The sequence below is a fragment of the Numida meleagris genome, chromosome 3 (genome assembly GCF_002078875.1).
Source record: "Numida meleagris isolate 19003 breed g44 Domestic line chromosome 3, NumMel1.0, whole genome shotgun sequence".
Classification (NCBI taxonomy): Eukaryota; Metazoa; Chordata; class Aves; order Galliformes; family Numididae; genus Numida; species Numida meleagris.
In genome coordinates, this window is record NC_034411.1 from 63,679,765 (window position 1) to 63,968,122 (window position 288,358).

At 39.0% G+C, this 288,358-nt stretch overlaps 3 protein-coding genes across 6 annotated transcripts; 2 read left to right on the plus strand and 1 right to left on the minus strand.

Annotated features, from left to right (window-relative positions):
• On the minus strand, positions 11,334 to 150,040 carry NT5DC1 (5'-nucleotidase domain containing 1). Of its 3 annotated transcripts, none has more exons than XR_002437385.1 (13): positions 149,860 to 150,040; positions 148,190 to 148,281; positions 146,462 to 146,533; positions 144,931 to 145,037; positions 142,670 to 142,749; positions 138,963 to 139,044; positions 59,637 to 59,811; positions 53,812 to 53,909; positions 32,928 to 33,046; positions 31,548 to 31,706; positions 25,673 to 25,841; positions 21,762 to 21,885; positions 11,334 to 13,584 (listed from the first exon to the last, which is right to left on the minus strand). XR_002437385.1 is itself a non-coding variant. In XM_021392840.1 (12 exons), exons 1-12 carry the CDS (start codon positions 149,950 to 149,952, stop codon positions 13,466 to 13,468), a joined length of 1,365 nt encoding a protein of 454 aa, XP_021248515.1. In that variant the 5' UTR covers positions 149,953 to 150,040; the 3' UTR covers positions 13,343 to 13,465. The 3 variants fall into 3 exon arrangements, 1 of the variants encoding a protein (XP_021248515.1); XR_002437386.1 differs by lacking the exon at positions 11,334 to 13,584 and adding an exon at positions 18,634 to 20,978; XM_021392840.1 differs by lacking the exon at positions 21,762 to 21,885 and having other exon boundaries at positions 13,343 to 13,584.
• COL10A1 (collagen type X alpha 1 chain) lies at positions 91,157 to 133,157 on the plus strand. 2 transcript variants are annotated; one of them, XM_021392839.1, is made up of 3 exons: positions 91,157 to 91,391; positions 125,605 to 125,763; positions 131,015 to 133,157. In XM_021392839.1, exons 2-3 carry the CDS (start codon positions 125,622 to 125,624, stop codon positions 132,895 to 132,897), a joined length of 2,025 nt encoding a protein of 674 aa, XP_021248514.1. In that variant the 5' UTR covers positions 91,157 to 91,391; positions 125,605 to 125,621; the 3' UTR covers positions 132,898 to 133,157. The 2 variants fall into 2 exon arrangements, with proteins under 2 accessions (XP_021248514.1, XP_021248513.1); XM_021392838.1 differs by lacking the exon at positions 91,157 to 91,391 and adding an exon at positions 124,576 to 124,915.
• FRK (fyn related Src family tyrosine kinase) lies at positions 167,134 to 213,668 on the plus strand. Its single transcript, XM_021392842.1, has 8 exons — positions 167,134 to 168,121; positions 186,979 to 187,100; positions 195,644 to 195,807; positions 196,384 to 196,552; positions 203,559 to 203,717; positions 208,679 to 208,860; positions 210,850 to 211,015; positions 212,819 to 213,668. Exons 1-8 carry the CDS (start codon positions 167,691 to 167,693, stop codon positions 213,025 to 213,027), a joined length of 1,602 nt encoding a protein of 533 aa, XP_021248517.1. The 5' UTR covers positions 167,134 to 167,690; the 3' UTR covers positions 213,028 to 213,668.

Here is a 288,358-nt window from a genome sequence, read left to right on the forward strand (position 1 = left end):
GGTATTTAAATGTATTGAATCTAAGTAACACAGCATTGTCAACTTGTGCTTCTGAACAGCACAACTTGAAACCTCAGTCCTTGGCTGTACCTATCTGTATTTCAGATAAACTGCACTATGCTGCTTGGTCACAGTTGAATACCTGAGCAAGACTGCATTCCCAAAGAGCCTGTGCACTCAGGCTCCTTTTTCAGAGGATGACTTGGGATGTGCTTGGGTCTTGCTCTGATGTGGAGTTGGGCAGTGGTGGAGACCCACGAAGCCCCTCTGATGTCTTCTTGTATAAAATGAGGCTCGTTTTTCTGCATAGTAACCCATAAGATGCTTGTCAGGTAAATAAAAATAATGAAATATATATTCAGTCATTCAGAGATGCACAAGAGGCAAGGTATTTCCATTCTAGTTTAATTTCAGCTTTATGACTAATTATTTTCTTTTTGCATCCTGAATGTGCTGCTTACTTCACAATCCTCTCAAAATCAGGAAAGGGTATTTCCAGCATTTCTGAGGAATTCTTGAGTTTTCCATTTATTTATGTACAAACAGAAGAATTACATATAAGGCTCAGGCAAAAATCTTAGAATCATAGAATCATAGAATTAGCTAGGTTGGAAAAGACCTACAAGATCATCCAGTCCAACCATCCACCTACCACCAATAACCCCACTAAACCACGTCTCTCAACACAACATCTAAACATTCCTTGAACACCACCAGGGGTGGTGACTCCACCACCTCCCTGGGCAGCCCATTCCAGCACCTGACCACTCTTTCAGAAAAGTAATATCTCCCAATGTCCAGCCTAAATCTCCCCTGGTGCAACTTGAGGCCAATCCCCCTCATCCAGTCACTAGTTACAGGAGAGAAGAGGCCGACCCCCAGCTCACTACAACCTCCCTTCAGGTTGTTATAGAGAGCGATAATCCTTCTACCCTAAGCAAATAAGGCCTCGGACTGCTGTGCCCTGCTTCAGCCACCACATCATTTAAGAAGAAGATAAAGGAGAGAAATGAGAAAGACCCTGGGTCTAGAAGGCATTATGTAGATGGGGAGATGGAAAAAATTATCCCAAGGAGGAGAAGACCGGTGGAAGATATGACAACAGCCTTCAGCTACATAAAAGGTACTGAAAAGAAGAGAATAATCTCCTATCCACATCCTCTGGGAGCAGCCTGCAAGTTGCAGTAAGATAATTTTAAGCTCAGTAGGAAAAAGGAATAAATAGGGATCAATAAACTAGCAGGAGTAAATGGCATCTCTGTCCCTGAAGGCTTTTGAGAAGAGTTAAGCATGTATTTATCAGAAACAGTTCAGGTCTAGAAAGTCTGATGGTGCTTGCCCTTGGAGCCAGGGGTACCCTACCCATAGCTGCACGACCTGTCCAGGTCCTTTCCAGTCCTCTTTATGTGGTTATGTTCCAAGTGCGGCTAACCAAACCTCTTGCAAACTTTTTCTGAGCCAGTCACTTCAGAGTCCCTTTATAAATGCAGAGAAGAATAAGTACTTTCAGAACAGAATTCATCCAACCCATTTCAGACATCTTCTTTAGGAGGCGATGAATCATGCCCTGGAGCTGTCTGTTCTTGCCACCAACTCCAAGGCTGGTTTAAATGACTAACATGTCATTGTACGATTTCCACTGCCATAGTGCCTCTGTCCCTGACATCTTTCATTCCCTCTCTCTTCCCAAGAATCAGAAGCCCTTTTTATTTGTTCTTTTTATTTTATTGGAAACTCCCACTGGGATTAGTAAATTCTGTAGCTATCATTTCCTTAAGTTACATCATTCAACACTGAAACATATAGTACATAAATTGTTCGGATAGCATTGCTCCAGAACAGACTGAGGAGCGGAATTATATTTACCAATTGGAGCTGAAGACCATTGGCTTGGCCGTTGTGAAAAGCATGTTCCATGGAAATTGTCTGAAAACTACTCAGGTTAGAAACCATTCAACTCATATGTCACACACTCTTTACTTATTTTTGCTTTGTCTTTCTGGTAATGGCAGCATTACCAGTAACACAAAAATCCTGGTGCCTTTGTGACTAAGAAAAATGCACAACAGCAGGTTTTAGTGTGCACAGAAGAGTCACTGCCTTAGACACAATGGACAGTGAAGGCAGTGAGGTAGGGCTCATCATTTCTGGAGGAGACAAAAAATGCCTGCTGATGCTTCATACACTTTAAAGCTCTTGGTTCTTACTTAGCTGTGAAAATGTGGGAAATATTCATTTCTTTAGGACTGGAGATGCTAGCTTACAGAGGGAAGCTGTATGTCATTCCTTTTGTTTCACACACATGGTCATTTTTTGTCTTTCTTCCTCCCAAGTCAGCGCAACAGTAATCTTTCTCCTTTTATTTTTCCTCTGTGATTTTTTTTTTTCAAGTCTTACCCACTCACTGAAGACCTATTCTGTGTGATGTGTTCAGTCTCTAATTTCCATGTAGGGGCACTTATACTTTTCCCATTAAGTGACAAAACTCTTCAAACGAAAAGAGAGAAAAGTACCAAATTCTCCAGAATCTTTCACTAATTCTCCAAAACAATTGATTTCGTTACTACTGTAATCCTTGTTTTCCCTTCATCTCTTGTGCCCAGCTGCGATGATTTCTGATCTCAGCACTGTGAACTGAAATCCTCAGGACAAGAGCATTGGGGCACCCTCCTCTTGTCACTGAGCGGCAGAGTCGCAGGTCCACATCCTTGCACAACGCTCACCCTGCCCTCCTCGCTCCGGGCTTCTCTGTCTGGTGGTTCCCTCATTAGTGTATTAGAGTCACATGAAGGGAGCTCTAATTTTCACAATTTATCCTAATTCCATGCAGGGGAATGTTGGATATGGCCTCTTTTCCAGGCAGGGTGTGGATCAGACAGCGTCCTAAGTTGGTTGTTACTGGTGTGTCCCTCAAGTTTATGAGAGAATTGCATGATTCATACCATTTACTACTTGGAGATTTTGGACTCTGGCTCACAGTGCAGGCAATGGGCAGAAACAGTCACTTCTCCAAAGCCAAGTAATTGAAGGAGTGGCTGAAAACAGCCCTGAGAATCAGAAGGAACTGGAGATCTGGAACTCTTTCTGAACTAGCTGAGATGCCTTCCAGGATATGGCACACACAGTGTGGTGAAGAGCAATTTCTCTCTCAGGAACAACTAGCTCAATGTTCCTATGGATCTGTCAGGTGCCAGGCACATTTAAGATTTGGCACAGTGCCTTAGAGTAACAAAGGCTTCCCTTTCCTTTGTCTTCTGCTACATCTACACAGTGGGCATGATGCTGTTTGTCCCACAGATGGCTTTTACTCCTTCATAGCCAAAGTACTGGTAGGCAGCTGGAAGGGGAAGGAACCAGCTGTGTTTCCTAAACAGTACTTCTTTATATGTAAATGGAACATCTTTCTCTGCTTTACATTTCCTTTCTTTCTTCTCTCTAGCTCTCACCATGTGTTCAGCCTGGTTTAGCCTGAGGCCAGCAGACGAAGTCAGACCAGAAGAATTCCTGCAGATTTCACAGTGAGTGAGGAACTGTGACAGGAACCTCAGCAAGGATTGGCAAGGCACTGTGAGGGAGGACACTCATGCTCCTCAGACACCTTGGGAGGGCAGCAGCCATAAAGCAGGTACAAAGTTGCTTATCCTGATACACACAAAAAAAGGTCTGGCACTAATAAAAAGTGCCATGTATCCTCTGGTCTATGCCTTCCAGCAGCAGGGCCCATTACAAACTAGCAGGATGGTATTGTTATTGCTTTTGCATCTCTGTAGACACGGGCTGTGTTTAGGTGCCCAGCAGCTGCCGCAGTGCCCCACTACCAGCTCCTTCAGCACTCAGCCCTTGCTTTCTCCAAGGGAGACTGGAGCAGGTTGGGGTCCCAGCACCATGTGGCTTTCCCTCCAGCAGAACTTGCTGTTACTTCATGTTCTCAGATGTGTGATCTTTCTCAACATGTCAACATCCCTCCTTCCAAATTTCTGCAGTGTTGCAAACTGAGCACTGTCCCCAGGAGAACAAAGCATCAGCGCTCATTCCCGGAGAAACCTTCAGATGGGCCCCATCAGCGCTGCCTAGCAGCCGCCTGCCACGTTCTCCCTCTCTGGATGCCAGATATGTCGCAATAATGTTTTCCATTTGTAACACACTGTTTTCAATGAACAGAATCCACCTATTTTATGGAGTCGCTTGATACATGGAAAGCCAAGCAGACAATTAAACAACTGCTGGAATTTGTGAAAATGTTTAAACGTCACCTACTTACACCTCTTCTCCCCCAGTACTTGTATTTCATACTCCCACTTCTCTCCCCTGCTTAAGCTAGAGATGTGTCAGTGCAAAAGGTGTGGCTCAGAGATTGCCTTTGGGCATGTTGCTGCCTCTCCATTTCTCTTCAGAACTGTCTCACCCTGATTTGCTTTGCTCCGGTTACAGCTGAGACTCAAAGGTGGGACTTTCGATCAAACACAGGCTCAGGCATTGGAGACTCATTTCTATGTAACAATAACACTTGCATAAGCAGCATCAAGGGATACCATAGTGATCAGTTCTGTACACTTGATTCTGAAGCAACAGTCCATCAACAATACATGTAGAAATATATATACATGCATACATACAATTGCTTTAAACAGCAATTTTAATAATATCTACTAACTACCGTCATCTTAATGGTTGTTATCAAATCTATTTTCTTAAATTCATACAGCTGTCTTCTGGTTACATTTTTTTTCCTTGCTGCTACTTATCTAGAAGTTCTTCTGCTTCCTGCCTGACAGGAAAAAAAAATAAAAACCCCCACAAAACCAAGTTCTTATGAAACGCAGATCATTCCCTCATTCCCTCTCTCTCTGCATTCTCAGGTCATGTGATCCTTGCCCTTAATTGCTGCCAGTTTATGTGTATGTATGAGTGGACATTACCACCTTGTCTTCAGGCAGCTTTGAGGGAGGAAACAGAGACCAAAGTTCACTGCTGCTATTACTCTCCAGTACTGCAGCATCTGCTTCAGCAGCAGCTCTCCAGTAGTTGTTTCAGAAGTGTTCTGTTGGCATAAGAGAAAGAATTTCTGTCTCTCAATTTCACAACGTAACATTTCTTTTCAGAAAGTTTGAAGTGCCATCTCCTTTCTTGCGATTATCACAATTTGCAGATTGCTCAGCAGCTAGGGGCATCCACTGAAATTCTCAGAGTGGGCCTGAGGTCCCAGGGGATGACATAGCAGGAAAACTGCAGTTCTCATGTTTTATTTTGAGATAAGGCAAGTGAAGAGTTATTTACCTAGATACTTTTATTCCTCAGGGTTGGTAGAGCCTTTAAAAGTTGATCATATAATAGAATTCTATTAGGCACATGGAGTCACAGTTTTCAGAGTTTAATTTGTGTTGTGACGGAACAAGCCCTACCAAATGTTAATGCACTTGTGTGCCTAAAAGATATCCTCAAAATAACACTCATATATTTTGGACAAGAAAATATAATTTTTGTTTGCCCCATATACAGAGTTGAAGATATTTTATCATTGTTTTCTTCACTCTTAAAAAGAACTCAAGTTCTTCAGACTTCTAAGAGGAAAAGATCTGGCTCTTATCCATGGCTGGTGACATGTGGTTCCACTATGCCCTTGTGCACTGCGTCCAGGCCTGGGGCCCTCCACACAAGAAGGATGTGGAGCTGTTAGAGCGGGTCCAGAGGAGTGCCATGAAGATGATCAGAGGGCTGGAGCACCTCTCCTATGAAGAAATGCTGTCAGCTGGACTTGTTCAGCTTGGAGAAAACAAGGCTTGAGGAAGACGTTACTGTGGCCTTTCAGTACTTAAAGCGAGCTTATAAACAAGAGGGGGACCAACTTTTTACACACTCTGACAGTGATGGGACAAGGGGGAATGGTTTCAAACTAAAAGAGAGGAGATTTAGAGTAGATGTCAGGGGGAAATTTTTCACTGAGAGGATGGTGAGGCTCTGGCATAGGCTGCCCAGAGAGCTGTGGATGCCCCATCCCTGGAGGCACTCAAGGCCAGGTTGGACGGGGCCCTGGACAGTCTGAGCTGGGGGGTGGCAGCGGCAGGGGGTTGGGACTTGATGGTCTTTGAGGTCCCTTCCAACCCAGAACATTCTCCGATCCTATGATTCAATGATTCTTTGATTCTATGATTCACTTGTGCCACTGTCATTTTGTGCCTCGCACCCTCTAATTTGCAGAAGGATGGAAGCCATAATGTGGTTTTGAAGTTGCTAGGATGGTTTCTCCCCCCAGTGCAAGTATTTAAAAACTGTTAGAACCATGTGTGGGAGACTGATGCATGAGCCCTGGCAGTGCAAGTGGGAAGTACACAAGGTTTTTAGCAGTTCCGATTAAATCAGGTTAGCTCTGGTGGGGGCAGAAGTTAGATGTGGTGCTTCAGATGTTTGCTCTTCCATGAACTGTGACATCTGGTCAGCTGCAAACCTTCTGTGGTCTTGCCATGCTGTCAGAGAGCTGCTGCGGACATTCAGCTCATCCTGAAAGATTTCCCTTAGGTCTTTGTCCTACGTTCAGGAAAATGACCACTCAACCTGACCACAGAACTATTCCATTGGCCTGCACACAGGAATCCCCATTTTGCCCTGTAGAGTTGTTGGCAAACATTCCCAAGTCTGTTTAACTTCCTGTATTCCATTTTTATTTTGGCCCTAATCCATGCTCAGTTTTCATGTAGGCATTTCTATTTATAGTGCTTACAGAAAAGCAAGATTTATTCCTTGCAATGAAATCTTTCCACAAACAACCTCCTTTTTTTTTTTTCCTGTACAATTTTTTTCTCACTTGTGACCCTCTGAGAAGGCTTGATGTTCCACTCACTCAGAACTGAACAAACACAGAGGAGATGGGGCTGATTACGGGACTGAGCCTTTTTCAGGAGGCTCTGTGCCAGCTGGTTGGGGGTGGTTCCCAGGAGGTTAACACACATCTTGTGGCTGCACCATTATCACCATTGTACCATTATAGCTGGTACTCTGCAGAGGTAAGGTTTCTATAGCTTAGCCAAGTGCTTTCTCTTCTAAATCTGATGAACATCTCTTCAGATGAACTACTGTCTGCCACAAAGCAAGTGTACAAAAGAAGAATCATAGAATCATAGAATCATAGAATTAGCTAGGTTGGAAAAGACCCACAGGATCATCCAGTCCAACCATCCACTTACCACCAATAACCCCACTAAACCATGTCTCTCAGTGCTATATCTAAATGTTTCTTGAACACCTCCAGGGATGGTGACTCAACCACCTCCCTGGGCAGCCTCTTCCAGCGCCTGACCACTCTTTCAGAAAAGTAGTATTTCCTAATGTCCAGCCTAAATCTCCCCTGGTGCAACTTGAGGCCATTCCCCCTCGTCCTGTCACTACAAGAGAGAAGAGGCTGACCCCCAGCTCACTACAACCTCCCTTCAGGTAGTTATAGAGAGCGATAAGGTCTCCCCTGAGCCTCCTCTTCTTCAGGCTGAACAATCCCAGCTCCCTCAGCCACTCCTCATAAGGCCTGTGCTCCAGACCCCTTACCAGCTTCGTCGCCCTCCTCTGAACACGCTCCAGGGCCTCAATGTCTTTCTTGCAGTGAGGGGCCCAAAACTGGACACAGTACTCGAGGTGGGGCCTCACTAGGGCTGAGTACAGAGGGAGAATGACTTCCCTACTCCTACTGGCAACGCTATTTCTGATACAAGCCAGGATGCCATTGGCCTTCTTGGCCACCCGGGCACACTGCTGGCTCATGCTTAGCCGAGCATCGACCAATACCCCCAGGTCCGTTTCCTCCACACAACCTTCCAGCCACTCTGCCCCAAGCCTGTAGCGTTGCCTGGGGTTGTTGTGGCCAAAGTGCAGGACCCAGCACTTGGTCTTGTTGAACCTCATCCCATTGGCTTCAGCCCAGAGATCCAGCCTGTCCAGATCTCTCTGTAGGGCCTCTCTACCCCCAGGCAGATCGACACTTCCTGCCAGCTTGGTGTCATCTGCAAACTTACTGAGGGTGCTCTCAATGCCCTCATCCAGGTCATCAATAAAGATATTGAAGAGGACAGGCCCCAGCACCAACCCCTGGGGAACACCACTCGTGACCGGTCACCAGCTGCATTTAACTCCATTCACCACCACTCTCTGGGCCTGGCCCTCCAGCCAGCTCCTTACCCAGCAAAGAGTGCACCTGTCCAAGCCACAGGCTGCCAGTTTCTCCAGGAGAATACTGTGGGAGACAGAGTCAAAGGCTTTGCTGAAGTCTAGGTAGACCACATCAACAGCCTTTCCCTCATCCACCAGAAGGGTCACTCGATCATAGAAGGAGATCAGGTTGGTCAAGCAGGACCTGCCCTTCACAAACCCATGCTGGCTGGGCCTGATCCCCTGGTTGTCCTGCAAATGCCGTGTGATCTCCCTCAGGACAATCTGCTCCATAACCTTCCCTGGCACTGAGGTCAGGCTGACAGGCCTGTAGTTCCCCAGATCCTCCTTACGACCCTTCTTGTAGATGGGAGTCACACTGGCAAGTCTCCAGTCTTCTGGGACCTCTCCAATTGACCAGGATACGATTTGATGTACACCTGGACTCAGGAGGAAAGGTTGAAGGTACAATATTTACTCAGTATGTGATTGGACAAGTCAGGGCCAAACACTTTTCAAACAAGGCCACTGTGAGGAATGTAAACTCATATCTCTACTGATGGTAAGAAAGGATGATTACCAATTGTATTTTGTCCCACACAGCTAGAAAAAATGACTGTGCAACCACAGGAAAGAGAGCCAATCCAAGGCCAGGTTGGAAACCATTTTTTTTTTTTTACAAGTAAGTGTTAGCCTTACCTGACTCCTTCCTCAAGTTAGATAGACTCTTGGAAAAAAGAGAATTTAAGCTTCTACAGGAGACCGACTGTTTTGCAGGAAAACACAGGTGAACAGTTTTGAATTAGAGCAATCGCAGTTGTGATCTCCAGTAATTCAGCCTTTACTGGGGGTTACATGGACCTGGCTATAGCCATACCTAAGGAAGGGTGCCCTGTAGTCTTTCCATATTGACAGAGACCTACCCACTGCGTTCCTGTATCAGAACCCACCTTGTCGTGTTACCATGCCCCTCTTTAATAGGTGGTATTTCCCCTGGTCGGTTACGTTTCCAGCTGTCGTGCCAGCCAGGACAACAGCAAGCTGCTATCTTCAGGTTTAAACCAGTTTTAGGATTGCTGGTTTCTGGTGGCTATCACCAGCATGGTTATCTCAAAGTATCACTGACTGGAACAAGCAGATTTTCCTGGGAATTCCCTCAGGAACTAAGCCAGCACTGGTGTTCCATCACACACCTTGGCTTCTGGGCAGCTGAGGGTCCCTGCAAGGTAAGGAGCCTCCTTCCTGCAGCCTAAGATAGTGCTGTCCTCAGAAAGGCCCTGCCTGGCAGTCTACCGCAGATAAGTTATCCGCATCTGTTTATTTGATATTTACTCACTGGGGACTGGGAAGCCTTTATTTTTCAGGAACAACTCCTGTTCAGGAAACACACTGGACTCTGCTCTTTGCCAATGCTGATTTCCTATACGTATTAAAGGTATTAATTTATTAAAGGTTTTAGTTCATAATGTGTTTTGGTTGATTTACATGTTTGTTATTTGGAGTAGGTCAAGTTTTGCTTTATTGGAGGATACACTGACCTCTCCTTGCACTGATTTGGGATGACATAGTCCCCCTTTTTGTTTTTGCTGCTCAGCTTTAAAGTGAATACAAGTTTTTTTTTTTTTTTTTTTTTTTCAGAAATAAATTATTTTTATTTTAAAATTAAGACAAATATACTTGGTATCAAAGCGGATGTCAGAAGAGACTTGTTGGTCATGTCAGGTTTTAAGCCAAACAGTGGCTTTCAGGGCTATGTAAACAGACGTGATTTTAGTGATTTTAGTGACTCTTTTCAGCTTTATGTCTGTCATGGTTTTGTGATTTTTTTTGTCAGTATTCCACATCATAACATCATGTAAAGTACTGGCAGTTAAAGAGTTAATGTCCTGATTTCTGGGGACTGCCTTTTTTGGGTTTTTGGTTCTCCGAGGGGGAGGGGAGGAGCTGCACTCCCCAGGGGTGTTTGCGTGTGGAAGGGGTGGTGAAGCCGCCTGGCAGACCAGGATTCTCTTCCTTCCTACCCACCGGAGAAGCACATGGTCCCCCTGCAGCTTACGGTGTGAGAATCTCACCTTGTAATTCTCTCTGTTTGATTTACTGGCCTCAGTTTCGATATAATATTTAGTAAATTAACGTTCCTCCTCAGATTGGTGCCGCTGTTTTGTTTTAGATCCGTCTACGAGTTCCCTACCTTTCCCCTTTTCCCTTTGTCTTCCCTAGGGTGGGTCCCCTGCCGCATTAGCCGCCGGACCAGTCTGGGCCGGATCCTAACCCGCCAGTTTTTTTTTCTCCTTTCTCTCTTATCTGGGGCTGTGGGCCTGCTGTCCCCCTATCATGGACACAGATCCTTAGATAACGCTGTGACAATGTCTCCCTGCCAATACCTAAGATAGTTTTCACAGAATCACAGAATCACAGAATTGTAAGGTTTGAAAAGGACCTCTAGAGATCATCAAGTCCAACCCCCCCGCCAAAGCTGGCTCCCTAGACCAGGTTACACAGGTAGGTGTCCAAGTGCGTCTTGAATATCTCCAGGGAAGGAGACTCCAGAACCTCCCCGGGCAGCCTATTCCCGTGCTCCGTCACCCTCACTGTGAAGAATTTCTTTCACATATTGGTGCAGAACTTCCTGTGCTCAAGTTTATGGCCATTTCCTCTTGTCCTGTCCCCACAGACCACTGAAAAGAGGTTGGCCATGTCCCTTTGTCTCCCACACTTAAGATATTCATAAACATTAATTTTGCAGGCACTTCAGTGATCTTTCTGTCAGTGATCTCTCACAGCAGAATTCAAGAACTGTCCAAGACTTCCAAAGGTTCAAATAATCAAGGAGCAAAAAAAAAGCAAAGATCTTGTCATTACAGTGCCTTGTTCAGTAGGGGCTAGCTCTATCAGTTTTCTTCCATCCGCATTTCTTCTCCCCGGTCCCCATGCCACCTCCATTTCCAAGGGCTATCCTGTTGGCCTCCCAAAGGTCCTCCATTGCCGGCCTTCACTTCACCAGTCTCTCGGGTGGCCAGGCTTCACCTCAGCTACACCGAGTGCATGGTGATTCCTCAAGCTGGTGGCTGAATCAAAATATACTGGGACAACAGATCTTTGGGAAGATCAGAAAGAACAATTGTCTGGGTTTATGTAACCATTCAACCTTAACAAAATGTTCTATTTCATTCTGCAGGGCTTTGTAATAAGACTTGTAATACCTTCAGAAGTTCTTTAATAAGAATAGTCATTATAAGAGTCTTTACATACTAATTTTACAGGAACTCTATTTTTAATTATTTTGCAAATGCATCAACTATTTTTCCAAATCTTCCTGCAGCTGCAGACATGGGGAGTCACATACAGTAGCATTTGTGTTCAGACTGTCCTTAGAATTTGTCACCTTTCCATTCCAAAAAAACATGCCAATACCAGGAACCAGGGTCTTAGAAGACTTCATTTTTGTTAGGCATTATATTTTAATTTTCTTTAAAAACAAAACAGAACAAAAACAAGAAAACCCTCTCAAACTTGAAAAAATCTAATTCAGAAAAATAAAGGCATGTGAGTACATAGTATTGGTTTGGACTGGAACCTAGTTAGAAATGATTTTCAGAGAATTACCTGATTCAGGTCAGAATTTCAAATTATGCAGTAATCAGGGATCTGAGACTTGTGCCTTTCTCTGCTTAGCACAAATGATACCCTTATCTTGAGCCAGATCTGCAGCCCATGATGTTGAAGCCAATTTATATATTTCAAACTAAACACAAGTATTTTACTTTTTGTTGCCTTAAGTCAAATATTTTCAGCGTATGCTTTATGAAGAAGAAAATGATGCTCTCATTTTCCTTCCTCATCCACCTTGTTTTAAGGAAAGTTTTGCTCATTTCTTCTTTTAATTTATTTGTCTCTTCCAAAAAACTAGAAAAGTTGCAAATGACTTGTAAGTATGCAAGAATTTTAAAATGCCTTCCCAATGTCAATAAAATAAAGGTAGGAAAAAGTATGAATCAAAGAGGTATCTCTGAAATGAGGTGGAATGGCATTTGCCTCTGCTTCTGATACAAAATACTGTAATCAGTGAAACTGCAAAAATGATGAGCTACGGTGACACATGTCAGGAATTACCACAAGTCAAACCGATTCTGAGAACTGTCTGAGATGACTCTGAATTGACTGAGAAAGTAACTTCTCACTGTGGACTTTTCTTGAAACCAAAAAAGAGTTTCTGTGTAATGTTCTTTAAACTTGAAGGGAAATTTATTCAAAATATTGCCAGCCTAGTTTGCCTGGACATAATTGCTAGTCCAGCAAATGTCTCGGACATGTTCTTGCAGCAGTCATCCTCTGTTAGGTGCTGAAGGTAGCTCTGCTTAAGGCGCTGCAGAACCAGGACTTTGGAGTGAACTCACAGAGAACAGGAAGCTCGTTTGCTTAGATAAACTGAATGCAAATATTCAGTTTATGCCTTGAGTCTTGCTTCTCTTCTGGGCTTAGGCTGCACTTAGTGAATGTGGATTGATGCAGCTTGGTGGTATATCCTTCCTGCTCTTGGAAGGATTTTCCAGCAAGGTGGAAAATCTGGGTTTGAGTCCACTTGAGCTGAACAGGGTACTGTTACATGAGTTTCCTATACTCTGCAGAAGAGTTCTGACACCGGTGTTGGGGACTAAAGGAGAAGGAGTCACGATGAAAGAGTCATTGGTTAGACACTTGCAGAAATACAAAGCATGTAGCCAAGGCTCCTAGGACGATAATTCTGTATTTTGCTGCCTAATTTTCACTCAAGTCTCTTTTTGGCTACGAAGCATCTTTTTGGGCCTCAGTATTTCCGTTTCTCCAAGAACAGTTGCAGTACTTCTCTCCTTTGTTTAGACAGCGAGAGAATAACTTCCTCATGGCTTGCAAAACACTGATCTACTGTGATAACCTAGGCTGCCAAGGTAACTCTTAATGGAATAGGCTAAGGATCTAGTTTCATGTCTTTCCTGGGGCTTACAGCAGCAGTGGCACCACCTTAAATAGAGATAGTGCTGAAAATGTCCTTGAAAATTTAGTATGTAAGTTGAGATGAATTATTAACAGTACATTTCTCTTAAAGTATTTGGGCAGTGCATGGAAAAAGCCAGTAACTGTGTGAAGGTAGTGGTGGTAAAGGGATTTACAAAGTATGCATTGCTCACCTGTCCTAGCTGGACTAGAGAAACAAGGGGAAACACAAACCTACACAGGAGTCTGCTTTAATTCATCATTCTATTTTATGAAGCATCAAACAGCATTTTCACCAATTAGCATTTAACAGCAGTTAATAAAGGACCACAGGGTTATTGAAGGAAAAGCCAAAAACCTATTTCATAGTCACTGATTCCTCACTTGGCAGCAGTGCTCTTGGAGGGCTTGGGTAGTACCCAGCAGTTGCTGAGCTATTTGAGGAAAATCGTGTAAATCTATAATCCAGCGGTAAATCTGAAAGACAGAAATATACCACATCTGATTAGCAGCACAGTCCATATCACATAAAAAATAAGCCTGTGGTGAATAGCAGTACTTTTTAAGCCTTTGAGCTGTTTGCTTACTGGCATTAGAACTCAATCGGATTGCACGATTACATATTTATTTGACATCTTCAGCTGTCCAAGGGATTGACTTTCAGAGTTTACTCAACTGCAGTAAAGGATATTCAGCTCTTTGATTGCTGAAATAATGCTAGTCATAGAAAATGATTAGATGAATGCTTAAAAATCAAACAAAAATCTTCTTTGAGCCTAGATGGAATTCTCCCACTAGAAGAGTTTCAGGTTCTTCAAGCTGACACTCTTTTATCTCAGCAATCAACTGATGAGGGCCTCATTTTAAACCAAGAAGTCTTTTTCTTATTTTTTTATTTTTTGTGATTACTGTAGTAAGATTCCCAAAAGGCACCCACTCTTGGACTTTCTTGAAGTTCAGTATTAACACCATCATTTTGTATGAAGCATTCTTAGAAATCTGCATTCATAACTTGGCATACCCATTGCATCCACTCTGTAAAGAATGCCAAATACATTTAAATAGTTCTGAACAGTCAAAGCTTTCTTTCCTTTCATTCTTTTAAAAAGTCTTTACTGCCAGCAGTGCCTCCTCCTACAGTCAGGAAACTGATACTTCTCATACTTACCTCTTATTCAAAGTTCAAGAAGTCAAATGAAAAAAAAAAACACACAAACAAACTTTATTCAACAATTACCTTTCTAGTAAGTGGGGGGAAAAAAAAGCTCAGATTCTACCTAGTTTTCTGTTCTGAACCAAAGCAAAATATAAACACTATAGTGAACTCATCTAAACTTTTTTTTTTTTTTTGGGGGGGGGGTGGGAGGAAGGGTTTGAAGTACATTTGGGCTGATATCTAGATACTACAGGCTATAAAATGTTTTGCACTCAGCTCCTTTAATGAAACAGAAAAACACAGTCTTAGCAGTTTCAGATCAAACAACAGGAAGTTCAGCTCTATCTCAGCAGCAACTCTTATGCAGAAAGTATGCCTGCAGCTTTAAGACCATATAAAACACAGTGGAAGCAAACAAATCAGTATCTAGATCCAGCTGAGAAATCAGATACAGGCTGGAATAAAGAAGTAATGGGAGGATACTCGATTGCAAGTGAATTACGCTCTATTAAGTGGATTACTTCAACTTGTCAAAGAAGCACATTTTCTCATTTTGTCTTAGCCAAGGGATTCTCTAGGGCTCTTTCTGAGCACAGCAGGCAGATGTTTTCTAGTCTACTGAGCGAAGAAGCAAGGATTCTGAATATCTTTATAAACTATAAAATTTTAATGCCTCACAATTACTTTTATCTAAAAGCTTTCACTAGCTTTTTATTCTAGCAGTCTGGAGTCTCCCAAGAGCAGTTTAACCAAAAAGTAGCAGCATAAATGATGCAGACTTGCTGTGGGTTTCCTTATCTTGAAGAAATGAGCAGTTAGATCAAAATGGCAATTTCGTTGATATTTCACGGTAAACTAGCTTTAAACAATCACCTTAAACACTGAACCCGTTCTGAATACAATGCACAGGATTCCAACATAGAATAATCAATTTTTACATACTCAAAAACCAATCTGTCCATTTAAATATTGCTTTTGTCTGAGCAAATTGACTGGAAGATGCAACAGAAGGTATCCATATATAACAACGTTGTGTAAGGCATCACTGAAAGTTACATGAAGTAGATACTATTCTTCACCCACTGTGCTGATTTTATGTCACAAATATAGGAAAAATCTTCCTGTATTTTCAGGTTTGTTTTCATCAGTGATTTCATTTGCTGAATCTGCTCTGCCTGGAGTCAGGAACACTTCACAATATTGCTTTATTTCAGTGTGATATATTTATGTGAAAGCCCTGGACTGATCCAGAAATATGTACTTGGAATCCTAGGAGATATAAATAAATCAGAGTGCAGATGAAGGGTAATTAGTCAAAGAAAGAAAAATGAAGATTTTTATTGAGGGTGAATATGAAATGATGAAAAAATGGAAATCCAGAAAATGTCAGAGATGAAGTGTGCTGTAAATTCTTTTAAACTTAGCACTTCTGAAAACTCTGAAACTTCACACAAATTGCAGTTGCCTTGGATCTCAAAGAATTCATGTGAACTGTACACCAAAGTTCAGTCCAGCTTCTCCAGATGCAAATGGCAATGGTATCAGCAGTGCTGGCTCATCAGCAAAGAGCTATGGTAAAAGTCTTGAGTTCTGGACACAGCAGCAATTGATTTTGTACCTGGTCTTATTTCCTACTATCACTGGTGGCATAGAGGAGAAATAAGCACTGCTTGTTTTAGAAAAAGGAAATAATAATAATAATGAAAGATACAGTATTTGATAATAAAGGAGGCCTCAGGAAAGAAATGGGTGCTTATTTCCAAAAATATTGTTTCCTAGTATTTTTTGCCAATACATGTCTTTAGGCTCTGCTACTGTGCTCTGCACAGCTGCTGCTGTCTTGGCAGAGCTTTATATCTGGGCAATCCATTCTCATCCAGCCCTGATGGAGAGCTGTAAATTAGAAGGGGGCACATACACAGTTCTCTCTTACATAGAGTGGGGCTCTGATCAGTGCTAGCCTACAATGACAATGGATTCAGCACAAACCTCATCTCATAATGCCACTCATCTAGGAAATAAAAAAAAAACCACTCCACTCCACTCCACAAAACAAAACAAAAAAAACCCCAAAAAACAAAAAACAAACACAACCCATACAAACTAAACAGATTGAGGTTGGAAGAAAGATCTAGCTGGCTTTACCCAAAGAGACTGTGTAGGAACCTAAACCCTGGAATTTTTCTACAGTATGCATGTAATTCCACCAAGACTCATCTTGATCCCAGTATTCACTTTTGGAGCCCAGACTCCTGAAAGTCAAACATGGAGGGTCTCATGGTCTAAATCCCTTTCTAGATCTACAGGACTTCTAGTTTCCAGATGTAGCCTCTGGAATTTCCTTGCTCCCATAGCAGAGCCTGAGTGCCAGTGGGTGATGAGTGACAGTTCCTTTTGCAGTGGCTGTGCAGGCAGAGTTTCTGGCACTTCCCAGTGGCTCAACCAGTGCTCAGGGCTGCATGCTGCTGATCACAGAAGGTCTCCCAGGGAGACTGCCCAGCCCAACCTCACTGCAGGACTACAGCAGTCCTGGTTTAGATAAAATGGTGATGGTGATGTCTGAACAGTAACCACTGCCAGGCTTATTCCAGTCACTAAGATGCTGTGTTCCAGCTACTAAGATCCAGCTGTTAAGTGCCATAAATTATAATGTTGTGCTCTGATGCTTTGGCATATCCATATTCATACACGTAGTTATGTGATAAAGATGGATTTATGTTGTTTATTAACTTGACTACACCTCAGTTGCTACTCGGTTAGTATAAGCCAATAAATGAAAGCCAAAAGCTTTTATTGAAAAAAACAAAAACAAAAACATGAGAGTTGTAGCCACAGGGTAGGAAGGGGAAACCACAAGAAGAAGGGAAAACATAGTATTTTATATGAGTAATCAGGAAAATATTTGAGTAACTGAATGGAAGTCAGTTATAATCTAATCCTGACATAGCCTTGCTTGATAAACTTAATACTCATATTTAATCTTTCTCTGAGATTTCCTTGAACAAATCAATACATGAAACAATTATAATCTTAACTAAGTTCTTGAGGTGGAAGATATTTCTCCAATTGAAAGCACAGTCCAAGCCTAAAGCAGATTTCTCTCAAAACACACAGAAAAAAAAATCACAAAGAATCTTGCAATAATGACCACCAAAAGAAGAACAACATTCTTTTGCAGTGACAGCACAGCAGCACGCTGGTGATGCATGAGAAGCCCACAGAAGGAGTTCCCACTCCTGGAGGCAACAAGGTTGCAGAAACCTTGTAGTGAACAGAAGGTCAGGACTGACTGAACCCATACATGTGTTTCTGATTGCTCTCAAGGGACAAATAGGGGTGGGGGGGGGGGGGGGGGGGGGGGGGGGGGGGGGAGAGAGGTGGAGGAGCAAAAAGCTCTTCAGCAATATCTGAGTTTTAACTTTGAAAATCTTCAAACTACTTAATTGTAGCAAATATCAAAATGCTACAGACAATGTATCAGGTGGCTCAGCACCCAGGTAGTATAGCTATAGGGGCAATCATTGGCCAGTATTAATTCTATTGTTTTTTTACAGGAATTCCAGTAATTTACTCTAGCTTAGGAGCTTTGCCACAGAACTTTGCTTGTATTACAAAGTTGTTGTTGAAGAAAAAGGAAAATATTAATTTCTTAATGGTAACAATTTCTAAAATAATTTCTTAATAGAAGAGTAAGCACACTTTCGGCTGCACCACCAAGAGAACTACTCTGTGGTCTGCCAACATTCAGGTAAACAGTATTGAGTGTTTTTGGAAATATAAAATATTTTTATCTTATGACCTAATTCTATTTTATAATAATCACAACAGCTCTTGCAGCACGAGCTGGGAATGTGAAGGAGTGCACCAGTAGCAAAAACAAAAAACCCCAAGGTCACAATTAGATTTATCTGATAGCAGTTATTTTTAACAAGACATCTCAGGCAGATTTTCCTAAACAGAAGATCAGATGTTTTCTGTATTAACCCAAAGCTCCTGAAATACTGAAGTCAACATTCCTTCTACCAATTACATGAAAGTCATTGCTGCTGTTTGCAGTCTCTGCAGCTGATCAGTGAGAGAGGAAGAGGATATGCATCTGTGTAGGTGTTTGTGGGAGATGGGAGGCTCATCAGCAGTGGGGTGCTCAAGAGAATAAAGGTGATAAACCTTCTGAGCTTGGATGTAGCTGGCACTTGCAAGGTGCTGTGCAAACCAGTGCAGTTTATGCACCCACAAAGAAAGACTAACATTGCTTTCAGTGAAACTGCAGAATTTCTGCTTTAATAGCAACCCTTTAACAGTTTTTCCCCATGGCAGGTGTACTGTTTGGTGAACATGCCTGGTGCTCTGCCACACAAAATCATACAATCTTTTGAGTTGGAAGGGATCTTTAAGGGTTTTATTATTATTCCGTTTTCATATTAAAAATTCAGATAAAGACAATCTAAAAAAAATTCTAAGACAAGATCCTAATAGCATGTGTTTAGGGATCACTTAATGTGTTTGAATGACTCACGATGAGTGTGAGGCAGGTGGGCTTCTGAGAGCTAAGCTAAAGGAGCCTGAAAGCAAGCAACTGAGATTACAGGTATTTCTCAGGAAGGAAAAGAACCACGTTGTATTTTCAGACAGTGAAGGCATGAGAGCCATACTAAGATAAAATGCAGTGATTATAAGTCAATTTACTTTGTGAGGCAAACTCACTGCAATCAACATTACTCTCCAAATTTGGATTAACATTCCCCTCTCCTGTAATTTTCCTTTCCTATTCTTTTTTTTCATGATGGGTGACAAACATTGCTTACCTAAAGGTAGAAAGCCACACACATTAAGCTTTCTAAGCAGTGAAGACAAAGCCTACATTCTTTTTTTCCTGTGTTACCATCCATAATGGTAATCCGTAATCCAGAGGGAATATGTTAGACACCAGGCTACATGAAGATACCAGAAACTTTTTTTTTTTTCCAGTATATATAAGATTGCAGGTTATGTAAAATTTTACCTAGTTAAAGAAGTATTTCCAGTACTTGGTGGCTTACCTACTTGCACTGCTTTTCACAATCAGAAACTAACAATATGTTATATTACCATCCGTGTTTTCAAAGAGGAAACCTAAACCCACCCCATAAGCATGCAATCTAGTCAAAACCCAATTATAGCTTTAATTGCAGCCTGCAAATGAAATTATGCTGCTTGAGTTGAAGGATAACTTTAAAGTAGAAATGACTGAGTGGTTCCACCTTTCTTAATGAGTTGCTCATGAGCTCTCCCTTTAATCTTTAAGAGGTGGCTGTGCTTTGACATTTCACGGAGTAGAACAGGGATTGCAGGAACATTTCTGTCAGTTATTGGCTAAGAAGTAATTTTTTGAGTTCTGCATGACTTGACGTGGCCTTCACAGGCACAAGTCAATACACCTTTCTGGAGGAGCAGGGAAAGGCTGACCAAACCATAACACTGTGAATCATCAATTCTATGTCCAAAATTACTACAAAAAAATTTGATTAAACCCTTTGGAAAAGTTGGTCTCATGCCCTTTGGTGAATATGGGATCCCGAAGACTGTTTACAAGTATTAGTGGTGAATAATAATTTTTTTAAGGTTGAGATGCAATTTATTGTCAGTTTCAGTTGTATTCTGCAGCTGAAAAAATAAATACATTATATTTGTCTGTTGTGCTGAGTGTATTATTTTGTCTCTCAAACTCAGAGCATTGAAACTAGTTTCCTGGAACAGTTAAATCAGATTTAAATTATCTAACATTTTTCACTTTACAAATAGAGTCAGAGCAAGATGCTGCTAACACAACCTGAACATCTCCAGTAAACTACTTTTGCCATCAGTTTTTTTTTGTACCAAAATAGCAGAACCAGAAAGATTCAGAAACCATGTTTTTACATATATATATATATATATGTAAAACATTGAAAGAATGTATTTCTTTCAAAAAAGGTTTGTTATAAAACTGATCTCTTGGGTCTCTTAACAGCAAATGCTCTTCTTAGCAGCTAAGCCCAGAAGGAAGCCAGAATCCTCAAAACATATTGTTAAACTGAAGTCTCCAGGATACTGTGTAGATAAATTCTTACACTGAAAGTGTTAAGTAAAAGAATGGTTGTAAAGCATTAGATATTAAAGTTTACTGCTAATTAATAAGTAATTTATAACATATATACTTCTATATGTTTAGTTAAATGTTACATCATTATTACATTATTTGAATAAGTAAGAGTTTGTAATTATCTCTCTGGTTACAGGAAAGTCTAATTTAATTTTAATAGGAGCTAGATCTGACTATATACGACATAATTTCAATGAAAAAGCATAGAACAAATGTATTACAATATAGTGGTGGGGTTATTTTTCTGTTGTTTCACTCTAGTAATAATTACAGGTGATAATGCTCAGGATAGAGAAGTTATACAAGGCAGCACACTTAGTTAAATTAATGACTTCCATAGTAATAATAAATTCCTCATGGACATTCACCTTTAAAACACATGCTGAATGCAATTTGCAGCCAACGTGTGGCAGGCAGACTCATGTATCTGCGACACACACTTTACCAGCTCCAGTGTCCCAGCCACAGCTGCCTTCTGCTTTCCATTGTGCAGACAATTTGCAACTCTAAGCAGAAACATGAACTCCTTTGCTATGGTTCACTGGCAATTGCAGCATTATATTTATACAGCAAGCAGACTGACGACTCAAACTCCTGCAGAAAGAGGCAGGATATGGGACTTTGGCTTCTTTAAAGAGACAGCTTTGGCAAATTATAACAGATTTTTCTCTTCTATTAGCCAACTGAAATAGCAATAAGGCATGAAGAAAACCTTATGTACTCTTCTGGGCAAAGCATGGTAAGATTTCATATGGCTCACAGCTTTAAAGAAACACATGACTCTCATGTGCAACGTAAGTTTGGTTATCACGTCTTCAAAATGTGAAATCAACTGTGTCCACAAAATACTTTTGCACTAATTCTTTGAAATGCAAGTGATTTGAGCTGCCACATTGCTCAATCTTGCTTGGAGCATTTTTTAAATGGCAAACCTCACCATTCAGAGGTTATGAGACAAGTTCAGGAACTTGGGTTAACAATCACGACATTTTATAAAGTTTTTCTTGGGTTATCTGTACTGGGATTTAGGGCCCTTTTTCTCAAGCTTTTTTTTTTTTTTTTAATGCAACAAAGAACAAAAGAAACTTACCAGAATTCTCCCATAAGCTCTAAAACTCAAGAGTTACTTATGGAATTTTTTGAAGTGTTACTTTTATTAAAAAAATACTAACCATGATAAGATTCAAAGCAAAAGCCCGAAATACGTGTAGAATTTTTTTTTGGATCATAGAATTGGCAATCACTGGTTGGTGATTTTACTCATTTTTTCTGCAAAATACGCTAAAATAGGATTTGTATTTGATATCTCTGTAAGTCAGAGAGAACCGCCAGTTACTGTTGGAATATCTGCATGATGCAGGGCCTATCATTACTTACATGGACATCTGGTAATTTGATGGGAAGGCCACAGAGTAGCAGCTGACTACTTGATGGTACCGTTCAGGTTATGCAGGTATGATAGATAAGCACATTTGCCTCTGCGTGGCTCAAATCAAACTTTCTGAAATTGAGAACCATACAGTAGACATTGTGGTTTATGCAAAATGTCATTTTTTTCAGACAGATCCCTACACCTTTTAATTTCCATGTGTGAGCTAGAATGTAACATTCCCACGGTAATGGATCCTGGATTGCAAAATTTGGCTTACAGTATCATTGTGCTTGAAAATGGTCAAGAACTGTGAGGGAGCTGTAAATTAGGAGAGATTTAAAAGCAGAAAAGTGAAGAAACAGATGGACTTGTGAATGAGGCAATGAGAACAAGAGTAGGAGTGTTGGCTTCTAATAGTTTATTAACCATGTACTGTCAGTATAATTGTGAGATCCTCAGCTTTCAAATTCTTGAGAAAAGCCTTCCTGCTTACTGAAAGGGGGAAGGAAAACTACCTTGTAAGTGACCTATGAACTGTTGAGAAAACTTCCAGCTTAACTCATTTCCTCTTAATGTTACAAAGATACAGACTTACTGCTGCTTTTCCTTTAAACTTTTAAAATATCATCTTAATGTCAAAGTGATAATATCTTAAAATGAAGAGTTTTACTTTACTCCTGTGTGATTTCCTCTCCAGAGGAAAGTATATAGAATTTGTTATAGAAGACCCTTTCTGTCCTTTGGGCGATTTTAATGATAAAGAAAATGTTCTTTTTAATGCCCAAGGAAAATGTCAATTCCTCTTAAGAGACTGTCAAGGGAATTGAGATCACAAGCTGTGGGGTAGTAATCTACAATCTCACTAATACTTTGTTTGCTAGAGATGTGATTAGAATTCAAAATTTCTGATGCATCTTTGAATGCAAAACCTTTTGGGGTCAGATACTGAATTTTCAACTAAAGATGGGGACAAAAGTGTAGAGCAACTACATTCATTCAGCACAGAAAGCTAGCGAAAAATGAATTGGACTATTTTTTCACCAAGCTGTGATTTTGCTAATTACACATACAGTTTGTGAATATGCTCTGTTATTTTATACTTTGAATGGAGAAAAACTGCAACAGCAGCATTCCCTGGGAAGCCCTTTCCTACAATGCTCTTTGGTGAGTATCAAGTTGTTCTCTTTAGGTACATGTTTAAATTCTTTAGGTGAAACCATTAGAAGGCTTCTGCATCAAACCCACAAGAGGTTGATGAAAAAAGAGAACTGTCAAAGTTGTTTCTCTTCCAACTTCTCAATCCAGAGCTAAGGCCTTCATTTTTTTTTTAAAACACATTTCATGCATTTAAAAAAACAGAAATGAGCTCAAAGACTTTTATTAACCCTAGAAAATTTCAGATAACTCTTTCATAACAATTCTCATATGAATTTTGCCTAAAAATCAGTGCTTTTTATAAAACACCACTATTATTTACTTCTTTTGAATCATTGAATAATTTTTTTGAATAATATTTTTCAATGACAAATGAGTCTGGAGAAGTAAATCAGGCTGGTCTTTATGCACATTTTGCAGCCAAACAAGAAGAGTCAAGTGTGTTCAAAATTAGCCTAGCAGCAGTTGTTTGTCTCTCACCAAAGATTTTTGCTGATCACAATCAATCTGTTAGGGCATTTATTTGTATGTGGTGCTGCCTATTGTTCATGTGGACACCCTAAGCTGAAGCTGGTCATGGCTAACAGTGGTGCTGAGCCCAAAGCTTGAACAAGGTTGCCCAACACCTCCAGGAACGTGGGAGCTGCTCACAGGGAGCTCACCCTGTCAGCGCAGTGCAGCTGCAATTTGGGCTCAGAGGATCTTAAGGAAGAGTCTGTGTTTGTGCAGCTTGGCAGAGGGAAGTCCTCTGCTGGTTATTAAGATGCATCAATAGGAAAGGAAAAGCTGGAGCACAGCAAACTCACATAACCCATTTGAATCTCTTCTACTGAGTTATACCAAAATGGCTGCAGCTATTAAGCTATTTAAGTATGGCTTCAAACTGCAGCCAAAAACTTCAGGGCTTGGCAAAGTAGGGGCTCACACTGCTTGATGTGACACGAGTTAAACAAGGTATTCTAGAGGAGTCAGGAATGCCTCAACATCCATAATAACGAACATCTGTGTTCAGCGCAAACAAACATTAAATACCTCTCTATAAGAAACCATAGATGTCGTACGTTCAGCTTTGAGGCTATCTTTTCGGGCACACAGTGCAAGTTAAAAATGTTAGTTCTCCACTTGCTGTCCTTTAGCTGTGTGGGGATGCACACACAGCATCCTTCCTGATGGAGGCACAGGCTTTGCAAAGGCTCCACAGCTGATAAACTGAGAAGGAACAGACAGCTATATTGCTCTTGCACTTCAAGCAATAATTTATGCATATATAACTTGAATGTTCTCACCCCTTCATCTGTAGCTGGAAAATTCTTGATAAGTTTGTGGTCTACAGCATTTGCTAGCTCTGCAGATCAAGCTGTGGTTTGGGAAGCTTGTGGAAAGGAAGATGTTCACAGAACATGGCTGACCCTGTCAGCCTCTAAGCCAGCACTTTCAAAGCAAACCACAGAATGACTCTGGAAAAAATATTAGAAGGGAGTTTTACAGAAGTTACCTCTGTCCTGACAATTTGCCTTGTTATATTTGGGCCCTGTGCTTCTAGGCTGAACTACAGACTGCAACACAGTAAATACAGGAAGCATAAATAAATTCTGGCGCTGTATCAGTTTTTTACTCTGAGATATCCTTATCGTATACATCAGTTTGTAGAATATGGTTGCAAAGAGCAGGTCTATAATGTGTTCTGTCAAAGAAATAACCATTTGGCGTATCTGAAATATCTCTCAGAAGAACTTTATTCATTGGTCTTCTGCATGAAGCAGGCTACAGATGCTGAGCAGAGGGGTTAGTCGCTAATTGCTGTGGTCTTCACAGAGCTAAGTACATCTTTCATTTAATACTTTGTTTATTCCTTTAGATATGGTGTATCAAAGTTCAGTAAGAAAAAATGACAAATTGAGATTAGATAGATAGAGGATCTTCACCACCACTGCATAGTCAACTGATATGTTTTGCAGCTGCAAAGCTTTTGCAGTATTGCTGCTACAGCTATTGCTACAAACCATACAGACTAAAGCACGGTCCCTCCACGGATAAACACTAGTTAAATGAAAAGAAGATCAGTCATGATTGTACCTCTGGCACAGCCCTCATGGAAATAAGGTAGAAAGTCTGAATAATTTCTCAATTGGATAAATTTCTGGAGAACAAGACATTGCTTGTGATGTTGTTTTTTTTTCCCTCCCAGATAAGGAGTAAGTTTTAGGCTCTATTTGTGTCCATGATGATGCAGTTTCAAAAGAAATGAGAGAGAAAGAGAGAGAAGCACAGTCCTAGGCATTCTTGGCTTCATTACATTCTTGTGTTCGTTCATCTTCATTTTGACTGTAATGGCATAAGTGAACTGATAAGGTAATGAACTAGATCAAAAGGAAACACATTTTGAAGTCTTAAAAAAGCCCAAGTAATCTTGCATGCATTTGTTTCCTAACGTAACTCACCACTAAAAGCAGAAAGAGCAAGATACTGAGGGGAAGTCCTGAATTCCTGAAATCTAAATTCAAGAACTAATATACGATTTGTATAATGTTGCATCCTGTTTCTAACATGGGGCAAATGAAGCACCTAATCTTTGCAGGCACACACAAGAAACTAGTGCAGCAGACACTACTAAAAGCATAAACATCTGCTGCTGTGTGATAGGAACAAAGTATTTTTTTTAAATTTAGTTTGGATACATAGAATCTCAAAAATAAATCTGTGGTATGACAAAATTACTATGAGTACTACATGTTCGTGAGGGAAAAAAAATCTTCCTTACCTGCAATTGTTTCAAGTGTAGGGATTGCAATAGTGCTGTAAGTGCTAATGCATTTACAGGACCATGTGCGAACTAAGGTTTCCTCTGCATTTTCCAGACCTGGTAGTCTGTCCACGAAGAAAGAGCCCCACTGCTTAGATACAGAGTAGGGAATTTTGGGCTGATATCCCTGAAATAAAAAGAAGTAAACATGTAAGCTTACAAAAAATATCTTCATGCTCTATGCAACCACAAGCATTAATTTAAAAAGTCTGTAGTGTTTCTCTCATTTTCTGGAAATCTGTGTTTCAACTTGGGAACAACATGGCTTAAAAATACTGTGAAAAAGAAAAACAATCATACTCTGATAAGGCCCCTAGCTTTGGTTTAAACAATTTCCCTAGGGCGTAAAAGTTGCCTTTAAATCTTCTTCCCACAGAAATCTTTCTGTTCTTCTATTTCAGACAGCAGGACCAGCTTGCTGACTTTCTCTGCCACAGCTTCTGAGCAGCGCAACGCAGCCGTGAGCACTTCCTACCAGAAAGGAGCAACTCCATCGGCTGCTGAACTGTGAAGGATGTAATGTTTCACCTGTGCTACCTTAGCTGCTTCTCAGCTGATGAATGAGAACAGATTCACAGAAACCACAGAGAGACACTCAGCTGCCTAACGAATTATGAAAAATTGATTTATTCTGTGTACATTTTTCAGTCAACAACCTACACACTCATTAATGCAATATTGGGAAAAATGATTTTTTTTTTCTGCATTTCATCTTGAAACCTGCTATATATTGCCATGAGCAGCCAGAAAAAGCTCCATGAAGCCTCTACAGAAAGATTAAAAAATGTAAACCAAAACTGCAATCTACACTGCACAAAATCTGTTAAAGTCATTTGTGTGCAAAGTACATTTTCAGACTAACAAAGCACAGAACAGACATCCTAGTGGGTACCTCCAGATTTGTAAACTTTTGTACTTTATTTTCCATTTAACTCCATTCTTAATAGTTTTGCGATGAAATAATTTATGTTTATGACAGAGATCCATGGCTTTTGACCACAACAAAGCTGCCGATCCAGCCAAACAAACCCCATCAGTAAACACAGAACAATTGTTCCAGAGGTTCTGAGTAACAGTTCTTTCTCTGAGCGCAGCTGGGGGAAGAGGCAGGAGCTGATTTGGGCAAATACAGACATTGGTTTCTGTCTCCTGATGTAAACAGGTTGGAAAAAACCCTACCTTTAGTATTACAAACAGCAGTTCGACTGCCATTCAGGAGCTGCATTTTTTTTTCTTCTCACATAGGAGCAAGGTCTTAGTATTTTTCGTCTTTCCATGCAAATCCTGGGACTTTACATCATTTCAAATTAAATGTAGATACTGTGCTGAATTAAACTCCATTTGCCAGCTGAATGTAGAAAACTCTTAAGGCCATTCCAGCTATTCAGATGATTAATCAAAAAGCTTCATCAAAAGTACTGGCCCACATAAACGTTCGAACAAAGACAAGGCCTTGTTTATTGACAAGTGAAACAAATCTGAAGCTTGTGCTTTTTAAGATGTGTCCTTGCAGTCAGAGGAATTGCTTTGCGTTTTTTTCAGAGATCTGATTTGTTGGAAACTTCTGACTTGTTAAGGAGGAGGAAGATAAACTCAAGATTTATAGCCCAAGACCTTGATAAAATGAAACTCAGACATAAATATTGTCATCAAATCATCTGGAGGTGAACTCCTGATGTTTTGCTGCTGGCTTACCTCCACATCACAAGCGCAGTTTGTATCAGGCTACATCCTCATCCCAAATATGAAAAAAAAAGCTGTAAAATGTTGCCCATATAGTTATGAGGCATCTGTTATCACTTCATGTGTCATTCCCAACTGCTCTCTAGAAGATGTCTGTATCTCACCTGAAGCGTACATAGCCCACAGTGAAGGTAAGGCACTATGCCACAAAGCCTACACATATGCAGATTGGGTGTAAGTTCCTTGGTAGCACCTCTGCTTCCCACACACCTGGAGACACATGTTTAGCAGATGAGCTCTGCAAGGTCCCCCAGCCTCCCCTGTAGTAACCTCTCCTTGCATGGCTACAAATCCTGGCAAGTGCTGCGCACCTCGTTTTTTGGTAGTCAAATCCCCCAGAAGTGCAGTTTCGCTCTCAGGCATACCAGTCAGACAGCAGGAGGAGGTTAGATGTTGACTATGACAGGTCAGGGCACAGAGCCTCAAAGACTGCATCTAGACATCAGAGAGTAATGATGGTACAACTGCTCTCCAACACTCAAGGCTTTCCACTAAATTAAAGCACCCTGGGAAACAGTGATTTGCCAGCTTACAAATTGACTGTAGAAAACTGAAATGAGCAGGGAGCTCATCTCTGAAGTTCTACCCTGTTTGGTAAACAGGAGAAAGAAAATAGAACAGAAGAGAGATTGAACTGAAAAGTAAAACTGAAAAGCACTGTACATTTTTAAAGACATTATTTAAATGGGGATTTGCCATCTAAGCCATTGTCTTTGCACTGAACAGGGGTTACTACAATTACTTTACTGCATACTGTATCCTGTGACACTGATGGCTGTATGCCTTGTGCCAAAGTAATAAAACCATGACTGACTCTTAGCGCTAGTAAAAACAGTGCTCAGAATACAGTTCTGCATGTGTAACAGCAGGTTTTTGCGGTGTTTCCACCAGCAGAACGGTGCTGTTAAGGGCCATAGTGAATTAATGTACCTGAATAAAACAGCCATGCCACGTTAAGGATATTGCTTTAAGGATATCTCTCTAACTGGCTGGGCTTCACAGCAGCCCAACAGGTTGTTCCTGGAAGTACTGTTAGATTTGTGTTGAAGATAAACAGGAATATAGAGATAAACAGAGCCAAGAGGCCTGGAGCAATCAGCCCTTGGCTGAGGTCACTCACTTCAGAGTCCTGGAAACACGGGATTCAAGGGCTTGACCTCCTGAACAGCCACTAGGCAGTACTGTGAAAATCAGGTTTTCCTTCTAACTGCAGAAATATTGTCTATATCTGCCAATGGCTTATTCCCTTTTTACTCCATTCACTCCTACAACCTTGTTTTTTACAAGCATACTAGCTCCTCTGTAATGTTTTCCCTTAAAATCCTGGGATGAAATCCAGCTTTTCTTAGAGATTTCATTGATGAAATTGATCACACATTTAAAGAACAGAAGAAAAAAACAAACCCTCCAGCCAAGCAAACAACCCCCCCAAATCTGAGAAGAATCTAGTTTCAACACAATGCTTGCTTTTTGTTGTTGTTGTTGTTTCTTTTTTTTCTTTTCTTTCCTTGTATGCTGCCATTCACTTAAGAGCCAAGTAATTACATAAATAGTTTTTAGTTTGCCATTCTCTTACTCATTTGGTTATGACTCATATACTCAAAAGAACTGCAGTTGTTTCCATAATTTCACAGTTCTGTGTATCTGGCTTAGATCAGGCATTTAACTGAAGTGGAAAAGACAAAAACTGTTAATGAAAATGGAAATTACTCTCAGTTTGTGTGTGAGGAGGTTTTCTTTCCCTCTCTCTGTTAGTGATGAAGTACCAGTCATGAGACTGAAAACAGTTTTTGTTATTTCTGAAAGATGCAATTGCAAATTAGAGTCAATATTTCATTTATTTAATAATATTTAGTGAAGATTGATAGAAGGGAGGATTGCGTCTTGAATTAAATTTTCAGTCCCTCTTTGCACACACAGCATGGTGTGCAAAATCTGCAATTGTGTATTTCTGGGAGATGAACAAGATTTAGTATTATTCACTAGCCTTCCCATTCATCTTGTTCACTAGTGCCTAATTTTCCCAGAACACCTGACTTTGTGCAGTCCTCTGAGTTGGCTTTCCTCCACTCCTAACCAGAGGGTTAATGGGAAAAGTTGATTAGGGGAATAAAAATAAAACTTCCATGGGCTTGTAAAGGGAATCTCTTTGAACTAGTCCTGTTAAGTCAGTGGTGTCCAGTCAACTGCAGAGATATGGATGTGACCTGTTGTGCAGACTCCAGTGAGCAGCATGGTAATGAAATAACACCACTGACCTACATGGCCCCCTTGGTTCTGATTCCTTTAATCAAGACAATTCATTTCTCCCTTGCTTACTCGCTGTCACTGGTAGCGGATGTAAACTGAACAGGGGTTTTCTGTGGCAGAGGTGTTATCTCCCTGAGATGCTGCTGTCTATCATGACTGCTACAGCTTTAGTGAAATGTCAGACACCTGTCTAAAAGTCTCACTTTCCTACTTGATAACTTCAGTGATAAAGAAGATGGATCTTGATCGGAGATATTGCAACAAGATAAAAAAATAAATCATCAACAAGGGCTTAGAAACACATCACTCAGTAACTCTTCCTTTGCACTTCCAGGAAAAGAAACATGTTCTGGCTGCTTGTTTAAATATGCTGCTTCAGGAGCATATATTGAGCATGCTTCAGAACCAATGGTTGAGTTGAAAAAAACAAGCTTAGGGAGATGTGTGTTCAAAGCAGCAATGAGTCTCCAGTCAGACAAACAAAAGATTTATGGAGGATAGGAAGTTATTTTTACAGCACTAGTTAGTTACATCACATTTTATTAACTCATGTAGCACTACTCCTCACCTTTCCTTTTTTCTTTCTTCTTCTTCTTCTTTTTTTTTTTTTTTTTTACTGAGGAGCACATTTATCTTGATAGGAGACTGCACTTTGTTTGTCCTTTTTTTTTTTTTCCCTACTCTTCAGGAAAAAGCCTAAACATTAACGACTACATTTATGGAATGGGCTGCCCAGGGAGGTGGTTGAGTCACCGTCCCTGGAGGTGTTCAAGAAACGTTTAGATATAGCGTTGAGAGACATGGTTTAGTGGGGTTATTGGTAGTAGGTGGATGGCTGGACTAGGTGATCTTGTAGGTCTTTTCCAACCTAGCTAATTCTATGATTCTATGATTCTATGATTTCACTAAGTGAAATGTCCTTGTATGACCTTAGTTTAGAAATCAGGATAGTGGGGGAAAACATCAGATAGACAAATTAAAAAATAAATTTAAAAAGTAGAGAATTACTAAGAGGATGAATTTCCTTCTTCTTGTTATCTAGTGGCAAGTTTGCAGAGGTCCCTTGCTGAAAATGGACTGTAGTTCCTCAGCATGGCACACTGGAGGTACAATGCTACCACGTAAGTGTTGTTCCTTACCTACTTTGTTCTTTAGCAGTGGAGACAAAGATAAACTGTAGTAAAATTTCACCCTGAGTAGCAATTAGAGTGGTACTAGTGTTAAGGACCTGCTTCCCAACTGCAATCAACATGAAAATTTTATTATTTATCTGAGGAAACAACCAGTAGTTCACATCTGTCCACTCTTAGGAACAGTTCCTCGTATGTGAGTGCAACTGTCATCAAAATAAACAGCCTCTGCAGGAAACAAAAATTGAAAAGTTCTCTGTATATAAGGAAAACACAAGCAAAGTGTATTTCAGAGAGAGAAAAAGAACTTTAAAACAACCTCATAAAAACTACAGCCATGACATGCAGGGAAATGTTATGAACTGAGTGGAACTCAAGTGCTGGAACTGATAAGCTTCTGTGAAACTTCTTGTATGACACAGAGCAGGTTCTCGTTACTAGAAAGGAGAAGTCTCTGTTTTATGAACAAGGGACCATATGCACTGCTCTTTTTCTGAGTTAAGTCAGGGTAATGAAGGCTCTGTGATGCCCATGCAATGCCAAACTGGGACAGGATGGTGTGGTCCTGATGTAGCTAGGAGAGTATGTCTGTGAGAGATGGGGCCAGCAGCCTGGTGAGATAAGCAGGCTCACTCTCAGCACAGGTGGAAGGAGGCTTTTCTGCAGATTATTTCTGTCTGTTCTAGGAAATATCTGCAAGGAACCCTTACCTCGTATTTTCCTTTCTTCTCCAAGGGCTCAGATTCAGTCTCTGTAGGCACCATAACTTTGTCCCCTAGAAGCTCTTCCAAGATGAAGACAGTTTCCCAGTTGCTATAGTGATGAGCTGGGAAAATATCTGAGTGCATGCTGTCACCAAAATAAACAACCTATGAGGGAAGGAGCGAATTAAAAGTTCTTTGTATTGGAGGAAAACACAAGCAAACTGTATTTTGCAGAGAGAGAAAAAGAGCTTTAAAACAACCTAATAAAAATTCCTCTGTGTTTACAGTTGGCCACGACACACACAGATCTTATTAATGTTTGGGCTTTTATCTTCAAACAGTTCAGTAAGGAAAAGGCTGACTCCACATCCCCTCCTAGCTCTGATCCTCTGGGGGCACTGCCTTGGAATGCCCATGTAGGACTGGCACACATGATGGCACTGAGTTCTTTGACTGACAGAAATAGTTTGCCAGGAAGCAGTGGAAAAGACTTAAAAGAAAATGTGCAGACCAACTGGGATGCATTTTGGACAACTTTGGAAATGGGAAAACACAGAGCATCTTGAGGATTCAGAACTCTTCTGTACCCAGGTGGTAGTCAACCCACTACAGAAAAATACTCCCACCTACAAGTAGCCTTTTCATCCATGCAGAGTTGTCATTAAAATAAAGTGATCCTAATTTTCACTGATGTCACCCTTTCATTTTTTGATCTGTTTTCTCAGGGAGATTGATTTTCTGATGACAGTCTGATTCTACATGAAGCTGCAGAAATGCATAACCAAGCACTCAGCATAAAACACCTTACCTAGAAAGTTTACATATTCTAACAACAAAAAGAGTATACACTCCTTCCAGTTCTGGACTGCAGTTTTTTAAACTTGTATCCATCAGGAATAGTGTAACATTTTAGACTCTAGAATGGGCCCATCATTGCTAAATAAATGATAAATAGTTGGTTACTAGAAGACAGTGAAGAAGCGGGCAACTTGAGCTGTAGTTTGTCACTCCTGATGCATCTTTTGTCACATATCCAAGGAAGTAGCAGCTGCATGCCCTGCCTTCCTTTTAGTGCAGAGCATGTGCACAGACCTCTTCACCAACAGCAAGACAGGAAATATTATGCATTGGAGAAGGTGTGGAGTAAGCTAACAAAGGTGAGTCTATCATTTTGTGCATTGATAGATCATTTCAGTAAACATCAGCAACGAAGCTGGATACAATAGTCAGCTTTGACAAGTAATGGAATTGCTCTACCCCAAAGCGGTGTATGAAGAGCAAAAATGCGTGATTTATCACATCATCAGCTGTAATGCAAGATCATCTGGTGATATTCATACAGAAACAGGATATTTTTACAAAGATTTAATCCCACTTTTAACATACCTTGGGGTCCAACTTGCCAGTCATCTTCTTCAGTAGTTCATAAAGATGGATAGCATTACCTTGGGAATACCAGCCTGGCTTGTCCAGTGATAACAGAGCCTCTTGCTCTTCGTCATTTTCTGGAACCACCAAGCAAAATTGCCTGCTGTTAGTAAGAGCAGCACAGGCTCCTGTATTTGTGAGACTTGTGAGAAGCTGCCTGCGCGCTGCTTAGAGAATGTGGTCTAGTATGACATGAAAACAACTCCAGTGTCTGGCAAGAGGTTCAAGACTTGGTACTGACTGTGGGTTCAGTCAGGATGTTTGGTAGCTGGGGACTGCTTGGAGATAAAGTGGCAGTTAAGATGTGACCTTGCACACTATCTTGTTCAGCAAGCAGGAAATAAAAAGGAATTGGAGTAGGCAGACATCCGTGAGGAAAGAAGTAGCTGAGCCTGATCTGCGAGGGCTTCAGAAGAGCTAAGGAATCAAAGCCATATATTTTGACTCGTAAGGAAAGTAAGGAAGGTAGAAAATCACATTGCAGAGTGATGGAGGAGATACTACAGATCTCAGGTGAAACTCTGAGAAAGGGCAGATTATAAGTAACAGCATCTGCCTTTCCCAAACTTAGCCACCACTTTCAAACGCTGACAAAAGTGCAACGAAACAGGCTGAGGTAGTTCTTAGGGGCATTCACCAGCCTTAGATCAGCACATGCAATGAACAGTTTCAGCTATGAGCCAGTTTTGGGCAAATTACAAGGTGGCTTAATGTTTAAGAGCGCTAAAGATGTACATGGCAAACTTCAGTGATCCCTTTGAAAGACGAAAAAAAAAGAAGGAAAAAAGGGAAGAGATACATAGGGAAAGACAGCAAATAATCTTTTAATATTATGCACCTAAGAATTTGAATAAACACAAGACTTATTCTCAGACAAAACAATTCTATATTAATGATGTCTTATAAAAGTAGGAAGAAACAAGGAAATTCAAAGTTGACACTAACAATTCATGTAGAACATGTGTGGAAATGTCTTTTCCTTTGTTCTCTTTCAGAAAATTATGATAATATCTAAAACAAAAGCCATTAAAAATTCTCCTTCGTTTTACATTTCCTGGTTTTTAAATTACATTTGACCAAACAACTTTTCATCAAATGGAAGCTGTCAGACTCCAGCAAATTTGCTTTATTTTCTGTGTATTTTCAGACATTTTTGTTAGGCTGGCTGAATGAGTAGACACAATTTTCAAACAACATGGACATAGAAAAAGAGCATTTCTCAAAGCAACCCTTTTGAGACGCTACCAAAAGTTTCTATAGCTATCACTATCTGTAACAATGATCTCTCCATTCAGTCAGCCAGGAAAATAGAAGAGAAAAACAGAGATGTTAATGTGGACTTTTTAGAATAACTGTTTGCAACACTGCAGTTGCAGATATAAGCTCTACAAATTACAGCAGCACCAGGCGGCTCTGGAACAAGGCTCTGCTTTACTGATTCTATGGAAGGACGTGGGCAGCCTTGGCTGAAAAAATTCACTCTAATTACAAGGTAGATCGCTCACTCTGTGAGACCCATTACTGTCACCTTTAGGGATGGGATTCATCTCACTTAACTTGATGCACCCTGAAGCCAGACTTTAATTTATAGTTACAGTTTAAACTAGTTGGCCAGGCTTCTTTGGTAGGCAAAAGAGTGCAATAAGCACTTTCTAGAGGTGCCAGCTATGTAGAAGTAAAATGCTTAATTAAGCTAGAACTTCACTTTTAGGCAGTGAAATTAGGGGAAATTTCAAGGCTTGGTTTCCTCAATATGTGCAAATAGCATAAATGTCTAATTCATTACATGAACATCTTGATTTTGGAAGGAGCTTCAGAAAGCTGAGGAATTACTATAATGGATCTGAACAGGCAAACTTTGTGTCTTGAACAATATCTGCTTGTGCTCAGCTAGCTCAAATACACGGTAACTGTGTCAATTGTATTTCTATAATCTAAAGGGAGAAGAAATGCACACTTCAATGGTGTTTCAGAGGCAGCAAGTCTCTGAGAAAGGTTTCTAATCCAGTTCCACTTTCCCTGTGGCAAAATATAGTCAGGAAAATAATTCTTCAGCACTGGCTGTTAAGGCCTCTTGTGGTAGTTCTGCCATGTGAAAATCAATATACAACAGCTTAAAAACCATTAATGACACAATTAACTCTTGCACTGTATTATTTCCTTTCAACAGCAGCTACATGACAGTGCTCAAGAAATCCGTATATTCCCTGCAAAAATGCTGCATAAACGTGATTATGATAGCTCCAAATTTATACATCTTAGATATTCCAAGCAATAACTTTGGTTGCACTCAGACAAGAGGAAATCTGCTGCTGACCTGTCTTCCATCTTGCTGTTATTGATTCTTAAAAGTTCATTCAAAGGTCAGAACTGCTATGAATATTACTGTAACAGGAAGCCACACATACATAGGTGGGGATGCTAATGCTTCAGGTCTTAGAAGCTGGGCGGAAGGGGAGGTGTCTTGACAATTTCAAACAGACTGGGTAACCAAAAAGAATTTCTCAGATGAATTAGATAGAGCAACTTGCTTCCTTCTGAAGACTAATATATCACTGCAGCCTGGATTCCTGGCTGCAGACTAAAAGCATGCCACGACAAGAAATGCAAAAGCATCAAGCAGGTAAAATTAAAATTATTAAAACCAGAAAATGATTCTAGTAACACACTCACCCAAACTTCAACAGTGATTCAGAGCAATTTTCCTGAAGGGCAGATAATGTTCCTTTCTAACAGCAGCAACAAAAGCTTGACTCATGCTGGGGCTATATTAAAATTGCAGGAATGGCAATTTGAATATTGCTGGATCTAACCTTGGGAAATATATTTTGATTCAGAAATGTAACTCAGTCACCATAAGCAGACACAGTTCTTCAGATACCCCAACTCACTAACACGACTCAGTAAACTACTTGTCTAATTTTCTTAAACATACGTTGCAAGTTTATAACACGGGCTGAGGAACATCTGGTTCCATTCTAAAAATATGCAAAACGTACTCACCGAAGCTTGTTCCCACTTAAATGACAACTGTTGGTAACTTACTTTGGCACAGAATGGCTTCCTCGGAACAACTGCACATGCTCGCTCCCTGCTCTCTGTTTATTGGCCCTACCCGTCCAGATGGGTGCCTGAACACATGACATTTTGAGGTTGTGTCCACACTGAATGTCAACTCAGGGTGTGGGCCTGTGCTGAGGTGGATTCCCACCAGTTCACCCGTACGGCCATCCTCACACTGCTGTTTGAGCTGGAGGCCGCACAGTGTGTATCAGTCACAGCTAGCTGAGAACCTTCCAGTGAGTTGCCAGGGAGCCTGAGGACACTAGCACTCCAGCTCATGATGCCAGCCTCAGGTGTGCTGCAGTGTAACTGCAGTCTGTGTGCAGCTCCCTGGCAGTCTGTTCCCATGCCTTCCTGTCTTTCTCTTGATATTCGTAACTGGAAGTTTCTGCACAAACCTTGTTAGGCTCATTAGGGCTACTGATATTTTCTGTTCCTTTGAACTGTGCAATGGAATAAAAACACTCACGTATATGGCTGCCCTGCCTCCACCTAACGAGGGGCAGCTCTCACAGACTCTAACCATGCTCAGGCACTTAGCACGGATGTGTTTACTGAGGCTCTGGTTACAACCTCAAGGGACTATTGCAAAACAAATACAAATCAAGACCCATCACTGTCACATGCCTCTCTGCAAGTTAAAATAATGTCATTTCAAGCCCAAAGGATATTAATATAAGAGCCTAGTTATGTTCCAGCCTGGCTTCCTGGCACAGTCTGATCCTAGATGGCATTTTGAGTTCACTTAAGTACAAGGCCTCCTTTTCAGCAGGTAACTCAGGGCAGAAAACCATATCACTTCACAGACAAGACATGGCTAAGTAAAATCCCTCTGGTGGCTTCTTCCAGTTTTAAAGGCAATGAGATGGGATGAAATAAGCTGTAGACTTGCCCTACAGACCACAACCTCCATGAAAAAAGCTGGTACTCAGGGGCTGGAAGGGGGTGAAACTTCATCCCCTAGGGACACCACGAGTGATGGATAATGTGCAACAGCACCAGAGTAGTCATTACCAAACCTGCTAAGGATTCAATTATGTAGCCCGATAAGATGAAAGTAAAATATAAAGTGTACTTTCAAATTGTCCTGGGCATTTAAGAACCACAGGCTTCATAGAGAAATGAAATATATTTAAATATGTTTTACATTTCCAGTTTCAAGAAAATATTTTTATTTTTTGATTGAAATCTGCATTGCTGCTAAATATTAATAGTGCTAAACATTAGGATATGAAGGGACAAGATTGAAGTTATCCTTATTTGTAAGAAAACCAGTATTTCCTTTATAGCAAGTAAGTTTCCTTTGGAAAAAAATGATCACTAAGCTACAGGAACTGAAAATGTATCACTACAGATTTAGCAATTTGTTTTCAAGTCTGTCAAAGCGTTAATTTTATAGCCACAATTAGTCTGGCTAATGAACAAAGCGTTTCTATTTAAAACATTGATATGATGAAGCAAGGCCTTTTTTCCTTATTTTTGGAAAGTGATTCATCTGCAAGTTCATTTCTAATTATAGCTCATCCAGAGATTTGCAGACAGCCTTTTCAGAATTTTATTAATTGTATTTGTAACTCAGAGAACTTCTATTTTGGAAAGGTAAGAGGGATACAAATCCAGAATTTCTTTTCTTCTTCTATGTATTCAGTAGGATTCTTCTTTTTTTTATTTAAAATAAATTAAATAGGGATTTCTGGAGAGGTGCCAAATGGCAAGGTAAGAAATACATTTCCACCCTAGAACTGTTATATTCTAAAATTCTAGACCTCATTAGTTTTGTAAGAAGATTCCAGAGCTTCATACATGAGGAACCTGGAACTCTCAATATCCACTCAAATGTCCCCAAATGTCCCTATCAATATTAATATTGTAGCTCTCCAGGAGATCCCTACATAATTATGGAGAGAGACAGGCTTTTCCAGGAAGTATTTCAAATTCAAATAAGCCAGGAGAGATATGGTAATTGAGAAGACAAAACAAAACAAAACAAAGCACACAATCATTTAAAGAACATATAGTTCAAGCAACTGACTATAATCTTTCTTGCTAGCGTGTACTATACAAAAAAAAATTGTCCTTTACTGAAATATTGGGTGTCCATGTTACAATCAATATGAACTAAATTAATTCTCAGGAAATAGGATTTCAACAATGAAACTCATCTTCTACCATGCTTATGTTCAGAAAGAATCTGCTCCAGCCATGGAGAATTTGCAGGCTGCATTGCTCTCTGAGGAAGGGCTGCTCCAGGGATGCTGCAGACACAAAGAAAAGGAAAGACAAAGGATCCCTTGGCCCTGTTCAGATACTAAGAGATGCACCTGGGGATATTTTCAAAAGAAGTTCTTTACTTTTGAAACCATCAAACCAATCTAAATTTAAAACTTAATAATAAAAATAATAATATATGTAAAAAAATAATAAAATTTAATAAAACCAATCTTTTGAAACAAATCTAAACCAGAGTGGATTAACCAGAGCATTGCCAGGAGACTGATTTGGGCTGTTTTGGATTGTGTCCACAAGTGTGGAGCTGTGTGGCTGTGAAGAATCACCATTCCTCTCAGGCTGATGTTGTGGCTGACAGTATTAGATTTTGGCTAAACAATATGGGTTTTAGGGTAAGATGGCCAAAAAAGCATTCCTTGAAGTTTTCAGGAAAAGGGATGAACTGGAGGGAAGCACCAGTGATGAGATGAGGCCCACCAGCCAGATGTTCTGATCTAATCTGCAAACACACACTATGGATCTCTCTTGCACTGTGTGAACTGCAATCATGGAGTCTAACATAACCCTGTAAGTCTCTCTAGCAGCATCTACTGAAATATGGCATGCTGGGATTTGATCTTGGAGCATACTTTTCTACACTAAAAATTGACACTGCAGCGTGGTGGGGAAAAGCTTCTTGCCATTCATTTATCTGGTCCACAGACATTAAAAGAAGAAGGAAAAATAAAAAGACCAGCAGTTCTTCAATCCTCAATTTCAGCAAAAATGATATATTTTTTTCCTTTATCTTAATATTTCAGGTATAAATTGTATGATGCAAAGTGAACAGACAGTTTGATTCTGAAGAAGCATATCCATATAACCGCATGAGTTTCAATAGGGCCAAGTGTCTGGTCCTGCACTTTGGTCACAACAACCCCAGGCAACCCTACAGGCTTGGGGAGGAGTGGCTGGAAAGCTGCCTGACAGAAAGGGACCTTGGTGTGCTGATGGACAGTTGGCTGAATATGAGCCAGCAGTGTGCCCAGGTGGCCAAGAAGGCCAATGGCATCCTGGCTTGGATCAGGAATGGTGTGGTGAGCACGACTAGGGAAGTCATCCTGCCCCTGTACTCGGCATTAGTGAGGCCTCACCTTGAGTACCGTGTTCAGTTTTGGGCGCCTCAGTACAGAAGGGACATTGAGGTGCTGGAGCAGGTCCAAAGAAGGGTAACAAGGCTGGTGAAGGGCTTGGAGAATATGCCCTATGGGGAGAGACTAAAGGAACTGGGGCTGTTTATTCTGGGGAAGAGGAGGCTGAGGGGAGATCTTATTGCTCTCTTCAAATACCTGAAAGGTGATTGCAGTGAGAGTGGGGTTGGTCTCTTCTCAGTGGTGACAGGTGACAGGACAAGGGGAAATGGTCTCAAGTTGCACCAGAGGAGGTTTAGGTTGGATATGAGGAAAAACTTCTTTCCAGAAAGGGTTGTTAAGCACTGGAACAGGCTCCCCAGGGAGGTGGTTGAGTCACCATCCCTGAATATGTTTAAAAACTGTTTGGATGTGGTGCTTGGGGACACGATTTAGTGGTGGGTTGTTAGAGTAGTATGGTTAGGTTGCAGTTGGACTTGATGATCTTGAAGGTCCTTTCCAACCTGAGCAATTCTATGATTCTGTGATTCTATCTCCTACAGCATAGACCAATATACAGACTGCTGCAAGGGCCTTTGATTATTGTTTCTTCAATATCTCTAAAATATCTGCTTTTAAAGAGAATAATAATTTCTGAAGTTGAGCGGCTATACATAAATTAAATACTATTATTTACACATAAGTATGTGCAAAAAGGAAGAGCAGGTGGGATACATGCTATCACCTTCTTTAGCTTGTACTCCAAGTAGCTAGTGAAAAGTTGGAAGGAAGACCTGCAGACACATCCCATGACTGTACAGCTTATTTTGGTGTGAACAAATACCTAGATCTGTGCAAAATGAGAAACATGGAAGGAGATGTATAACTGACATACAGAAAATGAAGGCAAATTCCTTGTCGCGTACACAGTTATTATCTATTGCCCCTACTTATATTAACTCATTTTTTTTTCTGCTCAACTGCTTACCTAGAAGTCAAAAACTGTATGCAAAAAGCAAAATAGTTGGTAGATCTTGAAATAAATAAATCTGCCTGCTAATGGCTGCCCAAGCATACAATAGCTACAGACAGTGGTTATTAGAACCTGACCCAGGCTGTCCCTCTGCCTCAGCAATTACAAGAGAGCAACCCCACCCAAGCCCATGGCAGTTTCCTGCATGGCTGTCAAGGACAGCAGCCAACAGCAATGACCTTCCTGCACCCTTGTGGGCAGGACATGACAGAGTGCAAGGTCAGTTCTGAGGTCTGGGGACAATGTTATGGCCTTGTGGACATATGTGACTGGATGAATTCACAAGAGAGGCAAAGAAGGTGGCAAGGTTAGAACAACTGACAGAGATTTCAAATGCTTGTTAGGGTCCGCTCCAGGGCCAGATGTGTATCTTTGGCATCAGGGAACATCAGAATGATAAACAATGAGAAACTCTGTTCCTAAAAACTGTATTAAACCTACTGAGATACAGTGTGACTTTATATTTAATAAACTAAATGAAAAAAAAACATAGGAAACCCATGTTCTAAGAAAGAGGTGAACTTTTATGTGTCGAACAGTCACTGTAAATCTCAGAACAACATAACAGGGCTGGAGATGACAAGGAAGAAAGGAAACTAATACTTTCTGGCAAAGTAAGTTTAGGTACTCTAAGGGGAAGACTGACATGAAAAAATTGTAGTAATGATTTTTTTTGAAGATGTAAAAGAGAAATGATCCCCATAGCAGTTCCTATAATTCTGCAGTTGCTTAGCTATGCACTTTGTGTGGTTTGCAAAACCACTCTGTGTCTATATGAGCATGCGATTTACCTGGTTTCTCAGAATCAAGAGCACTGTGCCAGATCTCCGTATGCAGGAATTTCACAGATAAAATCTCTTGCTACTATTATTCCAGAAAAAATAATCATCTTGGAATGCTCAGCATTAGTCTGGCAGTATCACAGAGACACCTGGGATCTGTGGACAGTAATAATATATAAATTCCTTTTGCAGCAGATAAGAATCAGTTCAGAATGAATGCATTTACTGATGAAGAGAAAAAGTCCTGGGATCACTAACCCTACCTAGAAAGACATGCAGTATACGTATGTAAGTTTAACATATCTGGACTCCTACATGAATAATAGAGAAAGTCTGAAGAGCAGAGAGAGTGAAGAAGAATATGGTACACCACTTTTACCTTTTCCTGAGCTTTCAGGTCAGGAAAAGGTATTCTCCGATATTCTATTTCTCTTGTATGAGGTGGGGGAAACAGAGCTGCTACAGAGCTAGTCAGCTCTCTACCAACCTAAAATTTCCCCATATGATATATGAAGATGTTCGGAGAGCTGGAGCACCTCTCCTACAAAGACAGGCTGAAGGAGCTGGGCTTGTTCAGTCTGGAGAAGGGTGCAGAGAGACTTCATTAGGGCCTTCTAATATTTAAAGGGAGATTATAAACAAGAGGGAAATCAACTTTTTATATGGGTAGTGATAGGACAAGGGAGAATGGTTTTAAACTAAAGGAGGAGAGATTTAGATTAAAAGTCAGGGGGAAGTTTTTCACTGAGGGGTTAGTGAGGTGCTGGAACAGGCTGTACAGACAGGCTGTGGATGCCCCATTCCTGGAGGTGTTCAAGGCCAGGCTGGATGGGGCCCTGGGCAATCTGATTTAGTACTTGATCTAGAGGCTGACAACTCTGCCTGTGGCAGGGAGGTTGGAACTTGATGATCCTTGAGGTCCCTTCCAACCCAACTATTCTATGACTCTATGATATCAAAGCAGACCAGATCTAAGTCTAGGCTTTCCTCATGATTCAACATAGTGTCCTCAGCAAGTTTCCAGGTCTTTTAACTAACTTCTTTCACTGCTTGCTTCCAATAGCAAGTCTGATGTCTGCAGTACAAAAAGCAACATGTGCTTTCTGTGAAAAACAATTCTACAAACTAACCTTAACAAAAGCTTGAAATTTTGGAAGAACACACAAGAGAACTCTAAAGCTTCTTAATGAAAACCAGCACAAACAGATTCATGGAAACTATGCTGAAAGGAGGCTTTCTGCAGTGGTTGCCAGTCCCCGTCTGCCAGGAATGTACCATACACAACCCTCTATTTTTGCTCTACTTCAAACTGCCTCAATCCCAATTTCCAAACCGACGAAAAATCAAACCATGAGGTAACTTTGAAGTTCTCTAAGAAGAAAACAATTAAAGAGAAAAAAAAAAAAAAAAACATAAAACCCCTTTCATCACTTATGTCTTACACATACGTAATCTATGCCAAAGAATTATGTTCCCCTGTGAAGTCATATTGGTCAACCTACCCATGATGCAGGGAATCTTCAAAAAATTCATTGTGGAATTTCAGTGGTTTAAGGACTATTATATAAAGTCTAAGCTAAATGTCCGTCAATCAAACTCACACAGGTTTCCTCTGAGTCTTAGAGCAATGGTAAATTTTACAATCTTGTATTAATCCATCCTGCATACAGACAGACTTTGGCTTCTGTAGGCATGAGAGTAGGCTTGCACAGATCACAGCTTTCTATTCAGCTTTGAACTCTCTGGTTCAATTCAGCTGCTAAAATACTGGTGTCTGGTGGGATTTGAGATGCTCTATGGTGCATTATTCCTGTTGCAAGCTGAGAAGGCATGGTTCTTCCATATACCCTGTGCCACTTCTGCAAGACTTGTGTTTGGGTTCCTTGGGCCTCTCAATCAGCCCTGGAGGCCTATTCTCAGGACACAAGTGCACCAAAGCTGGGATTCAGCTGCAGATGCAGAAACACATCATATAGGGTCTATGAAAGGAAGCACAGCCACTGCAGATTGCACCATTAAGTCACTGGGGCTAATGTACGCTACAGAGTACAGTGTTAGAATTTCTATTTGGGCAATTGTACAGCTCTCCACTGACTGTGTTGGTTAGCTCTTCATTGTCAAGTTGAGTAATATAAAAAAATGATAGATAGCCAGGTTAGTTTCCATATATATTGGTTTCTATATCAACTCCTGGTATTTATTTATTGATTTGTTTGCTCTTTCCTCCCCAGAATAGACCTCTGTGATTTTTAGCCTAGGGAATCACCATTACAATGTAGTTATCTGACAATTTTTGCATAAGGGAGAGGCTTGCAACTGAATGGCAAAAAATTCTGAAAACTCTCCATCTCACTGATACAGGTTTGGCAAGAAGAGAAGCCAACTAAGACATCAAAGGCATAACATTCAATTTGTAAACAGAAGTAGAATCCGTGTGAGTTAATAAGCTTTCCACTTGGACCTTTTCTATTCTATGGACAAAATAAAATACATTTGTTTAAGCACCTTATTGGAAATGCACGAGACAAATCAGAAGGACATATATATTTTCTTATTCCTAAAATAGCAGCTGATTTGCACGTCTTGTTTTACTAGTGTTCCTTTCAGTCCTTTGAAACTTCTAATTTATTTCTGACTTTGCTGCCCAGTCCTGGATGGATGCTTTTATGAGTGCTGGGAAGTAGAATGATGCTGAAAATAAATATTTCGTATAACCAGAAAGAATATTTTAAAAAATAATAATTGTTCTATCCTAGAATTCCTATTCTAAGAATTGAATGGTGTCTGTATATTGTATCTGTATACATAATCCATACAGTTTCTTCAAATATTTTGTTATTCAAGCACGAGCCCCTGTGTATCTGATGTAAAGGGACCACAAGCCACTTGATCATTAAGGCTACATCTTAATGTTTTCTTCAGTAAATTAAATTGAGTGTGCTTATATATCAAACTTTCAGTATTACTATGGTACTGTAAAAATAAGGACAATATTGTTTCAGAAAATGTCCTACTAATGCTTCACAAAGAGTTAGTTCTGCAAACCCCACTAGTCTACAGAATGCATTTTGTCTTCACAATCAGTAAGGAGTCTTCCATAAATCCCATGTCTTTTTCATCATCACATACTGTTATACTATTACCATACTACAAATGTGATCTAAGTTGAGTAGAATCATGGAATCCTTAGAGTTGGAAGGGACCTCTGAGGGCCATCTAGACCAACTCCCCTGCAATGAACAGGGACACCACAGCTAGAGCAGGTTGCCCAGGGCCTTATCCAGCCTCGCCTTGAAAGTCTCCAGGGACAGGGCATCAACCACATCACAAGGCAGTAGAGTACTGACTAGTACTAGAGTACCGACTACTTTGCTTCTAAATCTTGCAGGTGAGTATGTTTTCACGGAGACCACGGAGTAAAAAATTGTCTCCTCTTAATAATCTATTCAGGTGTTGGAGAACAATTTCTTTAAGTCACAGAAGTCTGTTTGCTGAACATAGTTGTGTTTGGAATATTAACTGGTTATTGAGGTATTTTGGTTTTGAAAATACAGACCAAGTTATGTCAATTCAAGTTCTGTAGGGATTCAATACCTAGAGAGAACAGAGCTGACAGCCCTTAGTAGCTTATCTTGCTGTAAAAAATATCTTGAATTTTTTTGGATTAATTAGGTTTCCTATGCACGAGAACTTTTGTATATTATCTCCCCATCACTGCTGGTACAGTCCAGATGGGATGGTATCACAGCTCCATTCTCTGCTATAATTCTGAAATAAAATAGAAAGTGAGTTTGAAATTATGATTGAGAATTTTCTACTGACTCTGATTTCTAATAACCTTCCTATCACATGGTTCATGTGTTGAAATATTGTTATATACATATACACTATATTTAATTCTATTTGTAGATATTTGTTTTTTCTATTTCTATTTCTATTTTTCTATTTCTAATTTCTATTTGTAGATATTTGTTTATGTCATCACTGTATGTTATTGTTAAAACAATTGCTCCTTTTAAATGCTGATGTCACCTCTTTATCAACCACATTTAAAGCATCATCATAAGTTGAAGATTTTGCAAGATAATTCCCAGAAGCTTGGTAAACTTTTCTAAATATACAGGCTTAGGAGACTTAATTCCGAAAATCAGGAGGAGAGTTGACACGCTTCTCTATGAAGAAAGTTACTTCCACTAAAATTAAACATGACATGATAACTAATACTCAGTTTTAAGAAATCAGTGGTTTGGAACTGTCTTCCAGAACAAAAAGGTACTCTAGCCAACTGCTTTCAATAACTTGAAGTAATTACTGAATAATTATTGCATTGTTTGAAAAAGTTAGTGTAGAACACACCAAGTTCCAATCCCTTAAAGTTATAAAGGATATATCATTGAACCATAAAAAGTAAATCCAGCAGAATCAATTGTAATTCTATTATATTTATTTCACCATTCTGAATCTTGGAAAGAGCTAAAAGGATTTTCACAGTCAGGACTCTCATGGAGTTCTTATGCAAACAACTTACAGTTCTTCACTGCTTCTGGATTCGGACATTAGATACGCAGATCTGCCAGAGATATGATTATTGGTAAGTCATTCAATCTTCTTGTGTTTCAGTTCCTTGGCTCTAACAGCCTGTACTTTTGTTTTTCAGCCATTTGTTTATCTGGGCTGCCTGTGGACTCCTTGAAGACAGAGACTGACTCTTATCAAGTGTTTGCACAATACCTTAAAGAACAGGGTTTTGAGTTTCATTCAGGCCTTGAATATAATGTAATATAACCAATAACTAGGATTTTGCAGTAGTGTTAGTCACTGCAGCTCCTTTTGAAAAATGAAAACAAACTTTTCATAGACAAAGAATTCTGCTTTTTGAGTACTTGGCAATTATGCTTAACATGTTTTTCAGTTTTAACAAAAGGAACATTGTTTATATCCAGCTTTTGAAAACAGAAGCTTTAGCTTTCTTTGAAATAGCTTTCAGTAATATTCTTATCAGTTTAGTGCCAAACATAGTATTTATTATCAAAGGTAACCAGCTGAAGCAACCCCTGCTGTCACAGAGGCACTCTGCAGTTTTTTCAGTGTTTTGATTTTTGGATGAATAACTTTTTATTCCTTTTATCTTCTGAGCTACTTTGAAGACTCTACAAACATATAAAGAATTTGGCTTGACACATTTACTCTATTTTTTCTTTCAAAGAAGGATAGGCATTGGAGAATGTATCTACAGTTCAGCATTCATCCTCATACTCAGAAACAAACAGATACCTTATTTCAGAGACTGTTTATTTTAAAAAAATAAACAAGGAGTTGTTTGTGAACAATGGTAGAAATAATGGGGCCTAGTTTCCTCTGAAATTATGTCTTGCAGTTGGATTCACTGAATGTCAATAGGGTGCAATGTCTCATGGACACTTTTCCAGTAGACGGATCATTTGTAGCCAGGCCCTCCTGGGTGACCTCTCTGCTGTCTAATGAGGAATAAGTTTACACTGCAACCTTTCCCCGAGCTGGGACTGAATGACCAATTTTTTTCCTTTCTGGTCTGAAGTGTCTGAGAATACTATTTTTCCAGCCTCTATCTCTGAGTATACTAAGCCATACTCAGTTGTGGTAGAAATTGGATTGTTGACAGAGCTCTGCAGAAAAGTTTGGGCAGAAATTCCTACTGACACATGCCATGGGATTGCATAAGTCTCAGTTTTAGGAAAACAGACTGAATGTTGAAGAATTAGCCTGGTAGCTGTTCTGGCTGATATGGTAGGGGTATCAGCCAAAGATGCTTGAGAGACAGCATCCAGTTCCCTCTCCAGCAGGTGAGTCAGCTGATAGCCATGTATATTCCATGCCAGTTAGGAGGGGACATCTGCTGACTTTCCAGCATGACCTATGCTCCAAATTTACAGCAAACTGCCTTAGTTAGGGCAGCACAGTGCTGTCCTTGTAGAAACAGAAACTGAACTTGTCCACAAAAGCTCCAGCTTCTGATTGGCAAGTACATATAAATGGCTCAGTGAGAATCTGGCCTTCCACCACTTCTGAAGAAAATACCAGTAAAGCTCATTCCCAGAAAAAAAATAAAACCAAATTCCTCCATTCCTTCCCTCAGCAGAAAGGAATGGCTCAGATTACCATAAAAGGCGGTACTGTCATGGAAAATTTGGCTCGCTTGTTCTTTGGGTACTGTGCACTACTACACAATGGCATTTTACAGGTATTACACACATTTAATTATGTCAGCGTAAAAGTGGTTACATATACAACCAGTGCAAACTGCAGCATTGCCCCTTGCATTATTTTATAACACTACTACAATGACAGGAGTCCTTAGGATTTGGGTGCAGTGATCCTTGTCACTCCAACTGATCCATTCCAACTTGAGATATTCTATGATTCTATTATATACTTCCAGGTAGTAATAAAAATTATTTCCTCAATTTCCCACTAACCTGTTATCTCTGCAATGGAATCAAAATGTTCTAAACACTTGTTTTCATAAGGCAATGACCATCAAAACTTTGAAACTGCTGGAACAAATGAAGGCTTATGACAAGGAAGAAAGCTGCTTTTGTTACTAGTGGTCCTGACCAACACTATGTTGCTTTCAAGAAAATGCAATCAGGCATTGATCAAGCTGCCAAAGAGGGTGTCAACTGAAGGAATCGTCTTTATGAGGCACTGCCACAGTCCTTTCTGGTTTTCAGAATAAAGACCAAAAATGGTCAGCATCTGTAACTGATTATGAAGATTTCATTATTTAAAGCTTTTCATCACCTATACCAATTAGTTGCCAAAAAACAAATTCCTCTTTCTACAGAAATGATGGATAAATCTCTAGTCAAGAAAAGAGTAGGAAATCACTTCTCACTGGTGTCTCAGGTATAGAACCAGATACTTCATCTCTCAAAATAGTGGACCCCCTACTGCCAGCAAGATACAGGACATGTTTCTGTATTAGAGAATTAGGAGATCCTCAATCTTAATGTCACATTGTCAAAAGGTATAAAAAGATATAAATTTGAAAACTAGAATATAAACATAGGTTATGTATTGGTTATAAGTGTCCTTTTTCTTTACAAAATAGCCAGGAAATATGTGATAAACAGTGGCAATTCACTACATAGAATTGCTAAATGAGATCTCCATGAAAAGAATTGCATTACTTTCACAGACTATATGGCACTGTGGAATGTTATAATATAAATGCATTCATTTTAGAAGACATATGGGAAAAATTCATGAATAATACAGCCCTCAGCTAGTACAACCTTTATATGCCATTCTGTCACAAGAAAAAATAATATTCAGCAAATATATATAAAATAAAATATTTGGCAAATATGCATTATTGTAGAATCATAGAATCACCAAGGTTGGAAATGACCTCTAAGATCATCTGGTCCAACTGTCCACCTATCACCAATATTTCCCACTAAACTAGGTACCTCAGTACAACATCTAAAAATTTCTGAACATCTCCAGGGATAGTGATTCCGCCACCTCCCTGGGCACCCCATTCCAGTGCCTGACCGCTCTCTCAGAGAAGAAGTATTTCCTAATGTCCAACCTGAATGTTCTCTGGTGCAACTTAAGGCCATTCCCTCTAGTCCTATCACTAGGGCTAGTGGGAGAAGAGGCTGACACCCACTTCACCACAACTTCCTTTCAGGTAGTTGTAGAGAGCAATTAGGTCACCTCCGAGCTTCCCCTTCTCCAGACTAAACAATCCCAGCTCCCTCAGCTGCTCCTCATAAGGCCTGTGCTCCAGACCCCTCACCAGCTTTGTTGACCTTCTCTGAATACGCTCCAGGGCCTCAGTGTCTTTCTTGTAGTGAGGGGCCCAAAAGTGAACACAGTACTCTAGGTTCACCACGGCTGAGTACAGAGGGATGATCACTTCCCTGCTCTTGCTGGCAGCACAATTTCTGATACAAGCCAGGTTTTCTCCAATATTCTGCTGGAGAAATTGATTGCTCATGGGTTGGACAGATGTGCTGTTCACTGAGTGAAAAACTGGCTGGGTGGCTGTATCCAAAGTGTCATTGTGAACAGTATTAAATCTGGACAGTGGACAGTTACAAGTGGTGTTCCCCAGGGCTCAGTACTGGGGCCACTTATATTTTTATCTGTTTTGTCTGGTCACAGTGACAGGACATGAGGAAATGGACTCAGGCTGCACCAGAGGAGATTAAAACTGTATATCAAAGAAGATTTCTTCACAGAAAGGGTCATTAGGCATTGGAATGGGCTGCCCAGGGAAGTGGTAGAGTCCCCATTCCTGGAGATGATTGGAATAACTAGTAAAATCAGAAGGCTTTCTTGAGTTTAACCTCCCAGGCTGATTTAAGCAGAAAGAAAAAATATATATATTTTTTGTTATAAAGGAAGCTTTCCTTGTAGAGGTAGCAATTGACATACCTATTAAATGGGAACTGCATGAACTAAGCCATATTGTATACACAAATCAATTTCATCATTTTCTAGAGATGGCATATAAGTCCTTCAAATAAGTGAGTGATGTAAGAATATTTGAAACCTATATTCCATTATAAAGGTGCAATACCATCTGTTTCAAAATTTCCACATTTTTAACAGATATTCTACAGTTTTACTAAAAGTATTGGAAGATATTTACTGGGTAGTATTTTGCTATTCTTCTGCCTTAAGGAAAGAAGTCTCAAATAAAAAGAATGACCTAAAAAATTATATGGCTTACACATTTAACATCCAGGGAAATGAAGCCACTTCCCTCCAGATCCCACTACATGGGCCTGAAGTGCCTTGGAATATAAATACATAAAAATAGCTATATAGGCTCAACCCTGGCTCTCCACCTACTTCTGTATCCCATATTTGGCAGTAATCAAGCCCAGATGTTGCAGAAGAAAACTTAAAATGCAAACATGGAACCATCTATTTCTTATGAAGTCTTGCAGGCCATAATAATTAGACTGTCTTCACCCTAAAAGTATGCCATTTTATATCCTGTCCCCTTATTTCTTTTTCTAATTGATCTTTTCAGTTCTTAGCATTTTCCTATATTTTTAGAAGGATTGAGATGAATTACTGAGGGAGGGAAAAGCTTAAGCAGTTGCGTTGTTAAAATGGCAGTTACAAGAGAATCGGAAAAAAATGGAGGACTAAAAGACTTTGCTAAATTGGGGGCTACATTATGTAGGAAGGGAGCACATAAGCACGGCAAGAATTCAAGTGCAGAAATAAGGCAGCCAGGTTGGAACTGTAACGGAAAGTGGGCTATGATAACCTAAGACTCCCTGCAGGAAGGAGGACAGTGGATTTGCTTCTCTGGGCACTGGACAAAGGCACACAACCTCAAAAAAAAATATTGCATCCACTGTTACTCCATATGTAGGATCTTTTTTGGCCTGTGCATATCTGTGCACATATATATGAAGATATATCATCAAATACATTCTAAAATATGCATCGTACATTCAAATACTGAACATATAAACATCAGCAACACAATCTTAGCTTATCAAAAAACCTGACCAAAATAGACAGTAACTGCTCCTGAGCTGGAAATAAAGAGTATAAACGTTCTATTCAGGACCAAGTGAGAGCACCCTGTACTTACAGACTTAAAGAAGGTTTTCAGGGAAGTTAGGGCTATCTTTAGCATTTCCATTTTAACTCCGCATTCCAAAAAAATATAACTGGCAATATCAGAACTGGCCATTAGGACAGTAATTTAACATTCATCAGCAAGTGATGTGATAATCGGAAAGCTCTGCTGTCAAATGTTACAGAAATCTTGGTGTTTTGCAGTTTATCAGATGAACCACAGCTATATTTGCTACTTGTATTCCTTCAAGCCCACCATGGAATTTTATATTATTTTTAATCCAGATGTAGCCATTGAAAGGAAAGGTAGAAAGTTCTGCACTTTCAATGTGGGATTTACACAAACATTATCAGCCAGATGCCTAGATCTAATAGCTCAAGATGTTACTAGTACTTCCATGATTCAATTAAAGAATTTCTCTCTGTAGAAGAAAAAGTAACTTTCTGAATAACAAGTATCTGATATAAATTATGGGATGTTTGTATTATGGGAGTAAATCTTTTCTTGCATAACACTGTTCTCACAAACTATGTGCTTTGCTACATAAGATACACTTAAGTACAAAACCCGTTTTGCCAGATTAAATTAAATGTGGCTGTTATGAAAGCTAGAAAGATATGTATAAACTGTTTCTTCATTTAACAGGATGGTGCTTTGAAAGATGACTGTGCAAAATAAATAAGGAAATACTGTGCTTTTCAGTGCCTCAGTTTAATAAAAAGCAGTTACATGATTCTCTTAAGACTTCAAATTTTGTTTCAGTTTCTTTAAATGATGCATAGCTTGAAACTCACATGAAATAGTGATGCATTTTTAACTGCAGTTAAAATCATTCTTCATTGTTCTAAATGGATTAGTTTTAAAATTATTTGCCAACTGAACCAAAATCATTTCTGTGCAACAGTTATCTGATCTCACATTTCAAGACAATGACTTCTTTGTCACATTGTCCTGCTTCTTGTTCTCCTTCAAATGTTTACTGAACACAGTCACCTTTTTGAAATTATTCACTGAAAAGAATTTATTCTCCTCCATAAGCTTCAAAGACTTCCTCTTAGTAAATCTGCAGCAAAAATCTTTTTATGGATGAATGGCATTCATCTCCAGTTCACAGTGCAACACTTGAGGTGTTTGAAATTAAAAACACATTCCATATTTTGTGCCTTAAGAACATTTGTAACATTTGACCTTGTAATAGCTGGGCAAATCAAAGGGGTGAAATTATCAGTGCCTGCCCTGAAGCCGTATGTTTATTGTGAGGAACACAAAAGGAGGGCAGCAAAAGATACATTATAAAAGTGTATTATTATTTTGGACATTTTCTCACATAATTATTCCTATTGACTAAACTTCACATACTCTTAAACAAGCACTCCGCTATTTCAAACTGTATCTCTAACAGCTTGTTCTAAAGCATAATTCCTTGCTTTTAATGATCAGATTGGTTTTTCAGAAGAAACCATTAACTGTCCATAAAATACAAATTTATTAAAAAGAAGTCCACTCACAGGTTAGTAGTTTGAGCTTATTATATATCTGATTCCTTATATATATCTTTGTGCCACTCATCTATTTGTATAGTAAGGTCTCCAGATACAACATTTTAATGAGTGACCAATCCTCACTGGAGCATCTTTGCAACGCCAGAATATAGTGAATGAAAACCAGTGAGTCAGTAAGAGAGCTCCAGGGAATGCTGTTTTAGTCTGAATGCTGAAGAAAGAAATAACCTCATAAAAATTGGTACTTACAATCACATAATGTGGTTAAACTAATTCTACACAATATTTCTCAAAGGAGACAGTAATTTAAAGTCTTTTTCCTCTCTTCTGACCTTTTTGCACAGAAAAATTTTTGCCTGTCTGTTGAATTTACTGAAACTGACCAACAGGTTCAAACGTTGCTAGCTGGATTACCAACAGAGACACAGCAGGATTTCCTTAGGAAATGAGGCCAATAAGATTGTTTAAAATATCCGAAGTGGATTATGTTTTATTTTCAGTTTGCATGATATGAAACAAAATAAAATGTTTGCAGAGTGAGCCTTTTTTACCCTTTATAATTTATTTTCCCAATTTCATAGTAATAGTTCTCTATTTTTTCTAGAATCGTCAACTTGCAATTTCCTAGTTGTATTAATCCTTTAAAGACTACATTTAACATTTTTATTACTTTCTTTCCTATATAGATAGAAGAAACATTAAAATGCAGTTTCAGCATATATTTCCACTGCTAGTTTTAGTTTTACCATAAAAGTTACACAGTCAACTTTTCTTTTGGTCTAGAACAGCTGATTTTACTGTCATAAAGTGCTAAAATAGAGTTCAATGTATACTAATGTGTCCTATTTTAGATGCAAAGATTAATTTTTAAGCGGCTCTTAATCACTATGATATTTACAAGAATATGGAAAAATTAACTGGCTTCAGCTATGTTTCTATTCTTATTTGTAGTTTGACGAAGACTGTTCTTGTAAACAATTTTTACAACCTTAATTACCTAATGGATAACGTTAGGTTGTCAAAAATGTCAAACATTTCAGAATGTTTTGACTGAATTGAGTACAGTGGCACTTCCATTTGCCTACTCTATTGTGATTTAACCAAAGTAAAGACATTTAATGCTGTCAGATTTCCATCATAAATAATTTCCTCTAACCCTGCAATTTTATTTGTACCATTCTTTAAATTCTTTAAATGTTTCTGGTATGTTTTTTTTTTTTTTACCGTGTCAGCATTGCAAAGAATAAGATTCTTAGTTTTTCATTAATGATGCAATATCTGAGCATCAATACCACTTTTAATTACTGTCATAGCTTTGCCTTTTCATTCTAAATCTTAATTTCGCAGTGCTCCTCAGTCTTAAGAGAATTTTTTACTAATATCTTTACAAGAGTCTTGTGGAGAATCAATTTTAATTCACACAGCTAAATTTTCAAAATATGTTGTTCAGGCTATTAGTTCAGTTCTGTACTCTCAATTTTTGTTTTTAACAGATGTAAGAAGATGAGAAGGAAGTCATGACTGCAACTTACCAAGAGTTCGGAAAGGTCTTTGATTTGGAGTATGGGAGAAAAAACCAGGTTTCAAAGCATTTGTGATCACAACATCAAAATACTCTTCAAAATCATTTCTGGAAAGCAAAGGAAATTAAATTCACTAAAGTGCCTGTACTTGAGGATTTAAGAAACTAGCACAAGTGTTTTCACTAAAGCATCCTCTTCTGTCACTTTTTTTTTCCTGTATAGAAAAGCGTAAATGAGGTGTTTTCTTTATACAGTAGGAATACGTGAAGTCAGGTGATTTACTTACAAATTGTATTTCTTTTTCTAAATCTGGATTTAGGGGTTCCATATACTCAGAAACACACTAATGACACCATTTATGTTTTCTCTTTCTATTTCCAAAAGTGTCCTACAGTTTTCTAACCACTGGCTTCTGACTCTGGGAGGGAAACACAATTTTAAAATTGTAAGTAGTCATTTGTAGTGGAAATAGCATTTAGACTGAGACTTTCTCAGTTCTCTTCTGTGGACCTCTGAACTAATGAGACTGTAGCAACCAGAGCTAATTATTGCAGGAATAGCCTGGAGAAGTGTGCTGGGCCATAGGTGATATAGTCCTGGCCCCTCTCATCTAGCATTTTTTTGCATGGACTATTATCTCCAACATGGCTTCCAACTTCCATTCGTGGAGCAAACCATGCTTTCTTGTTGGTTTGCCTTATTAATATATTCCCCCAAGGGAAACTGTGAAGACTTGAAGTTTCTGGAGGCTAATCCTCATGCTAATTTTGCACAGAAAGCTGATAAAAGCTCTATATCTCAATTCTGAGGTTCGGTGAAGCCACCAGGGGTCAAAGATCATCACTCATGTCCTGTTGAGAAGAAAGGGAAAAACTATCTTTTTCTGCCTTCTTTCTTCTCATTCCCTTGGTCTGGGGAGCTAATGGGAAGAAGCTAAAGCTTGCAGCCCTCAGAGAAAAATTGAAGGCTGATATAAAAGGTTTATTTTGGACACGTGTTTAAGGCCAGGTTGGATGGGGCACTGGGGAATCTGATCTAGTACTTGATCTAGTGGTTGGCAACCCTGCCTGTGGCAGAGGGGTTGGAACTTGATGAACCTTGAGGTCCCTTCCGATCCAAGCCATTCTATGATTCTATGATGCTATGATACCACATACAGGAGAATATTCAATCTGATATATCTCATACTTGTTTTGTAAATTTCATAACTTAGAGGCCAATGAGATCCTTGTGACATATTTAGTTGAAGCAGTGAGCAGATCCAAAAGTTGTGAAAGTTTTGACAAAACAAACAAGCAGAGCCTGATCACATGAGCTTCATTTGTTTAGGAAAACAGACTGGAGAATAAAACAAATCTAGCAGTTAGATCATATAAAGCACAGACAAAATAGTAATTTTCCCCTAGTTATCCTATTTAGAGTTTACAAACTGAACACATATGTATTTGTTTTCTACTCTTGAGACTATACATGCTTTACAAAGTCTTATTGGCTTCTGGAATAGGAAGTAACTGAAGACTAAAGATACTTAAATGAAAACTGGGAGAATATTGGGAGACATGGTTTAGTGGGGTTGTTGGTGGAGTTGTTGGTGGTAGGTGGATGGTTGGACTAGGTGATCTTGTAGATCTTTTCCAACCTAGCTAATTCTATGATTCTATGAAAATGTCCATATTGCTGGTATCTATTCCATATGTATGCGCTGGCTTAGCAGGTATCTAGGATGACACTGTAGTTAAAAGGCCTAATTAATACAGCTAGTGAAGGGTGATTTCATATACCCTGAGTCTGAAGTGCCATTTTGTCAGCTGAACTTTTTCTTCAGAATCCACTGACTGCTCTGACAAAATCCTCACTTCACATATGGCTCATAAAGACCAACAAATATGATTCTCAATCTCCCAGCTGAATCCCATCATTAAATTCAGATTTTTCAAAGTTCATAAGGTCTGTCAAAATACAGATTGATATCTGAACTATGAGAAACCCATCAATTCAAATGGGTTTGAACATTTCTATACAGTACGTATGGAACTCATTCATGTGAAGGTGTTAAAAAAAACAGAGACCTATACACAAGCCAGGAATATTACAAAGCCAATATGAAAAAAATAGGGAACCCTGGGGAACATTCATGCCGCCTATCCTACCATGAGATGAACTTCTGGAGGTGCCAGTTTTTCCTACTGTAGGAAGGTCTTCTTTATTTTAAGGATTCTCTTTGACCTCACTTATTACATCATCCAGCTGGGAGCTTCAGCAAGAAATAATAACAGTAATGGCTACCTACATATTCTGAAGTTATTAAAACAAATTAGACAAATGTTGCTTAGAGAGTGATTATTATTTATCATTGGAAAATATAAACATTCTTCATCTAAGACAGGTATTTTATTTTTGTAGGAATGGTTCTTTGCTTGGGTGACTGTATTACCTACAAAATCTGAAGAATGACAGATACTCTTGCAAGAATGTAGAAGTCACAAATGGCAAGTCCAAGATAAATAGAGGCACTAAAATACTATTAATGGTAGAAGAAGCTTATTGGAAGAAAACTAGCTAACCGTGCCATTTTCAAATAACCTACAGTTTTCCAGGAGACTGAGGTAACTTAACTAAAAATATGAATGCTCTCCCTATGAGGTTACGTTCAGATTTTTATTTTGTGCTCTAAGTTACATTCTGGCCTTAATATTGAAAGCCTTTAATTTTCCTTCCTCCAGTTAAGTGATAGTATTGTTTGTCTTATTCAACTTGTGACTATATGTAAACCTTTTTAAGACAAATTGTACAAAATTGTTTGGAGGATTCCAGAAGTTGAACAAACAGATGTGCATCTTTTTAGGTGATAAGTATCAACAAAGGTAAGCTTCTTGTATTGACGTACAGTGCAAACAATGTTTCCATGGGAAGTTAAGCTTGAACTTTAAAAATAAAGTGAACACTTCAGGAACATGACAAAGACTTGTAGGAACAATAACTTGTTCGTTATGTAAAAAATTCAAAACACAGTGAAGAGTCTTTCACAAGATTCGGGTAACTTTATCTTGATTTGTTGTAGAAGATGTGGGAAAAGGTCCTTATCTATGACCTTTTTAGAATCACTGAAAATTTCATTTGCAAAGCTACTTATTTTATGAGCACCTAAACATGCTTTTATATTACTACATAACATTCATGATAAAATTTGTTCCAGTTACTGCTTGTGCTTGGTGTGGTGATCTGTGGTTACAGTGAATGGCTAGGACAAAGAGTAGGACCTATCTCACCTAACTGCAGCCATCTAAAAGTTACATGCTGAATTCACAGACCATGGTCTATACCACAGGCAGAGCTAATGGAAAAATTTCCACATGCTTACACAATTCATCCCACTTACTTCAGACATTATTTTATGGTACAGAATGAATTGCCAAGGATGATGTCCAGCATTTTCTCTCCAGTAACCACAAAGGGAATCAAAATGACCAGCTTCAAAAATTTCAAGCTTTTAAGTGGCTAACATTGATGAAAAGGTGAATTGACACTCACCTTTGGTGACTACATGATGACAGACTTGCATTTAGGTGTGCTCCTAACAACACTTCAACATTCAGCTAAGTTGACCAACATTTTACTAGTAGGTAAAGCCTGAAAAGTCAGACAATGACATTGCTTCTTGTAAATGAACATCCACTTGTTTCAGTAGGCTTACATGCCTTATACAGTGATCCCAGTGGTATGCGTGTGATCTGCCTAGGAAATAGTTTTCAGTTTATTTCAAAACTAGATTTTCTCTTACACTCCCTCTCTCCTTACCAAAATGGCTTTCAGCGTAAGGACAAGCTGATGACCAAGCAGAGGAAAGCAATTGGGATATTTTGCTCTTTAAGTAATTAATCATACACTTAAGCACATATTTCTCAGTGCTGATTTTAGGTGGACAGCAATTTCTTTGCAAAAGGGGAACTTTTTCAAGAAACTGCAAATAAGGTAACAGTTCCAAGATAAGGATATTATTTTTAAGAGGTTAAAACTTCACACATATCTCTGCTTTTCATCTTTATCCTTATTTTTTTTGGATGTAATATTTTCATAATGATTAATTGAAAAGAAACAGTTTTTTAAGAAAAGGAAATTCACAAGGGTTGATGTAAAGAAATAAAATGCAGTTAACCTGGCAAAATTAAGGTTAAGAGAAGAGATAAGATATATATGAACCTAGACTGTATTCCAGTAGTACAAAAAGCAGCTAGGGAAAGTGGAGATTCATTGTTTGATACAATAAGCAGGGAGTACATAAGAGTAACAAAGTGTTCAGAATTACTTTAAGGACAAAAAAATTACTTCAATAATGTCTAATGGACAGTGGAGTACTTGTTACTCCAGAAGATGTCTTTGAAGCCAGTTTGGATGAGTCATTGGAAAACATGATTTTAGAACATTGTACACTTATGAGAAAAGAGACAAAGTGATATGATATTCTTCTAGCAGAGCATCTCTTCTGTCTTTTGAGAGGCAACCAATCTTCTCTGCCACCTTTCAAGCAGGATCTCTACTGCTGCCTTCAGAGCACTGGAAGAAGCTGCCCAGAGAGCCTGTAGAGTCTCCTTCTCTGGAGATAACCAAAATGTGTGTGGATGCTTTCCTGTGTAACCTACTGTAGGGAATCTGCTTTAGCTGCAGGGTCAGGGGCTGGACTTCTAAAGGTTCCTTCCAAACCCTATGATTCCATGATTCCGTGAAAACTGCTGAAACATAATTCACCAAGGAAAAGAAATCCAAAATCATTATATATAGCTAAAGATTTTAGTTTTATACCAAATTTTCCTTCAGAAAACCACTAGACAGATCTATATTAAAAAGTTAATTTACAGATACCTTACTCAATAGGAGAATTGTTTTTTGCAAGGAAGTAGGTTTACCCCTCAAATGACAATGTATAATATTCATGCAAGGCGGTGAGAACTGGCACAGCTGATGCTCCATTTAGCATTTAGCCCAGAGAGCACAAAAGACAGGTGATACTGGTGGGACTGGTTTTGGGAGGTTGCTCTGGTTTCCAGCTTACCTGTGGTTTTCTTACTGTGCTGATGTATTCACTTTGCTCCTCCCTTACGTATCCAGATAGTCAAGGTTGGCTCACATTGCACTATTTTTGTTTCTTTGATTCACTTTCTGAATAGTTTCACCATGTCACCCCCCTAGCCATTAGCATCACTAATCAATTCCTTTCTGGAGGAGTAAGTTTTGCTGCATTTCACTGAACATGACTTGACCAATCATGTTCGTAAAAATACAGCTAAAAATAGCTGTTGTCAGCAGCTGCAAATATCAAGCAACTGCCAAGTGCAATCAGCTACCTGTTTTATCTTCTCTGCTGCGATCTGCAAATGCACATTCCTCATGCACAACCATCTTGTGGAAGCCATCATGAGGAAGAAGTATTTGTAAGATTTTCTGTGCAGATTTAATGCAAAAAGAAGAGAAATATTACTACTACTTGCACTTATGATTGGAGAGGCACAGATAACGTTGTAAAAACATATAATAAAATTGGGATTCAGATGGTGTCTTCAATTAGGTGTTGGCCTGAAGATATTTCCAGTCACATTTAAACCCATCATGATGCCCAGAAAAGATGTAGGATATGTGTGCTGTGGGTCAGATGAAGCTCACAAGCTAACATGAACTACTTTGTCTTGAGTACCCTACTACTAGAGACAGACCCACCAGAAACTTAAGATCCAAATAATTTATAACACATAAAGAAAGGAAAATTAACTTTCCTATAGCTCAGGCTTATATCCAGCTGATGTCTAGCAAATATAATTTGACATGGACAGTGCGCTCACCCAAGAATATATTCACACAGGAGCCTGCAATAGTCACTGTGAGAACTGGTAATTAGTAGCAGAATCTTCCCAGCACTCTTCAGTTGCTTCAGCCACTTTTTTACAGAACTGGGGCATCTTTGTAAGTATTTTTCTGGATGATTTTTCACTTCTGGGAAATATGTCCCACAGTCCTCTAAAAAATTAAAACAAAATAATATATTAGCCAACCCTCGTCACAAACCACTTACTCTGCACAACAAATATCCTTTCATGTGCAAACAACAGAATTTTAAAAAGGCAAAGCAAAGTTTAAAGATTTCCCTGGGTTGTAACTCAATATAAACAAAAAACAATGAAACCAAAAGGATATGTTGTAGCAGAAATAAGTTTGTAACAAATTCTATAATATATAATTTTCAGTTATTATATTTGATGTTCTTTTACTCATAAGAGTAAGTAATGCATATGTTACAGGTTATAGTGTTACACAACAAATAATGACTTCCATTGCCTTTGCTCAAATTTTGGATACTGTTTGTGATTTAAAAATGAGTTTAATGTTCAGAAAATTATAAGAATATGAAATTCTCAAGCACATTGTTTGGTTACTTCTTATGGGTTATGTTAGTATTGTCTGATGAATAACACTCATTAATTTTTCTGCTATTTCACAAATAGCATTTTATCTGTGAAGAGCTGATAAAATAAGGTGGCAAAGCTCACAGGTATGTGGAATACTAGGAACAGATACAAAGATAAGAAAACCAACCAAATTTCCAACATCAATAATGCTGTTTTTGCTGAAAATTGCAGCAACAGAATTTTGCAAATACACTTGAAATGCAAGATTTTAAAAAGTATAGAATAAGACAAAGTTGGCAGTTAAATTTATGTATTCATTAATATCATATCAAGTAAATAAAGATATACCATGGTATAACCCAGAGCAACTGTACCAAGTTGTCAAATTAATACGAAAGTTACCTTTTTTGCATCATCCCTATGACTTAAGCTTACATATTTCTTCTCTGATCAAACCTTCTATAACCAAAAATGTCAAGCTAGTTAAAGGTCTAAAAGGAAATACAGCAATGCATAAGCAGAAACAATACCAAGTGTTTGGTTCTCTGTCTGTGTGTGTATTACGAACATCGCCAACATGAGATTATTTTTCTTCCAGCATTTGTTCTATATGCAACTGTCTGTGGTCAACTTTGCTGAATGATTTAATAAATCCCAGACATGACTTAGCTTTCTGGTATGTGAATAATGCTATTTTCAAGTAAGAAAAAATAAGATTTAAACCACTTGAGCTTTAGCTATTTAATGAAAGAGAGAACATGTACAGTTGAAACAGAAGTACCAAAGAAAGACTGAAAGATACATACTGGGTGCTAAACATAATACCATTTCATGGGTTACATATTCAAGCATCCACAGATGGCAGGAAAAAAAGTCTCCCATAAGGAGTTCCAAATTGGATGTCATCGCTGCAGCTAGACAGGAGACAAAAATGTCTTACTCTGTACTGTGACTTGACAGATGCCCTTCCAAAAGCTACAGAGTGAGTGGACTGCTACATGTCAGGAAAATCACTTAAACAAAATCTGTCAACTTCTAACCAGGTCACTATTTTACTCCATAGTATTTAGGTCAAGACATGTAACAGCCTTCACCAGAGGAATATAAGCATGTTCATGCAGCTAGCTCCATGGGATACCACAATGTTTGTCTTGAGAGCTAGCCAAGAGCATTGGCTTTTTTGATTAAACAAAGCAGATCTACCAAGGAAAGTTTCCTGTGGAAAATGTTTTTACCCCCTCTTTCCTGGAACATGAATACTGTTTGGGATCAGTAATAAAGTTTTTAGTAGCAGAAGATGCCTCTCCTCTTCAGAATTATCATTAATAGCTGTATTTCACGAACTATGCTATGACAAGTTTTCTTCTTTCTTCCTTTTTTTATAGAAAATACACATTACACAAGAATGAATGGGGACACAAATGAAGCAGTTTTGGCACTACCTCTCACAGGTTCAAACAATCAAATAAAGATGGTAAAGTTCATTTAAATACACAGTGATCTTTTAACCCTAAGAGAAAAAGGTAAAAACATATGAACTTTAATGCTGGACATACTTTGTTGTCTTTTTTCCCTACCAAATGTCTCCCACTCTCAGTGGACCATTCTTTGATGTGTAACCAATGTAAGGCCTTTGAGTAAATTTAAACAGCACTGCCTTCTTTCTCTGTACACCGTGAAGTATCTGCTGCATAATAAATCTGTGATACTTCATCTTTAAGTTCCATCCTAAGTAGAAAAGATCAGCAAAGCTGGATTTAACATATAAGCCAAAAGAGAATCTTATTTTACTTTTCTGTCCAGAACCTTAAGCCCAATTGTTAATTGCAGACAAGAAATAAATCAGTTCTCAACACTGGGATCTGAAGTTTGCCTCTGGGCTGCTTGCTGTTATCAGGCAGAGATACCTAGGAAGAACCCTCATTAACACACACTGTACTGTAATTAGGCAAACACGGCTCAGGAAAAGTGGAGTTTAACTCAATTCCTAACATACTATTGAGTCTGGTGAAGACACTTTACTTGAATATATACTCATAATAGAGAAGCCTAATCACCAAAGCTTGCAAGATTTTATTGAAATCCAGATAAAACAAAAGCTGAATATCTTCTTTGTTATCCCAGGCCAAGAACAAGTGCTGAGGAAGACAGCAGAGCCAGCGTCATCTTGCTGGCAGAGTTGAGAAAAGTTAAATATGTGATGGAGAAATTAGCATCATGTTAAGCCTTCACAATCAAATGGAATGATTTGATGGTGAGAAATGAAGCATTTTTTCCCAAGTACTTGTTATCACTATATCACACGCTGTACTTCATTTTTCTTTAGAAAAACTTAAAAGCGTAAAAATAATAACAAAACTCTATTGAACAAAGAGTCAGTAAGCAATCAGAAAATAATTAATTTTATCAGTGCTAATACAGGAGAGGAGAAAATAAGGTAACTGTAATAAATGGTTTTGTGCTATTGTCATACAACTCTCTTCCTGAAAAGCAGAAAAGTAATTCTTAGACAAGCACCATTCTTGAGAAATAAATAATGTGTCTAGCCTGCAGTAACTCTTGTGGAGCATCCAACTTTCAGAATTTTCTTAAAAATGGAACTCTGAGCACCCTTTAGAGAAGCTTTGGTGGCCCTCAAATTCACTGTATCATAATGGAGGACTAATGGTGACCACCAGATCTACAACTGACCACTTGCTACCTGCACACTGCCTAAAATAAAGTCTCCACAATTTTATCTGCTTTATAGATATCATTGAACATGTGGCTGTATGGATACTGACATGTATTAATACATACTCACAAATTAGTGAAAGGAAACCAACTTTTACCTCAAATGTCTCTATATAGTTTGCAGATATTGATATGCATACTGCATACTGATATGCATGCCAAAGCCCACGCTAATAACCTCTGGCTCTTTGGTAGTGTGAAACCTTCCCAAAATGTAAAAAAATATATAGAAGTGGAAACAAGAAGACTGTAATTATCAACAATCAACATATTTACCCTCCTATGATTTTATAAAAGAACTTATTCCAATCATATGGAGAAGGAAGCAAACCTCTATGCATTTTATGCACAACTTAGTAATTTATTGCTGTTGCTCTGCATTGCCAGGGAACACATGCAGTTTTTCAATTTCCATTCTTGTTTCTAAACAGCTTTGTGAATTCTCTGAAATGCAGCCTAGGATAACACATTAGCAATTAACCTTTGCAGGGATACATAATCATCTTTCAAATACCCTTTCAAAAATAGTAGTTGTCTTTGCAGTTCATTAAAAATCTTTTCAGAAATTAAGTTTCATTTTTAAGCAGAAGATAGAAATATAACCAATTAAAGGTTGTCTAGAACTGCCACATAATAAAATGCTGCCAGAAACTGCTTCAGACCTTCTTATCAGATCTACTTCATGTTGTGTTTTCTAAGAAATAAAATTTCCTCTATTTGCATTATCAAAAGTTCCTTTAGTGTCTAGTTTTGGGTTTGTTTTTCCTTATTTAATCTGATCTTGAAGATTGATCAATATGTCCTTTGCACTTCTTGCCATGTAAATTAACTTATTGTAATACAGCTGTGATAATAAGTGCAATGGGAATTGTATGTAGCTGGAATGTGAAACCCTCAGACCAAACTCAGAAAGAGCTTGCACAATGCTTGCAGGGACTGGCAGAAGTGCTTCAGCACAGACAACAGTTCAGGTTTAATCCAATCACCCTCCTCTAATACAGTCACAAAGTTATGATATTCAAATATACTATTTGATATTCCAATGCAATGCCTTAGTGCAGGGAAACATAGTTCTTATTTTCTCTTGTGCTCTTTACTACAGAACTTTTCCCTGGCAGGGTCAGTTTACACCCCACTGGTTCTAGAATCCTTCGGGCTCTAAGTCTGTAATTTACATTGCTGGGATAATGCAGTTTTCATCTCCTAACTGTTATTTGGGTTATAAAAAAGACAAATGTTGAAGAGGTACATTTCTGGCAAGGTTTCATTCCAGAACTAAAACACAGAAATACAGTACATTTTTCAGGATTGTTACTAATTCTAAGGGGCAGCTACTTGATTGAATATAAAAGAATTTAACCACTATTTATACAGTTTAGCTAAGTAGAGAGGTATGAGGCTGAAAAAATCCTTAGAATTCAGCCAAGAAAAATAAACTTTCAGCTGCCAATTTGTAGCTTGTATTTAGTGGCTTTATAACTAACCATTCTTACAAAGAAAGTAGTATTTGGTATGTGATTTTACTCTGTTTTAAATTCAAAAGCAATTTGATAGCTTAGCTATCAATATCCACAGCTAGATTCTCTGCAACTCTGAAGTGAGTAAGAATGTATACCTCTTTCCTAATTTTAGTCTGAATGCAGGCTTGTACAGGCAGCAGTTGTACACAGCAGGCAGTCATTTATTTGATAAACAGAGAGGAGCTGAAGTCTTACTGTATATAAATGATGATGCAGACAACTATGTTCACTATACACTGCTTTCCACTATATTGTGTATTGCTTTTCCACTGTATTATGGCACTTCAAGTTTTTAGAGTGAACACAAAGACACTTCTTTCACTACTGATGCTGGCTTCTTTTCCATCTAAACATTTCCATCAACTAAAATGAGAGAGTATCTTTCAAATGACTCTTGAGTGTGGAACAGAAAGGGAAAGAGAAGGGAAAAAACGACACATGTCAGACAGAAGAGAGGATCTAGGAAATAGGAAGAAAAATGAAAAGTAGACCAATACAAAGAATAAGAAGTTGTAGTTTATTAATAATGCATTTCCAAAAACCTCTATCAGCATGTCATGTGAAATTAAGTAGAAATCTATTCCTCTGATGTTCTCAGAAAAGTAAGGATTTTTAAGACCAAAAAGTGAACTCTTTGCATATAACACTTCAGTTTTGAAGAAATCACATTTTACCAGTGAAAATACAGGATGGTCTGATCATCTGATCCTCCATGTGCCTCTTTTACCTGTGTAGCTGCAAAAGCAAATGTTTACAGCTTGTGTAATATTAATCCAGCTCTTGTCACCCAGCTCTTGTCAGGCACAAATAGAATTGCTAAAAGATTTTATTTGCTAAAATAATAAACTATTTTCCAGTGGTGACAACTCCATATATTCACCTTGATTAATTTTGAGGGGGTGACTACAAGGTAGGAATCTGTGGTAGGCTAGAGAAAACATGACTATTTGGATTAATAGTGACTGCAGGGCTATATAAATATTTAATATACTGAGCAAACACTTCAATAAAACCCCCACAAAACACCATCTCTTCAAACATTTCATGGTCACTTCCTCTTCTACTTGTTCTCTACTCCTGTGGCCTATGAGAAACTTACTGGAAAAATTTAAATGCTCTGAGAACTGAAGATAGGTTTCAAACTAAAAGGAGGCTGAATATCTAGAAATTCTCTGAAAGAAGCCAAGAGCAGCTGTTGTTACTGTTGTGATGATAGAAAGAGGCTGGTACATATTTGATGCCTATTAGACTATATCTCAGGCCTACTCACACATTGTTAAAATACATTCCCAAGTTAAAAAAAAAAAAAAAATTGGACAGAAGGAGGAAATTGTTTTGTTCAACTGAATAGTGCAAGAGAATACAGAGAAGAAGGTGGGAAATGGATACTGCTGGGGTCAGAAAGAAATGCTGGCACCTAATTTGACAGGAAGTCAAATATAGAGTACATTTTTATTTATACAGCTGACGAGGCTTATTTGAGTGCATTGGCTTGGCTCAAACATGCCGTTACATTTGATGTTGAAGTGAAATGCATAACAAAGAAATAAAGTACATACCATATATATATTTATAATAAAAGCACAAATCTAAATAAACTAGAAGTTATATTCAGCTGTCCTGCTCCACCAAGACGTTACAGGTTACTCTTTTCCGTAGATCTCAAATGAAAAGGGCTCCAGAGAGGAACTAACAGGTACTCTGAGGCACTTATTACAGTAAGAATGGAGTTAAATTTCTCATAAATGTTTTTCCTGGAAGCAGTAGCAGTTTACTGGAAGCAGTAGTAGTAGTAGTAGTTTAGTGGACATAGTAGTAGTAGTAGTAGTTTATAGTCTCTAAGAAGCTTGCACAGCAGCATGAAGAAAAACCCACTTCTGTACATAATTGTTTACCATACAAACAGTTAATCCATATGCTACTGGAAAGAGAGACCAGCTTCCCTAATTGAAAACTGGCCCCTTCAGGCGTTATTTCTTAGGTGCAGTGTGCAGCTGGTGCCATCTAGCGACAGGGGGCACCACCCACCAGGACCTCGCCTGGCCCAGGGGTACAGGAGGGCTGCTGGCTGAGTTGCGCTTCCCCTAGACATAAGGCAGCCCCCCTGCTGCCAGAATGATAGAGACAGGGATGTCGGGAGGCCGATCCCGCCCAGAGGCAACGATCCATAACCAGCAACTGCCAGAAGCCACGGCACGTGTGCAGGAGGCTCAGCTCTTGGCCATCTGGAACAGAGTGGATGATTTGACAGCTTAAAGATAAAGCTGAACAATAAATAATGCCAGTCTTCAAGCACGTAAAAAGCTGCTTGGAGAAGTAAAAAAAGAAAAAGGGAATAATCTGTCCCCTGAGACCAAAGTCTATGAGTCAAGAATCAGTGAGCTTATGCCTGCAAAAGCAAAATGAGAAATTTTCTAATTTTAAGAGAATTGATGCACTGGAAAAGTTGCCTCAGAGGTTTTATGAGAATCACAAGTGCAGGTCTTTAAAAAGAGGCTGGACAACTATCTGCTAGTAAGAGAATACCTAACCCATCCCTTTAGCAGTGGTGAGGCAAAAGCAAGATAACTTCTATAGTTACAGTTATAAGTAAACTTATAATTTTAATACTTAAAATAAGTAAAAGATTACATATTACAGATGAATTTGCAACCCGTTCTACTTGTTCTTTAATGAGTAGCACTAGAGTTCATATTTATCCACCTCATCTATGGATAATGATGCCTAGGACTATGTTAGAAGCAAAATTTGCTTGTAGGTTGGTGAAGAGAATGAATGCAGCAAGAAGCAGCAATACAGCTTTTGACTTCCTGCTATTAGTAACAGAGTTTTCACCAAATTGAACAATACACAAACTAAGGGGCCATGCTGGTGAATTTATCAAGACAAAAGAGGGATACACAGAGAGTTTTCACATTATTTCCAGTGCTGACCATCTCTCTCCCACTGGTGTCAGCCAACCTGCCATAGCAGGAGGTAGGAGGAACACTGCATTTTAAATGCCCTCTTTGGACCATAAAGACATGTTTATTCTCATTATAGTGCTATCAGCTTCAGATTAAAAAAAAAAAAAGAAAAAGCTTACATTCTTAAAATTTAAAAAGTGGTAAACTCTTCATAAAAACGTTTAAAAAATTACAAAAAAAAAAAACTTCTGTGCAAAGTTCATCCCATAACTGTGTGTTGATTTCATCCCCTCTATCGAAAATGGAAAAGAAGAATTATTTAAGTTATACCTAAATCAGTGTTGGAAAGGCCCATGCCTGTGTACAAGCATTTTGGAGGTTAGAGCCTAGGGAAATATAAATTTAAAAGTTATTAAGAAAAATCTTCCATGTGTTCCACCTGTAATCTCGCATTCTTTTTTTTCCTAACTTGAATTTTCTCTTTTAACATTATCTAAACAAGGGCCAAAAGATGAAAAGTAAACTTGTAAACATCACTTAATGTAAAATAGGTCCCCAGTGAGCAGTGGCTAGCTCAAATTAATTCCAAGGGTGAGCAGCAGGAGGAAAAGGGTTTCTGTAAGCAGAATCGTGAAAGAATCTTATTTTTAGCTTCTAAGTTTCTCTAGGATTCCAGATTTTTCCTCATTCTACGACAGGATGACACACAAGCCCTTAAAAAAAAAAAAAAAAAAAGAAAGAGGAATAAAGGAGAAACACTCATGTGCGCACAAACTGGCAGTCGCTTACTATGCACAAGCCTATTTTGCAAGCCAGGCAGAAGCACTGTCTCTGCCTTGCTGGAACATGGTTCCAGTCTGCTGAATCCTGGTGCTGACATGATTTTGTCTTTGTGCTTTAATCTCACTTATCTGACCCTCGCCACTTCATATAGCAACAGGGACTCAAACTTTACAATACCTCTGTATACGGACATCCTAATCATCAAACCTGGAATTATTCTTTGGTTCTGTATTTCAAGCTCATCCACTGGAAATCCCAGTTAGACCAAAATTACAACCTAAATCAGGCAAAAAGTAATCACGTGAACACATGCCACATAAATGCCTGACTAAGGATACTTGCTATGTTTAATCTCTCCTTTTCTATTATTTTGATTGGAAATGAATTGTTAATGGAAAATCATGCACTCTCATGGCAAATTCCACTGTCATATACTTGTAAGAAATATCTCAATTTTTATTCAGATTTTGTTTCTATGAAAACGTTGAAGAGATTCTAGCATGGGCAATTCAAGTTAATAGCAATCTAGCATGCAAATGTCAAGAAACACACATTAAAGCAGCTACATTTGCAATTAAGATACCGAAATTCAAACTTTTGGAAGATACATTTGGACGTGTGTCCAAGGGCGTTCTGGCTTTAAAAGAGACTTCTTGCAGGAAGTGGATGGTAACATACTTGAGATAGATCATGCGTGTCTGGACAGACCTCTTTATTATATCAGGCCACCTACAGGCTCTAGCAAGTGCAAATTCTTGGCTTTCTGGGGCCATATCTGTGTGGATTTTTGCAGCTAGTAGCAGGAAGATCTGGAAATTCAAGGCAATCTATTCTTGATAAAAATATGTAAGTTACTAACGAATTTCTCTTACAGTACATTTGAAATGCTGTTGTTGCTTCTGATAAAGCAAACTTTACACAGCTCAATCTCACAGGTCTCTTGAAGTCATATAGTAACTTCTTATCAAGTGAAAATCCATGTCTTTATTCACTTCAGAAATGAATCTGCTTTTGGTTCATCCACTGCAACAGCATACAAAACAAATTTTATTGTTGGAAATTATTCCCTCTTGCAAGCTAACAATCCCAAACTGCATACATCCGCAAAACTCAATTACAAAGGATGTGAACTAACATACGTTTTTTGAAAACATGCATATTACTTGGAGAGCTTTAAAAGCATCAAGAAATGTATGGTGTCCCCTGACCAGCAAACAACAGCTGGTTGATCTCACCTCCAGCACATGGTGACAATGCCTTAAAGCTCAGCCCCTGCACAGCCATCCCATGAGCAGCTCACACCGCTCACTACAGCAGTGCCTGCCTGGGCATCCTTCTGCTGTGCTTCTGGCAAGTGAATTGCAGAGGGAGTTGCCATGGGCCTTCACCAACAGCCCTGCCACAGTTTTCTCCCCGTCCAGCTACACCCTCAGCAAAACACTTTCTTGATGAGAGAAAACAGAAGGCAAGAGCCTCCAGACCACACTGGGCTGCAAGGAAGAAAGTACTGCTGCTCATATCCTATGGGTGCAGGGCTTCACCTATGTGACCTGGGATTTATGGAAGGGAAAGACAGTGGTAGAAATTTACATTTACAAATAAGACATGCTCAAAGCATTGGTAGACACAGTTTCCACAGAGCAACAAAACTCTTCCCTGAATATTAGGAAGAAACCAGATGCCACACAAACAGCTCTTGTTTTCCAGAGAGCAGGACCAAATACTAAGTCCTAAGCAAACAGACACGTCAGGAGTGCTGTTTTAGCTTCCAGATTTAAATCTCTGTTCACACTGAAGGCAAAGACATGTGGACAGCAAAGTTTGCTTGCAGCTCTATACCTTCTCCAGTAATTAGAGTCAGGATTTTTTACCCTTCTTCCCTTATTTTTTGAACTGTCAGTTGAACATTACTGTCACGTTCCTGTGTTTATACCATGTATTATAAGGTCTTTCTTTTATTACCTCCTTTCTACTAGAAGATATGAACTAAGCATGGAAAAAATCACTACAGTGATAATGAGGTGACAAAGTATGACAAAGTATAGCCCTCCTTTTTCATCATTATAACAAATCAATCAGGATAAATCTCAGATTATATCAGCAGTAGTAGCTCTGTTGCAATTGCTTTTTAAAAGAAATTTTCTTAGTGCATAAGGTCTTGAGAAAAGCAAAAAGAATAGTAGAAATAGGGTTTTCTTTTGCCTTTGTAAGTGTGGAAATTTTCAAGCATCAGAAAACATTTGAGCATCAAATATAACTCTATCTAATAATACTGCATCAGCTATCCTTACTTGCAGATCTTTTATGAAATTAGCCCTATGTGCATTCACTGGTAAAGGCTGTTATATAGCAAAATCTGTCTTTGCGCACGTTACACATGTGAGTGTAAGATCTATTTGCACAGAGAGATAAATATACTTCTAAGGAAAAATGTCATTATATCATTATAACTACAAGTTTATGGGCTAGTGATAGACTAAATCAGTAACTCAAAGAAATTGGAAATTGTTAGGTTTGTGTACACATAACAATTTTAACAATCTTTAGAGAAATGACTATAAATTCTTATGTTCTAATGTAATTTCTAGACACGTACAGCCTTTTCATATGTAAAATTTCCAAGAAAAGGTACTGTTACTGCTAACGGAAGAAGGAATACAGAAAACAGAATCTTGGAGACAAAAATAAGTTTAGCATATTTAGTTGTAATAAAAATAATTGTCATATAGAAATCTTGCTGCAGGAAATTTCAAGACCATATAGGCAGCAAAGAGTTACAATAATGAAAGGCATTTAAGGACACCCAAATAAAAACATATGAGAGACATTTAAGAACACTCTGCCATGAGATGGACTGTTTTGTGCAGACAGAGTCAGACCAAGAGATAAGAAGTGCATTTTGGAATGCCACAAGTATGTAAGCCTGTTGGAACAGGCTGCCCAGAGATGCTGTGGATGCCCCATCCCTGGAGGTGTCCAAGGCCAGGTTGGACAGGGCCCTGGGTAGCCTGATCTATTGCTTGATCTAGCTTTTAGCAACCCTGACTGTGGCAGGGGGGCTGGAAATAGATGGTCTTCGAGGTCCCTTCGAACCCAAGCCATTCTATGATTCTGTGTTAGAAAAATTAGTTAGTGTCTCTCCTTAGAGACCTTCAAAAGTCATCTGGATGTGGTCCTGGGCAACCTGCTCTGGGTGTCCCTGCTTGAGCAGGAGATGGACTAGAAACCCTCCAGAGGTCCCTTCTAGTCTCAGCCACTCTTTGAAAATCATAAAGAGTAAGTTGTGTGGATCTTCAGTAGTAGTATTCAATTGCCAAAGTTGGGTGTGTAAATTGTGATCACATAGTTGCTTGAGACTACGTAATCTGTAATAACATTTCTTATAGAAATGTATTTTTATGACACATAGGCATACATCTGCATTTTCCTACACTGAAAAGGTATAAATAAGATGTATAAAATTGTCTTTGGATTTCTGTTTTTGCCTTCATGCTCTTCCCATGGTTACACAGCCATATTATCTGTGATAGCAAAAGGTGATGCTGTTTTTTTCTAAAAAAGCATAATTTTTGATCGACTATTTATGTCAGTACCCTGGGCTAAGCCAGACAATACAATTTAACGCTTCTAGTGCTCATTTCCAACACTTGCTGCATGCAAGAAATAAGATTTCTAGTAAATAAGAGACATAACTGTTTTTGCCAGTAGTTTTTTTAAAACTTGTCTTTTACAGAAGTTCAAACTGTGGTAATGCAATGGTACTGTTGGCTAGAATAACTGAGCAGACAATAAAGACTTTACTAGACTGTTAGCAATTACAAGATAGCCAAATGAAAAAATACATGACAGTCTAGAGAAATAAAATATAACCTCACAAGTGAGAACAAATGAAATCCATTCAAGAACAGTCAGCTTTGGACAATTTTGGTGCAGGCAAGACTGGAATAACAGTCAATATTTAGGTTTATTGCAATACGACTCAAAAATGCGTTGCTTTTGAGCTGCCTGGATGCAAGTTGTTATTCACGTGCTAAAGATGAATCCCCAGTGTAATTACAGTGCTGCTCATGAAATCAGTAACGTGACTGTAATTGCAGAATGGCATTTATAATAATTTATTTATAGAAATGTATTATTAGAAAATATGAGTACAGCGTAGAATCATAGAATCATAGAACGGCCTGGGTTGAAAAGGACCTCAAAGATCATCGAGTTTCAACCCCCCTGCAAAGTGCAGGGTCGCCAACCACTAGACCAGGCTGCCCTGAGCCACATCCAGCCTGGGCTTGAATGCTTCCAGGGATGGGGCACCCACAACCTCCTTGGGCAACCTGTTCCAGTGCGTCACCACCCTGAGTGAAAAACTTCCTCCTAATATCTAACCTACATCTCCCCTGTCTCTGTTTAAAACCATTCCCCCTTGTCCTATCGCTATCCACCCTCGAGAACAGTTGTTCCCCCTCCTGTTTATACACACTGTTATGAATGGAAGCATATAGAATGGATGTAATATAATTTTTCTTGGGATTTTTATTTAACTTTGTCCTCTTTCATAATTAGCTCACCACAATCACTGAATTAATAAAAGTCTTTCTTTGTTTATCCTGGATGGATAGTTGCATTCTTGCACAAATATTATTGCCCAAAGACCAGAACTGAAATGTAGAAACAAAAACCATCATCTAGTAGGCTGAGTAACTTCTGATACTTTCTAGCTATATATACTTTGACAGCTGTGTATCCATTGATACTTGAACACAGTTGACAGTACACTACTAGAAGATATCTCCATAGATTGATAGAAGCATGCCTTTTAAGCATTTGTTTATATTGCCATGGCAAAATTTGCACTGACTTGAATGGGATAAGAGTCCTGAAGTATTTTATCCTACCAGAGATGATAAGAGAGCCTGAGCATCAGTTACTGAAGTTTCATACATTCAAAAGACACAAGCTGATTTTGTTCCTACTCCTGCCTTCATTTTACTTTCTAAGGGAGTTTTACAGATTGTTGCAAGTAATCAAACAAGCCAATCTCAGCAGTTGCTATCTTGCAGCTGCAAACTTATACCTGCACATTTGCTTTCTTTCCTTCCTTGCTTAGGCTAATGTGTTATTTCACAGTGGGGACATGCACATACACAGTCAGTCACTTCATCTCATCTGACAGGCAGTAACTTTTAATGCCATTTGCCAGGCCAGGAATGTGCCTCATGTAAAATGCCAATCTAAAAACACCTTTCACAGTGCCCATCTGGGAAGTTTCAACTCTTTCTTTCCAGCTTCATTAAACGCCCTTTACAAAACAAAACAAAACGGATACAGAGATGATTGTGGGACGCCAAGACTGGGAAAAAGCACACTGGGTTACCAAGAGCAGAGAACTAAACCAAAGAGGTTACAGTATTTCCCCACAGCATTATAAGAAGCTTGTTTGAGTGAGTTACAATGTTCGGCATGCAAGAAACATTTTAATTGGTACATACAAAGTTTGTCTATACAGTGTGTCTCCTATGTTTCCAAGTCAATTTCATTTGCCTCGTAAGCTCCTCTTTCAATTCTAACATTGCAGAACTCCTTCACTACAGCTCACAACCAGAAAATAAAATTAGCTTATTCAAAGCCTTCTGCCATATTCAGCATAGAGAATGTTTTGTCCCTGCGAAATGTCATAATCTAAAATATCAGGTTCTTGTTTACTAAGTAAGAACTGGACCATAACATGTCTTGCATTGATAAACTGAAGCAAGATTTTATTTTTCCATAAACTGTATATGTTCTGATAATCATACTATATATTATGCCAAAAATGGAAAGTTAGAGAGAAATTTCATCTTGGCTTTACAACAATAGTGTTGTCAGTAAGGAGATATTTCTGACCTCAGTCAGAAACATTTTAAGGTATGCAATAATCTACATAAACTGCTATATGAGAAATAAGCAGGTTACTCCAAAAGTAATGCCTCCTATTTTGTTCCATAGGAACTACATCAGCTACAAACAATAGCACAATAACACTCAGCTACAAAATACTGTTTTCAACATAGTCAACACCATTAGCTGTGCCTTTTTGCCAGTGATAATCAAGAGCCTGCATGCCATGCTTGTAAAACTCTGCACTAGAGAAGATGACCCAGTGTTGCTGTCACCACTGCTGAAATGCACCATCCATTGCCTCACTGTGCTCACATTCGCAGTTCAGTCTCCATAAATGTTCAGTAAGTGTCAGTGAATGTCAGTGGATGCCATTTTTTTTTTCCACATGGAGGAATTCAGTGGCACACCTTTGCTTCATATGCACTTCCATGTCAGACACCATTTTGTCAGACTGCCTCTCTGCTGCCATCTGCCAAAAGGCAACAAAATGTAATGGAATACTGGAGGGAAGGTTCAACCTCTACTGCCATATCACCAGCATAGGCCTCTGACATTGCTGGTCAATATAATGAAATAGGCATTACTTTCAGAGTAGTCCTCGTATACATATGTTTTCAATTCTGTAAGCAGATGTCTTGGAAATACAAGTTAATAATATAACGAATAGAAGGATTACTTAAAAGGAAGATGAGACTGACTTCTAGAAGAGCTCAGTGCCATACAGGAAGGTTGCTCTTTGTATTCACTGCAATGATGTCTGAGTGTTTCTGTGAAAATACTGACTGAACAAAATTTTATTTTATCATAAGATTTTACTATAATTTTACAAATTTCATAAAAAAGACAGAAAGAAAAAAAGCCTCATTACCTTCATGTGAATATAAACCTGCATTCATAATTTTCCCTGTGAGCTCTACTTTTCTCCAAGTACTGTCCCAGCTAAACCACCAGAGGGAGTAAGTTTCACAGAGAAGAGAACGCTTTGCTGGAGTCTCCAGGCCACTAACAGTATTTCATCATTTAGTAGAGTGTCAGATTAGAGTCAGACTACCTAGAATAGCCAAGGATACTCCAGTGAAGCAAAATCCTTCAACTTGTGAGGAAATATGTAACAAGGAGACATGAAACAGCATAAAAAGTTAGGATGTACTTCAGCTGCACAGATGCAGGCTTTTGTACAGTTTAAAAATCCTGTGTTACTTGGTATGGGATGAAAAACTAGTAGCCTTGTTGTCTTCATCTAAAAAAGGTTACTTTGGTATAAACAGGCTTTAAAAATTGACTCAAGTCTTTCCTTCACAGCACAAGTTTTACATTCAGTTGTGAGTCACACCTCTCTTAAGAAATGATGACAAAAAGCTGGAGAAATGAGCAATGTCAAACTCAAATGCAATGGATTGCATTACTTCAGAGAAAAAAACATTCTCTAGTCATCCATTAGGGACTAAACCTAGACAAGAACCAAAAGAAGCAGCCCCACAAATCAATTGTGTCTCTGATGCTTCACGTTTACAGAACTTGGACCAGAAATAGAGATGACCTTGCTTATAAGGAACCTGAAGACAAAACTGAAATCTTCATATTTCACTATATCGGGCCCCAATTTGCCCAATATATGTTGTGACCCTTGTCAACGGTTTACGGGCGTTAGGCCCGATTCCGTGACAAAGGGGACGGGGGACCCAAGGGCCCACGTCCCGGGAAAAGGGGAAAGGGGAAAAAGGGTAGGAAGATGGCCCTGAGAGCAAAGAACAGCGGCAACAATCTGAGGAGAAACAAACTAATTTACTAAATAAAATATCGGAATGCAAAACAACACACTATAATACAATATAATTACAATTTAAGCTGATAAATCCAACACAGAGAGAGAGAATGTCCCAAAATCAAGGTAGGCCTTACTCTACTACTGACGATAAGACGGCTGGAGAGCGAGGTGTTGCCAAGATGAGAGACGGCGGAAAAAAGGGACGAGGTCTCGTGATCTGCAAGTTTTTATACTGCGAGCTTCTATCTTTTCCCTCCGGCTGGAAAATGGTAACAAAGGAGCAAAGTACCGTGGGGACTGTAGTAGTCCTTCTCTTCTGAGAAGTAGGTATGTCCACTACATGATGTTATGATGTGGAATACCAATAACCGAAAATCACAAAACCATGACAGACCCTTTGCATCCTGAGGTCCCATCTGAAGGGACTGACATCATCCCTGCTCTCTGGTTGCTGTTGGTGCCCTGCTCCTACATGAACCAAAGACCTCTGAAGTCAGGCACAGTCCTTCCATTACCATCGTCGCAATTTCTCCTCATGGAGAATTTAAATTTCTTAAATGTCCAGATTACTCCTGGTCATGTTTTTTTTTTTTTTTTTTAACAATGCATTATTTTTATTTTAATTCATTCCCCACCTGAAATTTATTACAGATTCTAAACCATAGCCCTCTCTTAAACAACAATAATTAAATTCCGTTCCATACTTACAAAAAAAATAATATGTTCAGTTTTCATCAGAATTGATTTATAGGCACAGAGAAACAGGTTTATACATAATACAGAAGATAACGTCTGTTTGCTGGGATTAGATGTCCAGGAGCTGACTGTTAGAGTATCTAGTATCCACAGAGGACAGATGTGATTGTTGCTGTATGGAAAGGATTATTCATCTGCTTAATTGGCTGTGTCATACAGATGTCTAAAAATTAAAGCTCGATAATATTTTATACAGCCTCTCACACCTCCTGCTGGCATTTCCCTTAGAGCTCTGACATATGATGAAAATCTTTCAGAAGTGTTCAAATAGTTTACATAGGGAAGCAGATCACTGGGAAACACAGCACACCCATCACAGTACTGATACTGTGGCTGCAGAGAAAGATGAATGATGCTCATCAGAAACTGCTTTGCTTTTTCGGAAACAACCTCCATCTTTGAGAGTAATGTACTAATTGTATGATACCAGAATGCGGCGTCCATTAGGCACTGTACTCACAAGAGTACTGAGTACAATGTACTGATTACAATTATATTATCATTATCAACGACCATTTATTTTCTTTACAGCTAATATTTAATCAGGTGTTTGAGAGTACTATCATTCTACCTAAATCACCTAACTAAACCCAAAAATTTGACTTCTTTTTTAATATCAAATCACATCAAGATTAATTAAGGTCCAGAGGCCTCAGAGAGAGAGGACTCTGAGAGGCAGAAGACTACATTCTGAATTTTTTGATCTGTACTGAAGTAGTATTGTATACTAATTTCCCATCAATTTATCTGCAGTCAATTTATTAAAGATATCATATGTTATTTTTTCTACTTTAAGAATTCCACTTTACAAGAGTGAATAAAAATAACCCCATAATACTTCCCCAAACCTATTTTGCAGATGTTATAATCTAAGAAAATTCAGTGGAGATTCCTAAAGACATAGCGTTCACCAGCTAATCAACTTTAACTATCTATCTAAACTAACATAGTTACAGGAGAAGGGCAAAACTGTCTTTTTAGAAGAATTAATGGAAGTATTTTTATAGATGCTCCACCATCAGCATGTACCAAGTCAAATACACAGTTAATTTTCAGCTAAGGATAGGCTTGAAGCAATATATACTTTCAAGCAAACAAATGACATCCAATAAGGTGAGGTACTGAAATTATATGATTCAAGAAACAAAACAATTCACAAAGTGCAGCAGTCTGAGGCACAAAAAAAAAGTCTCATACTTGTATTATGAATCTTTATGTCTAGCTGTTGGCCCGATCCAATAAAATGACAGAAGAATTAGAAAGAAAATAGTAAACAACTCTAGCTTTTAATACCCAACAGATAAAACATCGTAAGAGCAATATATTTAGTGTCTTAAGTGTCAAAACCATTCCTAAGTAGCTTAGACTTAAAATGAAAACAAGGTAGTTTTTTTAAACTAATCATTCTGCTATCGACCACTATTATATCCAAATTCTTAAAGATTATCTGTCTCATCTTCTTTTCACATCAAAGTAAAACTTTTATATAATTTTACATTTTTAAGCAAACCAAAGGTATTCGAGGAAAATTTACTCTGGTGCCTTTACACTGGCAGGACCAAAGGATTGATGCACACACATATCACCTTATTCCTCTGTGCTCTACCAGATGAATAATACCCGGTCCAACATGTTACCATGTCATTTGATACAGTACGCAGAGGAAGGGCTGGGCGGTAAACAGAAGTAAACAGTTCCTGATGTCTACTTTCAACCTAAAAAAAACTGGTTCAGAAAAGAGTAAGAGAACAGGAAGCTACAGGGGCAAGCTTGGGAAGGAGAGGAAGAAGGGACAAAGAACTATTTCCTGAGTGAGTAATTCTGATGAGGGTGCAGCAAACACAGCAGAAAACAGAAGTCATGGCATCTTTTTTGGAGCTGATCTAATTGGTATTATAGTAGCAAAGTGACACAAATTACCATGTCTCCAAATACTTTATGACCACATGGGAGAAAGCCACTAATCATCCTAGAGACTTGATCATTGTACTTATGGCAAGAAGCAAAGAACTGGGTACAAGGACCAAGCATGAAGGATAACTAAAAGACAGTACTCCACAAGATGCCCTACAGCTGTGTTTAAGCTACTTGAAAATCTGTCTAATAATAATAAATAATACAGACATTCCTTATTGTCCCTAACCACCTCTAGGTAGCATTAGGAAGATTTCTAATGTCTGAAATCAAAGTATTTTCCTGTTTTCAAAGTACAGGCTGAAAAAGGGAAACTGTTCCATTATCTGGCAACGTGAGTTGCTGGATGCAAGCAGAGCCTCACCACTGCAGCAGTACAGGAGATGAACACATACATGGAAAATGTCACATCTTGCCAAGTAACTTGTCCTCTGTGACAGTGATCTTCAGGAGCTTGTCTCCACCTGTGTATGGATCTGTTCTCCAAAATCCTGCATACATATCTCAAGACTGCATCATGTCTCTCTGCTCATCATGTCTAGTTGCTGTGCTGTTTCCACAACTGTTTAAAAATCAGAGAAGTCCTGAAATGTGATTTTAAGTAGTTCAGAGTGAATATAAGTTATGATTTCCTTGACTCTGTCCATGAAGTACATTCTTCTGCCTCTGTCACAATATTTTGTGACTTGAAGGGCTGTTGTTGAGGTCATATTGTGCTATGAAATGCCGTGTTGATCTTTTTCCTTATAGACTTGCCCTTATGACTAGTTTGAAATACTGAGTTTTGATTTGTAGCATGTAAAACCTACAGTATAAGGCTGTTGCTGTCCAGTGTCTGTCCAATGTTTCAGCTCCCACAACTGGTATGGTATTCTTTTATCCTGGCCACACCTTTTCACCTGAAGTACCAAGCTCTAGTGTTTCCAGGAATTCAGGGAGGTTCTGAGAGTTTAGCAGTTTATATGGGAAGCGACTTATGTTCTCTTTTTCTTTCTATTATTGATTACTTTGTACAACTAGAGCTCTTATGTTTGCTCACAGATCGGATACAGGGGCATTTTGGGCTGAGAAGGCTCAGAGCCAGCTTCCTTTCAGCAACCCTAACCCAACAAAAGGCCACAAACACCACAATGACCTCTGAGCAGGAAAGACTGCCAACAAAGCTTTTTCTCATGCATTTTTTTCTCCGAGAAATAATTTTGTGGTTATAGTTTACAACGAGCAAGATTCCATCACAAGATTGGTTTGCAAAGTCTATAGAAGAGGGAACTTTTAAGGGCTTTGAGAGTACACTTGAAAGAAAGAAATACAGTTCTAATTTCATAAATGCCACAAAGCTTTTTTCCCCTCCTGGTGAGAGGCGGAGAGGCCACTGTATTTAGGGAGTTTGTGCTTCATCTAACCTTACTGGGTAAACTTACTAGATGTTGGATCCCTTCACTTGCCCTTTTCGAACCCTACAGAAGAGACTGCCTGGCACCTACACATGTGACTGAGCTCCAGCAGTGCCGTCACTGCTCCCTGCCCAAACAGCTTTTTCCAGCAGTCAAGCATACAACACAGGTCTTGCAGTTCAACTCTCAGCCTTGCAGAGACCACTAAATACTTGGCAGTCCAACAGGTCTAAGATCTCTCCTGTTTGGTTTTGCTCAGGGCTCCGTACAGCAAATAGGTGCAAAGGTAGAGGAGACTTAAAGGATTTCAGCAGTGGCATTCACTCCCTGGGTTTCTGTTTCTCCTGTTCCCAGTGTAGTCAGATGGCCACTGTTCTCCAGCCAGTTTGTTTTCCTCTGAATACACATTAATGTTATATATTGGATTCCAAGCTGGAAAGAGGATACATGCCATATCCCCAGAACATATCTCACACTGTGTCAAAATTTACCAGCAACATAGCTAAAGTCACTTTCTAAAGATTGATGTAAGCTACCAGAGTAAAAATTCTGTGTTGAAGTAGTAATCTCATTTCATGACCCATTTTCTTAAAACTATTCTTTTAGTTCTCCAAAATAGTACAAGAACATGTATCATTTTTTCTTCTTTTGAGTTCTGTCAGACAATCAGTATTGATATTTAGCTCATACTTATCTGTTTTTAAAGGAAAAATATTTGAAACTGTGTTTCAGCCTACTTCCGATTTATTTATTTACTAAGAAGCCTGTCTCTTTGCCTTAACGTTTAATAACAGCTATAATGCAGGTGGCATAGCACAGAGGAATATGAAAATATCTCAGAGCCAGACCCCATATCAGAGTTAGATTCCGTATCTCACCAATATTCTTTCATCTTTAACCCTGTTACGAGGTTGTGCTTCACTAACACTATACATCTAGTTTTGAAGAACTTTACCTATTTGACTATAAAAATTCAGTCCAGCTATATTATTAGCAAACAAGTTTATATTTAGCAAGCAAGTTTATATTTAGTAAATCTCTTCTTTGGACTTTTAAAGCAATTTTACTAACTTAGAACTATGCAAACAGAAAAAAAAAGTACCTTAAAGTACCTATTTGATATAAAAATATATGTAAATAACATTTATTATTTTAGGAGGGGAAACCTATATATTTTTCAGCTTTTCCAAATGGATTTTCATTATTAATACAAAGACTGAGGCAGGTCCAAGTGGTGATTTAGAACAATAACACAGGTGCTGACTCTGTAGAGGGAATATCTCAGAAAGCTAACTGTTAGTGCTTAGCTACCAACTAAGTGCTTCTGCTTAGGCTAGTAATTAGCAAACTGAAGAGCACCAAATAAATTCAATATATATATTAAAAAACTCCAAACAAATCACCTTCTAAGATTTCACTCATCCCAAGAAATCCTGAAACAACTTACAGGACTCACCCAAGGAGGATATAATTTTTTTCCCAGTTCATGAGGTCAGGAATAAGTTGTTGGCAATCAAACAGACCTTTTATTATTGCTCTGTGGGAAGCAGTAAGTATTTTTTCTTGAACGGTTTTCTTTTCCAGAACTGGGAAGTATTGGTTTCCTTCTCTTCTTGCTAATGACTAAGGTGCAGTGACTGCTAAGTTGGTCAGAGGCAGGGAGACAAGAACAACGTGTGATGTCTTCTGCAGAGATCCTTTTCTCTGGACAATTTAAATGCGGCATGAAAGCAAGTCCTGTCCAGGTCATCTTTAATAGGAAGGAAAATTCTAGCCAGGGATTGTGGCTACCCTCAAGATTTCATTTAAATATCTTGGGAGCACAAATATAAAACCCCATGAACAGCTTGCTATGTTTTAGCATTCAAAACGAAAGACCAAGCATGCTTTGTAATGCAGAGGAAAAACTAGGATGATATTACAGTTTTTTAATTAATGAAATCTACAGCCACCAAAATTTGGAACAACAAATACAAATAAGGGCTCAGTATCCTTACTTTTTTATTCTTTTTTTGCTGGCAGGAAATCTAGACCTAAAATGAATAAAACAAGCACCAATGGTGTTGTCTTACTAAAATACATTTTTTTTTTCTTCCTGTTTTTGATTGCTCTAAGAATGTTCCATTACGCCATTCTTCCCAGGAATGAGAACAATATTCACTCAATCAGAAAAACTAATGCAACTGCAATACGACATCTGTCTTCTTAATACCTTCACCAGGTGGTTTCTCTCTTCTCTAGCATCAATCTCTTTTCTTCATTCTCCTTTGAATAAGCTGCCAGACTCACAAAAGTGCAACAGGATAAAACCTAAGCTCTACAGACAGTTACATCAGATTTGTGCTTTAGCACATCACCCATATGCACTAGGTTAGTTATGGGAATGATCTTTCACATTTCCCAGTGCACACTATAACAAGCTTTTTATCCCAGCATTATGACTTCGAGCTGGTTTTATTCTAGATGCAGATCAAATACCTGATCCTTCATAAAGTTTGAGTGTCAGAGTCTTTGAAGAAAGACTGCCGGAACAAAGTTAACGTTATGATATTTCTGGAAACAAATCTTATCAGCACAGTGAATTTACTCTGCACCATTGCTTTATGTCATGTGGAGCTCTGGATCAGGCATTAGGAGCATTAAGCCAGTTACAGTTCACTGTTGAATCTATCTAAGAGCACATATTCAGGTTCGATATTCAAAAGAAAGTGCTTGAAAACATTCAGATACTAAGGATTTTCCCAAGATACACCCCTTACTGTTGTATATAATTACATCAGTTTTGTAACAGCTACAGTGATTTCTACTTGCTATAAACACAGATTCAGTGAAAGCTTTGCTTTCTTTGGACTTCCATACTGATTAACTTAGTCTGCTACAGAAACATTTGCAGGTGCAAGAAGAATGCTGGTAAGATCCTGAAAATACAAGAGAACACAAAGAAAAACAGTGCTAGGAGCTCCTGTCTGCCTGCCAGTTCTTCCAAAGCAGATTTCCATTGCCTTCACCACAGTGTGATGAAGAAGAGTCAGAAGGTCCCAAAGCAGTCAGTACAAATACTGATGAGCTCCTTGGGTGACAAGTTCTACACAACAGCTCTCTCATGCGAAGCACATACAATCTCAGCTAGGTGACGCTACAATTGTGTGGTAAACAGTGAGAATGATAATTTTCTCTCTAGGACATGAAAATTTCCCATCTCAGTGAGAAAGGGAGAGTACTATTATTTTGGTAAAAACCTAGCCTAGTGCAAGAATGGTCATTAAAGATGCAGGTCACCCCACCTAACTTCAGAGGCTGACAATCTTTAAATCTGTGCAGGATGGCAAGGCTTCTCTTACAGCTGAAGACTGATGGGTGTTTCTAGTTCGCTGTTCCTCCCATCCCAGCATACACAGCTGTCTAAAATAGATCATGTGAGTCACACACTACAAATGCCTGCTTCTTTCCTTTACTTAAAAAAGGAATCTAGACAACAGATGCCTAATTGTCAATGTCCAGTGAAGAGCCACACAAAACTCTGTCTAGTCAGATGAGATTTGCTAAGTTGTGCAAATTAAACACAAACATCTCTAAACAGGAGTCAGTACAAAATGACTGGAGGCATAAAACTGAATATAATCCCTTTTTCCATTCTCTTTCCTGTTTAATTCATTAAAGGTTAATTTTTGAATATGTAGGTAAAAAACACACCCTGAAATCTCAACTGTCTTCTGAAAATATCCAGGATTTGGGATAATAAGAGGCCTCATTTTGAATACAAACTATGGGAGAGGGCACAGAGAGGAAAAAGCTGAACAATGATATGTGGAGTTTTATTCCATTTACTTGCATTAACTTTTCTCATAAAACTTTGAAACTGAGCTGAATGGAAAAAAATAATGAGGGTCTCTAGCTGATGCGAATCCTAAATATCAGGGTACTGAATCAATATCCAAGGGGTAATAACAGGTGTTTCACCTTCATTCAGTAATCTGGTTTAAGAAGCTGGTAACATGGACATTTTTCAGAAGAGTCTCACTGTGATATCTGTTGTCAAGAAGAGCCTTTTTGCATTCAGCACATAGCACAGAGTATTACTGATTATGATGGTAATAGCCTCCTTTGGTGTTTGCAAAGGAGAATATTGACCTTTATTTTATTAGCAACTTTCCAAAACCTCACTGACTAAACATTTGAACAGACTAACTAAATAATCCTCTTACACTCCACTTAATACAATAAACAAACAAACAAATAAATAATATTCCCTAAACGGCAGCCATGTGTATTGGCAGAAAGATGTTTTGATTTAATACGAAATATATTCAGTTGTGATATCCTTTGTATCCCCTAGCTCCTCAAGATGCATTTCAAAATATTAGTCCTCTCAGGCAAAAAACTGCTAAGGAGACCAACAAGTCTGCAGAGGACACCTGAATTTCTTTACTTCAAATATTCATATACTAATTGGAACTTGCATCTTAAGCAAAGAGAAATCCTTTTATATAAAGTCTCCAGATCCAAACAGACAAATAATTATATCTGAAGAAATAGGAAGGAAGTAGAAATACCACAGTACAAATTAACATGTGATCCCCAAAGTAAACAAACACCTTCAGGAAAGACAAGGGTCTTGAGATAAGAACATATCTATAATCATAGACAATGCATAAGCAAAGCTTAAACATATTAACACACCTGAGTCTCCTTACGACTCTATTTTCATCTCAGAACTCTGAGAAACAGCCATCTCACAACAGAAACATTAGAAATAATTTTTATATGAAGATGTTACTTTGTTAGAGCACAAAATAAGTTCAAACTGTAACAGAATTTGTGCCCGCATCAGAGAATAAAAAATGACTCCAATCACACCTTAGGTTTTGTATTAAGCTTAAGGTAAAATTTGAAGGAAAGAATAAGTAACAGCTTAGAGGTAAACAAACAATAGAATAACATGTAAAATGGTTTCAGTAAAGGTCAGACTAGCCTGATTTTTTCCTTTTATAGGATACCTTATTTTCCAGACAAAAGAACTGCACAGGGAGATTAGATTTTATCTGAACTTCAGCAGAACACTTGATAAGGTGTCACAATGAAGATTATTAGGAAGACTGGAGAGAAAGAAGATTAGAAAAAGAGCCCAAGGATGCTAACTAAAGTTACTGTTGCAGAGGAAATAACAATGAACTGCTTTGAACGCTAGGCTGAAAATGAATTACTCCAGCAGTTTTCCTCATGGACTGGTCTTGGTATTCATCTTGTTAACTATTTTAACTGTGATTTCACCCTAGAATACAAATGAATACAAGAAGTTGAATAAAAAAGACAGACTTTGCCAATGTAAAGGAGGAAGAATACCATGTGAAGGGAAAAATGAACTGAAACAGTAAAAGGTAGGATAAAATTTAACAGAATAAAGTACAGGATTCTGCAGGTAAAGTGGGATACACCTCATGCAACCCATCTAAAAAACCTGGTATCTTCACAGCTTCACATCAGGAAGATATGAGCATGTGCTAGGATAGCATGGACAGCAGGTCAAAAGATCAACTAGCCAACAGGTGATTCTCCTCCTCTATTCTCCTTTAGAGAGATCCCACCTGGAATAGTACCATCCAGGTATTGGATGCCCAGTAAAAGAGGTATGGGCCTGTTTGAGTAGGCCCAGAGGAGGACCATGAAAATTATCAGAGGACTGGAACACCTCTCCTATGAAGAAAGGTTGAGACTGTTGGAGTTGTTTAGCCCAAAGAAGAGAAGGCCCTATAAGATCTTGCTTACAAGAAAGACAGAAAAAGATATTTTGGCAGGCCCTATAATGATGAGTTTAAACTGAAAAAAGTTAAATTTAGATTGGATATAAAGAAGGAATTTTTTACGATGAGGTTGGTGAAGCACTAGAACAGGCTGCTCTGAGATGCTATGGATGCCTCACCCTCAGGGATGATCAAGGCCAGGGTTTGGGCAACTTGGTGCCTAGTGGAAGGTATCCCACCTCACCATCTTTAAGGGTTCCTTCCAACCCAAGTCATTCCATGACTCCATGTCAACAGCTTTGCAAAAAAAAAAAAAAAATTGCAAGACCAAGAATTATATGACTGTCACTAGATGTCCCTGCAAGGGAGAAGGCTTCTTTAATTTGCATTATTTAGATGATTTGCAAGTAGAATAACATAAAATGATTTGGACCTCAAAATGAAAATTTCAGCATATATGTAAATTTATTGTTTGCAAGGAACTGTATTGTTCTAGAATTATAAAACAGATGATTTCTAAGTTTTGTAACTTCAGCACCCATAAAAACACAGTGAGCTCTTTTAAAAACCATAAAAATGAGAGAAGTATAAATCTCTCTTTTTTTTTAAAAAAAAATCTGTAACTTGGAAAATACCTAAGGCTAGCCAACATAAAGAATCTAGTATAATCCAAAAGAAGGAGATTCCAAATTTGATGCTGAACACCAATCCCCAAATGAGGCATGATATATAAGATGTGCGGTGTATGCAATATTCAACTGCAGCATTTCAAGGAAGACAAGTGAGAACAGGTACTATTTCAAAAGTAATTCTGCACTTCATGGTACTTATGTGTTAAAATTGTATCCTTACACTTGGAACCTACACTGAAAAAGTACTAATACTGAAAGTTCCCAAAACAACTACTAAAAATTTATTTCACTCACTTGCAGTCCAATGTTGCCAAGATCCTGGAGTTCAGAATAAATTGTTCCAAATGTGACCAGAAATAAATCTAATTCACTACTAAAAAAAACCCTGAACTATCTGAAATTAAAAATACAATGCATTTAGTTTCTTACCACATTTAATGATCACGGAATTGTATGGGTTGGAAGGGACCTCCAGAGACCATCAAGTCCAAGCACCCTACAGAGCAAGCTCCCTACAGCAGGCTGCACAGACAGGAGTCCAGGCAGGTCTTGAATATCTCCAGAGAAGGAGAATATACAACCTCCCTGGGCAGCCTGTTCCAGAGCTCCGTTACCCTTACTGTGAAGAATTTCCGTCACATGTTGGTGCGGAATGTCCTCTGCTCAAGTTTATGGCCTTTTCCCCTTGTCCTGTCCCCACAGACTGCTGAAAAGAGGTTGGCCATGATATTTATAAACATTAATAAGGTCACCTCTGAGTCTTCTTTTCTCAAGGCTGAACAGACCCAGGTTACTCAGCCCTTCCTCATACGGGAGACACTCCAGGCCATCTTTCATCTTTGTGGGACACTGCTGGACTCTCTCCAGGAGATCCCTGTCTTTTTTGTACCAGGGAGCTCAGAACTGGACACAGTACTCCAGGTGAGGCCTGACCAGGGAAGAGTGGATGGGGAGGATCACCTCTCTCAACCTGCTGGCCACTTTCCTTTTAATGCACCCCAGGATCCCAGTGGCATTCTTGGCCACCAGGGCACACTGTTGGTTCATGGCCAACCAGTCGTCCACCAGGACCCCCAGGTCCTTCTCTGCAGAGCTCCTCTCCAGCAGGACATCCCCCAACCTGTACTGATACTTGTGGTTATTCGTTCCCAAGTGAGAGACTCTACACTTGCTTTTGTTAAACCTCATCTGGTTTCTTGCTGCCCAGCTCTCCAGTCTGTCCAGGTCTTGCTGAATGGTAGCACAGCCTTCCGGTGTGTCAGCCATTCCACCGAGCTTTGTATTATCGGTGTACTTGCTGAGGGTGGACACTATCCCCTCATCAAGGCTGTCGATGAAGATACTGAACAAGACCAGAACCAGCAACGACCCCTGGGGAATGCCACTAGTCACAGGTCTCCAATCGGACTCTGTGCCACTGATCACCATCCTCTGAACTCGGCCCGTCAGCCAGTTCTCAACCCACTTCACCATCCACTCATCTATTCCACACTTTCTCAGCTTCGTTATCAGGATGTTGTGGGAGATATTATCAAAAGCCTTGCTGATGTCAAGGTAGACAACATCCACTGCTCTCCCCCCACCTACCCAGCTGGTGATGGACACCATGACACTGTATGAAAAACCCTTAAGGTCATCTGCATATTGAAATGAACAATTCTTTGTATTCCTCTTACATCCCAAAGGTCAAGGAAATCTGTCAAAGAAACAGTTGCAGCTTTACAGTTAAATCTCTAGGTTCAAAACCGAACACAATTACCAAAAGATGGATGCATAAGACACTAAAACCTTCTCCAAAAGGAAACAAGACAGTAAGACTACTCCAACCAGAAGCAGAGGATAACTCGGGCCCCCTTATAAGCAGTCCAAAAAAATAACAGTTATCTTTGGGCTGTGAACTCCTTGGGGTGTTCCTCACCATAAGTAAATCAAAGGAGCCGAAAAGCGGACAGCCCTCTAGCCCGTATCAGAAGTTCTGCTTGTTTTGTGCTCTCAGCAGAACTTCCCTCTGCGGGGAGGAAGAGGGAAAAAGAGAAGTCACAAATAAAGTGTGAGACCTTACCTTTAACTTGTGAATGTAACTGATTGCTAAAGGCATACGCTTGGTTTATTTAATGAAGACAACATGCAATGTATCCAGTAACCAAATACCTCAAAAGTAAACTGAAATATTTTATAATGCCACATATTATTTTGTGGAAATTTGAGTTCTGCATTCCTGTCTGAAAGAATGAATTACAGAAATCAATTCTGAACAAACATACAGAAGTATGTATTAATGTGATAAACAAATGAAGATAAAAGTGTCACTTTAAATGCAAAGTTCATTTTTCACAGCAGATGGACATGACTAAGAGAATATCATTAATTCTTCAACAAGTATCAGAGTTCTCTCTAGAACTCTAATGGAAACAAAACTAACATCCATTAAATTCACTACAATACTGTTAGCATCTAGGTATTCATAGTAAGGAAGTGATGTTCAACTAGAATTGAACAGTGACTGCTTGTGCTCATTTTATGGCATTGATTTCACATTGATAAAAAGGTCTTATATGGCAAAGAAAATGTGTGGTTAAGTGTCAAATACGGATTGAGAAAAACAGGAAATATGTGAATACAGTGTTCACATCAATAGAATTTGATTTAGGATAAATAAAAGCCCATTTAAAACATTACAAAACTGTGATAGCTAAAATACACTTTCTGCATGCATGATTTACTGCAATTAATCAGTTTGTATCACTGATTCGGTTTTGGAGCTTTTTTCTAATATTACAGGTGTTGCAATGATGGGCAATTTAAGACAACTTAATGGCATACATTCAGAACAAGACTTTTAAACAAGATTTAAAAAAAAATATCTGCATTTCAGGCATTTTTTTTTCCCATGAAAAAGGCACGAGAAGGATGAATCTAAAGCTAAATTAACACACCTACAGCTAGGTTGGGTTGGCATTTCTGTTTCAGAATCCTAAACTGAGTGACTGCTAGACTTAAGCCAGCCAGTCACAATGTTCCAGGCCAGATAGTTCCATCCTGATCAATTTCTTTTTCTTTTTAAAGTGTTTCAGGAAAATGGCGTAACCACTGCCATGAATATAAAGAACACAAAAATGTCGTTCTATGCAAGCACAGTAGTAAGAAGAAACTCTTACTTTTTCATAAGTAACATACAGCGTAGGTTCTTAAAATTTCCGTAACGAAACAAGCTGTCTCCTAGTGTTAAAGTGCTTTCTGTTTTAGTAACAATCTAAAATACATGCTTCTGAAATTTGCATTATAGATTTAGGCAGTTATGTTCTCTCAAGATTCCATCTTACCTGTAACTTTTCTATTCCCACACAGCAATTCTGTGCCAGCTGAATTAATTCATTATTCCTGTACAGAAACTCAACACACCCTGTTCCAAGTCTCCTTAGTTTGAGCAGAACTTTGCCTGCAATTCCTTTCCCTATCAGAAAAGCAGCATGATGCCACATCCATAGGTAAGAGCCTCAGTTCTCTGTTACCTTGGTAATCTGAAGGGGAAGAAAATCCCAGAAATGATCAGTCTTGAAGAGCACTGGGAGGGGGGAATTTGCAAAGAAACAGACATAGAATGTAAAACCATGGAAATATGAAAGGGAGGGAAAAAAGAAAGAATCAACTGCAGAACTATGATTTATTCCATCCTGGTGCCAGCCAAATCAACTACCCAGAAGAAACACGTAAAAAGTCAAGGAAAGTGCGGTCAAATAAAATAAATGAATTCATCTCATTACTGGGATTCCACGACCCAGGTACAGGACCTTGCACGTGGCCTTGTTGAGCTTCTTGCATTTGTCCACGTCCTTTTGGATTTTGATCTCTTCTTTCTATAGTATCAACTGCACCACTCAGCTTGGTGTCATTAGCAAACTTGCTGAGGGTACACTCAATCCCATGGTCTAGGTCACTGAGAAAGACGTTAAAGAGCACCGTAACTCTACTATAACTATAATGGTGTGCAAAAGACACTCAAGAAACTGTAGATAAAAGTAGCACATCAGAGAAATGTCAGAACAAAACAGTAATTGTAAAAGACTAAACTGCTTCAACCAAGGGATATGATAATAATTTACACCATCTGCTCTCATCTTCAAGATTTAATTTTCTAATCTTTGTTTCTTTCTTCTAGGGCTGTGGCAGAGATTGAAAATAATCCAAAAGCAAAGTTTCCTTCCCTTTATAGATGAGAAGTTTGTGCTGGATGAAAATATCAACATAAGAGATAGGTTTTTGTCAATAAGATAACAACAAGAATACAAGAGATAAAATTGGGATTCTACGATGCACAGGCATGAAAGAAGCATTTAAAAGATGAAATATTCAAATCATCTAAATCAGACGCTTGAGTGGATTCAGGAGTGGTAACAGAAAGGAGGAAAGAAGAAAAGATCTTTATCTGAGAATACTTCTTTGGATTCCAGACAGAACACTAATCCTTTGGACTTATGTATAATTCCTTAATTAATAGGGAAAAACAATTAGATGTTATATTACTGGTGAGTGAGGAGGATATTCAAGAAGTGGAAAAATGGGTAACAGCCATGAAAATATTTGTAAGCTTACAGCCCAACTCTGAAATCTGAGTTTTGCTACAAAGATATGACTAAAGTTATACACATGGGAAAATGCCCTAACGTTTTGTCCCAATAAGCTTTTTTTTTTATTAGTTACAGAACATAAATTATTTTTTTATACTTTCTAAGAAGCCTATGACATTAAAAAGACATACCAAATACATTTTACGTTCCTCTTTAATACAAATAAACAAGCAGCCAGGGTTTAAGCAAGCAAGAATCTACAGTCCCCTTCCACCTCTCATATAGAACCATTTTCTTCTGGAAAACAAAAAATTACTCCCTGCTGGATCTGAACCAGAAGGCAGACCCGTCATTCAGTAGCCAGCATATGATTCAACTCAGCTTTTCAAAAAGTTAAAAAGACCAAAAGCCACCAAAAAAAGTTTTTTGAATCAAGAAGGCTGCATGATTTTAACTCTTCTGAAATGCCTGCTGAGCACTCCTGTGAATTATGCCTGCTGCAAGAGGAGCACCTCTGAGTTAAGAAGGCAGTGACTTTCAGTGACAGCTGGCAAGCAGATACTCCCTCTATCAAGGGACAGCCTTCATTCAACTGGAAGGTAGGAAAACATGCATTCCTGTAGATAGACACTGTAAAGGTATTAGATCCATGATTAAAATACATAGCAATTACAACCCTCCCTCAGCAATACTGTTTTTAAAAAAGAAAATCCAATACAGTATTTTCTAAAAATATCTAAGCACATAAAAAAGATGCTTTATAAAATATGCTTTTTGATCAGATTTTATGATTATACTAGGGTACACTGAAAAGACTGAGTAATAAACATTACTGCAAGTTGGAAAAAGACATTCCATTCAAGTCTCAGGAAATGATACAAAATGTTAAAATAGCACTAAGTATTCCACTCATGTTAAATTCAACACTGGAATTGCAGAATGATTTAGCTATGCCTTCAAATGCTTTTAATATTCCTTCATGTAACGTCCACAATCAGAAAACTACTTCTGCAGTAGTTAGCTAATTTCCAAAATTTAAATATTAATATTTAAATAGGAAGTTTTGTCCTACTTGTTAAGTCCACTCAGTGAAGTATTACTCATGTCCCACATTAATCATACATTATATTTTTATTAGCTTGATAACTTAAAAGGTTGGTAACAATGAATATTTTCTGTGTGTTTAAAATTTTTGATTGAAATACCTCGGAGCAGCCTCATAACACAATAGAAGTTTGCAAAACCGCTCGAGCTTAAAAAAAATGTATATTGCACAAATGCTGAAAAACTAGGTTGAAAGCAAATACTTAACTTTCTTTCATCTGTTCTGATGGTTCCTTTAATGACTTAAATACTTCAGAAATGCAGCTACATGAAAAAGTCTAAGAACAGGCTTACAAAAATGACTGTCTTCTGGACACAGCTTATAACAGCATTAAAATTGAGGCTGCTGCATTGAAAACTGTATTTTTTTACTTTTATATTTTAATTTAAAAACAGTTTGAATTAATAGCTTGCATACCAGTTTTCTCCTTTTTTTTTTTTTTTTTAAACCTTCTAGGATTTCCTCTAAATTGATTAGGCTATTTTTAGGCCATAAAAGAAGAGGACTTTTTTTGTGCTTCAGATGTATTTTACAGTCTATGAAAATCAAGTAATTTTTAATGAATAAATTGTACCTGAAAAGTCCTATTTTGAATTTCACTAACTGTATTATTGGGTCCATTAAACTGAAAAATATTTAATATTTGAACTCTGACTTGGACAAAAATAAACTATCAATGCAGATTCCAGATGACCCACATCACACCAACTGCTACTGCTTCACTCTGTGAACACAGACAAATTTGTAACATTTTCAAAGTCAATCTCAAAGAAAAAAATTAAAAATAATCTTTATTGGAGTGTTTTCGTGTTATACCTTTCTACAGGAGAGCCCAAAGTTGGCTTAGGAAGCCATCAACAATTTTTCTATTACCTTATCTTCACATCTTGTCTTCCAGCTCATATTGCAAAAAGCAAATATGGGTTCATCTTTGTCCACATGCTGCCTTCATACCTGAAGTTATGCATGGCGATGATTTAAAAGAATAGACCATTCAAAATCATCGTGAGTACTTCACACCTAATCAACATGTAGACCAAAATACTATTATTTTTATTATTATATCACTTTACATTATTTTTTTTTTATATATCATGTTATATCTGTAGTGTATTTCACCCAAGTGGTTGCATCCACCAGGCCCCTTTGTGGGTTTTTTTCTTTTTTCTTTTGGCAGCTGCTTTGCCTCAACAGTTTCCTGGGGCAATTAGTTCTACAAGGTAATTGTGTTGCATAGGAAACCGTGCCTCTAAAGTTCCCCCTCCATCTTCCACATAACTCAGGAATTGGACAGGAAGTAATCTCCCAATTGAAATGGATGTGCCAGAAATTCCTCTTTGATACAACATGCAGCCTTCCTGAAATTGAAGACTTAAGACTTTGTGGTTGGTAGAAGTTCAGCATGGCTTGCCATGCAAATCAATAATTTTTTAAAAATAACTTTTAAAAGCAGCTCGGCGAAAGAAAAATATGCTTTTTAATAATCTTGGCCTAAATTATGTTGCTGTATGAATTAAAGTAGAATGCCCTTAATAATTTCAGTTAAAGGAAAAGAGAAATGTACCAAACAATATTGTTTCTCCTAAACACAAGTATTGCTGATTGAGCTTCAATTTCCCCTAACAGACAAATACTGAATGTAATTTTGAAAGATTTAACATATCTTCCATTTACAGCCTAAAAGATCTCCAAATTGTATGAGTGCAAGAACCAGTTAAACCTTACGTTTTTTATTTACCTTTCTATTCTGCCACAGCTTATTTGCTGTGCAGTATCACTTACTTCAATCTGTTATCCAGATATGTAATTATTAACGTTATTTAAGATATTTTTGGGGTAGTTTGACGTAGTAATATGTACCTAATAAGAATCTTAGTTTAATAATCACCAAATACAATACTTGCATGAAATACGGTTTATTTTTGAAGACTTTTTTAAAAAAAACACTTTTCATTAAAGCAATTGCTCTTCCATGTCCATATATTTTTCACAGGTTCCAGAACATCTTGTTATGTTTTGGTAATTCCCTCTCTACTTCTACAGTTAGTAAACTGAAGAGCACCACTAACTTCCTTCTGACCTTGAGGCCAACTGGCACAGATCGTTCATAGTCACACTAGTAAATACTAAAAAATAAAACATGTTAAAATTCTCCATCCGAATGCCTGCTGGGAAAATTTGCCATCCTAGCAAATTCCTCAACTCCCTAAGCGTGCTTGAGGATTCTAAGGGAGCATGGCCATCTGTCTGGGCCAAAAGCATGATAAGGAGAGTACAAGTTACAAAGTAGACAACAGACTTCAGAGGACTGAGCCTGGGCCTTAGCACAGGTCAATTTACTAATACAGGCATAACCTACAATTACTATATCAATGACTTTTCAGAAGTATCAATTAATTTGCAGATCACCTACAGCATAAAGCAATTAGCAATATCAAACTAACATTGCGGCTTTACCGAAATTAGCGTCATAGCTCATGTGCACGTTATGCTCTGCTCTGGACTGCCTGATATGGCAAGCAAATCTTGCACCACAGACAGCCTAAATCACAGAATCATGGGATCACCTCTCCTTGTTGGCTCTGCCATCATTCGTGTCAGAAAATTATCTTCCACACACTGCGGGAACCTCCTTGACTGTGTGTGCCTGGCAGCGCTGCTTTTCCAGCAAATATCAGGGTGACTGAAATCCCCTGAGAACCACTACCTGTAATTGTGAGGCTGCTTCCAGGTGTCTGCAGAAGGCCTCATCAACTTCCTCCTCCTGATCAGGGAGCCTGTAGTAAATACCCACAACAGTGTCACCCATATTAGCTTGCCCCTTAATTCTCACCCATAAGCTCTCCACTTTTTTATCATTCATCCCTAGACAAAACTTGATACATTCCAGTTGTTCTCTCATAGAAAGAGCAACTCCAACACCTCACCTTGACGGTCTGTCTTTCCTAAAAAGTACATAGCCATCCACGACAGCGTGAACTTTCACTGAGCTTAAGTCAGAGTAACTCTGACAGCACAGAAACATATTCTTGGTTCCTCCAGTACCAGAATTGCTTTTCAGCTTCTCTTCAAGCTCAGTGATTTTCTGCAAACGTAAGGAAGATTATAGATCACCAGCTTTTTCTCCTTTATGACCTTTTTCCAGAGGACTCATCCTGATCTTTCAGTTATGAATCATATATCAACACCTCATGCCCAATTCTCACAAGACAGTATGTTATTTATTACCAATCACACCAGTGGCTCCAAGTGCTTAATTTTCAATTTTAGTACTTTCTAAGAAATAGCATTAGAACTATTTATGCTAGTAGTATTAGAGCTAAATGACTTTTCATTTTGTGAGTCAAGTTCAAAGCATAAATGTATTTCAAAATTCTGCCCCAACATTATTAAAGATTTGATATGTTTGTCTTCTTCTGCCAAATACAAAGCAGACTGAGGATTGAATTCATTGCTAATTATTTGGGGGATGAGAAGACTAGTTGCTTACTAAGCCGATTAGGGTAAGTCATTCAGATTCAGTGCTTTCCCCACTGACTTACCAGTGATTTTTTCTTCAATTTTTAATACTCTGGAAGTACTCATTTTCTTATCCTCCCCACCACTTGCAAGAGTTTAATTATTCTTCTCCAAAAATTCCATTTTCATTTGAAAAGTCTACTTCCAAGTTCATACACAACATGAACTGGGGAAAGGTTACTTTTATGAACCTTTTTATAAGTACTATCTCTCTCAAATGACAAAGCATCATTTTAAACATTCCTTCTTTTAGAGTACTCTTTGAGAGCCTTGATTGTAGAGATATGAGAAATTACATTACTGAAAAATCAATTGGAATCTGGAAAATGTTTAATGAAAGCAAAAATAATTGAACTTGAAAATACTACAGCAGTACCTCACAGTTACGCTTCCAGTACCTGCTGCTACCCTGCAGCCTGGGTTGCATGACTGGTCCACGTCAGCTATGACACAGTCCTCCCCTCACACTGCAGAGAGGAAGCAATTTCACAGATGATGCCTCTGGGCAAAAATACCACACACTATCAACTTTCACTTTATATTGAAAACAGAAGCGAACAGAGGTTGGTCAAGATGGAAGTTTATGGTTCCAACCACAGTCTATTTTAGATGGATAGGTTCTCACTGTAAGTTCAGAAAAGTGACTTAACTAGGAAACAGATCTCCTTCAGTATTTGCAAAGTTTGCAACTTCTGCAGTCCACAGTCCAGGATAATGCCACAGCTTGTTGTTCTCCCTTGCTGTGGCATGAGCCACACACAAGAGGAACTTGGCCAGTGTTGCATCCAGTGTTGCCCACCAGCACAGTCCAGCTGCTGCTGCCTGCTGCTAGCTCTGGGAAGGAGGGTGGCTACATCCTGGAATACTGTGTCTGCAGTGTAGGGCTGGGTATTGGATTTGTCCAGATGCTGCTATGGTGGCTGTATGTACACACAGATGCACAGGGGAAAAGAGGGGCTGCACCAGCCAAGCACTCAACTCCTTCTTCAAACATAAATTTTTCTCCAGTGCTATGTTTTCCAGTATGAAACAGTTTGAACTTACTGACCATCATAGCTCTGAACTTAGACTCATCTGACTTACTGCACAACACATCTTAACTTGATATGCCTCAAACCATCAAGCAATCTGAAATGATTTCAAATATCTAGACTGCACCGTCACAGTCAACCTTTTAAGGTCACAGCAGATACATAGCACCATCACTTATTTTCGGGATCTCAATTCACTTCTCATCACATAAAGGCACAAATGACTCTGTTTCACATGCAAGAAAAAGGTTTAAAAAACAAACAAACAACCACACATCTATCAGCCAGACCATAGCAACTATCTGTGTGGTCACAGCCAGAGCCTAACATCTTAATTAAAAATAATGGTTATGAAACATGTCATATATGGCTCATCAACCTGTTCCTCTCCTCGCACCATGTAATGCTGATCAAACTGTGTGATTCTCTCCAATTGTCTAAAATGACAGAAAACAAAACTAGTGAATGAAGATAGCTTTTACTCAGATAGTTAAAACTAACCATCTCAGTTTAAGGTCTCTTCTCACTGGTGACAGGACAAGGGGAAATGCTCTCATGTTGCACTAGTGGAGGTTTAGGTTAGATATCAGGAAAAATTTTCCAGAAAGGGTTGTTTAACACTGGAATAGGCTCCCCAAGGAGGTGGTTGAGTCACCATCCCTGGATGTGTTTAAAAACCATTTGTGGTGCTCAGGGACATGATCTAGTGGTGGGTTGTTAGAGTTAGGGTAGTATGATTAGGTTGCGGTTGGACTTGATGATCTTGAAGGTCTTTTCCAACCTGAGCAATTCTATGATTCTATGTTCTATGATTCTATGAAGCTAAGATGAACCTGACAGTAACCACACATGGCATGGGGAAGGAGAAGGGTATAAAGTGGAGAGAAGAGGAAAGAGAAAGGGAAAAGAAGACCTTGTGATGGAAGCAGCCCATTTGACAGGCTCAGCTGTGAAACATAACGCTATAAATTGTGTTTCACAGATGCTACATTTAGTTACTCACATAATTTCACATTTGCCACAGGTTACTAAGCACACATTCACTATTTTGCTGTGAAGTAATTCATTACTTTGTGTGTCCAGAAGTTAAAGCACAGAAATAGTGGTGTAAAATAGAATTGTGCTTTGGGTGCTGAACTCATGCTAGCTGCTTATCATTCAGACGCTGAGTTACTGTGAATTAGCAGACTGCATTGGCACACTTCACTTATAAAATGTGAAACTCTAAGTACCTTCCCCTGGAAATACAATAAACAATTCCAATGACACTGGAAAAAAGTTTACTGAGCAACAAAAAAGCATCTATCTTGCAGAAATGGCAGAGATCCAACTCAGGGGGTGTAGAATCACAGAACTGCAGGGGCTGGAAGTGACCTCAAGAGACTATCATGTCCAATTCTCTGCTAAAGCAGGTACCTACAATAGGTTGCACAAGTAAGTGTCCAGATGGGACTTAAATATCTCCATAGAATGAGACTCCACAACCATTCCGGGCAGTCTGTTCCAGTGCTCCATCACCCCTATTGTAAAGAAGTTCTGCGTGTTTGTATGGATCTTCCTGTGTTTCACTGCCCTTCTCTGGACACACTCCAGGACCTCGAAGTCATTCTTGTAGTGAGGGGCCCAAAACTTGACATATTGCTCAAGATGCAGCCTCACCAGAGCTGAGTACGGGGGGACAATTACCTCCAGATGGCAACACTACTCCTGATACAATGACAAGGATGTCATTGGCCTTCTTAGCTACCTGAACACAGAGCAGGCTCATGTTCAGACAAGTGCTGACTAACATCTTCAGGTTCTTTTCCTCTGTACAGTCTTCCAGCCACTCTGCCCCAAACCTGTAGCGCTGCATGGGGTTGTTGTGGACATTGTGCAGGACCCGGCACTTGGTCTTGTTGAACTTCATTCCTCTGGCCTCAGCCCAGTGATCCAGACTGTCCAGGTTCCTCTGTAGGGCCTTTCTGTCCCCAGGCAGATAGATTTTTGCTCCCAACTTGGTGTGAAGTGCAAACTTACTGAGGGTGCACTCAATCCCCTCACCCAGGTCATAAATAAAGATATTAAAGGCTCCTGGAACATCACTCATAATTAGTCGATTTAACTCCATTCACCACCACTCTCTGGGCCTGGCCCTCCAGCCAGTTTTATACAGAATCACAGAATTGCATGGATTGGAAGGGACCTCAAGAGATCATTGAGGTCAACAACTCTGCTAAAGCAGGCACCCTACAATAGGTTGCACAGGTAGGCATCCAGATGAGTATTAAATATCTCCATAGAATGAGACTCCGCAACCTCTCTGGGCAACATGTTTGGGCACTACATCACCGTTACTATAAACAAGTCCTCCCACATGTTAGTATGATAAAGTTTCAAGGCCATTGTTCCTTGTCCTATTGCAATGCATCACTGAGAAGAGCCTGGCCTCATCCATTTGCCTCCCACCTCCCTTTAGATATTTATAAACATTAATCAGATCGCCCCTCAAGTCTTCTTTTCCCCACGCTGAACAGACCCAGGTTACTCAGCCTTTCCTCATATGGGAGATGCTCCAGGCCATTTATCATTTTTGTGGGACTCCACTGGACTCCTTCTAGGAGATACCTGTCTTTTTTGAACCAGGGAGCTCAGAACTGGACGCAGTAGTCTAAATGTGGACTCACCAGGGCAGAGTAGAGGGGGAAGGATAATCTGCCTTGACCTGCTGGCCACGCTCTTTTTAATGCACCCCAGGATACCACTGACTTTCTTGGCCACAAGGGTACATGGCGGGCTTACGGACAACCTGTTGGTCATCAGAACACCCAGGTCCTTCTCTGCAGAGCTCATCTCCAGCACATCACCTCCTAACCTGTACTGATTCATGTAGCTGTTCCTCCACAGGTGCAAGACTCTAAGCTTGCTCTTCTTAAACCCCATCAGGTTCCTCCCTGTCCAAATCTCCAGTCTGTCCAGGTCTTGTTAAATGGCAGCACAGCCTTTTGGTGTGCCAGCCACTCCTCCCAACAAACTTGCTGAAGGTAAACTCTATCCCTTCATCCAGGTTGTTGATGAACATGTTGAACAAGACCAGACCCAGCACTGACCTCTGGGGAGCACCACTAATTACAGGCAAAAGCATGCAGTTAATAAAGATGTTGCAAAACATACGTGAAATCATTTAAAGCCATAGCTTAAAAATCAGAGACGGACATTAAATTTGGAATAAAGTTATTTTCTTGGCAATTTAGATGTCAGGGTTACCTTTTGCAAAAAAAAAAAAAAAAAAAAAATCTTCCATTACAGTTTTCTTAGGTATATTCCATTCATTTGTTCGGCCAATGACTGTCTTGAAAGCAATTAAAGTAGTAAATAGCATTAGATAATAATGAAAAATGATATAGCATCTAAGTCTGACTAGAACTACCTATAAAAAGACACTACTGGGAAATAAAAGGGAAGAATCTTATGTTGTAGACAATTAAGAATTACAACCAGAACAAAATTAGGCAAACAAAGAAGAACTTAGCGAAATGTAGAAGGTGCATAAGAGTGATAAAGATGTGTAGTAGAAGGAGAAATAGAAGGGTCAAATTTTGTTACTAAATTTTAGATAAAGACATATTATGTCTTATTCCTTTATATAAGGAGTTTTGTGGAAATCCTTATTTCTGTATTTATTCACAGGACTTTTTAAAGTCTGCAACTCATTAAGCAGTGAAAAATATCATTCTATACATTAAGTATTATAAATTGAAAGCTGTTTTCAGATTAGTTCACCCGCCATAACTTGGGGACTTGAGTCCTCAAGCAAGCAAAGGACAACATAATGAATAACTGCACCCAGCTTCAGAAACAGCAGCATCCTCCCAGGCTAAACTGAAACCACTATGATTAATTTCAATCATTTCTCCATTGAGAGTGCTAAGATGCATTTTCCCGTTTTTCTTTCACCAATTGCTAAGTAAACAAAATGGGTTTACAGAGGAGGGCACATTCAAATAGTTCTATTTATAATAGAAGACAATGTATTTCTTGTTAGCCTAAAATAATCAACAGCCATCTTCCAATGGCATCTTACATTCTCACCTTGGAAAAATGCTCTTTCTAGAGTATTATAGACAACAGTTACACATTTTAATACTTTGAGTTCAAATAAATAAGTAGCACTGGTCTTCCCCACCCACTTTAATAAATTTGAACTTGTCGGCTAGCCTGGCGCTGTCCAACTGTCTAAGCAAATCTCCCGCAGCCAAAGTAAATATGTTGCATTTCATGGGAAAAGGCCAGTTTTGAAAGAGATTTACAAGTTGACCATATATAACAAAGTTGGAATGGCTAAATTAACAATGGCAAAATATTTGTTAATTTTGTCATCTTTTCCAGATTGAAGGTTGACCTTTATTTCTCTTTGTATGTATGTCACATACACACGTGTAATATTCAATTTACTTTCGGTAAGAGCAAATAACATTGAAACATGATGAAACTGAGCCACAAAATTCCTGGCCTTTCATAATAATATTTAGATGAAGCAGGGTTTTGGATACAAAGATATTAAAAAGTTTTCCAATAAAATATTTTTTTTTAATTATTTTAGAATGTCATAAAGATTTCCTTCTGTTTGGGGAGGGCAGAAGAAACATAGTTACTGATGAATGTAATGCCAAAATTTAACGGCTAACTTTGCATTACTAGTACTGTAAATGATGCTGTTTTGGAAGTTTTAACTAATCCTTGACAAGGTAAAAACGATGTATAGCTGAACTGGAAATTATTTTCAGAAAAAAATATTTAGCACAGTGATTGAATTAGGTATTAAGTTGTAGCAGCACTGAACAATTTGGACATCTTTTTATTTATTTTTAAATCAATGTCTGTGGTGGCATTGGCACTGAGTTAAGTGAGATTAGTATAAAAAAAACAACACAGTTTTAGCTAATGTTGCAAGTATCAAACCTTGCATGGTGATAGGTATTACAGGTTCAATCATTTTAAAAATGTATATCTGTACCTATTTATCTAACTGGAATAGTTAGAAGAGTTAAAAATAAAGCTGTCAAGACTGACTAGCTTGAATTTTTTTTTTTTTAATTTTTTTAATTTTTACCTTATGTTGGCTGAAGTGATAGTAGTTAATACTCCTCCTAGCTCACATTAGGAGGCTCCTACTGTCTTACATCAGCCCCACAACATTGCTTGCATAATTACAGCATCAAATGTTTTTAAAAGATAAAATAAGCTGCTTTCCATGACTCGAGCTTCTTTACAGAGGGAAAAAAAAAAAGATCATACTAACCAAAAAGATAATTGTTCTCCGAGTCATGTGAGTGGTTTGTGTGATTACATGGGGCTGCTCGTGTGCTGTAAACAGAACTTGTTCAGCTGAATCAGTAAATAAAAGCATGAGTCAACTTTTGAGCTAAAGAAGGTGGTTCTTACACTATTATCTGAACTAGCCTTTTGGGGAGACAAAGAGTAATGCTACCCAATGTCACTTACACAAATATTTAGCTGTTTATATTGTCTACTGTGTAGAGAGCAGGGCTTTTGATATACTTACATTTCCAGAACAAACAACATCTATTTAAAATGAGGAAAGAAAACAGCTCTAGCATTTTTCTTGGTGATGAATCTGGGTTTTTTGTTTTGTTTTTAACATCTGTGGAGGCTACGGTAAAATCTCTGTTGATATAAAGGAAGTGTTCATTTTCTACATAGAAAAGCAGCTTTTATTCATAAGGGCTCTCTTCCTCTTCTCAGCCTTTATTGTCTGTGAAAACAGTAGCTCTGATTTCTCAGAAGCCAGTGTTTCATATATAAGTTTAACTACAACAGATGTTCTTTGCTTAAAGGAAAATATCTGCTTTTCCAATGGGTGTGGAAATATTTATCTTTTACTTTTTTTAAAATCACCCAATCACCAAGCTAAGTTCTAGGAACACAGCGTAACAAATACCAAGATCGTCCTCTCCAGATTCACTGCTTCATAGCCTACTATTTAATAGATTATGCATATTTGCTACAAACTTAGCATTTGCCACATATGAACTATCACGTTTCTCAGTTCAGCATTAAGAACATCTTCTGTTCAAAATTCTAAGTACACACAATAGGATTTCCAGCCTCCTCCCTCATCCAGATGCAAAGCTGCTTTCCACTAAGCATCCAATTGAGAACTGCTGCATGGAGGAGGTTCTTGCCAATTCTCAGATTGTATGCTCTGGCATTTTGATGGAAATACTTCAGCCCAGAAGTTTTTTCCTTTTCCAGCAGCATTCTTTTTCCACTCTTCTTTTATTCTATAACAGCATCACTATTTCATTTTGCTGTAATCTGATAATTTATTTTTAGGTGACCAGAACTGGCAGTTCTACACAAGGGCTTGAACACAGCAGAAATATCTACCCAGGCAGGTGCAAGCAAACCCTGTGTCCAGCCTGAGCTAGCTGCATACATAGCAGTGGCAGTCTGGAAGCAGTTTAGCTGCACTAGCATGGATGTCCCCCAGCTAATGCATGTATCAGTGCACTGCACCACCCACGCAGCTACCAGTCAAGGCCTATTTTTCTGTTGCCAGCTGCATAAATATGTCCAATGTCCTCTGAAGCCCAAATATTACAAAGCAAGATTTGCTTTGTGCAGCTGTCCAGAGACATGAAATATGCTGAGGCGCATCCTCCTGTACATATGAAGCTGCTGAAGAAGTGGCAACCTCCTGGTAATTCATACAGAAGCCCAGCAAGCCTGCTGGAATCAACTGGAAATTTATACCAGAAGATGCATTCATAAAGAGTTAACAGTAACACTCAAAGGAAAAGTACAACATGCTACCACAGTCTGAAATAGAAATCAGCATCCCAAATCCATTTGTGTGAGTTTGGCAAGTCACAGAAAGGGTTTTATATTCACTCTTCTAGTTGAAATAAAAAAGAGTTGTTTTGGTGACCCTCAGAAGTTGCCAGATGCAAGTTCAGGCAAGCATCTGTCAATAGAAATGGTGAAATACCTCATGTAGGTCATGTAGGCTTTGGACCTGCCAGTCTTCACAGCATTCCTTTGTTGAATCATATTTACTACCACAGCTTTATTTTTGTCTTAGTCCTTCCTGTTTAAATTCATTTTCCAGCTTGAAAGAAACACTTCAGACTATTTTAGCAGACTATTCTAATAGGAAGCCTTTGACATGGGCAGGACTTTTGTAAACATGGACAAAGTCAGGATCCAACAAACTACTCACAAATGCAGAGGGCCAGTCTAGACATCTTTTCTGGTGAGCAGTACAGTTTGTCATTTTGCTTTCCACCATTTGTACATGAGATGAGTTTTAGTGAAATAATTTTGAAACTACTTCTAATTTTGCTTTCGAGAACAACCCTCTTTAGAGGCAAAACAAAAGAGCTAATTGAGATCTATACTTAAAAGCATTATTTAAGAATATTCAAAAGATGATTACATTGCTCAGAACTGCCTTACTCTGTTTTCTAATAATGGACCAAACACATTATTAAGCATCATGTCCTGCAAGGGCAAAAAATACTTTCTGAGAACATTTTGTCTTTTTATGAGGCTGTGGTTATCCAACACAGATTTTTTTTTTTTTTCTGGTGAGAGGGAAGGAAATACCTGAAAATGGAAAGACTTTGTCACACCTGAGAGTAAAGACTCAAGAACAGCTCAAGGCCTGCTCCGTCACGGCAATTTATCAGACAACCATGTTCATCCTATATGGAACATTCAGACATCAGACCATGTGGACATATGACCAAGCATAAAACATCATGTGAAGTTATTCAGAAGCAAAATGAGATACATAGTGAAAAATATATGCCATGCATAAACAAGTTCTTATTTGGCTTGTGAAAATGAGGGAACTTTCAATTGAACACCAGCACAAGAGAGAGGAAGGACTTTCTAAACAACAGAAATCAAGAGGGACAATTTGATGGAAAAAATAAAAAAGATATCAGAAAGGATCTGAAGCTAACAGATAAGGTTCAGAAGAGAAAACAGGAGGGAAGAATGTAGAAGTAGCAAGGGGAAGGAAGGGGACAGGGTATGAAAAGATGGACATGATAGAAGGCAAAGGACAGATAGACTAGAAGAATACGCATTCATTAATCCATCCCATATAATAAACTATCTGATGCTTCATTTGGGAAATAATATGAAATTTCAGAGTTTAGACTTCAAACGTTCAAAGACTATTTTCAACCCAGCAGTGAAGTACCAGTGTTTCTGAAGCTCAAAGCGAAGTATGGCAACTAAACCATAAGCAACACTGCAACAGTACAACTTACGATGCCAGCAAGTGATTAGTTTCTCTTGTCTTCTCTTACCTGAAGGTGGTGGGAGAAGTGAGAGGAGATGGAATTGTTCAAACACAAAACTTCAGGTCTGGTTCAATGAGTTCAACCTCATTCAAGTCCATCAGTAATCAACAGAAGGGTTTTACGTTTTACCTTAAGAGCTTAATTTGTTCTGCAATTTGGCTCTTTCTGATGGAAAACTTAAATGACTTGTATTTCTACACTTTACTTTTGATGCATACAGAAAAATATAATTCATAGCATTAAGTTCTAGACTTCTTATAGTGGCAATATCATTTCATGACTAAGAAGGATTATCAGAGGAAGATGTTAAGTAACTGTCTATGTTCCCACACAGAACACATAGACAGAAATGGGACTGCTACACACAACGTTATAGGCAATGTTAGGACATGTGAATGAAATATAACTGCATATAACGTTTCCAGGTTTATGTGGTTTCCTGAAATATCTTTGGTCTTGATGTCAGAGACAAGATAGTGGGCTAAAGGGAGCATGGCTCAGCTCCAGTGGGCATTTTTTTCTGTTTTTACTGATTTAAATGTCTCAGTAAGCCAATCCAACAAAATACAAGTTACTTGCAACAGTCAGGGTATAAAACAATTTTATCAACTGATTATCTATACAGACAAGGACAAAAAATGTCATGGAGGAAAGATAAAACTGACTTGCTGGTATTTAAAAAAATTGACAATGGAGGACTGGAACTGAAAAAATATTTAATTACACTCAACTCTAAAAGATTGAATTGTGTACATATTTATAATACTCCCCTATCCACAGAAAGGGAGATAAAAGCTTCAACTTTACCAGCATAGTACTTTTTCAGAGAGAGCACACCATGGCTATTTTCACAAAATTTCTTTGAAATCTCACACCTGAATATTGCTCATTCTGACTGGCAAGTACAAGGTTGAAATGCATGTTTAGCTGAACTGTATCATAATTAACAAAGGATAACAATGATTTTACGTGTGTTGCATTTATCAACAAGCCTGAAATATATGCGTATGTTATAAGACAAAAAATGGCAAAAAATCCAAGATAAAACTCAGATTTGTCCCAGAGAAATTTGGGAGGGCTCCTCAAAGAAGGTAACACTATCAACTGCCCAGATGAAGTGCCTCTACACCAATGTACACAGCGTGGAAAATAAGCAGAAGGAGCTGAAAGCCATTGTGTAATTAGAAAACTGTGATCTAGTTGCTATAACGGAAATGTGGTGGGATGAATCACAGAACTAGAATACTACAATTGAGGGCTACAAGGTTTTTAGAAGAGATAGGCAGGGAAGTTGCCATCTATGTTAAGTGGATAGATTGCAAAGAGCTGCCTCTGAGAAACAGTCATAATCAGGTTGAGAGCTTGTGGGTAAAAATCATGGATGAAATGAACAAAGGACATCTGGTTACCAGGGTCCACTACAGGCCACCTGATCAAGGGACCATACTCCTGATCATGCTTCAGCTGCAGGAAGCATCATGCTTGCAGGCTCTCACCCTGATGGTGGAATTTCAGCTACCTGGATATCTGCTGGAAAAGCAACACAGCAGGATGCAAGCAATCCAGGAGACTCCTGAAGTCTGCTGAGGATAACTTCCTGGTCCACGTATTAGACAAATCAATCAGAGGAGAAGTGTTGCTGGACCTGGAGCTCACCAGAGCTGAGCATTAAAGAGGTTAAGACCGGAGGCACCCTGATCTGTAATGACTGTGATTGCTGGTTTGTGATTCAGAGGAGGATGGGCCTGGCAAAAAGCAAAGCCAGGACCCTAAACTTCAAGAGAGCAAACTTCAGGCTATTTAAGCTGAGATCCCCCAGGAAGCTCTCCTTAGAGACCAAGGAATGAAATGAAACTGGCGACTCTTTAAGGATACCTGTCTGAGAGTGTAAGAGCTCCCTGTGCCCAAGTACAGAAAAACAAGCAGGGGAATCAAGTAACTGGCATGGCTGAGCAAGAACCTGCTGGTCAAACTAAGAGAAAAGAGTGACTTGTAAAGGCAGTGGAAGCAGGGATGTGTGGATTGGAAACAATATAGGGATGCTGTTCAGATGTGCAGAGATGGAATTTAGAAAGCCTGAACTTGATGAGGGATGTGAAAAATAACAAGAAGGGATTCTTCCAATACACTGGTCATAAGAGTCAGGCAAAGGAGAGTGTACCCCCTCTGACAAATGAGGGGGGGAAACTGGCTTCAACAGACATGGAGAAGGCTGAGGTACACAATGTCTTCTTTGTCTCAGTCTTCAATAGCAGTCAGGCTTCTCACATCTCTGAACTTCTAGGCAGCAGCTGGGGGAGCAAAATCCCTGTCACTGTAAGAGAAGAGCAAGTCTGAGACCATCTCATGAGACTGAATGTGTATAAGTCTATGGAGCCTGATGACATGCATCCCTGGGCCTTTAAGGAACTGGCTGATATGGCTGCCAAGGCACTCTGCTTCATATATGAAAAATCATGTCTCTCAGGTGCAGTCCTCAGTGACTGGAAAAAGGGAAACATGATTCCTATTTTCAAGACCGAGAGAAAGACAGATCTGGGGAACTACAGGCCAGTAAGATCATGGAGCAGATCCTCCTGGTAGCTATGTTAAGGAGCATACAAAATGAAGAGGTGATCTGGGACAGTCAGCACAACTTCACCAAGAGCAGATCATGCCTGACTGTATTGGTGGATAAAGGAAGGGCAACTGATGTCATCCACCGTGACTCCAGAAAGACCTAAGATGTGGTCTCACACCACATCCTTATCTTTAAATTGGAGAAAGATGGATTTGGTAGATTTTTTGGTGAATAAAGAATTGGTTAGATTGTCACAGCCAAAGGGTTGTAGTTGATGGCTCTATGTCCAAGTGAAGGCCAATGACAAGCGGTGTCCTCCAGGAGTCTGTCTTGGGACCAATCATCTTCAACAACTTTATCAATGATAAAGACATTGGGATCAAGCACACTCTCAGAAAGTTTGCAGACAACACCAAGCTGAGTGGTGCAGTTGACATAATAGAAGGAATAGATGCCACCCAGCGGAATCTGGACGGGTTTGAAAAGTGAGTCTGGGTGAACCTAATGAGATTAAATCAGGCTAAGTGTGAGGTGTTGTACTTGGGTCAGGGCAACCCCAGATAGGTGTACAGACTGGGAGAACAACACATTAAGAGCAGCCTAATGGAGGAGAACTTGGGGGACCTAGTGGACAAAAAGCTTGACACAAGCCAGCAAGTGCAACTGCAGCCCAGAAGGCCAATTGTATTCTTGGCTGCGTCAGAAGAGAAGGCGATTGTCCCCCTCTTCTCTGCCCTTGTGAGGCCCCATCTGGAGAACTGCACCCAGGCCTGGAGCCCCCAAGACAAGAAAGATGCGGAGCTGTTGGAGTGGCTCCAAAGGAGGGCCACACAGATGATCAGAAGGATGGAACACCTCTCTTATGAAGAAAGGCTAAGGGAGCTGGGCTTATTCAGCCTGAAGAAAGGAAGGGTCTAGAAAGACCTCATTGTGACGTTTCAGTATTTGAAGGGAGCTTATAATCAGGAGGGAGATTGACTTTTTACGCAGTCTGATAATGATAGAACAAGAGGAAACTGTTTTAAACTAAAAGAAGATTTAGATTAGATGTTACGGTGAAAATCTTCATTCCGAGGGTAGTGAGGCACTGGCATAAGCTGCCAAGAGGAGCTGTGGATGCCCCATCCCTGGAGGCATTCAAGGCCAGGTTGGATGGGGCCCTGGGCAGCCTGACCTAGTGGGTGATAAACTCTGCCCATGGCAGGGGTGCTGGAACTAGACGGTCTTTAAGGTCCCTTCCAACCCAAGCCAATCTATGAAAACAGCATAACATTACTGGTGCCCAAATTTAATAACACAACTCCTTATGAGATAAAATACTAGGCAGGTATTTGTGAAATTTGCATCAGGCTAAAAAATATCTGCAAGCAGCCTATGAATGAAGAATAACATCCTCAAATATATGATGGCACCAAAGCCTGCTTAAATAAAGCTGCAGTCCTAAAAGATGCAGACCTCCATCTTTAACAACGCAGTATATACTAAAGCACTTAACCATGCCACGTTTTTTTTCACAAAATCAATTAGCGATTATTCAGAATAAGATGGTAATATCTTAAATGACAATAAACTTAGCAAAAAAATTCATCTGACAAGAAAGCAGGTATCTAATAACAGATAGACTGTGAACTGGAAACCTGACAAACTACTAGATTTCAATAAGCGTAAGAAAAAGCAGAAATGTTAAGGACAAACAACAGAAGGCTTCTTCCCATTGCTTTTATATTATAGTGAAGCTGGCTTAGAAATCTGTGAAAAACATAGCTTTAGAAAAATAATACATTATAAGACATGAATTCCTAAAGAAATTATAGAATTTAAACTTACGTACTTCAATATATAACATAAAACTTGAAGTGCAATCTATTAAATCTCATTAAAAAGAAAGTGGTTTTTTTTTCCTGTGACTTGGTGTTTCACAGCGTGGCTCTATGTCAAAATTAACACTGACCACTGCAACTTTTTGCAACCTTTTGAATGACCTATTTTACCATTCATATGTTCAAACTCAGACAGGGAGAGGCCAATTCTCCTGACATAAACAGCCATGCACGTAAACACTCTATGGCCTGGGACCACCAGAAGGAAACCACATTGGAAACCAAGCCCTAAGGAAGTTCTAGCAGCAGATCTGAGGTAGAAGATCGCAACTTCCCTACAGAAACTAATTCCTGAATATGCGTACGGAGGAAAGTGGTTTCTTAACCATGAAGGTGCAAATTCTCCCTTCCAAATGGAGCCGTGGTGTGTCAGGTTATTCTGGGATGGGTGTGTACACTGACCTCATACCAGCTTGCAGTAGGACAGCAAATTTGGGTACAAATAATTACAAAGGCTATAGCTGGGTAGGGCTCTTGGCAGCACAGAAGCTGAGGGGTGAAGAAATGGCAGTTCTAGTATGTACATTGCAAGGCATAGACCGGCATGTCCACACAAGGTGGTTTGGGAAAGAAGAGCTCCAAAGTCAATGTCTTCTTTGCACGCTGCACATTTTGGGGTTCCTACCACTACTTTTCCATTGTTAGCTGAAAGGAAAGAGATAGGAATGACAGTCTGACAACACTAGCTTTGGTTGAGTTTTAAAGGTTGAAAAAAACATCCAAAAAAACCACTTCAGTAATTCTTTGGATCTCCACTGCTTTCTAGAGTGCAGAAAGACTTTGAAACAAGTGATGATGGTGTAACCTTCTAAACTAAGCTCCTGTAGCTTAGCTACAACAATTCCAGAGACTTAGAGTCTCCCAAATCAAAACAAGACAGTATAATTAATTTTGCACAATCAAAATATGGAAGTGGTATTGCACTAAACTCTAGTAACAAATTCAAATTTAAAAGAAAAAAACAAACTTATGTCAAACACTTGAAAGTTGTGATGACAAATAATCTAAAAGTAGCTCCTCTGTGTGATGTGAAGTAGGAATTCTCCTCTTGAGAATCAAGTGCAGTGTGTGAAGAAACTAGAGCAATACATAGCTAAATAACGGGTAGGATGTTATGCCTTTAAATATATGTTCTCATTTAAAAAACAAGCTTCAGGCAGAAAAAGAACCTACTGGACAAGCTTCTTTGGCTTGTGTTATAACAGTCAGAATGGATTACTGTAATGACCCAATCTGACTTTATCCATTGCAAATACTTAAAATTATGTTTCGCTCAAGCTGAAGACACATGCCAAGTCTCTGGAGAATTACTGCAAAACTTGGTAATGACTTTTCAGACAGCAAGAAGTCTTTTCACTCTCACCAAGTTTAAATCTAAAAAAGCAAGTGACTGAGCAACTGCAAGAAGAAACCTCAAATGAGAGGCATACGATAACATCCACATGTTTTCCCTGCTGGAAGAAACTCCTGTCAAGTTCAGGGACATAAACAAAAGAAAAATGCCCTGAACTCCAAAGCTGATCTGATAGTAAACAGCATTTTTGTGCTGTCATCACAGCAGAAACATTTAACCAGAAGCATGAGTCACTCTGCAGCTTCTCAGATCTTAGAGGCAAAAGGAAAAAAAAGCCACCTTCTTATGTGCACAGCAAGAAAGAGTGGGAAACATAAAACTTGATTTTTACACCATTCATCCAGACTAAAACTCAAAATGACCAGCTGATCTGAATGAGAAAGACACTCTTCTAAGACTGAGCAGTCTCAATATTCTGTGCTCAGCATGAAAGGAAATTATAGTAACAAATTTAGAAAATAAAAAGCTTTCACCTTAAGTAGGTAGTGATTCTTTCTTGCATTTTGAGATTGTTGGCTTTTATAGAATCGTAGAATGGCTTGGTTTGGAAGGGACCTTAAAACCCACTAAGTTCCAAGCCCCTGCCATGGGCAGGGCTGCCACCCACTCGAACAGGCTGCCCAGGGCTGCATCCAACCTGGCCTTGGACAGCTCTAGGAATAGGGCATAACTTCTCTAGGCAACGTATTCCAGTGCCTCACCACCCTCTAAGTGAAAAATTCTTTCCTTACATCCAACCAAAATTTCCCTTTAGTTTCATTTCCCCATATCCTATCTCTATCAGACCGCATAAAAAAAATTGGCCTCACTCCTGATCACAAGCTCCCTTTAATTACTGAAAGGTTGTAATGAGGTCTCCCTGGAGCCTTCTGCAGGCTGAACAAACACAGCTCCCTCAGCTGTTCTTTGTAGGACAAGTGCTCCAGCCCTTTAATCATCTTCCTGTCTCAGGTTGCAATTTTATAGGAACACATTCTAAAGTGACTCAACAGACAGACCAGCATCTTCTGTGGTCTAATGGTAAATACTGAATTTTGGACATTCTGTTTTTGAATGGGTGTTTAAGTAGACTAAAATAAGTTCTAAACCATGTGATAGTTAAATTACTCTATTTAAAAATAGCAATTCCATGTCAATGGGGTCAGGCAATTCACAGCAAGAGTATATCACACAATGCAGCAGTTTCTTGCTATTCGAAGTCTCTTTTCCAACCAGAAAGCTTTAAAAATTTATCTCCTACTCAGCCCACGCCTGTTTTTTCAGAAAAAAGTCTGTCACCCTACTCACGCTGCTTGTCTCAAAAGAGCTCCAAAAGTTTGAAGAGCTGATAAATGGTGCAGCAGCAAATTCTATATACTAAATGCCATACTAAATGCCATAAATAGAACACAGCAGACAGCAAGACCAAAGGTGTGGAAGATGGAAATAAACGCATAGAAAAAAAATAACTGAGAGGCAGAGAAAAGACATCATTTCTAAAATACATTGTTTGCATGTTCTATGTATGAAATGCGTAGCATTTACATTTCTACCTAAAAGATAACTATCTAGTCCATCTAGTGACGTAAGATCACATGTACTTTTACTTACCATTTCATTTACTGCCATTAAAGCAGCAGTGTTCACACAAACGGCATTGGCATCCAAGACTCCCAGCATGAGGGCATGAAGAAAAGCTAGAGCTATGTATAAATATGAAAGTCATTAATATCTACCTAATGACAATATCCACAAGGAAACAAATGGCAGAAAAAGAAGAGAAAAAAACAACGAAAAAGGATGTCTAAAAAAAACAATATCTAACTCTAAAAAAAGGTGTCTAATTCTGATCACTTGAGGAGTGAAGTCATGTGAACAGCGTGAAGTCTGATCCTTTCTCTATAGTTAAATGCTGTAATGGCCACTTCCCAAAAACCTCAGAAATTTTGTTTTTCCCCCTCACAGAGATGCCCCCATAGAGACATTGATACCTCTAGTCATATTTACAGTCCATTAAAGATTATTCTGAAACTTATATATAAGTATACAAAATTAACAGTCCACTCAGCTTCAAAATATAGAGTACATAAAGCACTTCTAAGTCCTAATATTAAAGGACAGTAACTAAAATACAGAGCAAATATTTTGTCATAGACTAAAGAAGACAAATGCCAGATCTTGTGATAACAGAATTAAAAAAAACAGTTCTTACTATCTTTGCCATTGTTTTTGTACTTCAAAGGTAAAAAACACTTTTTTGTTTTTTAAAAGGTGCTGGGAACGTTGCAATACTTACCTCCAAAAAATTCTGTAGATGCAAAATTCACAAATGATTGGGATGAAAAAGAGAAGTCCCACGGGGAAAAGACAACAAGCCTGAAGCTGCTGTGCTTGTAAATTAAAACTTCTTCAAAGCATTAGTTTAATTTCTCAGAGGGTGGCAAACATCATTAAAGACAGAGAAAGCAGAGACGAACAAAAGAGATATTCTTATGTGCCTTTCACGTACAACTGAAGAGGGCAGACATGACATAAACATGCTAGTAGATCTAAGTGCTGTGCTAAAAGGGCACAGGGAGCTGGGAAGATTTGGATGGGCCTTCAGCTTGACCCCAGAAACTCAGGACTCAGTTCTTACACAGTCTAAAAATTTATTTCTTTTAAATACAGATTCAGGCCACAATTATCATTCAAAAAAAAATCAGAGGCCTGATCAGTGTTTGAATAAACCCCTATAGATCCCAATTCCAGAAAAATAAGAATTTTACCCTACTGGCCACTGCACAATTAAATTTAAGTAGGTGCCAAGTTTGTTGAGAGTTGGCAGTCCTATGATCCATTCCTGAACAAAAGTATAACAGAAAGCAAAAAATGTTTTGTTTTCAGCAGACACTGTCTTATAATCATCAGGTTTTTTGCAATTGTACACATGTAAGTATTCAAATTAAACTGCCCACAGGTATTAGATACAGTGCACCTAGGCACTTGAAGTGTCATCTTGCTCCTACAGTTAGTGTAAAGATGATCAGCCCTAAGGACAGCTGTTAACAACTCAGGAGAGAGGCTTCTCTGAGGGTGAATATTCAGATCCTTTATCCCTCTGACTTCGTGATTTTCATTTCCAGTTTAATAAGATCCTGAGTTCCAAAAATCATTTATTCCTAAGTGACTGAAAGATAATATAATTGCGACAGCTTCTAATCAAGTTCTCTAGAAACCGCAGAACGTTTTCTCAGACAACACAGATCTTTACAGTGAGGTCTTCCTTTCTACTTCTAGAAAATGATCCAGTATAAATTTAAATATTACAAAGCAGTTCTAGAGAGAACATGACAGAATCATGTCTATTATCCCCATTACATCTGTAAAATTAACATTCCTTTGTCAGTGCAGAAGTTTTTCTGATCTTTGCTTAGCACTTCTGATTCCCAGAAATTGGAAAAGGTATTAAAAGTGTTGTATACTATTATTAAATAGTTTTGGGGTCGTCCAGGGATTATTTCATATTTCAAAGAATTTCCTCTCCTGCCAGCCTGCCAGCTCCCAGTTTTTCAGCAGTGTTGACACTCGCTGCATGACTTGCCTAAATATATTTCCCCTGAAGTACCTGTAAACTATTGGTGTACAAACAAACAAACAAACAGAGTTCTAAATGACATGAGTGACTCAGGGGTAAAGTACTGCAATGAAGGTCTGGAAGAAAGAATTCTGCCAGAAATTTAGCAAAGTTCACATAAACATCCTGCGGTCGTCAGCACAGCCCAAGGTGAAATCCAGCTCTAAAACCCAATACAATTTATGCACACAGGGCATTCCAGAAGAAGCTCTTGATTTAGACAAGTATAAAAAGGAACCAAGAAAAAAATGCTACTAATTTTAATTTACTTACTAATATTTAGGTAAGCAAATACATTCCACCATAGGTTACACAGGACATTTATTTTCTGAAACAATACACTCTCTCAATGACCTAAATTGCATTCTTGGTGACCTAAAATTTCAGCTGGCAAACAGCGTTATGTTTAGGTTCTGAAAAAAAACAGAGTTTAAAGGTTTAAAGCTTTGCATATAAATAATTCAACTTGGTAAATGAAAGAGTTTCAATCTGAAAACCCAATTCCAAATCCCATTCCTGTAACTTCTACTAAATTTGCAGGTGGATCTTCTATAAATAAGGATCCTTCTTGATTCTACAGCCAAATCTAATATTAAAGTTTATTTCTCAGTTATGTAAAAAATGTGAAAAATCTTTAAAAACATTTCAGATACAGGATGAGGTTGGAATTATAAAGACAGAATTTTACTTTGCTACAAGTACAAGATCGCATAAACCAATAAAGCCATGCAAGGGCAAGAAGGCAATGCTTAATTGACTGTACCAGATTTAACGATAAATGATGGGATGATAGTAGCATGAATTAAGTGTGACAAATGGAAGAAGTAAATACTATTTTATATAACAGCATTCATTTTACACCTAGCTTCCCACATCCCACATTTTACTCTTTTTTTCTTCAATCCTATTTTTTTTTTTAAACAATACAGACTAACACAAACAGATGTCTCAGAACCCTCAGGGTTAATATACTAAGGTCACTCTGAAAGTAATGCCTCATATTTATTTCCATGGAAGTTATAGGACATACAAAGAAAACAATAATACTATTTGGTAGAGAAAATTCTCAGCTACAAAACTCTATTCTTCAATGTAGTCACCACCACTAGCTATGCATTTTTGTCTGTGATGAACAAGAGCCTGCATGTTGTGCTCATAAATATCTGCACCAGCAGAGGCAACATGCTGTTGCTGTCACCACTGCCGAAACACATCGCACACCACTTCATTGTGCTCATATTCACTGGTTTCCATAAACTTTCAGCAAAAGTAAATGAATGTCAATAGGAGCCATTTTTTCCACATCAAGGAAATCAGTGACATACCTTTGCTTCATATGCACTTCCATGTCAGGCGCCATTTCATCAGACAGCACCTCTGCTGCCATCTACCACATGGCAACAAAATGTAACAGAATGTTGGTGGGAAGGTTCAGCCTCTACTGTCATGCCACCAACATCTGCCTCTGGCACTGTGAGCCAACATCATAAAATAGGAGGCACTACTATCAGAGCAGCCCTTGTACATCCCCTCTTATTTTCTATACATCTTAAACATCCTTCCTGATTATCACACGGCATTTTCTTCCTCTTTAAGTATGTATCAGTACTAGCTTTCTAACTGGAATGTACAGCACCATATGGATAGTCTAAAATACGTGCAAGGGAAGACAGCTGCTTAAGTGGCTGAGGTGAATCTGCAAAGAACACCACAATACTTGGAGCTCTCTACAATAAGAGGGATTCCCAGAGCACCCTCAGAAATTTACATTACCTTCAGGATATCTAGATTACCTCATTCTCCTACATTTCAGAGGGGGATGATCAGAGGGCTGGAGCACTTCCCCCCATGGAGACAGACTGAGACAGCTGTGGACCTTCAGCCTCAAGAAAAGAAGGCTCTGGGGAGACCTTATAGCAGCCTTCCAGTACCTGAAGGGGGCCTACAGAAAAGTTGGGGAGGGACTTTTTATAAGGACAGGTAGCGACAGGACAAGGGGAAATGGCTTTAAACTGGAAGAGGGCAGATTTAGACAAGATGTTAGGAAGAAATTCTTTGCTGTGAGGGTGGTGAGACACTGGAACAGGCTGCCCAGTGAGGTTGCAGGTGCCCCCTCTCTAGAAGCATTCAAGGCCAGGCTGGATGGGGCTTTGAGCAACCCGGTCTCGTGGGAGGTGTCCCTGCCTGTAGCAGGAGAGTTGGAACTAGATGATCTTAAAGGTCCCTTCCAACCCAAACAATTCTATGACTATGATTTCAGTGCTGTAGCGGCAACAATTAACATTTTTTAAAGCTCTAGTAAGAAACATAGAATATAATCTGGATAGCAGACTTCCTTTGCTAAAGATTTCCTGAAGTTGACTTTCAAGAGCTGCAAAGTCCTACTAAATCCATTCAGTACTGAGAATAAAGTGAAATGAAATTATAATGGTTTCATACTCAAACACTAGCGAGTTCTAAACAGCATTGAGATCTGTCTCAACACTGACAGATTGAGACAATTAGCAAAATGAGTATTCCTAGCCTGCAATTGCTCAGTACACAATCCCATAGTACTTGTAGACAGAGACTGCTCGTTACCACAGCAGCTCAGAGCCGAGTGCAAGCTGACCACAGAACCTTGCCTTTCTCTCTGGTTGTGTAGCAGCTCAACACAGGTTGCAGCCAAGCTGCTTAGCAGAGTAAAACTACTTGAGCTTTCCAGCACTAAGGTCCAACAGACTGCATATAGCCAGAAAGGCTGGGATTCATGCCCATACTAAGGAGCCTACACTTAAGGTGGTTTAATTTCCAACTCAGTTACACTCAAACTTCATTTGTTTCTCTTGAATGCATGCACTACATAGATTCACCTACATATTCACCTAGCATGGTGAAATACTCCCAAGTCTTCACTATTTCATGGAATCATAGAATCTTTAGAGTTGGAAGGGACCTCTGAAGGCCACCTAGTCCAACTCCCCTGCAATGAACAGGGACATCCACAGCTAGAAGGAAACAGACACAATGATGTCTAGGTAAATGCTATGTGTCAGGAGCTGCAGTGTCCTACCTCCTCTTCTTAGAAAAAAAATCTTCCCTGAAATTGTCAGTCCTCTGCAGTAGCATGTGACATTGGAAGCAGCTGCTGACAGAGAGTAGCTTACTCCTTGCTTACGCACAATAAGCTGCTCAACAGAGATCCAGTAAATTTACCTTCACCTATATCCCTAGCTAAGCTACTGTCAGATAAACTATTTCAGGAACAAAAACTGACTATTACAGACCACACCGATGAAAATGGCTCATCAGTTAACAAATTGGAAGGTGATCTGGGATTTATGGATTCAGCTCCCTGCTTCTCACTTCTCTGATGTTATGTAATTCAGTAATGCTCAAGCACATTCACATTAGAGCACATCAGCCACATATAATTCAATCACTATTTGCTTACATCTCACCATCAATGGGTACTGACATCATTTAATACCACCTCCAGCAAGAGTTCAGTTTTTAGGGTTTTTTTTTTGCCCCACCACTAACCACAGCAGCGGCATTGTCAGAAAGTATCACCATTGGAAACAAGCTGGTATTTTGGCCAGGCTGCCTATCCTGAGCTTAGGAGCCTCTATCCATCCCTGGTATCTGGATCAATTTAACTATTTTGGGAAGTATTTACCCGCTCCTTACCTCTAAATAAGAACCGCATTTATAAAATCATAATTCAGTCCTCAAATTTTTGAATGTCAGAGCCTACTGGCAAAAGTACTTAGTTAAATTACTAAAAGAAGTACTTAAAGTAAAAGTACTTAAAGTACTAAATTCATGTTCTCACTTTCTCTTTTCTTCTATAAGAAAGATACATTGAAGCTTTGAGACTTGAGTCAGGTAACACAGTGTCACTTATAAAACTGCAGCTGTGAGTGTGTTCTGTAGCACTAAAAGCAACCACTTCACCAACCCCTTATTATAAGCAGATAATTATGACTGTCCTTGATGACAATGCAAGGCTTGTACAAATCCTATCTCAGGTTGGTGAAATTAAAACCAGTCCTATTAATAACCATAATGAACAATTAGGTTCCATACACTCATGTTGTGGGTTTTTTTTTTTGTATAAACAAAGTATTTTATAAAGTTTGTGTACACTCACAAACAGAATGTTTCAATTCAAATAAATGAAAGGGAAACAGCAGTACTTAAAATGCCTAATATTGTTAACAAAACAAACAAATCTCTTATTTTTATAGTAAACTCAGAAACTTTTATTTGTTCTGGCTGCAGAAGTCTGGATTTTTTTTTCCCCAGCTTTGGTACCTGTTTTTAACATGAAAGCTTAAAAACAACTCTATGCCAATTGTCCAAACCACAGCAGGTGGTAAGGTCAATGAATAGGATTATTCAGCAGGCTGCTCCAGCAGGCAGGCTTAAAAAATAGTTCACTTATACTTATTTTTCACTATTTGGAAGATTCCCCTAATTTGGAGGAAGCTGCTTGAATTTGTTCACCTTTGGGAAAGTAAGAGCGGTTCTCACCCTTCTTTTATCAGTGCTTCTACTTTATTTCTTTAGTATGGAAGAAACCTCAAACCCAGCAAGTACTGAGGTCGAACAAGATACTAACACTCATAAAAATCATAGAAAAACAACGCATAAAAAGCATAAATTAAACAAAATAAAATAAATACTCTCCCTGCTGTGTTGTCCTCCTGCCACATGCCAGCCCTCCCCCCCCCCCAAAAAAAAAGAAAAAAAGATAAAAACACTGTGACTATTTAGCAATTTTGTGTTTTTACTGAATGCTGTTTTTGCTGTCACACATCAGGTTTGGTGGCGGTGGGCTGAAAAACTAAAGTAAACCTTCAAGGTCATAAAGAACTTACTGAAAAAACAAACAAACAAACAAACAAGAACACTCGTAATAATTCAACAGCAAGTATGCATTTCAGTGTGTGTGTTTATGTAACTTAGCACATCCTCTGAAACGATCTGGAAAAAACAAGCCTCCCTCCTTCCACCACTCCTAGTAAAGTCCAATTGCATTTTATTCAAAATGAAATTCTTACTATTACAGCTTACAGAAAAGCTTCATGTTAATGCAACCAAGAGTGCAGCCAACATCACAGGAAAAGCTGAAAATGAGCATACATGGGTAAAAAGCAGAAGGAAATCTCTTTAGATGGCTCAGTTTAAACAGCATCAGAAATAGTTTTGTGGAGCCCAAAGCCAAATTCTCTTCTTTGCTTTGATCACTCAGTGTTCAGACACTTTGATTTTTTTCCTAAAACTGTGCACAAAGTGGATTTTTCTTTCTGCTCTATTGCACTGTCAGAAAGATGAAACCCTTGGCACTTCCTGAATGCACTGTACTTAATCAGAAATAGATTTGTGAGAAAGTATCAACGTATACAAACATCCTTCTGCTTTCAGAATCTTGAAAACTAATTATACCTCTGGTATGAGTTTCAATTTAATGCATTCATTTGATAAATACTTCTTGGTTTAATTTCAAAGGAAGGGGGAAAATGAATAAAAATTCAGGTCAGGCCAGCAGCATACCCGAGGAAGTGGAAACATCTTTCCTAACACAGTATTTCTTCTTGGTATATTTTATTCAAGTATCATAAATTCTCCAAGATAGTTGAAAACTACAGTAGTTTTCCATAAGCACAACAAAATGGAACTGCAAATATTATAGTGAGGTTAAAAAGCAATTATCAATAATATTATCTGAATCTGAGGAATACATAATACAAAATCCATGTCAGTCTTAAAACATTCTCTACACATCACTTCCTGGTGTTTCAGCATATTTATTCAGGGTCTGTGCAGGTTAACTCATCAGAATGCAAAGGTAAATATTTAACTGTCATCTATTTAAATACATTGCTATACTAAATAAAGCCCTCGAGATCAACAGGTACTTGAACGCAACATACAGGTCAATAGACAGTTTTGCAACGCCAGAACAAATAAAGACCATCTTTCCATTACTGCTTGAAAGCAGGGCATTTATTCAACCACAGTTGCATGTGTTAAAACTATAAAGGCTTTACACCTATAAAAAGACTAACATGAAACTGCTGGGCTAACACAGTAAATTTTGTTTGATTTGAAGAGAGAATTCCTTATTGTATCTCAAAAGGACCAACAGGGATAGAACTACATAGCCCTGCAGATTTCCTCAGTAAAGCACCTGTGTATTATGAAACTCAGAAGAAATCCTACTTACTTTGTAAGTAGAGGTAAATAACTTCTTGACCAAGATGCTCTACACCTTACTCAGTCTAAGTGGCTAACATTGGAATACAAAGTAGCCTCTGAGTAAATACAAAGTAGTAGCGATGATACAACAGAAATGAAACAAATAAAGGCTACACATTTAAAATGAACAAACAACAAAACAAACTACCTAGACTTTCCACAGCCATCAAATTAAAAAACTATCCTGTTCCTATTTCTTTCAGTGTGTTTGACTGTGAACAGTAAGGAGCAGAAGAAGTTCTGTATTAGTATTCTCCATTTAAAAAGGTACAATAGGACATTTTGTTCCTCTGCACATCCATTTACAGCTCACCTGGCTGTTACCACATGAATGTGTAAAAATTGTTCGGCATTGTGCAATGGAAAAGGACAGCTGTACAGTTTTATCCCACAGAGCTGAGATGACTTCGGAGTATCCAGAGCATCATAAGTGCACCACAAACTAGAAAACCCAGTTACTTCTCTTATTTCATGACAGGCTTTCAAATTTCTTCTAGAAATCCCTGACTGCCTGGTATTAATAGAATTTAAATTGGAGACTGGAGAATTTCTTCCCCAGAGACAACTTACTTAGAGGCCACTAGAGCTTCCACAAGTTTTCGGTATAAGCACTTTTACACAGAAAAATTCACCACAGACTATGGCAGATTTTTCAAAGTTCACTTCAGGCAGATAACAACATTGGAACTGACTTACAACAGAAAGCACTAGTTTGTGGCTCAGTATCTCTAAGTCAAAACAACAGATATAAGCATATTCACACTGAAAATCTTCAGCATCAGGAACATATTTTGCCAATTCCTACTTACCCTAAAACCTAGACTAGCCTTTCCCTGAATCTTGCTTTCCCCCAGTCACCTGTATAACTTGCAGGATTGTAGTGAAAATCAGTTCACACTTCCCAAACCATAGTGCCATTCCCATAAAACTTATTCACGTGTTTCCACTGGCTCTGTGGGTGTAAGAAACAGGTTTTTGGAAAGCATATGTACCTGATGAACAGGCAACACTTAGCCAGCAAACACAACTAAACAGCATTAAGGACTCTGTGATTTCAGTACCTACTTCACATAGTCCACAGAAATTCTATTTTGAGTCTTTTTACTGCAGTTCAGTTCAGCAATGACATAGTGAAAGTCTAATCTTGAAGAAATACTACAGTGGGTACTTTTACACAGACGGAAGGGGCCAATACCAAAGTAAAAGCAAGTCCTGGAATGGTACAAGGGTTAAAGGTGTCCCACCACTATTCCTGACTGTTACAGTAGTGGGATGGGGGAGAAGGGAGTGAAGATGCCTACAGACAAAAAGAAAGTGCATAGCTACAAAACAAAAACATCTGAATGGTTACACCTTGACAAGAGGTATGAAAATAACCTTTTTAAAAAGTGTGCAGTTACTGTAAATAAGCATATACAAGTGTGTCTACTAAACGTATTTTTGCACGTGCAAATATACACAAAAAAATCCAACCTTCGAAGGTATGCGTCAGAGCTGAATGCATGTTAGTGTTCTGCCAACAGGAAACACCCACAGCAACAAGGAATACATACAAAAGAAGCATATTCCAATTCTACCTCTATTTCCCACAACCACAAAAAACAAAACCTCAAACCAAAGAAGTAGCACAAGATAGTACAATAGGGTGGAGCTCATGTTAAACATAAGGACAACAGTTTTGCCTGTATGTACCTTTTGACCCCATAATCATCCCTATTTACACACAGACACAGAGATTATTCACCTCTCTCCCCAAAAGGAGACAAGGCAGGAAGTGAGACCGTTGAACAAATAGGAGTGTACATTATTGGTGCCTTTGTAGCATAAGTGTGTCTGCCTTGGGGGCATTTACAAATAGGCTAGAAATTAGCATGAAACGGTGTGTGCACAGAACTGTTGCCTGCTGTTTCTAACTTAACCAAATATTGTCAAATTAGCAACAACCACACTTCCCACTAAGGGCTATATATTTAACTGTTTTAAAATCAAAAGTTATTTTTGGATTTATGTGAACCAAAAAAAAGAGTGAGGTTGCTTTTCTTCAAGGAGGAAATGAACTCTAAGCCCATACATTTGTTGCCTCTGTCTAACATAGATGTCTGGATTCTCACTTGCATTTATAGAGACTAATATATAAACGAAGCAGCTTGAGATGTTACATAAACAACTTGCAGACAAAACTTCTTTCTTCAAAGCATTAAAAGGAACTAAATGCACACAGAGAATAGAAATGTCATCTCAGACATACAAATATTCTCTGAAAACCACTGACTGGATTGGGCACACAAGCTTAATGGGGAAAACAGTCTGAAGATCTCTTCAGAGGAAAGGGTTTGCTTACCAAATTGGAACATAATGCTGTTTAGAGGATGGCTAGGAAGAAGAATAGAAGAAAAGAACTGTTCAACAATACTTAAAATAAATTATTGCAGCAGTCTTTAAATCAAACTTTAATACAGCCCTCTAATAAGCAAATATATTAGCACAATTGTAAGTAGAATAGACTTGATGGTCCACTGGTCTCTTTCAGTACAGTAACTTATGTTCTAGGATATTTGCCATAATACATAAAAGCCAAAAAAGTTGTCACTGGTAGAGTGTGGAATTAAACAAAGACACAAAGCAGGTAAAATTCAGCCCATGTTAACCTGCCATTCTACAAGATAGCTGCACAGTTCAGGGCCACTAGCTCAGTCTACTGCCTGGAAAGTAACAGATGTCCCTTCTGTACCTACCATGCATAAGAACTCATGGTAACACAGGTTATTTGCTGGTATTTCTAGAGTAAAATAGATTCCTATAGTAAATATGGTACCTAGTATATGTAGTATTGTTTCCATAATTAAAATATTTCTACCATTGGCATTAGGACATGGATGCACATGTATTCTTCTGCACAGATATTACTTGTACTTCATGAAAGGGCTCTCCAGACATCTTTCACAAATGATAAAATAAATACAACTTTACATGTTAACTTCATCATAGCAACTTGTAGCATATGCCCACTTTCCTTTAGTAAAAACAGATAGTCCCCTTTTTCCCCTCACCAATCTTGAGTGCAAGAGAAACTATGAATTTCAAACACACGCAAAATCTAACTCCCACAAGACTGAACATGATGTAACAGTGTTAAAAAAAAATTCATTTTATAAACAACTTTTAACACAGGTAACTTAAACGTGGGTAGTTTTTGCTGACAATATTTGATAAAAGCAAAAAATGCACTACATATTTAGTTGCATGGTTTCATCCTAAGCAAGAAAGATTTGTTCTCTCATTTCTGTTTTTAAATGCTCTTTTCACAAATAAATCAAACTAAAAACTGTTAACTATCCAATACTGAAAATTAAAGATGATACTAAAGCACTGTCAGATTCCATTATTTATTCAGAAAGAAATAACAATGTGTGGATACAGTCTATTAAGCAAGATCAGTTTAACAAATTTTCTTAATGGCTAGAATCAATCTATAACCTAAAGGAAAAAAAAAGCTGTAATCAAGTTCGAGCCACCAACACTAAAACAGCGATAGCTTAAGTTTACTAAAGTGAAGTAATCTAACAGGAGCAAAATGTACCTGGTCAAAACAGAGCAGTAACTACTGTTGATAGAGCATATTCTAAAATAAAAAAAAATATATAATTTTTGATCATTTCTGTTGTCGGTGAAGTCCCACCAGACTCATACATCAGCTTGTATAACACTTGCATATTTTGGCAGTATGGATTTCAATACATTTATTACAACTGAATTTAATAGTTTTCAACTGTAATGTAAGTTACATGTCAGAAACATTACTTGCAGCATACATAAAATAGGTAATATCGTACCTTCAGTATCAAAACAGTTAGAAGCTTAGAAATATGATTTTGGAGACCATCTCTGAATACAATAACAGGTTAAAAATAATCTTCAGATTCATACTCAACTCTCAAATTAACAACCTAACTGATTCTAAGCTCTCCATTTGTACCTCAGTGAACAACTAGTCACATAATCTCTATACTTCAGAGGAGTTACTCCTGAAAGTAACACCTCATCGAAGTTCACAATACACAATTCTTTACTTAAAACATTTACAGAAAAATCCAAATGAAGCACCTAAAATTATAAACCTTACTTACAAGTTTTTCCAATGTAACCTTTCTCATTTCTGAAACCAGAAAGGATGCAAAATTTTAGAAAATACGAACTACAGGCAATACAATTTAATCAACAATAAGAAATCCAAGAGAAGAAGAATTAAAAAAAATGCTTAACAGGACCTAGAATCCCTACCGAAAATAGCTTCCCCCACCCCTAAAAAACACACATATACACACAGATAATTACTGCTTACTGATTCTTGGGGAGGAGCTTATGTCAAGCAGTCACCAAACTAGGGTGAAAATCATATAAATACTCAAGGGTGACACTTGAAATCATCAGCTTCTGCTCACTCACCAGTGGCAGAAGAACTCCTCACTATAGGAGGATTTGCCATTCTGCTGCCTTGCATTGGAGCTCCACAGCATTTTGGTATGTTATCATTTCATTTCATTCTACGTGGTTTTGATGCTAAAATCTATAGGATATCTGTTTTCTGGTTGGGGTTGCAAGAGAATTGATATTTAACAGTCAGTGACAGCATCCTTACTGCCACTGGGGCTATTCAAAAGGCTGCAAATTAAAAACCTGGTTTCAAAGAAGGCAGTGTGAGATTACTGCCATGGATGCTGAAGAAGCCAGGACTTAATACTTCATTTCATGGAATTTACTATAGCATTAGACAGGGGCAATAGCATCATGGTATAGTACCTATGTATTACCAATGAAACGTTTTCTTCATTCCAGGAGCTCTGATATATGTGACTCTTGAACCTAGCTTTTGGGCCCTGGTGTAATTAGGAAAATTACTACTGTTTTTTCTGAAGTTAGTGGTTTTAGGTAGGCTGTCACCTATTTAAAATGATTATTTTTCTGGAAGTGAGACTCCTGTCTCTAAGCCATCTCTTTTAGATCTTACATTGACATACAAGAACTCAAAATCTTTAGTTAGCAATGCTGATTCCATTCTCCTAACAGCACTTTCCACAGACAAGTGAGAGCAGGAAAAAGCAAGCACAAAATAATGACATTTTTAATACCAGTAGATTAAGAAAACTCATTTATGCAAAAGATACTGATCAACTTCTACTTAAAACAATGTTTTCTTCCCTTTCTAACAGAGGACAGATTTGGAAACATGCATTTACAAATATCCTTACTGCTGCTGTTTTGTCTAAACATTGTCCATGGTAGTGATGGATACTTTTCTGAGCGATACCAGAAACAGTCCAGCATCAAGGGGCCTCCACACTTTCTACCATTCAATGTAAAGAGTCAAGGTAAGTTTACTATTTTTTGATAATAAACTAACATAAAATTAGTTCTAGTGGGTCAACACATGAACAATAGCTTACTGTTTGTACAATTGGTATTTAACTAACAGTTTAGGCTTATTTTAATAAGTTCATCACTGCAGATACAACTGGCAGTGGCACAGGAAGTTGCCTCCCAATGATAAAGATGCACAATTGCCCGAACTTTTTGTTACACAATAATTGCTAGAGGGACACAGAACAGAAATCGAATCACAGCTGCATATCTGATTGGCAGTTGTAACACTACTGTATACACCTACAATATTCAGAAATTTTACACATTGTGTCTCAAAATGCATCATACATGTGAATTTACATGTACATCTGATGCATATTACCAAACGCAGAGCCTTTTAAAGCCTGGAAAGGCAAAATAAATTGATACATGTATCTGTGAAAATAGGATACAAACCTCTATATAGGTTTTGTGGGTTTTTTTTTTTTTGGTTATTTAAGTTTATATTTGCTCAGATTCACTTGTTATAACAATTCTAGCTTTACTATAACAAGTTCTCTTCTTTTCACTAATCTGACTTATAACAGAATGCATAGACAATATATATCATTGCAATGCTATACATATACTTGGTGATAACTTTTTTCTGAGTAACTCCTCAATCCTAACAGATCAGATGAGTGACTAATTTAAGCGTTTAAAATTACTTAAGCTCTGTGTTATTTTTTTCCATTCTTATGCCAAAGTCTTTTTAGAACTTGAAAAAAATATATTCCAAAACTTCTAACTTCCTTGATGTTGGTTATAATAGTCCTCCAAAGCATAACCAATAGTCTATTTGAAGTTATTGTCATTAAAGCTGGGCATTCAGCCTTCACTGATGAGCTTCACCTCATTAGAAAAGGAACATTTGAAGCCTTCATTAGAAAACATAAGCAGACCTGCAGAGCAGAAGAGTAGCTTCTCAGAACATAACATTAACATCATCCTCATTTATGATGTTTCATTTCAGAGTAGCTCTAGCCAAATCCTATAGAATGGATACACAAGAGCAGCAAATACTGAATTCAGAGATGTTGCTCTGGTCTCACCCAAACTGCCTCCAGACCACATTTTCCAAAAATACTCTGCAGTGAGAAAAAAGTGAAAGCAGCATGGCTCAGAAACTTACCCACTCAGAATGCACTTCTGGGCTGCCCCAAAATGCTGTAACAACTTTATCCCTTGCCTTCAGCACAAGGAATTCCTGGAATCCTACCAGCACTCTCAGACTGAATTTAGGTACATGAACAGCTATTGCTACAACTTATTAGCTGGAGTTTCCACGAGGTTAACATTTCACTTTCTCTTCCCAGTACATGATCACAGCATTTTCCCATGATTTTATTTATTTTTATATTATTTTTCATGTGAAGTATACTATGTACTTTATTATCTTCTTTACTATCTACTTCACTTACTCTTCTCAAGACAACTTTTTTTTTTTTAAACTTAGAGAAAACACTGGGAAATGGGGAAAAATAAAGTATCAAGGAAAAAAAAAGAAGGTTCAAATTAGATTGGAAATGGGGTAAAAGGAAAGGGGAACAAAAACTGTCCTGAACTAAGTTTTCACATTATAGTAACAGAGAATCTAATCTGTGCAAAGCCTCTTAATCTAAATAATGATTATATAGACCTGTGATAATTGTAAGATGATGTCTATTTAGGAAAGGGAGCAAAGATTATACACCAGACTTTAAAAGCAGCAATAGCCTACAATTTTACAGACTTAGGATTCCAGTCATACAAGGTTGCTTGACAAATCTTCATTTTGGTGAACAAGTATCAAAATGAAAGGCTAGAGAATAACTGCTGTTTTTCAGTCTGGAAAACAAGCATCCTACAGAGAAATTTTAGAAGAGATTTAAGAGGGCTCACTGTGTTACAGAATCATTGTTTATAACCTGAGATAGTCATGGAAGAATTAAACAAGAGACTACAAAACCAAATTAAAACCTCTGACTGTATTGTCTAGTGAGTTGTTCCTTACGCAAGTAGCTCAAGTAGCACACATCAAGATTTTGGTTATAGCTTTCTTCTCATATTTGTTCACCATACATATCATCTAGCGATTTAGTTTCCAGCAGATTCTTTTTGTTTTGTATATCACTGTCAAAAAGCAGCCTGGAATCAAAATTTCAGTCTGGGCCTAAACTAGTGACCCAGGACAACATCTGTTAGATGCTATCAAGCACCTAACAGAATAGGGTGAAAGTCCTATGCTCGTTTCTGTAGGTGATAAGTTCACATTCTAGTGAATCTACTTCAACATCAAACTAAAACTGCCTTTGTAACTCTCAGAGAGTTGTTTTTCTGCTAGACACGAGCAACTTCAATATACAGATTCAGTACAGAATCTGGCTCAGTGCATGCGCAAGGGCCTGCTGTGCAACAAATGTAGCTACTGAGAAACTAATCTTTACTACAGCCACAGCAGAACCTACAGGAAAGGGAAATCATGGAATGAGACACAGATAGTCAACTGCAGGGAAAAATTTTCAGAACTTGAAACTGCTTCAATTTATTTGCATACTCCCACTTCTGTGTTAGCACTTTGTACTTAAAAGAACACAGTATAAATGTAGAACTAGGATGCAATGTTTCTATACTTTCTACATTTACTATAGGATAAACAAAAATTCTGAAGGTAAGACTTTCCATCACTTGAGTAAAAATGCCAGCTCTGTAAAAGACATTCTAGCACACACTAGATCCCCAAAAATAAATAATATTTTCTTTAATTTTAGATTAGCAAACAAATGCAATACTGGATAAAATTCCAGAATACGCTTATCTTGGCAACTGAAATCTATTACAGCTTTATCTAAATTGAAGAAACTGTAAAACATTTTTATAATTTTTCTTGACAGCTCTCCTGACAGAATATACTTTCTTTTCCAGTGTGTGCTTGAATTTTTTTTTTTTTTTTTTAGTATAGTAGAATATTATCCTTAGCTCATTGCTCTGAACTCTTTGTGAAAAGTCCTGGTTGAGAACAGTCATAGAACTAAATCTGACCGTACCACAATGCTTAAACTAATAAGACTTTACTGCAGGTTAAGCTTAAGTCTTGAAACTTAATTATATTTAAAAATAGGGTTTGACTGCACTTGGCCTGTCTTGATGTAAAGTTGATTTATACATCCAAGACACATAAAAGAGTAGTCAACCACTGCTTCAATTTTCTTGGTAAAACCTATACTTCATTAATGTAATCACCTGTCTTCTGCTATCTCTAGACAGCACAATCACCAGATATTTAAATCTGAAACTAGCACACTTTTGAAATGGTTCAGGCCCTCATAGAAAGTTTCCATGGTAACACTTGCAAAAGACACTGAAGCTTTTGCCAAAGGCAGCACACATCACGTTACAAATCTAGGACAAAATTGCATTTAAAACATACTAAAAAACAGTAGAGAGAAGGATTCCAAAACCAATGTCTGAAGCAATTGCTTCCTCATATCCCCCAGTTAGGTCAAGTGTGATAACAGCATGTTACTTGAACATTGCTGAATAATACGAGTGTTAATTCACTCCAGAAATTCAACTCACTCCATCTCCTAAAGAACAGAATACACTCGGTAGGCATGGAAATAGTTCCCAGAGTTATAAAAAACTACACCTGACTGGGGTCACAGTTGTCTTCTAGCAAATTATGCACATAAATGCTGGGTTTTGAATCCAGTGAAGTAGAATTCATGCCATTAATGTAAAAACCTATTCATATTTCTCCCCAATTTACAACTGGAACATCACGAGCTCAGCAACTTATTTAGGTGTTTGCATCAAAGCTTTCATTTGCCCATCTTTTCTTAACTCTGACTTAAGAAGGATGAGACAGGAATGTATGTAAAACAAAAAAATATGCATTTGTGCTGCCTTTGTGCATGAGCAAAAAGGAAGATGTACTATCTGTAGTTGATAAGTAATAACAATTCCCCTAGTAATACAGGAAGAAAGCAACCTTACAGATCCAAAGTCAAATCAAGTGTGTTTCATATACACAGCTTTTCTTCTTTATTGTTCTTTAAAAAAATAATTTCTTTCTACTTCCATCTCATTTTTGGTTCAAAACTAGCCACAGGTTAGATAACAAACTGTGGTTTCCAAAAGATAGCAGAATAGTCATTACACACACCTTCATATATACAAATACGCTCTGCTATACTGAAAGACTCAAATAGAACTTTAGCTGATCAATTGATAATGAATCTTTTTAAAATAAGCAATAAACTTAGTATATTGCCATCATAAAATAAGAATCCAGGCTATCCTTTATATACCTCAGTCTGATTTTTGCATGTCTTCTTAAATGAATATTCATCGTAAGTATGGTGTTTTGTTCTACAGTGACACCAGCTGCTGTAAAACAGTGAAATAGGCTCACAATGTCCATGTTAATCTTCTCTTTAATATCTTACAAATCAGCATCCTAATTCCAATAGGAAGCAACAAATTTCCCTAAAGTGGAGAGTTTTGAGCTTGCTTATTCCTCTATTTGTGACATTTGGCTAAGTGGCTCCACCTGCTGTTGATAACTAAGACAAAAAAGATCATTTGTTGATTTTCTTTTTTTTTTAAAAGAACAAACCCAAATTCTGACTGTAGTACAGTGAACTATCAGTTATCTTGTCACTGTGTGAAATCATTACAGCAACAAAATTCTTTAAGATGACAATACTTCAAAATATAACATTCATATGTTTACAAAAAGATAAATAAACAAATACAACAACACCAGAGTGATGGCTCACCAGGGGAGGTAAGGAGAAAAGGCACCAAGTAGTTTCAGAAAACAAGCTACACTTCTATTGGAAACATTCTGTTTTCATTTATCAAGATGCAAGTCTTAACTTGCTAAATCATTTACCTGTTTCCTTTCTTCCTTAATGCTTTGCACTCACTTGAACACTACATTTTAAATTCTTTGACCATATATGTATTGAAGTAAAAAAAAAAAATTCTAAAGGCTTCACAGCTCAAATTACAACTCCCAACATATTTGCACCTGTTACATATTCATACAAGATTCTTAGGACACTTCTGTTGTGAAAGTCAGCTCAGGTTCTGAGTGAACAATGTTAAAAACTTTCTTTCTGGGAAGCCCAAATGAAGCTAACTCTCCACCATGCAACAAGTGTGCAAATCTGGAAGGGCTTAAAACTTACATGATCCTACAAAATGTTATGGTTGACCTTGTTTCTTCCCATACAGGTGTGCAGATAAGGGGTGAACAAGGACCCCCTGGTCCTCCAGGCCCTATCGGACCACGAGGACAGCCAGGTCCTGCAGGAAAACCAGGGTTTGGAAGCCCCGGTCCCCAAGGTCCCCCTGGTCCCCCAGGACCACCCGGATTCTCCACTGTTGGAAAACCAGGCATGCCAGGTCTACCAGGGAAGCCAGGAGAAAGAGGATTAAATGGTGAGAAAGGAGAAGCTGGACCTGTTGGGCTCCCAGGAGCAAGAGGGCCACAAGGACCCCCCGGCATTCCTGGCCCCGCAGGACTGTCTGTCCCTGGAAAGCCAGGACCACAAGGCCCTCCAGGAGCTCAAGGGCCAAGAGGCCTCCCTGGTGAGAAAGGAGAGCCAGGTATTCCTGGTATAAATGGACAAAAAGGAGAAATGGGATTTGGCGTTCCAGGCCGCCCAGGTAACAGGGGTCTTCCAGGCCCACAGGGACCCCAAGGCCTCCCTGGCCCTGCTGGGATAGGGAAGCCTGGAGAAAATGGTCTTCCAGGTCAGCCAGGTATGAAAGGTGACAGAGGTCTACCAGGGGCTCGTGGAGCAGCTGGCATTCCAGGCCCCCAGGGTCCACCGGGAGAGCCTGGAGAAGTCGGCATCGGCAAGCCAGGGCCAATGGGACCACCAGGACCAGCAGGCATTCCCGGAGCGAAAGGATTCCCTGGACCTGCAGGCTTGCCTGGATCCCCAGGTCTTCCAGGATTTGGAAAGCCAGGATTGCCAGGGATGAAGGGACACAGAGGACCTGAAGGACCTCCTGGCTTTCCAGGACCTAAAGGAGACCAAGGCCCAGCTGGTGTGCCAGGAGAACCAGGTCCTGCTGGGCCACCAGGAAATATGGGCCCTCAAGGACTCAAAGGCTTGCCTGGTGAGAATGGCCTACCTGGACCCAAAGGTGACATGGGCCCTGCAGGCCCTGCAGGATTCCCAGGAGCCAAGGGTGAAAGAGGTCTACCAGGATTAGATGGAAAACCAGGACACCCAGGCGAACAGGGTCTTGCTGGTCCTAAGGGACATCCAGGTCTCCCCGGTCAAAAAGGAGACACTGGCCATGCTGGCCTACCTGGCTTGCCTGGTCCAATTGGCCCACAAGGAGTTAAGGGAGTGCCAGGTATCAATGGTGAACCAGGCCCAAGAGGACCTTCGGGAATACCTGGGATCAGAGGCCCCATCGGTCCACCTGGCATGCCAGGAGCCCCTGGTGCAAAAGGTGAGCCAGGAGCACCAGGACTGCCAGGCCCAGCAGGTATTGCTACAAAAGGCTTAAGAGGACCCATGGGACCACCTGGACCCCCAGGGCCTAAAGGCAACAGCGGAGAGCCTGGTTTGCCAGGTCCCCCAGGTCCTCCTGGTCCCCCTGGCCAAGCCATAATCCCAGAAGGCTATGTTAAAGGAGAGTCGCGAGAACTATCAGGAATGTCTTTCATGAAAGCAGGAGTAAATCAAGCTCTCACAGGAATGCCAGTGTCTGCCTTCACTGCCATTCTCTCAAAAGCCTATCCTGCAGCAACAGTCCCTATCAAATTTGACAAAATCTTGTATAATAGACAGCAACACTATGACCCCAGGACAGGAATCTTCACCTGCAGGATCCCTGGACTATACTATTTCTCCTATCACGTACATGCAAAAGGAACAAATGTTTGGGTTGCCCTCTATAAAAATGGCTCCCCAGTCATGTACACTTATGATGAATACCAGAAAGGATATCTTGACCAGGCCTCTGGCAGTGCGGTCATTGATCTCATGGAGAATGATCAAGTGTGGCTCCAGCTGCCAAATTCAGAATCCAATGGTCTCTATTCCTCTGAATATGTTCATTCTTCTTTCTCGGGTTTCCTATTTGCTCAAATCTAACAACATCCCACTTACAATGTCCTGACACACTCTCCTTCAGGCCATTTTAACTGGGCACTCATCTGATATGTCCTTAGCAGGTCATGTAACTTCAATTTTGCAACAGAAGCTGAAGAGATAGTGAGAAGGTAAAGAGATTGGTTCAAAACCAGTAGAAAGATATTGTATGTTTTTAGAAATTTGTCATGGGAAATTTGTTTTGAACAATGATCAATTGTCCAACTGAATGCAACATTAAAATTTTATGAATTAATATAATACACCCGTCTATCTCTCTTCCTTAAAAAAGAGGGGAAATCAGAATTTCTAACTGTCATTTCTCATTAACAGGTAAAGTAGACATTCCAAGACTCCAGATCATACTTGGGTACACTGAATAATACCTTCAGTTAATCCAAAAGTAAACAGTTTCAGACACAATATGGTCATCATAATAACCAGTTAATACACTCTTTTACCATTAGTCTGCTATCGACTAGCTTTATCTTTAAGCTGTCAAACAAGAGTAAAGAAAACAAAACAACAAAACAACTACAGTGCATAATATGTCAGTTTTAAGTCAGCTCAGCTTTTCCTATTGGATAAAAATCAGCCTTGGAGAAAGGTAGATTTAGAAATTATAACCTGTTACTGAAGATCTAAGTCTTCCACAATAGAAAAAAGCAACCAGACTTGAAGTGTACAAATCACAGAAAGGTTAAAGTCAGGATGGACCTCTTGAGGTCATCTGGTCCAACCCCACTGCTCAAGCTGAGACACTTACAGCAGGTTATCCAGGACCATGCCCATACAGCTTTTGAAGATCTCCAAAGAAGGAGACTCCACAGCCTCTCTCAGTAATCTGTTCCAGCGCTCCATCATTTACAGCATATTATAGTAAAGAGATGTTTCCAGATATTCACATGGAAACTCCTGCGATCCGCTTTGTGCCCACTACCTCTTCTCCTGGCACTGGGCACCACTATAAAGAGCCTGGCTCTATCTTCTTCGCACCCTCCCCTCAGGTTCCCACCTCAACTTTGTTTAAGGCATGTTGTAAACTACAGTAAAAAATTAGTTCAATTTTTTTTTAAGCTCTTAATTAACATTCGGTAAAATTATGAGAATTGGAGTACAGTAAAACTACCACCAAATTCAGGGGAACGTATCTTCACAGGCATGCTGATACAAAACCAGAACAGCTTTACCATTCCTGAATTGGAGACAAACTTTGCTCTTAAGTTGTTTTTATCTTCAAATACTGTATTTCTTTAAAACACAATAATCTTGGAAATATTGGAAATACTTACATGGTAAAAGCATCTCATAATCACAGTAAATTTGTCAGGAGACACACTACTATTTGCTTACCATTCCTACATACACTCGTGTCTCTCAAACACCACATAGTATATTAGTTTGTTATGGCACAATAAAAAGTTAATGGTATAATGTAAGCTAGCTCAATATAATTAGTGCTTATAAATTATCAAGAGGCAATAGTTCAATCACAGATTTTTTCAATGACAAGTTACCATTTATATGGTTTAACTGTTATACATATCCAAAGCTTATCAACTCAAACTATTTATTTTTCACTTTTTTTTTAATTTTTAATGGATGTTTTTAATCACTTGCACTAAAAGTAAATGGCCTATATTTGAATTTTTTTGTGATATCTTCATTTCTTCATGAAAGCAAAACCTGAGGCTTGTTATATTGCGTACATTTGAAAACAGCAGTTTCTTAAGTACTTGAAAATACCTTGGGATGAATAAAAACAGTGAGAGCATCTTTAGGCTGATACATCATTAGCAAAACTAAATACATTGGAAACTGTAAAGAACTTCTAAGAAAGTAACTCCACAGAATTGGTTTGCTCCTTTTATTAAGTGCTACTGGATAAGTACACCGATGGCTTTGACTATACTTTTAAGCATTTAAAAAGAGAGAGTAATATAACATTGTCTTATTTTAGCAGCCAAGTAGACTTAGGCAAGTAAGTAGGTACTACCATTATAAATATTACACATGCATATTTGCATGGAAATAATGCAGTGTAGTAATCCCATAATTTTCTTTTAAACTAACACTCGACATTTCAGTGAATTGTCAGTCCTCATCTATTAATTACAAGTCTCCTAAGAAACACCGATAAAGAAAAATAAAGCATTCCAACAATTCAACACTTTTATTTTGGAAACAGAAATACTATATACTAAAGCTTAAAATATGACAGTTCCTGGTCAAAGTAAGTGTTGAAAATTGCTGGAGACAACACTTGTCCTGTGATTCCAATTTGCTAGCACAAGATACTAGGCCTCAACAGTATTCTTAAAAGTATGGTTCACTTATCTTTATTATCTGCCCACTTTAAATCAGATGTTGTGTTTTAATGTCTCTGTTCTTCAAATGAGCACAAAGGAGTTCAAGTCTACAACTTGGTACCCCAGATCTGCCTTTTTGAAAGCTTTTCATAATTGTCCAGACATTAAGTCATTAAAAAAAACACTCAACACCAAAGAGCTAGTGATAACACTTCACACTGTGACAAGCAGAATTTATAGATTTAGCTCTGGATTCACTGTTTAGAGGGAACTTTGAAAGTGTTTAAGACTCTTATTAAAAGAAAAGGTAATTCATATTTTTCAGATGTGTGCCTCAAAAAAAATCTAATCTGTTGAATTGCACATTATAGGAGAAGTGAAGTCTGTTGGAAAAGAATTATATCAGCAGTTAATGTCAGACTTTGGAAGTACCGGACACAATCACATAATGCAGACGACGGCCACGTAGCTCAGATAGAACAGCCAAATCGCAGCTCCCTTAAGTCTAGGAAAAACTGGGGGTTTCTATTTTTTTTTTTTAAATATCTTCTCCACATGAAGATGTGAAGACAAAACTCTGTCAAAAACCACATCTTTTTCCAGATCCATAGCATTAGAACAAAATCCCACATGAGACTAAAACAAAAATACAAGAGCCTGTAATAGTAAAAAATTATCTTCTAAAGGGTCTGGAAAAAAAAATTTGAGACAAGCCTAATTAGTTCTTAAACAGTCAGACACAATGTATCTAAATGATCACTTATGAATTTACCTGGAAATCCCAGTACAGATGTATAACAAATTTACTTGCTTATATCTTTGTCACCATTTTCACAATTAAGAAAAATAGTAATCTCTCTTCACTGAACTACACTAACATTAGAAATCCTAATGTTACAGTCTTTTTTGACGATTCCTCCTTTTTTGATCAGAAAAGCATCTTTCCCCTTTGTTGTTTCTGAAGTTGCACATAAAAAACACAATGCAGATATCACAGACAATTATCTCCTGCCTAGACAAGAGAGTTTATCATAAACATGTGATCAAAAACCTCTCTCTGTGTGCATGTTTAGGGGACAGAATAAAGTATTTCATAAAGATCCAAAAAGCTTTCCTCCCTGAAGCAACACTTTCTATATACAAGCATACCACCTCAGAATATTGACCAATTACCTAAAAAAAATTACAATAAAACTCAAAATGCAAGTTATTAAATTTAAATAACAAGTTTTTAAATCTAGCACTTTCTTCATCTGCTGTATACCTTTTACACAAGGACAATTTTCTCACGTGCACTTTGAGAGCTGACAGCATATCTCACCAAGACTTTAAATGGGGAATTTATAAAGTTTTAGCTGCTATATCAAACATGATCTTCCTATTTCCAAAATGAAATATAGTCTTACAAGCTGACTGAAAACATTACAAGTGTATCATTCTCCCTATATAATCATAGATGCTACAGTTACCAGCAGTGTTTGAGAAATGAAGGGGAAAGACAATCATGCAAGAGAAAGAAAGCTGTCTTTGTGAGAAGATATTATACAAAATTATGCTCTAAGAAGTTATAATAGGCAACTTTCTCCTGCAGAAACTATCAATTTTTCTATCAAAATCACAAAATCTGAAATTTTTACACATTTACATAATGGAAGTTATATTTCCACATGACAGTTCCTTTAAATTGTTCTTTACAGATGTTTATAATGAGAATATAACATAAATTAAGTGAAAAAAGTAATACTAATCATGTTAAAGATGGAAAATATTCCAGTAATAAAGATTGGAAAAAAGGATTCTGAGTAATTTAAGCCTATCTCAGTTAACAATCGCAGAGGGCATTCTTGCAGGTATTGTTAGGTAAAAAGATGACCTGTCTGAAAATAAAAATGTCTGTGTTCGCTGCTATCTGACATCACGTTTTTACCTAATAGTATTTTTTTTAATAGACTACTTGAAATTTTTGGAGTTTGGAAAGCAAAATTCAAATAAAACAAAACTACATTGAACTTTCTTAGGCTTCTTCTGCAAGCTTCAGTTCTTCACTTCTTTAAAAACAAGCAGCAGAGCAAGTTGATATCCTTCACAAGCTGAGAGTCATGACGATCATGGCTATCTAAAATAGCCACCCCCAAAAAATATATAGTTGGGCCATTATCTAAGGCAATCACCATGGCTAAGACAATGAAAAGCAAAATCCACCAGACACCTGACTAATGATCAAAGAAATCATGCGATAAAGAGAAGGGACAAAGATAAAGGGCATACTGACAACAAACCAGAAACAAAGTGACATGCAAACACGAATTTCAAATAAATAAAATGGTCAGTCGTTCTGCTCCATCACTGACAATGGTACTAGCAAGATGCTATTTTAACTTGGGAACTTGACGTCTCCCCAGCTGACCATTTAATAAGCTTGCTTTAGAAAATGTACTTTGACTAACTGTAAATGAGAGCTGTTTTTCTCTAAAGGGTTAAATCCTTTGCAGGGCACTGAAGGAGCAGAGTTAAGTCAAGACATCATTTGTCCTTTTTAGGCCAGGCTCTGGGCTAAGAAAGAGCATGGGGCTTCCTGGTATGTAGAAACTGGGATGGAGCCAGTTTTAAGTTTCCTCAGAAAGTTATGTTAAGCTTGCACCAAAGGAAAAAAAGTCTGGCATGAACTTGTCGCATAAGATTAGTACTATTATTCCCATTTGACAGAGAAGGGACCTGAAGTAAAAAGGCAATACTCCAGGCGAATATCACAGGTAAGTCAAACAGGAAGAAATAATATTCAATTCTTTCAACTCCCTGTTCAGTGCTTCATCCATTGGATCACATTATTAAATGGAAAATAAGACCACTGCAAGGCCTTTCAAAATGATGGATGACAGAGATTAGCACTTTCATACATTAAAGTACTGTGTACAATCTGTATTGTCTTACTTCTGATTTTACAAAGCCCTACCTATCTCTATCCCATCCCATAAAAAATATGCTTATCAGTTAATACCTTCTCAGATTTTACTGCTTTTGGGCATGTGCCCCATAACCTTTATAACAGAGAACTGTGTATATTAAATTAAGTGCCTGTTCTGATAGGAGTTTAAAAGAATTAAGTCACACCACACATCTGTATGCAGATTACATACTTACATATACAAATAAGTATATACCTACACATTGTACCTAAGTGTATACATGTACACACAAGCAGACACTCCTACATACATAAAAATGATTATTTACATTATTTCAAAGATCAGGCATTAAAGTATGTTCCCAAACAACAATTTATTGTAAAATTTTTTTAACATAAAGGAAGCAAACTATGCACGATCCATATATTTTAAAACAAATTTCAGAATTTGACAAAAAATAACAAAAATGCAACACATAATGAATTTGAATCAAAAATAAAGGGCTAAAGAAAATTTATTAAAAAAAAAAATCTATCAAATATCAGTTCCCTCTTTTTCAGCGCACCTCTGATTTTATTCATAAATACAAGAATACCAAGCTAGAATCAAATACAGTCAAGGATGCTGACATTAGAGGAAAAATAATTGAACCATATAATGAAGTCAGTGAAGTAATAAATCAAAAGTATTATTAAAAATAAGAATACCAATGATAACAGGATAAAAGTGTAAATATAACTACTTAAAAGCCTGAAAAGTAAAAGGTATGTTGAGTAACCTACTGTGTATTTGTTCTGGCAAGTGCATGTAATATTTCTGGCTATTACAGTAAGATTTTGGTGAACCTACTTACCTTTAAAAGCTGATATTTTATAATTATGCTGGATAGCAGCCACCATGTCCTTCCAGAAGTCATATTTTTTCTGACCATCGTGCTGTAATTGTCAAAGGAATCTAGTCACTATATCAAGTATCAGCCATTTCAAGCTTTCATACTAAAACAATGGGAGGAATGCCATTAATAAATAAAAGTATTTTGAAAATGGAGTAGAGCAGTCGTAGACAGCAGGAGTCAGGACTCAGAACTCGACTTGGCTGTGAACTCTGAATAATGGCAGGCAGGTCTTCTCCCTGCTTTTGAATTACACATAATTATAAGTAGTCTAAAACCTTACAGCAAAGAGGGGCATTAGACAGAATAGCAACTTAATGAATGAGCTCTCCTGCTGACTGAAAAAATTAATGCTTAGAGCTGCAGATATTGTACTAAATTAGCAGGCTGACATTAACTACAGTCTGGCACTCATATCACCTTCCACCATTGCAACTCGTTATAACCTTCACTATAACCTAGTGGCAATGTTATTCTGCCAACAGCTCCACCCTAAACACCACATAAAATACTTAGGCAGAAACCAGGCTGAGCAGCACTATGCTGCATTGTGCTTTATAGGTTGCCAAACCCCTGCTCTGGCAGAAGGAGAGGGAAAAAAAATCTGCAATGCGATCAGTCTCTCCCTTTTCCTAGAAAGCTGCCCAGGTGCAGAAGCACTTCTACTGACCTCAGCTGCCCTCCCAGTGTCTCATTAAGAGAGAGAAACAAATTCTCAAACAGCTCAGAGTGCTCTGAGACTCAAACACTACAAACTTTAGAAACATTGAGTTAAACACAGGTGCAATTACGCAGCTAGGCACATGATAGGGTAGAGGATTAGTTACTGAGCCTGTAAGAGGTGCTCAGTTACAAAGCACAGGGCAGCAATAAAGCAGATGTCAGTTTCTACACCGTAGAAAGTATTTTTGTACTGTTGTTGCAGGCTTTGCACATCTAGTTTAGCTTAAGTTTTGATGCAACTGCTGACAGATTTTATGGCTTTGTTCTCTGTCCTAAACCTGCAAGCCCAGCTCTGCACTAATACCTGAATAATGACTTATTTTGTAAGTAGAAGGCATTTTCTAGAGAAGGATGTATTTAGAAACTGAAAGTGAGCTTAAAATGTCTAAAGATGTTTATTAAAGAGTTTATTTGTAGAAAACTGCTATTTCAGGCCTAATCTGCCACAGAGGCTTCAAGAAGAAAAGTTTGCCCTTAATTTCACCTCCATCAAGTAGCACTAACAAGGCCTTTCATGCGTGACTGACAAGCACTATTGGTAGTCTGCTTATGATCCACCAGCTCTAGAGATTAAGAGCAGGAAAGATAGTGTTATTGCTTCCCCCCTCCACCCCCAAGTCCATTCTTCTAGCAAGCTGCTGCAGAAATACACAAAAAGGACTGGCAGAGAGAAAAGGTACCGTGTATGTCAGTTTAGTTAGCTGCTAACCAAGGTAATTATTCAAAACTGTGTTCATGAGATGTCAGGGAATGCCTGTCTAGTGGTGACAGCAGTAGCCTATAATACCACTAGCCCTCAGGCAGATTAAACTGCCAGCTCCACATGTACTCCACCTGGCTGACTCCTGCCTTGGTATTTGTTTCATTGTTTCATTTGCCTGCTTCTTCTAAAAATCAGTGCAACAAACTAACAGTTCCTCAAGAGTGTTGTTCTGAGGACAAGTGGATACTAGTTTACAAGTGGTATACTTCCATCAAAACCATTGGTTTTACAAGAGACCAGCATGACCCTAAAACTGCCCTACCGCAAATCCAGAGCTACAACACATACAAGAAAACTGACCAATGCCCCGAAAGGTGTGAGCTAACTGTGAGCACGCACGCCTATGCAGTGATTTCATTAGCTTAAGTATTAGACAAAGAAGTATTTTGCGTGGAGTTTCAATGCAAAGATGCAAAATGTTGAGAAGCTCCTCTCATTTGCCTGAAAACATACATAAATTCTGGCTGTGGACACATCAAATGCATATACATCCATAACAGAGTAGAGCAGCGCAGCATCCAACTCTTGTCTAAATCCATTTGAATTGGAACTTAGTTCTCTATCTATTTCCAATAGGAGACTCACCAGATCCTAGAATGTTGTCTGGAAATAGTAAGGAAAAGCAGCCTTTATTTATACAAGTTGCCAGAAGAGGAAATATAAGCCTCCACTTCCATTTAGGAGCATGAAGGAATTAAAATGTGATGATTTTGATACCATATGAAAATAGCCTAACAACCGCAGCATGTGTCCAGGGCACAAGTCTTGCAGAGGCCTACAACCTCCTGCCTTGCATCTTCATCATCTGGCTGATGGTAACATCTCATGAAATTGCTGTAGTCTCTGTATTGAAACTGAGCCAATTTGCAGTTAAATATTCAAGAAACTGATAAAGAGGATGCTTGACCCATTTTTGGCAGCTCTGTGGAAAAATAGAGCATGTGTTTCTCTTTGGATGAAGACAGCACTGATCCAGGGACAGTGCTGCAGCTTGTGAAGTAGAAACTGAACATGCAAGCATACTACATGTGTGCTGAGCCACATTTTAGCACCATCCACTTCCTCCCTCAACACCAAGTGACTTGTACCAAGTCTAAATTAACTGTAAAATAAAGCAACACAATACCGATGTGACATCTGAGAGAGGATTCCAGGCAGTGAATGGTCAGGGAATGAGATTAATCAGGCATGAAATTAAGACTCTTATGACGTACCTGTCCTCAGTGTTTACCAATAAGCTAGCTTTAGGTAAGTCTTCATGCAGCGTTTACACTTAAACAACCATCTGCTCAGCATGCTATTTTAGAGCTAAGCCTAAAACATCAAGTTAGTTGGTACTCAAAGGGATTGCAGATACCCATCTCACAGTTCTGAATTCCAGTCTGCAGAGAAAGTGCTGCATTATTTGCATAAGTGCTGCATTAAGTGCAGTATCTTCAGACAGTAGATTATACCCATACCTCATTGACACTAAGATATTTAACTCAATGAGAAAAGCCCTCTTCTACAGCTACCCTCAAGTTAAATTTTCAACTCTTCTTTGACTTAACTGAATCAAATGATATCAAACATCAAAGATAGGATCTAAGCCATACTATATACCTAAGAAGCACTGAAAAAAGTTGGAGCAATTCCATTTTCCACCTTGAAATTTAATTTATTCCTTAGAGGAAGAAAAAAAACTGGGAAACCACAGTATTCCATAGATTTATTTACATCTGTGTACACAGATCATCACACTTAGGACACAAAATAAGTTTAAAAAGAAAGGCTGGAATTAAGCTTTCCACTATTTTACATTTCCTGCAAACTAGTAAACCATGTTATTCCTTACATTTCATCCAAGTACCATCAAGTACAATTAAAGATTTTTAAGAACAATATTCTGCATATCACAGAATAAACTTATGAGAAAAGAACTCATTTATTCTTATCCTAGCTATTTGTGCCCTCTGGTGGAAGTACCTTTACTCTGACATCCCAAGTAGGTCACAAGTAACTTGGGAGACAGCTTTAATACACTGTTCAGTCTGGCATGAAAAATTCCAAACTAGAAAGAAGAGCTAAAGACCTTAACATCATTGAATGTGTTACTTGCATGCATTATAAAATGCATACAGCAAGTGAGGCAGGGAAGGAGAAAGATAACGGAACATTTAATTTCAAGAAGTCAGGTTCTTACCTGATCTAAACTGTCCACAACCCTTGCACACAGCAGGGCTCCTGGTAGGTCAAAATAATTATCATACAAATAGTATTTGGCTGAAAAAAAAAAAAGAAAAGAAAAAATCTCTACTTTTTAAATACATATTGTATGGTTTAATCACAAATAAAAGGTACACTTAAATAACATTATAAGCTGCAACTTGAATTTTACCGGTAACAAGCAATATCTGCTTCCCAACTTAATAACTTTTTAGCTTTTATTTCTACTTGAGAATGGTTAGCTTACAGCAAAGCAGTAAGATTTACAGGAAACATTTTAAGATTCTAAAAGTTACGGTGGAAAAGAAGGAAGAGAAAAATGAGTCTTTAGAGTCAAGGTAGCATTGCTCAACTCTTCAAAAATATCCATTTCCCCAGCAGTAAGAAATACAATGAGCCTGAGAAATTGTTTCAGAAACGTTTGACAGATATTACATAGAATCATTAAGGTTGGAAAAGACCATTAAGGTCATCTAGTCCAATCGTCAATTCATCAAACATGCAGGTAGGAGAGGGATTTACTCTTACTGACTACAGCCCTTACATATTTCCTGAATTTGGGGTATTAATAGGAATTGAAACCATCTGGTAGTTTTCATATTTCTTTCCCCCCCTCCTCTGCGCTACTGAGAATCGCGCTACATTCCCCTTGCTGATCTCACAGACTAAGTATTTCCTTTTTATAATGCTGACCTGGACTGGTATGAGACTGTTGAATTGCTTCACTTTGGTGACACAGAGTGGTTTTATTTTGAAAATGCCACAACAATACAATTTGTGAAATACAATGTCAGAAATGTCAAGTGACTTTGAAAGCAGCATCTTGTAAAATACAAGTCAAAATTTAAGGAATCAAAACAATAAAGTGGACAGATGCATTTCATTTACCAAAAAGGACAATTTAAACATCACTGAAACAAAATGGGAAAATGGAAGCAATCTTTTAGCATTTCTCAATGATGTTTCCCAGCATTCCCAGATTTCAATGAAACTACTACTCTAGCTGTAGAACTTAACTAAATCTTCCTTGCTACTCAGATCTTACACTTGTCTATACTGTAGGAGTGTCCCATAATTAATTTAACTTGGGATTTTGTCTTACTTTCATTGTCTAAAACATAGAATTTCCAAGAAAATTCTGGACACTCTCAAGCCTCTGGGCAAAGAGGCAGGAACCTCTGTGGATTCATTTCACCCTCAGGTGGTGCTTGGGTATCTGGGATGAATCATCTAATACAGAGGCTAGGACAACTTTCCTATAGTCTTCTCCTTTGCAAACACATGCTAAAGACAGAACCTTAGCCCAACAGGAAGCATGCTCACATTATTCTATGAGGCCGAAAACATAACAAATAAGTCAGAAGTGTGCAAATACTCCTCCCAGACTAAGGTCATGTTCAGCAATTCTTTTCTGGGAGTAAAATGACTTAACAGGTGATGTTTTTGTTTTATTCATGATCTCGTCTGTGCTGCCTCTTACATATATTACATAAGTCAGCAAAACAAGGATTAATATTCACAAAAGAGACAATTGAATCATGAACACAAAAGGTTTCTTTTGTTCATGTAACTGATGTACTTTTCTACCCAGTTGCAAAAGATTACCTGTAGTTTAGCATAAGGATGACAAATGAATTTATGACAGCAAAATGTCAAGGAAAATATCTCTGTTACACAGGACAATGCAACTGAAAGTGAGCATTCTATCTTTACGTGCATCACTCGCAATTACTAATCTTAAAGAAAAACCGAGAGAAAGTATAAGGTGGCTAGTAAAAATGGAAACCTAATCACAGTGCCTTCACAACATGATCCCATCTTAAAAGTAAAAAACCGTCACCACAAGATGAGTAGTTGCGTTTCCATACCTGCTCTGTTCATTGCTCTTCCAGCTAGGCCTCTAGTAAGAACACTGACAGCAATGAGTCAACAATTAAGAAAAACTTGAGATTTTCTACATTTATTCTAAATGAGACTGAGACTACCAACTTAACTTCCTCACCAAGAAACAATGCCTATACTGTCAGCTTGTTTATTATTTGCCTTATAATTGGTGATTTAAATTTAAGTATTAGAAGTTAAAAACATAAAAACACCCTTGCCCCAAACACTCACCTTTTCCAGTAATTCTCAGCTCAAGCATCTTTTTTAAATAACTGTAGGATGAACTAACAGTACAATAAACACTGAAGGGGCCAAAGCAATTTCATAGACCAGGACATTCTGAGGTATAGCTACCTGAGCGAGAAAGCATTCCACTGACTGTACTAAAATGCTTCCATTCCCTCCTTCCATAAATCTCCAGGATCTCTTCAGATGTCATACTCCTAGTGCCATGACTTGCCCTGTTCGATGCATTATGGAGAGAGGAAAAAAAAGGTTAAAAACAGTCAGACCACATCTAGGAAACAGTAACAAATTGAAGCTGAACACTGAAGTGCATGCAAGTTTCTCTTCACTTCAGAGCTAACTTGAGTTACCAATTAGAAGTTTCCTAGGACCTAAGCTTTTATCCTATACACTACAATCCCCAATATAAGTTCTACTTCACAAACATCTGGCTGGCTGAGGGCATGGCTACTGCGCTTCACCTCCTAACACAATCACTCTGCATTGCTCGAATGTTCTCAATTGTATGAGGACATTATACTTGAACTATCGATACACACTGCACAATAAAACAGAAAATAGCAGAAAGCCTATACACCATTCTGAAGCCTGATAACATTCACAGATTGCCGGGCAGGACTGTGATACAATTCTAGTTTGAGCCCTCAAAGCAGCTATGTAATACAGAATTATGTACAAGCCTTTTCATGAACTAAAAGTCTACTAACTTGACCATAAAACTATGCCCCAAAAGAACATATATCCCCCAGTTTTGAAGAAAACGCAGAAAATGCCAGGGTAACTAATCCTGTAACACTTCTCCCTTTACAGTAGTATATCTTCTTGTCTTCAATTCTAAAAGTAGCTCTTTGAAATTCACGGTACTAACTGAATTTCTGAATAGATAACAAAGAGTCACAGTTATTTATTTCCTTGTCTGAAAGAATCATAGAATAATTTGTGTTGGACGGGACCTTCAGAGATCACTTAGTTCCTACCCACCCTAACATAGGCAGGGACACCTTCCAGCACTTCAATGAGATCTGATTTTCCCTAGCATCTTCAAGCTCATGTTAAAAAAAAAAAAAAGGAGGAGGAAGTAAAGATGTGCTAAAATTATGACTCGAGGGAAAATTTAACTTTTAAAATAAAAAGAAAAAAAGACTTCTCCAAGTGAGCGTGTCAATTTCTGTGTTTAATTTACTTCAGGCTACTTAAGTTACATGTAGCAAATCTGCATTAATTTTGAATATGTATGGTACAAAGAAAACTGCTCTGTCATTATGTTAGTCATTAGCACTGACTGAGTCAAGTTACTCAGAATTCAAAGAAAAACCTTACCCTGGATCTTAGCAGAATTGGACAGAGTACATTGGTAGCCACTGAAAAAAGTGAATTTAGTTTCAAGATCAGTATGCACTCAATCTTAGATGTTTATCAAAAATTTTCTTCCTAGCAGCTAATATGGAAATATTATGAAAATACTAAGTCCACATTAAGAGATACTGAACACCAGGTTACCCAAGAGTATTTCAATTTTTACATGAATTAATACACGTTAAAACCAGTATTTTAAATGTTTATTAAAACTGAGATGACTTTCAGAAGAGGATGAAGTGTTCATGTTCGTTTAACAATAAACACATGTAGTCATTATTACCTCAAAACTGTTCCATCTTCCGCAAGCTTCAGGAAGTTTCCATCTTCAAGGTCCAACACCAAGCCTTTACAACTAAAAATAATTGGTTTTTTAAGGAAGAAAAAGAAAAAAATGTTTTCAGAGGAATGCCTCTGTATCAGAATAGTGAAATGCAGTTACAGAAGCTATATAGTAATGCCACGTAAAAGCAGCAAATTACAGCCCCTCAAGCACTCCCATGTTTGAAAATAATGTATGCAAATACATATCATTACAGTGAGGGCTGGATTTCACTTACATAGCAAATTCCTACTAAATAAATCCAGTTCCATTGTTCTGTGAGTTCAGTGTGATTATTCATATAGATAGGGTTAGAGGATTAAGGTCTGAACATATACAGATAAGAAGTGTGACATCTAAACCACTGCTTCTATTAAAGAAAATTAAATATACATTTTGATGGTACCTCCTCTACTTACTACTGTGACAGTAATACCAATATTAAGGAAGAGAGACATAGAACATCATTCCCAATGAGGCAACAGAATATCTAAAGAGTGTGTGAAGCAGAGGCATTATCAGGCTATTCTGCACTCACAGGGTGAAAGGTACACTGCATAGGACAGATGTACCATAGTAGTTCCTAACTCATCTAGTCAATTCACACCTTCCAGAAAAAATGAATCCATGTTAATTTAGGTTGTTTGAAAAATGAGATCAGAGTTCAGTATATAGAATAATATTGGAAAAGAAAAAAGAAAAAGGAAAAGTAATGCTTTCTTCGTTCTGTGTTATATGGTACCCAAAGGAAAGACAACATGCCATGAACACAGCAAGCAGACTGTATCCTTTCACACATGACAGCTGGGTGAGCAGCACCAATGTGATGCTGCCAGTACCATGCGCTTGCAGATCCTCACTAAGGAACCGCCAGCTCCAGGATGAAACCAAGGTAGATATATCTAGATCTTAACAATGGATTTCATGCCTCAGAGACCTCAAAATATGAGAAATACAAATTCCCTCATTATCACATGAGATTTGTAATCAGACATGTTTGGAAAATTAACCAGCCAAATACTGAACTGTAAAAACAACTTGAAAACAAAACACCTGTGCTTCTCCTAAGGAAAAAGGAAACTAAAACAGCGATAACCTGACCTTCAAGTCCCCACACTCCTGATATAGATAATAACGTATAGAAGTTGGAACATCAGTGATCCACACTGAAGTTGCACCTCAGATACCAATGACAAGAAACTTGCATTTTAGTTTCTTACATTACAGCTTTGTGCCAAAAGCACCACTCAAGGGCTACTTCTTGGCATGTCAACTTTCTTCTGTTCCTGAGAAGACTGTTGGGATTATTCTACCTTACACAAACAAAAACACATTTGTAAAGAGAAACATGGAGATATGACTAAGTTCTGATGGTTACTGTATTTACCAGTTGAGTTAAAGGTAGAAGAAAAAGGAGGTGTATCTCAGTAAGTCAATCCACGAAGTTTTTGGGGAGTTGATAGGGAGCACAAAGCAAGCTTGAATACTCAGCTGTCTCTTCAAAACACCAAATTAGAAGTATCTCATGAGAAATACCTGTGGTTTTAAAGACTTGTTGGAAAAATTTTGAAATTAACTATTTGGTTTGACAATTGTCTAAAAAGCTGTTTTCCAAACTTTGTAAAAGTATAGTAAAAATAGTATACAGGAAGTTAGGAAGAAAGTTTATGTTATTTTCAGCATACTTACCAGAAGTCTAAGCTTTCTGGATTTAGAGTCAGCAAGTCTTTGTCGTAACCCTTCTCTGTTACCAGATACTGAGCAAAACTATCATATATTAGCTATAGATGGAAAAATAAAAATAAAAATAAAAATTAAGAAGGCATTAACTACATTGATTAAGGTATCTAAAGATTCTGCTTTCCCTGAAAGATGTGAACTTTAAGAAAAGGCAAACAAGGAGCCTGGGGGGCCTTGCCCCATAACATCTTCCCAGCAGTGCCTGAGGTTATTTCTGGCTGGCTGTCAAACAGCTCAAGACATTCATGCAATCATTTTGGAGCAATTTCTGTAGCGTAGCCAAGTGTACAGCGTTCTACCTTACTGCCCCACTGCTTCAAGACTACTGGGAAACCAAGATGGTAAGCACCCAAGGCCAGTCACTACTTCCCCCTTCCAAATCTCTTTCTTGGTCATTCTGATTCAACACGTGGCATCTGAATCTGTCAACAACTGTAGATAGTGAACATTTTAAACATCCCTGATGAAATGTATTCTGGAGAAAACAGCAACTACTAAGTAAACTACTCATAAGGCTAGAAAGAATACTATTAAAGCCTAGTACAACATTCAGCCATTTCTTACTGTAATGTGCTGGTAAAGTTGCACAAGTAAATCTGTGCAGATGATGCCAGGTCTTTGAAGTGATATAAAGACCACATAAACATAGCAATCGTTCCTTTTTCTCATAGTTCTTTCATCGAAGCTGATCTCCAAAAGCTGCTCTTGGAATGACTACGAATAGTGAGAAAGACAAACAGTAAGAACTGCATCTTTTGATGCTCCTGCCAGCACTTCGAAGTGCTTTATTTGTCATCGCTAAGGAAGCATGCAAAGTGCACGTGACAACCAGTCTCTGCCTTGTGAGAAGAGCGAACAAAATTTAAGAAGCGTTTTTCTGTAAGTAAGATGCCTCTCTGCGGGAAATCAAACACTGCTATAGAAAACAATGCAGTTTTACAGGCCCAGGTGCGCTGCACCATTGCTACACTTGTTTCTATAAAAACAGTTGTTTCTATAACACACTGAAGAATGTTGCCACCCACGGGGCAACTCGAGCACCCCTGGTGCATAAGACATCTGTGCAGCGTTCTGACAACAACAGAGGGGAGACGCGGCGATGTATCCACCCGAGAATGGAAGGGGCCAGGCAGAAAAGAAGCACTGAGGCAGAAGGTGCAGCGCACACCAGCAGGCTCTGGCTCCGACGGACAGCAACGCTGAGGCAGATGCTGAATGCCTTTATGCTCACCGTTCTACGCACGAGAAAGTTTGCCGCGATCCCTTATCGAAAGCGCTAAGCATTTCTAACGGCCTGCAACACCTCGCGATCCGGCGGGGAGACTTTGCCCGCCCCAGCACCCCTCCAGGCAGGAGAGCTCTCCGGAGGCGCCGTTTCCAAGGCAAAGACACGGCGCGCTCCACGCTCCGGCTGAGGCCTGCCTAGGGGGCGGGCAAAGAGACGCGCTCCCGCTTCTCCCCTCTGTTCACGTTTCCCGGCGGCTCTCCGCCCCTCTGCGGGGCTCCCCCAGCACCCGGGACTCCCGCCGGCCCCGCACACACCCACTCGCCCTTCCGTTAGGGCGGCCGGAGCAGAGCGGGCACCCCTGGCTCTTTGGCCGCGCCGTGCCCGCACTCACCGTCGCGCTCTGCGGGAGGTGGTAGCGGCACAGCGTGTGATCCAGATCAAAACCGATCACCTCGCAGTCGGCCAGGGAGAAGTACTGCTGCATGGCCGTGCCGCCACCGCCGCGGGAGGCGGGCGGAGGCGGAGGAGGAAGAGAAGGAAGAAGGCGCGCGGGCGGTGCTTCCTGCGGCGCGGGGCGGTGCGGCCGCAGCCCCTCCGCTCCGCCCCGACTCCGCCCCGACTCCGCCNGGGACGGAAAGTTGTGGGGGGGGGGGATGCGGTACCTGCGGAGGGCCGCCTGCATCCCGGCCTCCTCGCTGCGGCCTCCGGGCGGGCCCCGGGGAGAAGTTAAAGGGCTGCGGGCCGGGGGCTGCCGGCGCCGGGCTACGAGAGGTGGCTTCCTCGCAGCCCCATCCCAATTGCGGCGCTAGCTGGTTAAAAATAAACTTTGCAGCGGGAGGGGGGGATGATCTGGCCGGATTCCTGAGCTCAGACGGTTTAATATGGATGAGCATCAGGTCCCGAAGGCAGAACGCCGCGGCCGGTGCCGCTGGTTGGTAGAAAGTCTGCAACAGGGAAGGGGAAAAAAAAAGCCAGGAGCCGCGGAGGGAGGAGAGGAGAGGGAGGAGCGGGGGAAGGGAAGAGGGAGGCTGCACGAACTCATCATCATCTCCACCGCTGGCAGCCAAACTTTTTTCCTCCCCTTTTTTTTTAAAAGGAAACTTTTCCTTCCCCCTCGACAAGCGCTTCAAATTCACACCACCGCGAGCAGCTAGCTCCCCACCCTACCTCCCCACCCCGCACTCCCGAAGGGGGAAAAAAAAAAAAAGAGGAAAAAAAAAGTTTATTTTCCTGCTCTCCTCTCCTCCTCTCCTCGCGTCCCCTCGCCGCCGGGGAGCAGCGGGCGGGGAGCGCCGCGTTGCGCGCGGCCCGCGGTACTTACGGCGCACTTTGCTGGGGCTGGGCTGCTTGCGCCGCGACATGCCTCCGGGATGGGCGCCGGGGGCAGCGCGCCCGCCGGGGAGCCACGAACTTGTTCCGGAAAAAGGAATCAAAATGGCGTTTCTGGGGATGTGCAAAGTTCATCAACTCCGCGCTAACTTCCCGTCCTCCGCGCCTCCCCGCAGGGGAGCGATGGGCGCGCTTCGGGACCCCGCCGCGCCGCGCTGCGCCGCGGCCGCCCTCACCTGCGCGGGGTCCGGCCCCCGGCAGCAGAACGACGCCTGAGAGGCGGAGGATCGCTGTGCAGAGCCGCGTTCAACCGCTGAGGTTAAGAAAAGCCTTTCCCGCCGAGACCTCATGTGTTTGGGAATGGTGGGGATCTTGCTGAATGCTGAGGCAGCTGCAACTGATGGAGATGTTGCGCCAGGGGAGATTCAGGCTGGACGCTAGGAAATACTACTTTTCTGAAGGAGTGGTCAGGCACTGGAATGGGCTGCCCGGGGAGGTGATTGAGTCACTGTCCCTGGAGGTGTTCAGGAAACGATTAGATGTTGTGTTGAGAGACATGGTTTAGCGGGCCTATATTGGTGGTAGGTGTATGGTTGGGCTGGATGATCTTGTAGGTCTTTTCCAACCTAGCTAATTCTATGATTCTGTGATTCTATGAGGGCTTCAGACGCAGCAAGCATCACGAGGGCACTTCGCTGTAAGTAAATGCTTCATTTGGAGAAGAGGAAAACAGATGAGAGCTGCATTGAGTTTATTCTGTTCTCTGTGGTTGAACCTGAATGTACTGCCTTTTTGAGGCCAAGACTTGGGGTGCTTAAATAGCTGCTCTTGAACACTTGCATACAGGTCTTCCTTGTTCCTCTATGGAATTAATTTCTCTGTTTAGATACGGTGATGTAATCGAAACACGAGAATGCTATTAGTATGCTAATGCTAATAGTATGGTGTCAGAGCAAGAAAGACATGGATGGCATGATGTTACCTCAGGTCATGCTATTGCAGCTTCTTTCAAAGGAATTCAGAATATCCCACAGACATTAATATCCATTATAATGCTGTTGTATGTATATATATGTGCACCATATATTACAAATACTCCATATGTTGTGTATATACAGTTCTGTGTATATATATATGGAGGTTGCTCTGAAAGTAATGCCTCCTATTTGTTTCCACGGAAACTACAACACAAAGAGCACAATGGCACTATTTAATAGAGCGAATTGTCAGCTAAAAAAACTCTGTTTTTAAACAGAGCCAGCCACAATTAGCTATGCATTTTCGTCTGTGATGAACAAGAGTCTGCATGGCACTCTCATAAAAGTCTGCACCAGTAGAGGTGACCTGCTGTTACCACTGCTGAATTGCACCACCCAACGCTTTGCTGTGCTCACATACACTGTTTGGTCTCCATAAAGAGTCAGCAAATTTCAATGAATGTTACCATTCTGCTGCCATCTGTCACAGGGCAACAAAATGTAGCAGAATGTTGGTGGGAAGGTTCAGTCCCTACTGCCATAACACCAACATCCGCCCCAACATTGTGGGGCAACATTGTAAAATAGGAGGCATTACTTTCAGAGCAGCCCTTGTACATAATGACTCATGCATATATTTCAGATATATATGCTCAAATACATAAATATAGATACATATGCATATATATGCATGTGTTTTCCAAATTAACAGATGTGAAATGTGAGCATGCAGGAGAGATTCATCCAGGATCTTGCAAGCAGCAGTGGTCACAGCCATCAGGATGAGGGAACTCTGAGCATGAGGTCATTTTTCTTCCCAAAGGTGCTCACTTTAGGAAACATGGAGCAAATTCCTGCCCCACTGAAGTCAATGTTGACAAATTTCTATTGACGTCAGTAGGTTCAACCGTTTATGCTGCCCTCACGTTAACTCAGTTTGTCTGACTTGAAAATTGTAGCAATACATTCCACTTTGGGATTCCTCCTGTTCCAGAAGGTGTTGTTTATTTTTGTTTTTTTGTTTTGTTTTGTTTATTTTTCCCAAAAGGCCTCAAGCAGCTCACCAAATTTTGCTTAGATCATAGCATTTTAAATTAATAGTGTTGCTTTCCATGCATGTTAAACATTTTATGTTTATGTAAGCTCACTACAAAACCAATTTAACACAGTATACAATTGGAACAGCTGGAGTGATAACTGTACTCACCATCAAAAGCAATCGCGAACATCCAGATTTAGTGAGAACTGCACAATAATAGTAGCAGTAATGAGAAGCTATCTCAGAATTTACAGCACAAAAGCACTTTAATTTTAAGTGACTTTCAGTCATTTAGCAATGGAGTGATTCATGGAGTTAAATTTCAGGTATATGAGGCTGAAGGTTAAATTAGAACTGTGACAACAGAAAATATAGAAAATGTTAATTAAGAGGATAGGTTTTCATTTCTGGGAAAGAGACAAATGAAAGTATATTACCTTCATCTTCAGTATTCTCAGCACCAACCTGATAACAGAAAGCTCCTAACAGTTTACTTTAACCAACAACCCCAAGGTTTGTTTCTTTCTCTTTTGTCTAAAAAGCTTTGCATTGTCTCACAGTTTCTTGCTTTCAGATGTCTCCTTCAAATGTCCTGACAGCCCACACCACCACCTTTTTCAGAATGATGCTGTGTTTAATTGAAATCCCCCATAACATTTGAGCCATCTTAATCTGTTAACAGCATCCTTTCAAATTGCTTTTTCAGCTCACTGCATAAAGTCTGATGGTACCATGGTCAGATCAGGGGTACCCACATAACTGTTCCAGTGCCTCACCACCCTCACTGTAAAAGACTTCTTCCTTATATCCAACCTAAATCTACCCTCTTCTTGCGCTTGAAGCCATTTTCCCTTGTTCTATTACCACAGACACTGCTAAAGAATCTGTCCCCTTCTTTCTTGTAGCTCCCCCATAGTTATCAAAAGGCTGCTATCAGGTCACTCAGAGCTTTCTCTTCCACAAGCTGAACAGCCCCAGCTCTTTCAGCCTGTCCTCGTAGGAGAGGTGTTCCATCCCTTGTATTAGTGGTTGTGGAGCCTCCTTCTATGGAGATATTCAAGATTCATCTGGACAGCTACCTGTACAACCCAATGTAGGGTACCTGCTTTAGCAGGGCATTTAGACTCGATGATCTTTTGAGGTCACTTCCAAATCCTGAAATTCTGTGATTCTGTGATTTTGCCTTTGTGCCTCTTCCTGCTTTCAGCACTGGACAGGCTTTCACCATTTTGTATTTTCAGAGGGCAGGAGTAGTAACATATTTCCAAACAAGGGGATTGTGTGCACTCTCAATAAGGTTGCAGGTGACACCAAGTTGGGAGGAAGTGTTGATCTGCCTGAGGGTAGGAATGCCCTGCAGAGGGATCTGGACAGTCTGGATAGTTGGTCTGAGGCCACTGGGGTGAAGTTCAACAAGACCAAGTGCCAGGTCCCGTACTTGGGCTACAACAACCTCATGCAACAGTACAGTCTTGGGGCAGAGTGGCTGGAAAGCTGCATGGAGGTAAGGATCTTGGTGTATTAGTCAACGGCTAGTTGACCATGAGCCAGCAGTTTGCCTAGGTGGCCAAGAAGACCAATGGCATCCTGGCTTGTATCAGAAATAGTACAGCTAGCAGGAGCATGGAGGTGATTGTCCCTCTGCACTCAGCTCTGGTGAGGCCGCATCTTGAGTAGTGTGTTTTGGGCCCCTCACTGCAAGAAAGACATTGAGGCCCTGAAGTGTGTCCAGAGACGGGCAACAAAGCTGGTGAGGGGTCTGATGCACAAGTCTTATGAGGAGCAGCTGAGGGAACTGGGATTGTTTAGTTTGGAGAAGAGGAAGCTCGGGGAGACCTTATTGCTCTCTGCAGCGGAACGGTCTGCCCAGAGAGGCTGTAGGGTCTCCTACTCTGGAGACATTCAAAACCCACCTGGATGCGTTCCTGGATGACCTAATCTAGGTGTTCCTGCTCTGGCAGGGGGATTGGACTAGATGATCTTTCGAGGCCCCTTCCAATCCCTGACATTCTGTGATTCTGTGAAAGGAGATTGTAGTGAGGCAGGAGTCAGCCTCTTCTCCCAGGTAACAGTGGTAGGACAAGCGAGAATGGCCCTGAGGTTCAGGTTGGATATTAGGAAAAATTTCTTCTCAGAAAGAGTGCTGAGGCACTGGCACAGGCTGCCTGGGGAGGTGGTGGAGTCACTGTCCCTGGAGGTGTTCAAGAACTGTGTAGATGTGGCACTGAGGGACATGATTAGTGGGCATGGTGGGGATGGTTTGGCCTTGGACTAGATGATCTTAGTGGTCTTTTCCAACCTTAATGATTCTATGATTCTATGCCTCAGAGTACAAAAGGAACCAGGTCAAGTCCTTTGACATACATAAAGGCAAAAAAAAAAAAAAAAAAAAAACATGCCAAAACCCCTACACTTAAACCTTACTTGTCACCCAGAGTTGTCAGGACTCTGAGCAGCCTCCTCATGGTCTTCGTGTTCTTTGTCCGTAAGGGGGCAGCAGTACAATGCAGTGAGGACCTCCCTGCCGTCATTTGCCAACGCTCCTCACTTGCACCACTCTTCTTTACTTTCCCCAGTCCTCCGGTTTTACTTTCCCGAAACTGTGTAAGTTGACTTTGTGAGTTGTTTCATTCTTTTTTCCCCTAAGCATGCATTTTCATCCGTTTGTCTGTTTAGGTTATAAGATTTAATTTTCAAAAAAGGAAAAGATCCCTTGTACTATGCAAGAGTATACAATAGTGATATGCAAAAATGAAACAACAATTTGAAGAAATGAGGCATTTTCATGTTAGGCAAGTAGCACCTTCTTACACAAAAGTAAAGTCAAGGCATTCATAATAATGGCTATTTTTTTTTCTAAAAAAGAAATGAAACTACTTTTAGAATAGAATAAGTCAATACGAAGAGGAGTTTTGTTGTTGTTGTTATTGTTGTTTTTATAAATACAAAAAATAACTAGCACACTGCTAATACCTAGAGCCTGAGTTTAGCACTTGGTTGAGCTTTTGATCCATGCAGTAATTCAATGCTCAGGTAGAAGTCTGCTTCACAGTCCTGCACTTGACTGTGTTTCAGCTCTTCAGCACCTCCATCACTATGGAGACTTAATGCCTGGACTCTTCACAGCACAAAGTCCCCATCTGAGAACAATCCCCACAGTCCTGGGATGACAGAAGAACTGAGCTGAAGTCTTGGGCTCACCTGACGGGATACAGAGAGCTCCCCTTTTCCTCCCTGTAGCCTCTGGTAGCCCCCAGACAAATGCTGTTGTTATTATATCTTCACTCCGACGTACTCATGGAGACCCATGTATCATCTTCCTCATATGTGTGAATCCATATTCAGATTCAAATAGGATGCAGTTGTTTTGCCATAAGGATGCTGTACCTATTAAACTCTAAGTGTCCAGGGGATGTTAAGCTGGCCTTCAGTCCTAATTCTGCAATCACATCTTCAAAATAAAACCCTAGAGTTGTCAGTGACAATCACACATTTGTCACGTTTCTGTGATTTTCAATGCAATGATACTTCCAGTGGAATTCTTCACATGTTTGAAGTTAAACAAGGTTGCAGGATTCGTTGCTATGTTTTTAAGATTAGCACACTTGCAAGGAAACAGTTTTTTGTAGAAAACTAGGGAGGCATCATCTAAGAATATACGGAAGCAGGCCTCTGACTTTCATTACAGAGCGATGCTTCAGTAGACATAGATCTAAAAACACCAGTCTTTTCAAGGATGTCCTAGTTTAAAAGAAAGAATGCTATCCAGAACAGACTTGTTTTGAAAAGCAGTCATTAGTTTTTACTATTATTTTAGCAGACTTTAATGTCACTTAATCTACAAGGCATCCCTTTGTGATGCATGAGCAGCCTTATTACCAGGTAGAGAAGCCTAGGGAACATATTTACTGGTCAGGGTTTTAGGTTTGATTGAATTCTAGCAGTTTCAGACACTTTACTGTATTTTGGATTATTTAGTTGCCCTTTTATATGGCACAAAATATGGACACTTAAACTTTTTTTGTGGAATTAAGTACATAAAATGTCTAACACTTTACTGGGGATAAGACATCTGATTATATCTAGCACCTCAGTACTACACTGGTTATGTTCTCTGCCTCACTACATGGAAGTAAGGCTCATGCGACTGAAGAGACAAGATTCTCAAATGCTAAAACAGCAAGTTCATTACGAAGTTAAAAAGGCAGTAATCCTCCAGGTGCTCAGAATCTTTTTGGATACCTTGAGGACCTTCTAAAGCCTGCTTATTGTCCTTACAGGCCCTATCAGATCTTGTAATCTAGCTGAAACTGTTCCCATACAACATGAAGGAAGGAAATTAAAATCAATGTTTTTGTCATGGTGATTGATAGCCACAGCTGGTTGCTAAACTCTTAGTAATTATATATTAAAAAAACTCTGAATAGTTGTCTAGCAGTACTTAGAGAGTTTTTTCCTTTTGAGCTGGACAGATGCTACATTTAGTCAAAAGAAATTGTAATGAAAATGTACACTTTTTAGGAAGTATATCAAACTGTACTTCCAAAGTATGTATTTTATGGCAAGAGAAATATGCAGCTGCTATGATCTATGGGGACATTGTCTTATTTCTTCTGTATTTTCTTTTTCATCATGCCATTATTTTATTTTTACAGTTTTAAGCATAAAATTTAGAGTAGGATTTTTAGCTTCTCTGTCCACATTTCCTATTAATCATATGCATGCACAACTTAATCTCTTTTGGTTTAATTTTCTTCATCAGTGAAATTGGATTAAACCTGGTTTAGACATTTGGAGGATTCTTGTATCATTCACATACATTACAGGCATGTGTTTCAAGCTTGACACTTTTCCTAATGATTACTTAAAAGACAAGACTGAGATATATCACTGTGTGTACAGCTAGTGGGAAATGCCGCAACTGTAAAACTACATATTTAAAGATAATAGAACTAGGAAAGACCTAAAGGCAGTCATCTTCTTGCCCTGGGGTAGGATCAGTCTACATACATACCTAGTAGTCAAACGTCCAACCTCTTCTTAAAAAGGAGCAAAGAGCCATTGAGACAATTTCTTTTAGTGTTTAGCAATTCTTACACAAAATATTGTGAGTTTTCTTTCTGTTTAGCATCCATGTCAGAACTAAGTCCTTGTTGCTGCAGTGCACCTTTTTTTGTTACACCTGGTCATATTCCTAGTAGATGTAGGAACCACATCAATGTGCATCAGCTTTCTCTCTCTCTGAGGGCTGTCGTTCTTTGGTTTCCCACAGTCTTTTTGTTCTCGTCTAGTTCTTTAAGATCCTTCCTTAAAGGCTGAGCTGTTTTGAACCCTGTATCTTTCATTCTCAAAGTGGATGATGTTCATTCACTGTTGAATTGGTCCTTATCATTTTTTTTTCCTGAAACACAAGATCATAAACTAAACACATTTCTCCAGTTTATCCCTTACTAAAACTGAGTACCGCAATAACAAACTCAAAGTAATTTAACACAGCAATCTGTGCAAAATAATATGTGAGCTACTTAATTCATTACAATCATCACCACATTAAGATTTTCAGTGTCAAATTCCAAACTATTACTGTGATGAGTAGGGATATATATTTTTTATTTGTCTTTTAAAAACATCATCTTAATGAGTGACTGATGTTCTATTTAAGAAAGATTTTCTTCTGTATGTGTTCATTACTGAGTGTATTGGACACAGAGTGATGTTCTTCAGAGATACAATAATAAAATGCTGATAGCAACGCTTATAAATCTCAAATGTAAGACTGTATTTTGAATATAAATTGCATTTGATATTTACTGTTCTACTTCTGCCTCTAGAGGGTGTCAAGTAATTATCTGATAAAAGGATAAAAAAGGTATGTTGAATTTTGATAGCAAGGAGAAAAAAAGGATCTAGAAAAGTATATTCTAAACTCTAAGTATACACTAAGCCTCAAAAGATTTTATCATATTTATGTGACTTTTAAAAGATTTTTAGTCTGTTTTTTTATGCAAGTCTGTGAAGAAGGTCATTCCATTCATCTCTTCTGTTTTTTTGGAAAATGATGTGCGCATTTACCTATGTTGTGTTGAGCTTCCTGCTATTCTCAGACAGATTTTCAATAGTGTTTAAAGCTGTGCAAACAGAGAGAGAGGAATATTAATCTAGGAAAGTTTTGTCAAAGAAGGAGGTTATATTGTTTTGTCTACAGCAACAGAAATATCTGTCACAAGTGCTCACTGTAAGTGAGCATCACTAAAGGTGCTTACTTCCTAGCCTTTTTACTTTGGCTTATAAAGATCATGTCTTCCATCTTGGATGTTTTTTTGTATAGCATCTTAACACAAAACTGAGAAAGAAAGAATACAACAGGGAGAAAAGAAGTAGGAAGATAAACAGCGAAGATGCAAGACAAGAGGGAGATAAGGGTATGGAAACAAAAAGAAAGGAATCCGAATTTTTTTTTTCATGTTGCTTCAGTTTCATTTGTAAAACTTTGTATTTTGAGCAAACTGAGGCTACACTAATGTAAACATAGTAAAGAAATAACTCTACATAGTATATTAAATAAAGAATGTTTCTAAATACTTACCTCAATCCAAAAGTAATGCTTCCTATTATTTCCATGGAAACTACAACAGATACAAAGAGCACAATAGCACTGTTTGTTAGAGCAAATTCTCCGCTACAAAACTGAGTCAACATAGTCACTATTTCACAGCTGCTGTTGCATCTTTCATTGGCCTGAACAGATGCAAGTCAGAAGGCACCAAGTCCAGACTACAGGGTGGGTGTGGTAGGACAGTCCAGCCAGGATTGGCAATGTCTTCAAATTGGTGTGGAGTCTAGTGTTTTTGTGTTGCAGCAGAAAATTTGTCTTCTTCTCTGGCCTGTCTCTGGAATTATGACTTTCAGCTTAGTGTCATGATGTAGCAGTCAAGAGTTGATGGTTTGACTCAGTTTTAGGAAATCCAGAAGGTTCACATCTTTTCTATCCTAAAAGACACTGCACATCACTTTACTTGCTGAAGGCTGAATCTTGAACTTTTTCTTTGATGGGGAATTCATGTATCACCACTCCATGGACTGCTGTTTTGACTCTGGCTCATACTGGTGACACCAAATCTCATCGCTGGCAATGATGCAATCCAGGAAACTGTCACCTTCAGCTTCATATTGGTGTCCTTTCTGTTCCCGTGTGAGCATTCATACAACCCACCTGGCACAAACTTTGTGATATTCCATTTTTGCCACCATCATTTCCAATGCATCGAAGCTGATATTCAGCTCCATACACAGTTTCCTGGTCACAATCCATTGATTCACATGGATGAGCTGATTGAGATGCTCTTCATTCCATGGTATGACAGTTGTGCATGGCCTTCTGGAACATAGCTTGTCTTTCATGTTGCTGTTGTCACTGCTGAAACACACCACCCACTGCCTTATGTACTCACATACACTCTTTGATCTCCATAAACAGTCAGCAAGTGTTGATGAATATAAATGGGTGCATTTTTTCTGCATGGAGGAATTCAGTGGCACACCTTTGCTTCATATGCTCTTCCATCTCAGACACCATTTTGTCAGACTGCCCCTCTGCTGCCATCTGCCAAAAGGCAACAAAGTGTAATGGAATACTGGAGGGAAGGTTCAACCTCTACTGCCCTACTACCAACATCCGCCTCTGACATCATGGGCCAATATAATGAAACAGGAGGCATTACTTTTGGAGGAGCCCTCTTATATGTCAAAACTTCATACAAAAATAATGGTGATACATGAAGTGAGGATAAAAGAACCAATGAGAATATTGCCACCAACTTCAGGGAAAGGAAGAAGAAAGGATGTGAAATCAATTTTAAGATCAAACATAGAAATTAGTCTCCTAAATCTTGGTATTCTTACACTCTCAGATTGCACCTATGCTTCAGAAGATAGATATTTAAGATAACTGCTTCTAAATAAATTGTACCTTTGGCCTTGACTAGATTATAATGTCTAAGATTGTTTCCTGAATGTAACAATTGCCCTGTTTGCTGCTTCTCAATATCAATTTGAAGTAAACACCAGGATTATAGCTTTCTTTTTTGCTTACCCTTTCTTTTTCATATGAAAAACATATAATTGCACATTCTGAGGTTGCTATAAGGTACTTTGATCTAACGTGGATGCTGAATGAACAGTGTACAGGGTTCATTGTTTTCCTTCATATATGTTTATATTTAATATTTCAGTAATTTAAAGTAATTTACAAGTTGTGCTTCTTTATGTGGTATATCAATATATTCTAACTGCACTTTTTTAGCTCTTTGTAAGTCGCCGTGTTTCCCACATGCAGTGGTCAGGAGAAGCTGCTGATTTTATTTTTGAAAAAAACCCACCTCATTCACAAGTGAAATTATGAGTGTAATAGTTTGATACACTATCCCTTTCTATCTCTTCCTTTTCAGACTTCTCTGCTTCTCTTGATGCAACTCCAGTTTCTGAAGATGAAGATGGTAAGTCATGCTCACAAGTCATCTATGGCATAGAATATAGAGTTATGTGAGAGATGAGCTAGACCCATGATAAAAACTCCATAATTATACTTTTTGAATTTAAAATCTGTCCATAACAAGATCAGTTTTGGAATATATTTTCTTAAAAGTATGGTAAAGTCATATTTACTGACAATCCTTTGTTGTTCACTCACACTACTTTTTCCCACCCAGAGATAGATTTGATTAGTATTATTTTCCATGCCTTAGAAAGCTACAGAATGATTTTATTCAGAAAGACTGCTTTGTAGAAAGAAAATTAGCTTTAATTTCTAACATGGTTGCTGTATATCATTTAGAATAATACAGAATAAAATGAAAAATAATGGCTCAGGTCTAGTCCCATTTAGGATAATGGCACAACTTGTATTACATTTAAGCAGAGTGAGATCTGATTGAATAAATAAAGTCTCTAGTCTGTCACTCTTTGACAGAGTCTTATTCCTCTGTGTTCATTTGTTGTCAGACATAACCTGTTTTGGGCCCCAGTTCAGCTAACAAATAAGCAACTCACATCAACAAAGCACTTGAAAATGTACTTTTAATGGTTTCTGGAGTAGAGATGGATTACTGGATCAGCCTTATGAAAATAAATAGCCTGAATTTTCTCATTACAGATGCAAAAGATTTAAGGTTGGAAAATACAGAATCAAGTATAACTCTTTGTAGATCTATGGTTTGAGATAATATACAAATCCGGAACATGATTAATCATCAAGAGTAAACAGTTTTGTCAAGAGTAAGATTACGCATATAATTTATTTTCATTACAAAGAAAGGCAATTTGCAAATTACAGAAACAAAATGGAAGTGCCGATTAAAAGGATTATAAAAAAACTATGAAGTGGCAGTAATGTGTTCCATCCTAATGTGGAAATTGAAAGAAATGTTGCTGAAAAGGCAGCTGTAGTAAAAAAATCACTGTGATTCATTCCTATCAGTGTCTTTAAAAAAAAAACAGCATCACTTTAAAATTTTCTCTATCTTAATTTATTTCCAAAGTATAGTTTCAGAGCAGTATGCATTAGCTTTTCTTCTGATTTCCTTACAGATGACATTATTTGACTATTTCACTTCACTGGAACATTCAACTTGCTTTATCATTGTGCATTAGAAGTTCTTTTTCTGAAACTGTTATATTGTGGCAAATATTTAGATTAACACATATTAATGCAACAACATAAATAATGACTAGAAAAAGATTATGTAGTATAAAAAGTAATGCTGTGGGCAACTGTTCCATATACTATTTAATTACAAATTCTGTATTTTATATCTTTATTCTTCAGTTTTCAGTGTGGAGGTTTGTTTGTTTGTTTGTTTGTTTGTGTATTCGAAACTTAAATGATTTCAGATGAAAATATTTGCTTCTGTTGTGACCTCATGTTTTTAACAGGACAAAAAGCTCTCTTTTTCAGTCTCCTGTTTGAACTGACTCGTATTTCTTAACAAAATTGTTGGTTGATATAGCCTTGGAATATTCATTTTCCCCCACAGAGAGTACAGATCTGACTGTAATCCTTCTCTGCATGGCATAGGAGAATTGTTTAAACAGCATGTATCATCCGTACCAAAGCCTAGTAATACTCGGTGATGTTCACTCCTTGTCTCTGAAGTATGGAGCTGCATGTTTATAAGATGCAGGAGGGCTCATTTCTTTTCTAAATCTTCAAGGTATTGTGTAATTATGCCAATAGTTCTATGCAGAGAACGTATAATTCTATGATTCGATGATTCTATGAGCTCAGTAAGTGTAGGAAATATCTTTAATGAAGACTAATACAGAATGGTTTTTGAAGACATGATATACAAATAAAAATTCTATTAAAACAAGCCTTTTGAAATATCATGGATTCAGGTTTTATTTGTACTTATTTAATAGAATTCTATCTGATGCCTTAATTCATGCAGAGCAGTATCTCATTCCAAGAGCACTTCAATTAATGTGGTTCAGGTTAAGTTTGTACTAGGCTTACTAAAACACATCATATTAGCACATTATTTTTCTGTCCATTCAGGCGACCAAGAGAAATATGTTTCACTACTGTGTTTAAACATGATTGTTTTGTAGAATAAGCAAGGCTGACAGAATATTGACTTAAGTTAATTAGAATTTGATTTAATGTATTCAGAGGACTGCAAATTAATCCTTTATGCAGGGGTGAGGCTTCTAGCAAGAGTCTTACTTACCTGGGCCTTTGTAAGTGACTTAGAGAATATAAAAAGTAATTTCAGATCTCTGTCATCCTCAAACTTACAGTGTCAGAATAGGCTTTTTTCTTTATGGAACAATGAGATTTACTTTAATGAGGAATTACATAATTTACAGAATTGCAGAATTGCGGAGGTTGGAAGGGATCTCAAGAGATCATCAAGTCCAACCACCCTGCTAAAGCGGGTACCACACAATAGGTCTCACAGGTAGGCATCTAGACACGTCTTGAATACCTCCATAGAGCAAGACTCCACAACCTCTCTGGGCAGCTGAGCAATTTGACGGAGAAATGTACTACTTGACTGAAGTTTGTATGGTCCTGTCATACGCAGACTATAAATGACCCATCTTTGTTTTAAGGTGTTGCATATTTCAAGAAAATGCTTATTATATTAATGAGCTTTTAAAATATATTAGTATAGGGAGCAGAATACTAAATTGCAGTACCCAGACTGTAAGCGTGCCACTTTAGTCCTAATAAATTCATCTTTCTTTATAGTTATCGTTGGTTATAAGAATGAGGTGAGACTTGTGTTCTTCTCAAAACATTCCTGCTAATAAAATTCATCAACGTGTCTGGTTAAGTCTTTCACAGTAATTTTACAGCCAGTAACTTATTTATTTAGAAATTTCTGATTTGACAGTCAGGCTCCAAAATGGATTAAGTAAATATTCAGAAGACAGTAAGTAATACAGATCTCTTTGACCCGCAAATAGATGCTGCAAAGACCATCCTGTTAAATTATATGTAATACCAGTGCATAGGACTCAGACAGTAGTTTATATTGAAAAGCTGAGGATAATGATGTTTTATCCTCATTTGTTCCAAAACTGTGAGCATGACAATTAAGATTATGGGATTTATCAGATTTTTTTTTTCAGTAAAACCAGCAAGAACATTTTTATTATATGTTCATTATTTTTCACACTTGTGATAAAATTATATGGTCTCTAAAACATGAAGAGTACTTCTTTATTTTCAGAAATGCAGAGAATTCTTAATAAAATCACTAGAATGAGAACAAAGGCGTTTGCGCAGGCAACACTCCAGTGTGGCCACTGCAGCTCAGCCAGTATGAAACAGCACAATGCTGCCCCACATGGGCTCTGGGATCTGCTCAGCAGTTCTCAGCAGTCCCAGTATTCTCTCTTGCTCTCTTCTTCTGGAGTGTTTAATCTGATTAATGAATCCAATTACTATTTATTAAAGTCTATGTGTTTTATAAATAGAACTGATGCTGAAGAGTTGGTTGAGGAAGAAAGTAATCTGAATTACAATTACTGATCCCTTTCAGAAAAAGTCTTCCTAGTTTTTAAAAAAGCCATAAAGTGGGAGAGATTAATTTAATGCTAGAGATTATTTGAGATAAGATACTCATATACATAAATGTTTGTAGGCATAAGCCCCATTTTAGCTACGGTTGTATTTATTTATATGGGTGGTCTCAGTGAACACAGTATGATTTATAATGTAGATGTATATTGGTACTTGAGTGTAAGGATAGGTCTTGCTCCTGGAAGGAGCTATGCATGAGATTGATTCTGTACATGCAGGTAGCTCCGTTGGCATTATGAAAGGGTTCTGTCTAGTAAGCATGTGTGCAAATCTTTGCCAGATTAAAGCCCATGTTGCAAGAACCATAAAACATTACAGGAAAAGAAATCTGTCTGACATGCAAACTGGAGAAACAGCGATTATTTAATTCATCATTTCTGCTTTCTCTGATTCCACTGAATTTAGACAAATGGAGATAGTTGTTTTTTGTTTTCAACACAGGCCTTTCCTGTCATTGGTTATTGTCCACTAGACTTAAGAAAAGTAAATCTCTCTTGGGTATCTATATTCTTACTGAGCTGGGTAGTGATTAAAAATAATCTCCAGTGGTATTTCGTAAACTAAATATGATTTTCATAAGCAGAAGAAACAATATGCCATTTTTTGGATCAGGCCAAAAGAGTTATCTACAGATTATGAGGTTCAGCAATCACTCAGTGTGTATGGCTCTTTTCCCTTTATGCAATTTCCTTTGCACCACTGCGGAAGAGGAGTGAGAAAGAAGTTCCTCATCCCTCCCCAGTGGAGATGCACCTGACAGTACTAAGCTTTCAGGACAGACTTCTTCCAGTCATCCAGCAGTCCCTGCTCCATCACTAGGCTTCTGCCTGCACCAATTGTCTCCTCACTCAATGAAAGGACAAGGAGACATAGTGAAAAACAGTGGGTTTGCTTTATATGTTATTGTTTTTATTTGTATTTATCTTTTTCCTTGCAAAGTGAAGCAGCAGAAGTCATGAACTCTAAATGGAGCTAAGAGATGAGTGAATAATTTAGGAAGACATCAATTATTCCACCACTAATTATTATTTGATGGACAAAAATCTGGACATGAGCCAGTGGTGCATGCTTACAGCCTGGAAGACCAACAGTATCTTGGGCTGTATCAAAAGAGGGGTGGCCAGCAGGGCAACAGAAGCGATTGTCCCCCTCTGCTCTGCCCTCCTGAAGCCCCATCTGGCATATTGCATCCACCCGTGGGGATGCCAGTACAAGAAGGATGCGGAGCTGTTGGAGCGAGTCCAGAGGAGGGCCACAATGATGGTCAGAGGGCTGGAGTACCTCTCCTATGAAGAAAGATTGGAGAAGAGTAGGCTTGGGAAGACCTCATTACAACCTTCCAGTACTTGAAGGGAGCTTATAAGCAGGAGGGGGACAGACTTTTTTACATGGGTAGATAGTGATAGGATAAGGGGGAATGGTTTTAAACTAAAAGAGGGTAGATTTAGGTTAGATGTTAGAAATGTTTTACTCAGGGGATGGTAATATGCTGGAACATTTTTCCCAGAGAGGTTGTGGATGTCCCATTTCTGAAGACATGCAAGGCCAGGCTGGATGGGATACTAGGCAGCCTGATCTGCAGTTTGGCAGCCCTGCCCATGACTTAGGGTTGGAACTAGGTGATCATTAAGGTTCCCTCCAACCTAAGTCATTCTATGATTCTATGCTTCCTGACCAAAGAAAAAAGTTTTGATGAATCCAGTTGCTTTATCACCAGGAAGCTATGGGTTAATGAGTGGGTTTTATTTGACCTCTTACTGAAATGCCACTGTGTGGTATGGACGGGATGTCCTCTGTGCTTGCTACCCAATCTCCAACCTTTACATGTACTGCTGGCTGGTGATTTCCAGCTGCTGCAAAGCCTGGGCTGCATGGCTGAGATGTAGCAGATTGCTCCCCAGGCTGCTTTGCCACAGCAGCAACTAGACACTCATGCTCTCTTTGACAGTTTACAGGTGCTTTAGGAAAGAAAACGTACTGGTTAACTTCATTTCCACTGGCTTGCTCACTGGCTGGAAAATAGACATTATTTTTATATGTTGTTAGTATAATTAGCCAGCCACCTAGAGCAATTGGCTCATGACTTTTTTCCCTCAAAATACAAAATGAAGAATGTAGTAAAATTGCTTTATTTTTTCCCTCATAAGAAGTTCCAAACCCAGATTAAAAAAAAAAAAAAAAAAGAGTGGGTGTGTAAGAGCGCAGAAGCAGCAGGTGTGCTGCAGGTGAGGTCCCTGGGCGGGCATAGGCTGCCCTGTGAACAGAAACCAGCGCAGACCAGGAAGCAAAAAGAAAAAATCGGGTGCTCATGCTGGAGGCAGAGGAGACAGGTCAGCTCGGTTAATCATTAGCAAAGAGATAAGAGATAAAAAACCCCATCACAAGCATAAAGAGCTGAGAAGACTCCCCAGAACAGATCGGATTTTCTGTATGTATTTTTGCTGTGTCAGAGGAGGATCCATGTTCTGCTCTTCCAAGAATTCAGCCCAAAGGCAGCTCGTGTGTTGCTTTCCTGTTCCGAGGAGGAAGTCAGAAATTCCCTCCACATCTGCTCTCGCTCTTGAATTCTCAGGTTTCACTTCTGAATCAGGAGCTGCCTGAATGAGCTCTAAGCAGTGCTCAGAGAGGAGCTTCCAGCTGTGTCACGAGCTGTTTCATCTTTCGCTGAAGGAGGAAGAGGGAAAGAAATCCTGCAAAATGCTGAGATGTTGATGGGGCAAAAATTGCTTTAAGGATTTTGCAGCTGTGAAAAGTGAAAGAAGACGAACAGCAGGAAGGCACAAGGAAAGAGAATGGGAAACTTTTGTCAGAAATACTGTGCCTGTTTGAAGCCCTGTATCCCTTGCTTATTCTCAGGGAAACAAGATGAGCGGGAAGAAGAAGCTGGCCAGGTCTTTGCCAACCCTGCTGTGGTAAGGATTGACTCACAGGCAGGAGAGAAGGACAAAGTGAATAAGACAAAAGGGAAGCCCTTACCTCCACTGCCTGGCCAGCATTTGGTGAACACCTGCAATTTTGTAGCACTCTTCAACTATGAGGCTCGCACAGAGGATGACTTGAGCTTCCAAGCTGGGGATAAGCTTGAAGTGCTGGATGCATCCCACGAGGGCTGGTGGTATGCTAGACTCCTCCTGCCAGAAGGGTCAGTCTGTCCTGGCCGCAAGCTCCAGGGCTACATCCCTGCCAACTACATAGCTGCTGTACAGAGCATTGAAGCTGAGCCGTGAGTAACCCATGTAACATGCAGCACACCATCTTTTCTGTAGGGTTAAGTGGGTTTGGAGCAGTGAGTGGGGTATTTTCTTTTTCTGAGTTGTACCATGCAGCTGTGATTGTCTGGTGGTCCTACCAGCAAGAGTACAAGTCCATGTGTATGAGGAAATGCACTGTGGTTGAAAGAAAATTAATTTAAAAAGGCAGAGTGTTGAGGGATTTGTAGTGCTTTAAATTATTGTCCTCTCTAATATTCCCAAATGAAGAGGCATTTGGCAATATTCAGTCTGGTTACCACTGTGATAGTTCATACTGTTATTCGTGTAAGACTGATAGATTATGGATCAGATGCTCTCAAGATATGACCCTTGACCAAACATCTCTCAACCTAACCAGGTGCAGAGTTATCATTTAGTTACAGTTTCAGGAAGCTACACTTTAAATCTTGTTGCACATGATGGGTGAGTCTCTAGCATACAAGTTTTTTATGGCTTGTTTCCTCCCTGTAAGCAAATCACTATCAGGACAAGGTTAAGTGAAGTACAGGAAATGGAAAAAGACTGGGTAAAGCAAATGAATGGACTGAATTTCTTAAAGTTCCACGGAGTTTAACTATGCAGCCCATGTTCTGTTCCTTCAGAACTGGTCTGATCTTATTTACCATTCAGAACAAAAGAAGAAATCATGTGAAATCAGTTATTTGGCTCTCTAGTGAGGATGAGTAGGGTCTATGTTAATCTGCGATGCAGAGTTACTTTTGTATGCTGCTGTCAGAGGCAGCATGCAATAACATTGACTGCCATGCAAGAGGTGTGTTTTGGGAAAAAAAAAAAAAAAGAGTATTGGTGTGGAAAAAGAAGAAATGCTATTATAATTCATTTTGACTTTAAAGAAAGGACATTGCAGCTTTTCACGTAAATCTCATCTGGACCTGAAACATCATCTCCGATCTGATCTCTTTACTGTATTGTCTATGGCTAGGAAAATTGGCTCACATATGATTATGCCAGTCTTTTATCCACTGTAGGATTTGTGATAGAGAAATCTTAAGGCAACAGTAAGATTCCTCTCAAACCTGTAGATCTTAATTTCCCGAGTCTGATCAGCTATTGCTATTTCTATATTCAGGCAGACAACACTCTCAGTGGTCATGTTCAAAAGAATTCTTCCAATTGCAGAAATTAATCTGCAGGGAAGACATTTTCTGAACCACTAGAGAAATGGTGGTAGACTCTAATTCAACTTTGGCCTTTGCTCCCGTCCAAGAAGTAGTTTTATTACAACTCATCTAAGACTGCCGTTTCCAGTTAATGCTTTGGAAATAATTTCCTCATATACAACAATATACAACAAAGTCTCAGCTCTTAGGCTTCCTTTTATCTTTCTATCTCTTCAGTATCATGTGTGGAATTAACTTTGGTAAAGTGCACTACTGCACAACCTTGTTTCTTTTTCTCTGTACAGAATCAATTTTCTCTTTTTGTACTCTTTTTATATACATTACTCTCTTTAATAATCAATACTCAGTTATGAGAAAAGTTTTATACAACTGGTTGGTTGGTTTCTTTAGTTGTTTTTTTTTTCTCCGTATTTTTAGAGTAGCAGACAGGAGGAAATGGAGAGCTTTTACAGCTACCAGATGAAATCATTCCTCAGAAGCATTTAACAAGTTTTTACTTTCATACCAAAACAATTCTGGCTAAACCTGCTGCCTTTTCTCAAATTTCCTTCTAAGTCAGTTGGTTGTAGTGACCTTCAACAAAAATAAGTATGCCACACTGTCTGCTGTCAAGCCATACTGACATCATTTTCTGTAATCATAGACTAACTCAGGTTGGAAAGGACCTCTGATCTGAGCGTTTGAATCAGTGACCCCAACTCAAACAAGGCAAAGATAAAGTTAGACCAGTTTAGTTAGAGCTATTTCCTGGCAAGCTTTTCATCTTCATGGGTATGATTTTTAGACTTGTATCTGGTTGGAATACTTCTTGCTACAGGTTCCTCCAAGACCTCAATTACACCCACACCATGTATTTCACACCTCTATTATCCTACTGAAACAATAAAAGCAACAGTATTGATGGTGTTTTAAACGATTAACCCTTGCCTAAAGCACAAGGATGATGAAAAAATTAACTTGTTTCACCTCTTCATTTAAGTTTTAATTAGCTCTTTCTTTTGGTGTTGGCCAATTGCTTACAGCCATGAGATAGACATCTGTAGAAACAGGAGAAGTTTCAATTGCATCTTTCCATCCTTTGTATAGTTCTTCTTGGTCCCAGCAAAAAACTGATAAAAAATGGAAGATTTACAGTCTCTGTCACGTAGAAAGGCACACTTCTATCACCATCTAGCTTTGGGACGTCTGCAGAGAGAATGGACATTTTAGTTTATTTCTCAAGTATAACGCCAACTTACTAGATCACAGAAAACTGGCTATCTTGTTCAGGGAAACAGATTTGATGATTACAAAAATTGCCTTGGTCAGTGTCTGGTGCTCATAGAGGGATTTATGAAATTAGTAATTTTTTCACAGTTTCTGAGTCCCAGCTTTGTAAATTAATGTCTGTAAGTAAGATAGGCAAAGATGCACATTGGCAGGCAATAACAAGCATTGATTTGATGACAATAGATGGTGAGCATCTAGCACTCATGAAGGGATGATCTTTCAAAAAACAACAAAATAAAATATATAGTTTGTTTTCTCCTTACTGACAGCTCAGTATTAAGATATGAAATGTACTCAATATGACTTGCACAGCTTCAGTAGTAGAGGGAAAAGTAGCTTTTTATCTTTTTTTTTCCTGGATATATTGTGGTAGTCTCATAAATTCTTGATATGCACACAGATCATTCTGCTCAAAGACATTTATACTGTCATTTTGCATGTTTGTTTATGTTTATAAATCAGAGATTTATGTATTTTCTTTAGCAAGTGAACCTGGCTTATAAAATAGGTTCTTTTGAATGGCTACTACTATAAACAATTAAAATCTTAGTTTCATGACTTGAGTTCTTGGAAAACTGGGAAATAAACCGATCACGTTCTTTAGCAGCTCATTTTAGGAAGATTTTATATAAACTTTTAGAAAACATTTATACTCAATGCATGCATGGATATCCCCATAAACTTGCTTAAATAAAGGGACATAAGGACATGAAATATTCTATAAATTATGGAATTACAGTTGTCAGAGTCACTATGTAAGTTTAGCCAGTATATGTTCTCATACAGAACACTTACATTTCTTTTCCTAATCATTTCAATTTTTTCCTGTAGACGTCAACATTATTAACATAAAAGTATATCTAGTCCTTTTTAATTAACATTTTGACATGATCTGTATAGCAGAGCTAGTTAGGGATTTGTAAATGCATTTGGTTTTGTGTTGTCCATCCTGGAAGAAGATAATACTAGGTGATTGCTTGTTCCCTGCAAGTGCCACAGCAGACCGTTTTGTCTCCTTACTGAAATGTCTGGGATTTTATCCCTGGCAAGGAGTGTGACTTTACTTTCTCTGTGCTCCTTCTGTTATTTTGTTCTATAAACAGGAACCATAGTAACACATTCACCTGCCCTTATTTTATTACTGCTACTTGTTTTAACTAAACAAGAAAAAGAAATAGTGCCAATATTTATGTGCAGTAAATACAGCCCAGATGGACAGTTATTTTTAATGAAGAAAAATAATAATTAAAAGAAATAAAGAAAACTGTTGGACTGACATGAATTCTTCTTTTCTGGCGGAAAGGTAGAGTGTACTTAGAGGGGGCTCTCCCTCTCACCTGCTATCCTGATGGACGTGATGACTGCTTATCGAAAGTCAAATTCATTCCATATGTTCACCCAACATTACTGACATAATACTGCTGTGCTGAGGGAAGTAAATTCATGCAAATTCTTAGTAGATTAGGTCAAAGAAGAGCACCACAACTACTTTTAACATTTACTAGTTTCAGAATCATTCCCAGCTTGTAGAAACTGAGCCCTTGTCCTAACCAACAAAACCTCACCAGTCAATTCCACAATGACCTTTCTATACTACCCTTTGAAAGCAGAAGAGACTTACAGGTTATTTTTGTCAGTTTCTGTAATTCCTTCCTTTCTGTGACTCAAGTTTAACTACTTCATATACTGACAGAGTCAGTAGTCAGAGTCTAAATTACTATACATGAACAGGAAATCTTTCACTGTGCTGGCCTGTATCAAAATTTCTGCAAATTCAGGCTTGTGGTGTTCTTTTCATTCATGTGGGTCGTTTTTCAAAGTAGTGTTTACCACTACAATGGCTAGAGGCTGTTTTTGAAGTGAAAGCTTAGATTTTGCTGAATACATCAGAAATCCAAATGTGATTATCTGTGGTTTCAGTGTGGTCCCACACTCCCACTCTCATAGAATCATAGAATCATAGAATTGCTGAGACTGGAAAAGACCTTCAAGGTCATCAAGTCCAACCACAACCTAACCATACTGCTCTAACTCTAACAACCCCCCACTAAATCATGTCCCCAAGCACAACATCCAAACGGTTTTTAAACACATTCAGGGATGGTGACTCAACCACCTCCCTGGGGAGCCTGTTCCAGTGCCTAACAACCCTTTCTGGAAAGAAGTTTTTTCCTGATATCCAACCTAAACCTCCCCTGGTGCAACTTGAGACCATTTCCCCTTGTCCTGTCACCTGTCACCACTGAGAAGAGACCAACCCTGCTCTCATTGCGATCACCTTTCATGTATTTGAAGAGAGCAATAAGGTCTCCCCTCAGTCTCCTCTTCCCCAGACTAAACAGCCCCAGTTCCTTTAGTCGCTCCTCGTAGGGCATATTCTCCAAGCCCTTCACCAGCCTTGTTGCCCTTCTTTGGACCTGCTCCAGCACCTCTATGTCCTTTCTGTACCAAGGTGCCCAAAACTGAACACAGTACTCGAGGTGGGGCCTCACCAGTGCCGAGTACCGGGGCAGAATTACTTCCCTAGTTCTGCTCACCACACTATTCCTGATCCAAGCCAGGATGCCACTGGCCTTCTTGGCCGCCTGGGCACACTGCTGACTCATATTCAGCCGACTGTCCATCAACACACCAAGGTCCCTTTCTGTCAGGCAGCTTTCCAGCCACTCCTCCCCAAGCCTGTAGGGTTGTCTGGGGTTGTTGTGACCAAAGCACAAGACCTGACACTTGGCCCTATTTTGTATTACTATATAAATTCTTGAAGGCACCACCAGAAACAGCAATAACCATAGTACTGAAATGGACTTGTAAAAACTATGGTACTAAGGAACATGTTCTAGTGGGCAGCATCAGTGGTAGGTGGACAGTTGAACTAGATGATCTTAGAGGTTTTTTCCAACCTTAATGATTCTACGATTCTGTGTTCATTAGTTCGTATGACTGTGTTATATTTCTCATGTTCTCAGAAGCTGTCACATTATGTATGAAAGCTATTCTTATCCAGCTTCTGGTAGGAAAATATTTTTTGCCAAAATATGTAGTTATTGTAAATCATGGAAATGGCTGTATATGAATTCATGAAGAATTCAGACTTCTCTTTCAATGAATGTACTTTAGGTATTCACTTAAACATACTTCATATGTATGTGCTTTTGTATGCACACATGTGCCAAAAGTATAGAAGACTGATGCTCTCAAGACCATGCAAAAAAGCTTGGTGATACAGAGTATGCACAGTAAAGCCAGATCATGCTTTTGGTGTTTTTTTCACCATGTGTTCATAGCACCTGAAATACCTACTCAGAGTTTTGAATCGCTGAGTGTGTTTTCAAGTGCTTTTCTTGAATTTACTTAAACAATTGAATATTGGAACAAGACCCTGCATTTAATCAATTAACTTCATTGGTCTTGTCTCGAAACTGCCACGCTATCTTCAGTCCTTTCTTAAACATTTCATAAACTTTCTTCTTAAATATACAATGATAACCCAAAGGAGACTGTTTACAGAAGTGTGCAACATGTAGATTTTATCAAGTGTCAACAGTATTTAAACATCCATGTGTAATCCAGAAAAGATGTATCACCGTTCAAAAAGATCTAAGGGATTCTGGCATTGTAGATGAGCAGTTTACACAAATTTGTCTAGTTTAGGCCACCTATTTTCTGTTAATATGGTATTCTGAATATATAACATTGTCTGTTCAAATGGAGAAATGAAGAAATCCTTTCCCACCTCATCTTTATTTGAAATTAGTGTATACTTTATGTATTATAATTAGTATCTTAGTATCTTTCACTACGTTGTGAAAGATTTGACAGTGAATCATGTCAAGACCCGAAACAATATTCTTAAAAACAGAAAAAATAGGCAGTTCATTTTTTTATGGCACCATGAAATCCACATGGCCCTTATAGCACGTCTTTGAAAAACATAGACCATATCAAAGTCAGAAGAACTTAACAGTCTTGTCTGATGTTTTTTTTCTTCAGACACAGTAGAAATAGATGTTGTGTGTTCTAGCCTAGATTAGCTGATTTTGAGTGATGTTGTTAGCAAAAACATTCTCCAGGTAGTGTGCAACAGTTACTGTTTTCTCTATAGCTGTCTTTGGCAGTTGTCTGCATAACAAAGAACAGAACTGTGCAGAGCTCACTGATTTCTGGACAGGTTTAGGAGGGAAAAGTAGTAACCAGAAGCTCAGCTAGACTAAGAAGTCCTAAAGCTATACTGGTTTTAAACTATCTAGTCAGGTATCTCTGTGAAGAATTGTTTTGTAACAAGTGAAAAGCGCTGTTGGTTATAGAAGACTGGAGCATTTCTTACACATGTGTGGGAACTCTACTGAACAGATTAAGTCATAAAAGCATACAAGATACTCTAAGAGGTACAACCAGTGACCCCTCTATCCCAGTTATTCTGTTTTGGAAAGGATTTTACAAATAGTGCACAATTCTGTACACTTTCTGTGATTTGTTGCCTTTGTACTTCAGCAGAGGTTCAAACTGTTGTATAAGCAATGTTAGAGGGTACATCACTGCCATGTCTAATTATGGACCTATTGTCAAGTCTATTTAGCAAAAGCATAGGTGTTGACATTGCAGAGCTCTTTATTTCTGTTTGAAGATGAAGACTAAGCTATTAAAAAAAAATCAAGAAAGCAAAAAACAAAAACCAACCAACCAAAAAAAACACCTCCAATCTCTGCAGAAAGTTTTACATTCCTAAACAAGCTTTTGGCTTTTCTTCCCCATCTAGTAATTTTTTAGTACAGAATAACTCAAAAAAATCCCACGAACATGCTCTCAAAACTAATGAGACATGAGAGGAAGTAGCAGTGCTGTGAGGTTCACCTGCTCATTCCTTTAAAAGCCACACCTGTCTATCTCTGTATATCATAATGCTCATAAGTCAGCCTGTGCTGCAGACGTCACTTATGTTACTATGAGAAATTTACTGTTAAGTTCATGTTGGATCCTACTGAAGATAACAGAAGTTAGACCAGAATGTGTCATGCTATTATCTTATAGTTTGTATCTTCTAACATAAGGGTTTAGCAGAGGTGTCTCTTGCAAACATAATGAAGATGCAGCCTTCCAGTAGCCTGAATTAGATAATACAAAATTTACTTGTGCATTTTCTTTAAAATAGGCTAGTAGGAAAAGTATGATTGTTCATATTTTATATATTTGTCTGTAATACAATATTTTGCAACTTTTCAAGTCATGCAAGTAAAGTCCACATAGCAAAGAAAAAATGTATTAGGTGATATTAAGGTAAGACAAAATATTATTACATGTTTACTACTATGTGTAAGAGAAAAAAACAATATTCAGTGTTGCTCAAATAATATTCTATGAAGCATATGTAAGGACATCTTGTATTAGAACTTGAAAAAAAAGCAATTAAGCTCCTTAGTTAAGAAACTTATTCTTCATGGGAGTTCTTAAACGTTGATGTTCATGTTTACACCTTGAAACTGCATATGAAAGCCATAAAAGTAGCAAGAAATCAGAATGGAAATTGATATATTTGTAGTTTTCAATTCTCCACACATGCTGAGGATTCATCTGGAAACAGTGTTGTTGTTTTTTTTCAGAAGATCAAACAAAATATTGATCAAGAATAAATTTCTTTTTATCACATAAACTAGATAAAAATATATTTTGTACACTTATCTTAATCAGTGAAAATGGAAAAATGGAGCAATAATTTCAATAATAAGAGATGAATCCAGAAAGGATTGCATTAATTGACATTTTCTTTGCTTCTGTGCAAATCACTCTCAAATCTATAGTTTCTTACATTATAGATGTATCTGCAGTACTTTTGGTAAGCGTTTTCCCTTAGCTTTCTCTCATTACAGCAGATATATTGCTAGTATATTGGTAGTGCTTTTCCTGTGACCACCTGTGTGACTGACCACATTCCTGTTCTCTGTGTAGACAGTTACTAGTTTTCTGAATTCCTGTGAAAAAAGAAAAGATCAACCTCAATCCTGCTCTAATTTCAGAGTAAAAATGATTAAAAAATCATCCAGGAACATACACTGGTGGTGAGATAGCTTTCTGATGTACTGTTGTGCTCTCTTATGAAATAAATCCTATTTGTGCGTCTTGGGCTGATAGTACATGCAGATGTCACACTGATATGGAGTTGGATGTGCTAGCTTTTCTTCTGGAACTCAAAGGTATCTTTAGAGTGTTGCCCTCCTCATCTCTCAACCTGGTAATGTTACCTAAAACTAGTAGATTACTTTGTTAATAAACTTGTCATCCATGTGTTAGAGATACTATGTCAAGGTAATGGTATTACAGTGAAAGAAAATAGATTTAGAGTAGATCCAACTCATTGCCCTTCTCTGGACACACTCCAGGGCCTTGATGTCTTTCTTGTAGTGAGGGGCCCAAAACTTGATATATTACACAAGATGCAGCCTCACCAGAGCTGAGTACAGGGGGACAATCATGGCCACCTGAACACACAACAGGCTCATGTTCAGACAAGCGTTGACCAACACCTTCAGGTTCTTTTCCTCTGTACAGTCTTCAAGCCACTCTGCCCCAAGCCTGTAGCACTGAAAGATATGAGGAGGAAATTCTTTACTGAGAGGTTAGATACTGAAACAGGCTTCCTAGAGATGCTGTGGATGCCCCATCCCTGAAGGTGTTCAAAGCCAGGCTGCATGCAGCCTTGAGTGACCTCGTCTATTGGAAGGTGTTCCTGCCCATGGCTGGAGCATCGGAACCAGGTGATCTTTAATGTCCCTTCCAAACCAAACCATTCTGTGGTTCCATGTTCTTTGGGACTTCAGATCACCTTGGGGTGCCAGACTGCACAGTTCTTTTCTGATTACCCTTGGAAACTGAGTGATCTGATCATTCTCCACTGAAAGTTGGACTGAAAGCACAGAAGACTGCTACTTGCAGTGGGGTGAGGAAGTATGTGCCTGTGTGAATGTCCAAGAGAGAGCTCTGCACAAAATCTGTGGACAGATACCACCAGCATCTTTTACAGCCACAGGGGTCTTTTTCTTTCCAAAGGCTCCTCTTTTACTTCTGTGCTGCAGTGATTTTCCTTGTTGGAAAAGAAAATAATTTTTCAAGAATTATTTTCTGAAGAAAATCAATTCAGTGCTTTTGAAGGCTGTAATGTTTTAAGTGAATGTACAAAGAAAAATTTTCTTGTGCTTTTGAGTTTCCCTTAATGTTAAATCAATTGATGCTATTAGTGTTCTCTGTACCACTTTAACATTAAGACTACCTCATGGTCTCAGCTTTGTTCCAAGGTAGTTATGAATAGCAGAGCTATTGCTACTTTTAAAGAATATTATAACAGTATATCAGTACTTTTTTCAGGTATTTGTTAACAAATGTGTAGAGATACTAGCACTGATGCAAGGTTTTACAATGCTATTTTGAAAATAGGGCCTGAGGAACATGTCTTTTTTTGTTTTGTTGGTTGTTTTTGTTGGTTTTTAAAGTAATTATGTGGCTATATTTCACCCCAAAAGCCCAAACCAATGCCCATTATAGCCAGCGGTAACCTTTCATTTATTCCAAAGACAAGTGTTTTAGAACAAGTTTTAAATGAAATAAAGTCCTTATCCAGATACAAAAGCACTACTGGGAACAAACTTTAATACAATAATTGACTTTAGCAACTTAAATTGAAGAAATCCCAGTAAGTTTTATAATTAAAACATGGAAAAGAAGAAATATATCACTTTTATCTACCATTAATTTCTTCATATAGAAGAACTTCAGAGCAGGTTAAATGCAGATGACCAGTATTCTGAAGAATGCACTGAAGTGTTGAAATTAATTACTCAATGGTTAATAATCTCAGGATGAGATTTATTTATGGAGGTTAACATTAATTCCATCAGACTATGACTTGGTTATTGTTTTTTTATTTTGATCTTATTATGCAATGAAGCTAGAATTGGCTGAACTATGCTGATTTGCAGAGCCATGGTCTTGTAGTACTCTTGCTACAAAATTAATAGTCACTTCCCAGTCATCACTGAGGTAAAGATGTGATGGTTTGTTAACCTGAAGGCTCTGTCTCAGAAGCACAATGATTGCTTTTGCTACAGCCATGCTTTTCCTCAAGAGACACCTTTCTCAAATGCCAGGAGGGGCCAGTGGAAAACTGGGGAAAAAAGTGAGAGCTGTGAGGATAGAGTGCGTGAGCCTGGAATAGAGAAAGCTCAGGGAGCGTCTGATCAGTGTATATAAGTAACTGAAGAGAGGCTGTCAAGAGGATGGGAGCAGACTCTTCTCAGTGGTGCCCAGCGACAAGATAAGAAGCAACAGGTATAAACTGAAACATGGGAGGCTCCCTCTGAACATGAGGAAGCACTTCTATACTGTGAGGGTGACAGAGGACTGGAACAGGATGCCTAGAGAAGTTGCGGAGTCTCCTTGGAGATATTCAAAAGCCACCTGGACGTAATTCAGTGCAACGTGTTCTAGGTGTCCCCGCTTGAGCAGGGGGTTGGACCAGAGGTATCTTCCAACCTCAGCAATTTTGTGATTCTGTGAATGTGTTGGTATCCATTTCAGAAGTTGGAATGGACTCAAATGTAGGGCAGAGTAGGGACACAACTTCACCCCTCCCTTGTCAGCCTGAGTTTGAGGGATGTCTCCTGAGTGTGTTGTTCATACAGCATGCTGATCCTGGGGCATGCTGAGGGCTGAGGAGAAAAGCTGCTGTGGAAAGCTGTAGATTTCAGGCAGAATGATGCCTAGAGATGCCTAATTCACAAACAGGGTTTGCCAAAGAGCAATTGATAGGGTAGTTGGGGTCCATCAACTATTAAAACACAGGAAAACTTGGAGCACACGCTACATTCATAGAGTTTGAAAAATGTTTTGTATCTCTCCTTATTCTGCTGCCCTAAGAAATAATTTTCATTTCCTACAGGCTTTAATGTAGGAAGCATGAACTCCCTGCTCCAGGCTGTTTTGATTGGCTCCTTAAAGCAGGCCTCAGAGCAAATTCAACAGCACATTTGCAGCACAGTCAACTGTTATTATCAAGTAATGAAAAATTAACATCACATTATGCATAATCTCTTTCAACAGAGTTACACACCAGTGTAGTTTTGTCCTACTGCAGTACTTACTAAAAAGGTGTACACCCAACATGTCATGGACCTTTGTAGAATAACGTCTGACTAATCTTTGTATTTATGTTTACAAGACAATAAGTCTTGTAAATGGAAAGAGGAAATGCCAATCTCTGTGGTGGATTTTACCATGCTCACTGTTGAACATTACCTTATCCAAACAATCCCACACAGTTCCTTACTGTAAAAGTCCCTACAGCTCTGACAGACCTGTTCTTTCAGGCACAGCTTATTATTTCCGACAAAAACAATGACAACACAAAGCAATTTCTTAGACCACAACAGACTTCAGGTGCCTAGAGTCCTTTTTTGATACACCTACTGCCTTCTTCTCATGGTTTGAAAGCGAATGTAGTGTATTGTTTGGCCGTATTTCTTTTCAGATAACTTAATTATTTCTGAAAAAAAATTGAAAAGAAAAGCAGTTTATATTTTGATAGAAACTCCATTTGAGAACAGAAATAGGAAACAACTTTAAATCTGAAAATTTTTCAATTTGAGTACCTTCAAAAATAAGCTATAATGTTTTGTTTAGAAAACATATAGGGAAGTACGACTTCATTTCTTTCTTTCTTTTTTTTTTCTTCTATATCTTTTCAGTTATCAGCTCTTACATTTTTCATCTCACCAATTAAAAACAAATCTACAATAAATTTATTATTTGTGGAAAAATGCCAACCCATCTGCTATAACCTGTTGACAAGAACATTAGCAAATATTTACCCAAAAGCCATGAAAAAAAAATATGATGTTATTTTCCAAAACTGTGCATTCCTCTTTGTAATCATTATTTTAAGAAAACTTATAATGTTGATATCAAACTGTGCAAAGTAAAATGGGACTTAATATGCATTGTCCCACAAAATGTCACTTTCAAAATTACAGGCAGACTTCTACATACTTGTGTAACATAAAATAATTCTATGCTGTTGGTTTTGATAGAGCTCTTCCTTTTAGATAACATGGAAATGAGCCTTTGTTTTTTCAGAACTATTCACGTATTCCGTGTTTTCCCACAAGGTAAGAAAATCCAGCTTACTCCACCCACTGTCATTGTTAAGACTCAGAAGCTTCCGGTCCATCACAAAGTACATATGGATAGTCTTCATTTCACTTCTGATAAGCTACTCAGCAGCAAAGATCTGAAAAATGTACATGACTCAGATCTTTACGTATGAAACAAATGCACTGCATTTGCGTAAGATTAAAAGTGCTGCCCTACCTAATCGTCACTGAAACCTGAATTTCTAGTTTCCCTTGGAGGAAATTACTTTCTGAGTATTGTAAATAAGTAATCAGAACTGAGCTGTGTCACTGTAGAGGTGCATTTTAAACATATTTTTATTTCAAGTATTGTCTGAGTTAGAAACTTTATGCAGCATGCTGGGATTTTAATTGATTTCCGTATGCAGACTGTAGAAAGCCATTGTTACTAACATATTTTAAGTCTGACTCACTTGTTGATGGCGGTACTTTGGGAAGTAAGATTTAGAGCAATGCATGTAACATTGAGCTTTAGTCAACACATGACTAAAATTAATAGTAAAGTATTCTCCTGGTGAGTACAAAAGTGAGTGATGAGATGAAGTTAAGAAAGTGAAAGGGGAAAGATCTGTAAAGAACAAAGCTTATAGTGAAAGTTAGTCTGTGAAATTGTTTCCCTAAATAGGAGCAGGATAAGCAGGAGACCAACATTTCCTGAGCAGGTTAGGCAGCAGCAGGTTATAGATCCTGAGCATTAAATGAAATCCTCAGCTTTGTCATGTCTTTATTTTCTCTTCATCTTCTGTTAGCTCTGAGTTTCTCCCTTCTTTTCCTCCGTCTCCTTGATGGTATCTTATGGTCCTCTCTACTTTCAGTTTTTAATATCCTGTTTCCTCCATCCCTTCTACATTGTTCTATGCATTCCTTTACAAACAGTTTTAAATTCCTTTCTCTTGTATTTTGTCCCATGCATCCTTCAGTATCTGATAATAAATGGCACTGATATTACAAATAATCCCTGGCAAGCCTGTAGAAAGCAGCAAGGAAGCAGGTTTCGGTGTCTAAAAGAGCTTAAAACTAGTTTTAGATTTTTCAGCTTCTGCTTAGTCAAAAGGCTGGAAAACTTGTACTGTGAGGAGAGGCTGAGAACACTTTCTTTGTCCAGTCTGGAGAAGAGGAGGCTGAGACAAGACCTCACTGGTCTATGCAGCTCCTTGGGGAAGAGAAGCAGGAGGTTACGAGCTCTGCTCCCTTTTGGCAACCAATGATAGAACACACGGGAATGGCACAAATTGAACAAGAGGAGACTCAGACTGGGGATTAGGAAAAAAAAATTGTTACAGTGAGGGTGGTCAAACACTGAAACAGGCTTCCTAGAGAGGTCGTTGATGCCCTGCCCGTGTCAGTGTTCAAGAGGTATTTGGACAATGTCCTCAGTAACTTTAGTTTAGCCCTGAAGAGGTCAGACATTTGGACTGGATGATCTTTGAAAATCCCTTCCAACAGAACTATGCTATGCTATGCTATGGTAAACTATGCTATGCTATTCTATATTAAAAGTGTATGCTTTTTGCTCTCAAAGAAAGCTTTGCTTCAATCTAACCAACCATTTGGAAATAAAATTGCACTTTATAAATTGTAACGAAAGAAATCACAGTTGTCAAATTCTAGTGAGCCTTCTTCTCAGCAGAGAGGACACTCTGGGGGCTCCCTTGGCAAACTTCTGTCCCAGCTTCTGCACTGAATGTTTACCCACAGCAGACTGCAAACCTGGCATGGATTAAAAGCTGGCTCAGCAGCACTCTTTGTCCTGCTCAGATAACAGCAGTAAAGAGTGGCACATGCGAGCCTGTTCAGGTTTCCATGTGCTGAGTAAGGGCAGTGATCACAGGATGGTCATATGATGAAAGGAATTTATTAAGAACCCAGAGGATCTGTCTCTCTTTCTCTCTCTCTTTTGCTTTCTACACATCTCTCCTTGTATTATTTGAAACAATTCCTGAAGTTAGCAGATATGTGTCTCTGACTAAACTATTACATACATTACAATGCTGAATTCTCTGAAAGGTAGGCCCTAGGCATTTCAAATTGGCTGTTCAAAATTAGTAGAAAATGTTTATGATAATGTCCGATTGCTTTAGTCCCCTTCCATGTTTTTTCTCTCTTCTCTGTAAATAATAGTTTACAAACAAAAGTGCCACAAAATAAATGAATGAATATTTGTAAAGCATGCAAATATTATAATCATGAGCACTATAAAAGAGGTTTCTAGGAAATTAGCCATTCATGTAATTTTATAACTTGTATTGAGAGGAGAAACTAAAATGTGCAGTAAGTAAACTCTGTGCACTGGCAAAACAAAATGCAGGATAACTATTCAGTGAGCAGCACTCATATTCAAACTATAGGAAGCCGTGGATGTAGCCATGTAATTAAAAGATGATATGCTGGATCTTCCTGAAAATGACTCAGTTGATGCCAGGAAAGCAAGATGAAAACTACCATCTTCTTACTTCAGACTTCTTGATTTTTCATCTACAGTTTTCTATGAATATAGATGCTGAGGCATTTAAAATGTATAAATTAGATACTGCAGCTTTTCTTTACTGGTTTTAGCTATTGTATTAGCTTTCTGCATTCCAAAGAAACTGGGATATATTTGGTTTCACTACATATCTATTTTTATTTTTATTTAATCTATTTTTATCTTCATCTGAAACTTTTGCTCTAATTACAGCAATTCTTTGTTCTTAGTCTCAGAAATCTTCTCCTCATAGCTTAGGACTATTGATACAGTTAACGTATCACAGTTAGCGTGCTGGAGAGCCAGCTAACCTGTATGTCATCAGTGTTTCTTCTGCAACGGAGATTTCTGAGCAGGAATCACAGGAATGAAAACAAACCCTCCATGTTGCTGAGATTTAGTGGTATCATTAGATTAACCCTAATATGAGAGTGTAAATTCCAGATGCAAACACTTAAGAAAAATGAAAAGTGAGATGCCCTTATGCCACCAAGTGCTGATCAAGGATAGGATCATGCTGTCCATTTTAACATATTTAGTGCTTTTGAAAACCAATTTCATGTGACTGATTTCCTCCTATTTTTTCTGTTATGCCTCCACACTCTTTGAATGATTTTGCCATATAGTCCTTCTCTACTTTACTGCTGATTCAGCCCTCAGGATTTTCCTTTGTAGTTGAGCATTCATAAAATTCAGAGTACGTTATGGACCTCTGCCTTTAGCTTTATTTTACTTCCAGTCCTTGAATGAAAAACAAATAAGCCCCCTTCATCCCAGACACAGCTAGTTATTAAAACATATACAGCCCCTTCAGATATGATGCTGTGGAACTGATTTTGACTTTGCTCCTGTGCATATTAAACCTAGGTGAAGACAGAGAATAATGGTGGGGAGCTGTACTCTGATGAGCCCTACTAATAATGAGTGTCATAGCCTGAAGTTCCATATCTTTTTCTGTGCTGGTCTTTAGTGGGGCTAACAGAAAGCAGTGAGAGATCTGGTGAAATTTCCAAGAAGGTGAAGGATGACAGCTGTTAATTCAGAAGATCTTGGTCATGTCTCAAATGAGGGTGGCACTCTGAATCTTTATTTATGAACTTAGAATTTCTGTTGGAGTGAGTTTGCAAAGGGGCTGCCCAAAGAAAGGATATGCTGCCAAAAAAATTCTCCAATAAAAAATTTTTCACTTCAACCTAGTTGGAGGGTCTTTGGCTGTGGTTCCTCCCACACAAAAGCAAATGGTAGAATTAGGAAAGGGACAAGTACTAGAGTTGGAGAGAGGTGTCACAGTAGCTACTCAAAAAAGGTGGAGGCTGTAGAAAGATGTGTCCTTTCAGATCATATTTGTTATTTATCTGGCCCATGCCAGCATCTTTGGCTAAGGCTTGGCTCACCTATTCCATTAGTTAGGAAAGAGAAAAATCCTAGAGCATTAGCTGGAATGAGGCAAAAAAATGGATTTGATAAGGCTTAGCTAGTTGTGGTGGAGGCTGCAAACAGATTTGTCTCGTGTATTCTTCATTCAGATGAGGCCTGGATGTTCAGAATGAAACTATGTATGAATTGCTAATTCAACATGCTCCTGAACTGCCTGGTGTCTGTGGAGATGCACAGATGCCGCAAAACATGCGGTTAAGTAACCTAGGTAGTGGATGGTGCTTGATATTTCAGTTTTGTTTTTCCAAGTTTTCTGTTTCAAAACCTTCATCTAAATTTGAGCTATAAAAAACAAATAGATTTACTAAGGATAGGGTATTGTTTTGGTCTGACTTTCCCATTCCACAGAACAATATCTCATAGTGAGCAAATACTTTGATTTATTATTTCCTTTAAAGCATTTTTCCTCTAAAATACGTGCTTTTAGATAAAGTAAAATGTTAAGCCTTTTGAAGCATAAGCTCCATCAATAGAAATAGAAATAAGCCGTTAAACCTTTTTAAAAAGAACTTAAACTTCCATTTATAATGAAAATAGACTTAAAATTTGGAGTACTTTTGTTGAAAAAAGTGAATAGCAAATTAATTTATTTGCTTTGAGTTTAAGGGGTTATTTTTATGCAAGCAGTACTGCTTTTGTACTGGATTATTATTATAAACTCAATGACTTTGGACTAAGAATATCATATTCAAACAGAAGTGATCATCCCTCTGTACTCAAAACTCTGTATCATTTCAAATTCTTTACAATCATATAGTTTACTTGTTATTGGTTGTTATTCTTGAGTATGTGTATTCAGAAATTTCAGAAGGATTGTAATTTCTAGTTTTCAGAGCAGATAAATCTTCTTCAGGATTTGGATGGTGTCAAACTTGTACTCTGTCCTCGCAGTGCTTTGATGAGAACATCAGTCAAGGATTTGAACATTTATTGATTACTTAGTTTTCTAAGGTATAATTAATGAATTAATTAAATTAATTGAATTCATAAGTTTACTAATTAAAATAGTTACTAAAGCATTCTAGCTTGTTAATTAGGTTCCTTTCCTTGCCAAATATGTATCAAGGCCTATGTTATCCAAATCAACTTCAAGTCAGAAGACAGGAATGAAGTCTAGAGTATCTGTGTTTCATTTTGTTTTGTTAACAAAGCATATCTGGCATAGGTTAGCACCTTCTGTTTTACCTCTTTTTTTTTTTCCTCTTTACGCATACAAAAACATTTATCATTCCTCATGCTTGCTCAGACAGTGTTTCACCCAATGCTCTGATTTATTTCCTTCATTTCTCTTGGTGATTGGAAGCATTACAGATACCAAAGTAATTTGTTGATGACTCCTCGTGTACTTTTCACTAGCAACTGACAAATTAAGTATCTGAGTAGGTAACTTATGTGTCATGTGATACACTGATTTATCCTAAAAGTTTGTATAATAGGTTTATCTCTGATTAATTAAAAAGGAGTTTGCCTGTGAGTGTGTGGCATAATTCTGATAACTATATATCACCATTTACTTCAAATAAGAGGCAGAGCTAATCTTGGAAAAGTACTTTGTAAGCCTGTTGGATAGAAGCTGAGTGCTGTCCCAGTTGAAAATGCTGACTCATTCTTATTTCAATTTAATTTACACTCAGCACCACACAGCAAGAGAGCTAACTAGTTTCCTGTTGCTTGAACAAAACTTTGGAAACTACAAGTGTTAATGATAGAGGAAAAGTTTTGCAGTTATTTTGAAAAAAGTAGACAGGAATAATTTTCACAAAATATAGATGCTCAGGTGTTTGCAGTGACTTGGGAGTTTTTTTGTTTGTTGCACAGCAGCAGAGCTGAAAAATTGCCAGTAACTCATCTGAGATATCAGCATGGAATTAGGATAGGGAAGGTCCTAGTATGGCTGATCACTAGGAACCTTACTGCATCTCTGCAGCTTTGATGAACTTTGACTTTAAAACATTAGGATTGAGTGCTTACTTGCACCTCCACATTCTTCAAATGGCATCAATTGACTTTCTGTTATAATAGCACTGGAAACATTTCTTGTTAAACTTTTCTTGAGACAAGGCCAGTCAGTCACATTTGAATTTTATTTTTCTTGAATTCAATAGTACTTTTCATCAGCTGCAGAATCCAGATTTTGATCAAATGCTTAAGCATTATGTTCTAACAATAAATTTGTATGTGTTTTATAGGCTTTCCTGTAATCCTTTCTTCCATGCTATTGGAATTCTAATCAGCATACCACACATTATCTTCTAGTAAATACACAGCAAGTTCATAAAATCTAAATTGTCTTTCTAGTATGTTTCGCTGACTCGTAACAGTAATTGTTTTTATTTGTTTAGATGGTTTTTTGGCCCAATCAAGCGAGCAGATGCTGAGAGACAACTGTTGTATCCTGGAAACCGGGCAGGAGCATTCCTAATCCGAGAAAGTGAAAGTCTAAAAGGCGAATATTCACTTTCAGGTATATTTTAGCTTTTCATCTTGAGCTATGTTTTAAAATTTTCTCAGGTCATTTGGACTTTTGCATTTTTGTTAAACAATGTACATGGAAATGAAATCAAAATTTGTGATAATATTTATTTCCCAGGGGATACAGAAAGAAAACTTGGCAAGAGTCATTTGGGGTTTTACTAACTTTTCTTTTATAGGTCTTCTTTATTAATAAGTTCAGAAGAAAAAATAACTTGCTTAGTACTTCCAATGCCTCAGTTGCCTTGAAATAAAAAATGTTTTCACAGTTAAAATGCCAAAAATGCCTTATTGCTCTACACCTTGGTGCTGACTGGTACGCAAAATAAAAGTTAAACATGTCTGCTGTGTAAGAAAATGAGATTTCTGCCACCTTAGGCTCATGCTTGCTTGTTTTCAGAGGCAAAATGATAGAAAGATTTTCAAAGCTGTACTTCAGAAGCAGTTATATTTGATCGAAAATTTGCCTGTAAGCATTGGTAAAAAGATTTATAATGATTTTTTAAAAAACATATACGTTCAGTCTGTTATTTTGATCCAAAAGATTTTCAAATAAGAACACTTATTTTATTTTCATAGAATAATAGAATCATAGAATGGTCTGGATTGAAAAAGACCATAATGATCATTGAGTTTCATCCCCCCTGCTCAGTGCAGGGTTGCCAACCACTAGACCAGGCTGCCCAGAGCCATGTCCAGCCTGGCCTTGAATGCCTCCAGGGACGGGGCATCCACAACCTCCTTGGGCAACCTGTTCCAGTGCGTCACCACCCTCTGAGTGACAAAATTCCACCTAATATCTAACCTAAACCTCCCCTGTCTTAGTTTAAAACCATTCCCCCTTGTCCTATCGTTATCCACCCATGTATATAGTCGTACCCCCTCCTGTTTATTATGCTCCCTTCAAGTACTGGAAGGTTGCAATGAGGTCTCCCCAGAGCCTTCTCTTCTCCAAGCTAAACAAGCCCAGTTCCCTCAACCTTTCTTCACAGGAGAGGTGCTCCAGCCTTCTGATCATCTTAGTGGCCCTCCACTGGACCTGTTCCAAGAGCTCTGCATCTTTCTTGTGTTGGGGGCCCCAGGCCCAGACACAGTACTCCAGATGGGGCCTCACAAGAGCCGAGTAGAGGGGGACAATCACCTCCCCCTCCCTGCTGACCACTCCTCTTTTAATGCAGCCTAGAACATAGCTGGCCTTTCTGGCTGCCAGCACACACTGCTGGCTCGTGTCCAGCTTCTTGTCCACCAGGACCCCCAAGTCCTTCTCTTGCGGGGCTGCTCTCAAGGAATTCTTCCCCAGTTTGTATAAATACCTGGGATTGCCCTGGCCCAAGTGTAGTGCCTTGCATTTGGCCTTGTTGAACTTCATTAGTTTCTCGTGGGCCCACTTGTCCAGCCTGTCCAGGTCCCTCTGGATGGCTTCCCTCCAGTGCATTGTCTGCACTGCTCAGCTTGGTGTCATCTGCAAACTTGCTGAGGGTGCACTTGATTCCATCGTCTATGTCATTGATAAAGATGCTGAAGAGCACCGGTCCCAAGACCAAACCCTGCATACATATTTTTTTTGCATTCATATACATGCCATCTTTTTTGTGTAATATACTTTCGTCGTAATAGATGGAAATTATTATTACTGGTACTTTTCTATGAACATTTTTTATCAAACCTTTCCTACCAGTGTGCAGCAAGGGTGTAAAGTTGTCCCTCAGACAATGAGTTTCTACACTCAAACTTTCTAATGGGCTCTACATTTTTAATTCTATAAGACAATAAAGAATCTTGATGTCCATGAATAAATTGTGGATGCTTCATCCTTGTAGACATTCAAGGTCAGGCTGGATGGGGCTCTGAGAAAACTATCTAGTTGTAGGTGTCCTTGTTTATTGCAGGGGACATGAACTAGTTGACCTTTAAAAATCCCTTCCAACATAAATGATTTCATGGTGATTCTGTGATGTATTATGTCAGTAAAAGGAGAGGCCTCTAGTATAAGCAGATGCTTTCACATTTACTCCTCTTTTGCTTAGATGTTTATGTTAGTCATTTTCTAAGCATAACTAAAAGATGCATTAAGCAGCTTTATGAGCCTTTGACATGGTCTTGGTTTCTCTGTCTGCATCACAAGGAAAAGGGTGTATAGCTGCACTGTCTTGTATGGGAAAGTTGCTTTTTACTGGAAAGACAAGGAAATATATGTTGCTCATGGATTGAAATAGAGAGACGTTTACGAAATAAATAGGTTTTCTGTTCTGGGAGAGTTCCTTCCACATTTTTCAGCTGGTTCTCAAGGAAGTTTGCTCTTGCTAAGAAGCACTGATATGAAAACTAACATAAACAAGGAATTAGATCCCAAACTGTGACAGAACTGACTCACTGTGTGCACACCTTTTTATCCAAAGATTGTATTATAGCCACAGACTGTTCAGAATGCTTTCCCACTATGTGCTAACTTTTCCCTGTTTTACATGGTTTCAGCTTCCTGTGAACTGACTCCACCCAAGACTCCACTGGGCTAGACCTTTAACTGTATGGTTAGATAGGGAAAGATAGCTATGCTTGTTTTATCTGCTTAATGCTGGCACTTGAATACATGACACCTTACTAAATATCAGTGAAAAATCTTGTGTTTGTGCATCTAGGGGATGGAAATGCAATTATTGTTATTATTATTATTATTCAACAACTGTAGCCTGCTAGAAAAGATTCAAAATCTTAATACCTTAGCCTGCCTCCCCACTACTTCTCCAAGATGAAGGCAGCAGTTCCTTATTTACAAATGAAGTACCACAGAGAAAAGTCAAAGAGAATGAAAATAGGTATTGGTCCAGCATTTGTGATGGCATGAGACTATCCTTTAATACTGGTGTTCATTTTTTTCCTGGAAAGATATTATGAAGTATTTCATTTTTATGTTTGATTCAACTAAGTAAGCTTCTAGCAGATTGTTTTCAGGTTTCTATGTAAGCTTCTTTGGGAGCAGATTTGATGATGGCTTATAACAGCAAGATATGAAACCATCAGTTTGGATTTCTTCCATGCTGGTTTGTTAGATGAAAGAAGAACTGAAGAACATTACATATGTGGAGGCAAGGCTCCAGCTGCAGCAGGCAGCCCTCCTTCAAGCACAAATGTGGGTTGTCCTCTGAGCATGTACGCAAGTGCCATCTTAGATTTATTAAGTATTTGTGCTCTTTTAGGCATAGAAAGGAAATAAACTCTGACACAGAGTAGACAGTGAGTATTAATGAAACAATTTTCCACTGCTGCATTTTCCTTTTAGCATCTTCCCAGACTGGAATGTTATTTAGCCTCAACATGCTACTTCATCTTGAAGAAGTTAAATATTGTTTGCTGCTTACTGAACAGGCTTGACTGAATGGTGCCTGATTTGTGTTGTGCTAGTTGTTTGCATCCAATGTAATAATGTACATAATGGTTGAGATATTATATGTCCACAATCATTACTTATATCTACTTTGAGAGATCCAGTACATGATCTCCCAAAAGTAAATGTTGAAGTGAACTGTACTGTGGGAAGAGTTAATTGGATGGAAAGTTGTTTAGTTCCCCAGATACGAAGAAATAAGAAATTTTTCTGAATCTCTCTTATTTATTCCATCAGAAGTTACAGAACCCTCAAAGCTGAAGCACTAAAACAGTGTTTTCATGAGGAATAGGGATTCATGACTATTTCTCTTAGGAGGTCTTTGATAGCTTCTGTCTCTGTGGTAGCTGCTATACTGACCAGGGAGAAATCACAACCTGGTACTTTGGAATATACCTCTAATATCTGTTTCCAATTTTTTCGGTACAGAAAAAAAAAAAACAAACCCAAATCCAAGATCCCATCCTCTGTAGGACTGATTGAGTTTGGTCTTCCTGCTATTGCTGCCTTAATTTCACTCCAGAGAAGATGGTGATAATGGTTAAAGAGTGATAACCTACCTTTCAGAATTTAAGACTATCAGAAACTTTTTAAAATCTCCGTCCAGGCTTACATTTAAATATAATAAATCTAAAACAGAAGACAAACAGGAAAGGAAGAGAGATTCTTACCCAACCTTCCAAAAACTGATTTCATGATATTCAAGTCTGATATCATACTCATATGGATGAAGTATAAGAGACATAATGTTAATAAGAAAAACAAATAGATATCTTTAGAAAACAAACAAACAAAACAGGAGAAAAACAAAACAAAGCAATGAACTCTGCCTTTCATTAAAAGTACACTTTTCACTTCTAGCTTGCCTTAATGGGATAACTCATATTTTGTAAAAATTATAAACCACTATTTAAATTAATAACAAAAAGTGATGTTCAGAAAGCTTTTTCTTAGCTGTGAATAGTTAAATGGAAAGCACATCAAACTAGATCAGGCACTGTACTGCTATCATTTTAAAGTGTTTGACATTTTAAAAATAGGTTTTCCCATCTTAAAAATGCACGTTATAGACAGATTTTTATGTTGATGACTCCAGCATCTGGTGTGAAATATATTAAATTTTAAACATGTTGGTGCCATCTTATACATTGCCTCTTTTTAATTAAAAGCCATAATTTAGATGTGCTCAGCTCAATTGAGTGTCATTGCCAATGATAGCAGGAGGCTCTCTACTTCATCCCTTACTGAATAATGGTATCTAAAAGACTGACTGCATTAAAAGACAATGCATTTTTTCTCTTCTTGCTCCTAAAAAAAAAGATTGTGTGGTTTCCACTAGTCCAGATTGCCTTTAGGCCTAGGAAAAAAGACAAAACAAAACAAAGCCATAATCATTTAAGGAAGTAAATTGATCAGAGTGACAAAACCATGGCTGTAGCAGGAGAATGCTCTTGGAGCAGCCACTGCACCCTCTCTGCGCAGATGGGAGCGCTCCAAGCAGCCACTTTCCTTCCAGCCTCACCTGGGGCATGACGATAAGTACAGTTCCTGGCCATGGTCCTGTTGTTAGAATGCCTTCTCCTTCTGGGGAAGGATAGGAGGCAAGTAAGGTCTGTGGTCCCCAGGTTGATTCAGTTCCCACTCTCCCTTTCTGCTGGTTACTCTGCACTGTGAGTGCTGGGGGAGAACTGCTGACATGCTATCAGTAATGATGTCTTAGTGTCTCCACTACTCATTTTGTGAGGATATGGACTCAGCTGATGCCAACATAAAATTTACTTTTGCTGCCTTGGGCAGCATATTATTTTATTGTCTTCCTTGAGGTTGCAAAATGTATTTCTGCATGGCCCAAATTTATGCACATGGGAAGGAGGGAGAGGAGAATGTTTTTGTTAAGCGAAAACCAGGAAGAAATCTAAGGAGAGCCATAATTATCTTGGAAAAAGCAAGGAAGCCAATGAGAAATTCACTGCAGTCTTCAAACCTAGTTGCTGTCAAGCTGTGTGAAGCTGAAGTCACTGTCCCATCCTGTTAAAATCTCACTTATGCTTAGGGAAGACTGAAAGCATCAAGGTGTTATGGCTGGCTCTTCCGAGAGATCCTCGTGCTTTCCATCGTATGTGGGCAGAGAAGCTGTGTTATGCTGCAGCTCTACCAATGTGGTATGCAGGACTCACACAGCCAGCTTCAGCCCCAGGATGCCAGTGAACAATCACTTCTAAAGCACTGCACCAGCCTTCCCTTCAGTGTCTTATCACAAGCAAAGACTGTGTCAGCTCAGAAATTTTCTCTGAATTATCCACACACATCCCAACTTCATCCAGAGGAAATAAAAAACTATGCAGTTACCATAAACCAGCAATGTTACAAGAATATGAAGACAATCAAGTATTATACAGTAGGCTAACTCATCATTTTCCTTCACAGACTTAAGAAATTTTCTCTTTGGTCGTTTATAAATGCTATGGGTGGACTACTGTTTCTCATTATTTCCTTGTTCAGATCCCGCTCTTTGGTTGAGGTAAAAAGGTTAGACCTACTGGCTGGCAAACACTGTTTTATTTCAATTTGATACAAAGAGCAGACTTTGGTGAGTCATGATTTGATGTGACCTTGAGGAATATAATCTGAATAGCAGCAAAATATCACTAACCATGTTAAAGCATTTCGTATCTGCAAAATCCAGTATAAACTGGTTCCTGTCCAGTAACCATTACTCACAGACTTTGAAAACATAAAGTCAGAAGTTTGCACTGGTGTGGTCTGACCTCTATATGGGCAGCCATAAAGTTTCGTACAAGTTTCCTTTAAAAAAATAGAGCACACTTTTCAAACCAACTTTTACATTACAAATTAGAGGTTTTGCAAATAATAAATACAATACTGCTAATAAATAAAACAGATAGTCAAACTATGTACTATCACTTTTATACTACTAAAACTGGATTAACACAGTCAACTCAACCTGCTGGCTTTTTATTCAGTGAATCACAAATAGCAATTCATTTGTCCAGATTAATTTTACTTTAAATTTTGAAAAAATCAGTACATTTTCAGTCTGATGTTACTGAATTTCCTTTAGCACGATTTCAAATCATACATTACAAAAATGTACATACATTTTATAGTTGGGTAAATAGTAATTACCTGTGTTAAATTAAAAAAAAAAAAAAGCCATCTGAAAATTCTGATGTAATTATCATTATACTCAGGAGCTGTATTTGCAAATGTTCTACTTTATGGTCCTTATGCAGAATTGTAAACTGGTAATTAATCTCTCTAAAAATGTTACCTGTGGCAGATATAAAATCCCCTAACATTTTTAACAGCTCCTAAATGCCCTCTGGTGGCCTGGCATGACAACTGCAGAGTACGATAGAAAAATTATACATGACAGTAATTATGGGAGGAGGAATTTTTTTTATTATTTAATCAACGAAATGGTGAGAGAAGTATACTTTATAGCACCTTTTTTAATTGAAAGCAACCAGCGATTTATAATATTTATTTCTATGTGCACTATGTAGCTATGCGCTCTTTTACTATAACTAATGAGATTAACAATTAAATGCTCAAATATAGAGGTAAGCAGCAGAAGGCCTTTCCCCTATACTTTCCTTTGCTTTTCAGTTTTGTCTTGCGTGAGGGCCCTCAGAAGGGGACAGTAACAGTAATCTCCTGTACCAGTGGGTGTGGAAGGAGCCACCTAACCTATGGAAAAGGAGTACTGTTGGGTAATTAGGACTAGCATGACAAATGAAATGTCCTCCTCCCCTTTAGAGCTCTCTTCTACTCATTACAGAAAAGTACCATGTTGTTTCATGAATAGAAGGGAATGATAAGTCTCTGATTCTTCTCTCTTGTTCTTACCTATTTCTGTCTTTTTCCAAAATGTGATGCTTCACTTTTAGTCCTGATCCAATGTTTCTCCTCTTTGCTGTTACCCAAACACACTAGATATTTTCCATTTTGGCTTGCTTCCTAATCTCGTAACCCCTACTCTAACTGGGCATCCTGTGTCCCGTCACAAGCTCTAACAGGTGGAAAAAAAGAAAACCCCATCCACACTTTCAAATACTTGCTTCTCACTTAATATCATTGCACCTTGGTAATTCCTTGAGCTCTGAGCATTTTTCCACTTGAAACTCCCCACCTCAGGAAACGTTCTACTGATGCATGTCTCTTCTGTTTGACATGCAAAAAAATGTATCCTAGTGCTTAAACATCTTCCCTGTTAAATTATGCTTTATATAGTCAGAATTTCTCATTACCAACTAGGTTCATTTTAGGACACTGTTAATATTAGAGGTAACAGCTATGGCATTGATAGGAGTTAAACCAATTCTCCCACCCAATGCATGAGTTGAGTGCATTTTTCTCCATCTCTGGTCTACTGCTTCTCCTCCCTCTCACAAGTCCCACCTTGCAGAAACCTAGCCCTCCTTTTGGTATTGTCAAAGTCTGCTGTGAAAATCCCAGGAAAGGACACTTTAAGCATCAGGAGATGCACCTAAATAAGGTCAAGGCCTTTTTGTTTACAAAAGTAGATGAGAGTAAACAACATTTCAGTGCTAAGGGTAGTTATTGGCTACTCAAAGCAGAGTATTATTGGTCTTATTTTTATGTATTCCAAGCACACACCGAACACAGTACAACCTATGGAAAATATGAGTGCTTTCTAGACAATCATGGAGCACAGTTTGTACATTTGTTTTTCTCTAAAAATGCCTGCCAATCCAGAAGATGCTATTTGGAATGCTAATACTGATAAATGAAATATTAAAAATTGATCAAATGATAACTTTGAATTAGATTCTCTTGGAAGATTTGGTGTTCTAAAATATGGAAAACATGAACTGCCTCAGTAATTGTGTCCTTAAGTATTTTTGTGTCACATCATAGGGTGGTAACAAGAATCTGCAAATCTGAATAGTTAAAGGCTGGCAGACTGGATATGCTAAGCTATCTAAATAGTGAGCTGTGCTTTGGAAGAGAATGAGTACCATGGCCATCTTTGAAACTAAAATAATTTATTTTAATTTCCTCACTACAAGCTTTAGGAACTAATGTCCCTTATGCTGATTTGGTCATAAACTATATTGTATTACTGCTTTAATACCTGGAAAGTTAATATATTTAAATCTTCTTAGTTTTTGATGGTGAATCTGTGAAGCACTACAGGATCAGAAGACTGGATGGAGAAGGCTTTTTCTTAAGTAGACTGAAAACTTTCAAAACTCTGAATGAGTTTGTTGACCACTACAGTAAGAACAGTGATGGCCTCTGTGTGATGCTTGGAAAGCCATGTCCGAAGGTAAGAGTGAATATGTGTACACATATTTTCATAAGCTAAGTCATCAGTATCATTTAGAAAGTGCTAGTGCCATACCTGCTTCTATAATTGGAATGGTGATGATCTGCTTATTTTCAGAAAGTTTAGATAGCAATACACTTTCATTCTTGAAGCTGAAGTGCTAATACTATGCAATTTTGAACAAATCTTCTTGTGGTTAGAGGAGATAACATGCCAAATCACTATTTCTTAATATCATTTTTAATAGATGAAATTTTGAGATTCATAACTCCAGCTGTCTAGAAGTAATTACTGAGGCAAAACCACAAGGTTCAGGCATGTAATACATGATAGTTCAAAAAGTTTCCTAGGGGATGATTTCTAATTTTTTACTCTCAATGTAAGGGTATTTTCTTTAGAATACTCCTTATTTCTGGCAAAAAACACCAACTTTATTTTATGTTCTCAACTTACTTCACATGTGCTGTATGGAAATACTCATATCAGTTTCAACTTAACATGACAATGTGAAAAAATGATATATTCTGCTGAAAAAAAAAAGGAAATCTAAATGTGTTCTTTATTTTCTTTTTCCAGGTACAAATTCCTACTACTTTTGATCTATCATATAAAACTGTTGATCAGTGGGAGATTGACAGAAAATCTCTGAAATTCTTGAAAAAGTTAGGATCTGGTCAGTTTGGTGAGGTATGGGAAGGACTGTGGAATAATACCACCCCAGTGGCAATCAAAACATTAAAACCAGGTATGTTAGTTTCTTTTAAATGTTAATAATATATAATGTTGCCAAATCTGCTTCTTTACTTTTTCACTGCTACAAAAAATAGATCCTATCCCTATGTGTAGCCTTTTTAAAATCATTGCACTTAAACAAATAGGCTAATAAATCTCAATGTCCAGGTCTTGTTTGGTATTTGGATGTCAGGGGGAAGTTCTTTACTGAGAGAGTGGTGAGGTGCTGGAACAGGCTGCCCAGAGAGGCTGTGGATGCCCCATCCCTGGAGGTGTTCAAGACCAGGTTGGATGGGGCCCTGGGCCGCCTCATCTAGTACCAGATCTGGAGGTTGGTGACCCTGCCTGTGGCAGGGGGGTTGGAACTTGATGATCCTTGGGGTTCCTTCCAACCCAAGCCATTCTATGATTCTGTGATTTGGAATGACAACTTAATATAGTTTTCTGTTTCTGTGGGAGCTAGAACAATTCTTACATTACTTAACAATTCTTATATTACACAAAAAAGTAACCCAGCCAAGACTATATACCTTTGTTGTTATACTACCATATTGCTGGTATAGAATTAAGTGACTAGGTATGATCTATAGGTGCAGTAATCAATTTACTTCTGGTTTGCCATCACTAGGTGCTATATTATAAAGCTTCCTTTGGTGGTATGGAATATCCACTGTGTATAGCTCTTCATATTTAAGAAGTACTTCAGTATTAATAATGATTGAATACATTTTCTCAGGTTATGACAAACAACATTAATATCCAATATTAGAATATAATATAACCTTGTAATTGGGATAGCTTTTAACACTTTCTCTTCATTATTTTTCATTACCTTAAAGTAATCTATGCATTTTAAATTGACAACTTAAAACATCTGCCAGCAGATGGCAAGAATCCCATAGAGAAGAAAGGTTGAGTGAGTGGCATTTACATTTTTAAAAAGATAACATTAAAATTTGTTGTCATAAACTGAAAAAGCTCATGTTGGGCATTAATGATCCTGTTTCAGGAAGCAAAATAGATTGAGACCTTTGGTTCAGAAGAGCCACTAGATATTCTTGAGCCCTACTTGACTTCAGTGATTTCCTGAAAAGGGAAGAATCTAGAAGTGCATTTTAGGACTATCTTATATTATACTAATGTTGATTATTTTTGGACTTGCAGATTGAAAGCACGTAAGAACCTTTTATTTTCTCATAAAGTAGAAAAAATATTCAGATTAAAGTCCTTCTATAATTAGTGTAAAAAACAGCATACTTTCTCTGTGAGCTGATACATCTTCCTACTGATTTAGTAAACACAGAAACTGTCTTGAAATCTCTGCCCATTTTCCTGTCCTAAGACATTCCCAGTGCTAAGCCATTTTGTGGCAGGGATCCATCTGAAGGAAGAAGTCTGAACCCAGACTGTTTCTCCTTGAATCTGACCTGAGTCTTTCATCCCACTGTACAAGCAGAATTTTTCAAGTAGCTCAGATGTTTTAGATGTCTCAGTTTTTTAAGACCATTTTCATTGGGCTTTTTCTATGTGTTAACCATTTTTTATTCCTAGGTATGATGCCAAAAGAGAGAACAAGTCCAGCTGTGTAAAGACAGGGAATTGCTTCACAGTTCTTACATGCTAGCCATTCATTTAACAGTCCAGTATAATTCTTGCTTTCCTTCTCCTTAAGGCAAACAAGTTTGTTCATGTTAGTTTACTTTCTTTTAAAGATTTAATGAAACATTTGGACAAGTTTGTTTTATTGCAAAAGACTGAAGGGTTCTTTCTGAAGCATGAAATCTTGTAAATAATATTTAAGGAAGGAAATTAACAAAACTGGAATGGAGAACAAGACTAATCTTAAGTTCTTGTGACTTTAAGTTTTCTTTCAGAGATTTTCTTCCCTCTTCAAGAAAATATGAGGCAATCAGCGCTCTAGGAAAAGATTTGTTTCTCATCAAAAAAAAAAAATAAGATTTTGCACAAACTGCAGTTCATACATTTCTACTTAGTTTCTCTATGAGGAAAGTGCAGCTGACATTTATCTGGTATTGCATATGCGAAAAGCAAAGCTAAACTAATCATCTTCTCTTAGTAACTCATTTCAAAACTCTACTTCATCTTCTCCTTCTGTGTAATGGAAACAGTGCATATATTCAGTTCTCTGTGAAACAAACTCCCGTTTTAAAAATGGACTCAACCAGAACTGACAAGACTACCCAGAAATGCATGAAACTTGAATGGGACTCTAATACCAAGTTACAGCTGCAATTTGATTACTTTTTTCTCTTTTTGCTTTTTTATAGTAATAAGTTGAAGGACTGCTATTAATACTCCACCTGAAGGAGAAGAATTAGAGAAATCAAACTTTATAACTAAAGCAGAGTTTAATGTGTTTAAAGCCAAACTGAACTTTGGAGATCCATTCTTTATTAATCAATTCACTACCCTTTCTACGATAAAGGATAGAGAGAACAAGTTATTTCTAGAAAAAAATGTTCTCTAGAACTCTAACTCAACAAAGGTTACAAGATAATAAAAATGATAGATTTGTTAGCTAAAAAATAAGATTTTACACTAGAATAAGCATATTCTCTACCTACTTGTTTACTCGCAGTCTAGTACATTACAAATGAAGAAGCCCCTTCAATAGTGATACTCTTTGTACTATGATAGTTTAGCTGGGTAAAATGATTTGATTAATCAATATATTTTCCATCTTCATTTTTTTCACTCTAGTCTGCCTCCTGTTAAGGCCAACAGCAGCAGTCTCATTGATTTCACCGTGGGTTACACTGAACTAGGGCAGACACAAGTCCTACCTAGAGAGGTAGGAGAGGTTTGGATAGCTGAAGGGATGTATTAAAAAGGCTTCTATCTTCATGAGGCTGCAAAAGGAACAGATGCAAATATTTTGTAAAACTCCATAAGAAGTAGTCACTGATTCCCTCATTGTTTTTGGCAATATTAGTTACACTCTTAGTATTACTTCACTAAACATCCAGAGAAGAATGGCAAAGAAAGAGGAGACACCAGTAAGGTAGCCTACAAGCCAGGATGTAGCAGCACTTATTTGTGGAATAATCTTAAATAGACAATGACTTGATGCTCCCCTTTCTTTGATCTGTGCAGTTTTCCATATAGTGGTCTCTATCATCGCCAAACTAGAACCTAGTTTTGATTAAAAAAAAAACCAACTGTCAGTGAAGTAGGAAGTTATTTACTTTTTTTTTTTTTTTTTTAAAGAGGTTTCTGCTGAGGAGTGTTGAACACACGGTTCAGAGTATCTCTCCAGGTACATCAAATAAACACACACTAACTTTTGGTTCTTAAGAAGGACCTCGGTGTTTACCAAGGTGTTTCTCATTCAAAAAAGGATTTATCTAACTCATATTTTCTTCATATAGTGATCAACCTACTCTCAAATTGGTGTCTTATGAAAAGACACATTAACTAGCTGCTTTTTGATTAAGTGGTTTCTACCTACAGTAATTTGCTGTTCACACTATGTTTGCCAATTACCAGTGAAAATGGCTACCTCTTTAGAAGCACGTAACTCAACTTCAAACTAAGAAAAAAAACAGTTGCTTGAAACTTCATTTGGCTTTTATATTTTATACATTTCATTTACACAAACATTCTCAAAGAAATGTACTGTTCTTGTTGCTATTATGACAGGCTTAGTTTCTTGTTCCTTTTTGTAGCTGGCACTCAAACAATTCATTAACCGTGCTACAGAGCTATTGGTCACTATTTAAAGATATTAGCTATGGAAAATGAAGGTTACATGCAGTCTTTAAAATATGCAGGAAATACTTATTGATCTTCTCACTTGTCATTATAATTACTATTATTATTAAGAATATTAATGAACAAGGTAAAAAGGATTTACTGTTATTCAGCTAGCAGAATACTTCCCTTTTGATCACTTTATTGGATAGGATTTACCATATATGAAAAACACGTTACTTGGTTTGAATTTGTAGGAAGAAGTTTATAGTATGATTAAACTGAGAGATAACTTGTAGGCAAAATTTGACATTAGAAACAAATCAGACTATTATTTTTTTTAATGATGTAAAGAATCTCTTACAATGACTCATCAAGGGCAAGTGATTTCATAAACCTCAAGTTAGCCATACTTCATTCTTTTTCAGATAAACACATCGAATTTTAGTTCTGATGCTACGTCACTACTCAGGTTTATACATACACCTTTAGAGGTAGAATACCTCACATTATTGTCAGAAATGGAAACAACTACACTGTATGCTTCACTTGGAAAAATAAGCAGGAATATATTTATTGACATAATATAGATATAACATAGTGATTTAAGAGCAACCTAACAAAATTCAAGATGGCTGGATACACTTGATTATTCACTGCATAGACTGTAGAGTTAAACACACACATGGGAGGTCCTCCCACCAAGCTACAAGGTTTGGAATGGACCTCTTGCTTTCTAAACTCCATGAACAACAGCAATAAGAACCTTAGATGCAGCTAGATCTTCTTCTAGGCCCAGACTTGATCAACAGTAATTTTTAAGGAATTATCTGTGCATAATCTAACATAATCTAATCAAAGCTAATAAAGCCTAAAACAAACTATTAGTCACTTACTCAGGAACCATATCATCAAGGCATCTTGATATCAAGACATAAAGGATCTCTACACAGCTATAACCTTGCAGTGCATTACTACTCAAAAGAAAGCTTGTTGTACAGTCTGCTGCCACACTCACTTTTTATGGGGTAAGAGATTGACTCATAGTCACAGGTTGCTTTTTAGGTGAGAGCTCAGTGGGTTCTTAGCTGTTGAATCAGGTGTCTGCTATCACATTGTTCAGCTTTCCTTCACTTAAGACAGATTTGTGGTTTTTTCAGAACTGTTGCTTATTGTCTTCCTGTGCTAGACGAGGCTGAAGGAGGAAACTGAGGGAAGAAGAGAGGTATGGTAGGAGAAGCAAGCTGTCACAACCACATAGCTTCTCTTTTGGCTTTAGGTTGATTTCCATGACAAAATCAAATAGTTTGAAAAGAGCAAGCACATGGATCACAGCATTGAAGAAGTGTCAAAGCGAGCCCAAGCCCTGTAAAAAGAACTCTACCTGGTTGTTGTTTTTTTGTTGTTGTTGTTGTTGTTTGTTTTTAGCGACTGGAGATCTAGGACCTGTGGTAAGTTCAAATAAAGATTGTGCTGCTCTTAATAGAAAAAAAGCACAAAGGGTAGCATTACAGACATTTTTTTTCTCCTGACTCTCATCATCTCTTCTTTATAGAGAACATCCATCAGTAATCTACTGTTCATCCAGTTTCCCATTTTCCTCTGATAGTGACAAAAAGAAATAGGTATAGCCTGCACCAGTTAAAGAGATGTATTATTGGCTGCCATCCTCTTATTGATGACATGGAAATCCATTGCCTTTCACCACCCTCTTCTAATGACATTCCATAAAATATTGTCAAATTGGAGCCTGTGAGATTGCCTGGCGAAGTGTGAGAACACCAGCAAAGAGAAGCACTTATCCCTTGCAACAGTCTTTGCTCTCACAGGTTGCAGTGTCAAGTGGCTTTTTTTTCCACACCGTCTGTCGGCAGCATTTTTCAGTTATTTCTGTTGCATTGATGCAAGGATGTGAAACCACACATCACTGTTATGTTTTGGGAAGTAGTCTGGAGAACTGCTCAGGTGGCAGCATTCAAGGTAGGTACTGGGTGAAGTGACCCAGGCTGATTTACCAGTTCATTCTGTAGAACAGATTTTCTGGTGGAGTTTTATTGCTGAGCCATTTAGCATCCTCACAACATTTCACTCCATTTAAACATCATGTTTGAAACAGAGCAAAGCTCCCAAATGAACCTTGTCAGTTACCTAATGTTAATGTTAAAGAAAATAAAGATTCTTACTCTTTCATGCCTGGTTTGTTAAACGACTCAGTCTGCTTACACTAGGAGAAAAATCCTGTTTTTAAACATGACATAGAACTGACTAAGCTTGGATAGTTGTTGGGTTTTTTCAGATCCTTTCCTGTAGTCTCTTCTTATTGAGTATATTTTGATTTAGTAAGAAGAAAACATTTGAGTGGTGGGATTATTTCACATTTGTTTTTACAAGTATGATGAAGAAAGTATTATTTACCATCTTCCTCAAACCTCAGAGAGTATCTAACCACTACTGGATAATCCATAATTTTTTTCTTCATTTATGCATATCTTTTCCTAATCAATCCCCCACTCAGGATGTATGAAATCTAAGTCTAGCTTTGCCACTTCTGTTCATTCCCTGTGCCATTTCTTTATTGTTTCTTTGACTTAGTTTATAAATTGATCCACTGCATATGTGAATAAAACTAGAGGTAGAATGACCTTGAGTAATACTTAAAAATTTGGGATCATTAGCAATTAAGATAACTAGGCATTAAAGGTAGTATAAAATTAGTTTTACGTATTCACAAAGAAAATACACATATTTATTTATGTATTTGTATCTTGTGTAAACACTATAAGTAGTTATTTGCATTTATGTATATAAATTGCATGGATCTGTTCCTTATGTAATAAAGTGTTTTCAATGCATTCATTGTTTGGTTGCTGTAGCTGATAAAAATAGTGCAGCAGATTCTTACTGCAGCGCTATTTTTCTGTCAGAAATTCTGTGTTCATTACTATTTCCTCAGTTTCTGGGCATTTTGTTTACTAGTTGTAACATAATTATTTGTTTAAATGGTATCATTTAACGTTCTACCCTCACCTTTTTCTGCCTGGGGGAGGCCTGTGGGAGGTTAATTGTGGCCTTTCTATTCCTGGGGGCCAGAACACGTTTGTTCTCTGTCCATGTGCAACTGGCATATTTCACTCATTAACTGTTTATTTCAGCTGTGCTGTCTGTTTTCTCTGGGAACTGAGACGACTTGAGATGCTAATGTACTTTGAGAGACAGAAAACAATCCTCGTTATTCCCTTAAGACTGCCAGGCTGGTAGGAATGTCTTTATAGCCTTAGCTTATGTTCTGTTATATGTTGTTGTTTCAGGTTCAATGGATCCAAAGGACTTTCTGAGGGAAGCACAAATAATGAAGAACTTGAGGCATCCAAAGCTTATACAACTTTATGCTGTTTGCACTTTGGAGGACCCAATATATATTGTTACGGAGCTGATGAAATATGGAAGTCTTATAGAATACCTTCAGAGTAAGCATATGACTATAAACTCAGGGCATATGACTGTAAACTCAGTTACAGGACGAGGGGGAATGGCCTCAAGTTGTGCCAGGGGAGATTTAGGCTGGACATTAGGAAATACTACTTTTCTGAAGGAGTGGTCAGGTGCTGGAATGGGCTGCCCAGGGAGGTGGTTGAGTCACTGTCCCTGGAGGTGTTCAAGAAATATTTAGATATAGTGTTGAGAGACATGGTTTAGTGGGGTTATTGGTGGTAGGTGGATGGTTGGACTGGATGATCTTGTAGGTCTTTTCCAACCTAGCTAATTCTATGATTCTATGATTCTAAACTCATTTCAAGGGGAGTCACAGCTTTCTGTTTGGTAAAAACACTAATATGAAAGGTAGGAGCACAGCACTTGATTTAATATGAAAAACTGCATTATTTGTTGTATTTGGGTATGAGAAAAGAGGAAGAGTTTCATGAATCTTTGACAGCCAAAGTATTTGAGAAGTAGGAGAGAATGATTCAAAGTTTGATTCTTACCATATAAGACATTTTTTCACCAGTTCTACAAGTAATTGGGAACATGCATCAGCAGAATAAAAAGATAAGCATGACAAAAGAGAGGTAATCATACTTGCCACGAAATGAAGGCATTTCCACAAAGTGTACTTAACATCTCTGAAATCTATTATCAAGTAGGGATAGTCTTTCCTTGTGAGTTTGTCCCTTACTTATGTTATCCAGTCTTTTATCAAGAGCACTTCACTGTGCTCTTCTAAAGGCAAATAATAACTAAAAATGAAGTTCTACAGCCTGGAACAGACTAACATATTGATTGCTCTGTAAATTCACCCACGCTACTGAGAATTGTCTAATTCCAGTGCTGTTCCTCATTTTAATTTACCAGATGACTGAATGTTAAATGTCTCTAAGGCTGTGATGATGTCTTGAAGACAGATCTTCAAGATCTTGATACATTTCTTTGTCTCTAGCCCATAGGGCAAAGACCTAGGAACTACTGTAGATAGTATTTAAGGTGACACACTCCTTCCTCCATCCTCTCTGTGGAACAGTTTCTTAAGTAAGGCTCAGTCCAGGGACAATTATAGCTAAAGAAATCTCTAGTAGAGGGACAGCCTCATTAGGAATTAAGCAGAGAGGGGCTGCAAGGAACTTGGCCCAGATTATCTAGTGGTTTGTGTACAGTAGTAAATACTAATACAAATATGATACAAATTTCTGTTTGTATCATATTTGGTGCCTTTATGTGCAGATTGCTGCCTATCTGACTGAAAGAGCCTGGCACATCAGAAAGTGATTGCTGTACATGAAAACATTTATTGCATGGGTGAAATAACTCTGAGAAAGCCAGGATAAATCACAGCTAACACAGGTGAAAATTGTCATGTAAGAGACACGGAGCACAATATGTCTAGGATACAGCCTATGTGTAAATTAGTTGCTTGCATATGAATAGCAGATGCCCTTGCTGTAGGCAGTGAAAGTATACAGCTTGATTTGTGCACTAATTCCTGCAATCTTGCACCAGAGACTATTGAAAATCAGTTGGTCTCCAGGCAGCTGTTAAGATAACTGTAAAAATGGCCAGTAGAAACCTGGTGGTGTTTCTCCTTTTCTGATGGCCTATGCAAAGGAGATAAAACAGAACTAAGAAGCAGGGGCAGAAATTCAAGTATGTTACTACGAACTGGTCAGAGAACTCATTGCCATCAGTGAGGGTAAGAGGAAAGCACATCTGAAGCTTGAGTAAAGCTCTGTGTCTGGAAGTGATCCACATTGGTTGGAGGTCAGTGCATAGCTCGTGGTAAGCATTCTTGAGACTCAGCCACTTCAAGAACCAGGAAAACATTTCCAAAAGGCTGTGTTTCCATGTGCTCCATGGGTAAAAATGGCAAAGTCAAAGAGAGGGATAGTCTGGAGATAATTTTTTGTTAAATTTCAGATGCTAGGTATGTTTTTCCAGTTTTAAAATACTTTGCTATTACATCCATGGTGGCTATTACATCCATGGTGGCTATCACATTCCACACTAGTAAATAGAGCTTAATAATGATAAGCATGTGAATTCCCTGAACACCCTGTGAATGTACATTGCAATATTTTTTGATGAACACTGCAATGCAAGATTACTGAGCCACCACCAATATGAAAAAAATGCAACTGAAAACTTTTCATTATTGAATGTGAATGAAATTATCATAAATATATGAACGTGTTTATCAATTCTGATAGACTCGGGGCTTTTTCTGGTAGGGACACGGTCTTGAAAATTGGTGAATTATTGCCAATGAAAAACTCTCAGCTGGGTGAATAGTTGTGCATTTATATATTTGCCAAGATTCTGACAATGAGAATGTTTACCTGTCTTTACTAAATGAGGTATTAAGATTGATTGCTTAGAATGTGGTGCAGATTCTGAGCTGCCTTTGATATTTTCTCTTGTAAAATTTTCATATACAAGGGATAGTTGTGTCAAAAATATTAGTAGGAAAGGACATAGAAATGCTACATGTTCTTTGTAGGATAAGGAGTAAGCCGTGGAAGGCTTTATAAATTCACAAGTAGTGCCTGGTTTTGGATGTGGAAGTTATACTAACTTCAAGGTTTTTTTGTTATTGTAGTTTTTCCTCCTTTAAAACACTTTTAAAAAAACTAAAGCATGTGCATACTGAGATGAATGCAGCTGTAGACTCTTCCAGCCTGCTCTGAATCTCACAGATGGAAGCTGGCTCTAGTCTGGAAGCTTTTGTAGCAATACTCCTATAGTGAGGGCAATGGGGTACCTGTGGCCTCTTTTACTCCATCGGCACACATGCTAAAGGCTACTGCAGGCAGCCACCTGGTCTGGGATCCCAAAGAGGACCCAATAGAAGGAGAAGTCTTTCAGCAGGAATTCCACATATAAAGGCGGATCTTGTCTCTGTCTTTTAACATGGTGCACCTGTATGTCCCAGAGGGAAAAAAACACAGAGGATTTAGCAGCTCTGGCTCCTGTTCTGCACTGAAGCAGCTTATTAAACATGATAAGTTGTTCTTTCTGCCATGACATTCCTATGCTCTGTGTTTTGAAGCAAATTTGTGTCAGGCTAGCCTGGAACATCTGCAGAGCAAGGACGAACCTGTGCTCAAATCTGCCTGTGTCTTAGTCTGCTTTCACCAGGAGGTAGTTTGCAGTCTGAGGTGATGAAGGAACATTGTGAAAGAGAATGGAGACAGGGTTTTAAAATCAACTCGCATAAGCTAGTTTCCAAAACCCAGGTACCCATGCAGGTACTGGTACATCTTTAGTTATTTTCTGATTAAATACATTACTGGACTTATCTTTATCCAGTGAGAAAATGAATATTGATGTCTGTCAGTCATCAGAACTGAAAAACTTCAGAGTGCTATATTATTCTGTGTCCTGATGATATATTTTCTTGATGGTTAAGCCATAGATTTTTACTGAGCCTGATTTTTCTCTCTCTCTTTTCTAAAGGTCGAGGCAGCTATTAAACATACGTGTGAGAGGAAAAGAATTTCTCAGTCAACAGTAAAAGTAAATAATCTCAGTAGTAGATTATAATGACGATGAGTTTAGACTCAAAAAGGAAGGAGGACAATGCACACAGGGAACAAATTAAATCATTTAAAATTCAGTCCATTTACTTATTTTTCTCAGAACATTCAGGTGAGCAGGAAATTCAAGACCTGGAGATCATGAAATAAATTAGTAAACAATGGTATTTCACACTCTTCATAAGGAGTGATTGCAAGGTTAGGTCAGATAAAATGCCAGAACTGAAGGAAGATATGCAAAACAATACCAAGACACTTTTACTATGAATCACTTCAAAATATCAGCTACAAATGTTTTATTTCTTTAACACTGAGGCAGTAAGGAAAAGTTACCATCCTCAGTGAAAAATGAGAACTGCCAAGATATGTAGCAGCAAACACTTAGTTTTTTTGTTGTTATTGTTCAGATTCTGAAATGGAAAGTTGAAGCTGTTTTGAGTATTGCTGCAGAAGTAGGCACTCATGTTTCAATGCTGCAGACTTTGGGTTTGAGTGTCAGCGATGCCTGAATAAAACACTGATTTGGCTCACCTAGATTACCTTGGGGTGCAAATTATTTGTTATGATGAGTTCACCTGTTCTCAAAATGCCACAAAGTCCCTGGACTTGAACTTTAAAGTGTTTCACTCCAGTGACATCTTTTTGTTCCCTAACTATTTATGGCTGCCATTTCTCCTGTCCCAAAGACTCTCTCTTTGTTTGTGGAAACAAGTGGTTCTGCTCAAAGTTCTTTTGCTAATTTGTTTGAACAGCCAATCTTTGATTGCAAATCTCTATTTCTGGGACTTGCTGATTTTACAGTGGTAGAATGGCACACACATTGCTTCAGAAAGTTCTACCAGAGAAACAGGCAGCTTGAAAGCAGCTCAAAGAGTCCTAGTGTTGAGTAGCAGCAACAGTGATAACAGCATGAAGCAGTTAAGTGGACTGGAAAGTGAAAATTTGAGTTACACTTGACAGCAGATGGTATATTTGCCAGTAAAAGTCATTGGAGAACATTCAGAAGGGCTATTTTTGTGCTTTTCACTCTTTAGTCAGCTTTGACTACACCTAGTGTGTACTGACATTAACTCATACTTGCGTTTTGGGATGGGTTGGGCACTTTTCAGAAAGACAAACATATGCATTGCTATCAGCAGATATATGTCTTTTTCTGTGTCACCAGCTCATTACAGGCCTAGAACAACTGTTATATTTAGTATCTACTCTTTCAGGCAAGATAGGACATTCCTTGTCACTATCACAAAACTAGCTGTATGACTTAAAATAGTGCCATTCACTAGTATCTATGATGATGTTTTTGCACTACATGGTTGTCTTGATTTGTGTTGGCTATTTGAATCTGTAAATTGTTATTTATATCTGAATACCACAAATATTATCTTTGTCTATCTCTTTTAAAACAGAAGATGCAGGCTCCCAAATCTCCCTGACACATCAAATAGACATGGCTGCTCAGGTGGCTTCTGGCATGGCTTATCTTGAATCTCAGAACTACATCCATCGAGATTTGGCAGCCAGGAATGTTCTTGTTGGTGAACACAGTGTTTACAAAGTGGCAGATTTTGGGCTTGCAAGAGTTTTTAAGGTGGGTCATGAGAGGGTAAATTGACTCCGCTTATCCTCTGGAGGAAAGTTAGAAGGGGTCAATTAAGTACAGTAGCTTCTAAATTACTGGATTGAGGCAAAAAGCATGTCCAGAGAGAAAAGGATTCCTAATGTGTTCCCTTGTATCCTCTACTTGCATTATTCCATGCAAGGTTAGAAGCTAGCCTCTGCCTTTCTGTCCATCTGAAGACGGCAGCCTGGTATCTGCCTCCCAGACACCAAGGAAGGAACTTGGCAGGCAATATCTTTTGCTGCACAGCCTTTATACACAACACTAGTGTCTGGCACATGAAGAGAGATTGTAGGAATTATACTCCTGAGCCTGTAAAGGAAGACATATAAAAATACATTCACAGCTATTTTCTCTGTTTTTAGTTCTCCACTGCCTTCATGATGCTTGGGAGTGCAGGTAGCAATCATAAATGGATCTTATTCCTCTGCTAACTGTGAAGTTCATAAAGTGTCACAGACGTTTAAATCTGATGCAGTTTCAAGCTCTTTTCCATAATGCTCTTTTTTTCTTTTCTCTTTACCCTTTGAGGATGTGGAATACTGTAATGCATCAGTAATGCTGATGAGGAACATCTTGGGAAAGAGCTGTGGTTTAGAAATGAGATATTCTACTTCTGAAAAGGATTTGAGTTGGAAAGACTTGATTTGCCATATTTTATGGATTTCAATATGTAGCCCATAATTTCTGAAGTCTTATTGCTTTTATTGATTTATGCTCCTCCAGTGAGAAGCACAAACAGATAAAAAAGCCCTCTGCTTCTAATTTGCTTTTTTTTTTCCCCATTCAAGCAGCAGAAATTTAATTTCATATTTATTACATTCTGAACTGTAAAATAGTTTCTTGACAATAGCATCAGGGGAAAGTACTTTTTGCTTAATTTGTTTTTTTTCTAATTGTGCATAAAATCAAATTGCACATTTTTTAACATGAAAAATATATGTTTTTAAAGGAAAAGTGCTCACTATAGGTAATATTTTACACTGGTTGACATTTCTTGTTAGAATTGAACTTCACTAAAATACTCTGACATAGAATCACCTTGGCAGACTTAAGAACATTCTGTCTCTTATGTCAAAATGCCAAGTGTATCAGTACGTAGACACAAGACACAACAACCATTTGTTCAATGCTTTAGGTTATTGGAGCTGAAAAAGACACTCTATATCAAAAAAACAAAACCCAACCCCCAAAATTAGGGTATACATTTGCCTGAATTTGTATGTGAAAAACTTGTCAGAGACTTGAATGTGGCTGATTTACATTCAACTGCATTTAAAATTAAGAAGATGAGAAATGTTCACAAAGTTTAGATGTCCATGCTATAAAACTTTATGCGCATGATTCTACTACCAAGTAAAATTAACTCAAATTTACAAGCAAATAGTTTTCCTTTTTCTATATGTATTTCTTCTTAATTTTGCATGAATTAATTGCAGCCATTTTAATCTGACGCTAATTTGAATCACTCAGAGTTTGTTCTTTGGTCCTGAAACCTGCTTAAGTGATTGTTATCAAAGATAATGACCCTTCAACACTGCAATAAATCAAAGAACAAAGGTTCCAAAATTCATTAGCTCTTGCTCTTCCCTTCTCTCTTTACTGATGACAGACACAGAGACATTTGGTCTCTAGTGTCAGCAAGATCCGTACACTGCCACTTCTGACAGACTTCTGAAATCTTGCATGCCAGATCCAGAAGTCACAGTAGCAGGTTATAATTAATCACAAACCATTCCAGTGATGCATATTGCCTGAAATGATAAATGCTTTAGAAAGACCTTCAATGAACAATAGCATTTCTAAACTGTAAAGCCTGATTCAGTGAAAGACTTCTGTAAGTGCATGCTTTAATACCATGAAAGGCAAACATTTGATAAGTTTAAACATAAGCTTAGCTTGGTCAGGTGCTTAAGTGCTTTGCTCCTAAACCAGGCTTCTTTGTTTTACCCATGACAGGTAGAAAATGAAAACATATATGAAGCTAGGCCTGAAACAAAACTCCCAGTGAAGTGGACAGCCCCTGAGGCAATTCGCTATAACAAATTCAGTGTTAAGTCAGATGTGTGGTCGTTTGGAATACTTGTCTTTGAAATAATCACTTATGGGAAGATGCCATATGCTGGTAAGTATTTTTTACCTACAGAATGATTTCTAGTTGCTTTCTTGCTTTAAGGATGACATAAAAAACTTTAATGCTTGTACTACAAGCAGGTTGAAGGGTTTGAACCTTTCTGTAAATACAGAAAGGTGGCTGTTCAGACGAGACCCATTCAGTGGGCCAGACCTGGCTGCTCCAGGCTCCCTGGAAGCTTTCCAAGGGCTGTAATTAGCAGCCATTCAAGCTTCCTCTCAATTGAGTCAACCTGTGTTTCACAGACACAGAAGACAATTGCTTATTTTCACCCAGCACCACATAAAAAATGCTGCAATGTAGAAAAGGGGAAGGCTTTTTGCCCCCATCTACCTGTATCCTTGCTTTTTTTCTTGTTCTGTGAACACCACATGAAAAAATAGATTATCGTGAGTGAAATACTGCATAGGTACTTCAGGAAGAAGCCATTAAAAAATGAATGAGGGTGATTTGAATGATCCCTTCCCTCATATTTGACTATTGCAGTGGAAAGTTTTTGTAAAGAAATGAATCACAAGAACTAGGAATAAAATTTCACCAAATGCAAAAGTAGATTTAATGGTGTGAGAGCAGCCACTATACCTAGCACTCTGAGGAATGCTCAAGGAGCACTGGCTCCAGTAACACTAGATATTAGTGAAATGACTGACTGTGATGTGTTTTGTGCTGGTGAGGAGAACACAAAGGCAAGACTGAAGCAAAAAAAAAAATGTTATGCTGCATCCTGACAGGCCTGTGAGCTGATGCATTCACCATAAACTACATTTCATAGGGTCCCATAGTGGTATTTACTGTAAAGAGAAAAGTTGATTCTGCTTTTTGATTCCCACCCTCACCTCCTGTGAAGGCATGTCGGAAAAAGTAAACCCCACAAAACCAAAGCCTCAAATCCTCAGCTCATTCTCATATAAATTGCATATGCACACATATATGTAAACAAATTATTCAAGTATAAATGATATATAACACCTTGATTCTCAGCATTGTCTGAAAATATGCTTAGCAAAGCACACACAGTATGCCTTGGTAAAGGCATAGTTTGCCTTTAACTTCACAGTAGAAATAGCTATTTGCTTTCTTGGAATTACTTTCAGGAGTTTGTCCTTGGTAATCAGTTAAGAGGTAAGGTTATGCTGAACCATGGTGGCAATAGGTAAATGTACAGAGGAAATATAATTCAGAGATCTAAGAAAAAGAAGTGCAGATTACACAACTGAGGATTTAGTTTAAAGAGTAGAAAATTGAAAAGGAATGGGACAATAGCCTTAATACAAAAAAGGTATAGCAAAGATAAGGGAATTGCTGCTTCTCCACGACCCATGGTGACAGAACAGGATGCCATGGGGTAACTGCACTGCAGAAAAATTAGGACTGATGTTATCAAAAACATTCAAATGGGAGGAAAATTCAAAAGCAGGACAGATTTCCTTGGGAGGTTTTGGAGCTGCTGAAAGCAGAGGGATTTAGCTTTAGCTCAAATTAAATAGGTGTCAAAATAATTCAGGCAAAAGGTGGTAGTAGAGCAGAAGCCTCCCACCCAGACAAACCCACTTGAGATGCCTCAGATGGCTATTGGCAGTTAGAAATGAAGGGCCTGGAATGTGGTGGATGTACTTTTTAACTGTAGTTTGGGCACTTCCAGTGGGTTTTGTGTCATTTTACTATTGCACAGGGCCTGCCTGCTCCCAACTCTGCCCTTAGAGGTCCTGCAGGTGCAGAGTGCGACGTGTTGTCTTGTCTCAATGGGAGACACAGGTAATCTGATTAATTCCTTTTGCCTTGAAATGTCAACAGGTATGCCAGGACACCAGGTGATCCAGATGCTGGACAAGGGATACAGACTCCCTCAGCCTGAGACCTGTCCGAAGCCACTCTATGAACTGATGCTGAAGTGCTGGAGTACAGAGCCCAGCGAGAGGCCCACATTTGAGGCCTTGTACTGCCAGCTGGAGGACTACTTTGACAATGACACCTATACAGGCACCCATGCCACCATCAAGTGAACCCCAAGGCAGGGACTGAGGAGGAAATGTAAGTGAATGTGACTGAAGAGAAATCAGTTTAACCCCAGATAGGGAGCTGGATGTGAAGATAAGGAGGGCTGGTACATTTTCAAGCCTGTGCTGGCACATGAAGACACTTCATGATTTTACTGGTGGCAAATGTTTTGCAAGACATCAGGAAGCAGGAAGGGTGGGGGGTTTCTAAAATATAAACTACCTTCTATTTATTTTTTAAATAACAGCTCACAAGAATGAATAAATGAAATGAGTCTTATTCAATAAAACCATAGCATTTTATAATTTCCTTATTGGAATAATTACATATTTACCTTTTCTTAGATTTTTGATCTCTACTAGTTTGTCCTTATGGAGAAGTTTGATTACTCTGCACAGCAGGATCTGTGCTTTGAAAGTTCTCTCATAGTAAAAAATATAAAAATTCCCTGACTGTGATGATGGTGGTATCTAGATTAGCTGCCTTGCTTAGACTTGAAGTACTCATGATTTTGCTGTAACAGAAAATAAAAGAGATGTTCATGTGAGGAGAAAGGAATTCTTTTCATATTTGGATGTGAATAGTGATTTTCACTTGTTTGTATACCGTTCTTCTTTTACAACAATAAACACAATTATTAGCTGAAGCTGTTTGTTTTAAATGTTAGTATTTGAGTTACTATCATCTATCGAAGTGTAAGGGCTTGTTTTTTAGTTCTAAAGACCGGGAATGTTGGATAAAAAAATATTCAAAGATGAAATCATGACTGCCTTAGCATTTTAGAGTGATCCTTTGCCTACATCAGCAATCCTCTCCGACAGGACAAGGACCACGGCAGATTTAGGTATTTTGCAGAAGAACTAGCATTCCATGCTTCCATCTTCTCCAGATGTAAGTTTAATGCAGGAGATTTAAATAATTGATGATCTATTTTATTATGTTCCATGGGGAAATAGGACCCAGATGTTTCTGCTAGCAATCTTTACAGCTATGGATTTCAGAAGTTTTTTTTTCCAGATTTTCTAATTAACTTCAATATCAGTTTTGCTAAAATTTAATATCACTATGACATTTTTATGTTCTCAGTTGTGAGGCTTAGAGAACCAAGTTTCAATTATTTACTTATGATTCATCAGTTAATTATTTAACAACATAATCCAGGAATTAAGAACTGTACACTGTTAACATACTTTAGGCTTAGTACAAGTGTGTTACCGTTTTTCCTCTAATATCAAGAAAGAGTAGAAATAAAAGACTCATTACTTTAAAGTGATATGTCTTTTATTACCTCTTTTCTTTATCATCTCTTTTCTTCACTTTATACTTCAGATCCATTCATCTCAGTGCCTTGCTTTCAATTTTTAATTTCCTTTTCTTCTCCTCTACTTTTGCAAGACAGAACTCACAGAACTCCTTATTTTTTTTCTTTCCACACACATCTCTCATGTTCTTTCTATTCAGAACACCTTTCCTTATTTGTGTTTTCCTCTGTCTTTCTTACACTTGTAGATTTTCTAGTGTTGTCTGTTCACCTCCATTTTTGTTCATAGTGTTTCTCCTAGTATCTCTCTATATACTAATTACATTTGTTAAGAATTCAGCAGTAATTAATTAGCTGTCCCAACATCCATATGATTTTGGAAAGTCATCACCAATCTGAAAGAAGTTGAATAGCTTTGCCAAATCCATCCTGATAAGAGTTGGCGTGGCATTATCTGAGAGAGACACAGACAGAGAAAGACTTGTGCAGTAATAACATCCCTTTCTTTTCTAGATTTATGTTAACTACTGGCTCCTGGCCCAAGCAAGATATTATTTATGATATCAAATATCCATCAATCTCTGTTTCTCTCTTCGAGCCCATTACAATATGAAGTTAGCAAATCCCACAGGGAATTTTTATATAGTAAGAATAGGAACACAGTTATTCAGAAAGACCTCTGCATCAAACTTGCAATCTTAATGTTCAAGCTCTATTTTTTTCGAACTGGGAACATTAAGAATATTGCAAATAAAAGTTAAGTTTGCCCAATTAAAACAAAAAAAAGCTGATAAAAGGAATATAAGCCTTAAAAAGGCCAGAAGAGTGCATTTCAGAGGGGTCTATGTCTTTTTGTTGTTGTTGGTTTTTTTCAAAGATTACTTGACAAAAAAAATGATCTATAGCAGCAATAGGGAAACAGTAAAGTTTTCAGAATTTCAAATTTTACCAACTTGTCAGGATGCTCTGTGCTGGTTCCTGTCCTCAGGTGGAAATAAAAAGGATCTCGTAGCAATGTTAGCTGAAAATAGGAGGTAGATTCACTTTCGTGCATCTCATTATAGACATCACATCAAATAAATTCGTTTTCAGCATTGAAGCAATATTTGGCCTCTCCCATTTGACGTACAGTAGGTGAAGGAGTGCAGTCAGCCTTTGTTTTCCAAGACTAAACACCATTTATACCTCAATGGTGTGGCCAGTGACCAGCCAAGTCTTTTTTCCTAGCAGAAGAGGAAATCAGGGAAAGGCAGGAAGACATGCAAGTGATGAGGTCAGAATGTTCATTTTTCTCCACCAAGTTGCCTTGAGAGAGTGTGGTGCCTGGTAGAGCCACTTTGCGGCCCTTGACAAGTAAGGTGACAAAAAACTTATAATCACAGATGCTACTATGAGAACTACTGATCTGCCATCCTGGCTTCAATCTGTGTGTTTGCATTCACTTCCTTATTCTGCCTGACCCTAAAGCCAGCCCTTGTTGCACCAGTGAAATGCTGCCACACTAATTTGAGGTTTAATTTTTCATGTGCTTCTTTTCCTTGAGCTGACAGGGAACAAGGGAGAGAAAAATCATCAGTGCAGTGGAATCAGCAAAGCACTGGAAATAAAGAGTAATGTGGAAAATTAAAAATTTTTTCCTCAGCTCTTTGTCCATGTATTTGCAGTCAGATGGATCCATTACCAGGAAAGACTGGAGGAAGAAGATGGCAAAAGGTGATGAACCTTCACAGAGTTCAATTTGCTTACGGGCAATGTAACAAGCAAAACTAGACTTTTCCAAGTCCAATCCATTTTACAAAAATTTTATTTATATGACAGATAACAATTATAGTCAGAAGTCTTTTCTATGACTTGCTTTAAATTAAACATCCAGGTTATCATTTCCAGTTATAGTGCACAGTACGATAGGCTTAACTTATTCCATTTTGAAGCCTTTTATTTTCAAGGTTCTGCCAGAGCCATCTATTGCTATTGTTTTTACCTGATGGATCATGGAGGAAAAGTAATGGATTCAGTTATGAGAAACAGTAATAGATTTTTTTGAGCTGACATAAATTCCTATGTTTAGATAGCGTAAAAGGATCAAGAAGAGATAAGTTGAATTTTCTACAATAGACCAGTTCTTGAGAAATTCACTTCACATAAATTGTACTGAGACATCTTTATGTAATGTTTTATTTATGCAATACAGTTATTCTTTGAGAACTAAATCATTTTATGTGGTCTCTCAATAGATAACTTAAAAATTTCCAACCAGAAAGGAAGAATATATATCTTTTCTTAATACTCATTTTTTCAAGAAGTTATGGAGCATTACAATTGCATTTTGATCTCTAACTATTAGGGACTTTCTGGTTTTTAATTCTGACTCCTATTAGAGAACATTTTCTTGCCTTATTTGTATTCTGGAGCATACACAGACATACAAAACACATGATAGGGCAATAGGAAGCCTTCCATCACTTGTATCTCATGTTTGCCCCCTGAAATGTTTGACTACAAGCAGCAATTTTCTTTGTGTGGATTTGTAACTTATACTATGGAAGGAACTGGACCATCAGAGTTCAACATTTCACTGTGGTGCAGACCCAGTAAAATATCTGTGCATTAAAATGGAACACAACTCATTTTAATGATTTCCTCTTATGTTCTTCTGTGTGCTACTATTTCACTCATTTAAAGTGGTGTAGACTACTGTTCCCACGGCCACTGCAACTTACTTTTCAGTTATTTGTACTGTACGGATTTTGGAGCGGGTAAAAATGCTGCACAATTTTTCTCTAAGAGATACAGAATTTTGGTAAATCTCTAATGAAGCTGTATTGTCTCCTATTCTGTCTGTTAACATCTGGGCTGATGTGTTCTTCAGCACATGACTGACCTCTGCCTCAGTTACTTGCCAGAAATTTTGCTCAGAATCATAGAATTAGCTAGGTTGGAAAAGACCTACAAGATCATCCAGTCCAACCATCAGCCTACCACCAATAACCCCACTAAACCATGTCTCTCAGCACTATATCTAAATATTTCTTGAACACCTCCAGGGATGGTGACTCAACCACCTCCCTGGGCAGCCCATTCCAGCGCCTGACCACTCTTTCAGAAAAGTAGTATTAATACAGAAGAACTCTGCAGACGCTTGAACAAAACTGTGAAGAAGACTTTCATTATATCCATGCTTACTATTATCAGATCTGTGTAAAGTATTTTTCAGTTTCAGGATTTTCAGGAATGACAAACAAATAAATATATACATAAATGTGAGAAATGACATGTATAAGCAAGCTGGGGTAGCCAGTGAAAAGTACTTAGGCATTTTAACCTTCATAGCCACATTACACTGAACAATTCACTCCCTTATTAAGTTGCAGAGAACACTAAAATACATAGTTGAAGAATTCAGCATTCTAGAATTGAATTCTAGCCATTTTCTGGACCTACTTACCACTAGAACTGAAGAACTTGATAAAAATTGTACCTTGCTTCCCATCAATATTTTCAGCAAAGTAAATTCTATTAAAATTAGGCAGATATGTGAGAAGAGAGGTGCACAGCAAAATATATGTTTCTTTACATACAGATCCCCCTTTGCACCCTGCTGCCAGTTCTTTATCAATGTTATTACATGAGGATTAGAACTCCCGCAGAGTAAAAGGACTTCTTACATATGCTAAGAATAAGAATTTTTCTTTTATTTTTGTCAACAGTTTACAGTTGGGTTTGGCCCGGTTCTGTGACTGATGGAGTGGGGGGACCCACGGACCCACACCCCGGGAAAAGAGAAAGGGTAGGGAGGTGGGCCTAAAAACAAAACAAAACAGCAACAATCTGAGGAGAAACAAACTAATTTACTAAATAAGATATTGGAATTCGAGATAACACAGTATGATGCAATATAATTGGAATTGAAGCTAATAAATCAAATAAAATGAGAAAGAGTGTCCAAAAACCAAAAGGCCTTACTCTAATGTTGGTGGCGAGATGGCTAGGGAAAGAGACTCTGCTGGGACAAGTGGGACGGGAGAGAGAGAGCAAAAAGGGAACGCGTCATGATATGTGAACAGTTTTTATCTTTCCCTCTGAGTGGAAAATGGTAACAGAACATTGAACAGTCCTCTGGGAGCTGTAGTCCTTCTTCTCTTCTGAGAACCAGGTACGTGGAACTATCCATGATCCACGCAACTGGAGCATTAACTCTTTAACTCCCAGTGCACTACATGATGTTATGATGTAGAATACTGATAACCAAAAATCATAAAACCATGGCAATTTTCTAAATTAAAAATTTTTATAAGTATCTGAATATTCTGATTGGATTTCTGTCTTAATGTGCTACAGAATCCAAATATTTAAACACAGAAATACCAAAACATTTTTATTCTTATTTCCTGTCTCTCTGTGTAGCCAGATATAGCTCTCTGCTTAGAAGCACAGTAAGATTTTTGTCATTGGTCATGTATGTTTATCCACATAATTTTCACTCTGTTTTTTTTCCTTAACATTTTAAATTTTACTCAGCTGTTTCTACCTACATTTAATTTTCTCTTCCAAATAACAAAATCTGTTTGTATTCCAAAGTACTCTATTAGTCTGCCAATAATTAAAAATGACCAGAAATAGAATACAAAGCATTCAGCTTTTTCATTCCTCTAGATAGATTCTCAGAAACAAATATCCACCTATTCTATGCTATTACCAGAAGATCAGATCCACATTTATCTCAGAAACCAGAATAAAAAAAACTTAACTTTCAAGTTTTTCTAGAACTCGTAGAACTGTGGAACTGAATTGTCTTGCAGCAAGGTCAAAAGTTTCAAAAATTTCACAGATACTATTAGCTATACATCTGTTATGGAGCCATCTACACCATGCAGCAGTGTAACAGGGGCTATTAGCTGCTGTAAGACTGGCTTTGGACTATAACATTCCTCATGTGATTATAGGTTCTGTAGTGTAAGAAAATTTTCCTTTTACCTTTACATTAAAAAACCTTAACTTGTTCAGTAGTCCTGGATTTTGAACTGGCGTGAGAGATAGTTCCACATCATACTCTTGGTTGCCCAGCAGCTAGTTCCCCCCAGTTTTATAGTTTTATGTTTTTTTTCACATGATGTCATATAGCATGGAATATTCCTTTGGCTCTGTACAGCACTGCTCAGCAACAACTAAAACATTGGGATCTTATTGACACCGTTTTTCTCCTAGTGCCAAAACATAGCATCATAGCAGATACTATGAAATGTCAATAGTTTACGGGCTGGTTCAACCCACTTCCATGAGTAGTGGGGCGGGGGGACCCAGGGACCCATGATCCAGGAAAGGGGAAAGGGGAAAAGGGGAAAGGGTAGGGAGATGGGCCTAAAACAAAACAGTGGCAACAATCTGAAGAGGAAAGCTAATTTACTAAAAAAGATATTGGAATGCAAGATAACACAATATAATACAATATAATTGGAATTGAAGCTAATAAATTAAATAAAATGAGAGAGAGTGTGTCCAAAAACTGAAGGCCTTACTCTAATGCCGAAGGGGCAATGGCTAGGGAGCACCCATGCTGCAGAGACAAGCAGAAAGGGAAAAAAGGGACATCTCATAACATGCAGTTTTATCTTTCCCTTCGAATAGAAAACGGAAATGCAAAGTCCTCTGGGATATGTAGTTCTTCTTCTCTTCTGAGACAGGTATACACGGAACTATTGACAATCCACAGAACTGGAGCATTAACTCTTTAAATCCCAGTGCACTACATGATGTTATGACGTAGAATACTGATAACAAAAAAATCATAATACCATGACAGAAGAAAATCAATTCTGCCCCAGCTGAAACCAGTACAAGCGACTAGCTCTCAGAAGTCAGCAGTGCTGGAGTTCGGTAACAATGTACCAATACCCCATCCAGCAGAGTAGCTATAGTCAATAGGCTGTATTACCCAAAAGCTGAAAGCATTTCTCTATCAAGCTCATCTTTCATTGTGCTTGTACTACAGTTCTGTATAGCCCAATAATGCTATAGATTGCTATTTCGGGCCAGTGATAGGATGAAACAACTTGAAGACAATTTGATAGCATGATCATTGATGTCCCAACCTGGAACCACAGTTATATGCGTTCAAGTCACGGCATGTCTGACTCCTGAAAAGACTTACAGACTCCACTTCGCTTGCATGCACTGTAGCTGCGATTTTCCTCTAATAAATTGTCACACTAATAGAGGATAGGAATTCCTATCTCTTACAATGATTAGAGATCTATCTATATTGTGGTTTCTGGAGGTCTGTTAAGTTCATATCACAACTTCTTCCAGGTCCCAAAGCTCTAAAATCATTTTGTGAAGTTTTTCTTGAGATAAGAGATACGGCTCCAGCAAACAATTATGACATTAAATGATTCTTAAGGGCAGAGATAAAACATGCAGAGTATTAGAGAATAACCTTAAGTTAATTCTTTAACTCTTCATGCAGCTAAATTATGAGTTATAAGGAGATATTATACAAGATTTATTTTGGATGGATTTTGGATCACTACTAAGGGAAACAATGTCATTAATTGTTTATTACGTTGGCCCTTTGTTAGCCTGATCTGTGGAATAACTGTATTCTCAACACTGAATTCTTAATACTTTAGAGCAATATTTAAAAATAGTGCAAGTTTCAGATATTGATCTGGAGTTAACATATGACTGATTTATAAATTGTAATGGTGCTGTTCCTTAAGGCAAAAAAGTCAGATCTGTTACCTTATTATCTTTTATGTTTTATGAGTAAACCTAAAATTCTCTCCTTTTAAAATTAAAATTTACAGTTGCGCTTTCTTGGCATGAATACATTTCTTGGCTAGGAAGGCAGTTAAGAAACCTTCTACTGCTTTAGATAGGTTTTTCAAAATTAGGAAATGCATGATTGTGTGTTACTTCAGGCAAAGATGTTGTTTCAGGCTGGGTGGATATAACACAAGAATTACAGAATCATAGAATTGCTCAGGTTGGAAGGGACCTTCAAGATCATCAAGTCCAACCACAACCTAACCATATTACCCTAACAACCCACCACTAAATCATGTCCCCAAGCACAACATCCAAACGGTTTTTAAACACATTCAGGGATGGTGACTCAACCACCTCCCCGGGGAGCCTGTTCCAGTGCCTAACAACCCTTTCTGGAAAGAAGTTTTTCCTGATATCCAACCTAAAACTCCCCTGGCGCAACTTGAGGCCATTTCCCCTTGTCCTGTCACCTGTCACCAGTGAGACGAGACCAGCCCCACTCTCACTGCAATCACCTTTCATGTATTTGAAGACAGCAATGAGGTCTCCCCTCAGCCTCCTCTTCCCCAGACTAAACAGCCCCAGTTCCTTTAGCTGGTCCTCATAGGGCATATTCACCAGCCCTTCACCAGCCTTGTTACCCTTCTTTGGACCTGCTCCAGCACCTCAATGTCCTTTCTGTACCAAGGTGCCCAAAACTGAACACAGTACTCGAGGTGAGGCCTCACCAATGCTGAGTACAGGGGCAGGATTACTTCCCTAGTCCTGCTCACCACATCATTCCTGATACAAGCCAGGATGCCACTGGCCTTCTTGGCCGCCTGGGCACACTGCTGGCTCATATTCAGCTGACAGTCCATCAGCACACCAAGGTCCCTTTCCGTCAGGCAGCTTTCCAGCCACTCCTCCCCAGGCCTGTAGGGTTGCCTGGGGTTGTTGTGACCAAAGTGCAGGACCAGACACTTGGCCCTGTTGAAACTCATATGGTTTACCCTGGCCCATAGATGCAGTCTATCCAGGTCCCTCTGTAATGCCTTTCTACCCTCCGGCAGATCAACACTTCCTGCCAGCTTGGTGTCATCTGCAAACTTACTGAGGGTGCACTCAATCCCCTCATCAAGATCATTAGTAAAGATGTTGAATGGAAGAGGCCCCAGCACTGACCCCTGGGGGACACCGCTCGTGACTGGCCGCCAACTGGATTTAACTCCATTGACCACAACTCTCTTGGCCCAGACATTCAGCCAGTGTTTCACCCAGCAGAGCGTATGCCCATCCAGATCATCGGCAGCCAGCTTCTCCACAAGGATGCTGCGGGGGACAGTGACAAAGGCCTTACTGAAGTCCAGGTAGACCACATCAACAGCCTTACCTTCATCCACTAAGCAGGTCACCTTGTCATAGAATGAAATCAGGTTTGTCAAACAGGATCTACCATTCATAAACCCATGCTGACTGGCCCTGATCCCCTGGTTGACCTTTAACTGATCCATGATGTATCCTGAGATTATCAAGAAACATTACGTTACAAGATACAAGGTACAAAGAGGTTGTTAGGATGTGCAGGGAGAAAATTAGAAAGGCAAAGGCCCAGCTTGAACTAAGGTTGGCTGCTGGGATTAAAGGAAACAAGAAACTCTTCTTCAAATATATTAACAGTAAGAGGAGGACCAAGGAGAATCTCCATTCTTTACTGGATGCGGCTGGGAATGTGGCCACTGAGGACAATGAAAAGGCTGAGGTTCTCAATGCCTTTTTTACGTCTGTCTTTAAAAGTTGTCCTCAGAGCACTCTACTCTCTGACCTGGAAGTCTCGGATGGGGAGCAAAACAAACCCCCCATGATTCAGGAGGAAATGGTCAGAGACCTACTACTCCACCTGGACTGCTGCAAGTCCATGGGGCCAGACGAGATCCATCCGAGAGTACTGAGGGAGCTGGTGGAGGAGATAGCCAAGCCGCTTTCCATCATCTATCGGCATTCCTGGTCAACTGGAGAGGTCCCAGAAGACTGGAGACTTGCCAGCGTGACTCCCATCTACAAGAAGGGTCGTAAGGAGGATCCGGGGAACTACAGGCCTGTCAGCCTGACCTCGGTGCCGGGGAAGGTTATGGAGCAGACTGTCCTGAGGGAGATCACGCGGCATTTGCAGGACAACCGGGGGATCAGGCCCAGCCAGCATGGGTTTGTGAAGGGCAGGTCCTGCTTGACCAACCTGATCTCCTTCTATGATCGAGTGACCTGTCTGGTGGATGAGGGAAAGGCTGTTGATGTGGTCTACCCAGACTTCAGCAAAGCCTTTGACACTGTTTCCCACAGCATTCTCCTGGAGAAACTGGCAGCCCGTGGCTTGGACAGGTACACTCTTTGCTGGGTAAGGAGCTGGCTGGAGGGCCGGGCCCAGAGAGTGGTGGTGAATGGAGTTAAATCCAGTTGGCGACTGGTCATGAGTGGTGTTCCCCAGGGGTTGGTGCTGGGGCCTGTCCTCTTCAATATCTTTATTGATGACCTGGATGAGGGCATTGAGAGCACCCTCAGTAAGTTTGCAGACGACACCAAGCTGGCAGGAAGTGTCGATCTGCCTGGGGGTAGAGAGGCCCTACAGAGAGATCTGGACAGGCTGGATCTCTGGGCTGAAGCCAACGGGATGAGGTTCTACAAGACCAAGTGCCGGGTCCTGCACTTTGGCCGCAACAACCCCAGGCAGTGCTACAGGCTTGGGGCAGAGTGGCTGGATGGTTGCGTGGAGGAAACCGACCTGAGGGTATTGGTCAATGCTCAGCTGAGCATGAGCCAGCAGTGTGCCCAGGTGGCCAAGAAGGCCAATGGCATCCTGGCTTGTATCAGGAACAGTGTTGCCAGTAGGAGTAGGGAAGTCATTGTCCCTCTGTACTCAGCATTGGTGAGGCCACACCTCGAGTACTGTGTCCAGTTTTGGGCCCCTCACTGCAAGAAAGACATTGAGGCCCTGGAGCATGTTCAGAGGAGGGCGACGAAGCTGGTGAGGGGTCTGGAGCACAGGCCTTATGAGGAGCGGCTGAGGGAGCTGGGATTGTTCAACCTGGAGAAGAGAAGGCTCAAGGAAGACCTTATTGCTCTCTATAACAACCTGAAGGGAGGTTGTAGTGAGCTGGGGATTGGTCTCTTCTCTCTTGTAACTAGTGACAGGACAAGGGGGAATGGCCTCAAGTTGTGCCAGGGGAGATTTAGGCTGGACATTAGGAAATACTACTTTTCTGAAAGAGTGGTCAGGCACTGGAATGGGCTGCCCAGGGAGGTGGCTGAGTCACTGTCCCTGGAGGTGTTCAAGAAACATTTAGATATAGCGTTGAGAGACATAGTTTAGTGGGGTTACTGGTGGTAGGCTGATGGTTGGACTAGGTGATCTTGTAGGTCTTTTCCAACCTAGCTAATTCTATGATTCTATTGGAAGGCCATAATGAGGTCTCCCCGGAGCCTTCTCTTCTCCAGACTAAACAAGCCCAGTTCCCTCAACCTTTCCTCATAGGAGAGGTGCTCCAGCCCTCTGATCATCTTGGTCGCCTTCCTCTGAACTCTTTCCAAGAGCTCCACGTCCTCCTTGTGCTGGGGGCCCCAGGCCTGGACACAGTACTCCAGATGGGGCCTCACAAGAGCCGAGTAGAGGGGGACCACCACCTCCCTCTCCCTGCTGACCACTCCTCTTTTAATGCAACCCAGAACATAGTTGGCCTTCCGGGCTGCCAGCACACACTGCTGGCTCATGTTCAGCTTCTTGTCCACCAGGACCCCCAAGTCCCTCTCCGCAGGGCTGCTTTCAAGTACTTCTTCCTCCAGGTTGTATAAATACCTGGGATTGCCCTGGCCCAAGTGCAGCACCCTGCACTTGGCCTTGTTGAACATCATTAGGTTCTCGTGGGCCCACTTGTCCAGCCTGTCCAGGTCCCTTTGGATGGCTTCCCTTCCTTCCAATGTATCGACTGCACTGCTCAGCTTGGTGTCATCTGCAAACTTGCTGAGGGTGCACTTGATTCCATCGTCTATGTCATTGATAAAGACATTGAAGAGCACTGGTCCCAGGACTGAGCCTTGGGGGACACCACTCATGACTGGCCTCCACCCTGACATAGAACCATTGATCACAACCCTTTGGCTGCGACCAGCCAACCAGTTCTTAACCCACCGAACAGTCCATCCTTCAAATCCATACCTCTCCAATTTAGAGAGAAGGATGTGATGAGGGACCCCGTCAAAGGCTTTGGAGAAGTCCAGGTAGATGACATCCATCACCCTCCTCCCATCCACCGATGCCGTCACTTCATCGTAGAAGGCCACCAGATTGGTCAGGCAAGATCTACCCTTGGTGAAGCCATGTTGGCTGTCTCGGATCACCTCCTTGTCACGTATGTGCCTTAACATGTCTCCTAGGAGGATCTGCTCCATGATCTTCCCAGGCACAGAGGTGAGGCTCACCGGCCTGTAGTTCTCCGGGTCATCCTTTCTCCCTTTCTTAAAAATGGGAGTAATGTTTCCCTTTCTCCAGTCACCGGGGACTTCACCAGACAGCCATGATTTTTCAAATATGATGGAGAGCAGCTTGGCAACCACTTCAGCCGTCTCTCTCAGAACCCTAGGATGGATATCATCCGGCCACATGGACTTCCACACATTCAGTTTCATGAGGAGGTCTTGAACTTGTTCCACTGTTACAGAGGGACAGAATCCGCTCCTCTCACCCACACCTCAAGGTTCAGGGTCCTGGCAGACACAGGGAGCCTGACCACCAGTGAAGACTGAGGCAAAGAACTTATTGAGCACCTCAGCTTTTTCCATGTCTGAGGAAGCCAATTCTCCATCCTCATTTATCAGAGGGGGAACACTCTCCTTGACTTGTCTTCTCTTGCCTATGTACCTGTAGAACCCCTTCTTGTTATTTTTCACATCCCTAGCCAAGTTTAGCTCTACTCTTGCGCCTTGGCTTTCCTGATCCTATCTCTACACATGCAGACAACAGCTCTATATTCCTCCCAGGCTACACAACCCTGCTTCCATTTCACATACATTTCTTTCTTTTCCCTCAGTTTAAACTGCAGGTCCTTGCTCAGCCATGCCAGTCGCCCGCCTCCTCTGCTCAATTTCTTTTGCTGGGGAATGGAGAGCTCTTGCACTCTCAGGAGGGTGTCCTTAAAGAGCTGCCAGCTCTGCTCTGTTCCTACACCCTTAAGGACAGTTTCCCAGGGGATCCCACCCAGCAGGTCCTTGAGCAGCCGGAAGTTCGCTCTCCTGAAGTTCAGGGTCCTGATTTTACTCTTTGCCAGGCCTGCATTCCTCCAGATCACAAACTCGACCAGGGCATGATCACTACAGCCCAGGCTGCCTCCAATCTTAACCCCTCTAATGCTCTCCTCCACAATGGTGAGCACCAGGTCCAGTAAGGCTTCACCTTGGGTTGATCCGTCTAATACCTGGACAAGGAAGTTATCCTCAACAGACTACAGGAATCTGCTGGACTGTCTGCCGCCTGCCTTGCCGCTATCCCAGCGGATATCCGGGTGGTTAAAATCCCCCATCAGGACAAGAGCCCGCAAACGCGACACCTCCTGCAGCTGGAGCAAGAAGGCCTTGTCAACAGGCTCCCCCTGATCAGGTGGCCTGTAACAGACCCTAGATCTCCTTTACTGGACTGATCCCTGACTTTAACCCATAAGCTCTCATCCTGGTCGTGGCTGTTACTCAGACACAGCTCTTCACAATCTATCCACTTCCTAACATAGAGGGCAACTCTCCCTCCCTTCCTGCCCGTCTATCTGTAGTGATCAGAAGGACTAACGCGATGGAAATAGCGTTACAAAAAGGTGGAAGGAAAATACAGCGCTCACCCGGATTGGAAGATTTTGGGCTCACAGGGAAACGCTCCCACCAAGGAGGGATCTCCAGAAAGATATCCTTCCTCAGGGGCAGTCAGCCCTTAAATGAGGCCTAAGAGCCTGTAGCCCTCAATCAGAGTGTTCCAGTCATGGGATTCATCCCACCACGTTTCCGTGATAGCAGCCAGATCATAATTTTCCAAGCACATCACGGTTTCCAGTTCCTCCTGCTTATTTCCCATGCTGCGTGCATTAGTGTAAAGGCACTTCAGCTGGGCTTTCCGGCACACTACCTTTCTAGAGGGGCCCTCCCTCAAACTTCCAGAAGAAATCTGAAGTTCTCCCCCACTGCTTCCTAAAGCCCTGATACTCTCTTGTCCATGCTCACGTGTTATCATAGCCACCAACCTCACATCATCCCTCGTGTTCTTCCTACAAAAGGGTGCGTTGTCCTCCTCATTCCCCCCACAAGACTGTGGGATCTTACTAGCACAAGCCCCTCCCAGAAGCACTGGCTCATTACACACAGGGTCCTTACTAGTGACCCTGGTTTCACCCCCACACCCCTTCATACCTAGTTTAAAGCCCTTTCAATGAACCTTTCCAGTTTCCATCATAAAACCCCTTTCCACCAATGGGATAAGCTATTCCTATAGGTTGCCAGCAGGCCTGGTCTCATATAAATCGAGCCGAGGTCGAAAAACCCAAACCGCTGCCGGGCACACCAGGCTTGGAGCCAGATACTAATCTGTTGCCCCATCATGTTTAGTCTCTTATTATTCCCTATAATTCGAGGGATAGAGGAGAACACAACTTGTGCTCCCGAACCCTTGACCAGATGCCCTAAGGCTCTGAAGTCCTTTTTCGTGGTTCTAAGGGAAGTTCTTTCTATTTCATCACTGCCTACCTGAAACAACAACAGAGGATAATAATCTGAGGGCCGTACTAGGGACAGAAGTTTCTTCCTTACATCTTTAACCTGGGCTCCCGGGAGGCAGCAGACTTCCCTGTGTAGAGGGTCAGGTCTACATATTGGGCCTTCCACTCCCTTCAGCACTGAGTCACCAACAACAATGACCCGTCTGTTGTTCTTCGCTGAGGATGTTTTAATGTTAGGGGTAGTCCTGCTGGGCTTTGGAGACACATCCAAGTGGGGAGAACCATCATCTCCACCACTGTCCAGATGTTTCTGCAGAGCACTGTACCTGTTCTGCAGGGGCAGCTGAGGAGGGAGGGGAATCACCGGGTGGGTGCGCCTGCACCGCCAAGCTGGGACCTTTTGCCACTGCCCCCTGCCCCCCAGTTCATCACCGTTGTTAGGTGGGGGAGAGGACAGGGGGATCACTGCAGCAGGAACACTGTCTGCCTGCTGGTTCCCCCGTTACCCGTTTGCAAGGCGGTAGGGGGTGACATGCGTTATGCAGGGCCGCAGCTGGCTGCCTCGATCTCAGGGACGGTAGGGACTGGCACCACCGATCAATCTCCTGCTCACACTCCCTAATACTCCTCAGCCTCTCCACTTCTTCCTTCAGATCAGCCACCAGGCTAAGTAAACCATTTAGCTGGTCACATCTGACACACATGCTTTCTCCATCGCCCTGCACTGCAAGGGCCAAGCTCAAGCACTCACTGCAGCCAAAAACCTGAGTACTAACATGTTGCTGTGGGACCTCCATCTGGGTCTCTTCATTTTTCTTGGCAGCAGCCATCCTTTTATCTGTGCATGGGACCTCAGTCTGGGTCCCCGCATTTTTCCTGGAAATAGCCTTCCGCCGGGGGGCAGCCATGGCAAACCAGCCGACCCTAGCACAGTCTAGGGCAACCTTAACGAGATGCAACTGGTCTGGTCCTCCCTGCAGCCGATAGCGCTGGCTCCGCCCTGACCGCGTTACCAGCCCGTTAACAGGTGCCCCTGCACTTACCACTCCCAATACAGTGATATAACAGGCCTCCTCGCTGTGTAGTCACATGAATGAGTGGCTTACTGTTTCAGCGTGTTTGAACGGCCTTTGTAGTACGTGCACTCGAACTACCCTGCTTCGCCCCAGGTGGGCAGCGACGCGCTGCCCTCCCGGAGGCAAGGGGTGTGGATGCAGGGCCGTTTTCCTGGCAACGCCCACACCACGTCAACAGCTCTCGCGAGAGCTCCCAGGCCGCTCCGTTAGCTCGGGGGTCCCTGCCTAAAGGAATCGATCCAAAAACCCCCCTGTACCTCGCTTCAGTCGCTCTGGCGACTGAAAAAATAAACGGGAAAGCAAGCCCCAGGAGCAACAATGAGATCACCTTGAGAGTTTCCTGCAGGAATTACCTGCAAATGAACCACACAGTGCTTATGTAAGTTTGGGATATGGAAGGGATTTTAGCAAGTGAAGAAGGAGCTTCAGTGAAGTGAAGAAAGCTCAGTGATAGAAGCAAGACCTACAGATAGCGAGAGTAAAAAGAAAGTGAGCCCATACGTGCAAAAAGAACAGTGTCAGGGAGTAAAAGAGCTGAGGAAAAAGTGATACAATAAAAAGAATAACAGCAGCAGAAATAAAATGTGTTTGAAGAATATGGCTTTCCTACTGGTTATTTATTTATGTAGAATCTTTCTAAGAAGTAGTGAAAGATTACTCCAGGCTGGTTAAACCTTCTTAAACAAAGTAATTCTAAAGAACAGCTAAAGAGGGAAAGTTTAGACTGGATATCAGGGGGAAGTTCTTCACTGAGAGAGTGGTGAGGTGCTGGAACACGCTGCCCAGAGAGGCTGTGGATGCTCTGTCCCTGGAGGTGTTCAAGGCCAGGTTGCATGGGGCCCTGGGCAGCCTGGTTTAGTACCAGCTCTGGAGGTTGCTGGCCTGGCCTGTGAGGGCCAGTAGGGGAGTAGGAGCTTGATGATCCTTGGGGTCCCTTCCAACCCAAGCCATTCCCTGATTCTATGATGCTATGTCTCTCTCTGCAGGAGGAATACATCATAGTATTTAGTTAAAGCTAAGTACAGTCTGAAGAACACAAGGCAAACATCCATTTACAATGAGACGGTTTCTACTTTTGTCGCTTCCCAGAAATTTGGCTTTTTCCTAGGGAAAATTCAGTGATTACTTCTGCTATGGCTTCAGGACTCCTCCTCCATCTCGGCCAATGCTTTTGTTTAGCCTTACCTAGGACGCACTGTCATGCCCTTGCAAAGATACACATTTTCTTCTCAAGTTTCCTCTCTCTACCCAGTGAAAGTTGTATGATGCTCTGGGGCTTTTTATTCGCAGTTGATGTTTAGATGTTTATTGGAATGGTTTGGAGGTTAAGAGGATGTCTACCCTAAATGCCGATATTTTCACCATTTACACGTAAAAACAAGCAACTAAGTCACATGTCTTTTGATTTATTTGCCAGAAATAATAGCAGAGAATTCAGTATCTCTCTCCTCTACAGGAGGAATATGTCGTGGTATTTAGCCAGGCTCTTCTCTGCAGAGCTCCTCTCCTGCAGGTTGGCCCCTACCAGTTAGAGGCGTGTCCAACCCGCAGCCCAGCTGGCCCTGCGCCCGCCCGCTGCCCCGTGCCATCATGGCGGCGGCACTGCCCCGCCCAGTGGCCCGGCCCAGCACCGCAGCACCAGCCGAACACCGGTGCGCTACGAACCAACAGTTGAGGTGGACAAAGTTGCTCAGAGGTGTCTCTAGAGCCTTTCCCCAGCCCCTTGCAGGCTCCCCCAGCTGTGGGGCTGCTCACCTCCTGTGACAGTACAGGGAAGGGCCAGAGCTCCCCAGCCCAGGGGCCTCTGGTTCTTCCATGAATGGGCAACAGAAGTCTTTCATTGCATAACCCAGCACTGCCTCATCACTATGAAGTCCACTCGGGACTTTGGAAATGTCACCACCAACAACTAACATGGCTGCTGTGGAAGCAGAGGTGATGTGCAGTGGTGAAATGTCAGCACCTTCAGCAGTGGCCGTCACCTGCTGCCAGCGCGGCCTGCAGGCACATACACAGCAGGGGCAAGGACATGTGAAGCAAAAGAGGAAGGATGAGAATGAGAGGGGTGAAAGAGAGCGTGAGTGTCAGGCAGAGGTGATCTGGAAGGGTGCTGCTAGAGAGGCAGCTGACCTCAACCTGCTGCTCGCAGAAAGGAGGCCGAGGGTGAAGGAGGCACAGAGAAATGAGAGGGAGGCAGGCAAGAACAGAACGCGTCATCTGACGTGGAGAAAGATGAGCTCTGCAGGGCTAATTCTTTGCCTGCCAGGGCAAGGAAACGGAAACGCGCCGTGAAGGAGGATGCAAAAAAATAAGTAAGCAGCTGGATAAAGAAACACATATGAAACGAGCAGAGTCAAATGTGGAAATATAAGCAAGCAGGACCAAGAGGACCTATGTTAAACCACCTGGTTATGTCAAAGGGAATTGTCCAAGAGTTCGGAGCAAAACAGACCTGTACCTCCACGTCAAAACTTAGGAAGAAGCCAGTATTACTGTAGTTCTCTGACTATGAACTACAGAGTAACCAGTTTTGGCAAGCCATGTGTTTGGACAATATTCTGCAGGAGACACAACATATCTACAGCAGGGGTCTTGGTGTCCCGTGGAAATACCCACGCCTGCGCAGCCACAAGCTGTGCTGCGGGACGTCCGCTGCCCTTGCAGACCAGCGCGTGGTGTAACTGGTATGGAGATGGTCTACAGCAGCCATTAAAATGAAGACTTGGTAAAAAAAATACTCCTTTCACTTCTTAGCCAGGATTCTGGCATTTAAAATTTTTAATAAATAATACAATTCTTTTAGCTCAGCTGTCCTTTTCATTCTTCTACCAGCTCCAGTCTCAGAGACAAACCACTCTTATTCTTCTCCTCCGTGCGTCACTAGAAAAAGGAGAGTCTCAAGTTGTGACTGAGTAATTTTTGCCTCAAACAGACTTTGAGAGGGCCAGAACCACGTTGAGGGGCACTGGGGATACAGGGATACCCAAGTAATGCTCCTTCAGCAAGTCCTTCAAGTCCCAGAGAGGCACTGCCAAAGTGGGCAAGGGAGAAAAAAAAAGCGAGAGCTCTTCCGCCCAGCCCCAAGGCAGACACAACTGCCAGATGCTGGCCCCATCACTCCCATGTTTCCCACAGAGGCACTGCAGGACACAGCAGCTCCACAGCAGGTAGACCTAGCCTGCTGCCTAGCCACTGCCTGCCAGCACCCAAGGTCCCGACCAGCTGGAGACGTGTGGCTGAGGGAGACCTGTATGCCTCCAGGGAAGCGAGCCTCACGGCACAGCCCAAAACTCCCCTGTCTGCAGGGGAGACAGCCCTGGCTCCAGGCACTCACCCTCAGGGCCTCCAGCAGCTTGCCCATCAAGGTGGGGTTAAGGCAGCTGGAGTCACCCGCAGCTTGGAAGGCAGAGAAAACCTTGCTGATGCTCTCCAGCACTGCAAACTTGTTCTGCAAGTCCTGAGGCCCAAGAGAGAACGTTCTTTGAACTGAGGGAAGGGCCAAGGGCCGCAAGGGGAACGCGTGGGGACAACACTAAGGGAAGGGCTTGGATCTTCATCTGGCCACAAACCCTTCCCCGAGGGACCTTCGGAAAGAGAAGGCCCACCTCAGCATCCCCCCAGGTGGAGGGGCTGCAGCTGGGCGCTCAGACATCCTGGCACACCCTGAGCTCTCACTCAGCAGCTGCAGCTGTAGAGCAGCAGGATGTTGCCCACGATGTCTCCCTCCAGGCGGGCGAGCAGTTGCTCCTTGGAGGCACGCAGTGCCAAGCTGCCATGGGCGAGTATGAGGGTGCTGCGTGTGGCTTGAGCTCTTGGGCTGTTCAGCTCCGTCTGTGGGGGGAGAAATGCCTTGAGAGGCTTGCTCAACGGTTCCCAGCGCCCTGTGATGCACCTGGGCTCCCAAAGCAGGAGCTGCCGTGAAAATCAGGCGGAAGAAAGCCACAATAGAAACCCGTAACGCTTCACCTTCTTGCGTGTGGAAATCCTTGCATTCCAGCCTTTGCACAGCCTGTACGCAAACATGGTGAGCATGTCCAAGACTGGGTGGAAGTTGCTCTTGGCAGCGTGGCTGAGAAGGGAGACCATCCCCTGCACAAAAGAACAAGGGGCAGCTAGTGCAGGCCCGAACCTTCTGATGCGGCCAGCCACAGCGGCTGGGCCGGGCCAGGCCCGCCTGAGGGAAACGGCAGCAGCAGGTGATCGAAAGGGCCTGGAGCAGGGCCAGGAGAAGCCTTCTGCCCCAGGGACAGGCCAGGGATGTGTGCAGAAGCTGGAGGAGACCTCACCCAGGCCACTGATAATCTTTAAGTTCTTTAAGTATGGCCTCAAGTTACACCAGGGTAAATTTAGGCTGGACATTAGAAAACACTACTTTTCTGAAAGAGTGGTCAGGCGCTGGAACGGGCTGCCCAGGGAGGTGGTTGAGTCACCGTCCCTGGAGATGTTCAAGAAACATTTAGATATAGTGTTGAGAGACATGGTTTAGTGGGGTTATTGGTGGTAGGTGGATGGTTGGACTGGATGATCTTGTAGGTCTTTTCCAACCTAGCTAATTCTGTGATTCTATGATTCTAAGATACCTCAGGAGCCACTACCATATAGCTGTAGCAAACTAGAATCCATTACCAGTTCATTACCAGAGAAAAGTGAAGAAAGGTATCACAGTCTGTTTTTGCAGTTTTGTTATGTTTGGCTACTCTGTTAGCAACTCCTGCTAAGCTGGATAGATAGATCAAGTAGGCTAGCGTAAGTATCAACAAGTGAAAGAAAGATATATTCCCTTCACTTTAGAGATATTTTTGAGAAATTTGTAATGACAAAGCTAACAGAGCCACTCTACCAAGTTCAGTATCTTGGTTTCAAAAGAGAAGGATGAAAGTTTAATTAATAGCCTCCTGAACAGTGTTTTGGGCTAGCTTTAAAATTGCTTTAGAGTAGCTTTAAAATTCCTTACTCAGCACAGGTAACTCAAAAGTTCAATACATTGCAAACATTCAGCTGAAAAGCTTTCACCATATTATGGCAGATATGGAGTTACTGGGTTCAGTTAATAGATTAGGAATGGTCTGCTGCATAATTACTTGTGACTTGCAGTGTAAAACACTGAAAATAATGATCTGTCTCAAGTGAATGAAGGTGAGATAAAAAGACAGACAAAAAGAGAGAATGCATATTGAAATAAAGTGTTCTGCTCCAAAAGCCAGCACTGGAGTCATAAATGCATGACAGCTAAAACCTTGAGCTGTCCTCTAGATGTTTCCAAAACAATGAGGTGAAAATACAGTGTACCCTTGTGACACCATAGGAGTCCAGTAGGACTTAGATATCATTTGTTGATCTTCGCTATGAAAAAGTTAATTCAAAGAAACCCATGAAGCACACTTTCAAAGCTACAAACACCTTTTCTTCTGTAGCATGGGAGATAGCAGTACAGGTACAAATCTCACGAAAGGGTTTTTCAAAGCTTTGATGGTGAATGAAGTCAGAAAGTTGTAGGTATGCAGATTCCTGCAGTGAGCACAGGGCAGAACTGGAGTGCAGACCCCAAATCTCCTGGTAAATAGTAGGTTATGCTCACCACTTTATTTCTAATGTGACAAACGAAATAATCAACACTTCCATACCTATTCTTAGGAAGTGCCAATAAGAAGCTCATTCCTTTGGAGTGTAATCCTAATATGCTAAGCTCTGATGGCTCATCTTCCGTGCACGCGGATGGCAGCCCTGCAGAAATGGAGGGCAGCAGCAGGACAGTCACCATGAACTGGGGTGCTTGCAGTGAAGCACACACAGCACTTGACAGCAGTGTCCTCAACATCTGCTTTGAACCAATGAGCAGGCTGGTGGTATCAAGCTGCTGACGGGGGAACCTGGCTGCTAGCGGGTATCTGCTGCCGAGGGCTGTTGCTGTGTAGCTTCCAGCCAGACCTCTGCCCTGGGTGTCCCCTCTGCCACGTTCTCATGTTCTGTGTTAATGAATGGTGACTGCAGCAGTCCGGCAGCCTTCATGGACTATATTTATTATTGATTTATCTATTTATCTGCCATCTATTTATCTATTTTAATTTGCTTCAGCAATGGCTTAAAGGATTTGAATTACAGAACCACTTGTGAGGTAATATACGATCCTGGGTGTTCGACCCTGGCAAGGTCAAACTCCCCCTTTACCCCATATTTCACCCAAATATATTTCAGTCGTGCTGCTAAGCACAATATTGACAAGCAGATGTTTGCTAAATCTGGCTTTACCTGCTGTGATCCTTGCAGCTGTTGATGGAAAGCCGCCCTAGTCTCTGATTTCTATTCAGAATTTAGCACTTTTGAGAGAATTTCCCTTCCCGTCTTTCCAAAGAGAGGAGTAAACACTGGGTGCAGAGGCAGATACTTACTAACATTTGCTTATTTGATTCCTCCTCCCTCTCCCTCATGGAAGCTTACTGAAGCTCAGAAAAAAAGTAGAGCAGAAACACACCGGTATCAATTATTCAAGGATGCTGCTGTTTCTAAGCAGAGGCCAGGAAGAGTCTGCCTATAAAACATTAACGTGACATTTTTGAATTGTGACAGGTGGGCTGGGAGAATAAAGCTAAAGGAGCAGGATGCTCTTCCAGTGAAACAGTAGAATATCAGCTATAAACAAGCCTGCTCTATCACTTAGTTGCACATAATCACCTCTGGTAATTAAGAATTTGGGAAAAAGGGAGATTGTGGTGGAGGAGGGGTTACTACAATCTTAGAGAGTCTTTTCAATAGGCTGCAAGTTACCTGTTCAGGGCTGCTGTGAAATATCGGAGGGGTAGGAGTTGGAATTTGGCTGGGGTTCCTTCCACTTCCACTTCTTCGATCAAAACTGGGAGTGATCCACTTAAAAAATTTTTTAAGTGACCTACTTAAAAAATTGAAAACTTCTGCTTCTGATTGACAATTTGGAATCTTAGCTCAGTTGTGATCTACCTGATTTCCCCTGAGACTTCTAAGTATAAAAGGTGCAAAAAAGGTGTATATTTTTACTTCAGATGACAGTAACAATACAAGGGTGCCAAATTCCCTCGTCAACAGAGCATTTTTTTCAACTGGGAAGCCCTACGGCAATGTCAGATGCCCTCTATTTAATGACATCCCTGTGTCTCAGAAGTAAAATATTATTTTGAACAGACTGAAGATAGATTTTTAGGTGAATAAAACGTCTCCTAGGACTAGAGACAGTGAACAATGTCTTATGTTGAATGAAGCAAGTATGTAGAATTTATGAATTTGTCACTGTATTTTTGGCTTTGTACCGTTAGTTCAGTTTTCTAAATCCTTGACTCCTATGATTTAGCCTTATGGCCTTTCCCTTTTTCCCCATAGGTGATTCAAGTTCTCTTTTCCTAATGTACGGTTTTCTGCAAAAGGAGGGTATGCTACCTATATAGAAGCTAGGGATAAAAGTAATGTTCACAAAAGGCTAGCCTACAGAAGCAGATTTCCTCCTTCTCTGTTTCTTTCTATATATAATTTGTGCATAGTACTATTTCATTTCCCTGCTGAATTTGTCTTCACAGCTTTTTCTCCGTTGGGCCAATTTTTTTTTGCTTCTCTCTGTCCTGCAGCTTATGGCTTTCTTTAGCATTCTCACTGTTTCTTTTTCCCCAGATATACAATGCAAATAGTCTGTGAGTGAGATTTTTAACAGATTAATACATTTGAAATTATGCAAAGTGATCATGCCCACTCTTGCCCAGGCAGCATGGAAAATAACCATCACATAGCTAGCCAAGGGTAACAATCAGAACGATACCTTTGATTGAGTTTTCATCAGAGGCCCCTGAAATAGAAATACCTTGTGTGGTTTAGATCTGTTTAATCTCCCTTTTGTTACTGAATTGCAGCAGAAATGCCTGGGTTAAAGCTTAAAAAAAATGCCCCCAAATGAGACATCAGACTTCCAGGTCTGGTCACAGTGGAAAGATGCAAATTTTGGGCAATGAACGTCATTCCTGAGAACTGTACTCATTGTTCACCTTCAGACCACATCCCCATCCCCAGTGAGGCAGGTCCATGATCTCCTTCCTATAGGAGGAATCATCCTTGTTTGGGGGTGAGAGCTCTTTATTCAAGGGAAATGAAGGTCTGTGTCTGCCAGCCCTTGTAATTCTGAGCAGTGATGTTAGAAGTATTCCCTGGTGTTTACTGCTGGTACTTGTAACTGATTAGAAGATAGTACCCATGCAGTGCAGAAGTTTCTTTTGTATCCCCAAGGTATCAGCTGCTGCAGCCATGCTCACATGCAGGTGGTGGCAAAGAGCACCACCCAGCAGGTCATGTTGGCACCATGCAGCATTTGCTGTGGTTTCATGCCAAAACGCTGTTGCCAGCTTGCTCCAACTGTTCACTCTCAATTTTTGTCTTGGCTCAAGGAACAGCCACCTCCTGCCACGTCTGCTGCTTCAGAGCAGAAACTCAATTCTCACCATTATCACAGTTCACCAGCCAACTCCTACAACTACTACCAACTGCAGAATGGGCATGAGCAATCACATTTATTCAGTGTGTGCGTGCTTCCCACATGCTAACCCAGACGTGCCTTTGGCTTGCCAACCACTTGCTACTTTGCCGCTAGAATAATGCATGCAATGCTCCTCTGTCTTTTGGATGGAGGCAAGACTGATGAGATCTCACCTGTAAACCACATGGTTGGATTGACAAGCCAGAAGGTTTCATTCTCCAAATTAAAAATGCCAAGTCAGAGTGCTAAGAAAAAAATCCTCTTCATAAAGCAAGTTTGGCTGAAAAACCACACAGGAAATCTGTGCAAGGCTTCAGGCTTTTCCTTCCCCAAGGACTGGATGCAAAGGAAAATGTGCTGAGTCTTTGACAAGAGGGAGCTGGGAAAGCAATGAATGATTCTTCACTCCCAGCTGCTGGTTGACTGATGGAAACTAAAATGGTGATAACTTTGGAGGGAGATGTTTGCCCTGTCTTCCATCTGGAGCTCCTGTGTTATGACTCACAGAGATAGCTATTGAACAGGCTGAATTGGCAGTCCTTCTCCAGCATGTCAGATTGGTGGCTGGGGAAAGAAGCAAAGGGTGTGTGGAGTGAATGGAGTTTGATATATCTCGTGATTATAGTTTTCATAAGAATAGAAAGTGCTGGAGACCAAAGGGAAAAACAAAGTGTCTCTGTCTCTAGGACAAGGAAGATATTGCAGATGGTATCTTGCATTTCTCAAAACTGTTGCTTCCTCAGGGCTGTATTCTGCCCTTGATACATTACTGCAAAGTGCTTTAATTTAGCACGGAAGGGGTGCCAGCTGCTGCAGTTTAAATTACAGTCAGATTATCTCGTCCTTTGAGCCCAGTGTTTTTGTGCATGTGGTTTACTGCAAGGTTAGGAACGAAATGCATCACTGCAGCACAAAGACAAGTAGAGACAGACAAGTAGAGGTGTGCTCTGGTCTAAACATGAAATTTTTCAAACAGCTTTCATTAATGAATGCAAAGGAGTGTTTCTTCATTCATAACAGGAGTAACAGTAATAACTTCCATTTTTTTGTAGCCCAGAAAAAAACGTAAAGGTCTCATGGGATACATAAGAAGAGGAACTATAGACAAAAATTTTCCTACATGGTTCAAAGATAATGTGCAAAGAATCACAACAGAGGCGTGATATTTGGAAACAATATGCATGTTGCTGTGTGAAGCAAATTATTTGGAAAACACCATTCATCCTTTTAAAATATACTAAGACAAAAAGTGTTTCTTAATAATGTAATATTGAAGAAAACTGCTGAGAGAGTTACCAAGAACACGGCACCTTTATGATTCAAAAACACTGAAATTGATCTATGTTTAGAATTTCCACTGCAGTTCTGGGTAGAAAAATGGAGAAAAGATCTTTTAACTCGATTCACAGACACAAATCTGAGTAAAGAGCATGCAGATCATTGAAAATATGAGGTCATGTTGATCACTGAAAACAAGAGTCTTCAGTTCTGAGTGCAGTATTTACCTATATAATATTGGAATAATAATAAAGTATAGTTTTGATTATTTTAGCCAAAAAATTAAAAGTCTTTCTTACTTTGTAACCTATGAACAAATAGCTGAAAGAATAAGAACAATTTTCACAGTGTTTTCTATATGTTAAAGAAATGTCTGTTTCTGAAATTATTACACTTACTATTCAATGAGTTAAATAGATACCTTCTATTACTTAGTTTGCCTTCACACATAGCACCAGGAAATTTTCCTTTTTGAACTTTCAATAAATCTTTAAGTATTTCTTATTTTTAACTCAATCTTTCATTTCAAACTCTCATTTTACTGCCTATTATTTTTTCTTACTTTTAACTGCAATTTTTATGATGGCTTAAAGATACAATTGCATGTAGTCATTCAGTCCATAAAAATACATTCAAATCTGCTACTTTTGCAACTAGTTTTCTTGGGAGCATTTTGTATGAGCTACCTTTTGATAAAAATTTATCTTCCTGAAAACTATTTGTATTGTAACTCATTTTCAGTTCATCAAGTAGAATAGCCCTTAAAAATAAAGAAATGAAAGGCCACATATTGGAGGGACCAGAAGTACTTAATTTTGATTTTTCTAATCAAAAGATTTACAACTTCTGGTATCTGTACAGAAGGACCACCTCTAAGCTCTTTTGCATTCAAAGAGAAGTGCTTAGCATATAGAGAAGAAACATGCTGAGTGAAGTGATTGCTGCTCATTTCTTGTCTCTTTAATGTTGCTGGAGTTCCTCAACTGGCTGTGCAGTATGCTGCCCTTCATAATGCCCTTGAATAAACTTAAATAACATTTTTTTCTTGTATGTTAGGTGCAAATTTGAAGAATGAAATAGCTAAGCCTGAAGAGCTTAGCTACGTGTCTCCAGTTGAGAATCTCTCAAATGACCTCCTCTTTCCTCCAGAAGACAGATCTATAATGCCAACACTATTTAAAGTATTTATTTAGCCTGTATTAAGCCTAGAAGGCATTTTCTGGTTAAGAAGTGATTTATGCAATTTTTCATCAGATATATTTGGGTAAAGAGGAAAATAAGATATTACAAAGCAGAGATTGGAAATGATAATTCTGATATTTTTCAATTTTTTTTTAAATCAGAAGATTTTTAAAATGTCCATCCAAATAAAAATACTCTATCTTAAAATGTCAATATGGTTTGGTAATTTTATGGTGAAATACTGAATCTAAATAATCTTCAGATGTTAAGATGCTTCCTTTCACTAGAAAGAGAAATGTATTTCAATTCTTTTTATGTCAAAGAATTTGGAATTTTCTGCTGAACAAAGAAAGCACTTCTGCTTCTCATTGTGATTAGTACAATATAATTGTAATTATTACAACTGGAAAATATTAAAATCTCTATAGAAGGAGAATGTCATTTTCCTTTAAGGAACTTCACACAGCTAGTCTCTACAAGGATTTGTTGCTAACCAAAAGAAATGAGAGCAGAAAAGAGAATATTTCAACACGTAATTATCATGGTTTGATATTACTAGAATCCAAGCGCTTCTTGACACTGAATTCAAATGAATCATCTCTAATCTAAAAAATCTCTGAAATACCAAATGTTACATTAATCTATTAATAATCTCTAGTTTTATAGGCTAAAGATGGAATTCTAATTATTTTTACTTTTTAAAATTAAGTCCCTTTTTTAAAAAAGTTATTCCATTACAGCTATGGTTACAGATTTAGAAATTGTGCATGAAGCAGGATAGTCAACCTGAAATAATAGCAAGAATGATGGATAAATTCCACATTAACTTGCAGTGAGGACCTCTTGAAACTTTCATTTAAGTAAAATCAAAGTGTAGTGTTATATTCATCTCGAGACAAATTATGCCTCATTTTTCAGCCTTTAAAGTCTGAAAAAGAAAAAAAAATACTGAAATCAATATAGAAATAAAGAACTGTGCAACAAAACCAATGGAAAGATGATTTTTGATGGAAAGCATGAAATGTATTAACTTCTAATCATAATCTGTTGTTGTTATTATTTACAAAATAATTGGTTTTTTTTGTTTTTTTTTTTTTTTACAAAACAATTTATTTTTACAAAATAATTTCCTGAGCATTCGTTCATATATATTTTGTTCCTTACTTTTCAGCCAGGAATTTCTTCTTAACAAGCTAAGAGACTGGACTTAAGCAAATCCTTAGTTACTCATCTAACTTGGAAGGAGAATTCACTCCTTGTGAGTTATTTGTAGTGATACTTTCAGTGTATCATGATGGAAACAAAAATTAATTTCTCTAGGTTTTGTGTTTTGGCAACAATACATCTCTAGTAGTAAATTTAGCACCTGCTTAGATATTTGATTTTGAGGCACTGAGAGAACTGATTTTTTTCTAGTAGCTTTGCAAGGATATAAGTATGTACCTCGTTTGTTTTAGGGTTTTGCTGTTAGATTTAGATCAAAGTACATACGCAGAGTAGTCTAGAATCTATGAATGCAATTATTATGTCAGCTATTATGCTGGGATAAACAGAGTTTGGATACAGAGACCAAGTAGTGGCTTAAGAGGACTTCTTTGCTTTGTCTATTTTTTTCAACTACAGTAATACTAAGTACTGTATTAATAAACCTTGCCTATGTCTCAACACCACCTGTTCCCAAGAGATCAAATACCACCATATCCGGGCTAGCACTAAAGAACCTAAATTCTTTAGAGAAATAACATTACATGTCACATACACTCTTAAACTCTGGGCTTAAATATTAAATAGTTTCTCATCTAGTTGTTTAAAACCCACTCTAGGCTTTGGAGTTCAGATGCTATCTGAACACACAAAGAGTGCACAACTTGGCAAGACCAAGTTTTCTTATCAAGGGCAAGGTATGCAAAAGAAGGTGACAAAGAGGCAAGAGATGAAAAGGCTTGTCTCCTCTATTCCCCTTCCAGAGGACTTGACTCAGTGTCCAGGGTGAAGTCAATGGCAATCTTTCTGCTCTCATTGATATATATTGTAAATAGTCCAAATCACCTCAAAAGCTCTAAATAAAATGTCATTACTTTCTTTGGGGACTATCTCGTCCCTTAATACATCTTTGACAATGAGGCACAGAGCTGCTTTTTATGGAAGAAATGTCAACTCCTGTATGCTGTTCTACCATCATTGCACAGCTGTCATTACTAGGTGAACTAATTTGGCCTGGACTTAGTATTTAAAAGTCATAAAATGCATCAGAGGCAGAAGAACAAGTCCTGAGCTCCCAATGCTTATATTTAGACCATACACACCATTTCATTTCTGTGATACACAAGCTATTTGTGTTCTGCTACTGCCTGGTTAGCCCCTTATTGCTCTTAATGCTTTAATGGCCTTTTACAGACAGATGTTGTATCGCACATCTCCAGAAACACCTAATGGAAACCAGAGTACGTAAGCACAGACATGATGAAGGGCTCTCAGAGGAGTTTAGACTGCCTATGCCTAGTTAAAATGTGACTGTTTTCTAGCTTCACTGTCATGGTTTTGTGATTTTCAGTTATTGGTATTCCACATCATAACATCATGTAGTGAATGTACCTAGTTCTCAGAAGAGAAGGACTACTACATTCCCCACGGTACTTTGCTCCTCTGTTACCATTTCCAGCCGGAGGGAAAAGATAAAAGCTCGCAGTATAAAAACTTGCAGATCACGAGACCTCGTCCCTTTTTCCGTCGTCTCTCGTCTTGGCAGCACCTCGCTCTCCAGCCGTCTTATCATCGGTAGTAGAGTAAGGCCTACCTTGATTTTGGGACATTCTCTCTCTCTGTATTGGATTTATCAGCTTAAATTGTAATTATATTGTATTATAGTGTGTTGTTTTGCATTCCGATAGCTTATTTAGCAAATTAGTTTGTTTCTCCTCAGATTGTTGCCGCTGTTCTTTGCTCTCAGGGCCATCTCCTTACCCTTTTCCCCTTTTCCCTTTTCCTGGGGCGTGGACCTGTGGATCCCCCGTCCCCTTCGTCACGGAACCGGGCCGAACGCCCGTAAACCGTTGACACTTCACTTTACTGTATTTTTAACTCTGTGATGTAGATCAAGTTTTTATTTCTTGTGTGAGTAGAAATACAAGTAAAATTTATTCAGTAAAAATAACAATAATAAACAGATTGATGTAAATCTGCATATTATTTTGCCACTCTTGAAGACACATTTAAAAAGGTAACTGTGGAAACAAGGAAACAAACTCACCATTTAATGACGTCAGGCTGATACATTCTAAAAAATTATTTTCCCATTATTTCACATCAAGAAGGAAAGATACTTTCCCTCTGCTACATTTCCCAGACAGATTTTTCCTTATGAAGTTTCACTTATGACCCAATAGGTATATTTTAGTCCTATGCAAAAAGGAAGAAACTCACCCAGTTAGCAATGGCAATAAATAAATCATAGTGAGTCCTGTTCACAATCACACTGCATTAAGGATCTTAGGTAATTTTTTCTTTCCATGGTATAATGCAATGAAATTATTTTATGATCATGCAAATCATTATAATTACAAGCTAGGAAAGTGAGAGTGTTCATAGGAAAGTTGAAGACACATGAAGCTGGGGGGTCGCATGGAGTCTCAAAAAGATTGTTTTTTAAATTTTCCTGATCATCGGGGGAAGGCTGGAAATAGCCTTAGGAAGAGACATGGCTGTCAGTGCAACGTATTTGCAAAAAAAAAACAACAATCTATGACTGAAAAAATACTGTCAGGTGATCTAATTGTGAAAGAGAGACATACAAGTTCACCACTGCAATACAGTGCCTTCATATCCTGGGATCTATCAAGATTACTATTTTTTACCACAAACCTGTGAGTGAGAATAATGAGATTAAAAATATCTGTCCCAGTCTGGACTTCTCTAGTCAGTGTAGCTTCCATCTGGATCAGTGCAATCTCCTCTCTTCCTTACACAATAATCCATCTCCAGAAGACATTACAACTTTTGTTATTCCCTCTGATATTTTTTCCATAAGCTTGTTTATTAGCTGCAAATCAACCAGTCTTCGCTTTAAGCTCAGGTCTTATAACTGGATGCTCCACTGGTGTGTAAATTATTAGCAACGGAACACTCGCGTGGACTTAATAATGACACTATTGCTCTTCAGTGAAGTTCAGTATTTGGATAATATATCTTACAAGACAGTCCTGTTGCCAAACAGAGTATTCTGAGTCTCACACCTCCCAGATACAGCCAGTTCCAGATTTTATGTGGTAGTTTGTACTACCTGAAACAAATAACAGTGTTTACTGTTAGCCAGCATAAAACTTGTGTTGTCAGAAGCAGGAACACTTATTGCAATTATAATGAATTCTAATAAAGTTCTATTAACTTTTTATAATTTAAAATTATATTGCGCTTATTTAAGAATCCTCTTAAACTTATGTTTAGCCATGACAAACTAATCACTGGCATTCAAATCATTTGCTGCTCCGATCACTACATATTTTAAACTGCATGCTTTGCTTTCCACACTTAGATCTCAGGATAGCTGTAGGCCTGGCTCTGGGCCAGGTAAGAGTCTCTACATCCCTATTCTCCCATTATTGCTATACTTCACTCTGTCACTGTGCAAATATGTAATTAGGAGGTTTTGTTAGAAGGGTATAAAAATGATGCAACATCACCATTAACATTTATGGATTGCCATCAGATCCAGCCTTTTATTTTAAGACTGTGGTATACTGAAAGGAGACATACTATGAAAAAACAAGACTTACCTAGTGCAGAAAAGTAGTAATGAAGGAACAAAATAATATTATGGTATTAGTATTAATATTTTTTAATATTTGTAGAGGAAATTTATTTGTTGTGATCGGACTGGAAATGTTTAGTGAGGAAAGCCAATATGATAAGAAATACAGTTGGCATTTTGTCTTTGTCATCTCCCTGGCTGAAACAAAATCAGACATTTTTAAACAAGAAATTAAAATGGCATTCACATTGGTGACCTGTAACATTATTACATGAGATTAAATATTTCCCCTCACTTGAGTAGTGTAAAGGTCTTCATATTGAATAAATCTCATGATCATCTCAGTGCAAATGAAGATAAAGGAGCACAGCAGAGTGCATAAATTATTGAATATCACTCAGTACTTCTCTGGTAGAACCATTAATCAAATTCCTATGTGTATACACTCTCAATCTGGATGGAGATTTCAACTCACCTATTCTTAGCTAACTATAGTCTCAATGTCTGCATTTCAGCTTGTCATTGCATCTCCTTTTGTAGTTACCATAGATAGAAGTGAAGGAATCTTTAAAGTGTACTTTTTCGATGTAGTTTGGCTGGTTAAGATGGATCACACCCTAAATATGCCATCTTTCTCTGTGACTACAAAAGAGTCCAGTGGGACTAACTTGGATGTATTTATCTGCATTTGTTGACATATACATTCATTCAGGTGAGTCCCACACTTAATTAATTGCAGTTACACATTAATTACTAAATGTTCTGCCTGTAGGGTATTACATTAACCATGTTCTGCCAGACAAAAATGGCAACTAATGTACTTCCTGAGCATTTCCCAAGAGCTGTAATTGCCTCTTGTACTCTTTCACTTGTTAAAGCACATAGTGCAGAAGGATGTGTCACAAAATAATCAATGATTCTACTTCTCTTGCATTAAAATCTGCAAGAAATATCCATTAATTAATTTGTTTAATGACTACATGGTACTTAAATAACACTGCCTATTTGCTATAGATACTATTCAGATGATTTATTGGGGAGCATTGTGACTGCATGTACTGTTCTCTTTAGAAATCTTGTGAATCTGTATAATGACTTGCATACCTCTAAACTCAATTATTGTGTAGCAAACTGCTAACTGGAGACAAACTGAGGCAGAAAATCGTGTGACTTGCACAAAAGCATAGAAAGCTAATGAAAAAGAACCAGAATAGGGATTGATGCTGAATGTAGCAGGCATCTCTCTGTTAACTGCAGTCATCATTATTTTAAAACACTGGCAAGTTACAAAAACTTCTCGTTTGGCTTTGAACACATAACACAAAATATATTCTATTTACTCTGTTCAGTTTTCTTATCACAAAGAACAGGTATGCCTTTTTGTTTCTATCCAGGCAGTGCAGGTACAGTCATCAGAAGTATTGCACAGTTCTTTGTATTTCAAGGTACTTTTTCTTAAAACAGATATGTCTTTTAAACTAAGAAAATGACAAATCTGAGAAGTGTTTTGTCCTTGCAGTGTTGTCTGGAGGACACATGATGGAGCCAGCAAGTTCACAAATATTAGTTTCCATCTGCAGGTGATCTGCAGTTAAAACCAGATTAAAGAATGCTGGCTTTGACAGAGGTGTAAAAATACTTTGTCACCAGTGACCATCAGTGAATCTCCTTAAGTCCAGATAGCAAACAGAATGGACTCCCATCTGAAGAGTATTAGACAGAGTCTCATGTTTCAGTACATTTCTTTGGCAGAGATAGGTACACTGGGGAAGGCAACTATATTTTTTAAGATATGAACTTGCTTGGCAAGATCCAAGACTATTCCTGCTTTTTCCATCCTTTTCATCATGTTTCAAGGACCCAGTTTCAAGGAAGCTGAATTTAAGCCTATGTCCCCAAAATCCAGACTTCAGTATACATTTTGAATCTTGAAAATACCTGCTTCATGAGGCTTTCATGGAAGTAACTTGAAGAAGTTATAATGACACTGGCTTGCCCAGTGAGGATTGTTCCTCTAGGAACTCGTAATAGTAACTGAAGAAGTTATGAAATTTTTCTCCTCTCCTTCTCAGGTGCTTGGGATTCCTCAGTGCTTATAGTAACATGAAACAAATCAGATGTAGAACCAGATCAGCTTGTGACTGAAATAGACATTTAACCCTTTTTTCTGCTCCCCTCAAGCATATTGGCTTGTAAGCTATTGGCTTGTATGGTTACTAGAAGCCATTCAGCTCTGCTCTGCCTAGGTCAGTTCTCACTTCTTTACAGTTTTGCGTGCTACTTTCTGTTTTGGGTTTTCCACCCAACGTGAATCCATAAAAGTATTCTGTATTTGCCACAAAAAGATATAAAAAAAGTTTGAAATGTAATTTCACAAAAAACTCAATATGAGTCAAATGACAGAATAAAACTTCCACTCTTTATCTCTAATGGTGGAAATTCACAAACCATTTGCTTGAAGTAGTTGGGGCACTGCAGACAGCAATATGTTGCAGACAACATGTCTGAGTTGGTAGAAGTAGCAACAAAACAAACAAGTTGTTTTAACAAGCCTTTTCTTACCTATAATTTTTGGAATTGTGTGATCTTTACAAAGAGATTTTAGTTTTTAACTTGAATCTTGATCTGACAAATATCACTGCAGTCTTGAAAGTAACAATTCAAGGTCTGTCAGTTTATAGTCAGAATCAGTTCAGAATTTCCATGCTAAAAATAAACCTTTTTTTTTTCCAGAATGCTTTTGCAGTTGTAAGAAGCTTCAGTGAGAGGGTATTTGCTCCTTTTATTTGTATTGCCCTGTTAACCAAATTTTGTCAGAGGCAGATCTTATTCTAACCAGTAAGTTACAGCAGAAGATCTGAAACACTCGGAAGGTTCAAAACCCTATTGAACAAATTAGAAAGACAATGTCTCTCATTAGTAATTTTCAAGATGAGAATATATATTTGGAACAAAACATTGAAGCTTAAATAAAACTATAGGTTAGAAGCCAATAATATCAAACTAATAGAACCCTTATGGACTGCAGATCATACTACTCTATTGTTACAGTTCCTTTTGCCTCAAAAGCAGTGAAAAGGTGGTGAAAGAAAATAGAAAAAGAAGGGGCGTGCTGAAGCGTATGAGCCCAAGATGTAGAGGTTTTTTTTTTCATATCTCTCCCTCTGTTTTCTTTTATGGCTACAACAACTGTTGTTGGTAAGATGAATACACAAGAAGAGTTTCAAGGAAAGATGGAAAAATAAGGCACTGGCATGTGCAGATAGAGCTAAAGTGTTCACAGTGAGGGAAGTTTTTAATTAAGAAGTACATGAAAAGTACAAGTATCCAAAGGAACACAGGAATAAATTATGCTTATGAGACAACTTCTCTTGCAGCCCAGTACCTCACTGTTCGGTCTGGAAAACCTACAAGTATGTAGTGGTTGACTTTTACCCTGGGCTCTTTCTTTCCCGATTGAAACCACTAGGTTTCTTTTCCAAGAGAATCAGGGAACAGACATAGGAAGAATTGTGTTGGGACCCTATTCCATCTGAACCTGGGAACTACCAGAAGAAGAGTGTGTATGCACAGCAGAATACTAACTGAATCTGAATGTCAGGGATACTCTGTGGTTAAAGAGAAATAAACTAGTGCATAATCTACAACACTTAATGGCCTTCATGTGGAGCTGGCACTGCATGGGCTCACCCTGAACTGAAAATTGGATAAACACAGGACTGAAACTGAGTAAATGTTTACTGTCTTCAGGACTGGAGATAATACTGCTGAGAGCTTGAAGCTCTGCCGTTCTCTTGAGGATGATCAGCACAGTCAGATTTAGCTGAGGGAGCATGAAAAAGATACTGCTTTTGAAATATTAACCCTACCTTTAATAGCTGGAGGTTGGTGTGATATTGCAAGTAACTTGAATGAATACAGGGAGATTGATGGGAGCTATTAACGGTATCTCAAGATACATGTAGCTGTGTGATAACTGAAATGAAAAGTTTGCAATTAAATGAACAATATCAGGAAGTTAGAACAAAGATCAGGCCGAACAAACTGCTTCAATAAACTCTGTTTGTGAGAAGAGATTCCATGAGAGACACAGCCAGGACATTCAGTCCTTCACTCCAGAAAACCTCCACAGATGTCTAGTTAACAAAAGCAAAATATGACTATCAAGGTGTATTTCTGAAATCAGCAAAGTGAACAGGGCAATCCTCTTGCTCAATTTGTTTCAAGCAGGAAGGAATTAATTCATAAGTTGGAAATGTAAAAACAAGCATTGAGAAAAAGTAGTTATGCCCAGCAACAAGAAAATTCAGCTGTTCAATTCCTAAATTCAGGTTTTGATGGAGGGATTGATGCGTCAGCGATACTGCAAAGACAAAAGTTTAGAACTGCACTGTTGAATAAGTATGCTTAATAAGTTCTTTTGATTTCCCTATTTTTACAGTAAAACACAGATTCAGATGATAAAATATTATAGATTATTCTTTCCTATTACATTGCATGGATCAAAATTTCAATGTCTGTTGTTTCAAGATGAAATTCACCCTGCTGAAATTTGTCAGCAGGTTCAGCATGCAATGGTGTGTTATCTGAAAGGATTTTGAAATCTATAATAAGGAAACTAATCCCTTCAGAAGATACTGAGTATCAAAGCACATCAGAACATAGTATGAGAATAATAGGACTTCTATCCTATTTGGGGAAAAATCAGAATAATGTTGTTTTATGCAAAGTCCCATGGTTTAACTCTCACACATATTGAGATTGATTAGGTATTCTTGAATGTATCTCACCCTCCTAAGTCAGCAATATCAGATGCAATTATATATGCTATTGAAAGATGCCAAAGCACAGATACTCAGATTTATTTATTTGCTTATTTCAGATCAAAATGTATGAGAATCTTCTCAGGCAAACAGCTTGATATAGTAAATCAAATCACCATATCTTTTAAGAGCTCAGACGTTGCTATACAGAGGTATCTGTGCATTCAGTAATCATAGTAAATCTTCACTATGAGTAAAATTTAGTGAGAAAGATTGGAAGGGAGAATAAAAAGAATAGATAAACTGTAGCTGATGCGGAAAGGTAGAAATATCTGTGATGGTTTAGACAGGAGAGTAAGACTGAAAAGGAGACTGACAAAAAAAAACACACCTACAATCTCTTTTCCTTGACTCATGTTTGTAGGAAAGGAGGATCTCATTTCAGCAGTGAAGACTTAGATTAGACTTCTAGAAAATAAAAATTCTGGTTAAAAAAAGAATGCTGCTTCTGGGGTTGACAATTATTGGGTCAATATACCACACTGATTTTGGGCCCAGTTCTGTTTAACATCTTCATTGATGATTTGGATGATGGGGTAGAGTACATCCTCAGTAAATTTGCAGATGACATGAAACAGGAGGGAGTGTCTCACTAAAGACCTATGCTGCCATACAGAATGTCCTGGACAGGCTAGAGAGGTGGACTGACAAATATCTCATGAAATCTGACAAGGAAAAGTGCAGAGTTTGCACCTGGGGCAACTCCAGGAAATCCCTGGTTGCAAAGCAGCTCTGCAGAAAAAGACCTAGGAACCCTGTTAGCCACCAAGCTGAACATAAATCAGCAACATACTCTTGATTCTGAGAAGGTTGATGGTATTCTTGGTCACGTTAGGCAAGGTCAAGATAGGCCCTCTACTCAGCATTCATGAGGCCAAACCTGGAGTACTGTGTTCAGTTCTGGGCTCCCAGTACAAACGGGTCATGTGCATACTAGAAACAGCTCAACATAGGGCCACAAAGATGGTAAAGGAACTGGAGCACCTCTCCTATGAGGAGGAGCTGAGAGAGAGTTGGGACTATTCAGCCTAGAAAAGAAGAGGCTTGGGTGGGGATCTCATCAGTGTCTATAAATATCTGAAGGTGCAAAGAGGATGGAACTAGGCTCTTTTAAGTGAAGCCCATTGCCAAGATACAATGGGCACAAATTGGAATACAAGAGATTCCATCTAAATATCAAGAGATACTTTACTGCATGAGTGATGGAGCAATGACACTGGTTGCCTAGAGAGGCTGTGGAGTCCCCTCCTTGTTGATCTTCAAAAGCTGCCTAGATCTAGACTTTGACACCCTACTCTAGGTGTACCTACTTGAGCAGGAGTTCAGATCAGAAGGCTTTCCTTCCAACCTTAACCATTTTGTGATTCTGAATTCATGTTTCAGGATAATTTTGAAAATAGGCTGGAAAAGCTTTTGTAAGTATGACATTGGTAAAGATGATCCCGCCTTTAGGCAGGGGTTAAATGAAACAATGATTGCAATGATTTGTGAGGCATAGAGCAGGCCAGATCCTACATTTGTGCCAGTTTGCATAGCTGAGAAGTTGGCTTATTGTGTGCCTAATTCTTTACTGACCATTAATTTGTAGTTAATTATTGTACTGTTCTGGCATGTCAGATTGATTTGCTATATAGCATGGTCGACCTATCCATTAGTGGGACAGTAGTAGTGGTGGGCTTGCAGTATCTTTCCTACTTACATTCACTATATGTACTTCAATATGATATATAATTTATCAGGCAGGGCTTAAATTTAGTCTGTATGTCTGCTAAGAAGTATTTAACTTACATAAGTTCTGCACTTATTCTTTTATTCTATCTAGGAAGGGAAGAATATAATTAAGGTAAGAAATGCAAAGTATCAATTAACTTACCTAATCAAAGACTATTTAAAAAAGATTGGTGTTTTTTTTTCCTTTTTTTTCCCCCCAAGCTCTTAGTAACCACACTAACTTCTTTTGGTGTTATGACAAAAATGTTGTTGAAATAACAAAAATTATTGTTGAAATAATTTTCAATGTTTAAAATTTGCCTTTTTGACACATACCATATCTCTGTTGTATTCCATAATCCTCTTGATTGTGGGCTGTATTCCAAATTTTAAACTGCTAAGGAACCTTGGAATAGTAGTTTTGATATAAGGCAGATTGCTACATAATTAATGGTATCCTTAAACCATAAGTCTCAACAGATACAGTACTGTCAATAAAACCCCAGCAGAGGTTGATGTAAATGGAACAACAGGAACAGATTGGAATAGGCCTCTGAAGAAATGAAACTTAATAGTTAAGTTCAAATTGAGTTGGGTTGAAATGATCCCTTGCCCTTTCATTTGACTCCAGGTTTTTTTCTGGTGTTAGTACTCCAATCCAATGCTCCAGAGTAACCAGCATAATATTAAAGCTGCACAATTCTCCGGGTGTATGCTTCATCTAATAAAGCTTTTGTTAGGGAATTTTGTAGGCAGCACTGAGGACTTTCTCAGTCTTCTCTAACTTTTATTACCTGAAGGTTGGAGAGACTTCCAAATTAGGTGCTAGAGATGTGTAATCAAAAAGAAGTTATTGGGGCTCAGGATCGCATTAGATAAACTTAGCTAGATGTCACCACCCCCATCTCCCATAGTGCAATGCTTAAGAAGGAATGTGTAAATGTGCCTTAGATGCACAAAATGATCTAGGCCTGGAAAACAAAAATTATTATTTTCATTGTTTTCATAAATATTGTTATGGAAGCAGTTTTGCTTTTTCTTTGTGACAGCTTTTTTTTTTTGGTCATGGTACGGCCGTTTTGTGTGTTATAGGCTGACGGCAGACTGTCAAACAAATGGCATAAGAAGTAGTATTGTGTGGACCTTGTGTGGCCTTTTTTCCTTTCCGCTAGGAAGAAGTAAAGCAGAACTGTCTTGAATAGAAATTGTTGGAAGGTGAAGGCAGAAGAGGAAGTTTTTTCTATGTATAGTTCTTAGATTCCTACGTTTTTTATGCATTAGAATGGGATGCATGTCGTGGTTAGAAGTGTTTCCTGTGTGGGTGAAGAAATTAATTTCCATAGTCAAGTAAGTCCTTCCTCCAACCAACAAGATGAAGCATGCTGTCTTCCTTACATTACCTAAATACATGGATTATAATGCAAACGTAGTACAGGAGAAGATGGATCAGAACTCTGAAACCTGAAAGCATTCCTCCATGGGCAGCTAAAACTGGTCTAACTGTGCATGAAGTTTTTTTATTGTGATTTTTTCAGAGTCAAATAAGTATTCTTTAATTGCACTTGATGATTTGCAAACCTCCCCAGCAGATGCTGGGCCAGAATACCTGAGAAGCACTCTGGCACAGCTGACTTCCCTGACTGAAGGCTGTGCTGATGTTCAGGATGTCACATATGTCAAACAGAACTAGACAAAACAGCAGATGGACTTGCTGATACAACAGTTGCTCCACAGATTCTGTACAGATCTGGTATAAATGTCTTCCAAAAGTTGGTGCCTGCTTATGTCTGGTCTGAATTTAGATCTAGAAACATGACTGCTGCAGCAGTGAGTCTGGAGTTGTTAAGAAACAATAGATTGAAGTGCTGTGACTTTGCCATTCTGTGGAAATACAGATTAGCGTGCTCAACACAAGGTGCAGGGCTGGTATCTGCACTTGAGATGATGATCAGATAAATAACTATATGGTCATCTTAGAGCTCCATGGGATCATATGGAAACTGGCTGCTTACTTATTTCTGCTGGGACTTCAACAACATCTCATAAGTTTACTCTACATTGTTAATATTGCTTGGCTAAGCTTACTGGCAATAGGATGGAGAACAGAGTGCAATGGGCTCCTTGTACAACAAAGGGTGGAGAAAGTATAATATGACATAGATGAGTCTAAATGTATTTAATCAGATACCTAACGTCTATCATGCACTCAGGCTTCAGAGACTAACGATATCCCCCAAATCTCTTATCTGTGTATATACATCCTCTAATGGAAACATTGTTCCCTAGAAACAGTGAAATTGCTTCTGATAAGTTCTTTACAATGCCAGGCAAAGTGTCATTAGGAACATAAATCATAATAGGTAAGAAAAAGCTGACTCAGCCAACAGGTGATCAAGTCTCTAGCTACAAAACACTCCTCTGAAGAAGTAGCCTTCATCCAGCAGACAATCTTCCTTTGGACGCTAGCCCTTAAATGAGCCCAGGGAGGGGTGGACCCTGGGTCCACCTCTTAAGGTTGCGTGGGAAGCACAGGTGAATTGCCATCCACCCCCTTCACCAGGTGCTCAATCATCAGCTCAGGCTGTGACATGACAGTTTCCTTACAGGAGGTATACGTGATTACCCAAGAGCTGCCTTGTGAATGCAGAAAACTGCTCCAGACTGAGTCTCCATCACACTACCATTACTCAATAGTGCTCTAAGAAATCAACAAGAATGTATCCATATAGGCTCTGACTTGTCAATATGCATACATGTGCCTGTTTTGCTTTAGAGAAGCATGTATTTCATTCCTGCTGGTTTAAAAGGAATTACACAGGTGCTTAAACACTTAGTCTAATCAAGGCCTGAAGCTCTTTCCTATCATGTACAAAATATGAGTTCAAAAGTGATTTTACTAAGATCACCCTCAGCACAGTGTTTATTATCCTTCCTGTAATTCTTATTTCTTCTCATTATTCCATTGGATTTGTCTGGGCATCAGTAAAGATATTTTAATGATGTCTTTGAGTTTAATTACACTGTTTAAGACGTGAACACCTGTTTAAAAGACCTTATTAAAAACAGTAACAAAAAAGCACTTACTCAAGTTTTGATGTTCATTTACAAATTTGATGCAAACATACATTATTAAGTTAATATAATATATAATTTATTGGAAATGCTGCTTAACTATTCCCTTGGGAAAAAAAAAAAAAGATCAGATAGTAGCATGAGGTTTTTTACCATAATACTTATTTTTGCATATATGGATCACTTAACATCCATTCTACCAACACTTCCATTTTTTTTATATTGAATGCATCACATTTAATTTATTACTAACACTGACCAAAAGAAGGATGCAGGGATGTTTGTCTAAATGCCAAGTTTTATTTCTGAAAGAGAATATATTCTTACTTACTTGAATTATCTTTGGAACTTGTATTGCTATAAAATTCAAGCAATTAACATAGCTAATGCTCATATCCTAGCATAAATTGATCAGATCAATTCTTTGCTTGTATATAAGAGCTAATAATGGTATATGTTGCTGCTGATAAAACCAATGCAATATCAGTGAACCTTTGTTGATACTAAAAATGATATATTTTAATTGATTTTTTAGTCAATAATAAAATAATGATTGATTTTGTTTCAATGATTTCCTTTTTTACCTCTGGAAGTTGTATTCTATGTCCTTAGTTATTAACAAAATAAAGGGGCCACTATTAGAACAATCCATTTTCAAACTGCATATTTTTAATTAGTATGACTATCTTTGCTATATGCAGTAAGAGCTGTAATTCAAAACACTGAGACAGTCCAACATCTCAGTTCCATCTCTGAAATCATTACAAAGAAATGCTACTGAAAGCTTCATCAATACCATACAATAAACTTTCGTGTAAGAAAAAGAAAATCCACTTGTGTTGCATTTTAAGGACCAGGACTGCTAGCTTTGAAAATTATGGTAAGAAAACCGTATTGCATACTGGGAAACCCAAAACTGGGCACAATATTCCAGGTACTCCAGGTACAGCCTCACCAGTGGCTGAGTAGAGGGGAAGTATCACCTCTGTCAACCTGCTGGTAATATTTCGCCTAATGCAACCTTGGATACCATTAGCCTTCTTTGTGGCAAGGGAGCACTGCTGGCTCATGTTAATCTTGGGTTATCACCAGGATACCCAGGACATTTTCTGCAGAGCTACTTTCCAGCTGGGTGTTCCCCAAGATGTCCTGGTGCCTCGGATTGTTCATCCTCAGGTATAGGACTTCATGCTTTCCCTTGTTGAACTTCTTGAAATTCCTTTCAGCTCATTTCTCCATCTCACTGAGATCCCTCTGGAGGGCAGCATGACCCTCTTGTGTCAGCCACTCCTCCCAGTTTTGTACCATTATTAAACTTGCTGAGAGTGTGTTCTGCCCCATCATCCAGATCATTAATGAAGATGTTGAATGATATTGAACTCAGTATTGAGCCCTGGGTTACTGGCCTCCAGATGGACTTCATGCCACTGATCAGCATGCTCTGGGCCTGGCCAGTTAATCTAGTTTTCAATCACCTGTAGTTATTGTTCATCCAGATCACATTCATCAGCTTCTTTATGGGCATGTTATGGGAAGCAGTTTCAAAATCCTTGCTGAAGTCAAGCTAGGCTATATCCACTACTCTCCTCTCATCTACCAAGCCAGTCTTCTCATCACATAAGGCTATCAGGTTGGCAAAGCATTGCTTCTCCTTTGAGAATCCATGCCAACAATTACCAATCCCCCTCACATTCTTCATATGCATGCAGGGTCCTCAAAAACCCTATAAACATTATCTACCTGTCCTTCTATCAACTCCTTCTAGTTTTAAAATCAAATGTATAACTAATCATCCCCTATCACTGTTTTATTTTAAGCATTTTTGTTATTGTTTCTATCCCTAAGCATTAAAAGCTTTCTTGCACTTTATATTTACACAGACAAAACCGAGAACTGAGAAACAAAGTGACAGCAGCATAAAATAAAAAGTTTTGCTGCTTTATCAGCTTTAGAAGCTACTATCAATTTCAAGCACAGCTTAAAAAAACCAACACACACACAAAAAACACCCACAAAACCAACATATAAAGCAGTCTGCTTTGGTTGCCATGCTTTAAAATACCCTTTTTCTCCTCCTGCTAGCTAATAAGAGTTTAGTATTTCATCTTAATGCCCCCATTGCTTATCAGAAGTATGGATAATGCAGTTGACCTTACTAGAAGATTTCTTTAATGTTGTGATTCATCAGCCTGTTTTAGTGATTAAATATACATTTTAATTACTAGTACAGAAAAATCTTTCATGGCAAAGGCTACTTTTCCCATGACTCTGAATTCTGTTAGAATTCTATTTAGAATACTTCAAATGTGGGCAAAAATTAAAGGTACAGAAATACAGCTATTTTCCACTCTAGATTCATTAAACCATTACAAAAACATGAGTTCATCCGCAATGTCCTAACATTATTAAATGATTTATAGTTTTTATATTGCTGTGGCTCAATGTGCTATTCTTAATAACCAATACAGTAAATAGTGTAGTCTGGCAAGATCAAAAGCTGAAAGATCAGAGAGAAAAATGTCAATTATTAGTAAGACAGAATTTTCATCTTTAATAGGTGACTCTCTAGTGTAGTATCAGGAGAGCAAAGCAACTGTGTGATGAACTTGCTTAGATGCTCATCTTTCAGCGATGAGATGGATGAATACTGGCTGTGAACTCATCAGCTTTCTCTGTTGCAGAGATTTGGGTCCAACAGAGAGCCATCAGCAACATGCTCTCTTTGCAAATCAACCTGGTAGCCACATCTGCAGAAGGATTCTCCTCTCCTGCACAGATGCATACCCAAACTATCTGAGGTGCCCAGTGTTAGGGTTACAGCTGTAGACTCTATGGACCAAAGATTTGCATTGACTCAGAGAATCACACATGAATGGGTGGGTGTTTCAGTAGACAGTCAGTACCTGCTCATCCATGAAAACAATGCTAACAGTCAGAAGAGCAGGGTAGTGACTCATCTGAGTTACCATACTAGCAAAGGCAAAATTTCATAGTACCAGGATATTTACTAATCAAAAATCAAGAACTAGAGAAGGCTACTGACTTTCAGCTATTATCTCTTGGCCATAAGTATTACTGCTTTGTCACCCAACTTTCTATATTATCCATAATATTGTTGCTATGTTGTCTACGACAACGTAATAAGGCTTCCCTTCCGTCCGCACCTCCGCGTGCGGGGCATACGGGACGCACACACAGTGTATAACGCCGAAATGCCAATTTAATGCTGCGCAACAAGGCTATTTATACCCGTACACGCGACCGCCCTGGATACTCATGACCCTAGACCCCTCCCCGGGTGCACGCAGGCACTGCCCATTTTATCCCACAACTCCCCCCTCTTTAACAGCCCCTTTAATACGTTCCTCTTTTGGTTCCCAGTTTCCCCAACTATTCCTACAAGGCCTAAGTGCGTCTTATATACATATATACTAGGCAGGGGAGGTCCTGTCGCGTCACATCCCGCACGCTCGGTCACCACCTGCTACATTTTTCTCCTCCCATGCCTGGAAAAGCCTTGCCCCGTTACAGCGCGATCGCAAAACCCCCTATAACCTATCTCCCAACTAACTTATCTACTGCTTAAGCTCTAATGTTCGCACATTATACAGGTGCGTACTTCATCATTAACTATTTAGGACTTATCACAAGCGTTCGCGTAGCCTATGGTATTCCATGCGCCGATCAAAAGCTTGCTCCATCATTCTTTGTAAGCACTGCTGCAAACATCCCATCAAGCATGGTAAGCAGAATGCAATGCAGATAAACACTAAGAGCACTATACCGACTACTTTAAGTATCTGGGTGACCCATGGCCCAAGTCCGCCAAACAGGTTCTTCAGCCAATTGCCAAACGGATCATTGTCAACCGTTATCTTCTGCACGGACTTAACCCCTGCTCGCAGGGGCCACACGCTGGCCCAGGTGAAGACTGTGGGAAGTGCAAGTGCAAGGAGTGCATATATCCAAGGACCCTTCCATCGTGTCGGATCTGTGACAAACAATGTCTTTGCTTGGCCCAGAACGTGGTCACGCTGCGTGAAGGGCCTCTTCTATCACTGCTCCGACAGTGACGAGGACAACTGCGTTGATGACCCCTCTTTAGGGGCACGGAGCCGACCTTTCAGGAGCTGATGTACGCGCTCCACTACTGCTTGTCCTTGGGAAATATGTGGGATCCCAAACACGTGCTGGATGCCCCAAGTGCGGCACCAGGCCTCAAAACAATTGCTTCTGTAGCCCGGTCCATTGTCCGTTTTTAACTCTATGGGAACCCCCATTATCGTGACTGCAAGGCGTAACGCCTTGACACAGTCACGCCCTTTTTGTCTTGTGTGGGTGGAAGCCCATAGCGTACAGTGACAGCAGATGCCTTCATACGCTGTGACAAAGCCTGCGTTATTTAATTTGTTTTCTTCTTTTGTATGGCTTATGTGGATATCCACCAATTAGTGAGCAAATACTCAGCTATCTCTGAAAGACCAAATCACTCGTGGAGAATATACATTCATTTCAAAAGAATGGAAACACGTACCCCATCCGGCATCTGTGGAGAATGCCGTAAAAGGCGATGAGGAATGAGCTGTGATTCTGCAGTTTGTAGGCTGCTCCTGACAGCATCCAGCAGAAGAGCAACTGCTGGTTTGTACTTCCTGTGAGTGGGCGCTGCTGCCTGCCTGCTGGCCAGATTTTCTGCTGGCTGCTGTAGGACAGGGGCGATCCTGATGCCTATTTGCTAAAACCTGGATGTCAGGCTTTATGACAACTTTCGCCCCGGTGAGGGCTAAGAGGTCGCGTCCCAGCAACGAGAGCGGGATGTCCAGGACATAAGGCCGAATCGGTCCTGCCGTCCGCTCCTGCCCATTGTCCTCCCACGAAAAGAGGAACGGGACAGTGACTGCAGTGGCCCATCACGAAACCCCCTACTCCACTGACTGAGCGCGATCCGATAAGACCTCCCTCTTGGACCGCTTTTCTCAACTGCATTAGCATTTTGTAATCTACCGGTTGCCATGGGGGACCCTGCGGTCCGCCAACAAAAACAGGATAGCAAGGGCGTGGCATGGGCTCAAGCTCGCATCCAGAGAGCATGCACTCCTGAGCACGAATAACCCAGCGCTCACCAGCCCTGCGAACCTGGTCCTGTGCCTGCCCCCGCGTCTCCTTTCCCCCTCAGACGGCAGGTCTACGCAAAGGCGACCCTCCTCCTCCCCTGAGGAACTGGTCTCGTCATCCGCCCCATGCCTTTGGGACCCCTCTACCCTATCTTTGGAGCTAGTAACCCGCCTCGAGGTCGAGGGGAGAGGCTGCTCCACAGGGCTAGATCCCGGCATCCTTCCCTCACCTACGCCCGGTCCAGCTGCACCACGGGGAGCTGCACCATAGGGTGGAGGCGCCACTGTAAAAGCGGGCGTCCCTGCCTGGACCGGCCAGGGGGCTGAAGGAACAGGGGCCCTCGGGAAACATGTCAGTGTTCCCTTCGGGTTCATAGACCAAAACTGCCCATCGTCTGAGGTCTGAACCCCTGGGGTCGCCTGTCCTTGCCTTGACGCCCCTAAAGGGGCTAAAAGCGGAGCTTCCGTCCCCATGTCTTCCCCTGACTTGCCCGTCTTGTTTTCCTCTCCCTCCAATTGCTCCTTTCCCTGCTCTCCATCGGTTTTGGCTGTCTCAGTGTCATCAGGAGTCCCTGATAACACTTGACGAGCCGTGGCATCGAGATGCCGCTCGTCTTTCACTTTCTGTATCACACTTCTCACCATCCCCAGCACAGGGATAAGTCCCAGTGCCTCCTTATTCCCCTCACTTGCCCCTTCCCATAGCTCCTGACCCGCCTTCTCTAAAGCCACTTTCTGTAGACAGTCTGTCGGGGACTCCGCACACTGCTTGCGCAGCATCCACTGAAGGAGTGCGAGGCACTCCTTCTTATGTAGTGTTATCCCTACTTCCTTGGCCAAGGATTTCAGCATACTCACCACCTCCTGCACGCCAAGCCCCATCACGGCTCCGGCTTCTCGGCACCTTGCTCGCGCCCGGTGCCTTGCTCGTGCCCAAAATCACGTCGGGGTCACCAGATGTTGTCTACGACAACGTAATAAGGCTTCCCTTCCGTCCGCACCTCCGCGTGCGGGGCATACAGGACGCACACACAGTGTATAACGCCGAAATGCCAATTTAATGCTGTGCAACAAGGCTATTTATACCCATACACGCGACCGCCCTGGATACCCGTGACCCTAGAACCCTCCCCTGGTGCACGCAGGCACTGCCCATTTTATCCCACATTGCTACATCAATAATCATGAATTAATTGAGCTAAAGGTAAGCATGGAGTACTGATTTACTCATTACTAATAATGGACTCTTCCTGAAGAGCAATACTGCTTGTCTTTTGCTTCTTTCTGTCTCTGAATTACATGGCTGATTGTCATTCACAGATTTAATTCAGATTGCAATTGCCCTGTAGCAATGCAATTTTTTTATTTACATGGAAAGTGTTACATTCAGCTATGATACTACACATGTGATAGATAAATAATGGTGCAACATTAAATAAAAGGCAACACATTTCTGTTCACAGGACAAAGGCACTTCAGTTATGATCCTAAGTGAAAACACACACACACGTTCCCGGGTTTCGGCACCACTTGAAAACACACACACTCGTTCCCGGGTTTCGGCACCACTTGAAAACACACACACACGTTCCCGGGTTTCGGCACCACTTGAAAACACACTCACACACACACACAGACACACACACAATAGCAGCAAGAAAAGCTCTTTTTTATTCAAAGGTGTTGCACTACTTTTATAATACTTGTTATCCACTATTGCCATCTAAAACTTACTCCCTTAATGCTGATTGGATATTTTTGCTGAGACATGTAGCAGTGAAGCATGAAGCAGTATTTTCCATCTACTGACATATCAAAAGGTAGCTTATCGGATCATCTTAGTTTGCCATTTTCCCTGCATCACGGGTACATTCTTTGGTCAACTAGTCCCTGTTCCTTCGGGGAGGGGGCCTTTCTCGTTACATCTCGTATCCTCGCAACCACCTATTACAACACCTAAGTCACTATGTTCCTACTGGTGTGAATTTTCTTTTACTTTTCTTCACATTGAATCCAGCATGAGTTGTGGATGAAAAACAGAAGTGGAACCTTTGTGAGAGAAAATCCAAGAAACAACTAGAGATGCCTGCAGGCCAGATTTCAGATCTGAAATAATGAGTGGATCTAACTTTAGCTTTTTTTTCTTTGTATGAATTCTCAGCAACATCAGAAATTGATTTACTGGTTATTCTGAAAGGTTGGTGATGCAATAACATCTGTAAATAGTAAAAAGTCTAAAAAAATATCTAGGCTTAAAAAAAATGAATAAATTTCAAAATACATGTTGTGGAATCAGAGGAAGAAAATCTTCAGGAACAGGCCTTTCTTTGTAAAAAAAAAAAATGGCTCTATGTATACTGTAAGTGCTATAAATTAGGGATCACACAGGAAAAAAAGCCAGAAAGTCTTGTAGCTCTGTATTGTTTTGTTTCTCCCAAATGTTCAGTCTTTCTACTCACTCTTAGGCCAGATACGTGCTTTGTCTATGCTGACTTGCAACTGCATGACTATCAGATGGGAAAGCAGTTTAGAGCAATACCCACTACTTACCCTTTACTGAGGAAACCAATGCACATCAGTCTCTATGCTCCCTCTTTATAAGAGACCATATAACAGCTCTTTTTACCTGTGAGAAAGATGGTCAAGCATGACAGAAGTTCCCTGCATCATCAGTGTGCTCAGGAACTGACACATGAAGGGAGATGGGAGGACTTGGTATCTTCTTTAATTACCACTGAGGCAGGGAAGTGCAGTTCAAGGCTGGGTGTGACCAGTTCTTTTTGGGCAAAGGATTAGGGTGGCCCATATTATGGGTAGGGTTGGTAATGGCATTGGTGACTAAACCATTGCACTGCAACTCATTTAGCCTTTGGGGTAAATCCACAAACTGTGTGCACTGTCCTTGTAACAGTGGCAGTGGGGCCACTGTGTGGCCCTGACTCAGTTATTCAAACGGTTAGCATGTAGCTCTGCTGCTCTGTGCAAAAACTTACTGTATGCTGTGCTGTTGCCACACAGGAAATACTTACAGTATTTAGAAGGTCAACTGTAAATATTTAATGTGCTTGTGATTCTTTTTATTAAAAAAAACTACCAGCAACAAAAAAGTAAAGCAGCCCAACAAACAACGACAAAAACATCTCTGTGTTTCTCATAGTTAAAATTGGTTTATGGATTTCTGACTCTCAAGGGTAATCTCTAACATCTGGTCCTCTAGAAAGGATGAAAAACAAAAAACAAGAGAAAAGCAAGAAAGGGCAACAGTAATGTTACTTGTAGATAGTTTTCTTCAATAATTAATTATTTTCTGTAGTTTCTGCAGATGTGTTGGTTATTTTACCAGCATGGTGTGTCTGTTGCCATAATAAACTAATTGAGCATTTGGATAGCAATAGCCCATGGCTGTGCACAGCTTGGCAAGTTTTACTGTGTGCCATTTCTGCAGTGCTCGCAATGCTCACATGGGAATTTTGAGTCTGCTCAAACTCCTTTCATCTGTGACCCTCTTTATAGATTTTCAGCATTTGTGATACTTGCCCCAGGGGAGATAGTTCACTTCAGAAACTTGTCCTGTAGGTAAAAGCAATAGACCATCCATTACCCTCTTCCTCCCGCTCTCAGGTTAATGACTGCATTAAATATTAAATGGGGTTCCATCTCCAGAGTGGCTGTATAAGTGATTTTACATTATCTCATTCAACCCTTCTCTGATTTCTTATAAAGTGTGTTGCTTCTTTCTAGCATAACTCAGTGAAAACCATGATTGATTTGACAACCATTAACAGAATGTTTAATATTAACCTTCCTCATCAATGAGTGAAAAAAGGTGGCAAAAATTCGAGGAAGAGAACAATGATACGATGTGATGCTTATTTCCCCTAGTTAATATTTTATTTCATACGCAGTTTCTACAACTCTAGACATGGGTTTCAGGCCTGCCTGAGGCACGCCTGAAAAATAAATGGAACCCTCCATGCAGATTTGTATTAAATTCATTAAAAAAAGATCAAGTTTAAAAAGTGACATAGTTCACGATATCATTTATGCAGTTACTCTAAATCACCAGTGCATTCATATGTTACAATATGTTTTCAACCAAGACTGTTCCAGGCCATGGTGTCCACAGAATGTTCTCTGGTTGCATTTGTCAAGGTGAAACATAAAATGACATTATAGCAAGTAGATCCCAGTCCACTAAGACAAAGGGGTATCTTAAAAATACATTGTACATCTTAATAAAACATTATACTAAAAAGATACAAAAATATGTGAGGAGAAGAAGCGATTACACAGTGGCAGAAAACATTTAGATTTGTACATTTGTGCAGAAATGTTTGTGATGGTGCAAGGCACAAAGAGGAAAGAAAAAGCGTCCTGAAAGGTTTGTGTTACATCCCTCACATGCTGCAAATGGAAGGCCAGATGGAGAAAGACCTGCAAGTGTAGGCAGAATGAAGACCTAATAAATATATAGCAGTATTTATGCCTTTACAAATACGATTTTGAGGAAGCACTGATGTATTTGGCTAAAGACTGCCTAAATATTCACTCTTTTGTTATATGAAAAACAGAATAAATAAAATAAAGAGACACATTTTTAGCATGAAGAAACATGAAAAGCCTGAAAGAAAGAAAATACAGACTTTGATTCGGAGATTTGGCTGGACAGTCCTGTAAGGTATTTTGATGTTCAAGGGTAGTATATTACTTTGAATCATGCTCTCACCATCATTTCTAGCAGTCTTTCTCCAAGCTAAAGCAGATTTTAGGACAGTGAAGATAGAAAGAAATAAATCCGCTCTGTTGAATGAGATTCGGTGGCTAGTCCCTCACTATATTCAGCAGTCAAATCTTCTATTTTACCATTACTACGACTTTCTCTCTCCTTATATGACACAAAAAAGAGTTGTGGAATGTTTATTATAATTGAGATTTCCTTATTCAAATACTTATTACTGTCTAATTTGGACAATAGTGTAAGTGAGAATAATCTCAAAATGTTGAATCCGTTGTGCTGCTAACCTTAGATTTCACAAAATGTTGGGAAAATCTGCAGTATAATATAGCCCATACTTCAGTTGAAGAGCCTTATCAACTCCAGCTACCCAAAACAATATGAATTTCAAGGTAGATTGGGAATTAGTTCCTAACTATTTGCTATATATAGGTATTTTTATATATTGAGATCCTAATATGGAAATCAACAACTTTTTTTTTTTACCTTGGTGTCCAACCTATGAAGAAAGAACCTCAAGTTCTGCTCTAAAGTGTATTCTCTTCTAAAGAGTTCATTGAAAATAACAAAAAGGAGCAAGTCTACTATCAGTACCTGTAAGGTCACTATGAAAGACCTCCTCTTTCAATAGGATTGTTTCATAGGGACAGCAAAACTGAAAATCAAAACTTCAGTGGGGTTATTCTTGAGTTATCATAATGTTAGTAAAAATTGAATCAAGAAGGATGCATTAGAAGTGAATTGAATATATAAGTTGGAGCAAATGCTCTGCTTAGCTTAGCCTCTGACAGAAACATGAGAGTTCTGTCTTTTTCCTGTGAATAGAGTCAGCTAATACATCTTTTATCTCTTTTGATTTTCCATTCTGGTTAAACAGGTGCCCTGAGCACAGCTATAATGCACAGACCCTGCTTGCACAGCTGTAACCCCAATGAATGACTGGAGGTTGAAAATGACCCCGACCTAAGGCACCAATCAAAATAATTCAGTCAGATAGCTGACTGAACATGAAATGAGCTGCTTGAATTCCATCACTTCATTCTGCTGCTGCTACCCACCAATTCCCATTGATGCCCTCTACAGAGGCAGCAGGTTATCACAGAGCTGGCTAGGCCTGCAATCTCTGTGCAGCTTGTGGCATGCCCTGGTGTAGTCTAAGCCCTGCAGGTCAGGAATGCACTGATGGGACTCTGTGATGAAGCGTCACTGCTATAAACTTAATACAGCAATTGAGGAAACTTCCTATTCGGTTTCTCTCTGGCTTTCACCTTGTAGTTGTAGTTAAGTCTAAATGTGTCATATACAGTTTTTATTTGTAATCTAGTCCTTAATCTGAGACCTTAATGCAATTATGTGTTTTTTTCCACTTCTTATTCCTTTTATTTCACCTGTGATTTGGTCTACTTGCTATTATATCTGTAGTCAATCATCTTCACCAAACTAACTTGCTAAATTATCCTCTGAATGTCAAAAGGAAACAATTTGGAATGATGATTTAATGGAATGATGCTTGCTCGGGTCAAGTAAAACACATAAAACCCAAGGAGGTATTTTCATGCTTTCTTTAGACCCACTTGAATTATTCTCTTCTTTGTCACCCCTTTTGTCATTACTGTCACACTTCACACAAATCACTGGCAATTAACACTGTGGTAAAATGGTGAGACAACACTTCCCATGTCATTGTCGTTATTCTGTGGCTTCTACATGGGAAATCACAAGCAAGTGATCAAACAGGCAAGAAGATTAGAAGCTAGTGGGTAATAAATAAATATATATGTAGAAGATAATGAAATACAAGGTATTTGGAAACGCCTTGTAAGTAGGGCTGTTTGTTCTATAGAAATGCCAAACAGATTTTGCTCAGTATTTATTTCCATTTGTTGCTAACTGGAACAGGCTGTGAAAAACACAAAGGACACACATTGTCTATATAAATTTAAAAATCCATTTTTTTCCCCTTAAAATCTAAACACTAGCTAAAAAGAGTAAATCAGAACAGATTTAATTGGTATTTACACACACCAACATTAGCAATTAGTAAAACATCAGCAGGGGGAGAAGAACAATTACTGCACCCAGTCAAATTGGTCTTTTTGGATGAATTAAAAAAAGTCAAATTTAACCAGCTGTTTGCAGAAACAATTTTTCTTTATTTTCATAAACACATTTATTTAAATGAAATTAATCTGCACTGGCACTAGGACAGGATTAGATTTGTTTTTCTCCTGTTACTCTGTGTATATTGTTGGAGAATATCATACTTTGTAAATATTAACAGCCTGCCTGCTTGGCTTAATGATCATCCCAATATGATAAAGGATGACAGATAATACTATTTTTACTAACGTAAAGTAGAAATTGTCTACTGGTTTTCTCAGCATGGATTTCCACCCAGTTATTCAGAGAGATTTGGAGAAAGAGCTGGAGCTGATTCACCCTCTCCCTTTCCTTTTAAGGCATTAGCAAAAGAGCAATGGATATCTGAATGTAAACTCCTTTTGATCTTTACTTTTGAAAGTCAATACAAGACACAGACAGTGTATCTTACAAACATACAAATCTCTCTTGATAGAGAATGTGAAAAGTAAGAAACTTTGGTCTAATTTTATTTTCCATGCATCATAACTACTTTGACCAGGTGGCTGTTGTTGCATTTGTCCTTCAAAGTCTGTGACTGATGAGAGATGCTGAACATATTTTGTGTGAATTTGACATTCCTGAGTTTACAGCTCTGAGTGCAATAGTGATGGATAGCGGACTTGCCTCTGTAAGTGCCATGGGATGTGATTTGGGCTTCATTCTGAGAAGTCTTTATGAAAACAGCCAATAGTGACTATCAGAGCCAGGGCTTGGAAAAGAAAGTTCATCACTGACTATTTTTTTCCTTGCATATCTTATTAGGTTATAATTAGGACATTTATTTTTTTCCCTCTTTTTTCTTTTTCTCTTTTTTTTTTTTTGTGCAATAAATTTAAGTAAAGAAAACTTAAATAGACAAAGAGCTAAAGAAACACTTATTCATACCAAAATATGATATCCTCACAGAAAATGTTGAAACATAGGAATGATCTAAATGTAGACTTCATGAGAAGGCAGCGATCTAAATTTATCTGTGAAATGAATGTTAAAGCCTGCAATTTGGAAACAGGAGTATGTTTAGCATCATACTTAAGCAAACTCTGATGGCTAACCCATATAATATTATTATTGCTGGACACTTCCTGCATTTTTTATCTCAACAAAATAAAAAATAAAAAAAAAAAAGAGATGTGAAATGTATCTATGATATTATGTATTTTAGAAATAAAACATTTCATATGCCATAACTCATCATGCGCCAGAAACTCAGTCAACCAGCAAAGCGTGTGGGGAACCTGCTCAAGCATACTTAAGAAAGGGCAGAAGCTGCAGGCAGGAGGAGGTATATGAGGAGATATTCGAAGAGAGGCATTGGGAGAAACGTTACAAGACTCTCTCAGGGACATACACTCAGAGAAGAGGGACTGCTGATGAAGCATGTGGCTAGGGGCATGCTCTTCAAAGGAGTCACTGAAGGCACTTCAAGCCTGAAGACACTGGCCCACTGGTAACCCACACTGGGGAAGGGACACCCCCAAAGGGCTGAGAACCCCTGGACTGACACTGAGAAGCATAGAGCAGAGGAGAAAACCCCAAAAGAGCATGGAGAAACTGGAAAAAGAAAAAAGATCATAGAAATTGAAAAGCAGCAGAAATAAACCATCATACATCACCCTAACCTCCTGTGCTGAAGCAACTGGGAGGAAATCAGTAACATGTAGCAAAAACAATGGATGCTGAGATGAAGAAAGAACATGGAAAGGTGCTTGGCTTAAGCCTTGAGAAGGTGTTTCTCTAAGAGGTTATTTATTTTTTAATTTTCCTTTGTCTTATTAATTAAATTAGTGATTACAAGATCATTGGGAAAGAAATCGGTACAAATAAGTAAGAAGATGAGACTGTTTTTCCTGCTACTACTTACAGGACTCATGAAGTTGTGTGTGTGTTAGTTAACTTCTTTGCTGACAGCACATGACTGAACCAGAGCTCAGAATCTGTTAATTATGGTGACTTATCTACTTTTGCACTAGATTTGTCCATCCAGGGGAATGTTTACATTCTGGAAAAATTCCTCAGATTTGGAGTGTAAGACACAGTCAAAATGTTAAGGACATTTTCTGGAAAAAAAATATTTATGAATACCACAAGGAGATAAACCTATTTGGAAGAGTACTGAACCATATATAGAGATATCATACAATAGGAGCTCTTAATTAATCACAAAAGCTTTTCAGCAGAAGCAGAAAAGTCATAACAGCCACAGTGCACTGCAAATTTGGACTTGTAGCACATACTCCTGAGTGCATAATATTTGAACAGGTGAATTTGTCCTTATGTGCATGAATGATAGCAGATCATTCACCAGTAGCGCTGTTCAGCCTGAGTGGAAGAGAGAACTACGGTGAAAGACTTTGAAAGAGTGATAAAAATATATGAATGTTTCTTTACTAAGAATGTCAAAAGAAAAGGCTAAGTTAAATTGACAAATTATACTTAAAAAATGAAATAGCAAGGAAAGAAGAAAAACAAAACAAAAACAAAAGAATTGTGTCATGATGGAAAGAATGAGCATCTTGCAGAACTGCAGCAGGACCTGTAGTAAAATAAATGACAGGATGCTGAAGTGTGAGTCTTTAATACCTATGAAAATGAAGGCAGATTCCTGTTCAAGCGAATTTGTGTATTTCTACTACGTAACAAATACAGCCAGATAAATAGAAGGAAAATGAAATTCATGAAGAGGTTTTCTAACATCAACACATCTAATGTTATTGATTCAAAATAGAGCAAAGTACAATAACAAAAGGGAAGATATGAGGGTGTCAATGTAAAAGGCATATAAGTAAGTATCTAGGAAGAGCTGTTGTTGCTGGGTTCAAGTAAAGAAAAGATGAAAAGATGCTTTGAGCCTCATGTATTCTTCCAGAATCTTCTTTCTCCTCTGTGGTCTCACGAGGAAGAATTGTGTCTCACGTGCAGAATTCTATTTGGAAAGCAGCTAGAGCAATTGCACAACTCTGTTTTATTTTGAATTTTAATTCCTTTTAATAAAAACCCTTCAGTTCAATCTCTTTCAATCTGCCTTTTCTAAACATTTTTCTTTTCCATTCTGTTCAGAGCCTCAAACAGCTGTGTCACCTGGGTGAGGCCTGCGAACTGCCACCGGAATTGATTCATGGAGACAGGGAAACAAGGTGATGGTGTCAGAATGCATTGAAGGAGAACTACAGAGATGAGGGACTTCAGATGATTGATTATTAATACATTCACTGTCTCTGAGTTGTTTGTAGGACCGAACAGTTCATAAACACAAAGTGCATAACAATGAGGACAAAACTGATTAATTGCTCAATGTTAGTGAGCCTCTATTCGTGAGGGCTGGTACTCTGCACTACCCAGAGCTTACGATTTTCCTTCCTTTTTTCTGAGTTGTTGATGTGAGGTATCATTTGGGGTGCTTTTAAAAGGAAAAGGGTTGTTTTGATTTGAGTGATGTTTTTCTCAGGTGAGACCTCAAATGTACAAATAAGTTGTATTTTCTATTTCTAAAACTCTCTTTTGCCCATAGTAAGCAGACATGTTGGTGAGGGTTACATTATTGGAGGGAACCAAGGGTACTAAAAAACACAGAAAATAATGCAAATACTAACATAACCAATTTTACTGTATAAAATAATGAATTGACATAATTTTGTAAAACTTCACTCTATGATTTTCACTGTAGAAATTACTTTGATTGCTGTCAATTACTTGCACACTAAACTCCATGTTTTTTACTTACATGTAAAATAATACTGATTTAAAATTTTAAATACATGGGTTAGACTTGCAACCTAGGGAACAGCCAGAGTGGAATGGAGAAATGCTACAGCAAAGATGGTTCAGATTATCAATGGGGCACACATCTTTCTGCACCACACCACCAAAAGTGCTACATGGTCATGTGCACAAGGCACTAGTTAACGGTTTTATGTTTTTGTTTTGTTTTGTTTTGTTTTTTTAATAAGAAAAAATGAAAACATGCACACATGAAATAGCCACTGATGATTTAATGGGCTGATATTCCTGATATTCCTCAAGAATGGGATTTATCAACGTGAAACAGAGTTGTGCTCAATCTACTCAAGATGCGCTAAGGACTTCTCCTTGGGGCCTTTTTGTATCTCGCTGTGTCTTTGTGTATTTAGTATTTCATATTCTTCTTAAGTTAATTTTTCTATATCAGCACTAATTTCACTGGAAATTAGCGAAACCCTATTGCAGGAACGCAATAGCTGGGAAAAATATCTGGGATATCAGTGACCTATTTATGATACCACACTCTGTTTTGAAATAGTGTTTGAATCTCCACTGTGAGGTCTCAAATTGTGGCTGTTCAGACAAATGGCTGATTCATAACTTAGCTGCTCTCAAATTCTTTGTTCTATGTCTCTCTCCAGATTCAACAGTTTCTTCTTTTGAATTTATGCCCTTACTTATGTATGTATACCTTGCTCTGACTCCTTAAAAAAAGTTGTTGGGACCTGACCTTGAACCCCGTTCCTCTTCCAAAGTGGACACTTATTCACAAGAACAACATTTTAGACTTTTCCAAAAGGTGCTAAAGATTTAATGACATTAAAGCTGTATTCAAGCAAAAAAACAAACCTACAAAGCAAACAAACAAAAACAAGAAGAAAACAAAACAAAACAAAACAAAACAAAACTTAGAGAAGAATGCATAGCAATACACAGGGATTTTACCAAAGTTTGTGAACGTGGCAGACCTGGTCAAGCAGGAACACAATATAGTCAAGAGAGGGAGTTAAAATGGCTGAGTTTAGAGCGTTATGTAAAAAACTTTGTGTTTATTCTCTAGCTTGCTTTATTGTCTTGTTTTCTTCTCTGACTTCTGACTTTCAGTAATTTTAGCTGCAGAATTGATTGTCTTGCTTCCCTTAAAACTAGAGTTATATAACCTTGATTAATAAAGACTGTGAAAAGCATAAAAATTTGGAGAACAGTCAGTAAAGAGGTTTTGATTGAAATTCTGTGTTATTCTAGCTCCAGCTCCAGTTTACGAGGGCTGCTACCTAGCATTGGCAGTTTTGTCGTGTATCCCTTGTTACAATACATGGCTACATATTCTTGAGCAGTAGGAATTGCTCAGTGTTTGGTATATCTGAAAGTAGGAACCATGGAAGGTGATTTTACCCCTTTTTGCAAACAGATCAGCCCAATCTTCTCTTTATTATTGGGAGATTAAGAATCCTCTTTTGTTACCATTCCTTGACTCTAGAATTGCTTGGAATCAAAAATTTATCTCTGAACACGTCCCAGTCAGCCAGGCTGAATTAAACTGAATTACACGTGTTCATGGGACTGTACCAATAGAGACAGAAAGAAAATCTGTATGAGAAATGGTTCAGCCAGACAACTTCTGCTCTTGAGAGGGAATTCCGCTTCTCAGCCCCTGGTCCCTTCCTACCCCTTCCCACCCATATTTTTTGGAAAATGCATAAGCCAAAACTGAGGGAGAAGTTCAGTGTCTCTGAATTTCACAGTGGGGACCATGATGAGCTGGTTTGAAGGGAAAAGGACAGAGAATAATGTTTGCTTCATGGCATGGTCAGGACATTTTTAAGGATGGAATAAGACATAAGGGTTCTCAAAAAAGTTTTTGTTCTATTTTCTGTAAGAAATTTTTCTCCCTTTCCAAAAATTCCATCTTTTGCACCGTTTGTGAATTAATGTAAAAAGCAAGCATTGCTCTGAAAGAATTGAGGTATTAAAGGAACAATATAAAGCCTGCACTTTCTTCCAATTATTACATTCACTGTGAAGAACCTTCACTATGTCCTTTAAATCTTTCCTGAAGTGGATCGTACAGTGAGGCTGACTGATAAGGTATTGGAGAGTTGAACTTTATATCTGAGCACCAAAACTCTATCAAGTGTGGGAACAGACGTGTGCCACAAATAGAGCTGTCACTGCCACAACCTTACTATTAAATCCTTAAAACTGGCAAATTTGCAGCCTGGAAGAAGGGGCATGGGCTAATCTACACATAGAAACTGAACGTGGAAGGAGAATAATTTGAAATTGCAGTGAGTTGCTGGCAGGAGATTTGAACTCCACTGAACAAACCTATCTGAGCTCAGTTGAGAAAAGTGTAGTTGTGCTGCCTTTCATCAGTTCAGTGACAAGCTGAAAAGCATGCTGAATCTTCTAGTACAGAAGCATTAAATTCAGTCTTTTCACTTTTTTCTGTTCAGGACATCAAACTATGAGGACAAAAGGAACAGATTTGAACTTCCTCTTTTGTGCCAGAAAAAAAAGAAGAAAAAAAAAAAAGAAAGGAAAAAATTGCACAGAGAAGAAAGATGCATGCACATGCCAAGTAGTAAAGAGACCTGCCTTCATCCACATTTCATGGCCTCAAATACTGGCAAATGGAGCAGGAACCTTCTGACACTTGATCAAAGGTAACCTGTGAAGTTTCAAGTGTTGTGAAACTGTGACCTACTTAGAAGAAAGCCTTTAAATCTGCTGTATAACAGAAGGATGATACAAAAGTATGAGAATGACCAGAAAGTATTGTGATTATCAACATCAGCTCAGAATGAGTGTGAAGATACTGCAACAGAATGGACCTCAGCTGTAGCCAGCTTAAATACAAAAGCCATACCTGAAACTTCCAATGAGGGAAAGGTTAGACGACTATAGAGTCTGGTAATAAGAAGAGTCTAAAATAATACAACAAACAGGCTAACACCTTAACAAGATTGATTTGCTATACAACCTTGTGCATTTTACACTTTTCAGCACCCCTGTTACATTATATATTTAGAAATTTTGGCTACATTGTAGTACAAGTCATCACACAACCTCACAAAAGCATATGCATCATTTCACAGGTGTGTATTTTTTGTGTCTGTTAAATTATATAATATTGGGTGTGCCTGAACTGTTGAAGCCATCTGCCTGTACCCTGGATCCCAAGACAAGTGAAACAGTGTCTGTTTGGAGCAAAGCATCCATAGAATCAAAGAACCATAGAGTCTGTTTGAGTTAGAAGAGACCTTTAAAGATCATCTTGCCCAACTTCCCTGCAATTAACAGGGACATTTACAACTAGACCAGGTTGCTCAGAGCCCCATCCAGCCTGACCTTGAATGTCCCCAGGAATGATCCATACTTTACAGATTTTACCAGTGACCTGCCTTAGAGTCATTGTGTAGCTCAGATCAGAGTCATACACTATTTGTCCATCTTTTTAAAGTTAAAATGCCTTTTCTGATTCCCTTAAGAAACTGGATATATTTACTAGTAACTTACATTTACTAAAGTGCTTTTATGTTTTGTTTGCTTTTTCCCCGTTGTTATATTCCACGTTCATCAGTGGCCTCTGATTATAGCTATACTTAGATCTTATTGAAAAATCAATAAAAGATCAAAATTATGTGATGATGAAGGAGATTTTAACTCCTGAGTATTTATAAAAGACCATGCAAATGATTGAGTTGGTATTTAGCAGATGACAAAGAAGAGAATGGATAAAGTATCATTATTTATAGTTAGAACTGTGAAGGAAATATTTTTAAAAATCCCTTCTCTGCGGACTGAAACCTAAACTTTGTCAGGTTTTAAAAACAAGTAACAAATAAAAGAATAACAGTACTTTGTCCCAGAATAGCTATTAGTTCAAAATAGCTGTACAGGCTGAATTACTGGAAGACACAAGAAACTGGTTCAAAATAGGGACCTGAACTTCATTACCTCACATGTCTAGTGACTCATCTTTCTAGTGACTTATGTCTTTTTTGTCTCTAATTTTGATTAGATATTCTGTATTTCCTGAAACTGATAGGCATGTTCCTCCAAAGTATCTAGATTTAAAGTACCATTGTTTTCTAAAGTAAGTATAAATCATGTTACTGGAAATCCCTGAACAATTCAGTTCATGAGGAGATGTATACTACTGCTGTAATTCTTTAGTTACATTTGTAATCACAAAAGAAATCAAATGGGCTCAAGATCTTTTGCTGGCCCTGAGGCTGCCTACCATTGCAGAGTTTGCATTTATGCTGCAAAACTCTCTTACTCCTTTCCAGAATAGACAGGTTTGTTAACAATGATTCACAGTCTAGAAATATCCTGGACATAAGGAGAAAACTTCACTAGTACTTAACAGTGCACTACTCATTTAACAGTATGGAAAACTTAAGAGTGGAACCCATAGCTACATTTTCAGTGCACTAGCATAGATGTAATCTATAATCTTGTTCAGTGCTTAGTGTTGCCAGTATTAGTTACTGGATTGCACATTTACATCAGTTTGTGGGAGAGCAGTTGTGGTTCAGATTAGAAATTCATAGTCTCATTTAATCTCATTGCTAAACTAGATACTTCTATTGAAAAACTCTATCAAAATCACAGTGGGTTGGGACAAATATTCACTGTTCATATCTGCCAACTGACAGATGTGGGAAAAAAATGTCAGTGTCGATGGCTTATTTTCTCTCTAAATAAATAAATAAATAAATAAGAAAAGCATGAAAGATAGAAGGATCAAGAAAAACAAGAAAAAATTGAAGAGTTTGGCTCATGAGTCAGAGAAATTGCAATCTGAATTTCTACAGCATTTGTGTGTACCATTCCCACAAATAGTAAGAACTGTGGACAGCATTTTTGTTATGCTGGAGGAGGTTTGCATAGTAAATCTAATCTCTCTGAATTAAAACCTTTTTTATGATGCTCAAGAGGAAGGTGTCAGTTAGAAGGGAAAGAGTGTGATTTACAGATGGCCTGTCAGATGGTCAGAAAGCAAGCTGAAGGAGAGCTGTCCAGTTGGTTATGTAGAAAGGAGAATTCATGGCTGGATAGATTACAAATGTTCTTCAAAATTGTCTTACATAATTTTATTATTAAAGTCTATGGCACACAGGTAGGTGTATATTAATGACATTTGATAGTGATGCATAAGTAGGAGGATGGCATTTATTCTTTTGTTGCTGATTTTTCATTTTATCCCTCTGGGATACATGGGAGAGGACACGTGGGCCCTACAGAAGACTTCTTTATTATTGATTTTTATTTTATTTTATTAATACAATTAAATTAGGAGACAGAATGACTGAGCTTGGCTGTTGCTCTAGTGAACCAATGCTAACTAAAAAATATATTCTTACTATAATGCAACATTTCTTAATTTATAGTTCTAATTCAGCTTCTCTGAGGGCTCATTATTTAAAATAACATAAGGGGTCTTTTTTTGGTTAGATTTTTCTTGTGATGGTACATTTAACTAATGGTGCGTCATGAGGGAACTCTTATTGGAGGCAGAAATGAGAGTTACTTGAATAGCAGATTAATCCATCATCCTTTGTGCTAATAAAAAAACCCTAGCCAATGAATACATAATGGCACCACTTAATGTGCAACTTTTCCTCCCTAATTGTCTTTAGGAGTTGAGAGAACTGCTGCAAATAAAAGTAGTATTGGGAATAGGCTGGTGTTAGTGCAGGAGAGCAGGCTTTCAAGCACATGTAATGTCTGTGTATATCTTTGTATCTGATTTGTTTATATATTTATATATATATATTGTTTATATATTTATATTTATATACTTATATTTATAAGCCTATACAGACAAACCTGTGTCATATCATGAATATCTGCAGACATATGTACACATGTGCCTAAATGTGCCTAAATACGCATGCATGTGTACAGATATGGACCTGATTCTAGGCTAGCCTATGCCATCCACAACACTATTAACTTCTGTGGAACTACTCTGTTCTGCAGATGTGGATACTGAATAGCATACTGATCTAGGGTGATGTTCACAATGAAGAGAGGAATCCTAGCCACATGCTTCCACCATTGTGTCTCCTTTAGATGGTGCTTGTCATGGACCTTGTCATGATGTGTTCAGATTCCTTCCTGATCTAAAAGCAACCAGAAGAAAAATATTTTCGACTGGACCAGGGAGCTATCTGAATAAATCCTAAAGGTACATGGACTAGAGGAAGCCCAAGAGAGCAAGTGAGAAATCATGCCTGAGGACAGTAAAACGAACAAAACTTATATTCACTATACGACTCGACACTGGATCAGGTAAAGCTGTCCATAAAATCTTGAGGCATAAAGCATGGGCAGGACCTCTGTATCACACCACTTACACAAGGGGGTCTTCTTTTAGGACTTGCTGTCCTCATTGTCAACTTCTTATGAATGTTTTTCACCTACCCCTTTTTGCATCATTTATACCTTAAGGAGCTAAATCCGAGTCATCTCCTTTCCTTAAAACTCAGACTCCATGCAGTTTGCCCAAAATTATAAGAGGGAATCCTTAAACATTCTCATACCTACTGAATTAGCTTAATTTTCAAAAGAAATCTTAGCTAAGTTTCACTGAAAATGAATTTGATCTCATAAGTGTAAACATACTCAAGTAACTAGACATGATATAAGGGATGTCAGAATCATTTCCCTTGACGCTCCATTTTTAGTTTAATTTGGATATAGGTGATAAAGGAGGCATGAGAAAACTATTTTCAATTACTTTTAATTTACATGATGTATTTTTTCTTTACCATCTTCCAGTAGGTTGATTTGTGATCAAAGTTTTTATTTTTGTGAAACAAATAGCCTTGGAATTTGGAACATTTTGACATTTGTACACCAAACTTTTCCCACTCAAGGGAGAGAAGGACATGACCTTTATGACTTACTAATCTCTACTCAGCCAATGGGTTTTGATGAAAAGCTTTACTTGACTACGGACTTGAATCCTATCTACTTTGGCAGCATACCCCAGGAGAAGCTTTTCTTTACTTCTTTAACTTAATGGGAAATAAATATAAATTAGATTAAATATTTGTTTTCTGTGATCATTTCTGTTCATCAATAAAACAGGTTAGATGTGTGGCAGTCTGAGTACATAGCCTGTCCTTCTAGATAACCTTTATTTGTTTTGAGAATAAACAATCTAGTATTCATCCCTTTTTCTGTTCTGTGTCCACCAATTTATCTTTTCCAAATTGACTCCAGCAGAAAATTGCTGAAGCTCTTCTGGCCTGTGATGAGTTGTTCTCGTACAGGCTCTTGGCAGACAAGGGCCATTAGGTGGAGTACTATGGAATGGCTGCAAGCTCCAGTACAATTTCAAGTACTGAATGTTACAGTCAGTAAAAAGATCAAAACATTAAGAAAAAATTAAAATGAAATTTAAAGATAGATCCCTGGGATCCAAGTTAATTCTGTCTGCTACTACAGGCTTCTAATGGAAAAGTATTTTTTCCTAACGTTTTGAACAGAGAAGCGTAAGCCTTCCTTTCTTTTCTCTGATGAAGGGAACAAAGCATGGAACAAGCTCTGAACTTCTGGGGAGCAGCAGCAGCAAAGTGTTTCTTGGGTCTAAGGAAAGGCTATCTGATAATGACTTCCGCAGTTAAAAAGCTGACTCTTCAGAGCCTGAAGAGACTGTATACTGGTAGCTCATCAGAATAGAGAACAGAGGGTCATCACCACATACAGCTGTCAGGGCTAACAGCAAACCAGGCTGTGGGCTCACAGGTGGTCCTGGCTGGGCAGGGTCAGTGGCTGGGTGGGGCAGGGCTCTGGGGAGCTGGAGCCTGGCTCAGCTGGAGCATGGCTGATGGTTTCAGGGACTGATGTGGGGTCCTGGGCAGGGCTGGGGAGCCCTGGAAGGATGGGTAGGAAAAGACAGTCCCATCAGAGATTTTCTGTGTTGGGTTAATTTTTGTCATGACTCTGAATTGTGTCTGATATGACTGTATGTTTATTGTCAGGCTTTTTACTTGCACCTGTGTCAATGATGAGCCAGTATGAGTTTACTGGCAGCCAAATACAACAACAGTGTAAGCAGGATATTTTCAAATGAAGAGATAGTGACTGTCTAAATATGCCTTAAAATTCAGTGAAATGTTCAGAAAGCAATGAAAGTTCTTTCCACAATAAGGATAAGTTTTGCAGTGTTTAGTGAAGCATCTTAGTTGTTACAGATGACTTGACTTCAGTCAGAGCAGAGTTAGGTTGAAGTTACCTTTAGAACATTCATTCCTGAAAAGCTCTCATTTTTTCCCCTTATGGTGACACTATTTCAGTTCTAATGTCCAGAATTTTCCAAAATAAACTAACACTTCAATTCTTCAGTCTTTAGTCATTTGTTTCTGAAATTTTTATTGTGGAAGTTTGGAAAATTTTCTTACTGACTTTCGTTACTTAAGTAGTTGTAAGACAGTTTTATTTTATTTTGTTTTCCCCTGGAAGCACTGCATATAAAGTTTACAACTTCTAGAATGGATAGTTAAAACTTGAAAAATGAAATTGAAAGAATCGTTATATTATCAAGCTCTGAAATCCAGCATATAGAAAATAGAGAAGGTAACACTTGGGAGGATTTTAATTAACTAGGTTTTATTTGTTAGTTTGGTTGGTTGTTTTGTCTAACACTTTGCCCCTCAATGTCTGTCTTATTTTCATTTTTTTTTTGTGTGTATCTTTAACAAGTCATTTCTCCAGGATTTCTTTTGCTGTCAGGGGGTTCTTGATCTGATGCCAATACATAATCTATTCCAAAGAGGCCTCACTGTGTGCAAATGGTTGTGGTGTGTCCAGAAGTGAAAGGTTTCAGATGTGAGGAAGGGTGTTGCAGAGCTGGGGAGATCGATGTTCTGCCTCTGAAGACTGACTGTTGTGCCAGGATGTTGTTTGGAACTGTCAAACTCTGAGCACTTGTGTCTACTGCAGCACCAGAAAATTATGTCATTTTTAATAGCATTTTATCATTCTAGTTATACCTCTGGATTTTTAAGCCACATAATAATATTTCCAAATGATCATTCGTACTGAATAAGCCTAATCACCATTTAAATGGAAACAAGTAGTAAGAGCGAGAGTAGGATATGAAGTTTGTTATTACACTTTGCAAATAAGTAACTCTGGGGAAATTTTCATTTTAATATGCTGTTTGTTTTAATATAATGACTAAAAGGTTAAAATCACATATATCCTGTGGATAACATCATCAAGCATTTCTTTCAACCTCTTTTCTTATCTGAACATACTCCTATGCTGAAAGGTTTATTTATTTATTTACTTACACTCTTACTTTGATAAGCACTTCGCTGTTTGTCATCCTATTCCTTGCCTACTGTCTTAATTCTTAATTTCTACTGAAATATTTGGTAATGAAGGGGATGTGAGTTACTGTGGGGTTTTTTGTTTTTGTTTTTGTTTTTGTTTTTTTTTGTTTTTTGTTTTTGTTTTCGTTTTTTTTTTGTTTTTTGTTTTTTAACACAGAGAAAAAATGTGTCAGAATGTGAACTTATCCTTTAGTCCATGTGTTTTCTCTGGCCTTATGATATTTACTAAATTGTTACATTTACTCCTAAAAATCAGTGGTGATACTCTGGTATTAGGAAATAAATTGGCCCCTGAATTTCAGAGGTACTTGGTATGACATGCAAGATTCCACTTTAGGTAAGCATCTTACCCTACTGTTTTGCCAATGGCTATATTAGTGATGTTAAAGTGTTTAGAAAAAAAAAACCCACGTACTCTGGAGCTTTACAATTCTGAAACAGAATCTATCCTTCTTATTTTCTTTCCTTATACCCTTCTTATACCCTTTGTATCTTACTGCTGTAGGGTAGAATTACAGTAACTTAGCAATATTGGGAGAAATGGGGGTTGAACTAATTCAGAAAATATTATCCAGGTTGATAAATAAGCTAAGTAAAAAGATTATTCAGAGCAGTGGCAGACTGATCTAGCAGAGAGACTGAAGTTAAGGATTTTTACTTGTCTTAATGGTCTTCATTATGGAATTAGAGCATTTTACTGAGAAAGACTGGCGTGCCCTGGCTCTACCAGTCTTGGGCTACCCTATAAACGTGTTAGTGCCTGAAATGTGAATTGCTTGCCACTCAGATGAATGTTTGTCACAGTCTCTGGGAGATAGATGTCACAGCCTCATGAAGGCTTGCTTATCATTCATGCGGTCACTTCCATTACCTCTCCTCAGACAGTGTTGACCTGCTATTAGTGACTCTAATTTAATTTCCCCCACCAGTGTCACAGGTTATTTCTTCCATTACTTTAGAGATTTAATTTACAGGATAAACTTCATCACTTGAAAGCAAGAATTTTTCATGACATGAGAACAAGTTCTTTTTGAAGATTAACATGGTGCTGGCTATTTATCTTGGTCATCTTTAAAGCATGAAGCTTAAACGTCACTGAGTAACAACATATTCCTATGTCGGAGCTGTTTCCAAGAAACATGAAATATTGTACGTTTTCTTACTATAGCCATTTCTCAAAATCTGAAATTGGCTCCCTGCACAGCTCTATGGAGGACCAGATGGACATGTTACAGCTAGAAATAAGCTCGTATGGAGCTGAGCCTGAGTTCACATTGTCAAAGCATCATAGAATCATTAAGTTTGGAAAACACCTCTGAGGTCATCTAGTCCAACAGTCCACTTATCACCAATATTTCCCCACTAAATCATGTTCCTTAGTACCATATCTACGTGGTGACTCTGCCACCTCCCCAGGCAGCCCATTCCAGTGCCTGACCAATCTTTCTGAGAAGTTTTTTCTAATATCCAACCTGAACCTCTCCTGGCACAACTTGAGACCATTCCCTCTAGTACTATTGCTAGTTACATAGGAGAAGAGGCCGACCTCCACCTTGCCACAACCTCCCTTCAGGTAGTTATAGAGAGCGATAAGGTCTCCCCTGAGCCTCCTCTTCTCCAGACTAAACAATCCCAGCTCTGTTAGCCGCTCCTCATAAGGCCTGTACTCCAGACCCCTCACCAGCTTTACTACCCTTCTCTGGACGCACTCCAGGGCCTCAATGTCTTTCTTGTAGGGAGAAGCCCAAAACTGAACATAGTACTTGAGGTGTGGCCTCACCAGTGCTGAGTACAGAGATATAATTACTTCCCCATTCCTGCTAGCAATGCTATTTCTGTTGCAAGCCAGGATGCCGCTGGCCTTCTTGGGCATGTGGGCACACTGCTTGCTCATGCTCAGCAAAGCATCAACCAACACCCTCAGGTTCTTTTCCACTACATAGTCTTCCAGCCAGTCTGCCCCAAGCCTGTAGCATTGCATGGGGTCATTGTGAATAAAATACAGGACCTGGCACTTGATTTTTTGGCCTCAGCCAAAAAGGGATCAGAGATCCAGCCTGTCCAGATCCCTCTGTAAGGCCTTCCTATCCCCAGGCAGACTGATACTTCCTCCCAGCTTGGTGTCATTTGCAGACTTACTGACGATGCACTCAATCCCCTGATCCAGATAATCAATAAATATATTAAACAGGACAGGCCTCAATACCAACCCCTACGGATCACCACTCATGATTGGTCACCAGTTGGACTTAACTCTATTCACCACCACTCTCTGGGCCCAGCCCTCCAGCCAGTTTTTTGTCCAGCAAAGAATGTACCTGTCCAGGCCACGGTAGAGACAAGAGCAATTGTAATACATTAGCTCTTGTATTCTCATTTTCCCACATTTTATTCAATCCAAATATTGAAAAAGAGGATGACACAACCATAAAGATCTGAATATTTATTTCATATCATTCATGTAGTAAGATGCATTGTTAAGAATAAAAACTGTTGTAGTTACTAACAGTTTTCCAGAGGGTTATTTTCCTTTATGCCTAGAATGTTCTCCAGAAAAATACTTGACACCCTTTTAATCTTGCCTTTTCAAACAGCTGCAATGAATTTCTATCCTATTATAACCTCTAATCTGATGGTGCAATCAAGGACCATGAAAACATTGTTGAGTCACTGGAAGGGAATGGGTAGGTTTTTTCTGCTCCAAGCCTAACAGGAGAGTCAAAGAATGAAGGGGGAAAGCTGCCTTCTAAGTCCTTTAAGGGCCACACGGCTCTGAAATAAACAGCAAGAACAGCAGCAAAGGGAACAGGCAATGGTGAATAGTTTGACTTCCAGGGAGAAGGGGCAGCATAGGTGATGTAACAAAGTTTGTGCCAGTTCATCTGGAAACTGGCCATAGTTTCATCTGAATCAGCACAAACTTTCCTAGCACGGTGGAACTGTATATAAGGAGTAAATTGAGTGGTCTTGTATTTGAATGCCTTCACCCACTCCCTGCCATTCTATTCCTCATCAGTTTTCATAAAACAGAGAATCAGAAGCTGAAGTGAAAAACTCAAGCCTTTTCCATTGCAGTGGTAAAAGTCAGTAAGGCACTCATATACATGTATATACACACATACCCATGGATGTACACAATGACCGTGTGCATGTGTGTGTGAGAGTATGCCTGTACTGTGTTAGTGGGTTCTAAAGAAAGACAAAAAATTAATTTTACAGATTCTGACTGGCAATAAACTTCTATATGGAGTTTATGTCATCTATGAAGAGTTCACTCGGAGTGTTATTCAGACTATTTTGACTAGCAAGGTAGGTGATGCTGCTATTTCTGTTCATGTTAAACACTTATGGAATCAGGTTTTCTGTGTGAAGACATGAGATTATTAATTTATAATATATTTTTTACAACTGTTTTATCTGCATTAGTGAGTTAGAAATTTTACAATAGATTTTCAGACTCTAACTCTCTCCTATTGTCTCCTTTTATTAGCTTGACATCTTGAAGCTTGGTCTTAATTCAGACAAACAGAGTGCAAGCTTTAATTAGAAGTAGCACAGAATGCATCTCAGAGTCTTTATTGGCATTTTATTTCTATCAATGAGCACTGATTAACTCACTAAAATGGTTGTCTGTTTATATTCTCATACATTTCTCATATTTGAAGAGGAACATTTCAGCAAGAAACATGCAAGAGTCAAATATTTTTAAACAAAGAAAGGCTCATGTTTTCATGCAAATGAACTTGTTTACATAAAACTAAGAAAGAAACAGTAAATATCTGGAGACAGACCTTTTGTGTCTTATATCTATGCACAAAAATGGAAGCTAAGGATTTAGGAAGCTATTTATATTTCGAATCAGTTTCTTCTGCTGCTTGCTTTGAAGCACCACTGGAGATTAGGCCAAAAGGATAGGAATAAATTCTCCATGCTCTAGGGCTTTTGACATGTGTAACAGAGCATCTATGGAGTGAGAAATGAAGGATTGGGTCCAGAAGGGCTTTCTGGCTGCTGAATGGTCTAAAGGACACAATTCCAATTAGAGAATCTGAGGCCTACTATACTTTTAACTATCTTTAAAATATTTTTCAAACTCTTCAAGCAGTACTGTAGGTATTTAATTGGCAAAATCACTACTAGCTGTACATTTCATTTAAAACAAGTTTTTAGTCAAACATTTTAGTAGACAGTTCTGTTTTGAATTTGATCTGCAAGTAAAACAAAATGAAATAGATGCTACTCTTTCTCTCTCTAACTGAAACAAATCAGGGGGTGAGATATTTCTTGTTGATTTTTTTCTTCCTCTTAAAATAGATGTCATGGCAAAAGTGATGAGAAATGGTATAAAAGCTCACACTTATGTTTTGAATCTGTGGTGTTGGCTGCCTCTGAAATACTCAACTTGATACCCTAATGCTGCAAACTCTAGAAAGAGAATGTTAAGTTTTGCTATCTTCACTTTTTCCACCAAAACTACAACAGATACAAAGAGCAAAATAGCACACTTCGATAGAGCAAATTCTCAGCTAATAAACAGTATTTTTCCATATATTCACCACTGTTATCTATGCAATCTCACCAATAATGAACAAGAGCCTGCATGCTGCACTCATAAAAATCTGCACCAGTGGAGATGACCAACTGTCACTGACGCTGCTGCTGAAATGCACCATCAGTTGCCTCACTGTGCTCACATTCACTGTTCAGTCTCCATAAATATTTACCAAGCATTAATGAATGTCAATGGATGCTATTTTTTTCTGCATGCAGGAATTCAGTGACACAACTTTGCTTCATATGCACTTCCATGTCAGATGCCATTTTGTCAGACTGCCCCTCTGCTGCCATCTGTCACACGGCAACAAAATGTAACGGAATATTGGTAGGAAGCTTCAGCCTTTACTGTCATACCACCAACATCCACCTCTGATGTCATGGGCCAACATAATAAAATAGGAGGCATTACTTTCAAAGTGGCCTTTGTATATGTAATGTGAAAGACAAGCTAGCAAAACAAACATTTCCCTTTTAGAATGTGCAGCATTTGAGCATCAGGTTAGTATTTCAGAGGTAGCCAATGCCCCAGATTCAAAATATAAGTGTGAGCTTTTATTCCATTTTGTGCTGACAGGGCAATCCAGAGGAATGCTGACAGCCTCAAGACTCTGAGCCTTAGGCATGACTGAAACTCACTTGACAAGATTCACTTACTAAACCCAATGTGCGTGATGAGACCCTCTCACGGGGGAGTGTGACAATAATGCAGAATGAAGAAATAGAAAAGGCAGGTGAGTCACTGTACTTATAAGCCACTAATCCACTCTGGGTAAGGTAATTTAAACAGATGTTGCATTTGGAAAAAAATAGTTGTGAGTGTATTTTTTTTGAGAGTAGTTTTTTGAACTAATCTTCTGGACTTAATAGTGCCTGTTAAACAGAAATTGAGTAATGTAAACAAAAATACCAGAGGAAGAAGTGAAGAGGTTTTTTTTATGGTGTGAATAAGATTTACAGAACTAACTGGGTTAGCTGTTATTGACGAAGATCTCAGAGGAATTTATAACCACATGGTTGTATCCTAAAATATTGCTTATACATGTGTTTTCTAGTACTGCCACAAAAAACCTCAAAATAGCAACAACTAAATCCGAGATATTAGGAATAAATACAAACTAGTTTCAAAGAAATATGCTTTAAAGTGAATAGTTATATTAATTTCTAATATAATTAATATAGTTATGTTAATTTCTAATATACGATATATGGAAGCCTTTAAGATTTATTTAGCTAAGGTTTAACTACAGAAATAAAAGGACCAAATCATACTTCAGAAAGTGCCAAAGAGAAATTAAGACAGTACTAGAGTAACTAACAGGAGCATCTGGAGGGGAGTATTTGGATGAAGTGACAGTGCAATCTGCTTCTCGCAGCCAAAAACTGGATATAAGTGGGCTCTGTAGGATTTATTGAGCATGCAAGAAGTGGCTTTTAGGAAAAGGAAAATAAACAAATAGGCTATATTTTGCTTCTTTTACATGTGTGTTACATTCATTTGCATAGATTAAGAAACTCTTTGCTCCAAAGTGGTTGATTTTGGTCATTTTCAGTCACTGTTCAAAGTGGCAAGGGGTAAGACTGTGAAGTGCAATTCACAATCAGGGGACCTGCCATCTCTGGATCTACTCCTTGTGTGTCTAGTCTGTGTCATTCACCTCTAAAAGAAATGCTAAAGATCAGATTCACTTCACAACATATCCTGAAAGGAGCTGACTGCCTTCTTGACCCCTAACTCTGACAGAAGGTGCCTGGCAGCCAACTGGCAGCCAACAGCACAATAATTGTTTGTGTGTTATAATTGATAAAGATTTTTTCTACCCCTACCAGCAGGAAGGAAGTGGTAATGCACTGTTAATAAACCTGCCTATGTTCATCAAGGCCTCCATACAAGGAGGTAGGAGTCTCCCTTCTGAACTTCCCACTGATACCAGATTCCAATATGACATGTAGACAGAACTCAAACATTGATTGAGAACTGCCAGAGTGTGATGATCAGTGAAACTTTTATCTTGTTTGGACTGTTCTCTTAGGTTTTAAATCTACTTATGGAACAGAAAACCGATTGTTCCTGTGGCAATCATTGGCCTTCTCTTTGGGGTGTTGATAAAGTACCTGCATTTCATGGATTCTGCCAGCTGCATATTGACTTTTAAATATAAATATATTTCATTAAGAAGGAGATTTGGGGTTGTTACAGAGTGTCACAATCTCTACATCTTCCTGGGAGCGTGTAAGAATGTTATTTCACACTGAAATATTTAATTCCTCTACAGTCCAGAGAAACTGGAGATGATCTTACTTTGACACCAGAGACTGGAAAACACAATCAGCACTGGCAACTCTAACTAGAAAATGTGATTGCCAAATGTGATACAATACAACAAGTGGGCATTATAAAAGCACGGGCTTTCTGGCTCCAGAGGTAACAACTATGGCCAAAAGTGTCTGTTACATTTGGTTAGAAAATGTTAATGTTCCCTCTTACACTTGGACCTCACCACTGCTATCTGTGCATTTCATCACTAACTTACTTTAATGGCTTCTCTAGGGGCTCCAAATTCAGACTATTTCAGAAGAAAAATAATCATCGGAAACGCTCTTTTCTGGTATTAACTCATCTATCCTTTACAGAGTATTCAGTGGTAGTGTTATGTAACCTATGCCTGCTGCCCTTTTAGAAAGTACTTTCTTCTTAAATCAGATATGCTAACTTTTTGAAGATGCTGTGTTTGAGGATAATGAGCTGTATTGGAATTTCTCTTCTTATTAACATTGTTTTTTTGATCTGGATAGTGGTGAGGTTTATCAGCCTATGACTCAGAATGAATTGCAAAAGTAAATAATGCATTTTAATATCTCAAAATGCTTGTAATACAAATAACATGCCATATTAATATTGAAATATATAGATGGGAAAAAATTAAATTGAAAAATTTTTTATGTCATAGAATCATAGAATCACAGAATGGTTTGGGTTGGAAGGGACTTTTAAGATCATCTAGTTCCAACCCTCCTGCTATAGGCAGGGACACCTCCCTCTAGACCAGGTTGCTCAAAACCCCATCCAGCCTGGCATTGAATGCTTCCAGGGAGGGGGCATCCATACCTCACTGGGCAACCTGTTCCAGTGTCTCACCACTCTCACAGTAAAGAATTTCTTCCTCATTTCTAGTCTAAATCTGCCCTCTTCCAATTTAAAATCATTTCCTCTTGTCCTGTTGCTACATGCCCTTATAAAAAGTTCCTCTCCAGCTTTCCTGTAGGCATCCTTCAGGTACTGCAAGGCTGCTACCCACTTATTTTGATGTTCAGCTGGTTTCCAACTCTGAAAAAAAAAGTGCCAAGACTTACCTGTGTGGTTAAATTGAAAGGTACACAAATGCAACTTAGCTTCTAACATTAAATTTCAGAATATTTTTAAGTTTACAGTCTGTAAACAATCTCATGAACTTCCAAATAGTGATCAGAATGAAACATATGCATAAGTCTTTGTACCTTATGCTTTCTATTGAGTAATCTAGTCATGGATACTCAAATGGAATTTCAGATTAATGCTCTGAGCTATGAGAAGAGTTAGCTATTTCAGCTTGGCAACTTCAGTGCATATAAACTTATTCTATGTGTAGTCTGTGCAAGAAGGAAGATTGACAAGAAATAAAAACAAGATTAATTAGGAAAAGAAGTCTTTTGAGACTTTCTAGTAGCAAGGCTGTCTGTCATGCAGTGCAGAAAGCTTGCATGTTACAGCAATTACGTTATTTTATCTTGTGTTACAGGGGAGAAAAATAGGTTAACACAGTAGCTAGCTAAAGGAAGAATGTTATGAAAAGAGACAATTGCAGGTTGTGATATGATATAAACAGATATTACTACATAAAAAAGCTGTTATGGTTAAGGTTGCAAATAATCTTTAAGCAAAAGAAAATTTCGAGGTCATTGTTTTAATTTTCTTGACAACAATATAGCTTTGTATCATGAGCACAAGGCTCAATGCTGCAGGTCTAAACTGAGAAAGGCTGCAGCAAGAGTGAGATCACAGGGCTAGCCGGGTAGTGGCCTCACTGCTTCTGGGCAAGCACAGAAGGAAGAGAGCTGGGCAGGTCTGCAGGCACTGATTGGGGTCACTCAAGAGCCTGGATCACCAGACAAGCCCTCCATGACAAAGCAGGTCTGAGGTCAAACTGTGAAGCTATGTTACCAGGACAGGGCTGAGGTCCAGATCAAGAATATGAGGCCAGGCAGCAGAGTTCCTGCAATGCAGCCCAGAGAAGGTGAGAGCTGACATGCAGCCCCCAAAAGAAGGACATCATCATTGCCCCTGTGGCTCTTTCCCAGCAGCCAGAGCTTACAGCCACATGGCTGAAGAGCCCCACGGAGGAGAAACAGTAGCCTCTTGTCTTGCTCTTAGTAACTTTGCATAGCAAAGCAGATTTATTCTTACTGAAAAATTTCTCTGCAGAACTTGTGTCAATTCTTGCAATCACACAATGTTCTTTCAGTTTTATTATTATCACTTAGTTTATCTTTTATTGAGTTGGTCACATTATTATTTTTTTATCATGTATTA

What these genes read in the sequence shown, in the direction of transcription:
- FRK (XM_021392842.1), top strand. Translation starts at nt 167,691, where the DNA reads ATGGGAAACTTTTGTCAGAAATACTGTGCCTGTTTGAAGCCCTGTATC. An exon ending in CAGAGCATTGAAGCTGAGCC is followed by an intron (nt 168,122 to 186,978) that starts GTGAGTAACCCA and finishes TTATTTGTTTAG; the next exon opens with ATGGTTTTTTGGCCCAATCA. An exon ending in AGGCGAATATTCACTTTCAG is followed by an intron (nt 187,101 to 195,643) that starts GTATATTTTAGC and finishes AAATCTTCTTAG; the next exon opens with TTTTTGATGGTGAATCTGTG.
- COL10A1 (XM_021392839.1), top strand. Translation starts at nt 125,622, where the DNA reads ATGCATTTACAAATATCCTTACTGCTGCTGTTTTGTCTAAACATTGTC. An exon ending in ATTCAATGTAAAGAGTCAAG is followed by an intron (nt 125,764 to 131,014) that starts GTAAGTTTACTA and finishes CTTCCCATACAG; the next exon opens with GTGTGCAGATAAGGGGTGAA.
- NT5DC1 (XM_021392840.1), bottom strand. Translation starts at nt 149,952, where the DNA reads ATGCAGCAGTACTTCTCCCTGGCCGACTGCGAGGTGATCGGTTTTGAT. An exon ending in CTGTGTGAATATATTCTTGG is followed by an intron (nt 53,910 to 59,636) that starts GTGAGCGCACTG and finishes TTTGCTTTCCAG; the next exon opens with AAATGATTTTGAAGAGTATT. An exon ending in AAGACCTTTCCGAACTCTTG is followed by an intron (nt 33,047 to 53,811) that starts GTAAGTTGCAGT and finishes TGGTGGTTCCAG; the next exon opens with AAAATGACGAAGAGCAAGAG.